This window comes from Lontra canadensis, unplaced genomic scaffold (assembly GCF_010015895.1).
Source record: "Lontra canadensis isolate GAN:19392208 unplaced genomic scaffold, GSC_riverotter_1.0 scaffold111, whole genome shotgun sequence".
In the NCBI taxonomy this organism is placed as follows: Eukaryota; Metazoa; Chordata; class Mammalia; order Carnivora; family Mustelidae; genus Lontra; species Lontra canadensis.
In genome coordinates, this window is record NW_022631105.1 from 2352644 (window position 1) to 2637926 (window position 285283).

A 285283-nucleotide genomic window follows, 5' to 3' on the forward strand; every position below is an offset into this window, starting at 1 on the left:
AGAGTTCCAGAATCTGAGTTCAGAATAGCCACACCCTTGCCCCTTTCAGGACGACCTCCCTGGGAGAGCGTGCACTGAGCCATCCATATGGGAGGGACCGGCTGTGAGCTCTGGGGAGGGACCCCATTCAGAAGATGGTGGAGGCAAACATGCGATCCAGGACCCCCATACAGCCACTCTGTTCCCCGGGGGGGGTGCAGGGAAACCGCGCTCGTCTCTGGGGGCCTTCCACAACACAGCAGCCCCCCTGGGTTTCCTCATCGTACTCACCCCGAGAGCCCTTTCCCAGCTGAAGTATGCATTTTATGTTTTTTTTTTATTGCAAACAGAAGTTTATGGTGCAGCAATTGTGCTCCTGTAAATCATCATTAGATCCCTCCCATCACGGAACAATGACAAGAATAATAATCGATGGACATATATCAAGAGTGAGAAGCTGATGTGGGGCTGAGACAATGGCACCACAAAGCAAATGTTTGCATTCTTAAGAATAGCTTTCTCATTTATAAAGTATGAGTAATAAGATCAATACTGCTGGGATGGAGGGAGCCGGGGGCGGTGCGGAGGGCCCACTTTCCTGGCCCGGGGACAGGTGACGAGATAAGAATGTTCTGTATTCTTTTCCCTGAGTAAACATGCGCCCCCAGGGCTCCCACATCCCAGCGATGGTCGTGGGGGACGTTCCCCCACCCGTAAGCGAAGATGAGATGTACCATTGCAGATACGGGACCATAATGACTAATCATTAGCCCGGTAGCTTAGCTCGTCAGCATTCAGTACGTACCCCGCTCGCCGGTGACGTTTTCCTGCAAGGACGGCTGGACTAGGGTCTGGAGACAGAAAGCCAGCCGTCCGCACTGACCCCGGAGTGCAGGAGGGAGCAAGGTGGGAAGGGCTCCCTCAGCTGCATCCCACAAACCTGAGAGATGGTTCTTGATGACGTCATTGCCGTGGTGACATGGCCACGTGTACAGGCGGTGGTGGGCTCGGATCCCCGGGCAGACCCGGGAAGGTGTGCCGTGGACCCCTCTTCACCACACACACTGCACCTGCGGGTCGCAGAGAGACATGACCAAGTCATTCTTTGCTCGGGGGCCGCACTGACCCAGTGCACTTCCAGAATCACCCCGAGCCCGCCCGGTGGTGGCCGCAGGCAGCCGTCACTGCCTCTTGGGCCGTGATGCCATGAGGCTCGCACCCCTGCCTCACCCTTCCGGGGCGGAGACCCAGAGCCCTGCCGGCCACACCTGGGGGGCCCTGTGCCTCCCTCCCCATCCCTATCCAGCTTTCTCCCTGGAATCTGTACCAGGACCCTGCTCCGTGGGCACGACCGTGACCCCAGCCTCTCTACCAGACAAGTCCGGCTGGGAGCCCTTTCAACCCCTGGAGAAGACCAAGCACTCTGCTGCTTTGCCATTTCTTTTGGAAGGCACACCAGGTGTCCCTCTGGGGGCACAGCTCCAGGACATGCCCTGAGAAAGGCAGCACCCCTCAGAGTCACCCTGGGGGGGGACACTGGTCGATGCCACTCCCTCGCTGCCCCTCGGTAGGGACTTAAGAAATGTTCTCAGTGGTGGAGCTGTGCCTTGGCAAGCCCACGACAGGGCTGATTGCCAAATGCTCTCCCAGCAGAAGGAGCCGTTTTGCAGGAAAGAGGAAAAAAGATTGCAAATATGAGCTGACATCAGCTTTGTCTTTGAGACTAAAAGTTGGTAGCAGGATGAGGTCATTCATCCTTCTGAATTGTCTCCCTTCCCTTGGACAGGAGGAGCCCTCACCCGGGGGCTTGTGTCCCTGGTTTCCTGGTACAGGGAGTGCCGGCGGGTGCTGGGGTCTTGGGTGGGGAAGTGTTTCCGTCATCCCTGGAAGCAGAGTGACCGCTTGGAACCTCACGAGGCCGAGAGCTGCCTAAAAATAGAAGCCTCCGAAACGTGCTGTTCCCTGGAACCAGACCCCCTCCCAGGACTCGGGGAGCCTGGGGGCGCCCACCCACGGCCCAGATACCCCAGCTGGGCTCGGCCTTCTCACATTCCTTTGCTGTTGGTGTCCCGTCCCACGGGGGACCTGGGCCCACGCCCTGCAGTCTTCCCAGCTTACCTGTGAGGAGGCTGAGCCAGTGGGCAAAGACGGCCCCACACTCCGAACCGCAGCCCAGAGGCGGAACCACAGCTCGGGCGGCCCGGCAGGAAGCGGGGGAGCCGCGCTTTGGGGAGGGAGGCCGTGGAGGGCAGCTGCCGCGTGCTCCGTGCTCGCGAGAGGCTGGGATTTGGATCTGCGGTGTCCGTGGACTGGCGCGGGGAGAGCTCAGCTCGAGAGTCAGAGAGACCCGAGTTCGAATGGCCGCGACTCTCACCCTGCCCGTGGGACCCTGGGTACACCCTGACACACCGAGAGCCTCGTGTCCCCCGTCCGGGACAGACGGTAGTGAGAACTCCCTCAGAGCTGCTTCTAGGATTGAGGGATTAGAGCCAGGACCCGCGAGAGCTGCAGCCATGACAGATGCCCACAGGGCGCTGCGTCAGTCCCCGCAAGCCCCCTCTGATGCCGGCATGGGGGAAATTGAGGCAGGGAGGCTAAGTGGCCCCAGACACAGGCCACCCCTGGGGCCCACACCCTCCCACTGCCCTGGGCAGCTGGCAGCTGCTCTAGAAAGGGAAGGGGATGCGTGGCTGGTGTGGGAGCCGGTGGCGGGAATTCTCAGCTCACCGTCACCACATGTTGTTTCTACTCATTCTACCACCCGTCCCACGTCGCTGTCACTCACACACACTTGCACACATTAACACGCGTGTGCACGCACATGACATGTCCTCATGCGCTAACGCATGTGTGCCTGCACTCGGCGTGCTAGCTTGTGTGTGCACACGTGACATCTGTCACACGCTGACATGTGTGCTCACCCGAGACACACACATGCGCTAACACGTGTGCTCACGCGTGCACGTTCTCATGAGCTAACATGTGTGCATGACTACACGTGTACACACACCCTGTGTACACCTGCAGTTGCATGCTCATGTGCTTGTAGACACACACTTGCACACTAGTGTGTGTTCCCACGTGCATGCGCTCCTGCACGCTCACGGGCTCCCTGGTGCGTGTGAACATACCAGCACTCACGCAGCGCTCTCCCTGTGGCTTACACCTTCCGCTCCCCTCACCCACCTCCGTCCTCACGCCGTCCTGACTCCCACACGGCCACCGGTAGAGCAGGGAACACAGCGCCGGCCGCTGCCCACAGAGACCCTCCCAACCCCAGCCTGGGAGCCGGACCACGGCAGCGGCAGCAGCTCGAGACTGGAGCGAGACATGCAGGGAGGGAAGGGGTGGCCGGAGCTGGGTGCACAGGTGCCCCTGGGCTGTCGCTAGGCTCAGACGTGCTGCGGGCCCAGGGGAGGCGCCCTCGGACGCACCCTGAGGAGCAGTTGGTAGAATAGGCAGGGTGGGCTCCGACCCAGAGACTGACCTCAGGGAGCCCCGGAGCATGAGCACTGCGGACAGACGCTCAGGACCAAGTGCTCGCTGTGTTAATGGGAGGGCTCGTTACCAAAACCCCACAAAGCGAGTCACAGGCGGCATAGCAAGAGGGGACTCGCCGATCTGCGAATCCCTTACTCCTGCTGGGGGGCTGGGGGTGATAGCCAGAGAGGCCATGAGGTGGCCCACAGTGACACAGCAGTAAGCGGCCAGGCCAGTCCCTCCAGCTCCTTTCTTCCTCCCACCGCAGCAGGATCAGGACCTCACTGTGCATCTGCCGGCGGCCCGTCCGGGGGCAACAGGGACACGTTTGGGCTTGAAGAAGTTTCTGCTTCCCTGGGCGGTTCCCCCACCACATGCCATCAGGATGATGTCCAGGACCACGTAGATTTTGACCAGGACATGACCCACCACTGTACATCGTTTACACTCCTCCACACACGGAACTTTCCAGACCAATCTAAACACTGTTCTGGGAGTCCTCAGTGGTATAAACGGGATTTCCACCCACCTGGTGTTTCAGAACCTCAGCACATGGGCATCTCTTCCTTCCCATTTCTCGAGGCTCCTACCAGAAGGGGAGGCCATGATGACAGGCATCGTCTGTTTCTGACCTGGGCTTCAGAGACCCCTGACGGCGGTCCCCGCCCAGCTGAGCCACATGCATGGGCCGTGCAGAGGCCGCGAGGGACAGGTCACCCCCAGGCCTTGCTCAGATGGACACTCAGGCGTGCCAGGGGCTCAGGAAGGGCCAGCTCCAAACTGCCCCACGTTACGTTCTGTCCCAAGAAGTTGCAAAGGTGGTGTTTTTATGACCAACACGGTAAGTACGTGCCTGTACATGAGACCAGAGTTTAAATCTGGATTTAAACAAAGCATAGATTTGGGGACAGTCTTGTACTTTACCAAACGAGGGTCCACAGGGTTGACACTGATCATCAGAGCCTCAAACCTAGTCCTGCTGTCACTTGATTCATTTAAAATGGCCTTGTGAAGGGGCGCCTGGGTGGCTCAGTGGGTTAAAGCCTCTGCCTTCAGCTCAGGCCATGATCCCAGGGTCCTGGGATCGAGCCCCACGTCAGGCTCTCTTCTTGGCAGGGAGCCTGCTTCCTCCTCTCTCTCTGTCTGCCTCTCTGCCTACTTGTGGTCTCTATTTGTCAAATAAATAAATAAAACATTTTAAAAAATTAAAAATAATATAAATTAAAAAAAAATAAAACGGCCTTGCAGATGATTCCGTGGAAAGCTGAAATTTTATCAAGTGAGGTGGGTGCACGACAGCTGTGGGTCTCTATTCGGTATTTGCTTCCAAAACCTAAGACTCGGACTCTGGATTCTCCCAGTTCTGCTACGTTTCCCACAGGCTCCAGAAGCCTGCACTTGTCTTGGGTCACTCGTTACGTCGAAGGCCAAATCCAAGCACCTGTTGGGTTCTCAAGAAGTCGCTAGAACACACATAAACCTTGCATCTGCTTTGTGCATGGCTCCAAAGCGCCAGAAGAGTAAATGGAGGTTGTGGGGTTCAGCCTCTGGCTTCAGGGAGCGCCCAGCCCAGCAGGAAGGACAAACCCGCTGAGCCCCGCGATGGCCTCAGGAGCCCCCCGCCCCAACAGCACAGGGGCTGTGAAGGGAGTCCTGCCTCACACCTGCAGCCCTTGGGCCCTGGGGTGACAGTCTTCTGGTCTTGAGGAGTGGGGAGGAGACCTTCAGGGGCCTCTGGTCCGCCATGGGTGTGGGCAGAGCGTCAGGAAAGGATACAGAGAACTGCCCTGCCATCCGGTGAAGGTAGAAGGGCAGAACCCACACTGGGACGTGCCCCAGCCTGGCCCTCGGCGCACGGGCTGAAAGACACCCTCCCTCCTCCTGATCCGTCGGGGGCTCCAGTCGTCCACAGCTTTAAACCACCGCCACCTGCCAAAGAGGAAACGCTGGCCTCACATCCAGACCCACGTCTCCCCCAGAGCTGCCATGGAAGGGAAGCATGGGAAGGAAGGGTGCCAGGCTGGGTCTCCCGGCACTGGGCGATGCCCCCACGCTTGAGGCAGAGCAGAGCCGGCCGGGAGGCCCCAGGGCAGGGGGTGCGGGGGGGGGGCGGCTAGGCTGCCCTGAAGGGTTGATGTGAATGCTGTAGGCTTCGTTCTGTCTCTGGGAGTGTGCGTCTCGGTTGGCGGATCTTGGGAACAGAGTCATGCCAAGCGACTTCCTTCAGAGGTTCTCCGACGGACGAGACAGAGACGCAGGAGCTAACCCAACACTGGGCTCTTCTGGGCTGCGCACAGCCCTCGGGCCCCCCAGCTCCAGCTCCCAGGCAGGGCGTGGGGAGGGACACCCAGGACCCTGTGGTTAATCATTGCCACAAAGGTGCGCCCCGGGGCGTGCCCGGGCCTGGCTCCGCGTTTTCAAGGAAGTGGGCAAGGAGGAAGCCGTAGGCCAAGGGAGGGACAGTAGCAGGAACTCAAATAGTTCTCATTCCTCCCCACACAGAACAGCCGCGGGTGAGTGGCCCGTGGCGCATTCCTCATCCCGGCTGAGCAGTGCTGGGGATGGACCGTCGCCAGGGCCCCGAGGGGGAGAGGCCAAGAGGGAGGAATGGGTTCCCCACCCGCGGCCCCCCAGCGGCTCCTTCCAGAGCCAGCTCCCAGTCTCCCCCGAAGTGTGGCCAGTGCCCCCGGGGAGCAAGCCCATGTCATGAGAGCCCCTGGGGCGGGGTCGGGGGGGCGGCAAGCACATGTCCTGAGCATCAAGATTGGTGCCCACGTCAGCCTTCTTCCTGGGCCTCCTGAGTTGAGGACCCAAGGTGGGTGGGTGACGGACAGGAACTAGGGCGCGGACAGGCCGGTGCCCCTCATCCCCCGCCTCCTCCAGGGTCTCGCCCTTTCTCTGACCTTGCCTCTCACATTTCCGCAGCCGTGTGCCCCTCCTCCGTCCCCTTTCGGGGGGACGTCCCAGTGACTGAATCACACTGCCTTCCGGGTGCCATAGGCCCTCACCTGAATCCGCTGTGACAGAATTTTCCTCCCCCTCAAATCACGGGCTTCCGTTCAACACGCATGTACCAAGCACAAACTCAGGACTGGGCCAGAGACGAAGGCCTGACAGGGGAGGCAGGCCGGACCCCCAACCCCCCGCCCCGGGGAGCACGGTGTGGCCGAGACCGCCAAGCACCCTGCATCCGAGGGAGCCTGTGTACAGAAAGAACAGAGCCGCTCACGCGTGGGCCCTGAACCCTGGGGCGCCCGGGTTGTGGTCAGCCACCTGTCCCCGGAGCTCGGAGGCGTGTGACCGGGAGGAGGGGAGATGCTCAGGGGCCCAGCCCCTGCCCGTGTTGCCATGAGTGTGCCCTCTGGATACGCGTGAACATCTCCCCCTCCGAGCAAATCTTCCGTGTGCCACTGCTGTCTCTTGAGGGAGATTCCCAACATCAGCTCCACGGAGAACGAAGGTGTGGGCCGAACCCTTGGACTTGCTGCCAGAGAGGCTGGGCACCACGTGGCTCATCGACGTGGAAGGGGGCTAGTGCAGGCCCCAAACCCGTGCTCCCGCCCTCTCCCTCCCAGCGTCTTCTCCACTCAGCTCCTCAATGGCCAACCCTCCTGCTGCTCGGGGACAGCCCTCCTGACATGGGCCCCCAAGGCCCTGGCTCTCCTCATGGCTGGCACAGCTCCGTCCCTGCTCCTGAAGCCGATGGGGAGCCCGGTGCCCCCCCCCCCCCCCCCCCCCCCCCCCCCCCGCCACAGACAGATACAGAGCAGGTGCTCAGTAAACAGTCTGAACAGGAGAGAGCTGTGAGGTGTGGCGTGCCACATCATCTGGGAGTGGAAGAGCACTGTCTGGGAAGCTTGTAGACGTGAAGGTGGGGAGGAAGGAAAGGCCCATCTCACCGTAGACCGTGATTTCCCCATCTCACTGCAGATAATGTCACATCCGTATGGACGTCGAGACAACAGTGGTGACAAATGACGTCTGGCCTGAGTCACACCCTGGACAGAGTGTGACATCGATGGGAGGACAGAGGTCTGTGAACCTGATCAAAACTTGCTCCTTCGCTTTCCAGGTGAAGTTCCTCAGGGAGCAGAAGTGAAAGTTTGTTCTCAGCATCAAGGGGAAGACACGGGTGGGCACGTCCACGCCGGCACCAGCCTGCTGGGCCGCCGCCTCCACAGGCAGGTGGCGGGCGGGCGGGCCGCCGCCTCCATGGGCTGGTCTTGTCACAGGCCCTGGAGGCTGCTACTGAGCCAGTGGGTCACGGAAAAGCAGCCGTTGCCTCTAGAGGTGAGAGTGGAGACCAGAGCAGTCCAACTCCGTATCCAAACAGATGAGGAAAAGCACCGTTTGGATGACACGCTGGGCTCCCCGGAGGACAGAGAGCGGCCCCGGTGCACACAAATGCTCGCACACTTCCGGCCGGGACGCGCCAAATGCTCGTGAAGACACGTCCCCAGCGAGCTGCATCGCATCCCTCGGTGACAGAGCTGGGGGGAGGCCCATCGCGCGCCTGGCAGGGAGGGCAGGGGCTGGGGCACGAAGCCAGGAACGGGTCCAAAACGGAGCAAGACCTCTTAGGCGAAATCCCAAAGTGATCTCACCCAGAAGCCAGCTTGCCAGCCCCGACATGGGGGTCCAGACGTGAGGGGCGTCTGAACAGATCCCAGTCGCGAGAGCAGAAGAGCCCGGGAGAGGGCCAGGGATGGCTCCTGGACAGCAAGTCGCTGTGGGACCTCCACCCCATTCTGGAGGCCCCAGGCTCCCCCCACCAAAAAGTGACAGGCAACCACAGGGAGAAAAGATGGGCCCTGAAACGCGGTCCTCGCCCCCCGGCGTCCGAGACCGGGCTTCGTACCTTCCGACGGGTGAGCCTTGCACGGCCCTCCCTGTCCCGTCACGCATCAACCATGACTTTGCTTGAAGTCGGAAGCAGTTTTCAGATGTCCTCAGAAGTGACCCGTGTCCTGTAAGAGTGAATTTCATTTTTGGGACAACCAGAAGCCGAACAGAAGCCAAGTCCAGCGAGACGGACGATAGCCAACAGGGCCAGGCTGGAGTCCGGGCTCAGCTTCCCAGGAGGGCCACTTGGGCGGAGAGGCGTCCTTCAGGGTGTATGGAGTCACCGTGGTGAAGAAGAAAAGTCTGTGGGATTTCCCTGCTGAGGGCGTGCACGTGTGTGCGTGCCTGTGTGCGTGCCTGTGCGTGTGTGCGCGCACGCCTGTGTGTGTGCACATGGAACACTTTGTTTCAAGGTCTGTTCGAGTTACACACCCGCAGGTGAATGCACTGGGGAGTCTCGCTGTTTAAACGTACCTTGTGGTCAAGCCCTTGGAGGAGTGAACACGCGTCCGATGGAACAAGGTGCAGCTCAGCTTGAAACCAAGCCTCCCTGAGTCTGGCTGAAAGCTCGTGAAGCTCCCTGGGGGCGTCTGTGCCCCCGAGGTGGAAAACAGGCCACCGGTTCCAGCCAACGTCCCGCTTCATGAGACCAAAAGGGCAGCGGGCACGGGCATTTGCAAGGTCAGAGGGTGAGTGGTGGCAGGTCTGCTGAAGACCTCGTGATTCCTTCTGTCCGCAGACGCCAGACCCTGTCCGCAGACGGCCGGTCCTGCCTGCAAATGGCCGATTTTGTCCTGCGCTGCCACCAGGCCGGGGACATGCCCTTCGCGAGGGCAGAATTGACCGCGCGTGTGCAGCGGCGTTCGGGGGCGAGACACTGGACGGCCTTCGTCGGAGCAGATGGATGGACCTCATCTGAGCTCAGGACGCAGCCTCCAGGAAAACGGGCACATGCGCCAAGTGGAAATCCCAGTGCTTTGTAGGGTTAGCGAAGGAGTGAAGACACGATTTCCTCTTAGCACGACGATGCCATCGTCCGCACAGTGCAGCCACGGTAACAGTGGACACCCGACGGGCAGGCTCCGCTCCTGCTGGGCTGCAAGTGGGCCGGTGGCGCGGCTCGGCCAAGGCCCGACGGAGCACCCAAGCCAATGGCTTGCTGCAGCCTGTCTGCACAGCCTCTTCCAGGCCACGGTCATCTAGACACACTAAGCAAAGCACTGCTGACTCGAGAAGTCTGACTTTGATTTTCTAATAAACCATCCCCACTGCGTCTCTGAGTTTGGCTCCCAGCATCGCCGTGAAAGGAATGCACATGTCTGACCCACGTCCTGGGGCACAGACCACGCCAGAGAGCCGCTCTGCCTCTCGGGGACCCCAAGGCTCCCAACCAGTCCCCCACCTCCCAGGCTCGTGACCTCCCCACAGGAGAGCTGGGACGCAAGCCTTCTTGGTTTTGAGACCACCACAAAACATTTTGTCTCTGGCACAATCCCAAGAATTAGAACGGTTTCCTCGTTGAAATTTGACGTTTTAAGCTCTTTTTCATAAGCACCACGTCCACAAAAATCAAATCACCGAAGCCAACATTTCCTCCTAAAAAGGCTCGCGCTCAAGCTTGACACTGTTGTAGGTGCTCGTTTGCCTCCTCCATCCGACAGCATCACAGGGGTGCCGGAGGCTTGAGAAAACGACCCGGGGCAGAATCGAATATCGAGGGTAGGTCCGCATGACGTTACATGTAATACACGTCGCGTTGTTGGAATTCAGCTCATTGAACTTGAAACCTCGGTGACGGCTCCTGGTTCAGAAAACAGCCCGGTTACTGGAGCTTCGAGTCTAGGATCCACGGGCTCGGTTCCCAGGACGACAGTGTCTGCGGAGCTGATGAACGATCACGTGGCCCTCACCTTCCGGAGCCCTGAGGCTCCAACGCCGTCCATGAAATAAAGGCCCGTCCACGGTGGACGACAGGACGGCGGGTTCTGTTGTCTGTGGGTGTGTCATAGCTGCGTGTGCACGCACCGTCCATCAGAAACAAACGGGTGTTCCCCAGACACGCAGAAGGATCCCCGAGCGGCCCCGGGGTCCCCTAGTTCTCATCACCTCACTGACCCCTGTCCCCACACTCAATCAACACTCATGCAGGCTGGGGGACAGTGACCGCACGCTCGCCTTACCACAGACACCATGGGCTCCGCCACGATGCTTACCCTCCAGTGCCCCCAGGCTAATACCACAATCCCTTTAAACGCCATCTGTGTTCTCTCCAGCCGGGATTGGGGTACTTACCTCTGAATCCGTGCCCGTAGCTGCCTGCCTGCCGCCTGCCGCCCAGAACCCCACTCACCTGTTGTCACTGAGACCCCGAGTCCTGGTCACGCGCTTGGCATTCCCGACACCGGGAAGGAGCCGAGACGTCAGCACCCATGATCCGGGGGGAGCCAGCCTTCCCGGAAATGTAGGGCTGATCTTCATCTGTGTCAAACCTGCTTCTTTATTCACGCTGTTGAATGGAAAAATATCTTAAAAGCCTCCCATTTCTCTGCTTTATTAAAGATGGCGCAGAACAAAATGTACCTTGTGCACGAGGCTGAATCACTACTTGATCGGCCATTAATCCTCACCAGGCGGAAGGCACAGCTCGTGCCGGGCTCCTGGCTACGGGCTCCACCTTGGGGGTCCCGCCAGCCGTGCGCCGCAGCCCTGGGCCCCTGTCTCCCCCTGCTCCTCGGATGTCCGGGCCCTGGGCACGCCAGCCCTCAGGAATCGCTCCGCGGCCTGGCGATGCTGGGGCTCCCGCACCCGCTGGGCCTGCGCCAGACAGAGAGAGTCGGGAGCAAGTCGACTCCAGACGAGGGTCTCCGAGCCCGTCTTCTGCGTGACGTTGGGCCCGGGACGTCTGTTCTGAGAATCAGAGTCCCTTCTCACTCTCCTCGCGGCTGCTGGATGCATTTTCAAGAACTGAAGCTTCCGGGTAAGATGGAAGCCGTGCGGGGGACCCCTCGGTGCGTTTGCGAAAGGCTGGGCCTTAGAAAAATCGTGTGGGATTCTTTTCATCTCCGTAGGAGGAAAGTCTCCGCAGAACCAGGAGTGGAAACACCGGCTCAGCCAAAATCAACCGCCAGCCGCGGCCCTCCTGTCCCGAAGGCCCTGCCTCCCTGAGTCACAGGTTGTGAGAGCTACGGGCGAGGGTCTGGGATCTTCTAATGCCTGCAGGAAGGGTGACAAGTCAGCCCGTCGTCCCCCCGACTGAGGGTGGGACCCCCGCACATCTCACGGAGACTCCGGAGTTCCAAGGCCGGGGACTGTGCCCATCACAGGCTACGGCCAGCTGTGGGGCCTCCAGGACGGCCCCGGGGTGCGGCCCAGGCCGCAGCAGGAACATGCGGCTGCTCGGCTCTGGTTCAGCCGCTCCCCCTGCTCGCCCCAGGCTTGCTGCTCCGGGAAACAGGGATGTCCGTGGTCTCCGTCCTTCACCAGAGGGGAAGGTTCGCTTAGATGCAAGAGGTGTTCTGAGAAGCAGCAACCCCCCACGAGCCTGGGGTCCCCCCTTCTGGAGACGGGGTGCACTTTGTAGCTGGGGTGCCCGCTGGCCCTGCCTCAGAGCAAAGCCAGCAGCCAGACAGGCTCAGCGCAGAGTTCGCCAAGGCCCTGGCATCCGAGGCCGAGGGTCCTCTCTCCCCTCCCCCTCCAGCGCCTGGAACCCGAGAGGCACTTGAGAGACAAGACTTGCACTCGGGCACACCTCACACCCACCCTCACCCCTGGACCCAGGAGCCTCCTGCCCCGCTCCCTGAGAGTGCGCACCCAGGAGCTGGGACTGCTGGAACCCCGGGGCCACACCACGCAGCAGCCCAGGGTCCCCCTGTCCTCCGAGCCCCTCGTTCCGTCAGCCCCTCCACTAGGACTCAACTCCAGAAGTACAACGCACTTGGGGCGCCTGGGTGGCTCCGTGGGTTAAGCCTCTGCCTTCAGCTCAGGTCATGATCCCAGGGTCCTGGGATCGAGCCCCGCGTCGGGCTCTCTGCTCAGCGGGGAGCCTGCTTCCTCCTCTCTGCCTATCTCTCTGCCTGCTTGTGATCTCTCTGTCAAATAAATAAGTAAAATCTTTAAAAAAAAAAAAAAAGAAGTACAACGCACTTTTTTCCTGACTTCATTAGGTGCCCACGGCCTCACCCTGAGGACCCCCCAGCTTCCCTCCGAGATCCCTTCACGGCAGCACACGGGGGCCACGGACAGCCACCATGGGAGCCGTGTCCAGCCGTGTCCCTGTACAAGGCAATCCCCAGCCCCAGCGGTCCTCGCTCACGCCGGTCATCTCCACCCTCCCTGAGGGAGCCCGGGGACAGGAGCCACTGGCAGAGGGCAGGGCTGGGCTGGGGCAGCACCAGACGAAGACAGGCGCTTGGGCCCCCTCCCACGGCACCTTTCCGTCGCTGGTGCTCCTGTCCGTCAGGCTGTGAGTCAGTTCGCCCAAGGGTGACCACCCCAGGAGCGCGGGCCGGGCGCCGCGGCCGACCACACTGGAAGGTTCCGTGACAGCTTCCGTCAGCGGGACGGGCCTCCTCGGGCCGTGTGGGGAGGCGAGGGTCTCCTGCATCTCTCCGCGGCGCCGGGAAAGAGGCCGCCTCCAGCAGCACCAGGGGGTGAGGCAGAGCGGAAGGAGGTCAAGCATGGGTCCTTGTCACCTCGGGGAGGATAGCGCGGGGCGGCCGGAGGGGAGCCCTGGCAGGGTGAGGCCAGACGCCAGGAGACGCCGCGCTGTGAGACGCGGCCCCAGGCCCCCGGCCTCCCGCGGACGGCTCCCTGCCGAGTCGGGCGGCTGCGGCGTTGGCTAAGCGCTGCCATCTGTGCAAACAGTCCCCTCCCCAGCAGCCACGGGTCCCTCTCGGACTCCCTGTCTGCTGGGGCTCCTGACCAAAGGGGTCCCTTGGGAGGAGCCTCCCCCGGGCTGGCAGTCAGAAATCCTTCGCTGCGGCAGTGGGCCAGGAGAGCGGGGGCCGGCCCTGGAGGGGGATGGCTGGGGACACGGCGGACTGTCCCGGCCAGGCACCCTCCCCGCCTCCAAATGTGGAGCTGCCCGGCGAGGAAGTGCACGGGGTTCCAGAGAGCCTCACCGGGACCACGGCCACCTGCCGCAAACGCTCCCCGGGATGGGTAGCTTGGAAGGCCCAACACGTGTCCAGAGCGGAAACAAAAAGACACGCTCAGGTCACCATAAGGGAGAGACTTAAAGCCGGATCCTTACTCTCAGGATGTGATCTTGCCGGCGTCCCAGAGGTCCTCGGGCCGGTCACGGGCCCTTGGCTGCTGGGTTCTGGCGACGGTAGGGATGGACTGGAGGGTCGGCCTTGGCCCGTGCGGGGCGGAGAGCTGGCCCCGACCCTGACCCGTGGAAGGGCTTCTCTGGCGGCGAAGAAGCCGGAAGGAGATGGGAAGGAGTAGCGGCCGGTTCGGAGATGCCAGAAGGAGTCACGGCTCCCCCAGGGCTCGGGGTCAGGAAGAGCCGAGCGGGGTCTCAGCGCGTGCCAGAAGCCAGCTGCACAGCCGTGAGATCATGGGGGGAGACACGAACACACGGTGAGAGGGGAACCAGGTGAACCCGTAAGCGAGCTTTTCCTCGTGTCCTCAGCATTCACACGACCTCGCGCGGGACCTGCGGCCCCCGACTCCAGGGCTGGCTCACAGCCGGGACCCTGGGGCTGTTGTAACGGACAGACACGAGAAGAGCTCCATGACCCGAGAGCCTGGGGTGCGAGTTCGAGTCCGGCCCTCGGATGGGAGCAAGGCACTCGCTGTGGGTACGCCTTGGCTGCCTCATCCAGACCGTCAGGCTCCGCTCGAGTTCTCGACTTCATCCTGAAGTTCTAGACTCCAGTCGTGCTCTCCACAGATGACATCACACAACATTTTCTTTTTCGATGAGTCAGAAACTCAAAGGCTTCCCGGGATGTCAGTGGATTGTGCACGGCTCAGAGAGGGGCTGGTTTTCTAGACCGCACTCTGTGCCCTTGCCTATGGCAGCCCTCCGAGCACTTTGGGTTTGTTGTGACTTCTCATCTTTGCTCTCCGAACGATGATTTATCTGGCTTTCAGAATAGAAGTCTGAAAGGCCTAATTGTGTGTGTGGCTTCTGGGGTTGTTTCGATTTATAAATATTTTAATAGGATTTTTATTCCTTCATAACAAATATCTTAGAAACCTTTGTACCAGAAGCAGATTCTGTGTTGTCTTTTTCTTACAAAGCCTAACTTAAGGGAAAGGGGAAAAACGACTCCAGAACATCGCATCATGGTCCCTAAAGAGAATGTGGTCACATGTCTGCCTGAAACGTGCCTCCGACATCCCGATGGCGGCCGCAGTCCCCTGTTCCTCCCGGAGCCCGGCCTCGACCCACTGCCTAAGAGGACAGTGAGGAACGGACACGCCTCCCACTGACGGGCCTCCTGAAGAAACGTGTTATTGAATAAACAAGATGTACCAGATACATAGGCCTCCAACTAGAGACATCATGAGGCCGAGGGGGGACAACAGAAAACCCCCCAGCTGAGTGACACGACCGCCTAAAGCTATTTGTAGACTCTGCCACAACTGGCGAAGGGCGAGGAGCTCAGTCCCCGGGACGAAAGGGCAAAGGTGACAGTGGGGCGAGCACAGAGGGACCGTGGTCCTGGACTGGCCACTTAGGCCCCCGCCTGTTTGCCACAGCTTCCTTCCCACCTGCGCGGCTCAGCCACAGAGACGCGGGCCCCCGTCTGCGAGCCCCCTGCACAGGGTCCCGGCTGTCCCTCCCACCTAAAGCCAGCTTGTCTCACTCAGTCCTTCCTCCTGGACTGTCCGTGAGGCCTCAGAGAAACTTCCCAAGGAAAATCACTTCGGCAGTCCCCGGTGTGTCCACGCGGCCCCGGGAAACAGGGTCTGTTGCCCAGGCTGGCGAGTTCAACACCCCGGAGAGGCCGATGCCAACGCATTTCTCTTCCAGGAGACGGACGTGTGGACCACAGGTTAACCTGACGGGGAAGCACCGGGGTAAGCACTGTCGGGCCTTGAGCACCGGGATGGTAAATTGTAGGATTGTCCTTGGAGCTGCTCAGGGGATGCTAGGATGCTGGAAACCAAGAGATGACAGCGGAATTGAGCTATTGTCCAAAAGCAATTACTGATTAGAATTGATTATTTCTACAAAGAAAGGAGACCAATGGATTCGTTGTCACATTACAGTGGATGTGGGCAAATCTGCTGTACTAGTTAAAGGGATAGAGCCCCCGACGGTAGGCAGGCACGGAGACTGCTGGGACCCATGGTGGCCTCTGCGTGCGGGTCGATATAGCCACCAGGTCCCCGGCTCCTCCCTGGAAGGGTCTGTACTTGTCCCCCCCCTTCCATCAGGTGGAACTATGCCTGCCACAGGTCCCCTCCACGGGACCCTGTCCTGTGCTCCCTTAATGGGGGGTTGTAAAAACACAGATACAGTCCTCGTGTAAACACACAGTCCATTAGCGGGACGTGGTGTGTGACTAAGTAGTCGAGAGCCCTCGCCATGCCTCATCAGACGCGTCCCACCGCACGTGCTCCTGCCTCCCACACGCAGCGGCCACCGGCCGCACCCCTAGCCTTGACCCCTCCTTCCTTGCCCATGGCGGAGTCTGAACGCCGTGGGACCACCCAGGCCTGCGGGTTGGAAACTGCTTCCAAGTCCATTGACGTGTGCGTCTGGGAGAGGGACGGCCCTACCGGGATTTCAGTGGCGGCATTCTCAGGTCTGAAGGAGCATTCTTGACCCATCTGCTACACAAGGTCTCCCGGCCACGCCACTGCCTCCCACCCCATCCCTCCTCCACCAAACAAAGCACAACAGAACTAGGGCATAAATACATCAGGCTAGGAAAAAACACACGTCCGCGACGCCCCCTTCCACCCGCCGGCCGAGAGGAACAAGAGGACGCAGGACAATCAGGCACATACTTGGCTTGCTCCCATGGCCCGGGGGATTCACGGTTACCATGGCGGGCCGGGCCAGAGGGAGGACTCCGGAGGGCAGGCTTTGTGTGGGCCCTGCTCAAACAGAGAGGGGGGATTCAGTCTGCTGGTTTGTGTACTTTGGGGTAAGCCCTCCTCACACTGAAAAGGCCTGGAGGAGAACTGTTGAGTTTGACTTGGTCTCATACCTTTGGGTTTCTCCTGGCATCCCGGCCCCCACCCCGCCCAGCCTCCTCCGGGCCTCCCTGCCTCCCCAGCCGTGGAAACAAACCGCGCTGAGCACTCCCAGGGGGAGACACCAGCTCGGAGTCTCCCTTCTCCGTGGATAAGGTGCCTCCAGGAACCTCCCAGAGCCCATGGGTATGAGTCACGGGAGAAGCCAAAGGAATGTTCTTCACACGGAAAAGGAAATTGTTTCGAGCACGGTGCAAGGCCTGGCCCCCAAAACGCTCCGGCAGCTGACGCTTGAAGGTCAGAAGGGTCCAGTCCAAGGTGACCTGCGCAAACTCAGTGGGCTCCTGAGCCGGGAGGGGAACAGCGCAAGGACAGGGCTCAGCGTCAGGGACTGCCCCGCGCTGTGCTGGGCCGAGTCACCTCACCTCTCCTCAGACTTCAATTTCCTCATCTGTCGGATGGAGACGATGACGTGGGCTCTGCCCCTCCCTCGGGCACCACCGGGGTTCACGGCCCTTCGAACGCGCCTCGTTAGCAGGGATGCAACTCCCTAGACCGGCTTGGGCGGCTGCAGAAATCCTGCCAGCGGCCGCCACCGGGAGCGTCCGCACCGCGCAGCAGCACGGGAGGCGGGCCCGGAGAGGCGGGGACGCGGGTGCCCCAGGGCCGGCCCGGGCAGGGCCCGTGGGCGCTCCCCACGGCCGGCAGAGAGAGGCAGGCCACGGCGCCGCTACAGGGAGCGAGAGTGTTTAAATTAACTCAATTTGATTGAATGTCCTTTTTGCCAGATGGAAGAAGGGACCCACGTCATACCCCCTCGGCTTAAAAACCATTGAATTATTTCACAGTCCATTGCCCTTGGCCTTAGGAAGCGCGTGCATCCCAGCGAAGGGGGCAAGTCCCACAGGAAGGGCCCAGCGGCCGTGCGAGTCCATCTGAAGAGGGGACCGCTGCAGTCAGGCAGGAGCACGCCCGGCCCGGGCCTGGGCTGGGAGGGGCAGGTGCCTCGTTGCCCCACCGCCACGGCCACCCGGGAGTCTGGCCACGTCACGGATGTGGAAACGTGCTCAGGGCAGCTCAGAGGTTTCCCCAGGGCCACAGAAACAGGGGACGTCGCAGAGGAGCCAGAGCCGGCGCCCACCCGCCGTGGACCACCCCGCCGCGCCCCGAGGCCTGGTGTTTGCTCCCCCCCGGATGCGGGACGGCGAAGCAGAAGGAAAACGCCCTCCCCACGCCCCTCCCGCGTCGGCTCTGGGGTCCGAGCAAATGACGGCCGCGTTTCTCCCTCCAGGCAGAGACGGCACGACCGACACCCCAAACCCCATAGCCGAGACTTCTGTTGCGGCTTCATTCCGTTGGGATCCTTTGTTTGTTTGTTTGTTTTAAAGATTTTATTTATTGTTTGTCAGAGAAGGAGAGAGAACACGGGGGTGCGGGGGTTGTCGAGGGGGAGGGAGAAGCAGACTCCACGCGGACCAGGGAGCCCGACCCAGGACGCGATCCCAGGACCCTGGGGTCATGACCTGAGCCGAAGGCAGACGCTTCACCGACTGAGCCCCCAGGCTCCCCTCGCTGGGTTACTTTTCAGGGAGTGAGGCCTGAGGAGCGCTACAGAGCCACCGGCAGCCCAGCCTACGGACCGAGAAGAGACACCCTTCACCTGCTGAGCAGAGGGTCCCTCCCAACCGGGCCTAAGCCGGCGCGGGGTAAAACCAGGAAGTAATTATCAGGAGTTTCTACGGAAACGTTTTGGAGCACGCCCAGACCCCAGAGTCACCTCTCAGCGTTTCCGATACCTTCGGACCTTGCCGATGGGTGCCCAGGTCTCATGGAGACGCGGACACTCGCAGACGCGGTTCGGAGCTGGCGGGGGTGGGGGGTGGGCGCGGACACGCCGGACGCGGAGGGAGTTCGGGGCGCCCCGCTCACGGACCGGCCACGCTGGGCTCTGCGGGCTCACCGCAGGGCACAGAGACCCTCCTCGGAAGCTTCTCCGATAGCGAAGACGGGTCTCCACCTCCCCACCAAGCAGGGCCTCGCGGGCTCCAGTGACACTCGGGGCTGAGCGCTCTCTTGGGCAGCGAGACACCAGTAAGTCCGACCCCGCGTCCTCGGACATGTGACGGCACCACGCAGGGTCCACACGGCCGCCTCTGACCCCAGCGGGAAACCAGCTCTGCCCTGGGTTGTTCCCACCACGGGTCCCCCGGGGGGCACCAGGGAAGGCGTCTTCCTCCCGCAGAGCAAGCACCGACCACGCCATGCTGCACTGAATCATGGCCCAAAAACACACGTCCCCGTGCTTACCCTCAGGGCTGGCAAAGAGGGTCACGTTGGAATCGGGGTCTTGGCAGTGGAAGCGGCGGTCCCACGGGCTCAGTGTTCATTCCCTCTGATCTCAGAATCTAAGGTCCGTCCCCCCCCAGGGGCCCCGCCAGTGGGGGAGGAGGTCTCTGCTTCAAGCCTCCACTTTCTCATCTGTAAACCAGGAGGACACACTCCTGCCTCCCCGGGGGGGCGGTCAGTCCTGCCGACCAGCGGGACCGAGCATTTGAGCCGTCCCCGGAGCCGAGGCTCAGATCACCCCTCACGGTCATCCAGTCTCTCCAGGTGTGCAGACCACAGCCGCCACATTGTGTCCTCGAGGATGGCGCTGCCTGCCACCAACAGGACCACACCGAGCACGACGGAGAAACGGCAGGAGTTGCCCCACCAGTGAGGACCTTCCGAGGGCGCTCTTGGGCCAGACGACCGTGGGGGACAGACACGGGATTTCACGCGGGGACATGTGCTTCCTTGGGCCGCGGCCTCCCCGCCTGCCCCGCGGCCCCTGCCTCCCAGGGCTGTCGGGTTGGTTACCCGGGTTTTACCCAAGGGCAATGGAAGTCCCCCCGGAATCGACAGACAGCACCCTGAGCCGGGACGTTGGAGATTTAACTTGTCACCCCGTGCGGCTCGGCGGGCGAGGGGCTCCATGCACACGAAGGGGGAGCCCTGGGCAGCCAGGCTTGGCCCGTGCTACCTTCCACTGCTGACCACACGCGCTCCTCGAGAAAGCCCTGCTCCGTCGTCTGAGCGAGCATTCCGTGGCCTCCCCTGCTGCCGGCCACGCCAGAGCCACCACGGGCCAGGCTTCGTGGTCTGCACGGACACGGCCCCCCCAGTGCCCCTCACTGTGCCCCTCAAGAAATTCCTGCCCCAGCTGCAGAGCAGAAAACCAGGACGCACCACCAGCAATCCTATCAAACACCCCCCAAATATTAGGGTAATGAGAGAAACACAAGGAAGAGGCCCGTTGAGTTATTAAGGCTCTAGCGGCGTCTGCTAGTGGGGTGAAGTCCGAGTGTGTGCACGCTCGGTGCACCCTTCCACCCTACGCCCTCCCGACACACCTGCCTCTCCCCTCCCCATGCCTCTGACTCTGCATCTGTGCACAATAGGGGCAAGTGTCCCTGCCCCTTTCAAGACAGCAGAGAAGGGGTGGGCCTGGGAGGAGGACACCCTGTCTGCCCTAAGCACAGCTGCCTGGTCCGTCTCAGGGGCTGGCCCAGCGGATCCTGGCGCCTGGCCACCTCCGTGCCTGCCTGTCGCTGGAGCACGTGCCCAGCTGAGCCAAAGGGCCCTGGGCAGCCCAGCACCTCCTGCTGTGGCGCTCATCCTGGCCATGGGGTAGAGGCCCCAGATGGTCATGCGGAGGGGACAAGGAGCCCTTAGGCGGGGCAAGGGGTTTGGTTCTCGTTTTCCCTGGTCTACAGGGACTTGGGCGAGCTCCCTGATTCTTCTGAGGCTGGGATCGGGGAGTCGGGGGGCGGAGGGCTGGAGGACCTTGCTCTAATTCGGGAGTGCTTGGGGGACCGGCTCAGCGGGAGGGTGCCGAGCTGGGTGGCTGGGGACAGAGGAGAGCCTTCATGAGGGTGCTCCGTGCTCGGGAAAGCCGAGTGCAGACCTGGCAGCCCGGCCTGCTGGCCTGGGGACAACAGCCTCTGTGCTCCTGCTTACGGCAGCCGCGGATCCCTTCCTCTCTTTTGAAAGAAGGTGCTGGACAGAAGGGGCCCAGATGACGTACGCACGTGCTGGCCATCAGGAGGACCTCGCACCGCCCCCCGGAGTGGCAGAAAGAGCCAGAGATGGGGGCTCTCCCTGTGCAGGATGGAAGCAGGCAGCAGGCAGAAAAGGCCTCCAGTCATCACCCCCAGAAGGGGCCCCTCGGGCACGTGGACCCTCTCTCCCTGCGAGGCTACGGGTCCTGCTCCGAATCCACCTCCAGGCCCTCCGGTGAGAAGTCAGGCAGCGCCGTCTGCTCCGGTCCCGCGCCCTAGCTTCTCCCAGGACCCAGGGGTCCCCGTCTCACACCGGCACTCACAGCATCCCTCGCACACGCAGACACTCACACGTGCTCAGCACCATCTCTCACACTTGAGCACACTCACAGGTACACACAGTACACGCTCGCTTGCACGCTCACGCGCAAAACCCGACTCACACATGCACACTCGCCTGTCTTGCACATGCACAGTCACGCGTGCACACTCACCTCTCACGCACGTGCACGCTCACGCCCGCACACGTCATCTCGCACGTGCACRCTCACGCCCGCACACGTCATCTCGCACGTGCACGCTCACGCCCGCACACGTCATCTCGCACGTGCACGCTCACGCCTGCACACCCATGTCACCTGTCACACGCATTTAGGTCCTTCATCCACGCACACTCTCCCACACACACGCACGCGCACGCACGCTCACCCCTCCCACCCGCGCACCTGCTCTCTAGGATCGGAAACTCCTGCGGCAGCCGCTGCTCCGCCTTGGGCAGGCGAGCGAGGATCCTTGCTGCCCGCCAGGGCCTGCGGGACCAGAGGGAGCAGACATGGAGGCACTCCGGAGGACAGGGGTGTCCCGAGGACAGGGACCCACCGCGTCCGGGCCTCCCCACAGGCTCCCACCTCCAGGGCTTCTTGGGATCCCATCAGGGGACTTAGCAAAGTGGGGAACCCCGCGCTGTGCAGGGACAGCCCGCCAGGGCTTGCTGCGTTCGCCTCTAGTCGTGGCGGTTCCCCAGGTGACCCGAGTCTGCAGCGCGCGTGGACTGGATTCAGTTTTCCAGGGCCTTCTGCATCTTAACGAGGTCCAGAGGTCCAAGGAGTGATGGTCTCGCAGTAGGGCTTCACGATAACTCTAGGCCAGGGTAGGGGTGGGGAGCGCACCACGGTTGGGACCAGAACCACCAGGCCCGGGGCCAGCGAGGGACCCCTCACTTCCTGGGCACCTCCGGCCCCACTCACACGGGTGGTCCAGAGCTCCCAGGGAGTGGCTATGAACCACCCTGAAACTGGAAGGGCCGCTCACGCCTAAGACATCGCTTAGACCTGGGGAGAAGCAGCCATGGCTCAGGGTGCAGGTAAGTGACCCTACGGGGCGGAGGGGGGTCTGGAGAGAGGAGATGACACCTCAGAAAGCCACGCATTCCAGGTCAAGTGCACCCGCCTTCACATGTTCATGGGACAACACGCAGCTTTCGGGCTCCACAGCCGGCGGTATGGCCTTTCAGCATGTCGGCGTCCTCCTGCAAGAGCCCCGATGTCAGCGCCTGCCCAGGAGCAACTGCCACACCGGCTGGGCCAGTCCTGGGGGAGGGGCCTGCTCACCGCCTCCCAGGGGCTTCATGAGATGAAGGAAAGTCCGTCCTGCACACACGCACGTCCCCTGGGGTGGGCAACCTCACGGGCGTCCCTGCGCCCCACGGCCTGCTCAGCAAAGCCGCCCAGGAACGCGGCTGGGACCGCGGGCTGCAGGGACGGAAGGGGCCCAGGGAGGTCATTGGTGCTCCTGCTGGAGAGACTGACTGAAGCCAGGGGGATGCCAGGTCCTGCCCCGGGCACGGTGTGGCACGTAGCCAGGGGCACCCATCCTGTCCCTTTGCGGTGCCCTCTGTCTGCCCCGTTCCACTCTGCTGAGAGACGCTGGGCTGCAGGCCCCAGCTGCTTGCACAGGTCTTACGGGTGTGGGCGGCCTCCCTCCCGTCACTCCCGCCACCGCTGCTGGCCGGCTGGTGGCAACTGAATGACGGGGTTGTGGAGGGAGGCCAGCCGCCATTCCAGGCTCCTGCCCAGAGAGGAGAGCTGCTGAGTTCACCCACATGCGGACTGGAGTCAGGAACAGTGGGGCCTTTCCTTGGCCAGGAAGCTGGAGACTCAGGTCCCCCAGGTCCAGGGACTGGGCAAGGGCCATGGGTGAGGAGAGGAGGGCTGGAGGTCTGTGTCCCTCCAAAACTGAGAGGGAGGCCCAGGCTGGAGCTACAGAGACTCAGTGTGCCAACGCCAGGAGAGCATCAGAGATAGGACCTGGGAGATGCCCAGGGAAGAGAGTGAGTAGAAGTCCTAAGGGAAAGAGACATCGTACAGGAAGTGCAAGATTACAGCCCTACCCCAGGTGGTGGGAGGCCCGGAGAAGGGAGGCAGGTGGGGGCTTCCTGGGGAGGCCGGAGAGCCAGCTTCCGGGCCTGTGGGTGCCGATGTGTGGAGAGGGAAGCGAGGGGGTCACAGACACTGAGGAGAGGGGTGGGCCAAGTTGGCCAGACCCCTTCCGGGGCCTCCCAGTCAGGTCTGCAGGATTCCCCAGACTGCCTGAGCCGGAGACCGAAGGCAGAGTGAGGAGGCCATCTAGCGGCGGGGGCTGGGGGGGTGGGGGGGGGGGGGCTGGGAGGCCCCCGCGGGGGGGGTGGGGACAGAAGACAGGCAGCCACCTGTCCTCAGCAGGGATGCTGGTGAGGGATGGAGGGCTGGGCGCATGGAGGGGGGAGGGGAGGGAAGGAAGGAAGGACAGAAAGGTGGGCGGGGGCATGGAGGGGTGGGTGCAGATGACCACCGGAGAGAAGGGCAGAGCCCAGACAAATGAGACCCGGATCCTGAGTGTCGGGGACGTCTGGCCGGGTCAGGCACAGGCTGGGGTTTGGAACCTCTGACCTGCGTGGGGAGGGGCCCAAATCGTGGGGAGGGGGAAAGGCAAAGAGAGGGAGCCATCTGGTGTCTGGAGGTGGAAGACGGCAGGGTCTGGTGTCTGGGAAGTGGGGAGGGGGCGGGACGAGTGGAGGGGAAGTGGGGGGCTCAGTGGAGCCCTTGCTTCCAAGGCAATAAATGCAAATCACAACTGAGTTTTGTCCAGATTTGCCCCCAACTCACGGCAGGGAGCAAACGCCAGGAAATAAGGCCTTGGTGCTGGTGTCACCGTCCATGGTTACCTTCTGCTTAAGGACAGGCCATCCTAGGGCAGGTGGCCCCTGGCGGGCTCTGGGATGTCCTGGCTGGCCGCAAGAGGGAGTGGGATCTTAGGGTGAGGAGGCCAGCAGGACTGGGGACCCCTTGGTGACCCCCAAGGAGCGCAGGGCCAAGGCGTGAGTTCCTGCTCCCAGCCTAGAGGCAGCCCTCAGCGCCCAGCCCCCCAGGCTCCAGCCCTGTGCTGCTCAGTCTTCCAAGTGGCAAGGGGCGGGCCTGGGGTCCCTGCACCTTTGGGAATCACGTATCCCAGGCACACTCCTTCCAGCTGGCCCAGTGCTCCACGTAGCCTCCCAGGCCTTGGGCGTGGGGTCATGACCCAGTACTGCTGCCTCTTTTCTCCCGTGCCTGGTCTGCAAGGGAGAGGCTAGAGGGAGAAGGAGCAGGGAGGGAGCCCAGAAGGCTGGAGTGTCCTTAGGGCCCGGTGGCTTCTCAAGGCCCACCCCACCCAGCGCTGGCACAAGGTGGATGTCCCTTCTGCGTCTGTCTTCCCTGGGAGCACAGACCCACAGATGCCCACAGCCCGGCCATGGAGTCTGGCCCTTTACCCGCCGAATGGAGACCCTCCCTCATCCACCACTTTGATGGAATTGGGCGATGCTGCCCCACCTTGCCTAGAGGTGGGCGCTCCCCTGAGAATGTTGATTCTTCCCAAACCATAGGATGGGGGGACAGGGACAGAGCTTGGATCAAGTTCTGGGGGCCCGACTGGCTGAGCCCCCATAACAGTCTCTTCAAGGCCCAGCCAGATGGCTCTCAAGGTGCTCCCCTCCCTCCACACCCCACAAAGTCATCTGCCCGGACACCTGCCTGGACTGCTGGGGTGACGTCCCACCGTTTTGAGGGCCAAGCCTTCGCCCTGGCCTCTCCCACCTCCCTGGCTGGGCTGGGGTCCAGGGAGACCTTCAACTTCACAGAGGACATTCCAGGGCCAGCACTTCCATTCTCCACCAAGAGCCTCCCCCTCTCTCCCTTGCTTTTTTCGGGAGCAATTCCTCTCTAGGAGTGAGATGGGAGTGGGGGGTGAGAGGGGAGGGTGTGTTCTGCAAAATGGGAAACTTCAGGGTTTATTTTTCTGGTTTAAATAGGACTTTTAGGTTGTTGTTTTTGTTTTGTTTTGTTTTGTTTTTTTCCTGAAAAGTGCAGGGATCAGGGACCCCAGTATTGCTGGCTCTGAGCCCTGTGCCCTGCGTGACCAAAACAGCGCTCCCCCAGGACCCTGCCCCACCCTGGGCTGCCAGCCACGACTCTGAGGGCAGCTCTGCTCGCAGAGCCCCATGGAAAGCCAGCGCCGCCGATGTGGAAGAGCCTGGATTCCACATTCAGCTCATCCCTGGCCTGCACTTTGCTCCGATCGATCCGTCGGTGGGGGTGGCGTGCGCGAAGCCGTGCCCACTCGCCACTGCCCCCAGGCACAATGGGCCTCCGCCCACCATGCAGGCCCCAGCACCGGCTCCCTTCTCTGAGCTGGGGTGCAGCACCAGACACGCTTGGCCCAGCCAGCTGGACGGTCCCTCAGGCCACTCTGTCCCAGCTCCTGAGCATGCCTGCAACCCTCTTCCAGAGGGTTAAAAATAATGCATTAGCTGAAACACAATAAAGGAGAAGCATTTTGCTATTTTTCCCAGGCGCTTAAAGCACGTCAAATAGCAAGGCTTTAAGTTGTGGTCAGTGAGAGTCACCAGCATCCCAGGGTGTTGAATATGTGGGAGGGGCACAGACCCTCTGTCTTTAAAATGCAGGGAGCCCTGGCCTGCAGGATAAAGTCTCTGGGAAAACAAAACAAAAAACAAAACAACAACAACGTTTAAATAGGACCTGGGCAGCTCTGGCCCTCAAACATTTGAGAGAATATTTGTTTGATGACCAAAGCTTGGAAAGGGAGGGGGGGTCTAGACTGTCCTTTAAAACTTAAGTTGGTTTTAACTGAAGCACCTACCATTCTGGAGAAAGGGAAGGGGGAACGCACGCTCCGCACAAAGCAGGGGGTAAGTGGGTGTTATCCTAAGGAGCGTTGCCTCCTCCCTCCCGCCCACCTTTGTCTCCGGAAAGATTTTTTTTTTTTTTAACTCAAAGACTTCAGGTGAAAATAAAGCAACTGCAGCAGCAGAAAAAAAAATTTAGTCTTTTTTAGGGTTAACTATCAGAAGACAAGCTTGCGCTGCTTTGGCCAATCAGATCCGCCCCTGCTGGCTATAATATAGCACGGAGGGCAGCCTGTCTCGCAAGCTCTCCCGGCTTGCTACCATTTAAAATCAGACTCTTTTTGTCTTTTGATTGCTGTCTTCAGCCCCAACTCCGATGTGTTCCGTTATCAGCGACCAGCAGCCTGCCGTGCCAGCCCCCGTCTGGGTGGGGATCGGTGGCCAGTCTCCCGCAGCCGCGGCGGGCGAGGTTATATAGGAAGAGAAAGAGCCAGGCAGAGAGCGAGGGAGCCAGCAGCGAGCCGAGCGAGGAAGGGAGAGCGCAAGCCCCGGCGCACAGGCACACGCGCTCGCACCCGCGCACACAGCCCCGCGCGGGGACGGCGTGGAAGGCGCTGGGCGCCGCGGACAAGATGCTGCCGCTGGGGAGACGTCTGCTGGCGGTGCTCGTCTCCGCGCTGCTGCTGTGCCCGGGGCTGGCGTGCGGACCCGGCAGGGGATTTGGGAAGAGGCGGCACCCCAAAAAGCTGACCCCTTTAGCCTACAAGCAGTTTATCCCCAACGTGGCTGAGAAGACCCTAGGGGCCAGTGGAAGATATGAAGGGAAGATCTCGAGAAACTCGGAGCGATTTAAGGAACTCACCCCCAATTACAACCCCGACATCATATTTAAGGATGAAGAAAACACAGGAGCGGACCGGCTGATGACTCAGGTAGAAACCCAGCGCCGGGCGCGCAATGTGCTGCTTTCACGGGGGGGCTGTGTGTGAGCAGCCACTCCGACCGAGTCTGCGGGCTCCTCCCGGGGACAGCAGGGCGACTTGGCCCTCTCCCTCCCCACCCACCTGCCCGCCGCCACCCCTGCCTCTTCCCCGAGGGGAGCGGAGGTGAGGGGTCCAGCGGGAGAAGTTTAGGGTGGGGTGGGGGTCAGGGTGGCAGGTGTGTTCCACCCGTGGCCCTGATTTGCACTGTCCTGCTGGGATGGCCTTCCCATCCCGCCCCAGCTCTGGCTGGTAACTTGGGGAGACCTCGGCTCTGGGGGCATCACGGCCCTCCCGACTGGGAATGGGAATGACGGGAGGGGGGCAGAAATCCCCCTAAACATAAAGTGGCTTCCAGGTCACTGTACAAATGCAGCCTTGGGCAGGAGACCGGGGAGCTCGCGCCTTCCTTTCTCCACTGTGCTCTCCTTTCCCACCAGCACGCCCACCCCGCCGCCCCCCACCAAAGACGCCCAGTGGGAAAAGCAGGGAGGCCGTGCTGACAAAAGGCAGGGGCTCCCCAGGCTCCGCCTGGTCCCTGAGTGCCTCGCGCAGCTCCACTCCCGGCGCACCCCGGGCAGCGGTGCCCATCAGAGTGTGAACGTATTGATATTTCTTTAAGGATGCGCGTCCATTCTCCCGGGCCGCGGTCCTTGAGGGGAGGGACTTAGAACTTCCCGGCGTTGCATCACTCGGGCCAACCTGCGGGCACGCAGCGAGGAGCGCCTCGGTGTGAGCGGGAGGGGGCTAGGACGGAGCACCCAAGCCAAACTCGCGCCCCCCTCCCTCCGCACTTCTGCTCCAGCCTTCCGGCTGCCAGTCTCCCCGCCAACCCCAGACTTTCTGAAACTCCAGGCACGTATAACTGAGCTAGAAATGGACTTCCTGGCAAATATAGGTCAACATCCTTTTTATTGCCCTATTAAAACAGCCAAGTCCTATCTGCGGGGCTCGGAGCGCACCGCAGCTGACGGAGCAGCGGCGGCGGGGCGCAAGGACAGGGGAGGGTGGGCGGGGATGGCGGGGCGGGGAGCCCCCTCCGGGCCGCTCGCGTCCCAGCCGGATTGGGGCGGCCAGGCCGGACGGAGGAAGGAGACGCGCAGCCGCCCGGAGCGGACCGAAGGGGCCGAGGGAGCGACCACCGGGTCCTTATCGGCCTCCCCCTCCCCGCGCTCGCATCTGCTCGCGACCACCTTAAATCCGGCCGCGAGTGTGGACGCGCGCCTGTGCCCGCGAGCGGCGCGAGCGACAATGAACTCCGCGCAGGCCGCGGGGCGCCGGGGGCGCGGCCGGCTGCGGGGACTTCTCCGACCTGGGTCCTCTCGCTGCCCGCGCGCGGGGGGCGGCCTTCCCGGAGTCCCTCGGAACCGGGGGCAGCGGGAGGCGAGGCCGGGAAGGCGGCGGGGCGGGAGGCGGGGGGCGGCGGAGGTCCCGGAGCCCGCGGGGTCGGCGTGCGCGCGGGGCCGACGCCGGCGAGGGGCCCCCGGGTCCCGCCGCAGGTCGCGGAGCCGCGAGCGCGCGGAGCCGCGCACCCCGGCGGCCGCACCTCGGCGCCCCTTCCTCCGGGGCGAGCGGTCCCCGCGGCCGGGCTGCGGCGCTGGGCTCGGGCCGGGGCCGCGGGGGCTCCGACGGCCGGCACGGTCGGGGTCGCCGGGGGCGCAGCGCGGAGCCTCGGGCCTGGCGGCCCCGCCGAACCCCCGGCCCCGGTCCCTCTTCCGGCCGCCCGCCGGGGACCCACGGCCGAGCGACCCCGCGCCGGCCACTGTGGCCGCGGCGCGCGCTGGCAGCATTTGAACTTCTGACCTTCTGTCAACTTCCCTCAGACGAACGAAACGAAAACAAATACTTTTTTTCCCTTAGGCAGTGGCCATTCCCATTCCCAGCACAAAAGGACGGGGGAGGGGCAGCCGACGTGGGGGTGGGGTGGGGAGAGCCGGGCCAGAATCGTATCGCGCACCCCGCAGATGTCCCCTGAAAACGCGGGTGGCCGGTGGGGCGTGCTGCCCGGCGCCCTGCGGGTCACCCTCTCCCGCCCTCGCTTCTTCCCGGGCTCTAAGGGTCGGGGCGGGGGCGGCGGACCGGGGGTGAAGGGCAGGGCCAGGGGCGAAGGGCTGAGGCGGGAACGCCTCCCCGGCCACCGGAGCTCAGCGCTCCTCGGGGACCTGTTCCCCCGCTGGCCCCACACTTCACACCTGCACCCAGCTTCTGCCCTGGGGGCGCGCGTCCCTCGTCCCCGGGCTGGCCGTCCCTCCGCGCCTCTCCTGTCTGTCTCTCTAACGTGACTGCCGCCCAAGTCCCTCAACCATGGCAAGACCGTCCCCGGTGGAACTTTCAGAGCAGTTCTGGAACGCAGGAGCTCCTGGTTAATATTAACTCGGAGAGGGGGAAGCGCAGACAGACACGCTCGCCCCGCAGGCGCGGGTGCCAGGCGCGGGCGCGGCGGCCGGGGGTTCCGGGGGCAGGAGGCGGCCGCCGGGGCAGGGCCTGAGGCCCGCGAGAGGGACAGTCGGGGACGCCACGCCGAGTAGATTTCTGTGTGCGTGGCCGGCCCGGCGCTCAGTGGAGGGTTCGAGGAGGGTGTTCCTGTTTGGATAGGAGGGGTCCGCTTTCCCAGAGTGGGGGCAGGGGCGTGGAGACAGGTGTGTGGGCAATGGGGGGGTCTCCTTTGAAGTTGGGACACCCCTCCCCCGCACTGGGAAAGCCTGGCGGCCGTTGGCGGTGACAGTCCTGCTCGGGCTTCTGGGCACGGGGCGGCTGCGGAGACCGGGGAGGTGGCGAGGGCTCAGACGGGGGGGTGGGGGACCACCTTGGCCTCCGCCTCCCAGAAGCCCGGCCCGGCGGCCCCGCTGCGCTTGACGGTGGCAGCACCGAGCCGGGCCGGATTCGCGGCGCACGACCCAGTGAATCGCTGGCCGGCCTGGGCCCCGCGCCTCTCCCGCCGGCCGGGCGCAGAGCGTCCTGCAGGCACCGGGCCGCGGCCGCGCCACGCCTGGGGGAGCCCGGGAAGGGCGCGCGGGGAGCGGGGCGTCGCTCGGGCCTGGCTCGGCCTGGGGCTCCTCGCCTGGGGCCCTGCACCTCGTGCCCTGGGGGCGCAGCTCCGGGCGGTGGGGGCCGGAACGTGGCCTCCCCATCCCACCCTCCCCTCGCCAAGCTGCCCCGCGGAGAGCGGTGGAGGCTTCATGTGATCCCCAGAAGAAGAGAGCGGGGCTGCCGCGGGGCCCGGGACGCGGGCGGTGTGCGTGCGCGTGTCGGCGGAGTGCGCCTGCGCGGCCGGCCTCCCGCCCGGCTCGGAACTGACCCTGGTTTACTGATTGATTTTCATGTAAAACGCGTTCAATCCTCAAGATGACCTCACTTAAACTCTGCCCATCTGACTTTTTTATTATTATTGTTATTACAGAAGATGCTGGCGGGCCCAGAAACCTTGCCAGCGCCGACCTGTTAGCAGGGCCGCCCCCAGCCGCCGCCCCCCCCCCATTTGTTGCATGTTTAACCCTACAACCGTATGGCCGGTTTTTATGGCCGGCCAACGCACAGCGCTTTCCTGTTGCGCAGTCTTCACCGCCCCACGAAGCGCGGACAGCAGCACCAGCCAGAGCTCCCTGCCCGCTGGGTCGGAAACCCCCAACCTGCTAGTAGGGTCCTCCACGGAGTCTTCCTTCCACCCTGCTTATGGGGTTCCACAGCCCTGGCGGGGATCAGCCCTACCCTCTGCGGAGGTCAACTTGAAGTTGTCCTGCTGCCCTGGGTCTGGCTGTCCCGAGAATACCCCTTCCTGGTCCCGCCACCATTTCCCTCCTTTGAATCCCGCACCCCAGCACCACTGTACACTCCCCGGTAGCGAGTTAGTGCAAACACACACTCGAACTTGCCACGGCTGCTTTCTCTTGCATCCTTCTCCGAATGTGGCCCGAGAAGTACAGGGGAGGCTCCCCCAACCCGAGTTCCACTCGGCCCTCGCCTGTGTCCTGCGCACTCAGTGTTTCTCCGCCAGCACAGCCCCCGCAGCTTCCTCCTGGGTGGGGTGGGGGGTACTCCCCAAAGGTTCTGAGGCCTCGGGCCTCTCTGGCTCCCCATCCCCCACCCCTCACACCCCACCCCCTCCCGCGCCCTCCCTTCCTTCGCCTCTTAAGTTTGCTCTTCAAACTTGCAGGACGCCATTCTGCTCTGGGGCCAAGAAAACAAGGGGGGGAGGAAGGGAACAGGTTAAGGAAAACAAGAGACACAATCAGACCACAGAAAAGCCCAAGAAAAGAGGGCTATGGAGAAAAGGAATGTGGCCGTCCAGATAAAGAATGTCTGTCGTCAGGCCTGGCCCACACTGAAAATCATAACTCACCTGCTTGCCTTTCACTTGGGCCCCCTCCCGCCCCCTCCCTGTGGCTATCAGCTTCCCACCTCCCTCCCGCCCTTAGGCGGGATCCAGGGCTCAGATAGGCACAGGGCGAAGAGGGAGGGTCCAGAGATAACCCAAGGCTTCTCATTTTGTAAGAACCGACCCGCCGGTTCTTTATTTCTCCTAAGTTGCACCCTGGGCCTCTCTCCAGCCTCCTGGTGAGGGAGTTAGGCTGGGCCCAAGGGTGGAGCCTTGCCCAGGTGTGGAGAAATGGGGCCACGGAAAGGGGTGGGAGGGGAGTGGAGGGCATCTCTGGGGAGGAGTGAGCCATTTGGGGGGGGGGAGGGCAGTGCCTGGCAGGCCCTGCATCACTGTCTGAGACACACGCAGTTTACTTGTCTCAAAAAAATGTCATCTCCTCCTCTGGCCATGCTAGGATCTCTGCTGGCTCAGATCTGGAGACAGGCCCTCGGTCCCTCGACCTCGAGAGGACTGGTGCCTCCAGCAGACGCAACCCCGCCCTTGCCCCTAGTGCACCTCCACCAAGTGAGCTGAGCGCCTCCCAGGCCTTGTCCCCCTACTTGTCCACGGAGCCCTTATCCTCAGGGACTGGGTCAGGCAGACCATGTGGGGACCGGGGTGGGCGGCAGACCCAGGACTAACGTCTGCGGGGCCCCTTCTCTCCGCAGAGGTGTAAGGACAAGCTGAATGCCTTGGCCATCTCGGTGATGAACCAGTGGCCCGGCGTGAAGCTGCGGGTGACGGAGGGCTGGGACGAAGACGGCCACCACTCAGAGGAGTCGCTGCACTACGAGGGCCGTGCCGTGGACATCACCACGTCGGACCGTGACCGCAGCAAGTACGGCATGCTGGCGCGCCTGGCCGTGGAGGCCGGCTTCGACTGGGTGTACTACGAGTCCAAAGCCCACATCCACTGTTCCGTGAAAGCAGGTGAGGTGGCGGGCCCAGCCTTCCCCACACCCCCACCCGGTGCCCGCAAAGCCTCCCCACCCACCCGCCTGACAGCTCCAGAGCTGCCCCTGAGTCGTGGCCATGGTGCTCCACGGTGGGATCCAAGGGCAAGAGACAAATGCTTGTGGGCTGGGGGGAAGCAGGAGGGGCAGGGAGGGCTGGAACCGGGGGATAACTCGTGTGTCTGGTGTGGGGTCGCAGCCTGTAGAAGTGGGGAACTGCCCCTGCCTTTGAGCTGCAGAGGCCTGAGGGGCTCCAAGCCCAGCCGTGGAGGGCATGTGGCTTCCTGAACCTCCCCCCACCCCGTTTCCGGAGGCTCCCCCCCTCACAGGTGGTGGAGACAGGGAAGATGGGGGAAGGGATCTTGCTGGGGCACTGGTGGCTAGGTCTGGCCTAGATCGTTCCTCTTGTTTAAGGCTTAAGAATCAGCCCAGGAGGGTCTGCCCAGGGTATAAGCCCCTGGCCCTCTTTCCTCCCTGCTGAGGGTCTGTGGACACTAACCTGACACTAACTGGCCGGCTAAGCCTCTGGGGAGAGGCCTGGTGGGAGGTACTAAACGCCGTGGCTCCCGCTGCCAGCATCTGGAGGCCGGGAGCCGGGAGCATCTGTCCTGATTAGGAGCCCGCTGGGTTGGCCTGAGCCGCAGGCAGGGGTCAGGAGTAGGATGGGAGTCTGCCGCTGCGGGCAGCCGGCCCTGTGCTGGTGGCTTGCCTGGGCCTACACCGCCACACGCTGTCGCTGTCGAGAACAGCCAGCCGGGAAGGCTTGGCACCCACCGCAGACCTCCCAGCTCCCAGGCTCTTTCTGCGGATCTCTCCGTCTTCCCGCAGAAGCTGGTGCATTTAGCAGAGCAGTTCCAGTGAATTTCGGAGGCACCGGGCCTTCCCCGCAGCCCGCCCCCCGCCCCCGTTGCCTACTTGTCTCCTAAACTGTGTCTTAGCAGCATGTGTTAGTAGAAAAACACTTTCAAGGCGTCAAGACACACTTGGTAGGGAAGGAAAATAGTGGTTTCTTATCACAACAGAAAGAAAAGGTGTGGATGGGGCGGGGGGCCGGCTGGGCTTCAAGCCAGAGAAAGGGGGGACGGGCAAGCGGTGTCCCCACTTCGCGGGGCTCCGCGGCGGGAGGCCTCCGGATGCGCCCTTCTCGGGACCTCGCGGTTGCGCTCCCGGGGCGCGCGGCCCCCTCCTGGGCCAACCTGCCCGCGGGGTCCCCCTGGCGGGGGTCCCTAGAGGTGTCCTCGCGAGTGAGCAGCGGTAATCCCGCGCGGGGACCGGGATTCCGGGCCGGGGAGGGCAGCCCCCGGGGGGGGGGGTTGCAGAGCCGCTCATCGGCATTCGGCGCACGCGGGCGGGGCGCGGGGCGCTGCGTGTCAAGCAGGGTCGTGCGACTGGACGACTCGGGCTCGCCCGCGCCCCGGGTCGCATTCCGGGGGGCGCCGGCGGGCCTCCAACGGCCAGGCCCGCACTTCATGCCGCAGAAACCGATGAGAAGATTAAAAACCCTCTGTAATTCCGGCAGAAGATTCTCTCTCGCATCTCTGTTTGCGGAAAGCATGATCCCGGAGACTGGAATGCGGAGCCCTCCCCGCCCCTCCTCCGCGGCCCCCGCTCCCCGCCCCGCTCCCGCCATTGTCCTCGGACGGGGAGCCTCAGAGCGCGACCGAGGGCTCGGGAAAGCGGGGAGTCCGGGGGCCTTGAGAACCGGCCGCTGCCCGCGCTCGGAGCAGGCCCTGCCATTTAAAATTCAAATACGCGTCCTGAGAGCCGGCGAGAGGTCTGGCTGTGCAAACAGAGCTTGTGGGGCCCGGCCTGGAGAGCCCGCGCGCGGACCGCGGGGGGCGGGGAGGGGCGCACCTGAGCAAATAGGGAGGGGGCGGCGAGAGGGGAGGGGGAGATGGAAGTAGCCCCTCTTCCAAGAGTGTCTCCCGTTGATTGCCGAGAGCGCGACAATGCTGGGCCCTTCGTGGGATTTTAATTAGAAGATCCACACAAGCCCGGGGTTTTCGCACCTCCGCCGGCTCCCTGGAATGTTTGTCCCGTTGCTACAACGACCACAGCTATTTTTCACCCCGCCCCCCGCCCCCCGGTCCCCGGCAAGCGGCCGCACCAAGGCCCCCGGCGGGGCTGGACGCCGGGGGGCGGGCAGGCGACGGGTCCCCGCGGCTCAGGCGGGGTGCGGGGCGCGCGCGGGAGCGGGGCGGTCGAGGGAAGGAAGGAGGCGCCCCCCACCCCGCGCCCGAGGGAGCTCAAGGAGGCTTCCGGCGGAATCCAAGTGCAGAGCAAACACCCTGCGAACTCAGGGCGAGGTCGGGTGTGCGCCGAGCCGGGGGCTAGGGCGGGAGGAGGGCGGAAGGGAAGCAGTGCAACCGGCCTCCCGCCGGAGACGCCAGCCGACCCTTGTCGCGGCCGGTCCGCCCCTAAGAGCGCCGTGGAGGAATGCGTCTGCGTCTGAATTTTGTCACCGAGACGGTGGGGCTGCGGGAGCGAGGCCGGCCGCACCCGCGGGGGCTCTGTCTCCCCGGGGCCGCGCGCCTGCCCCACTCGTGCCTCCCCGTGGGCGCTGACCACCCCGTCCCCTCTTCTCTCCCTCCTCCGACCCCCGCAGAGAACTCGGTGGCGGCCAAGTCCGGCGGCTGCTTCCCGGGCTCGGCCACGGTGCACCTGGAGCAGGGCGGCACCAAGCTGGTGAGGGAGCTGCGCCCCGGGGACCGCGTGCTGGCGGCCGACGACCAGGGCCGGCTGCTCTACAGCGACTTCCTCACCTTCCTGGACCGCGACGACGGCGCCAAGAAGGTCTTCTACGTGATCGAGACGCGGGAGCCGCGCGAGCGCCTGCTGCTCACCGCCGCGCACCTGCTGTTCGTCGCGCCGCACAACGACTCGGCGGCCGGGGAGCCGGAGGCGCGGGCGGGCGCGGGGCCGCCGCCGGGGGCCGCGCCGGGGCGCCGGGCGCTCTTCGCCAGCCGCGTGCGCCCGGGCCAGCTCGTGTACGTGGTGGCGGAGGGCGGCGGGGGTCGCCGGCTCCTGCCGGCCGCGGTGCACAGCGTGACGCTGCGCGAGGAGGCCACGGGCGCGTACGCGCCGCTCACGGCGCAGGGCACCATCCTCATCAACCGGGTGCTGGCGTCGTGCTACGCGGTCATCGAGGAGCACGGCTGGGCGCATCGGGCCTTCGCGCCCTTCCGCCTGGCGCACGCGCTCCTGGCCGTGCTGGCGCCCGCGCGCACGGACCGCGGCGGGGCCGGCCACGGCGACGGCGGGGGCGGCGGCCACCCGCCCCTCCCCGCGCCGGGAGCGGCCGACGCGCCGGGCGCCGCGGGCATCCACTGGTACTCGCAGCTTCTCTACCAAATAGGCACCTGGTTGCTGGACAGCGAGGCCCTGCACCCGCTGGGCATGGCGGTCCCGTCCAGCTGAAGGCTGGGGAGCCGGGGAGGGCGCGGGGGCGGGAGGGGCGGGCGGCGGGGGGCGCGACAGCGAGGAACAGCAAAGGACACACGGAAAAGCGCACGGAATGAGACTTTAATTATAATAATAATTAATAATAATAATAATAAAGTAGGACAGTCCAAAGTAGACTATAAGGAAACAGAGACCCCGGGAAGTTTTGTCGTTGTGCTTAGTTTATATATATTTTTTGAATTTTTTGGTTGTTTTATTTTGGTTTTTTTTGTTGTTTTTTTTCACCTCTCCTGGCTATTTATTTGTTTGGTATGAATAGATGTTTTAAATAATATGAACCGGACCTTCAAGAGCCTTAAATAGTTTGTTTCTCGGATAATTTATTATTATCATGTGAACTGTACTCACGGGGGAAAGATTATTTTGTGAGGCCAAGCGACCCGCTCAGAGTCTATTTTTCTACACGTCCCTCGCCCTAACTTTCAGAAAGCAAAACTCTGCACTCCGCACTCCTCCTTTCCACGCCTGCTTTTCGGCAAGAGTAAACTGAAACATGCTTCATGGGGGTCCACAAATTATATTTTTATACACAGAATTGTAAATTAGATTTTTTGAGAGATCAATACTTAACTGAATGACATTTCATTTTTGAAATAGTGTAAAATATGAAAATATATTATTTTAATTTAACTAGTTTCCAGTGTAACAGCCACCTCCTGTATGTCTTCAAGGGTTAATATTTGCTCCATCATTTCCATTTTGGCCATGTTCTTGGAAGTCAAGACTGTTACACACACACACACACCGTTTTTCTTTTTTTCTCTTCTTTTCTTTTTTTCTTTTTTTTTTCTTTTCTTGGACAAACTGGAAGAACTCTGTTATTTTTAACTTCAAAGAATTTATTAGAAAATAATATTTTTTAAAAGCGCACATAGTGATAAGCCCACAAGAATGGAGCCTGTAGTTTGTACAGAGAAAAACAAAGGATGTTTTTGCATTAATAAATTGAGAAATTACTGCTGTAAATTTACTAAAATGTATTTTTGAATATTTTGTAATAGTTTTATAGAAATAAAATGTGCCACGCACAGACTGGTTAGTATATAATAACTAAGAACTCCTGTTGCAGCCCCGTTTTCTTTTCTGTTCTGGCTTCTTTGTCTGGGAAACCTGGTGCTGACAGGAGTGCCCAGCGTGACCTTTAGATGTGTTGCTTATACTGTGAATTCAGATCAGCTTAAGTAGGAAACCAAAGTAGGAAACCAGACCAGCTTGTTTATTTCCACCGCTGGAGAGACCTCAGCTCTGTTCCTGTTTGTCGTGGGAGCCTGTCTGGGCGCTCCAGAGGCTGGGGTGCTGTGTGCTCCATAGCCGTTCTGCTCTCAGCCCCCAGCCCTGAGCTAGCGCAGCCCGGAACTCTCTCCCCGTGCTCCATGTACTTGTCGGCAGACCTCGTGCCCTCCCCTGGGTGGCCCCCACTTGGAGAGCCTGGTCCTCTGGCCTCGAAGGGAGGAGGCCCCTAACTGTTTTGTGAAATCCGGGGGTGCCATTTCCAGATGGGTCCCCAAGGAGAGGGTCAAGTGTTTACCTTCTCTGAGCCCCCCCGGGACCCTCGTGGCAGATCCACTGAGAAGCGCACATTCTCCACCTGCTCCCGGGGGGGGGGGGGCCCGCACCCCACCCCCGCATTCACAGCTGCTCGTCTCTGGGCTGCTGGGGTCCTTGGGCCACGTTGGTGTTGTCGAGTCCAAGCCGTCTGTCTGGAGTGGTTGTTCGGTGTAGACTTTCCTCCCTAGGGCACGGTCCCATTTTAGTGGACACCCTGTGGCTGGTGCCCTAGGTCAGCTGCGTCTGGAGGGAGAAGTCCTCAGGCTTGGCATGTGTTAGAGACTGAGCTGAGAGGGGCTCGGCCCTTGGCTGTCACTCTCAGCGTTCTGGTGCATCAGAGGCTACTGTCCCGACGTGTGCTTTGGGCCCAGTGTGTGAGCAGGCTCGGCTCTGGGAGGGAGGCTGCATGCGAACAGGGCCTCCGAGCACCCTCAGCCTGTCTGGAGGCTGGTTTGGGTCCCGGGAGCAGAAAGGAGCCCGATGGCTTCAGGAAGGGGCTGGAGATGCTGTGCATAAGGCCGGGCCTGGGGTGGCGTCCTTAGCCAGAAGCACAGACCCCCAAAGGGCGGCTGTGTGGCGGGTCCAGTGTGCTGGGCCTCTTCCAGGAGGCCGTGAGCCTGGAAGGACGGCTTTGGGGCCAGGGGACCCGGCCCACACCCCAGAGCCTGCCCTCTGCCAGCTTCCACGGGGCCGGGCCCTCCAGCCAGGAGTGGTCCTCGGTTGGTCTCTGTCAAAGACTTTCCTTTGGTCTTCTAGGTGGTTGGCAGGTGCGAGGTTCGCGGTCCCTGGTGGAATTTGGCGCTTTCAGGCCTGTTGACCGTCCCGTTCTGAGTCTAGCCCTGGCGTCCCCAACAGCTCTGGTTTCGTGGATTGCCTGACTCGTTAGCAGTCAGCCTGCTCAGCCCAAGGGAGCATTGGTGCGTGGGCCAGGTCCCAAGGGACCCATCTGTTGGGGACCACCAGTGTGGGGGCACCCTGGCCTGACCCCCCTATAGTTGCGAGCGGTGGCAGCCCCCTCACTGCTGCTCCGCCCTCCCTGCTCTACGTCCACAGCCACTCACCCACCTTCACATTCAGAATCCTCCGTCTCGTGGCCGAGAAAAGGGAGCCACGCCGTAGGGAAACCCGATACGGGCACCAGAGGGTGCGGTCCGCTCCCAGGGGACGCAGTGTCCACTGCGCCCTCCAGGTGCGTGGGGTGGAGAGTCTGTGCGAAGTGTCCCCGTGGTGTCGCCGCCGCCTCCCTCGTGACTAAGTGCATACCTATTCCTGTCAAAAGCGTGTATCACAATGTACTTGAAACTGTTCTCTTTGTGCTCTATGGTTTGAATAATTAAAGCAGTTACAGAGACCTCCGGCCCTGTCTGTTCTGTGGCACGAATCCTGTTCCCCGCGGTCCTCATATTGTGCTGAAAGGTGAAAGGCAAAGTCTCTGGGAGGCCCCAGCCGCGCAGGCCTCGGTGGCGGGGTATGACCCGGCTGGGGAGGGCTCCCCCGCGCGGATGCACGGGGCTGGGACATTCAGGGGACAAGGTGGCGCTGTCCAGTCCTGGTGGAGGCCCTCGGCTGCCGGCATCACACCCGCACGGCAAACATGGGCCAGACCTGCAAAGAATGCCAGTTGGTTGCAAGATTTGGCAAGAAAGTGGCAACACCCCGGCGGTGAGCCAGCGGCAGGGCTGGTGCGGGGCAAGCCCTCTGACTGCGTTCTGAGCTCTCCAGTGACGTGTCCTTCCGAAAGGACGTGGTAACTCGGAGGGGTTGGGAGGGCCTGGGAGGTGGGCTTTCAGGCAGCTTCTCATGAGCAAGTCACCGGACACGTGGTGAGCCCTGGTTTGGGGCATGTGCTCTGCTGGGCGTACATTTTCCGACAGGGGTTGGCAAATGACAGCCATGAGCTACAGGTTTTTACATATTTTTTTTAAGGGCCGAAAAAAAAACCCCTAAAGAATAAGATTTCATGACAGGTTAAAATTATAGGAAGTTCAGACTTCTGTGTCCATCCATAAAGTTATCTCAGAGCACCCTGTCCCCCCACACCTCGCCCCACCCCGGCTAATTCCTTCGCACTCTGTCTGGCGGAGCCTTGGGGCACAGAAGATGCTTCGGGAGCCACGTGACCCACAGAGCCTGAGGTCTCTACTCACTGGACACTTACGGAGACAGTTTGCCACCTGTGGTCTAGGATGGGAAGACTTTGGCTGTGCCGCGGAGGCAGGAGGCTGGAGCGGTGTGTGCACACTGGCAAAGCCCCCTCCCCGCCCACTTCTGTCCTTACTCAGAGCCACGGAGAGGGTGGCAGATTCAGGGAGAGCCACCAGCAGCCGCTGGGACCTGCGGCATAAGAGGCACAGTTGAGCCCGGAGCCACTGTGCGCCAGCCCGGAAACGACCTGTCACGCAGGCGGGGCAGGGACCAAGAGCCGCGGAAGACGGGCTCCGTGAGAAGAGCCCCCAGGGAAGAAATCAGTAAGTCTGGATTTGAGATCATCTTTCTCTTTTTGGGCTGAGTTTGATTTTCTCCAGTTAAGAAGAAAGCCCTTAAGAAATAAAATTCACATTTTATCCTCTAAGCAAGCTCAGGGTCCTGCTCCGCGAGACGTGGACACGGAATATCACCTTTTTAGTGTGTGTCTGTGGTTCTTGCCATGGGGGCCGCTGTGTCCCCAGAAGGGGAGGAGCTGGCCTGAGTAAGGGGGCTGGAAAACCTGAACACGAGATAAATTAGAGTAGATATTATGCCCAGAACCCAAGGAAACCATGGCCCCAAACAAGAGGTCTCCGTTTCTGGACGCCATCCCCCAGGTCAGGGCCTAAGTGTTTGCTTCCAGGGAAACTGACGCCCTCTCCACCGGGAGCCGCCCCTCGCCCTGCGCGGGATTTCCTTCCTCCACACCCAGGAGAGGGCAAGGATTCGCTTTGACAACCTGCCTCTGCCAGGCAGATACACACGCCGCCCCGGGGCCCTGCATCCGCCTCCCTGCCGCCGACCGTGACCTCCGCATCCTAGCACACCCCTCGGCCAGGCTGTGCCCAAGCTGCTGGCTCGGTGCCGGGCCACCCAACGGGAGGCCACGCACAGGCCGCCGCTGAGCAGGAGCCTGTCCCAGAGGCAGGGTGGTGGAAGGAGGTGGTGGGGCCCGACATTTGCCGTTTCGGATCGACCCCCACGGGAGGGCTCCGGCCCGAGAACACCAAGCACCCTTGCACCCGCCAGCTCACCTCCGGGTTATTAGCGACGCCGGCCGGCCGGCCTTGTGCTTGCTCTTCCGACTGGGTGCTGCCTGCGGGAAGGCACAGTCCTCGTTCCGAGCGGGGCTCTGAGCTCTGCGGTGAGCCTCGGCCCAGCCCCCAGCCCCCGCTCCCTGCAGGACCCCCGCCCCCGCCCTCTGTAGCCAACTCCCTTCCACCCCCCAGCCCGCCCACGGGCAGCTCCCACTGCCGGCTGTGCACCGGCCCTCCCGGCGGGGTCCCCGCTGCGCCGCCCTGCCCGGGTCCAGGGCCTGGGGAAGCCTGTGGGAGCAGGAGGCCGCCCGCCCCTCCCGGCTGCAGGCCACGGCCCTGCGCGCGGGGAGAGCTCCTGGCAGCCGCCCGTGCCCTCCACGCTGCCCCTGGTCGTGCCAGGCTGTGTGCGAGGAGGGTGGGAGCAGAGGGAACTGGGGAGATCCGGGGTGCTGGGTCAGCAGGGCCGGCTGTCCGGGCTCGGCCCCCCAGCGCCGCCGGCCCAGCCTCCCCAGCCTGCAGCCGGCGGGACCGCGCTCCCCGGAGTGGAGTCCGAGCGCCCTCTGCTGGCCGCGCTGCGAGAAGGCGGGCGCCGACACCGGCCGCGCCGCGCGGCCAGCAGAGCCGGGGACGGTGACCAACGGCTGGGGCTTGTCAAAACAGATGTCCAGGTGTCTTCAGAGAGCAAGGGACAGCAGATCGAGCCCCAGAGAGGAGTGTCAAGGAGACATGACGGGCCGGCTGGAGTGCGTGGCGCGGGCTGTCCCCTGCTGTCAGAGTGGCCTGCCCTCCTCCCGCCCTCCATGACCCAAATTCAAGCTCAGCTGTCCCAGACGGCTGGTGGGTCTGGGTGGTGGGTTGGCGCTCTCCAGGATGACTTTATTCTTGGATACCAGCGGCCAGTGGGGAGGAACGAAGTTGTCCGTGTCCCCCGTCTTGGGGGGAGCCCTGCTGCTTCTCTGCTGGGAGCTGCCACTCCATGTCCCCCCCTGCCTCCATCTGGGCACCGGGCGCTGCAGAGGGAGGGGCGGTGGCAGTTGTGTGCAGAGCCAAGGACTTGGGCAGAACCTCCTCCCAGCAGGTCTGGGGCTGCGGCACAGGCCTTGCTGGGCCACGCGGCTGGGACCAGGCCCCTGGTCTCCACAGCCCTCGGCTCCTGTCCCTGGACACAGCTTCGCACGCCTTGGGGTGAGTGGGCGACCTGAGGGGAGGTTTATAGGAAGGATGGGGCCACACGGGGGGATAGTGGTCACGGGGGCCTCTCTGAGAAGCCCTGGGGCATGGGAGCCACGCCCCTCCTCTGTGTGGTCTGGGCCTCACCGAGAGGGAGCCAGGGACCGGGGACCTTGTGGCCCCACCATGACCCGCCCCTGGATCTGGAAGGGCTGCAGACACAGGGAGGGGAAGTGTCCTTGGCAACCCAGAAATGCCCTGGCTCAAATCTGAATGTTGTGGGGCTGGAGGCACTCTGATTCTCTGTGAACAGACCCTTGAGGTCGTCCTCAGTGGGCTCACTGCCATCGGGTACCCGCTGTCTCCTGAGAGCTGGTGGCCACGCCGGGCTGGCCGCCGCAGGGAGACACGGAACAAGAATCTAATGAAGCTTCCTTCCAGGGTGACCCACCTGGAGAGGACCGCGCATCCTCAACCGGAAGGAAAAGGTGGCCTCCCGCCTGCCAGGGGGTCCTGCCCAGCCCTGTCGGGGGGTACATTGTGGCCATGACACAGTGTCCTCCCGGTACCACCCAGGACTGGTGGGTGCCGGAGCGGGGTCGGATGCCGCGTGGCGGGGGTGGAGGGCAGAGCTGCAGACAGAACTCGCCTGCTCTCCAGGCTACTTCCTTCCAGAAAGCACTTTCCTCCCCCCTGCCCTCGATCAGAGCCCAGGGGTCACTTCGATGGGGACCCAAGGCCACGGTGGATCTCCAGGCAGTCTCCGGGGCTGGGAACCAGGAAAAGTGTCCCCTCAAGGCGTTCTCCTTTTTAAGGGAGAAGTTTCAGGAATGGCAGAACCTCTAGTGGGCCAGAGCTCATCAGGTGTCCAGAACCTTCCATGCTGGAGTTGGTGTAAGCCTATGCAGCCCAACCACATCGGACCCCCGTGGCGAGAAGCATGACCTGGAGCGTGGCCCCCTTCGCCCCAGCCGCAGGAACGCTGACAGCCTCCACGCTTCCTGTCCTGACCGGGCCATGGACTGATTTCAGGGGTAGCCCACGGGTTTGGGGAGCCGCTGAGGTCACTGCTCTCCCCCCGGCTCCGTGGCCAGATTGGGAGCAAGAGATAGAAGCCAGAGGGCACCTCCTGCCGTGGCTTTGAGCCCTGTTTCCTGTCCCCGGGGGGGGGGGGGGGGCGGCCCGGAGGCCCCACCCCTCAGTCTGGTCCCTGTCTGGCTCCCGGTGAAGAGCCTGGCCGCGCATCCCTGAGAGAGACACGGACTGTCCCACAGACCCCCATGCCCCATGCCCGCTCTCACGGGAATTCTTTCTCCCCCAGGCTGAGGCCAGAGGGGCCAGGAGGAGGTGAGCCCCCAGGATGGGGGGAGAACCAACAGGGAAACTGAGCCAGCCGTGCCCAGAGCCTGGAGAGTTCCACAGGGGGCTGGAGAGGGCTGCCCGTAGACCTGGCCTCAGCGGAGGGAGAACCGTATGTCCTCGGGCCCCAACTACCTGCCCCTGTGGGAGGACGCGAGAAAGACCCAAAGCCCCAAGGTGGCTTTTCAGAGAGGTGGGAGCAGAGCCGGGGGGAGAGGACCCTGGGTTCTGGCCATTCCGGGACGAAGCGAGTCTGGGCTGCACCCGCTCCCCGCACAGTGGGTCGGGGTCTGACGGACTTGGGTAGGTGCAGATTTGCTACTTTCCCGTACTTTCCTAGTTCCACTTCCACTGCTCAGAAGGATAAGCTTACTGCTAGCCTCGCAGGACACCGACCTGCTACTGTCATCGCAGGGCTGTGGTTGGCGGTCCGGACCCCCCAGCCGGAAGCCCCCCTCCTCTGCGGGCCGGGGGGGAGGACGGGCAGCAGCGGGGGCCCCAGGGGCGACCGACACTGAGCCACGATGAGCCTAGCCTGGCCAGGACCCCCATAGCACTTGACACCAGGACCCCCACGGGTGGGCCCCCGGACCCCTGTGGAGGCCCGAGCTGCCCCCCGTGCTCTGCGGCGGCCACACGGCCTCCCCAGCCGGAGCACTGGGTTATTTATAGGCGGTGCTCCCATGGCGGTCCTAGAGACGAGGTGTTCCGTCAAAAAAGAGACTTTTTAGGTCAGGGAAATGAGTTTAAAAATACTTTGTCTGCCTGCGACTATGCCAGGCAGAGGGACATGGGCTCTGTCACTTTGAGCAGCCACACACGGGCTTCTTCCAGGGGGATGCACTCTGGGCAGCCCTGGGGGTTCCCCACCCGCAGGCCAGCCCAAGCCCCGAGCCCCGGCTCCGAGGGGCTGGGGTCCCCTCACCTGCCCCCACCCGCCGCCTGCCGATGACCTCTGCTCCGCTCATGGGGCAGGGGAACCCCCAGGGCAGCTTCCTAGGAGCCAGGCTCCCCTGCGCCCCCTTCCCACACCACAGAAGGTGTGGGACACGAGGGGCGTCTGCACAGACACACCCGGAGAAGGTTTTCCAGTGTGGCTGTGTGTGCAGCTGTGAGTGTGCGAGTCTTCCGTGGGTGTGAGCGAGTGTATGAGGGGAGTGTGAGGGTGCGGGTGTGCACGCGGGTGTGCAGCGTGTGGTGAGTGCGTGCCAGCGTGGGTGGGCTGTGCGAGTGTACCGGTGAATGTGAATGTGAATGAGACTGTGGTGAGTGTGCAGGGCCCGTGTGCGTGTGTGAGTGTGCAAGCACGTGGGAGTGTGCTGTGGGTGTGCGTGGGGGTCTGTGTGCGTGTGGGAGGGGCCGGCAGCGGGCGGATGGGAGGGCCTCTCCGGGACAGGGTCTCTCTCCGGCCCGCGGCGCGGTGGGGAGCGGCCTTCCTCTGAGTGGGGCACCTGCCGGCCAGACATCAAGGGCACAGAAGGTCAGGGAGCTGGGGGAAGCCACCTTCTCCCTGCGAGGACAGCGCTAGCTTGGACTCAATGCGAAAGCCCTGGGGAATCAGACTTGAAGTCACGTCTTAAGTATCAAATCCTTCTCTGAGATCAGGTTTTGAGAGGAATGGAACAGGGAGGGTGGCTGCCCTGGGACAGGTGCCGTGGGGCCAGGAACAGCAGAGAGGCGGGCGCGGTGGAAGTGCGGGCAGCCCGGGCCACCGGCTCCCGCAGGCGAAGGCTCTCCCTTCCTGCCCGAGGGTGAGTGGCGGAGACAATGGGGATTCTGGGTTTTTGGTTGTGGTCAGAAAGTTGCTCACTAGGCATCTTAGGAACTTATGAGGCTGTTCTAGGGGCTAAGAAGGACCTTAAAGGAGTCACGCACTTGGGGACTCCTGGGGGCTCAGTCTTAAATGTCTGCCTTCGGCTCAGGTCATGATCCCGGGGTCCTAAGATCGAGCCCCACATCAGGCTCCTGGGATCGAGCCCTGCTTCGGGCTCCGTGCTGTGGGGACTCTGCTTCTCCTTCTCCCTCAGCCGCTTCCCCTGCTCGTGCTCTGTCTCTCTCTCCAATAAATAAATAAAATCTTTAAAAAAAAAATAAGCACTACATTAGCCTATTTTCTCAAGCCAACACGGACACTTATTTGCAACATATATTGGAAACAAACACGTACGTGTTTACCAGAAGCCTGGGGCTTCCAGGACGACGCGGCAGGCCGGGCCCACGTGCAATCCAGGAGCGCGGGAGGGAGGAGGGCCAGAAGCTGCTGACTTCCAGCGGGAACTGAAGGTCCCCCCATGCCCCGGGTCCCCACAGGGATTATCAGAAAGCACTGCTTTCCACGGACACAGCCCCGGCTCTGGCTCGGCGACCCCCCTTGTGCCATGTCAGCTCTTGAACCCCCACCGGCTGGTCTTCCCGAGCTGACTCGGTGGGCTACGGCCAGGCACGAAGCCCAGGCCCTGCCTCGTGCGCCTCGACCGAGGGGGCTGCGGGGTGTGGTCCACGCCCGCAGGGTCTGCGACACCGGACCTCCCAGAAGCCCCCGCAGCTTGTCTCCTCGTCCGACTCCAGCCCCAGCGGCGAACTGAACGGAAGCGCCTTCCTGCTCAGTGGCCAGCGCAGCCGGCGGTGAGCCCGAGGTCCCCCGGCCGGGTGTGAGCGGCAGGTGCGGGCCAGAGCCCTTTTGCTCCCGGAGAAGCTCGCGCTGCAGCTGGCGGGAGGAGCTGGGGCGGGGAGTTGCCGTGACTCACTCACTGATGAACTCGCCACCCCTGAGCGGCAAGCATGGGCCCGGGTCCTGTGGACTGAGCAGGAAAACCAGCAGGAACACCTTCCTTCCCTCCCGGGTTTACCGAGACAGTAAGGCAGGCCTGTGAGCCACAAACCGGACACACTGTAACATGCCGGGTGCGGCAGACTCTATGCGGGCAGAACAAGAGGATGGGACCTTCTTCCCATCACGACACAGTGACCATGACCTGGGGCTCTCCTCCTGTAACAGGCACCAGCTGTGATCACACCGTCAGCTCCAGGCTCCCCCAGGCCTGGGCACGGACGGACTTTCCGAGCTCCGTGCGTGGGGCTGGAGCCCGTGCGGAGGGCCGCTCTGTGCAGGGACTTGGAGCAAATGCCGCTACACGAGGAGACTATAGAAACGCGTGGCAGGGCACCGTCAGGCCCAGCATGTGTCTGGACACAGGCCGTGGGGCCGGGCAGCGGGCGGCCGGCCACCTGAAGCAGGCCGGGCCATCAGACACTTCCAGAGCAGAAGTGGATGCTCTCTGCAGCAGACGCCCAGACATCCGATCCAAGGTCACCGGACGTCCGCAAAAGCAAGCAACAGGACACGAGGCCCCGGGGGCAGAGTCCGGTACCAGGAGCCACGCGGGCAGCACAGGAATGGAGCAGGGGGGCCCTGGAGGGGGGTGGGGGCAGGCCACGACTCTGCCCAGGGAGGCGTGTTCTGGGACACGGAGGAGGGCAGGGCTGCCGGGCAGGGGGAGCAGAAGCAGGGGGGCAGGGGGAGGAAGTGAGGGACTGGTGTTCGTCTGCGATCGGAGCAGAGCTGACCCACACGGGTGCCGTCAGCCATGCTCACGCCGCCACTGTCGCTCTGACGACACGTCTTTTGCGGCGTCTTCCAGAGAGGATTCCTAGTCCCATCTGCGTGAGAGCAGAAGCCCCGGGAGCATCCTGAATGCCGTCATCGGACTCTGTTCTAACGGCTGGCAGGAGGTAGGGTAGACGTGGGCCTCCAGAGGTGGACCTTGGAGACCAGGCTAGCCCATGTGACCGAGCTGGGTGGCTTTCTCTGGGGTCGTAGCTGAGGAGCCAAGGGAAGGGCTGAGGTCCCGGATGCTCTGGGAGACCGCGCGGGCCAAGGAACAGGGTGTGTTAGAGAAGGAGAGAAGGCACCACCGACCCCCAAAGCTCAGGGCCTTGGGCTTCCTTAAGAAAGGAGCTGCCAACTGCTGCGATGCAGGGAGACCAAGGGAAAGACAAGAGTTCCGCGGAGTGAGTTTGAACACCCGGCCGAGTATCTAAGCAAAGAGGGGGGTCTGCCTGCCTGGGGTCAGGGAGACAGAACGGGGAGAGGTCCAGGGGCTCCCCCCTTTAGCAGACAGGAAGACAGAGCACCGGGAGGACCCAGCCGGGAGCCCAGGAGGCCAGACGGAAGAGAAGACGCTGACCCAGGGGCCACGGGAAGAACACAGACGCCTGTCCTAAGCTGAGGGGGAGACGCGCGTCCTGAGGCACCTGACTCCGGCACGACGGGGCCCATCAGACTTCTCAGCAGAGGAGCTCCAGGGAAGTGCGGGGTTGGAAAGCCAGGTGGGTGTGGATTCAAGAGGGAATTTGAGGGAGAAAATGCAGACGGCAAGAAAGCCAGCCTTGTCGGCACGTGTGTAAGCAGGGGAAGGAAGGACGTTCCCGCTGGGAAGCCAAGGGCAGGGAGTCCGCTGGCTAGCTGGGGTGGCCCGCCAGGAGCGGCACCTGCCGAGAAGCGGCTCCACGGGGACGAGGTCTTCAGCAGGCGGGCGGGTGGGGCTGCAGAGCAGGCCGGGAGCTGGCCTCGCACAGGAGCGGGGACAGGGACAGCGGGCGCGGCGGGGGCCCCCGCAGGAGGGCTGGCAGAGCCAGTGGCCGGCACGATGGGCCTGCCGTCTTGCTCATGACGTGGGAGGCCCGGGATCACCTGAGAGAGCAGGAAGTGTGCGTGGAGGGAGCGCAGACAGCAAACATGCCGAGAGAGACCGCGACAGAGGACCCCACCTGGAATGCAAGGCTGGGATCACGGGAAGTCCGAGTGCTCCCAGTGAGCACCGTGAGCCCCAGCTCTAGGGGAAAGAAGGTGCTCGAGGCGGCGGTGAGCAAGGACGGCCTGAAAACTGACCTGCGGTGAGGAGGGGAGCCTCACACCGGGTTGAGGCGGTGCTGGCAAGAACCACCGACCTCCACCCCGGGGCGGGGAGTGGGGGGCGGCGCTGGGCTCCTGGGGCTGTGATGCCCCGAGGGCTTTCCTAGCCATGACAATGACCATTTGGCCTGGCACTGGGTGGCTCCGAGTAGGGGAGAGGGAGGACCATCTCAGGGGAGGACCGTGCTGGGGAAATGACAGAAGTCATGGTGGAGAGGACAGGGAGCTAGGACAGCTGACAGCGGCGGGGGCAGGGGGGGCGGCCCTTCCTCCACAGAGGACAGCCACTGGTGGAGCGGGGAGCTGGAGTCTCATCTCCGGTTCTCGCAAGGATGTGGGGTCTCAGGCCAGGTTACCTGAGGAACTGGAGGGCCTCTCGGTCACCCTAGACCCCGAGGCATTGGGGAGGCAAGGGAGAAATGCAGCGACACCCTCCAGGCCGTGGCCTTGGCTCGTGGGGTGGGGCGGGGGTGCCAGGGCGAGCCCCTCAAGACGACCCCATGCAGGGATGCTGGGGGTGGGGGCCTGGCAGCCTGGGTGGGCTCTGTGCTGGCTTACAGGATGAGCGCGGGCCCGGGAACACGGCACCACGGGGGCCTCGTGGCTAGAGGACACGGGCCCAGGGTTGCCCCAGCTCCAGTCCTGGAGCCCTCAGCACCAGCCCCCCAAGGCCAGGTTTCCGACCCATTCCAGCACCATGAGTGGCGGGCGGAGGGGGGTCAGGGGTGCCACCTGGGATGCACAGGCTGGGGTGGGGGGCGGGTGTGGAGGACCTACCAGGTGTCCTGGACCCGGCCCCACTCCCCCACCACCCGAGCTCAGCTGGGGGCCTTGCACCTGATCTGCCTGGGCCAGCCCCTCGCACCCTTCCGTCGCACCCCCGGCTTCCCACACCCGCCCTCTGGCCCCCAAACCCCGCCAGCTCCCTGACACTCTCCACCCTCAATTCCAGACACCCGTGAGGGTTCCTGGCACAAGTCAGGGCACAAGCGAGGCACTGGGTCGGTGTCCTGACACCAGCAGACACGCGTCTGGAAACCGAGTCACCTCCACCGAAGCTGATGAGGGGGCCCCGTGGCCCAGCTGAAGCAGCCCCGGTCGCCCCCCAGCTGAGGGCGGGGGTCTGGCCAGGTGCGGGAAGGAGACCCTCTGCCTCCCAGGGCACGTGCAGGCAACACCCCAGTGTGGCCAGAAGACGCCAGTGGGCGTGCGTCTCAGAGCCGCTGCGCTCTCCACTCTGAGGACGGCATCAGGGAGCCGCCCTCCAGCCGACACCGTGCCATGCTGTCCCTTCCTGGAGCCACACGCCCCCTGCGTGACACTCCTGCTCGAGGCCTCACTCTCCCGCCAGTCTCCCCCTTCAGAATCACCAGTCATCCCCTTCCAAGCGAAGGAATGTGCACTTCAGTAAAAACGCCTGTCGTGGGAGGCGGAAGGTGCTGGGGGTGCGGCCTTCGGCTGCCTCCTCCGAGCAGCGACCCAGGCACGGACCCCGCACGCACACAGCCCCCCCGCACAAAGCCCTCCACCACCACCGGCGTGTGGCCCTGAGCAGGCACCAAGCATGGACACAGGAATCCCGCAAGGAGCGCCCTTTCCCTAGGGTCTCCCGCTCACTACCCAACACCCAGAGGCATTTCCAGCCCCATCTTCTGTGGAGATCCCACCACTCAAGGCGAAGGCCAGGTTCTAGAGACCTTGCCCATGGAGTATGGATTGAAATGGGAAAAATAATGGTTTTGGCTTCAGTCACTAGCCACGTTCAGATTCTGGTTTAGGATTAAAAAGTCCATTAAGTTGGATCTAGGAAACCAATCCAGCGTGTAGACCTCTGAGGGGCATCACTTCCTGCTGTTTTCCCCCCAAATTAGCCACTTCTCCTGCCTTCTCTCCTCACTCAGACCCGGACAGAGGCCTCCTCGTCCCCGCAGTCGGGTAAGGGACGGTGTGTGCCGTGGGAGGACTCCGGCCGTAACCATCGTGTCAGGCCGCCGCCGATGCTTGGCAGGGACCCAAGGCCCTCCCGCCCGTCCCCCTCGTGGGAACACCGTGGTCATCCCCCAGTGTTGGCCTCTGTCACTAGATTCAAGCAGGTACCATGCAGAGAGGTCAACCAAGAGAAGGGAACTTGGCCTTGAGTCCCACAACAGGGGGTTGGAGTGGAGAGTGATGGTCACTCCCAAGACGGGACACGGGGGTTATCTTTCATCCCATCAGTCTGTGAGCCCGACTCGCCCACACAACTCAGGGGACTTACGAGGTTTGATCTTCATGAGACAAGCCCCCTTCCTACAGGTAAGGAAGGTGGGCTTTGCGAGGCGGGGAGCGGTGTGGCCACCGAGCAGCCCCGACTCCCATCCCAGCACAGGGGGGCATGTGAGCCAACGTCAGGGTCTCAAAGGTTTCCTCCAACAGGGGAGTGGGGTGGGGCGAGTTACTTTAAAAATACTTTGCTTTCAGAGCAGACCAGAAACCAGGAGCACTCCGCAGCAACATGGTAAACGTGGATGATGCAGGAAACGGAGGGGCACCCAAGAGGGCGCCCCGTGCCACTTCCCAAACAGAAACCGGGCATCGGACACGGGTGCGACACTAAGGGTGACTGGTGTTCTCTGGCTTCAGTGTACAAATGTCCTTTGAAAAGCTGTAGCAAGTATTTGTAATGCCTTAAAAAAGGTAAAAAGAAAATAGAACCCCTCCAACCAGAGCAGCACAGCGTCAGCAGAGATCTCTGCAGACCACGGAATGCGGGTGCGGCGGCGCGGCCGCTCTGACCTTCCTGCGGGTCCGCCTGTTAGAGGCCATTTCCAAGCCGGTGCTGACAGCAGAGGGGGCACACCCGGGGGGCCTGGGGACACCCCCCCCTCCTCGGCGGAAACAACCTGCCAGTCTCCGGGGCTTGGTGGGGGGCACAGTGTTGTCCACGTGGCTGAGACGAGGGATGGACCGCATCGGAGCGGCGAGATCAAGGAAAAGCTCCAAACAGAAGAGAAGTGCAAAGCATTTTATTAACACGTCTTTCAAATTACAATACAGCCCGAGACACGTCTCGGCATGGAGTCACACAAGTGATACACACACAGTACATTTTTCCAACCATGTCACTACTGTTCTTCACATGCACTCCTGATAAAGCTGTCACAGGGGTTAGCGCAAGTGAACACTGGGGCAAAGTGAGGCAACGCATCTCCCACAGTGGCAAGTGTCGTGTTTGGTAGAAAACGCGCAGCAGACCCACCCAGAGGAAAAGCAGCTCAGTCATCGGGTGGTTTCTGAACTCTCAACGCGCTCCCCGCAAACACAGCGCGCGACTCCGCCTCGGAGCCGGCAGACGGCGGCCGGGCAGCGCGGCGCGTTACGGCTAGGAAGGACCAGAGTGAGAGCGGCAACAAAGGGTCAAAGAGGCCACAACTTCCAGCGGAAAAACCGGCGCGCCCTCACTAACACTGAACTCATGCACAAGAGGTCCTGCAAAGTAGAGGCGAAACAAGGGGTGAGTAGGGCAGGGCGGGCACGACGCCGGCGGCCAGGGCGCCCGCGCTCCTACAAGCCAAACTGCAAAGTAACAGAAGTCAGCCGTCGCTCTCTCCAGCGGACACCTGGGGGGACAAAGCGTGAGTAAAAACCTGTCAAAGCAAAGGATGAGATGCAACCGAGCTGAAACACGGTGCAAAAACAGGCACAGCGTCCTCGTACCCCCTTCCCGAGGAGTTCTGGATGTGAGACCGGACAGAGGAGCCAGAAAGAATGCAGCGCCAGTGGCAGACGAGGAAGTCCACCGCCCCAGGCAGGCGGGGAGGAGGAGGAGGACATCCAGAGATGAGGAGCTCAAGGAAAGTGATTTTCCAGGAGGGGAGAAGAGCTCTCAGCGGTGGCTGATAGACAGGTTTGGGGAGAAAAGTGCAAGAGAACAGGAAGGAGGGGGGCACTCGGGCCCCGGAGGACGGAGGCACCCAACACGGAGCAGCAGCTCGGAATGGAAAGATCTCGGGCTTTGCTGTCGTCAAACCTGGAAATTAAAGTGTGGAATTAAAGACGAAGACAGAGAGTTAAAATCCTCACAGAGGAAAAGCAATCCTGGATCCCAGGCCTGTGGAGAGCAAAGACAGATTATCAGCACAAAGGCTCACTTGCCCTTCAGCTCAGAGGGTAACCGTGTGCTGTGTGTTGCTGGTTCAAGCGCCCACATCCGAGCCTAAGCAACACCGCAGGCTACAAAACGGAAACAGTCCTTTAAAAATCAGCTTCCACTACGTGTGCCCTTACGAAGAAAACTAACTTTAAAGGAAAATCATGGCTAAAAGAACCTCAGGCTCTACTTTCTAGAGTATATTACTAAATACAGAATATATTAAAATAGGTCACTCTGCAATGTATTAAAAATTTCAAACTACATTGTTCCTCTTTAAAGGGCCTCTATTTTTCTACATACGTTTTAAAATAAGTAAAATAAAACAGAGCAAAACACCATGATCTTTTTACATTTTAGTTGGTTAGAAATAAAAGGGAAAAACAATTTCTCACTAAAGATACCTGCTCTACCTGCCTGTCTCAACAAGATTTCCTACCACAACACAGCACAGGAGAGAGAGAGTTAAGAGTTTTAAAAACATTCTCTAGAACAGGCAGGTTACAACGTGTAAAACCAATGATCCTTCCCAACCACACTCTACCAGAAGAAGGTACACCTGGGATCCAATATGAATCAGGAAGTTCTGCTTTGGTTCTAGGACATAAAACCATGGGCGCTTTAAATGATGACAATTAAATAGGTTGCAAAAAAACCTTACACAAAATCCTTAGGATTTACTAGTGAATCAAGGCCAAGTGCCTTGGGAGAGTTCATATTTACAAATGTCCGAAATAAAGCTTCATTCACAAGTTTTAAAAATAGTTGAGAAGGTTAATCGAAATGCTCATTAAACATAGGAAAATATCTAAACTTTGCCCTACATGGTCTAAACTCGTGGCTTCCTTCACAGGAGGTGGGGCTGGGGGCAACCGGCTCCGGGCCCTCTCCCCTCCCATTCAGGAAATTCCTTTTCAGAATAATGTCACTTAAAAATCTGTAAAGAACCAACAAGGGTTCTCTCAGAAGCCCCCCACCCCACCCCACCCCCAAATAAATAATAAAAAGGTGGTGGGTGCTGGGACTCAGTACCTGACTAAAAGAAGGAAAATCAGGTCTATCAGCATGTAAGACTCCCAAGTCCTCCAAGCAGGAAGGGAGGGAAGATTCAAAATGACCCCAAGAAGGACAGCGTGCCAGGCAGGGAGCCCAGAGCCATCCGCGGAGGGCGGCCCGAGCCGATCGGGAACGCATGTCCTGCCGGCCGGGCGCAGGGGCTCTCCGGGGAGCTACGTGGGACGAGGGGGGCTCAAGGGTGTCCCGCACTGGGCACACAGACCCTACCAAAACCCAACTGTCCGCAACACGGTCCCTGTCAGTCCAGCGGTCCACCAGCACGGTGAGCTTACCTTCAATTAAACAACAAAGAAATTAATTAAAAAAAAAACAAAAAACAAAAAACAAAAAAAACCAGAACAAAACAGAAAACCATAAGCCAAAAGAAAATGAAAGAAAAAAGAATGGAAATGATTGGCTCTCAACACCAACCCTCTGACCAAGGCCCCACTTCCCCGCGTCTCCAGCCCAGGGAGCCAGTCCGGCCTCCTCCCGAGGCAGAGCTCAAGGCCCACACGGGGAACGGTGGCTCTCCGGACGGGTGGGCGCCCTCCCGTCCCCAGCGAAAGCTGCCTGCGAGCCCTCCCGTCTCCCAACTTGACTGGCCGACTCCTCTTAAAGGAGTCTGTGTGTCTGAAGTTCATTATAATACTTATTACAACTCCTCCGTTCTGCAAAACTCCCCTCCCCACCTCCCCTCACACCCTCCACCCTGGACGGCTCTCCCAATCTCCTGCCACGGGCAACAAAGTCTTCTGCTGGCCAAGTAAGGAAAATGTTCTTCGAAAACGGACCCCTAGGTGCATGATCTGAGCTGTGTCACAATTCAGAGATGCCACAGAACCCAGCGTCAACAAGCGTTCATCCAGGACCAGTACAAATCAAGAGAAAACAACCCAGTGAAAAGTAGTCATGAAGCCCCCCTCCCCCCGCCAGTCCCCCCAGGGCAATGGGTACAGGCACCTACATGGGATGCTGCCTGTGCGGGGGGGGGGGGACACCCCCCTCAACATTTCTTTTGGGGAAAAAACCAGGATTTCTCCTTTAGAAAAGTATCATTAGAAGGACTTAACAAAGTGGCCAGACCAACGGCAGTGCTCGGAGAAGCGGCTCCGCGAGCTTACATTACAGCACAAAGTCACAACAAGACAATGCAGGAAGAAGTGCCTCGGCTCCACAGAACCTACTGCGATTACCTTACGCGGTACTCTGCTCTTTACTGACTTCAAGCTTCCTGAATTTGGGAACAAATAATACACAGGTCAGGATAAATGTATTGACTTACTACCATCTTTATAAAAATCGAATATACACACAAACACATCAACAGTCATGGACTGCGTCCGCGCAACTTCCATACGACAACACAAAAGAACTAACAAAGAGCTAAGATTGTTGCTGAATTGAAAGCATTTCCAATTAACATTTTAATTTTAAAAGGTCCGTATTTACAGTCTGTTAAATGCTTCTGCGTCTCATTTTAAATGCATGATAAAGAAAGAACAAAGATAATGGTTGCAACAGATCTTCTAAGAGGGCTCAGCTGACAGTGCTCTGATTTCACTGCGGAAAGCACGCCGACCACGACCACGGCAATAACGTTTCTTTCTAACTCTGCTCCCTCCCTTTCCGGCAGTCCCCTCCGAGGAAACTAGGCTTTGCTCCGGGGCAGTGCCTGGGCGCAGGGAGGCGGTGGCGCTGGGCCTTCTCACCCCTTGGCCCGAGGCTTTCAAGAGCGTCACAGCAAGAGAAAGCCTCCGTGTGTGCAGACGGTTAGAGGACACACACGTCCCGGACACCCGTGCCTACTGAGACAACGCCAGAAGCAGACCTGAAAGTCGCCGCAAGGTCTGTCTTCAACGGGGGAGGCCGCGTAGGACTGGCGAGCGGACCGGCACCAACGAGGAGGTGCGCTTCTGGGCCAACCCTCCAGAGACAACGTGCAGCCCTTCGGCGTCAAGGCCCAGCGCACCCAGACTACCCCGTTTTACAGCATCAGGTGGTCCTGGGCGATAAAGCAAGTCCACCGACGGAGCGCCCGCCCACGGCCCCGCGTGGGGCAGCCGCCCGCGCGCTCTCGAGGACAGCTTCCAGGCCGTCAAGCTCTTCACCTCAACACAGCGCCCACTGGACTGAACCAAACCAACTACGCTTTGAAACCAACTCAGCCCTGCCCTATCTGCCGGTGCCCAGAGTGGCCAGGACAGCCCGTGGTGGCCGGTGAGGCCCTGGCGCGACACCGCCTCCCACGGCGTCGCTGGGGCCCCCGGGAACCGGCGAGGCTGGGCACCTCGGCTAGAGGGTGTTCCAGGGCAGCCTAGGACCGCCTGCTTGCCCCCTGGCACCAGACCTCCTGCAAAGCAGCCACCAACCACCAGCACCGTCTTCCAGCCGACCGCTACCACGCACTGCCACTTCGGGAGCCGCGCCGCAGCGAGCCCCGCGGGGTCTGAACTCCCCCCGCCGCTTGGGGAGCTTCAACTAGAAACACACTAGAATTGTCACCCCGGGGAACAGGATGACACGGGCTCCCACGGCCCCCAGAAGGCTGAGAGGTGGCGGGCTCCCACCGCGTCTAAGTCCACTAAGCGGCCCGACAGGCAGTCTCCGGCGCGAACACAGCTGGCGGGCCAGAGTCTGCCCGGCCCCGAGTGCTGGCTCAGACGGCCCAGGCCCCCGCCACAATAAACCCACAACAGTGCACCTCCTTCATGAGCAGAAACACTGAGTAAGGCACTTTTTAAAACATCTGCCCAGAATGAACTTCACTAAAGGCTGCTGTACGGGAAGGAAGGGTCTGGCCTGAAGGGACCTAACCGGAGCCCCTCAGGCGGGTTCAGGGCGCTACAAACATATGCCAACTGCACTCTGGGCCTGGCAGTCCCTCGCGCCACACTGCACGAGGGGGACCCGCTCCTGTCCGCGGAGGACGGCGCAGCCCTGCTCAAAAGGCCCAAAACAAGTTCATCAATGCGATACCAACCAGGTTCCCAAAGAACGTCTGAGTCACCGAGCCAGGGACGCAAATATGCCCCTCCAGGATGCATTTAAAACAAGGAAAAAAAAAAAAACCCCAGCGGGTGTTCAAGCTCCGGGCCGGCCCTCCACCTCGCATGGTACACACGCACTGTCGCCCGCCTGACAGGGGACTCCACAAGGGCCGCAAGGTGGCCACGCTACGGGCACCTTCTCTAGGCCCAGGGAGGTGGAGTGGGGCCTGCCAGGGCCACTGCCTGACTGGGAAGGGCGCAGAGGGGCGGGAGTCCCCTCCGGCACTGGGAACACACCAGGCGCTTCTGGAGCCGTCACAGGAAGCAGCACCTGCCACAGTCGGTGCCGCTTTCAGCCACCGCACACCCCACTGTCCAGGATATGCAACTGTCGGTTGTAACCACCCGCGTTTTAATCTACGTTTCTCCAAGAGCCTTTGGAGGGCTTCCTGAGAAGACAGCGCAAGTTACGCGTGGCCGGGAAAACACCTGTCTAGCCTGCACTGAAGATAAGTGCAACCATTATCAAGTATTCTTTGCTGTGAAAAACTACTTAAGAATCCGTGACGTTAATGTCCCTTCCTGAAGCTAAGTGATCGATCACATGGTACGACCACGAAGAACGATGTCTACATGCACTGTGAGCACTTGGAAAACAAAAGCAAACGGAAACTGTAGTTCTCTGTGCCGACAACAGAACGTGAAGCAGTCTAACAGCAAACCCCAGTCCGCTGTGTCCCCAAGTCCAGCTGTGCTGGCATCAACACTGGGCTGTGTGCCGCTCCGGACAACAGGCACGCAAGGCTGCAGACGGAGAGGCCTACGCTTGCGGGGACTCCGCGCTGCCACTTCCTCGAAGAAACCCCACAGCCCGGGCAGTGTCAGGTCAGCATCTCCCGCCAGACGTCACTCAACAATCAGGGCCACGTTTATGTGGGACAAATCTATCATGTGCCTGTGGAAATGCAAACCAAGAGTCAGCATTAACGCGACACCACGCACCGGCAGTCAACTTAGCCAGACACCGGAAAACTGAAGTGGTGGGTCCGGATCCACGAAACCATCAAGATTGCAGACAGAGAAGATCAATACAAAAACGGGGCAGGTGACCCACAGGAGAGAAGAGCGAGCCATGGGCGCTCTTCACACACTCCTGGTGCGTCTGTCCAGCAGCAGGTGGGCGCACGCACGCGGACAACCCAAGCTGCCTTGGCGGACAGGCTCTCCCACCCACTCCCACAGCGCCCTGACCACGGAATACACCGGATACCTGTGGAATTTCTGCTGAAATGCTAACGCATGAGCTGGTTCCTTGAACTTAGCTATGGCTTTCCGTTGCTGGGGAAGCATCTGTAAACTCTAGAGAAAAAAAACAGAAATGTGTTAAGAGCATGTTGTACGTGCTTTAAAAAAGCCCAAACACCCAACATATTTATACGGTAGCTTTCACACAAAATTCGAGTCCAGGCTGACACTTGGATCAATGCAGAAAATTCTATCTCCCTGGCAATTTTCTCATCTCATCCAGAGAATCTAACCCCAAACAGTCACTGCCAGGAGTAGCCCCTGTATCCTCCTGGCCTGGTTCGACCGGCCACACAAGCCACTCGATCTTCTCCCTCAACCTCCTCCTCCGTGAGGCCCGCTGGCCGACCCTCGTGGAGAGTCGCTTCCTTCCACATGCCCTCCTGCCAGGCGATTCTCTGCAGGGCCCTCGCTGAACTTTCCGGAAGAGCAGTACTCATCATACGGGAGGGAACTGCCGTTTAGCGGCGGGACCCCACAGCTGCCGCTGGGGGAAAACGAGGCCTTCCTACATCTAGCTCGTCGCAAGGAGGCACAGCGCGGCCGGTGGCGGCTGTCAGAGCAATCTGGTCACACTGTACCCAGAAGAGGACCGCGAAGCGATGCTGCAGGTTAAATCTTCAGGCGCTAAAGAACCATTCCCCAAGCCTCCACTCTCTGAGGCGAAAACCAAGTGAGTCTGTGCATAAGACAGAAGAAAAGAAATGATCCACTGAGCGGAGAGGATCTTCCTTGTCTGAGAAGCAAGCACTGGACAGAGGTTATCTCGGGCCTGGTCCTCACACCTGCCCTGAAGATGGCGCATGGCTCGGAGTTTTCCCTGAGGTCTTGGGATTTAGGGTCTGAGGATGCGGGAGGGGCACGTCAAAGGAGACCTGTGTCCTCTCTCAGCCAGCCCTTCCCCAAGAGCCTGCTGTCTCCCAAGTATCCTGGTGACGGAGCCAGCTCGGCACGTGTCCCTGGGGGGCACAGTGCAGGCTCAGGCTCTGCAGAGGGCAGGGTACGCGGCAGCTGAAGCCGGACGCTTGCTCATCCCAGGACACACTGCCACTGCTCCAGGGACAGCACAGGACTCGATGCCTCACTGTCTGGGCTTCTTCGTGAAGCAGGGCAACCAGGGGAAAAAATGAAGGTGACCTGCCACCCTTAGAAGTGCTGACCTATGTGACTAACTTTAAACCACGTTTCAAAGATCTACAATGGAAACACGTGGCTAAAAATACGAAGTATTCCTCCTTTCAGTAACCGCGGGGGTCTACCAGTCAATACAGCGAGGAGAGCTTAAAAACGGAGCCACCTTCCCCAACGTCACCTTTCGGTGCTTCACGGAAAACTAAACCGTTGCAAGTCGGCCAGCTCCGGAGCGCTGAGCTGTGCACACAGAGCCCTGGAGGAGAAGCAGTCAGCTCGGGACCGGGGACCCCTCCCCACCCCGACCACCGGCCGGGAGTGGCCCCGCCGGGCAGCGCTGAGCTGGGCCTGCCGGCCTGCCGAGCCGAAGCCAGCTAGAGCACCAGACTCCTCCTCTTCTTTGGGATATAAAAACCGGAAGCAAAAGAACTTTCTGGATGATTTCATTTCTCATTAAATTAGCAGCACACCTGAAGCACCACAAAGTGGTCTCTGATGAATGGCATCAACCCCGCCTCCTTGGCCGCACCCTGGGGCTGCATGGCTTCCCCGGCCTGGGAGGGGCACCCCGGGTGCTGGACAGAGGCACCTCCTCCTCCAGGTGACCTGCCTCGTGCTGCTGTTCCCGCCGCCTGTGCCCCATCCTGGAATGAGGTCAGCTGCTGCAACTCTGGGGCTCGGTCCCGGGTGGGGCGGGGGGGGCTGTGGGCAAAGAACCAAGCCTCGGCTCCCGGCAGAGTCAGCTGCAAATCCCACCCTGTCCCCGAGCACCTGCACAGGGCCCAATGCCAGGCCCTTCCTTCTGGCTCTGTGTGCCTCTGGCCTGCTCTCCTCTCCTCCAGCCACAGGGTCACAGGCACCGAGGCCCGAGGGTAGTGACTGCCGCCAGTGCTGAGACAGACCTCAGGCACGCGTCAGAAGAACTCACCTAAACTCTCCTCTAAACATTTAAGAACTTTATTAGGAACAGACAAGAAAAACTCATTTCCGACGGGCGCGTGGGGGGAGCGAACACTCCAGCTTTCCCTGTGACTCCGCGGTCCCGGAGGGAGACCACTTCCCTCTGTGAGAGGAAGGAACTGTGCTTCTCTAAGTAGCAAAATGCACGATGAGACCTGCGTGGGCAGCTGCCCGCTCGGACGCCCTGCCCCCCACCCCGACACGCGTCGAACGGTGACAGGCTCCGACAGCCCGCGGCTGGATCCCAGGAAGACGTCCATGTCACTCAGATCCCTGGCCTCTCGTTCCCAATTAGGGAAAGTGCCTTCTCCTTCTCGGAAGCCCGTGTGTGTGTGTGCGCGCGTGTGTGCATGTGTGCGTGCGCGCACACACACACTCAGATAAACTGCGATGTTATGAAGACACTATCAGGGTTCTGCAGCCCTGAAAATCCGTTTAGTCTTGTCCCCCCCTGACCTCCAGGGGACGCCTGCCTGGCTCACTCGGTTAAGCACCTGCCTTTAGCTCAGGTCGTGATGATGTTGGGGTCCTGGGATCGAGTCCCGCATCTTGCCCTGGCGCTCCCCCAACCTGTGCTCTCTCTCCCAAATAAATGAAACCTTCGAAAATAAATGAGCTGCTTCCCCTAGCACTTCGGTGATCACTTCGAGCCAAGAATGCTAACAGCTGCTTTAAACACACGTGAAACGGCTGCAGCCCTGACCCAGACACCCGTGGGCGGGCCCCTCTGAGGCCAGCCGAGACAAATGGAGAGCACAGAAGCTTCCCCCTGCGGCCAGCGCCACTGGCCTGTTCTCCGTACCCAGCAGGACCGTGTCCCCGCAGCAGTGAACAGCACCGACCGCAGAAAATGCACCCTGCATGGCAGGCAGCCCCCTTGCCCACCCCCCAGCTTAGCAACAGGCTGGGTCGGGTCCCGTCTGCTCCGCAGTCCAGTCGCTGTCCTTGCTCAAGTCCCAGGGCCTGGGCACACCCACCTGCAGTTCCGCAAGCTGACGCTGCTCGTGCTGACGCCAATGGCCCCCACCACCCGCCTCGCTGCCGGCCCAGCTTCCCTCGGCTACACGAACCTGCCCGTGAGAACCCATGCGAGCGCGCGCTTTTAAGAGCTCTCAGGCTGTCGCACGGGGCTCCTGAAAATCCGTTCTTCCTCTGGGTTCCTGACAGGGTTCAGGATGGGTTTTTCACAGTACAGCTTCGGAACATGTGTCCGCGCCTCTATTTTCTTCCCACCTTGTGGCACAGGTCCGTGGTCCACCTACACCGACCATACCCAGTGCTTTCCTTCCCAGATGTCCTCAGCTGCAGAACGGCTGCACTCCTGCCTCCTCCAACACCTCCTCGATGGCTCAGGACCAGCCGCGCTTCAGGGCAGACTGAGGCGCGCTCCCGACAAGCAGAGGGCAGGGCCCCGAGGGGCGGACCGGGAGCGCGCCCCCTTGGGGTCAGCACCACCTGCCGAGAGCACACCTGCCCCTGCAGCTGGGGTTGTCCTGGCTTGCTTGTTGCCCCTCAAGGGCGACGTGGAGGCCCCCGGCCTCGTCCACCCCTCAAGGTTTGCCAGGGCACAACGGAGAGCAACGAGGAGCGCTGAAGTGCTTGTGCAGGTGACCCGAGGGCGAGGGGAGGGGGTGCTGTCCGAGCGGTGCACACCCAGACCCGGCAGCACCGGGACGGGCCCTGAAGCCTCGTCGCAGAGCCCGGTGCGGGTGCGACCCCGGCCGCAGGGCGAGGGGCTGCGGCAGCCTCCACAACAATCTGCCCGGGGCCTCCCCACTCTGGACCCAGCTCCGGGACGACCCGCACGGCCGCTGGGCCGCAGCCAGAATGTGCACAACGCCGCTGCCCGTTCCCCACACCGGAGCTGTCAGCGACCATCGCAGCAGGGAACCCGCCAGAGTCTCATTAAGTGACTCCAAACGTTCTGCTTTTGTGAAGAAACTACTTTTTGTTTTTACACCGTGACATTTCACTTATTTATAGGATAACAAATTCCTCTTCTTGGCACCATTTCAGGCATAACCTACCAAAAGGGGAAGTAAAGACAATGAAGCAAAAAACCACAGGTGTTTCAACCAGCCTATGTCCTGACCCCAAGAGCTCCCTCGGCTTCTGGGTTTCAGGACAGAGCAGGAGGTCAGGGTCACTCCTGCAGGAAGCCGTGCAGGCCACCAGCCAGCAGCTGAGCGTGCGCGCCACTGCCCACAGCCGCCCCGGCCCCCGTGAGCAAGCAGCAGCTGCCTCCGGCTGGGTGTGCCAACCGAGGCTCGGCCTTCTCGCAGATCAGACTCCAGCCACCGCTAGCTTCGGAGCGCCACACGGCTCCCCCACGGTGCCCGCTCCCCTGAAACTCAGAACACGCCCTGTACTGCTCACACCACTGCTGCCCCCTGGTTGTAACAGGTCTTTCCCTGCTCCGTAGAGAAGGAGTCAAATACAGGCCTTACACCGGACCCTCTAGAGAGGCTTCTGAGCACCGTTTAAGGGAATGCCGCATCCATCTAGAAGAAATGTGGCCGCCCCGTCACGGTCCAGGGTCACACTGAGCGCGCCTCTCCGGTTCCACGGTTCAGTGTGACGATTTTCTCTGTAACATAAAGGCCCAAAGGACCAGGGTACCTCCCTGCCCGACACCACCACTTGCTGTTACCCGACGTGGACACAAGGTGGCACCAGAGCCCGCCGCACACAGAGCTCCACGCAGAGCTTGGGCGTTCCGGGCCTATGCGCACTTACGCCATTGGGCGAGCCTGGTCGTAAACGTCATTCTCCAATGTGTCATCAGTGTCACTCTTCAGCTATCCAACACTGGCAGGCCCTTGTTATGTTAGTTGCTGGTTTTTTTTTAAATTAAGAAACTTGACCTTTTGTGAATACCGTGTTTATAAACTCCCCCTCAAAACCCTCCTATGGGACTAAGACCGGCAAGATGCGAGCTTTCTCTTCCCCAGGGAGGAAGGACAGGCCCCTCCCTAAGTGCTCCGTTCATCACGCCCCAGGGAGTTCTCTGGGGCGGATGGAAGGTCACCGTCCACCCCATTTTTAGGGTACCCGATGGAACCCAGAGAACGCATTCCCCTCCTATCTTCCCTCGCTTTCTAGCCCAGAACGAGGCATTAAATAATCCTACATCGTGTTTGTTTGGCTTTAGGTTCCCTCAACCAAACTTTATTTACAACTAACTGATCTCCAATACTTTTCAGAACGGGGGGGTTGGGGGAGCCATTCAAGAGATCTATAGGCCCCAAATGCAAAATTCAAAATTCAAGTTTTAAGATGGTTAAGACCACGGTGAGTGCCCTGGCAATGGCTCCAAGCAGCAGTGTGATGGGGAGCTGCCCGTGGTTCAGATATGGACCCTGACAACCACGTCCCACGAAGACGCTCAGGACAATTACCAAGACTCCACGTGAGGGAGCAAAGCCATGACCACTGTGGAGAAAGCAGCCGCGCCGTCACCCCCCAGCCCACAGGGCAACGGAGACACGGAGACAGGAGACTGCCCACGAGCCCTCACAGGAAACACCAGGCCTCAGAACTCCCAGATTTGGCTCTGGTTAGTCTGGACCCACTGTGAGGGGTCCCCCGATTCTCCACCACCGCGCGGGAGACTCTCAGACCAGGACAATCACGCACTAACACACGTCCAGTGCCACTGTCAGCTCTGCTCCCGCAAACCCGCCCCGTCGCGGGGACCTGTGCGCAGGGGCTGCCACTGTCAGCAGCGTGAAAGCCCCTGGGCATTACCGACCGTCTCTGCCACACCCTGCGTTACCGGCCGCCCGGAACACGGAAGCCCAAGTGCTAACTTCCTACTACGACACGCAGACAGATAAGAACGCTCCCCGCTCCCTCCAGAAATGAAGGACAGGGCGGGTTTGAGAAGCATTTTCATCCACGCCTCACAGGTAGTGACTGACTCTCGATGGTAGACAGATTTCAAACATGTTAAGAATTATTTGTATCAACTCTAGTCTAAAAATGTTTCCCCATTCGCTCACGCAACAAGAGGCTGTGAAAGAGCCTGAGAGGAGGCACGCACAAATCTGATGTTCACACTCCTCGTCTTGCCCACTGGGATCTGACGCGGTGCGGATGGCATCTGGGATGGGGGTGGGGGAGGGTGGGACAGGAGAAGGCCATGACTCGGATGCGGACGGGACACGACCCGAGAGACACAACGCTCAAAGAAACCCAGGCCAGCTGGCTTCTCTGTGGATGTAGCCGTGAGACCAGAGAGGACACAGAGGCTGGGCGTTTGCATGGACAACGCCATTCACCACGGACCTGGGCACACCTGCAGCCGGCTCAGCGGAGACTACGGAGCATTGAGAAACTGCCCGTCGTAAGACAAAGAGATCAAACTGTAGTCTGCATTATTTCATGTTTGTAAAATCGAAACCACGTTTCATAGTTGTTAACATGTGAGCTACTTCTCCAAATTAGGGTCAAGGAGGGTAGATGCTTTAAAAGTTCCAAGTTATCTCAACCGAGAGTGCACGACAGAGCCGAGCGTCAGGATACTGAGCCTCTGAAAATTTCCAAATCATCTAAGGCAAAGTTCGGACATTAGGCATCCACAGTAAATAACGTACGTGTCTTTCTCCTCAAATGTGCTCTTTTAGCACGAAGTAACCGAAAGGGCATTAATCGAGACAGTGGGTCCTGGGAACGGGCCCCGGGGGACACACCTGAATGGGACCCACGGACGTCAGCAGGCTCTTCAGCTGGACGTCAGTCGTGGACGAGGAGAGCCCTTCGACGGACACGACACAGGGCTGGGGCTTACACTCCACCACCCGGAGGTTCTGCTTGTTCGGTGTCAGGCGTCCCCGGCCCATCGCTCCGGCCACGCCTCGGCCTCTCCCGTGCATGAGGACCTGGCAACAGCAAAAGTACAGTTTGACTTTGAAGCTTTGATTTTCCCCGCAGCTACTAAGATCACATACGCGGACAAACAGCTCAGAATCCACGAAGATCGACCACGAGCTGCGGGATCAGCCGTACATCCACCCACCTCCAGGGCAGACCTGAATGTCAAGGTGAAACTACCCCACGAGTAAAGCAAAGGAAGACCCAGCAGCGCCAAGTGTGCATCTACCTCGGTCCCAAGCACAGGAGGAGGAGGCCCTTTCCACGTAACCACCGCTGGCGGATGCAGCGGCAGGATCAGAGGGGTTGAGAAACTTGTTTGGGTTTGGTCCTAACAACTCCAGAGCCCAAATTTCTCCCGGCGTACTCCAAGCCACATCTGGGGAGACTAGTGCCACCATGCGCCCACAAGCCACAACGTTATGGACCCGAGGCTCCTCGTGACTCTGTGTGGCTGGCACCCCGAGAATCTGAGCAGGTTCTGTAGCTGGGGTGGTCACCTCCCATCTGCTGCACCATCCCGCACATCGCAGCGCTTTCATACCACACCGACACCCAAGCACAATGGTGCCCGCACGCCCACCGCCACCTCAGTGATGAGGTCCCTGGTCTAAGGTAGGGCCCCGACCTCAGGAGATTTTTAAGTTGCCCACGGATTCAAAACTACTCCTATGGGGTCTTTTCTAAAGAAGAGGAGACACTGAGGTAAGTACCACGCGCCGAGTGCTTTCTCTAAAACACAACTTGTCCTCTGTAGGGAAGCAGTGAAATGCAGGTGGCAAGTCGAAGTCAACAGCACCAGGGCTTCCAGACATCCTAACCCTAATTCTACCCTGGAGTCCGGGTACAAAGGGACAAAAATGGCCTCCTGTTCCATCCCAGAAAAGGGCAGAGAGGAAGGTAAGTAGAAATCATAAAGGAACTTTTGCACATGAACCGGGCACCACACAAAGGGAAAGGCCTACAAACTGACATTTTTTAACACTCCCCAGAAGGCAACAAAACTCCACCTGGGAAATGAGTTTTTGAAAAGTGCAAAAGAATATTTCAAGAGAAGTCACAATGGAAAACATGCATCAAAAGGTACACGTAAATCACATCAATAAGAAAAAGGATAAAAACCGTATGATCATTTCAACAGATGCAGAAAAAGCATCTGACAAAGTACAACATCCATTCATGATTAAAAACCAACAAAATAGGTCTAGAGGGAACATACCTCAACATGACTAAGGTTATATATGAAAACCCACAGCCAACACCATACTCAAAGGGGAAAAACTGAGAGCTTTTCCCCAAAGATCATAAACAAGAAAGGGATGTCCACTCTCACCACTTTTATTCAACACAGGACTAGAAGTCCTAGCCACAGCAATCGGACAAGATAAAGAAGGAAAAGGCATCCAAACTGGTTAAGGAAGAAGTGAAACCCTCACTACCTGCAGCTGACATGATACCATACACAGAAAACCCTAAAGACGGCGCAAAATACCCACTAGAACTGATCAATGAATTCAGTAAAGTCGCAGGATAAAAAAATCAATGTACAGAAATCTGTTGCATTCCCATATATTAATAATGAAACAACATAAAGAGAAATTAAGAAAACAAGCCCATTTACAGTTACACCAAAAATAAACGCCTGGGAATAAACCTAGGAGGGGAAAGACCCATACTCTGAAAACCACACAACACTGGTCAAAGAAACTGACAACACAGAGAGATGGAGAGACATTCTACGTTCATGGCCTGAAGAACAAATTATGTTAAAATGTCTACAATACCCCAAAGCAGTCTACACATTTAGTGCAATCCCTATCAAAATGCCAACAGCACCTTTCATAGAACTAGAACAATCCTAAACTTTGTCTGGAACCGCAAAAGACCCAAAACAGGCAAAGTAACCCTGGAAAAGGAAAGCAAAGCTGGAAGCATCACAATTCCAGACGTCGAGTGGCACCTCAGAGCTGGGGTGATCAAGACAGTACACTACTGGCACAAAACAGACATGCAGATTAAGGGAACAGAACAGAAAACCCAAAAATAATCCCAGAACCGCATGGCTAATTAATCTTTGATAAAGGAGGCAAAGAAGGGACGCCTGAGTGGCTCAGCCGGTTAAACCACTGCCTTCCGCTCAGGTCATGATCCCAGAGTCCTGGGATCGAGTCCCACATCGGGCTTCTTGCTCAGTGGGGATCCTGCTTCTCTCTCTGCCTCTGCCTGCCTCTCTGCCTGCTTGTGCGCGCTCTCTCTCTCTCTCTCTCTGACAAATAAATAAATAAAATCTTTAAAAATAAAAAAAAAAATAGAGGCAAGAGTATGCAATGGGAAAAAGTCTCTTCAACACGTGGTCTTGGGAGAACAGCGCAGCCACGTGCAGAAGAATGAAACAGGACCACTTCTGACACCACACACAGAGATAAACTCAAAATGGATTAAGGACCTAAATGTGTGACCTAAAATCGTAAAAATCGTACAAGAGAGCATAGGCAGTAATTCTCGAACACTGGTCATAGCCATATTTCCTAATGTGTCTCCTGAAGAAAGAGCAGTGAAAGCAAAGAGAATTCACTGGCGCCACAGCAAAATAAAAAGCTCAGCAAGTTAAACACTGGAAAAGGCAGCCTGCGGAATGGGAGAAGACATCTGCAGATGACCTATCTGATACCGGTCTAGTACCCAAAATACATAAAGAACTCATACAACTCAATACCCTAAAACCAAATAATCCAGTTAAAAATGGGCAGAAGACAGACATAGACATTTCTCTAAAGAAGATCTTTCCAGATGGCCAACAGACACATGAAAAGGTGGCCCACGTCATGCCTCATCGGGGATAATGAAAACAACGGCGGGCGAGCACCTCCGCTGTCCGAACAGTGAAAATCAACAACACAGCAGCTGAACTGTGGAAGCAGCCCCAGTGTCCACTGCAAGACGAACGGAGGAAGAAGATGTGGCGTGTGCGTGTGCACGCGCGTGCATACATACGACATACACACACACGTGCAGTATTACTCAGCCACAAAAAGGATGAAATCTTGCCATTTGCAATGATGTGGATGAAGCCAGAGAGTGTTATTCTAAGCAAAGTCAGTCAAAAAGAAAAAAATACCATATGATTTCATTCTCATATGGAATTTAAGAAAAAAAATGTACAGGGAAAAAAAGAGGCAAACCAAGAAACAGACTCTTAGCTCTTGAGAACAAACCGGTGGTTACCCGGCAGGGGTGAGGGGGAGGCCGGTGGGCAGAGGGGTGAGATGGGCGAAGGGGGTCAGGAGCACACTTAGCACAGTGAGCACCGGGTAATGTGTGCAATTTTGCTGAAATTAACTACAGTGGAATTGGAGGGGGAAAGTTGCAAGTAAAACTGGCTGGAAACCAGCAATAAGTTAAGTATTCTTATATTCTAGCTATAGTAAGTTACAATATTAATAATAATATCCTTCACCAAATGCTTCCCTCATACACCAGGGATCATGCTTTTTATCTGCATCTTCTTATGAAATCCTCCCAAGAGCCCAGGTGAGCTAGGAAACATCGCCGTCCTCACTTCACAGGAGAGCAAAGGTTTCAGATGCGCATGGCTGTCGGGGGCAGGAGGCCTCTAATGTCTCTCCTCGTGTACGGGGGGACAGCCCGTGACTGGAGTCAGTTTAGACCGGAGCAACCTTCAAAGACTGAAGATCTGATGTCTGTACCCCTGTCCTCTGTTGCAAAAAGGGAATAATTTTGTTTGCTCCTACATCAAGGGCTTATGATGTCGACAAAGGCATTTAAATACTTCCAAGACCCAGAATGGCCTTCACAGTGAGTATTACTACTGAGTATCAGTAGGAGGACGAGCAGAGAGGAAGAGCTAGGAGACTGCAGAGCTTTCCAGAAGAAACTCAAAGCAGGTGTCGCTGCCCTGCTTCTTCCCTTGCTTAACTCCATCAGACGAGGGGCATCTGACTTATGCACCAAGAGGAGACTTTACTTTTGGGCAGAGAGGTGGAGGCCTGGGGGAAGTCACAGAGACAGCTCCCCTACCAGCCGAGGGGAAGGGCGCCCTACCACAGGGACATAACGGGACAAAGCAGACACTCTTCTCCTAGGGGAGGTTTTAAATTCCGTGCGCAAAAGGAGAACAAGCACCTCTGCAGAAGGCATTCTGGATGCCCGTGTCTCTTGTCCCACAGTCGGTCAGGACCCCTTTAATCCTCAGAGCGAAGGAAGGAGAAAAGAACCAGAGTCAGGGTCACTTTCTTCAGACAGGGTCCTTCACCCCCAAAGGCCTCACCTTCCCGCCTGTGAACTAGGGAAACAGCAAGGAAGTGGCTGAGCAAACGTCCCTCTGGCTCTTGGTCTGCGGAGCCCGGAGGGCCAGCGAGCAGGGGAGGAGGTGTGCCGGACCGGGGTCTGTGCGCACAGCGTTGTCCCCAGCGCACGGGTCAGAGCTGGAGAAAACAGCCACACGCCCCGGTTGTGCGGCCTTGCCCTGACGTGTCCTGTTACAAAGTCAGGAGAGGGAAGTCCTTTTGTGAACACACAGCCTCCAAAGCCAGAACAGAAGAGACTACCGTCCATTTAGAAGTTTACTCGAGCCCTCCTACTGCGCGCGGCCCTGCCATCCGAGAACTGTCCACACGCCGACCGCTACCACCAGGAGCAGGAGGACAGCCCTGCGTCGGCGGCACTCAGCCCAGCTAACAGGCAGTACCTTCTTGGCCGGATGAACTCCCGGGATGCTCTTGATGCCCGGAGGGCCGGCCGAGTGCACGTGGGACCCCACTGGCGGGTGCTGGGGCTGCTGAAGGGCCCCCTTGGTCAGCGTCACCTTGCGGGCGGGCTGCTGTCTCACTTCTGGGGGCTGTGGGAGCCGCTGGGGCTGGCCCTCAGGGTGAAAAAAGCCGTCGCTCTCTCCTCCCTGCTGAAACAAGGCAGCGTGCTGGTCAGTACCCGTGCGGCCGGGCGGGCGGCCTTCCCCAGCCTCGGGGCCCACCACGGTTAGCCCTCACCCGAGAGCAAACCGTTTCAAACAAGTGAAAAACCACCTGTCCTTTCACTAGAGCCACTAAGGAAATTTCTCATCTGATGTGCATGGGTTTTCATCGTATTGGTGAAATTTAAACCACGGAGATCTTTAAGTACTGTATCTACTCAAGAGGTCTGCAGATTAATTACGGGCTGTTTCGCCAAGTGAAATACTGCTGAACTTAGAAATACTTGATACTCAACCTGCATTTGCCGCTTTCGAGAGTGTTCTTGCTAAAATCTGACTGCGGGGCAGTGGTTTCAAACTTTTAATCCGCCTTGCAATGCAAATGGGACTGTCCTCGGGATGCAGCTGACTGGCTGTGGCCAGAGGGGGCCCTGGGGACACGGCGTGGAGCCCTGGCCCTCTCCTGCACCCTGCCCCCCACTGAGACGCAAGTGCCTCCGTCCCCAAGTCTGTGATTTCAGAGGTGGGACTCGCTGGCCGTATTACAAGCTTCACAAGGATCAGAACCTTTTGAGTTTCACTAGCAACCCCTTGTTTCCTGATCTTAAAAATGGCTGTATCTCCTAAAAAGAAAAGCACAGACCCAAAATGGGGTCACTTAGAGCTCCCAAACCGGGGCTTGCGGAAGAGCCAACCTCCCCAGAAACAGGAAGTTTCCCATCAGCACTCAACAGCAGGCCACGGGCCCTATCGCATCTCCGCAGGTCCCCCACGCTCCCCCTAACAAAGAGCCACCTGCCTGAACCCATCCTTTTCTTTTGCCAGTAGCATTCGTGCCTGTCCTTGTTCTACAGTGGCCTCCCGTTCTGCGCCTCCCGGGGGCCTCCAAGGCCTGGTGGCTGGGACACCGCCAATTCACAAACCTTCAACGTGGTCTCGCTGGGATTTTTGCCCCTGAGCACACTTAAGCTGCACTATTTACGTTCACGACACCGCCAGGCAGCATAGAACACCGCTCTGGACGGCGTCTGTGGGCTGCTTTCCGCGTAAAGGAGAGCAACCGGGGCCAAGAAAGAAAGTGCGGACAGAGGAGCGCGCGCTCTGGCCCTGCTAAACCACATGGCCTGAGCAGAGCTGGAGGCCGGGTGTGCCGGGAGGCCCCACTCCTCACCGGCACTAGGAGCCCAGCCCCTGCCTGCTCAGGCTCCAGTGTTTCCACAAGGGGCTGCGGGAATGAGCTCAGCAGTGGCCCCTGTACTCGGTGCCTCTCTCCCCTCTACACTGATCTGTTAGAGACAGTTTAGTGGAATAGTGAAGGGACGGGGGCTGCAGCAAGACAGGTGTAGGTAAGATGTGTGTAAAAAAAAACTGCCCAAAGTAATTGGGACCCGAGAGAAACGGGATTAAAACTGTCACCCGTGGCAGGGCTTCTGGCCGTGGCAGCCTGAAAAGGAGGGAAAATCTCTCCGACCCACTCCCCCGCAACATTAAGTACCTACGTGACAAAGCCACCCAGAATAAGCATTTCAGGTCTCTGGGAGTCGAAGTGAAAGGAGTCATGAACTCGCACCTACTCCTGGGACCTGGCCAGCAGGGTAGCCACAGGGGGTGGTGGGGTGGGGACTGCCCACCAAGCCATCAGCCGGGGACCTTTCTGGAACAATAGCAGACATAGTGGGAAATCCCGGAGATCAAAGAACTCCTGAAGGCCTAAGTGAGTGCTGAGGGTGCCAGAGAGCCGGGGGACTCACGCAGGTAGGGGGCAGGTAGAAGGAGGAGCTGCGGTGGGCTCTGCGAGCCAGCGCCCCCCACTCACACACCAATGGACAATGTCTTCCTGAATGACTGGCTGACCAACAAGCTATGTAGCAACAGGGTCAACCCCTGGGAAGCCAGACTAAGAAATGAAGACTAAAAAACTCACCAAAAAATATTCTGAACTGAATAAAAATACAACATCAAAACTGAGGGGATGCAAGTTAAGAGTTATGTCAGAAAAGAAACGAAATCTGAAATCAGCAACCTGAGCTTTTATCTCAAGAGGCTGGAGGAAAAAAGGAAATCAAACTCAAAATACGAGGAAGGAAATTATAAGATCGCAGCAAAAAGCAGTGACACAGGAAACAGAAAAATGACAAAAAAAAAAAAATCAATGAAACCAAAAGTCGCATTTCTGAGATCAAAAAAACCAATGACCTCTAACTAAACTGATCAAGAAAAAGGAAGAGAGGGTACAAATGACCAAAATCAGAAACAAGAGAGCAGGCATCACAACAGGCCCCACTGAAATGAAGAACGATGTCATGAACAACTTTGTACCAACAAGTCAGGCCACCGAGATGAAACGGACAGACTCCGAGAGAAATGTAAAACATCAAATCAATTCAAGAGCAAAGAGAAAATCTGAAAACGTGAGAAGATACTGAATTGGTAATGGAAAAGCTCCTGCAAAGAAAAACTGTCGTGTCAGGAAGAAGACGGCCAATCTTAGACGCGTCCTTCAGAGAAGAGAGGAGGAGGAATCTTCCCAGCCCCCTGTGAGGCCGGCATGACCCGCACACAAGCGCCGAAGTGGCCGCCGAAGCACCCCCACAAATGCACGTCAAGACCCCCCGAAACAGCAGCAGCGTGACCCACCCACACAGAAAAGGGACCGCGCCCCACGCCCAAGCAGCAGACCCCAGGAACGCAAGGCTGGCTGGACACCGAAAACCCTAAGGACTCGAGGGGGCTAAGTCAGCTGCCTGGGAGCCCACCCGGCGAGGGGAAGTCTGCGGGTTCCGGAGCATCCGCTATCCCGCGAGCACCTACAGAAACCGGAGTCTAGACCCCATCATCCTGTGTTGCTCACCAAACCGAAATTTCTAGTATGTATCCAAGATACTAAGGTTGTCTACCGAATGGATCGATAAATAGCGATTCACGCTTCTAAAAACAGAAGTTCTCAACGTGCTAGAAAAGAGACGGTAGTATCAGGACCTCGAGGCTACAGCCACTGCCCGCCAGCACACAGGTGTTCCCTCAACGCCGCTGTGACACGCAACGGGCCACCTTCCGAGGCAGCAGCACTGTCTGACGCGTCAGACGGCTACGCCATGTGGCAGAACAGATAATCCGCTGCTACGTTCGGCCCAAAAGGGACGAAGTCCGTGTAGGTGATGGACAAAGAGAAGGAACATCGTCGTCGTTTACTTCTTCAGTAAGCCCAACTGACCGTGATCTACGCAGTGCGCTTTAACTTAAGAAGAGAAGAGGCTGCACCAAGGGAAGATACTCTAACTTGCCTCCCCTGCGGCAGACGATGGCAATGCGTACACCTATCTGGATGATAAAATCAACACGGGCGACCTGGTGGTTTCCGAACTGGGAACGGAACTGAGAGCCTAACATTCGGTCGAGAAACACTCCAAGGAATAAAAGTCCTCTTCGTTGTTGTATCGGGCAAGAGACCGGTGGTAATTTACTCTGTGAAGAGGAGACTTAATGTCAGATAAAACCCCTAAAAAACAAAGTTATCAATTTTCATTTTCCTTTCAAGAAAAGTTTATTTTTTAAAGTAGGCTTGATTCCTAAAGTTTAGGAAAAACAGGTACCACAAAAGCTTCTTCTTTCCTCATTTGTCAAGAGAAAAACTTAACTCTCGTTATGCAGAGTGGAGTATAAAAGCTTGTGACACCAAGAAAGCGTCCTAGTCCTGGTGTAAAGGTTTTCTAAGAAATCACCTGGAAAGACCCGATGATGACACCATTTCTTTGGATGTGCACCTCATCTCCTACCGCTCTGGCCCCAGGGCATAATTCCCAGGCCACGCGGTCTCTGTGCCCCCCCCACCCCCGGCCTGCTCTCTCCTCCCCTGGCCATGAAGCGCTCGGTGTTTCTGCAGAGCAGCGATCGCTACTGCTATTCGGTTCCCGTTTGCTGGCCAGAAGGGGAGCCCCACAGGAGGCCCCGGTCCCCACAGCATCGTCAGAAGAGAGAACAGAGCAGGTGGGTGACACTTATTGAGGCAACAACGCTCACGGAAAGGGGGACGTCTCAGGCAGGGATTATGACTGCCTAGCTTTCAGGAAAAACCGTTCCCATCAGTGGTTTACTGGGAAGTGGGAGGCTAGGGAAGGCGCTAGGGAAGTGGGAGGCGCTAGGGAAGCCCTGGAGTGGCTCACGGTCGGGGCCATTCTGTACACCTTCTATGGCTGTAATGACGTCATAAACTCTAACAGAAATTTCCCAGGCATTCCCAGGACCCCGAGCACCAAGAGTTTCGGTGTAATTAACACGTCCACCATCCGCAATGTGACAAGCAGTGTACTGGGTTCTGAACAGACATCATTCTCCTTCGAGGTCAACACTATTATCTTCATTGTACAAATGAAAAACCTGATCCCCTTGGTCACGCCATACCAGTGGGGACTTCCTGTTGTCTGCCGTTGGACGCTGCTTCCTAGGGGAGGACTGTAACTGAACAGAATCATTTTTAGCAAAAGTTGAAACAAAAAAGACTAGCCTTCCTGCAAGGGCGTGAAGGGTCCCTATAATGACGTGTGTGTGTTGTTCTAAACCACACAGCTGAGCGCTCAGGGCTTACATAGAAGAGATTCCGTTTTGTAAGAAAAATGGAGAGGTTTCCTTGTTTCAACAGCGAGAACTATTAGTCTCTTTCAAGTCAGCACAATGACAAGCTAATTCTTCGTTCCAGAATTATTCCAATCAACACGTGGGAAGTCACCAGTGCGTTCACGACTGGGCTCCGGCAGGCACATACCGCGAACACCCACGCGCACACGCAGAGCCAGACAGCAGGCGAGGAGGGTGTGCCTCGCACCTGACCCTTCGGCAACTCCTACACACAGTCACGGCGCCGACACAGATCCTGAAATCGTTAGGACTTCGCTATGCACGTTTGAAAATAGCGCTGACCTCAAATGAGGAACTTCAGAAACCTGCCGATGGTAACGTAAGGAATAACCGGTCGCCTGTGGATGGCAAATGATGTCCTCTTCCAAACAAGAGCGCTGTGGAAGCCCATCTCTGTAGGTGAGCCGGCTCCCTTTCCCTTCCCCTGCACAGCGGCGTGTGTGCCGTTTCCTCTAAACACAGATGAGGTGAAAAAGTCCAGCCTATCTCAGACCAAGCCAGAAGATTCTGCGGGTTGTCTTCCCCAAGGAAACACTGTCTGTTCCGAGTAGTTTCCCCTTTTCAGATAAAAGAGGTACTACCTGAATTCAGTTAGCCTAGGGGAACACTTTGCATCAGCTTAATCATTACCAAAACTGAGGTTTGTAGCCACCAACACTAGCAGGACAAATTTATTTATAACAAATGGTTTAAATGCACAGATAAAAATGCCCGTTGATACTGTCAGGGCTTCTTGCAATTTGACAGATCAAATCTTATTTTCATTCTTAAACCCCGTGAAGTGGTATCACGGACTTGCATTCGCTAGTGAGCAAATTGATTAATCCCTCGCTATAGAAATCTCAACTCTTGATTACACCGATCAGACCTTAAGCAGCATTATCCTAGGGTGACAACACTTGACAAATTCCCCAACCATTTTTCTCAGCTTTTGTGGCCCTGCTAGCTTGTATTAACCCTGATGAAAAATTAATTTCCCTTATCTTCTTCTAAACCCCGAAACCCAAATCCTCCAAACTGGCAACTCTTTCTGCAAAGGTATTATGAAAACCTCTAAAAGATTAATTGCATGTCTTCAGGTGACATTAAATTAATTTCTGTACTCATGACAGACATTTGATACTCTGCACTGAGAGGACAGATAACATTGTCAGGACACACACAAGGACAGTGGTTAGGGTCCCAGGGCAGCCTCTTATGAATTCCCCTTCCGATAAGGCCCACTTCACTGTCACGGCAGCGCCGCTGATCCCGCAGCCCACAGGCCGCACGGAACGGGTTTCTATTAACTGCAACAATGCTGGGCCTCGCCCTGTAATCTTCAGAAAGCTCACTCCGAACCTGGACAATAAATGATATGCATGCTACGTGAAGTTTCCAAATATAAATACGTTTAAGGCTCTATTTTGTCTTTGAAGACTATTCTTTGAAGGAGAAAAAGTAAAATAAACAGGCTAAGGTTTTTTCCAGGTTCCTAGATCCATTTCCTAAGGAAACCGTTAGAACAGGACAGGAGGGGGACTACTTTACATTTGCGGACTCTGTGCAATCAGTCACCCCCACACGTGGCGAGCGTGCAGAACACGGACCCGACGTAAGCCTACGGTGCCTCCCCCAAAATTTCAATACTGGGCCCACATGAACTGAAGCACAGCAAACCCCTGACATCAGGGAGACCAGGGCACACAGCGCCTGCTCACGCCCGGGCGCGCTGACCGGCACAGACACTGGACCGGACAGCACGGCTCGCGTGGCCCAGCTCCCCATTCTACCGTCCTGAGACGAGTCAGGTGTGGGGACGTCTTTGGAAGACAAAATTCACTGGACTTTGGAGGAACAAAACGAGCCTCTGGGGGTGGAGGAAGGACCTCCTGCCCCCGACTCTTCCACCTCTCGCACCCGAACGGGCTCCGCTGGAAAGGAAACGGAAGCTGAGGCGGAAACACGGTGGGGCAGCGGCACGCCGGGACCCTCCGGCAGCAGGGCTCCTGCAGACTCGGGCTCTTCCAGCTGAGCCCCCCACTTGGGTGGGCTCCAGGCCAGGGAGAGAAGCTTCCAGTGTGCCCTTGACGAGCAGCTTGGAAGAAGCTGCTTCCCTGCGGACCCTGCGGAGGTACCAGGACTCCTATCCTTGGCCGTTACTGGAAGTCAGGAGAGGGCAGTTCCCCAAGACCCTGGAGAAGGATTTCCTCCTCTGCTGGGGACAATGAGTTACCACATCCGGATCCCTAAATATACATGAGTTATTTCTGATTTAAGCACTTATGTTACTCCCCAGTATCATACCCCTAAAAACCCCAAAATTAACGCAGTCGTTACAACCGATTTCTGTCCTCTAATGAACAACTGCTGATTTTGCCCAAATTTAGAAAACACGTGTTTAAGAATGCTCAACAAGTCCTCTCTCTGGAAGCTATTAATTCTGTCCACTAACGCACTTCAAAGCTCTTAAAAACTTTATATACAATAGCTTCGGCTCCAAAGGAAGTTTCTGGAATATACGTATTCTCAAAGACGTGACTAATGAGGATTCAGGCCCAGGTCTCTTACTCTCTTCCGCTAGTTGCCTTCGGGCCCTCTTACTGCTCATGAGCACCTGGCACGGGGAAAGGACCCCGCAACCAATGAGGCCCACCTCCACCCCACCATCAGCCGCGCCCCTACCGGAGAGGGAAGGAGCCCGCCAAGAAGGGTCTGGGCTCACCCTCGCCCCCAGCCCTCCTGGCTCCCCTACCTGGATTAAAACAGTTTACACTCGTCTGCCTGACCATCTGGTCTTCCCAGAACCCCCCCCATCCCCACTCCACAGCAGCTCTGTCCCCCCGCACCTCACTTCCCACTCAGTCCCACCCAACTCACTCCTTCCTGGTCCTCGAGTGCGGGCTCAGCTCCCAGGGACAGCCTGACCCCACACGAGCTTCTGCCGGAAATCAAGTGAGTCAGTGCCCTCTGCACCGGTAAGGCAGCTCAGCCCAGGTCACACGGTCACCCCCACAGCACGGGGCATGCTCTGCCTTGGCCCAGGTCTCCGCACTGGATGTCCTCACACCTACCCACCACTCACACAACCCAAAAAGTGCCAAACCGTATGTACAATATAATCCCATTCCGTACGCCGAATAAAGGAGGAGTCTGCGAGGGAACCACAAGTGTTAGCGTGAAAAGACGACCAGGAGAATTAATAACAAGAATTAACGCTATTTACCCCCATTTTGCTAACTGGTGCTACCCAAATGCCTACAACAGCTAATACTTTAACAACCAGAAGCACTCATGGAAAACACACTGTTGTAATTCCTGCTTTGGTATTTCACCAAAGAAATCACACACAATGTCCAGATTTTTAAAGGGAAAAATACTTTCTCCATTATTTCGACAAATGCTTTTTTAAACACCGGTAACGTGCTTGAAACCGTCCTCAACCCTGGACACAAAAAGTGAATAGAAGTGCGAGCCCAGCCTCAGAAGCAGTGAGCAGGGGACAGCTCCGAGAGCCCGCGGCCACGCACGGCAGGTGGCCAGCGCAAGGCAGGTAGCCAGCGGGCCAGAGGCAGGAAACGGGCCACAGCCGAAGAGCGGGAGGCAGTAAAGGTGACCAATCCCAATCCTACCTTCTACGCGTAGGAGCTGTAACTCCTCCTCAAACCAGGAGTGCCCAAGAGTGACAGATGGCTCCAGGATGAACACTTCTATATCTAAAGCCAATGCTCAGTTGTGCCTATGACTTTCTGTGTATTAACACTAAAGGCAGAGCCTCGGGAAAAAAACCAGCAAGTAAGGTCTAATTTAGAAATATACTTCTAAAAAACAAGGTTCAAACACTAGTCCCTCATCTCTCCGCTAAAACTTTCCAATCAATGGCTCTCCCGGATCTGATGATCAAGATTCGAGCTCGAGGCCATAAAACAGCCCATAAAAGCCCCTGTCTCCAGACCGACTTGCTTTCTGCACTCTGGTCAAACTGGCCTTCCTACAGTGACAACACTGGCCATGACCTCCCTGGCACAGGACCTTCGTCAGTGCCCTCCCCCAGCTGCCTGGAAGGCTCTTCTCTTTCCCCTGACCTCCTGGCTTCACCCAGGCAGCTCCTCCCCTTCACTCAAAGTCCCTTCATCGGGTCTCCCTACCTGCGCATCACAGCACCCATCAGGGGCTACTTTACCTGCAGTCAGGACGCCGCCTCCGCCCGCGCAGCACCTAGGCTGCGGGAGCAGCTCCTACGCTGCTGATGCACCCAGCACGTCGGCCTGACATGCTCTACCAGCAGCTGTCCTGACCACGAGCGTCGGCACCAAGGTCGGAGCTCCCGGCCATGAGTGACTGGGGAAGTGGCAGTGCCCCCTAGCCACGGCTGCCAAAAAGCCCTGCGGACACGCACGGCAAACAGAACAAAATGCAGAACTCCAACCCCGGGCCATTGCACCTGCCAACTCCGCCGGGCCCTGCCGTGGCTTGGCTGCCTCCTTGTCCACCAATACCCTCGTTTTTAACGTTTAAACAGTGACGTTACTTTCTCTCTGATTTGCCACACAAGAACAATCCAAAAAGTGAACTCAGTACAGCAGAAAGTCTGTTTTAGTCATGTCAGTGACCTGTTTCAAGAAACGTAGCGGACAACGGCATCTCTTTTTGATTCGTCTGCCTCCGGAACTCACCGTGACAGGCTGGGCACAGGCGGACAGGGCCCAGAGCGATGGCGCTCAGTGAGTGCACCCGGCGCCCAGCTCTCCACCCTGCAGAGGCGGGCCTGACCCCAGAACTGAGCGGACAAAGTCCAGCGTGAGCCCCATCATCTTCCTGCACCAGATTTCAGGCTGTGTTCAAAGAGCGATGGAGACACACCAACAAACACAGAGCCAGCCTGAAGGGGCTCCCACTGGCCCATCTGGGACAATCAAAACTCAAAACCGACAACAGGAACCGTTCACGGGACAAAGTGAGAATCCACAGGCCCAGACTGCTGGGAATGCCTGAGCCTGTAAGTCCGCGAGCAAAGAGGAAGCGATCGGAGCAAGCACACAGAGTGAGTGTGGACCCCGTAAAAATACCGGGGCTTACTAAAAACTGAAAATCTGACAAGAAATGATACATTTCTGTAGTCTCCAAGTACCTTCCCATAAATCACATACCGATCACAGAGAGGGGGACTGCAACCCTATGGACAGAGACTTGCAAACACCACCTCGCTCAAGTGATCCAAGTTACCAACACCGGACAAACGTGTCAGGAGCCTCCCGACAGGACCCACCGTGGACACGACGTCCTTCTATGGGGCTCCTGCCCAAAGCACATCACCTGAAACAGCACGAGAAAAAGTAAGACAAACCCAAATTCAAGGACATCTGACAGGATCATCAGCCTCCCCTCCTTAAAAAAGTCAAGGGCAAAACACACAAAGGCCAAGCTGCTATCCCAAAGTTGTGGGGACCATAAACACAGCACATGCCCTTGAGCTGGGCTGGGACTGTGGCTCTGCACTGGGAGAGCCATGCCGGGGACGAGCTGCGCTGTGTCGATGCTGAGTTCCGAGGACGTGTCCTCATGGATGTGCAAGAGGAGAGCTCGCTGCGGAGGAGAGACGCGGCGAGGCTGCGACAGACTCCCCGGCAGTGACAGAGCTGCGTTGAGTGCGGGGCGGGCAGAGAGACACGGCGGCAACGCAACGGGGCAAAACATAAAGTGGGGGGGGCGGGGAGGGAGGCAGGAGGTCCTTATCCTGTTTTCGCAACTTCTGTTCGACCGAAATTACATCCAAATAAAACGTCCTCCACCAAACACAGAACAATCAGGTATGTACGTGTTCCCTCCTCTGCCACATCCTGAAGAAAGTCTGAGAATAACCTGGGAGCGGGCGAGGGCGGGCAGGAACGGACGAACGCTGTCCGACCCCCCAGAGCAAGCGCACGCGCACAGATACGCTGGGACCTTCTGCAAGCAGCACTTGACAGCCTTTTAAAAATAAAATACAAGAGCATCGCAACTGGACAGCTGGCTTTCCTGCTGAGGCATTCTGGCTTCTCCCACTTCTCTGTGTGGCCGGCAGAACAAAGGCCTGTTTACTTAATTTGCTGCCAAATTCTTAAAATTTTTATTACCTCAATTAGAATAAAGCCGCTGAATTCAGAGTTTGCTTCCGTCCTCTTCAAGAGCTCCAGAAACTGCCGCCCTGACTAAGCCGCTGCCTGGGACCCTCCCAGCCGGCCTGGGGGAGCGCGCCGCAGTTTCCGGAGGACGCCGGGCCCGCGGGGGCCCCGAATGAAGGTTCCCTGAAGCCACGACCCGACGCGCCCGAGCCCGGACCCAGAGCTGCAGTCGTGGCGCGAGTCCTTCGTGAGGGAGGCCCCGTGGCGCGCGCTCGGGCTCGTTCCCGCCGAGTCCTCACTCACAACGGTTGGGTGCGCGACGACAGCGAGTTCGCTCTGAGTAAACACTTCATATTCTTGAGTTTTCACTTGAGTAGTTTTCCCGGATTACGTATTGGTTATAAACAAAACTAGGTAAAAAGATTGCTCTTTTGGTGTCTGAAAATTAAATACTAAAGTATCTTTCTGAGACATGAGCAAGTGAATTTTTCCACATATGACATAATGAAGAAGAACGATCCCATCACACACAGCTCTTCAGGTAGATTCCTTACGTGTAAGCAACCCCGGGAAGGCGTACGAAATTCCGGAAACGCGCAACAAGACCCAGCACCTCGCAAACCACCGCGCCACACACGCTCCCGGCTTCGGTAATCTGCCGAGCCACGCCCGACCGCAAACTCTGAGCGGGAAAGCGGAGATCCACACGCCTGTCGGCGAGTCTCCCAACACGGGTCTCCTTAAACAGCACATTCCCCTCATTCCCACCCCAGCGTTTTCCGTACAAAATGTGACCGCACTTGTTACAGCCGCAGGGAGCCCGGCTACCCCGAGCCCGCCCCACCGGGCCAGAGGTCAGGCCCCCCGCGCTTACCCCCACGTTCAAGCTCTCAACAGGAATGACGGAAACCCGGCCACACTCCAGTCCTGTGCCCACAGCGCTGCTGCTACGCCCCCATCGCGACACTTTTCTCCAACCTCGGACACCTTCTCCACACTCTGCAGGCGGCCGCTACCCTGCGGGCGGCCAGAGAGGTGGAAGCTCATCACCCCTCGCATCGCGGGAGAAGCCCCGGCTACAACTCTTCCGAATCAATGCCGCCACGAACCCCCGGGAAGAGCCGGGGGCCATCCCTGCCCGAGAGCAGGGAACACTTCGGAACAAGGCAGCGGGCGAACCACGTTTGTATCTGTTACAGACACAAATCCCGAGAACCTTGGCCGCGGCCACCAGCAGCTGCGGGGCCCGGGGCTGCTCGCACGGCGTCCCCGGGACGGACGTCCTCCCCCGGCCGCGGGCACGCACGCACCCGCCTCACGAGGCCGCCCCGCGCATGCGCTCGGCAGCACCACTGTGCGGCGGAGCCGCGACCGCGCTCCTGCGGGGCCTCAGCAGCGCCCGAGAAGCGAGCAGCGAGCACACGGGCGCGGGGCGCCTTCCGCACGCCGGACGCGCCGCCACGCACTCCCACGGCCACTCTACAACCCGGCGCGGAGCCCAGACACTGGGGTTCGGAGCAAGGAACCGACACGCGCCCACGCAGACGCGGGTCCTCCTCACGGACAGCCCCTGGGGTCCCACCGTGTCGCGCCACCGCAGACGGAGGGACCGGAGCGCTCTGTCCGGGCGAGGGAGCGCTTCCACCGCTACCTTTCCTGAAAGGGCGTCTCACGACGACCGGTGACCAAGAAGGTGGCGACTCTCCGGGCTTCACCACGCCACTCGTCGCCGTGACGTGAGAACTTAGACCCACAAAGAATTTTTATTAAATTCTTTTTGAAAACGCTTCCTAGGCCCGGGATGCATTAGCCGTAACAGAGAGAAACGATATAAAAGGACAAGAAATTCTCTTGTGATTAGGGTGAATTAAAATCACTTTAAAAATAAAATAATAAAACGACTAAAAAAATAACTACTGTTTTAAGACTTGGCTCTTTCACATTTTAAAAAACCCAATGTAATAAAACCCAAAGATTATTTGATTATAAATAATGAAAGACGGAAAATAACAAAAGAGAACTTTGCATTGATTCACAATCGCCTCACAGGCACACCCGGACAATCCAAATTAAGCTTTAAGGCATTTCCAATTTGTACATCAGAATAAGAGTTCAGAGACATTTCTGCTTTCCTAAGCATCCGATGGACACCGAGCTCAACTGTGACCTCCACCGGACCTTCTAGCGGGACACTATGCACTGCCGCGTCCTATGTCCTCTCTAGAGACCGAGCAACGCAGCTAGAGGAGGCCACGACGAATGGATAATGTAACAGCATCTATTTGCCACCAGTTTAGGTCAGAAAAAAGCAAAGGAAACAAACTGACCCTCTCCACAGTAAACCTCTCTAGGAAACCTTGTAAGGACAATATCCTGTGCCTCTGCACTAACAGGATGTAGAGAAGTCCAGGCCTCGCAACAAAATACAAGAACATGAACAGACGACGAGATGCTTTTATTCCGTAAGTAATTATAAACCTGAAACGCATAAATATTGCTCTGCACGGGTGTGATGTGCTAAGCCTGTCAAAGCCTTACCAGGGTGCCGGCTGAGCCCCAGGCATAACACCGGGGCCCGCAGAGAAAAGAGGGAGGCCCGCAGGGGCAGAGACAAGAGTCAGGAGAAATGGGAGCTGACCCAGCACCTAACGAATGGTTTCCTTTTTGCATCACCTGCACGGTCAGGAATATGTTCTCTTAAGAACAGTTCTACCCACACAAAAAGACCCAAGGCCTCTTGGGAAATACCAGTTTTTTCTGGTTCAGAGACAGACACACAAGGGATACTGACTCCCCCGTAAGTTGAAGGTTGCCAACACGCCACTGCAGGACTTGCTGGAATAAATCCTAAGACACAGAACATGTTGGTTAGGTGACTTAAGAATTACAAAGAGATAAAAAGTTATTCCAAATGCTGTCAAGGAGCTATTTTGGCACAGCAGTCCTCTGTTGTTCCTCTGTGTGCTATGTAATTAGACAGCAGGATTCTGGAATACAGTCTTACAAAATATACATTTTCCCCCCAATGGAGAAATAACCAAAAATTTAAGTAGATAAATTCTTTTAAAGGAAAGGCGCTTGTTAGTGGGAAAGCTGCTCTCAGAGCACAGCAGCCCCTGGACCTCCCAGCCCACAAGAGAACCTCACTTCCCACGAGCCACACTACACACAACACCAACCATGAATGTCACGGGAAAAGGCCTCCTCCCAACCGTGGCCCCGTGGCCCCATGTCCCCTCCTCCTAAGTTTTTAACTCAAGCAAAAAAATGAGACACTGACAAGTCTGCCTAAAATAAGGTCAAAACAGAAGACCACAGATACCGTGAAACTGCTTCCTGCTTAGGTCTTGCCTGAAGAAAGCAAATGCATACAATGATGAGACAAGCTAACGTGATAGAGGCCATCTGCTTATCTACACTCTGAATCACAATGAACGGAGGTGAGAAAAACAGATCTGAAAAAACAGCACAGGGTCTGTTGAAGATGGAATCTCTAGATCACACTATTCTATCAAAATTTTTCTCATCACACGTGAAAAGCTCACACTTTCAGTCTACGGACCTAGAAATAAAAGATAAAACTGAACTCCTTAAACCGCAGGGCGCCCCGCCATCGACACAGGACAGACGAGTCCCCTCCCGTGAGCGGGTCAAGAGCACGTGGCACGGTAGGGACGGATGCTACAGAGCGCTGCCTGACCGAGAACCTTCGGCAGGGCGACCTGTCTGCAGCAACTGTGTCTACTCTTGAGTACAGAGCTCATCCGAATCGCAATGGCTGTGCCTCACTGAGAATGATCTAGAAGGGGAACCGCCCGCAAGGAAAGAAAGAAAGGAGGCGCGCTCCCCTTCTGCACGCAGGTGGTTAAGATTGTACAGGACATTTCACTGCGGATTCGGTTAATCCTTTTGGTCTTCACGAGGGCAGAGATTAGCTTGAGAAGAGAAGACGGGACGGGCCTCTGAAACGCCACCGCTTAAAAGCAGCCGCACGAGGCACGCTTGCCCCCCCGGGTGCTCCCTGGACCTACAGCTGCACACCACAGATTACTTGTTTTTTGGTAAAGGAAATTTTATTTTTAAAACAAACCTGATGTTTCTATCACAAATTATCTACAAAAATAAGCCACAAGTGAGAAACACCTAATTTGGGGACTGTCCCACTGGTCTTTCAGGAAAACTCAAGACAGGGTCTGAAAGACCACGGGTCCCGGCCGGAAGGAGAACCTCAACGGCGACTCTCGTCACCGAGTGCGAGCACGGAGCGGCTGGCCCGTGGGGCCGCAACAGAGGCGGCTCTGACTTCCCTCTCTTCGAAACCCTTCTCTGGGAATTAGGACATTGTGAGGGAAGCACAGATTCCAAGAGGCACCAGTTACCTCGTCAACTTACCCCGCCTGACAACTTAATCACCCTGACCTTGGAGCTGACGTGCGGCCCATCTCCGCCACCGCTGTTTGCCCGGTGCATGACAGTCCTTTTCGCGCCGGGCTTGGCGTCCGGGGGCCGGCCCTGCAGGGACGCCACTCGAGCGGTCTGTGAGGGGGGTGGCGGCCCCTCCCCGTCCGCAGGTTTGACCTGCAGGACTTTGTGCTGAGCTGGACTCTGAGGTACGGTTCTGGCCTGTCTCAAGTGTTTCAACGGTTTCATCAGTTGTCCTTGATACTGCATGTTAGCACCAGATGGCACAAAATTGGATGTTTTGGGCTGAACATTTGAAACCGTGACATCCTGGTTTTTCACGAGAAGTCTGTTTTTCACATTTTGTCTGACCTGTGCACCTGGGAAGGGTAACAGTGGGCTCCCGTTGGTGGGCGACGGGGCGGCGGCGGGCTGTTCCTGCTCGGCCGCGGCCGGGGGGGGCAGGTGGAGCTGCTGCTGCTGCTGCTGGGCCAGCCTCTCGAGCAGCTCCTTCTTCCTCGCGCCCGCCTGCTGCTGCCGACGCAGCTCCTTCTGCTTGAGGATCTCTTCCCGCAGGCGCTTCTGCTCCTCTATCTTCAAGCGGTACAGCCTCGTCTCTTCGTCTTCGTCAGGAAACTGCAAGAGAACACACGTCTGCTTTACTGCGGAGCAGGAGGCGAAGCCGGCGGAGCCGGGCCGGCGCAGCAGCCCGAGAAAGCGCGCCTTCCAAAAACGCTCCGCTCGGGATCGGAAAGAAGCCATTCAAAATCTGCTTATAGACTTTAAGGATAACTCCTTCCTCTGGGGAGGGAGAAACGATTACACGCAGCTCAAGCTAATTTGGAAAATCTTATCAGAATATTAGAAACTATTGAAATAATGTAAATTTCCACTCATTTACAAGTTTGAAACCAATTAAAGTATTCATTTAAGATATCAAAATATGTTTCGAATGGAAACGGCAACAGTAGGGAGACCGTGCTGTCAGAGAGGTTTTATCTGGCTCTTCTCTGACGAACCAACAAAAGGTGGGTGTAAATGACCTGAAAGGGCCTGATTAGAACTATTGATTTTTCGTACAGAATTTTCAGCCTGATCTCAAACTCATTTGTCACAGAATAATTGGTTATAATGAACAGCACAAGTCAATCTCTCTGACCTTGAACTCGCGCACTCCCCACAGAATCAAAATGCCGCGAACGCAGTACCGGAATACGAATGGTGTGTAAGGCAGGCCTCGTACGTGCCAGTCCCAAACTGTTCTGAAAGTCCACCCAAAAAAAATCTTTGAGAAAGTTCAGGAACTTTCATAAAAAGCATCCCATGAGGAAAGTTTATTTAGGATAAGCATTTGTCAAGAATTACAGTAATTTTCTTTAAAAAAAAAAAAAAAAATCGCAGATGCCCTCATCCAAAGATCCTTTACAAGAGAACTTAATAGGACCTGATCTCACTATAATTCGGCCAGGAACAAATAACCCTTGAGAATCAGGAATTAAGACCAAAAGGCAGCTGAGGAGTCTGTGGGTGCTCCCAGAACCCACACAGATGACCAAGGACAGAGTCCGGCCTCGTGAGGACTTGCCTGGCATTTCGGAAGCCATCCCAGCCAACTTGGTTGTCGACTTCCAAAGTCTAGGACAGACCTGAAGTAACCAATCCAAGGTCGATGAAGGCTCAGGGAGGCATCGGAGAAAGACAACACTTGTTAAGGGAAGACGGACCGACAGGAGGACGTGGACAACAGCTCAAAGGCGCAGGCGCCGCGGCTTTCAGGGAGAGGCCGACTGCCGGGGGAGGTTCACGCTCAGCAAGCCAGCTCCCAGCAGTCAAGAAAGTGTGAGCACACGCTCAAGCAGATACGAGCGCACACCTGAACGCGGCTTTGTCCTCTGCGGTTTCGCCGCCAGCTGGGCGACCGTAAGGGCCGAGCACGTTTCCCCAAGCCGGACGGACACCAGGCTCCGCACAAAGTACAACGGTGCCCCTCGCGGTCCCGGCGCAGAACCACACGCAAACCACCAAGACAGCCGACGCACACGCCGGCCCCTGCGCGTGCCGCTGCAGACGCGGAGCCCCGCGGGCTCCACCGAGGCGTCCCCACGCCGGCCGGGGACAGAGCAGCGCAGCGGCCGCGGCGCCCCCGCTCACGCCATTCGGCCACCGCTACGAGAAACCTCAAGAGTCCGGTGACCGCGTGTCCCCGGGCCCCATCAGGTCATACACACACGGGCGAGCCATCAGGGCAGTCAGCGGGCTCAAGCTTTTAGCTGGAATTGCTTTTTGTAAACTATCCTAGACCACTTTGTAAACCTACCTCATTTTTTCATACATTGACTTTAAAACCAAGAAACTCGCCCATTCTTTTAATATGATCCCAGTGGTTAACGCTGCGCCTCGACTGCGTTTCCCTCACGTGGCGATGGGACGTGACCACTGCGGCAAGCATTTACCAGGAAAGCCTGGGCACCCGGGTGCTGAGGGCCGTCAAACGTTCCATCCTGATGTTGGCTCAGGTTGCGGTACGAGGAGCACTGAGACGGAGCCCTCCGTCGGGCTCCACAGCGGGCGAGGAGCCTGCTTGGGATTCTCTCTCCTACTCCCTCTGCCCTTCCCTCCCACCAGCTCGCTCTCTAAAAAAATAAATGAACAAATCTTTAAAAAAAAAAGTCTATTCGGAAAATCTGACCCCACCTCCAAATTTCAACAGAAAGGTAACTGATTAAGAGAACATGACTTAGGGACGTCTGGGCGGCTCAGTCGGTAAAGCGTCTGCCTTCGGCTCAGGTCGTGATCCCAAGGTCCTGGGATCGAGCCCCGCACTGGGCTCCCTGCTCAGCGGGCAGCCTGTTTCCTCCTCTCCCTCTGCCTGCTCTGCTGCCGCCCCTGCCTGTCTGCGCTGACAAATAAATAAAATCTTTTTTAAAAAAAGAAAAAGAAAAAAGAAAACGTGACTCATTTCATGCCTACATTACCTCATGAAGTTCTTCACACTGCTGTTTTATTTTTTTTTAAAGATTTTATTTATTTGACAGGCAGAGATCACAAGTAGGCAGAGTGGCAGAGAGAGAAGAAAGCAGGCTCCCCACTGAGCAGAGAGCCCGACACGGGGCTTGATCCCAGGACCCCGGGATCATGACCTGAGCCGAAGGCAGAGGCTTTAACCCACTGAGCCACCCAGGCGCCCCATGTTTCCATTATATTAATTAAATGTTACGAACTCACTGCATACCTTCTATATACCTTTAAAAGATATTGGTGTAACTTCCACATACTCATCTTTTCGCACACCCCAGACACAAAAGCCACTGCTGCGAACGGCGGACCCCTCCCAGGGTGCGTTATTAACCCAGGGACAGCAGACTCCTGTGCTGGGTTAGGAGCTTTGCTGCACAGATCTGCTCCACTGCGGCATCTGTATCTCCAGGGAAGAGCCCGGGACTGAACCCCCTCAGGCAAACAGATCCAATAACCTGCTACCCACCCCCTGGAGGTACCAGGCTCTGCAGCACCAGCTACAACCGGACAAACACACAAATGCCACCTAACATCATAAACCCGTGAGGATGAGTGCGTCTCACATGGACATGGCTGTGAGGTTCACTGAAGGATCCGGCTGGAAAAAAGTGACAGTTTCATGAAAAACCTGCTGGACAAGAGGACACTGAGAGGAACAAGCTGATTGTAAGGCTTTCCATTTGAGATCAAAGATTCTTTAATGAAAATGGTCTTACCTCTGGTTCTGCTTTTGCCTCCTCTTTGGGCTGAACCGCAGGGCTGACTGGCTTGACTTTGGCTTCGGTCTTGCCCTGTGCGCTCCTGGGCCCACCCCCCGGCCTCGTGGGCGGTGACGTGCTGGCGACAGGCTTCCCTGGAGCCGCAGGCGTGGAGGAGCAGCGGCTGCTGCTCATCTCCATGACGTGCGCCGGCGCGATGGGCAGCTCCCGCAGATTACTGTTTCTCGGGGCAGCCGGCTGCATTTGCTGCATTGGCCGTTTGGACACATTCTGAGAAGTTGTATTCTAGCATGAGAAGAAAGAAATTTAAACTACAACTGGATACTTGGGAGAAGGAACATAAAAAGGTGCATTCTTAGATACAAATATTACAAGAATCATGTTAACTACTATGTGACTTCTCCTTCTGGGGCGCTGATACTTTCCCATGTGAACACCGTCTTTCACGCACGGTCGCTCCTGCTCTGTGGGGCAGCACACGCTACTGCTGAGGGTCAGGCCTGGTCAAGGTTATCCTACCTGCCTGCGGACAGGCTCCTTTTGAACGGAAATTACCACCAGAGGACTGCAACTGCTGCCTGAGGACGGGGACTGACATTTTTAACAAAACTGATCGGGCCAACAAAGGGCGACGGGCACCGCTTTTACTGGACCCTGCATTCCGGGTGGAACAAGAACAGGACAGTCAGTCAGTGTCCTACGGAAACCGCCCTGCCAGGGAAACATGCTCCAAAGTTTCACCTGAGAGGAAAGTCTTAGCCCTGCTCATCCCCCAGATTCCTAACAGAGCGCCAACAGCTGGAGGAGCGCACAGGTCGTGGGGACCGCTGGGGGAGGACTGAGCTCCGACAGCACCAGGTCGGGGCCCAAGGGCACAGGCAGGGGTGTATCTGTTACGCTGCTATAATGGAACAAAGCTTCTGTTAGAACGCAGCTCTCCCCAAGTCCTTCCTCATTTCTTACATCATGTTAGTCTCGATGCTACTTTAGCAAAGAAAGAAAGGCGAGGGAGTATGAGAAAACTGAAATTACAAGTAGCTAAGTGACACGCTTGAAGCTGCAGGTCAAGGGGAAAGTACTTAAAGGAAAACCTAATTACCTCCCCAATGCTCTAACCATCAGCCTCTTTATGGAGTTACTTAATGGAAGACAAGACAACAGCAAAGACTACTGTCTTGTGTTTGTGGAGCAACGCACATTTCCTAGTTTCCTTCCGTGCAAGACGAGTCACACGCTAGCTGATGGTCCCCAGCCTGTACCCTCATGGCTAAATATTCATCTCCCACCATTAAATACGGGCCTCATGAAGGCAGGAAACTGGCCCTTCTGTTCGCAGGTACTTTCCTGGGAACTGGGATGGTGCCCAGCAACAGACTGGTCAGACAATTCTTCCTGAACTCATTTATTTAATTATTCAGAGCCCGAGAAGACAGAGACAATCCAGCCATCAAAAAGCAGGCCACTGGCAAAGGCAGAGTGCCCACCACCCACAAGCATTTTCTAAAGTTACGTGTCTACGAATAATACCATCTATCACTATGAAACTATCTAGATACACAGAAGTAAGAGGAGGAGGTACAGAACATCAATGCAGTCTTTCTGGCACAAACGGGACTTCCTTAATTTGTGTAGTCCTAAGAAAATCCGTTTCCTAAGTAAGCAGTTTTTTTTAAACATACACTCACTTTACAGAAACGTACTATACATGTTTCAATAATTAAATCGGAACTGGAGAATGTTCCAGCTCCCAAGTACTGCCCCTCATGTCCCAGGCCCTCCAAGCCCCTCCTCCCCCGGGAAGACACTCACATGCCGCAGTCCCTGGCGCTGGGGGCACTGCATCCGGCCGCTGCTGGGCGGAGGCTGCGCCGTCTGGACGTGAGGCCTGAACTGGGGCTGCGCCATGGGCATGAGCGGCGGTGGAGGGACGGAGAGGTGGTGCTGGTGCTGGTGCGGGGGCTGGTGAGGCGGCTGCGGGGGCGGCTGGTGCTGTGGGGGCGGCTGCAGCGGCGGCTGGTGCTGCGGCTGGAGCGGGGGCTGCTGCGGGGGCTGGGGCTGCGGCTGGTGCGGCGGGGGCAGTGGAGGGTGCAGGGGCCCCTTCCCGGCGGGAAGAAAGAGACACGACAGTTTGTAAAGGTACACACTGGTGATGTTCCAATGCGCAAAAAACCCCCAGCATCAGAAACTTGAAGTGGCACTAAAATTTCATTTTAGAATTTGTGGACAGAGGTAAGAGGATCTGCCAAAAGCTAAGCTCGTACATTTTATATTTGCCCTGAGTCCTCTCAGCCCCAAAACTCCAGGAGTCTGCTCTGAGGAAAGCACCATGGCTGCAAGCACACAGCGCTGCGGACGCGGACGGCAGTTTCTGACACCAGAGTACTGGACGCGACGAACGTGCCTGTCAACCCGGGCAGCACCTTCTGAAGGCGGCGGTGAGGAGGACTCACAAGCAGGCGAGCCTGCTGCCCCGTCAACCAGGCAGGGTGACGAGGGTGCACCGCGCCCCCGGGGACCACCAGCACCCGAATGCTGGTGGTGACTGTTCCCAGAGCCTGGGATTTCTCACTACCCTTTCTAAATACTCAAACGTTGCTGCAACGGAGATGTACTCAGTTTTTAATTTAAAAAAAATAAAGAAACATTTTACCCTACTTTAACACCGAAGTCATTTTTTTTTTTAATTTCGATAGTCTGCATGTTTCCAAATAGTTGATTCAAGGATACGGTGATTCTGTATGTCACGAGTAGGGCTAAATCTGAGCAGAGTCATATGGGGCAAGAAGGATCTCACGGAAGCACCAGGCCCCCGCGCAACACCGCCTGCAGAAGGGGGCACGCAAGTCTTCCCAACCACAGGGGAACAGCGACTCCGTTCTTCCCTCCACGCAAAGAATCTTTCTGCTACGTTTTGCAGGAACATAATTTGACAAAGTACTTTATTGCCATTGGTGAACCCTTCCAGCATCTTGCAATGAGGAGCAAAGGTATTATCAAAACATGTCCTGACTTTATTAGCAGTACCACCTTTTAAAAGAAAGCAAATACTGAATTTTTTCATTTCTCCTACGATTAGGGAGAAAAATAATATTGTCAAGAAAGCTGCCTTTAATAAGTAGCACGTTCAAGACTAAACCCCATCCTCTCCATAACCTCCACACACTAGCAGACTCAGACGGCACAGGAAACGTCACCTTCTGAGACATACAGACCCAAGGCTCCGGTGCCCCCTCCACACAGCCTGCTGCGTACCTGCAGGCTGGGCTGCGCGTGGCCGGGCAGGAACGGCTGTCCCGGGCCGGGCAGGAAGGGCTGTCGAGGAGGGATGAAGGGCCGCGTGGCCGCTGAGCCCGGCTGGCTGAAGTGGAGGATCCCCACGGGACCTGGCGGCTGGAGGGCCGGCCGGACGGGCCTCTCTCTGGGGAACACGGGCTGCTGTCCCTGCTGACTAAACGCTGGTCCCGGCTGAGTGAACGGTAAGGGGCTGGGGGTGGGCACTGGGTGAGTGCTGCTAAGAAGCGTGGGGGGCGGCGGCGGCGGCGGGGGGCTTCGCTGTTCCAGAAACAGGTGACTCGGGAACCTTGGTTCACCTGAAACTGAACGGTGGTGCAACGTTACCCTTGGCTCACACACAACACGCCCATCACCCAACAGCAGTCTTTTTTTTTTTTTAAGATTGTATTTATTTGACAGAGAGGTCACAAGCAGGCAGAGAGGCAGGGCGGCGGTGGGGGGGGGAGGCAGGCTCCCCGCTGAGCAGAGAGCCCGATGCGGGGCTCGATCCCAGGACCCTGAGACCATGACCTGAGCCGAAGGCAGAGGCTTAACCCACTGAGCCCCCCGGGCGCCCCCAACAGCAGTCTTATGTGCCATCTTACTGGGAACAGAAATGATAAGCGGTGGGCAGGATGCGAAGTCTACACTTTACAATTTATTTCTAGATTGCTTCATCACTCCTCTTCTACAGAGGACCACCTCCTTGGCAGGAGATTCTCATACCGAGATACCAACAGTGTCCAGTGTTAGCATCTGAAGTGGCGAGGAAGCGCTCTGGTACAAAATCTGACACTGTGCAAGAATCTGCTACTGGAAGCTCAACTCCGCTTGCAACAGGCAGGTGCTCAGGCGCATCACCCAATGTAACTCTGTTCTGTGAGCCCGGACGGTCCTTTACCTCCTAAGAAGAAAGGGTCTCGCTCCTGCGGCGGGGGCGGGGCCCTCCACTGGTCCTGGAGAGGAAGTCGGGGGGGCTGGCTGAAACTGCTGGGAACGGGCCCAGCTGTGTGCTGCGGGAACTCTGGAGGCCCCTACAGAACAATGGGAAAACAAGATGAGAGGCAGGGAGATGGCCATTTCGAGGAATGGACACACACGGGGTTCCAACCTGAAAACATCAAGTAACTGTGTCCCGTAGCCTCCCACGAGGTCTTGCGCAGTAAGTGACCCTCCCATAAGGAAACAGGCAAACATCAAAAGCAGCATCAAAACATGAATTCCATGTTCTGGTATCACTATAGCAAAACAGGGAAATTATTTTTTTTAAAGCTTACTGAAATCCATGCAATTACTGACCCTTGACCCTTCCTGCCCATTCATCTAAAAAGCTAAAAGTCTACTTTCTGCGTCCTTGGCGTCAATCTTCTCAAACACGCTGTAATTTTCTACCTTCTGAAGACAACCATAAACCCCAGTCATGGAGCCTTTACTTCCAAAGAAGAAAAAGACACTGAACGTGCAGCTTTACAGACACAGCAAGCTCTGCGGTAACAGGACAACGTGAAATGTCTAAGAAACCATTCTGCTACAAAAGAAATGTCTCACAGTTGGATTCCATTGGATAAGACACTTTGAATTCTCACAGATTAACATTCTTCCACTAGAAGTCTATTTAGAGACAAACTAAATTATTTCATTTTTCAGTTGGCCTTTTAAGTATTCGTGGAGATCTTTAAAAGCACCACATTTGCATTTTTTTTTTTTCCGGTGAAGCATTTAAAGAAAGCCTCACCGTTTTTTTTCCACTTCTCCAGAAAGAATTCATTAATTATACAGATCACCAAAATAATTTTCATTTAAAAATTTCTTCTTTGAAACTCAGCCAGTATTTCAACTTTTAAAAATCACTCCCTTCTCGTAAACTTGAAATGCTAAGTCTTTTTCTGTCATTTTATTACTAATACACTTAGCTGTCATCTCTAAATGTGACATCATCGTACAACATTGATAACGTTTTTGCAAACTACACTGACCTCCCTTCTCTCTTTTTTTTAAGTCTGTTCTCCCCGCGGCATTGTAAGAATGCTGCACAGTAAACGGAAGAGCACCCACGAAAAGCTCCAGAAAAGCCTGCTGGCTGCAACAGTGGCCCATCAGCAAGAGGACTATTACCACTGGGAGAGCCCAAGGAACCGTCCTGGAGAACCCTGGGATCCAAGCCAACTCTCAGGAGCACTGGGTCTGTCCATGTTCTGAGAATTGGGCACAAGCTCAAAGATCAAGTCAAAGCACCCAGGCTAGTACTGAAACGACCTGTGGACCTGCCCGCGTGCGGGGCACAGGGGCAGCAATGGTCCCCTGATGAGGGAGACTCGGGTAACGGCCTTGGTGAAGTGCTGGGTCTGGAACTGGGCGGGTCACCCGGATCCGAGGCCGACTCTCGGGCTCCTCTGGACTGCTCTTGCAGCCCCAGCGAAGCTGGCTCTGGAGGCGGCCGGAGAACTCAGCCAGAGCCCAGGGCAGGGTCTAAACCAAGGCTATGGTCTCGCTACCAGCAAACCACCGCAGGAGACACTTCTCTCCACTTGGCACGGATGCTCGGCCTCTGCACTCGGGAGCCAACGCTCCGGACACACCCCCCACCGCTCGGTGACTAACGATGCAGTGATTTGCCCAGTATTTCAATAAACCACCTTGGCAAGGCCAACGTGAGTACCCTGAGAACAGATACTGTGGGAGCACCTACTACAAGAGTAAGGACCAATGGGCACTGGGGCCCTGGGGGCCACAAGTCGCCGGTACAACGGCCACCTTCGTCACCAGTGGCTTATGTACATACTGCACGCCACGGTCTGTGCGGGGCCCCCACCACCTGAGCTCAGGACTGGGCAGCACAGCGGGGCACGAGTCCCAACTCACAGCCAAGGAAACAGAAACTCAGGACATTAAATGATTTGCCCATGATGACACCATTCTCTTTTAAATTTTATTTTATTATCATTTTTTAAGTAGGCTCCACACCCAGTGTGAAGATCCATGTGGGGCCTGAACTCACGACCCTGAGATCAAGACCTGAGCCCAGAGCAAGAGCTGGACACCTAACTGACTAAGCCACCCAGGCACCCCGATTTTTTTTTTTTTAATCAGAGATTTCAACATGTAACAGGTTAAAAGCTCCCAAAGGGTTCATTTTATTCCTCACATGAAAATGAACCAGGGGAAGTTTCAACCTGTATGATATAAATCTTACCAAAATTACTAAATTTGGGGATTTTAAAAACCAGATTTTCTCTTGACTTAGACATGAAAATAATAGCCTACAGCCAATAGAACTGTGAATTCTGGAAACCTGGAAACCATCGCATCATACACAAGCTTCCATGTTTCATAACTCATCCTTCTCTTTGGAAAATTTTCACTCTATGCACTGTCTCGGCTGAAATGCACCATCTCTACCAAGAAGGGCTCCTCCTGCAAGTCCTCTGTACAGACACTCCACTTTCTCCGGCCCTGCTCCGCTCTCTCAGCAGCTCCCCGGCCGGCCAGCCCACGATTTCAGGAGAGCCGCCCTGAACGTGGCCCGCGGACCCCGCACCCACCCACATGTCACTGAGTGATGCTGGGAGGCCGGAATCACTCGGAGTGTGGATTTCACTCTCACCGGCTACCAGCGTCCCTGGGCAATCTCTCACGTACTCGTGCTCTGGAGCTCCAGCTGCCCAGGAGCCTCCGCCGACTCGGAGAGTCTGGCGCCCCTGCCCTCGAGGCATGGTCCTGCCTAGTGCTCCTAGCACACAGGGGCTTCCTCCTCTGGGCTGACAGACTGCCAGTCCTTGCCCCGGCCACACTCTCTGCATTCTGTGTCCTAGCTGCTTTCATTCCCTTCCATCTTCATAGAACTTTCTGACATGAATGCTTGCTGCTAATTTTCACTCTATTATTGACATCCGTCAGATTTTTCATTAAAAAGCAGGAAGAGTATGCTAAACCATAACCAGGGCTGAAAGTGTTACACTACTGATCTGGTGGCAAGCTTTCATCCTGAACTGGACTCAGCCGAGTTCAGGGCTCCTAACTCATGTGCTGCATCCGTCACTTCTATGTTAAGGAGCTGAGGGACACAGTGTCAGATAACAGGACAGACAGGATAAAACATACTTTCTGAGAAAGCAGGGGAGTCTTCTGGGGTTATTTCCACTCAACCCTCAAGTCCTGTGTCGTATCAAGACCTGGAAAGCGGCGTTCATTTGAGAACTTCTTATGACCTTACAACTATTTTACCCATTCCAACAGAGGGGAGAACAAAGTGTAATTTCTACACTGTCCCGAACCACGTGCAGATCAGCACTGCTGTCTCCTGCCCCGGGCAAGCCCCACCTGCACTCCTTTGCAGTGAGTGCCCCGCAGTGGGACCCATTCTGTACGGTGTCTCCGTCTGTGTCACCCACACCTCCGATCAGAGGCATGAGTCAGTCCCAGGCAACTGCGCCCGGGGCCGGCACTCCTTCACACAGCTGCATGGAAGCCGGCGACCAGCAGTTTGTCCCCACCTTCCGTCCTGACTCTATTCACAATTACGAGAAGCGGAAAGAGGCTCCTGACCTTTCTGACTTGACTGAAAACCGCAACTTTCTTCGTGATTTAGTATGTGAAGGCCCGATACTCCCTGCTAGTTTTCTTGCCGGGCTCACATCACATGGGGCTTACAAAGAACTGGAGAATACTCGGTTTCTTCTGAAATCTGTCGTAAGCGATAAATTCCACGACTGCGTTTTACTGCCGCACGTCCCTCCCCTGCTGATGAAGGCCCAGACAGGACTGGTCACGTGGCTGCGCCAACGGGGCTCTTCACAGCCCTCATTTTCTCCTTCCATTAGAGAGTTAATTTCAATTCCTCCAAAAGATAGGTTTTCTCATTATAGATAAGGCCAAATGTAACTGGAAAAGTAGACTGGCTTCCCTTCCATTATAAGTAGAACGTCTGCTAAGTTTTGATTGTGACTTTGCCACAGGTGGAGGTCAAGCAATATATTCTCAACCCCCTTCATCTGTTTCTAAAAGGAAGCAGTTACTGAATTATGAGAATGAACTCAAAAAGAAACCAATGTGGTTAGTTTTCAATAAAAATTCCAAGCTGCCTAAGAACTAGGTACATTCCTGGGAGATTATTTTAAATATTCATAACTTCTAAAGACATTTTTTTGTATTAAACTGAAAATATATTGGGATCATAAATCTTGCCCCCTTTGGAATTCTAATATTGTGATTTTCATCTCTTCCCAGATCTTCCTTCCTTTTACTAATTACCTACATGCTAAACGTGTTTAGACATAAGCATTCAAATGTTAGCAATATGGAACAAGGCCCCCCAAATCCTTTTTCTTCATCAGTCACTAAAGCTAGAACCTGAGTCTTCCAGCCGGTGGGCTCTCTGAAAGGCTCTGGCTAGCAGCAGCTGAGCGGGCAGGGGGCAGCACGGGCCCTCCCATCACCTAGCAGAGCCCCGGGCATGCAGCCCAGCCTCTCTGAGCCTGTTTTCTCCTCTGTAAAAGGCAGGGATACTGATGGTACCTGTTTCTCATGGGAGAAGATGAAAAAACACGTTCAAAGGACCTACGACAGTACCCAGCAAACAACAGAAGTTGACAGTGTTTGCCGTCATTGTCATCTGCACGTGACACTTTTGTAGACGGCATTCCATACTGCATTCCAACACAGAGCTGCTGACAAGCGACATGCCGCCTCCTGCACTGCGCGACAGACCCGCGCAGACCCCCTTCCTGCATCCCCACTCCTGAGTCACAGGAGGCGGCCTGCACAGATGAGCCGTCAGCATCCTGGCGAATCCACCCCATCGCAAATCCACTCCCACTGTTTGCTGCCCTTCAACTGACAGGTGTGTGCAGGGTGAGACTATGGTCTGTTTTATTCACCAATGCATTTTCATGCTTGGCCCAGGGCCTGGTACACAGACGTTTACAGATATTTGACAAATGAATAAACTGCCTATTTCTAACAGCAAGGAAGTTCCAGCCCCACATTGGAATCTAAAACACTACAGCAGGTTAAACCCCGGCTGCCCACAAAGCACACAGACAGCAGGTAGCGGAGTGCCCCAGGAAGGACTTACGGGACGCTGGGCTAGACCACCCAAACCCTGCGCAGTGAGCCCCCGAGGCTCCTGGGCTGAGCAGACTTAAAACATACACAGCGCACCAGGACCAAAGAGAAGCTGACATCAAGAGAAGCCAGTTCCCTGACTTAACTGTGGGGCAGAAGTCACTTTCCTACCGTGGCGCTGAGATAATTAGAGGAAAAGTAAGATGAACGTGGCTTCTCCGCTCTGCAACATCCCATTTTTAGAGAACAGAAAATGAAGAATGGAAATTGGATGGTCTGTGGGATATCCTTCCAACACTGCTGGTCAGGAGCACAGCCCGGGCCAGGTTTCTTCTGGGCTGTAGACTGAACCTCAGAATCATACACCGTGGATGCCTCAGGGGGCTCAGTCAGTTAAGCGTCTGCCTTCAGCTGTGATGACCCTGGGGTTCTGGGATGGAGCCCCAGGTTGGGCTCCCTGCTCAGCGGGGACCCTGCTTCTCCCTCTCCCTCTGTCCTCTGCCCCTGCTCTCCCTCTCTCAAAGAAATAAATAAAACATTGAGAAAAAAAAAATACACCAGCAAAATGCAGGACACTCACATAAACCAGACCAAAAAACCAGAATAAAATGAAAAATAAAAAAATAAAAATCCGCTTCATTTTACTCAAATGGTAGTACTTGGCAATAATCGTGTACCACACATATGATAACAAGGCATTTTTACAGGGTCAATCCTAAAAGTAAATACAGATCAACAAGTTAGAGCTATACTCCTTCAGCCAGAAAATGCTTAAGGAGAAGTAAAACATGGTAGGAGCAAGTCTGCGTAACGGCAAACCTGACCATACTACCCTAACAGCATGATAAATATATCCATAAATAAAACATAAATATATAATAATAAAAAGCCACTTGTAAAATGTAAAAAAAAAAAACATAAAACAAAACGTACATAATAGTAAAATAAATGCCCAAATCTGGATAGATCTTACAGCAATCTGTCCAAGTTCTAAAGACAAGGGCAGAAGTCACTAAGAAAAAGTGAATGTAATTACCTTAATGTTGCAGAATGCTCATGAAACAGAAATCCGTATTCGTGAGGCTAGTTGGCCTTATATAAAAATTAGCTGCTTCTCCCCCCACCCACCCGCCGCCACCAAGGACACAGACCCCTGATGCTCCCCACGTCTGCGCCCACGTCTTCTTCTGGAGCACCAGCCAGGATCCATTTCCCAGCCAGTCCTGCAAGGCACTGCGGCTGGCCGCGTGACCAAGGTCCAGCCAACAGCATGTGAGCAGAAGTGACGCGGGCCAGTCCCAGACCTGACCAGTTACAAAAACTCCCAGGAGTGAGCCTCACCCTCTCCCCAGCAGACAAGTGAACACAGAGGTCTGTGGGGCCCAGAGAAGTAGCCCAGAGGACACGGTGAGTGAGAAGAACACTCTGTGGTACCAAGCAACTGCGGGCTCAGGGCTGGTCAGTCACGATACTCCAGCTGATCCTCTGGTACGGGGCACCCTGGGGCCATCGCCAGGTCCCCTTTACGTGCAGGCGCCTCAGGCCCCAGCTGCTGCACATACTGTCCTGGCCAATGCCTCAGACGGTCCACGGCCCGGCCCCACAGTGGACAACTCCGAGGGAGGCTTTATGCGCCACAGGCTCCCCAACAACCAAACAACCGCCCCAAGATCAGGCCAGGGCCAGAGACTGACCTGAAACCACAGAGCAGCCCGGTTCCAGCCCTTCCCAACCTGCATCCCCAGCACCCTTACCTAGTCCTGTTCCCCCAAATCCCCATCTTGGGCTCTGCTCCTACTGACCCAAGGCTGCGGCCCACCACTGCTGTGGCCCACCACTGCTGCTTGCTAGCTAGCTCTGCAGGGGACTTCTCTGCCATCTCCTTCCATCCCTAGAACGCCCTGTAAGGTAGGGATTTTGCTCAGAGAATGTTCGGAGCATTTCAGTATCTCACACCCAGTCCGTGGCTAGAAAGCGGCGGAGCCCAGACTCACTCCCGGGTCGCCCACCTCCAGAGCACACGTCCTCACCGTGCCTGTTATGAACAGTTATTTCATGTTCCGTCGTCTGCCTCACTGTTTCATGATCACATATGTGTATGTCCATCGTGTGACAGTATGTGAGTGCTGTAGCGTCAAGAAAACCAAGAAATACTAAATCAAGCCTACAGTCAGACAGCCATGGAAATTCCTCCGCTGACCTGAATGGTGAAAGAAATTAGCAGTTCTTATCTGATCAGCCTATGACAAACTGATACAGGAGGCAGAACCAAAGATTGTTATCTACAATTTAGAAGAAAACGCTGACTAAAGTTGAGTAAACAAGGAAATTTCTGGCTTGGTAGTTTGTCCAATAGAATAAGAATGGAAAAAGGGTTTTGCTAGCACAACCTTGAAACCAGAGGCAGCCACCAGCCGGCTGTGACAACCTGGGGCAGCAGGCACCACATAAGACTGGTCACGGCAGGTCGACCGGGCCCGGCCACACTGGCTCTGGGGGAAAGCCAGCTTTATTGGCACCGGCCTCAAATCCAACCAGAAAGAAACCAATTTCCAAGAGGCCAAATACTGCATAAGGGCCAGGGGGTACAAAGATTAGATAAAAGGGGCAGATAATACAAGACAGTATTCAGAAAGAAAGTCAATAGCTCATACATGAAATGAACCAGAATGACAAATGTTCCCTCTCTGGAGGTAGCAGGTCACAACGGACACGAGGGAGAAATCATCTGAGGAAGACACGTGGACCCCTTGCTGCATCCCCTGGCCTCAATGGACAACAGGACCCAAGAACTTGAATATTTACCTGAGCTTTAAAACTTAAGCTTTAAGACCCTAAAAGCTTCTTATTGGCTATCAGCAGTACTGCCTTCTTGAAAGAGAAATTTAACAACTGCCAAGTATCATGAAGCTCACAGTGCCACTTTCCTCACTGGTATCTATTCCACTTTGAACACAGAGGTCACTCTCTTTTTCTGTATTTACACAACTTAAATTCCAGCCGTTAAGTTTTAGCCTTGGTGGTAAAGATTGCTAATCGCTTACCCATATAAACTCTCACTTCTTCCTAAGTAATAAAAGGGCAGCACTGCCCACCTAAAAACCTTGAACTTGTCACAAGGGTGCCCATGTGACTAGGTTCTAGCCAACAAGACATCGCTGGCACTGCGGGACAGGGACCCGAGGAAGGCTCCTTAGGCGGGCTGCCTCAGCAGGCACACACCTTCCTCCTCATCTGGCCTGGAATTTGGGTAGAATGATAGAGGGGCCACTGTAACATCACAGAACGGCTATACCAACACAGAACCTTCTCATTTTTATGCAAAACATAAAGACACTCAGTTTATGTCCCTGCTACCTGAGTGTTCTGTCACATGCAGCCTCATTCGCATCCTGACCCCGACCAAGTCAAGTGCAGCCCAGTGTCTTTCACGAACACACTGCCGAGGAACAGGCACAACAAATAACTTTCCCTTTAAGGGACGAAGAAACTCGGGTTTACAGTTAGAAGTGGATTAGCCCAAGTTTCACTGTCCACGTAACTTGGGCCATAAAGGCCCATTTTCGGATTTGCTCTACAAAGTGCTCTTTCCGCTGTCGCACAGCGCTTTCTGCCGTGACCAGTGTGTCTTCCGGTGGCGCCGAACACGCCGTGGCCCCAGGCTGGCGTGCCCCATCTTGGAGCCTCTCCTGATGGGAGCGTTCATTTAAGAACTTCTATCATTTCACGGGTATAAAAGATAATAAATTACCAATTCCCTCTACCAAATGCACGATTATTTTAAGACTGTGAGTGAGCTGTGAATATATCACTTAACAGGACTTTCCGTACTAATTCTTCTGCCTTTTGAAAGAAAAGGCTACCTTAATCCTTTCAACTAACTGCTCTATTTTGCTTTTCTTAAGCATCTAAGGTAAAAAATTATCATCCTTTCTCCTATAATTCTTATACAAACTGTACTCTCACTTCTTCCGCATCTCTTGTTAATTACATGATGTTATCTGTGTTAATCCTACTCAGAAAGAACTGACAACTTCAACCACAGAAAAAAAAAGAGGAGAACTCTGCATAAATTGCTTAGCCCAAAGTTAATCGTATAATGCGAGAATAAAGCGGCTCTAACGGCTATTGTATGACTTATCAGCTTCCCTAACAGGGTCACTTGATATATTTTAATAAGCCTAATTAAATACCTTAACAATGTCATTGAAACTTCATGAATCTTTCAATAAATTACAACCTTCCTTTACAGCATATTTTCATTTATTAATCTCACTTAAAATGCAAAGAACTATATAAGAGACAAGCAGACACTTAAGAACGATGCGTCTCAGTTAATTCTGATTAAATGTGGGTTAAATGCAGAGAATAAGGCCACCAGTGACCCCTGACATCATTAAAATTGTACCCTTCGATCACAGTGTTAATCCTCTTATTTCAGTATTTCCATAGACCTTTTTTCTTTCAGATTGTGCCTTATTTAATACCTACATCTATTCCCTAAAAGGTACTTTTGTATTGGGAGACGCTCTCTAAACATTCTGAAGAAGGACATCGCCCGCACTAAGCACTGGCCTTCGGAGATGGGGTCGGGGCGGGCAGACTCCACACAGATGGGGTTGGAGCGGGTGGACTCCACAGTCTGAGCCCGTAGACAATGCTACGGGCTCAGAGTGAAGCCAGAGCACGTAGTACACACTAGAGCATCTCTAACTTAGTACAAAACACTGCTTTTGACAAACACACTGAAGCCTACTTATTTCTCATATTTCAACAACGAAAAGCCCTTTATCCCTGCACCTTACGCCTCCCGTTGTCCTCCCCAAACAATCCCACCGAAGGGCAGTACGGGCCCTCCCAGAGCAAACGTGGCCACTTCAGCTCTCACTGTCACAATCTTTTTTTTTTAAATTTTATTTATTTATTTGACAGACAGAGATCACAAGTAGGCAGAGAGGCAGGCAGAGAGAGAGGAAGGGAAGCAGGCTCCCCGCTGAGCAGAGAGCCCGATGTGGGGCTCGATCCCAGAACCCTGGGATCATGACCTGAGCCGAAGGCAGAGGCTTTAACCCACTGAGCCACCCAGGCGCCCCTGACAGTCACAATCTTAAACACGGTCTGGATTACTACTCAGAAAGGGAGAGGTACACCATGACTGCGAGACTCGGACTGCCGCGGCTAAAACCCCGTGCGCACCGAGTTATGTGAACTTGAGCAACTGAATCCTTCCAAGACTTGGGTCCCCATCTGTGAGCTGGAGAAGATGTTACCCCCACGCGGCTGTGGAACCCAAGCTCTGAGCAAACTCTGAGACACCGTGAGCACTCGGTTAACTGTTTCCTTTCCCAACGACGTCCGAGGACGCGCTCCAGGACTATCTCCTCACTCAGAACAGGACGGAGTTAAAAAGCAGAGTAGCAGCCCCGCCACTGCGAGCAGTCTGTTTGAACACCCTCATCGGTAAGTACCCCCACCACGAGACCCACAATCCCTGCTCGTAGTTATTCACCGACTACCACATTCATGTAGAAAACGCACACATTTAATACCAACTTTACTCATAGCAGCCAAAGACTAGAAATAACCCAATGTGCACATGGCGAATGGACACACAGACCGCGGTACCTCCGCACGGGAGAGCGCTACTTGCCAATACTAACAGATGAGCCGCGCACAGGGAAAGGCTCTCAAGAGCACCGTGGCAAGGGAAGGCAGCCAGACTCACACCATCCCGGGACGGGATTTCAGTGACCGGAAACAGATCTGGCTGCGGGGGCTGGGACGGGGAGAGGAGTGACCACAGAAGGGCAGCATGAGGAAGCCACTGGGCAGACGGGACTGCTGTCGACATCTTAACTGTAGTGATTACACAACTGTGGGTACTTGTGAATTTTCACAAGCTTGCACATCAAAAGACCTAAACTGTAAAGAAGTTTAAGTTTCTAATCTTTTGAGGAAGTGCTTTCCAGTCCTTTATAATAAAATAGGGCCTCTTTCAAAGTTTATCTTAAAAACGCATTTTAAAAGAATTTCAGGTCTTCTGAGACTCCAGGGAAAGTAAGTATTTAAGATAAAAACTGGTGTGCTCTGCAGGATGCATCGGTAAACACGGGCCGCGAAGATTTTCTCAGCACACACAGGAGGTTCTGAGAGCTGGACAGTCTGGACCGGCCGGACAGTTACAGCACAGACTGTTATAGTACAGTCGGCTGAGCCGCACGCAGGACTCCTAGTCTACTGCTTACGAGAGGATGGATGAAAGGTTTTCACTTCAACCTAACAGTTTACTTAGCCGAAGACTCAAAACGACATTCTAGCACACACTTTTAGAAGGCAGCTGTTATAACGAGGCCTACTGGCTGACTTACTGTATATGAAAACCACTTCGTAGAGTTTCAGTCCTACTCCCGGGGCTCAGAGTCCTGTGTGCAGACTCGTGCCCGGCCGATCTCCAGCCAGCACACACGACGGACGCTGGCGGGGCGGCAAGTCAAGTCAACGGGGCGCTGAATCTCATCACCACCGTACTTAATAGCAGTTACCGTAGTGTTTAGCTGTTCCTGTTACTGCTGCAGATGGGAATCCATTGATATGATTAAATTTGATGGTATGATAATATATGGTAATCATGATTAATCAAAGACCCAGCAGCAAATGGAGGACGCTAGGCATTATGTCACCTGCATTTTAAACTGCGTTCTCTCCCTGCAAGCCTGACAATGTTTGACAGCTGGAAGGCTCTCATCCCGCACTCGCCTGCTACTACTGGTAGATCTGATAAGAGAAAATGCCCATCATTCCGTCCCGATCTTAAGTGCTAATAATTACAAGGCATCGCAGGCAAGTTGTAAAAACAGTGAGGGGTTCAAAAGAAAAGCTGGAATAAAGTCCAGGTTCACATCTGCAAGGGCTCTAATCAGAAAGAAATGGAATCTGAGGCAGCAGTCTCATCAAACATGATTTGCATGAAATGCCATATAAAAGCCATCCAGGCCGTGTCAATCACTACCACCTGATACCACACACCCGCTCCACGGGAAGAGCCTGCGCTCAGACCTACCTGCGAGGGGCTACAGCTACACAGTAAACACAAAAGGAAATCTTACCGGGTTAACCTAAGTAATCATGTAATTGCTAAGAAGATTAATTTAAACTTTTTAGTGGTCTTTCTTTTTTTAAACGCAATCTTTAGTTTTAATTCCAACAGAAACCCACTGAGAAATTATTTAGCAGCCAAAGTACCTGGTATTTAACTGTTTAGCCTGAAATACCACCTCTACCCAGTGCATCCATTCAAAATCAATGACTGAACAGGTTTTAAAGTACCCTAGGTCAAGAATCTTTACGTGAGTTTTCGGGATTTACCCACGCGCTTAAAAAGAGCAATTGTACCGACAACTAAAACAAATTAGGTTAGCAAAATCTCAAAGCAACACCTCAAAATATTATTAACCAACATTTTAACGTTACTTTTTTAAGTGAGCCGACTTTAAAAACGATGAACACCTCTCTGAGGGCAAATACGTAACTGGAAAACACACTTACAGACAAAAACAAGCCGTCCAACTTTACACTAGTGACAACAACATCAGGGACAGCCTTTGTAAAAAGGAAAACCTACCAGACTAACCTGTAAAACAAAGAGCATTTGGCAATGAAAAGAGATCACGAGCAGAAAGGTAAAGGAGCCTCCCACCCCGCTCCCCCATAAAAACAAAACAAAGAAAACCACAACTGTTCTGTGAAACTACATTCAAAGGTCTTAACACGAGTGAGGCAGCTTCAGGAGAGCGTGCAGGATGGCAGGAGGTAGAAGGCACAACCAAGGAGCAGACAAGGAGGGAGGGACGGGCCCTTACACAGCAGCACCTGTAACTCCTGAAGGCAGACGCTCACCTCCTGTGCCCGTCAGCTCCGGTCAGCACTCACTGTTTACAGAGCTGACACAGCCTTTACATTTGGCAGAGTGATACTGTGATAGGAAAGGAATTCATTCTCTGACAACGCTATCAAACATACGGAGATAGATAGATCTTTATAAAACAGAACAAAGCACCGTGGGAATTATAGTTCGTGACGAGAAATGTTTTAAAGTGCGACACTAAGAACTGTATCCATAGTGAAAATTAAAGACACGGATCTGATTCTTAGGTGCAAACCTGCATCACAAAACAATTCACCAAACTCCAAAATAAGGGAGTAGGGCCGGGGGCAGACACGGAGCCTCCTGACAGGAGCACAGGCAGCTGGGTGCCAAGAGCTGAAGCAGAATTTTCCAAAAACATCAACTGTAAGGGTGCCCTTCTTACAGTATTTAGTACTCTGACATTCAAGCTTTGTCTTAAAAACCGTTTACTCAAGTCTTTCAATAAAATTCACCAAAGAGGAAATAAAAATATTAGTTCTCCTACTATATCACGTATAGCCTAGAATACCATCTTTTCACCCAAGATTAGAATTTTTCAAACAATCTTAAATAATTCTATGAAAAACAGGCTTATTAGCTTGGCTAGACTTCTCTGATTTTTAATTTAAAAATTGGAGGCATTACCACCTAATACAATTTCTAGGTGTACTAGCTCTAAATTAAGAATTTCCCAAGTTTTTCTAAAATTGTCAAACAAAATGGATTTTTAAGTAACGCTTGTCACTGTTGGGGAACAGCAAAACACCTTACCATTAATACCAACTAGGTACTAATTCCTTTAAAATCTGGAAATGTGGTGGTACTTGTACTGGCTGCCTTTTTTACTCTTTGGTCAGATGGGGAGAGCTGAATTTTTGTCTAAATTTAAGTGAACGTGACGTAATTCTCTGGCGCAAATTCGTGTATGTACCATTAAAAACAAGTGAAAACGTAAATTACACATCCCTTCTCCAAACTACTCATTTTATTCAGGGCTCCTCACGGAGTCTGCTTGAGTCAGTCAGTACATGTCCTTGGCACACAAAAGGATGTGAAATACAGAAATGTATGGAGCAAAGTGAAACTCCCTGCAATCTTGTCCTTCCCAGCCCAAGCTCCTTTATGGAACCCCCACTGCTCTGAGGACAGGTGGAGTTCTTGCTGCCGGCTCAGGAGTCCCCGATCCACGGCTGCACATCAGCCTGTGCACACAGTCCTACTTGCCCTGTGCCCAGCAGACCTGGCCTAGCCCTGGGCCTTGTGCACAGGAAGTACCGCTCAACAGCGGCTCAGTAAGTGACACAGCACATTACTACCGAATGATCGCGCTGCGAGACTGCAGTGAACCTCACTTTGCTCAACAGATCAGTGTAACTCACATCTGTTTGTGTGCCAAGGACGTCTACTGATCTGAACATACTCCATGATGATTCCGAAGTCAGGCTTCCCAACATGACTGCTTTATCAGTATGGGGGGGGGTCACCTCACAAAGCAAAAGTAACAGGACACACCCCTGGGCAAACTGCCATCAGTTAAGGAATCTCCACGGGGTTTTGTTAAAACACAGCAAGACTGTCCCACTAGTTTTATAATTTTACTCTGGTCAAAATTGGCTTCACTGAATTCTCCTAGTCTGTTTCGTGGTTTGGGACTAGCACTATGCAGAAGCACTTGGAAGGAAGGAGACACATGCTCACAAAACTACATTTACACTGACGGCAACCACGTCCAACCTAGCAAAAAAGGGACAGTTTTATCCAATAAAGATCTGGTTTATGTAAAGTACCAGGCAATGGCCCAGAGTTGGTCCCCCTTCTTAATGATATTGTAGTACACCTATTTAAAACATACTACCTCTTGTGTGTTTCTAAAAAAAAAAAAAATTTTAAGTCCTCTCTACACGCGTCATGGAACTTCAGCCCTGAGAGCAAGAGCCCCCCAGCTCCACTGACTGAGCCAAGGGGTGCCGCCACCTCTCACGTACAGATTCCACACCTGATCATCTGCTCTCAGGAAGACCGACTACAGAAATAAGCAGAGCACTGCATTTTCAAGACCACAGGCACGCTGTAACTGCAGCTTAAGACCCAGCATTTGGGACATAAGAGAAGGTACGGGACGTGCCAGGTACCAACAGACCAGTGAGCTGCAGGGGCCTCCCGTGTAGCCCAGCAGCCTCCTGCCGCCTGTACACACCGCCCGTCTCAGAAACAGTAACAAAACAAAACATCACACTTTGCAGAAGCTCTACCAAAAGCAGCTCAACGGTATTTACTATCCCCACTGAACCATATAACTGAAAAATAAGTTCACAATTCAGGGGTGCCTGGATGGCTCCATCGGTGGAGTGTGTGACGACTGGTCTAAGCGTTCTGGGTTTGAGCCCCACATTGTGTGTAGAGACTACTTAAAAATAAAATCTTTTAAAAAAACAGTTCAATTTCTCAAAGAAATATTCTTTTAGGGGCACCAGGGTGGCTCAGTAGGTTAAGCATCTGACTCTGGATTTCGGCGAAGGTCATGATCTCAGAGTCGTGGGACTGAGGCCTGTGTCGGGCTCTGTGCTCAGTGGGGTGTCTGCTGCTTTCTCTTTCTCTCTCTTCCCCTTTGCCCACCCCCCCTTGTGCTCTCTCTTTAAAATAAATAAATCTTTAAGAAAAGAGAGAGAGAAAGAGAAAGAAATTTTCTTTTATTATCCCCTTATCCTCCAGTATTATGCAATTTGCTTCTTCTAGGATCAGATAAAATTGTATCTCCAGAACAGAAAAATAAAAGTAGACGAAAATTACAAATGATTATCCTAATTTTATATTAGTAAACATTTTTATAAAAATACCAAGTACAAACAACAGTGCTTCATGTTTTCCTTAAACTACATCATATCAAAATTTTATCTCTATAATGCAAACAAAACACAAAAACAAGTCTAATAATGATTATAGCATAGCTGCTTACATTTCTGAAAAACAGCAAAAAGTACCTAAAATATGAGTGCTTTAGAGTAACTAGCAGGTAAACTACTTCAAAGAAGAAATGTATCTAACAACTAAAACACACACACTTATCAGTGGGCCATGCAGTTAATAAACCCTGTCTATTAGGACAATGCTTTGAACACAGAGGCATACTCAATAAATACACCACCTAATTTTAAAGACCTCGTTTTTAGTACTTCATAAGTAATTTAAAGGAAAAAATAGTTAAGGGAATAAAACCACTAAGAATCAGTTTTAGAAACCAAATTATAATTCATAAATAACTATAACAAATCAAAGTTGTTCTAAAAACAATACTCTGAACCTTAAACCTAATACTGATTTTATTTTTGAGTAATCATCTGACTGTACACCCAGAGACCTCATTAAAACCTTTTTGCTAAATGCCTTATAAAAAATATGCTGTCCTTAAGTGTCAAAGCTAGGGTCAACCAGTCTGTTAGATATTTCCTGAAATCAGAGATTATTCAGTCTCAACAAAACTGTATCTGTTTTATATACAAATGATAGTAAAATTTTATAGTCTGGTCCATTTTTTTTGAACATGTCCTCACTGATTTAATGAAGCCAAGAACTAATGACAAGTCTAACCCAAAACTCAAAAAAAGAAAAAATTATTTAAACAGATACAACTATTTAATAGATATTTTTCTTCCAGTTAAAATATATTAAAAGAATGGATAAAGTTAAGGAAAGCATAGCAAAGTATGGAGGGGGGAGAACTGGTGCTTTCTTGTAAAGGTATTTTAAAAAGAAACACCTTCATTTTTAAACTACAAAACCAATAGCTCATTAAGACTTTTGGGGTTCAGTTGGTTTTTTGTTTTGTTTTGCTTTTTGTTTTTTTGAGCAAGTAGAGATCTCATTTTAAAAAGTTTACAAAGACTGACTAATTTATCTGAGAGAGAGCATGCACGCGTGATTGTGGGGGTGGTGTGGGCAGAGGGAGAGAGAATTCTAAAGCTGAGGGCAGAGCCCAACAGGGGCTCAATCTCGTGACCCGAGCCGAAACCAAGAGTCGGACGCTTAGCCGACTGAGCTACCCAGGTGCCCCAAGAGATCATTCTTAATCCACAGAACTGCACACATACCCACTCGTACGCAAATCCACCTGTGCACGCACACACACCATGATAAAGCAAGACCCTTTCTCACTTAAAAGTACTTAAAGACTGGTTTCAATAATGAAATCAAAATTCACCTCTTTAAGATGAAAGGCACTGTATGATGATCCTGATTCAACACTTTTACAGTTAAACAAAATTAATTACATTCTCAAAAATCCATTGACTTTAAGCTTTTAACAAACATTTTCCAGTGCAAAAATTATTGTCAATATTTACAAATCTTTAAACTTATATTTAGTTGGAACCACGCATATTTGCTGTATGAATGTTTCTCGGCAAACGTATGCTCGTCCTATCGCAGCAGAAGGAGCAGCTGCTACTCACTGGGAATCTCTGCGGCCCCACAGCGGGTCTCGGCTGGCTCGGGACTGGCAGCAAGGGCACTAGGAAGAAAAACAGCTCTGGTTACAAACGCCCTTTACGTCACAAACAAACCCACCGAGAAAGGAATACAGTGTGTCAAGTTTAATACCAAATGTATGTTCTGTGTACAGTATCCGTACTCTGTCAGGGTTACACTTATCCTGCACCCCAGACAAGGATGGGCGAGCAGAACGCGGGCACACGCAGAAGCTGAGATTTCAGCGGGGGATTCCTATGCAGAACTAAAATGTTTTGCAACAAAGAGCTTACTCCTCTAAAACGAAACAAGGCACCGTGTTTCACATCCATATTCCAGTTATCCAGATAATCTACTCCGGTTACATTTTCTGACTCCAACCAAATACAGATTTACATTGAAATCCTCTAGAATCGTGACAGGGAGGGAGACAGCAGAGGAGGGAAGGCACACATGCCCACAGCAGTGTTACAAGGAAACATCTACTACACAACCTACCACACCGAGACCAGAGGTTCGGTTTGGGTGGTTGTTTTTAAAGAAGCAGAACTCCAGTCCATCTACCAGAGGAACACAAAACCATGTAATTTCAAAGCAGATATTTTATAGTAGGGAAGAAGCCACATGTCCGTTTTATACCCTGGGGCTAACTCAGGTATGCTCAAGCTACTTCAAACGTATGCATTGTACTGATCTTGATTTTGGAGGGGAAAAAAACAAACCACCACCCGCCTGGGGACTGCTCTCCAGGGTGTACCGTCTCCCACTTCACAGCCCAATGACTGCCCGATGTACGCGGTAAGCTCAGGTGTTACGGGCTCAACTGCGGTCCCCTCCCAAATGCCCACACTCAAGTCCCAGCCCCCAGGCCCTCGGAACAGGACTGCCTTTGGGCTAGGCCCCTTAGAGAGGTGATCACAGTAAAATGAGGTCGCAGGGATGGCCCTGATCCAGCCGGCTGGCGTCCTCACAAGAGATCAGAGCACAGACGTGCACAGAGAACAACCAGCCAAGTGAGGAGACAGAGAAGATAAAATAGCAATAACACCACATACCAAATGCTCAATTTAAAAAAAGTCTGGTGAATGAGAAATAGAGAAATGATACAGCTTAAAGGCCAAAATTATTATAAAAACAGAACACTAAGATAAATTTTATTTACTATAGGTACTCGAGGAACTCTAGACATCAAGCCATGTAATGAGGGTCAGACGTCCACAGGTCCAATTTAAAGGGATGGTGTGTACAGAGTCACCACCCATCAAACACAAAGTGTGGTGAAAAGAAACTTACTTGGATAAAATGTAAAATGGCAGAAGTGCTGAGAGACAGAGAGAGAGAGAGAGAGAGAGAGAAAGCCTAATCCAATCAGGCAAAATTTCAAAATGAGAAGAGGTCAATTTGAGAGGCTTTACATAGACCAAGACCCGGTCCCCAACTCTATACAGCCTGCTAAAAGGCACTGGGGAAGGGGGAGGAGTTCATCAATTTAACCAAAGCGAAAGAGCAGATTGTGAAGGAGAGAAAGAAACAATTAGAGTATCTCTGACCTCAAAAGATTACAGTGAAAGTGAAAGACAAACTACATATTAAACAATATAAAGATGATGGTTTGTAGATTAAACACCAAATATAAAGTACCCAGACCTTCAAGACTATGTGCCACTGATTTTTAAACTTGGCACTTAAATATCAATTCTTGTCAGAAACCTCCAATACAACAAAAAGATTAAAAAATTAGGTCTCTCTACCTGCGGGGAATGAGAGCAAGAAAGCTAGGCGCAGTCTCTGGGAAGAAATCTGATTATATAATTAACAGATTTCTTACACAGAAGCCTCCTCGTTAGTTGGCTTGCTTTCTTTTCCTTTTTTTTAAGTAAACTGTAAAAAGCAACAAAAAAAGGAAGGAGGGGGAAAAGAACAAAAGTGACAGAAGAAAGCACCTAAGGACAGGTGTGAGGGGCAGATCAGAGATCCAGCCTGGAGAGAGGGCGTCGGTCAGACCACCAAGGCCTCTGCGAAGTGTCCCTGGGGAGCTCCTCAGTCTCCAGGGCTCATGAGCAGGGACACTTCCAACGAGCTGCCTCTCTCTGCACCATGAGCAGAAGAATTTAATACTTGTAAAGGTAACACACCATTCTTGCTGAACCCTCTACTTGGAATATTTGATATTTAACATTTATCTTTCTGTTGTCCCATGTATTTAACAGACTAAACCGATCAAGTTTTTAACTCATTACAACAGTTAAATAAGCAAAAATCTAGAACACAAGTTAAATTTCCACCAAAACTGGTTAATTATAATATGATGGAACCCTCTGTATCCCTGAAAATGTGTGCCATCAGGAAAAGACATGCTTATGCTGTTACTTCTTTTAAAACAACATTTCCATGCACCTGTCAGTGGCCTGCAGCTCTGAGACCCTGGGGCAGTGTATACGCTAGGCACAGGAGACGTGCAGACACTGGCAGCCTCTCTCAGGAAGGGCACACTCATCTCCTGGGGAACACGCGACTCTTCAGCAGTACCCTGTGCGTACGCCCAGCTAGGACAGGGCTGCGCCCTCCCCCCATAGCAGCCCAGCTCGAGACCAAAGGGACGATAAAGAAGGAACATGGGCTCCACAGCAGCAGGCGTCACACTGAAAAATCATTTAGCTGGTTCCAAGAGTGTAAAACCCATTGTCAGAGCTGGCCTTACATTCATGGAACGACGAGCTTTACGGTGTAAGGCCTGCCTTTGGTATCTGTCAGGCTGCTGACTTTTTGGCAAGGCACATGGTTTTCCTATCTGGAAGCTATCCTGGGGTTTCCTTGAAGCTTTCCCACTCCAGACTTCTAACACTACTTGTTTTTATTAGGCTAAAAAAGTATCTGTGCATCCCCCACCTGCCAGTTTTCCATTCAGTGTTTATGAGGAAATACAAGGTAACCGATGCTGACCTCAGTAAAATTCTTCTGACAAGCGACACTGAGTGCAGGTACCTGTCCTAGGAAGCCTCTGCGGAAAGGGCTACTCTGGTGCAGGGGTGCGCGCATCCCGCAGCTGCTGCAGGAGACACAGGCTGTGGGCCCGTCACAAGGACGACCTTGGGGACATCAGCAGCCCTCCTGTCTGCCTCGGGAGCACAGAGCCTCGGCGGAGGATGAGGCGGGCAAAAAGATTCCAGTACAAGCTGGGGACAGGCAGAGGCTATCAGGGTGTCGGGGACCCGCTCTGCCTCTGCCTCCCAGGTCTGTAAAGCACAAGCAGTCTCCAATAACACGCCCAAGGCCAGCCTGCCACCTTCACCACCAGACATGGCTCCAAGGCTCAGAACAATTTCAGAGTGCCTCCAGGCCACCGCCCTCCTCCCACACTTCAAGTCCCCTCTCAGGCTTCTCCCCAACTTCTGCAACTTTGGGATTCCAAGTTCACTATCAGCAGAGCCCATGGGGGCCTCAGCCACCCCTCTCTTAATCAGTGGGAAACTAAACGCTCCCAAAGATGGGGCTGTTTTCCTCCCTGCCGGCTCTGCAGGTGAGGCGGGATTGCTCAGGGCTGTCAGCGCTGTTTCAGACCCAGCCCTGGCTCTTGCATCATCCGACGTGTCACCCCTACCCCCCGCTGCTGTCCTTCTACTGGCTTAACTCATGCCCCCGAGTTCAGCTCCTGTCCTACCAGTCTCCCGCCCCGCTTTTAGTCCCGAGAGAGACCATGCTTCCTGTGCCCGGTCTCCTGGGTCCCCGACTACTGCCCTCCAGTACACAGCAGCCACATCCAGACCTGGTTGTCATCGGTGACCCACCTTTCCGCAGTCTCTACAGAGCCCCCTTCTCCCCTCTACCTTCAACCTCACCACCTCACTCTCCTAGTGACCGCACCTGCTTCTCATCCGTGACGAGCAGCGCCGCCCGCCACTGCCCCAACACCCGGCCTCTGGCAAATGCAAGCCGTGCCCCTGCCCCAAAGCCACGCTGCGGTCTGACGCTAAGCTCCCCACCACAAAGCTCAAGTGGGCTGCAACACGCCTACAGCCCCCGCCAGCACGCCCACTCCTCCGCTCCCCTAGAGGGAGGCTCCATACCTCCTCTCCCCTCTTCAGACCCGCAACACTGCCCCTCCTGTCCACCGTCCTGCTCCTGTGTCCTACCATGCCCAGCAAACGCAGTTGCCCTCACCTGCATCCCTGAGTTCTCTCCTTCTCAACTGGCTGCTGCTTTCCCCATCTGAAAATAAGAAACGCTCCCTCAAGCCCACTTCCTCCTGCCAACTACCATCCAACTTCTGTGTTAGCAAAACACCTTCAAGGACTGTCAATGCCACGCCCTCCCATTTCTGTGCCCCAATCTCTCTCCAGCCTGCCTGAGTGAGACAGGCACCTTCCCCATGACACCACAACCACCTGTCAAAATGCGCAAGACGCCCTGCCGAGGGTGGTCATCAGCCTGCAGTCCACCCCCACGGCCGCCCTGTTGGCAGAGGCCATTTCCCACCGCCGCTTGCCCCCCACAACTCTTTCCGCTTCCTCCTTGCTACCCCCTGCCAGGTCCCGAGATGTCCAGGTTCCAGGCCTTGGGCTCTCCCCACACTTTAACTTCCCTCCTCTGGGCCTCTCACTGGGCGCAGGCTCTCGACCTACCTATATGCCAGTCACCCAGCAAGTTGTACTGGAACCTAGACCTCCTGGTCCCAACTCTCACCAACTGCACACGGGACGCCACACCCGCAGGCCCATCTGGGGCAGAACGCCGGGCCTCCCGCGCTCAAAGCCACTGCTGCCCCACCACCGGGGGCGGTTAAGTGCCTGCCTCAGATGCTAGATCCCCCAGCACCCCTCTGCCTCTGCCCTCCCTCACCCCCACCCGGTCCATCGCGTCCTGCTGGGTCTAGCAGCTGACGGCTTTCCACCGTCACTGCCACCACCCCGATCTGAGCCACTATCGTGCGTTACCCGTGTCAGCGTCGCCGTCCCCTAGCTGAACGCTGGCTTCCACCTGCCCCTAAAGCCCACTCCCAGCACAGCAGCAAAAATGGCTCTTTTAAGCCAGAAACCAGATCACGTCATTCCCCTCCTTAAACTCCTCCAGTCACAGCCCACTTTGCTCAGAGGAAAAACCACGGCTCTTCGGAGGGCTTGAAGTCTCACGTGACAGAGGTTGCACGGTCCTTCTCTGCTCTCACCATTCCACTCACGTCATGTCATGTCTTCCTGGTTTCTGGAACACTCATGGCGTGGTCTCACCCTCCCCTGCTGATCCCCCTGCCTGGAACGCTCTCCCCTGAGACAGTGACGTCGCTGGCTCCCTGACCACCTTCACCCTGAGCTCCGTACGAAGCCCGCCCTCGTCTCCCAAGTTGCACGGCCGACTCCAGGCCCAGGCGCGTGGTCTGCGCGCTCACGCTGCGCACGTGATGTCGCCTCTGTGTCCTAGAAAGCAGGATCACCAGCACAGGGGGCTTTACCTACTGTTTTTCAGCAACGCATCTCAAACGCCAGAGACCGAGCAGTCTCTCAGTCGGCGTGGGCTGAGCAGAGGTGCGAAGACCCGCTCCACAGCCCTGCTCCCAAGTGGCCTCCCGGCTCTGGGCCGCCGCGCCTGTGGGAGCGCAATGGTGCGGCTGCTCACTCGAACCGACCACCAGAGCGCACTGTGCAAACATTCCCACTGGAGGACTGATGAAGACTACCAGCTCGGGCACTTCCGCAATGACCTCTGCTGCCCTTGACCTTGAGAAGTTGCTCAGTGCTTTCCACCGTGTTATAAAATGAGAGGAACAAATTCGTAAGCAAACGAGTCTGGCCGGTCAAGCTGGCAGGTGCCTGGGGCAAGGGGAGGAAGCAAAGAAGCCAAACCGTCCTTACAGACGTGCCCGTGAGGACAACTTGGCCGCGGGACCCCGTGGCTTTACAGGAGCAGAAGAGACACGTACCTTGGACGGGCGTCACCACCGCCCCTTTGAAGTGGGGGTTTATGTGTATATTCTTGGGCTGCTGGGGGGTCACGGGGGGCGGGGTCATCATCACCCTCGGGGCCTCTATCTGGGGCGGCATGTGCACGCCCTGCGGGGGCGAGGCGTGGTGCGGGTGCTGCAGGGGGAGCAGAGGCTGCAGCTGCTGCTGCTGGAACAGACTTCGGATGGGCTGCGGCGGCGGTGGCGGCGGCGGTGGCGGCGGCGGCGGCTGAGGCTGCGGAGGAGGGATTAGTCTTGGAGAGTGCGTCTGAAAACCACCAAAAAAGAGGAGACAAATTCACAGAAATCAACATTCAGAAGAAGAGTAAGGGAAGGCTGACGCCTTACAGATTTACCCTGGTGAAATAGCGGGAAGGATGGTGTGAAGTAAGTTTGCAGGGACAACTGGTGTCACATAGTGGGACCAGTAAGCTGCACTGCCCGTCCCCAGCAAGCTGCCTCACAATGCGAACCAGCCTCAGGGCAAGGAGAGAAAAAATCACAGCCTCAAAATAACTCGCATGGGGGGTGCCTGGGCGGCTCAGTGGGTTAAAGCCTCTGCCTTCGGCTCAGGTCATCATCCCAGGGTCCTGGGATCGAGCCCCGCATCAGGCTCCCTGCTCAGCAGGGAGCCTGCTTCCCTCTCTCTCTCTCTGCCTGCCCCTCTGCCTACTTGTGATTTCCGTCAAATAAATAAAATCTTTAAAAAAATAAAAAATAAAATATCTCACATGGACTCCAAAAGTTTACAAAATTTCGGTTCAGCCAATAAAATTGCCCAGAGTGAGCCAAGCACTGTGCTGCAGGCTGAGCCCGAGCTGCCCTCGCCCTCCCCACAGCCGGTCCTGCGGCTCCTCTTCCAGAAAACCAGGGAATAAAGACAGGATGTGCACAAACGGCCATGCCAGGTACAAGGCCTCCAAGAAAAGCCCAGCTACCCGAGGCAGCGGGGGACAGGAGGAGGGAAAGGGCAGAGACACGGCGGCTGGGGAAAACAAGGGAGCAGTGAGGCCACAGCCATGGGGACAGAAGACAGACAGAGGAAAGAAAACAGACACCCAAAGCAGTCCCGGGGTGGTCCCATCAGCACCAGCCCCAAGGGGAGGGGAGTGGCCACAAGGGCACGATCGCTGAGCACAGGGCCACCCCGTGTCATAAGCCCTATGTCAAGGTCCAAATACAAAGTAAGCGGCACCCCCGCACCCAGAACCCCCCGCGGACGATGCACTGCAGGGGCCCCTCGTGCCAGTCCTGCTTCCTCAGGTCCGGCAGCTGGAAGCAGAGTCCAGCGCCCCTGCGTGCACCAGGCCGGCCACACTGGGTAGCAGAGGCGGCCACTCCGCTAACGCCCCGTCTACCGCAGCACCCGCCCTCCCTGCCGGGCCGCCCGATGCCCGCGGCTCCCGAAACCGCAGCGCCTGAGGGACCGCGGCTCCAGCCCGAGCGCGTGCGCGTGCGCGAGCGGACACACCCGGACGTGAGGCGCGAAGAGCTGGAGGCGCCGCCCCGCGGGCTGCGGCGAGAGCCGAACGGGAAACGGGAAACGGGCCTCGGCCGGACGAAGAGCCTCAGGGAAAGAGGCGTCTCAGAGGCACCAAGACACTTGGGAGACCAAACCGGCTGCAGCCTCGGTCGCGGGGAAGACTGTTCCAGAGGCCCCGGGGCCAGCCCACCTCCACGGGACCCGCGCTCGGGGTGCCCGCGCGCGCCTCTTCTAGCGCACGGCGGGGGACGCGTGCAGCGCAGACGGGACAGTCAAGGCGCCGGGCAGCAGCGCGCAGAGGCCGTCCGAGGCGGCTCCGACCTGACAGCGAAGGCGGGCAGCGTCCTCCGCTCACGAACGCCAGGCGTGCTAAGGAAATCCCACGTTTGCGACCGCGAGCGTAGGGGCTGTGAGCCGCTGGAGAGGCCCAGGGCAGCTGGGGAGCGCAGAGCTGGCAAAGGGAAGGGCCGGGGACTCAGACGTGCACAGGGAGGGCCGGTGGCAGGAAGGCGATGGCACCCAGCGTGAGCTCTGGCCAGGAGGAGGGCTGACAAGAAGGCCGCTGCAGCGGACAGATGGGGGACAGCGCCGCCCAGCCCGACGTAGGCGGCTCGGGGCACAGGAGCTCCGCGGGGTGTGCGACGCACCCGAGCGCGGCGGGAAGGACTGGCCCAGGGAAGGCAGCGATTCCCAGAGCACCGTGAGAGGAGCTGAGGCGGCAAGGGACCGACGTGAGACAAAATGCACTGATGCAAGGACATGAGGAAGATTCTTCTTCCCAGAACTCTAGAGAGTCGGGAAGACAAGACAGCTCTGGGCTGGGGAGTAACCAGGACCAAGAGCGTTTGTGGTCTGAGGACAGACACAGGTGGGAGTGAGGTTAAGTTCATCTCCGACAGCTTCGGTCCTCCTGGCAAAGTGGAACCGAGGACCTCGACGCGCACGGCTGGGCACAGAGCTTACGGCCCAGAGCGCCACAAGGCCGAGCAGGTCACGCCACAGGCTTATCTCCAGTTCACAGGGAGCTGCAGAGCCCAGCTCGGTCGTGAGAATGCCGGAGACATGACACCCCCAGGGCAGCGGCCACGCAGTCTTCCCCTTGGCTAACAATGTCAAAGCGCTCACGGCTCCTCTCAGCCCAGCCTCTCTTTGGGGAGGCTAGTGGGCTCACCTCCTCTCTCTGTGGACCTCCCCTTCTTTCCAGGATCACAGAAGACACAATTACACAATCCCCTGTGTGGCTGGTCCCCCCCCACCCCGAGGAGGCCAAACTAACCAAACTGGCTGTTCGGTACACAGCGAGACGCTGGGGGTGCGGGCACCGGACGAGGAAGAGAAAGAAGAAATGAAAGGTCCAGTCTCTTTGCTATGTGAGAAGCGTAAGAAAGAAACAGCTGTATGAAGAAACAGCAGTTCTCAACATCGGCAACTTCTTTTCACTGAAATTAACCCGACTTCTCTCCCCTTCCTTCACTTCGAAGTCGGTATTCTCGCGCTGAACAGTAGGCGCCCTTTCCACCTCATCATTTCGCAAGTGAATGCTTCCTGACACTGAACTCGTCCACAAAGAGGCAAAGCGTGACCTTCCCTGAATTCAGATAAAAATGTAGGAGGGACATGCAGTAGACAGAGTGGACACATATTTGTATTAAATCAATTTGTCCTTGGAGACTGACTTCTGAAGGAAAAAGCCATAAAATCCTAAAGCCAACCAAAAGAACACGTAAAAAAATAACCACTATAATTCCTTCCTTTGCTTCTGCGATATCTCATCTTCGAAATGCACACAAAATACAACTGAACTGAAATTCCAAGTACATGATTATGGGTAGGAGAAGACAGTTACTCTAAGAGAAACCGCTCCACTGAAGGGGAGACCTCCGGTAAACAGTATAAAGGAACAACTCTTCTGATAAAATCAACAGTACCACCTAGATTGGAGACGGAACCCAGCCATCTTTTTGCGTACGGGTACGCGGGAGCTGCAGCCCTCTACAAGCAGGGAGGACAGAAGCCAGGCTCCCCGGTGGTTCTCGTCCCTTGAAGATACAGGCCTCCTGTTACTTCTTTCTCCGTAAGCAGCTGTGTACAGAATCCTCCCACTACGCGAATACCAGGAGTGAATTTGGACCACAAGTGAGCGCGTATTGTAAAGAAACTTTCGCCATTATTCCTACGATAAAACCTTAATTTCAGACTAGGAGATACACCCCGAGTCTGAAACCCATGGAGGCACACTTTCATTGTACTAAAGTCTCGGACTGTCGCCGTGAAACTAACCCTTACCATGCCAGGAGGCTGCGTCGGAAGCAGGGCCGGTCTGTGATCTTTTATTCTCGCCCGCTCGCTGTTGTCTCTCCTCTGGTCTCCCATTCCACGACACACCACAGAGCCTCCTCTCCTTCCGCCCCGCCTCGAACCATAGCGCCCCTGCTTGTGCTGTCGCTCTCTTTCTTCGAATTCCAGCAACGCAGCTTTGGCTTCCGCTGAAAGCTCTGTTTGAAAAGATGGGTAGATGTCAGAGCTCTTCCAAGAGCCGAAACTAGATCTACAGGAGAAACAGGGAAGATTCACATGACAAGACACCCCGAGGCAGCGTGGGCCTCACCCACAGGGGGCCAGCAGACTGGCAGCGACACTCGTAGCATGTTAGTGACACCTGTTACATGAAGATGGGGCCCGCCCGTGAACCTCACCTGTAGTGAGGCACAGGAGCCACAGTGTTTTCACCAGAGACCACAAAAATGTGCAGGGAGAAGTTAAAGGAATGCGCTGGGGCCCGACTTCACACAGCCCTCAAGCCGCCGCCATCCCTCCCTCAGTACCGGCGGGCGGTGCCGGCGAGGAGTGGGCTCGGCCAGTGCACTGCGCTCGGTGAGACCAGTACCGGCAGCAGGGCTGTGCAGTGGCACACAGACTCCAAATGAAATAAAACACATTACTGGTTATGCTGAAGTAAACGAAACTATCCGTGAAAACACTGCAAATCAATTAACTTCATACAATGGAAAACTCATTATCGTTTCAGATTTATCAAAACAGACCTTTACTCTGTGAAAAAACACTTCTATCCATGCAGTCTGATAGGGAAGCTCTATCAGATGAAAGCAAAGGCACAGAAGAAAAAACTCATTAATGCAAATGCTTGTGGGACACCCGCGAGATGCTCACCTCTCTGACCAATGCTTTAAGGACACAAAAAACACAGACTCTGGCCCTAAAAAACTTCAGCTGGCACATTATTATAAATTCCTAAAAGAGAAAAGCTGACTGACTCATACGGTTCCTTTATTTTAAAATTATTACCTGAATTGGGGTACCTTACATTAACAAACGTAAACCTTCGAAAGGTTTCACTGAATCCCGAGAGGCATTCTTACACTTTCTTCCACAGTGAAGGGCAAATTTTAAACATTATCAGTTCATCTTCTACCTTGGATTCCATAATCACCACCAAACTCTTCCAAAATCTCTAAGCCACATTTCATTTTCTTGATATTGTTTCTATGGTATTGCCCTCCCCTTCAAATAAGTCTAGACCCCATTCAAAAGAAAATTTAATCTCCTCTTAACAAGCACAGACTTTTACTCTAATCTTGACTACATGATTGGTTCATATACACATTTTTTGCGGTGAATCAGCAATTATTTTTCTAGTGGTTCTAAGTGTCAAGATTAATTTCACTATCCCCAGTAATAAAATGGTTTCAAATGACATCTTTAATCAGCAAGTAAAAATGCTTTCCTCCAATTGAGACAAGCTGTCACAAAAGGTCACCAAAATATGACAGGATGGAAATTACATTTGTAACTTCAACTGAAATGTTAATTTCCTCTTAAGTGTTTTCTGAACTATGTCCATATTCTAAAGTAAAGAGACATAGTTGAATGTAACAAAGTTCTATACTGTATTGTCCTTGCCTACAATGTGTTTAATAACATTTGCATATAAATAATTTTTATAGTAGTTGGACGAATACATAATGGATAAATATTTATAGAATACACAGCTTATCTGGCAAAATAAAAATAACAAATGATAGTCTGAATTTTTTTGTAAGAGAATTTCGATCAAGCAATTTGTTTTAAAAAAAAAAACCTTGCTTGTACTACAAGGACCATCACGTAAACTGAAGGCAGGATCCTACGGCTGGCACTATCCGTCTCGAACGGTTTATTACTAGATGAAAATATTCTTCCCACAGGTCCTTGGCCTTAAACAAAATTAACTAAGGATATTATTTCAAGAGAACAATATGTGGAAATAGTAAGAATGTTCTTTCTTTAGGCTAAAGCAATAAAATGCAATTTAACATTTACATGTGCCAGTAAAATTTAGAATACTGCAAAATCTCGATGCCTACTCACAGACTAATGGATTAAAAAAAAGGCCTAACTTGAAAGTAGTCTTTCAGGTACCACGTGTACTGCTCTCAAAGGAACTCTCAGGTCCACCTCTGAAGGCCAAAGCAGCAGCAGCTCTGAACTTCTGTGCTGAGACTTAAGAAAAACCAGTCACTGACACCTACTTTTTAGAGATGGTTTTTGGCATTTCCATTCAAAATACATTACTCCCATACACGTATCAGTTCTAGAAACCCTTCTCAGCTGCGTTCCACAGAGAATTAAAACCCTTAGACCCTACGGCATCCTTTGTACAGAATGAGCAACTCTATCTGCTAATAAGCATGTGGTTTTGTACCACCCTCAGGGAGACTGAGAAAAAGTCACATTTTCTGGAAGGCTTAGCTCCCAGAATGCTGGCTGACTCCTTACTTAAGATCTTAACCTACAGGAAAGCCCAAAATTCTACCTGAATTCAAAATCCACATCAGCGACTGCGTACCAGGTTCTGGAGCTGTACACGACTCCGTGGCCCACCCACTGAACGATGGCGTCCCCGATCTGAACACGAGAATAACTAAGTGAGACCCAACAACCCAACCCTTGTAGGTTGTGTAGGGAACTCACTACCCACACGCAGGGTCAAAGGGTCAGAAAAAGGGGGTGCCAGAGCACGATTTCAGGCTTCTTTTTAAAGAGTGGAAGGTTCTCAATATCAATCAATGATTAAGACAAAATCATTTTTGTCTTCAAAATGTTCAAAGAAACATCACTTGTCAAGAAATACGTATTATATGAGATGACATGTAGACTCTGGCAGCAGGATACCTACAAGGAGTAGGTAAACAGCTATATACAGTCAAATAAATGTTGGGTGTTTCTGTACAGAACCTGAAACCGCTACCTGCTACCAAGCGCACGGGAACTGACAGCCTGACGGGTAAAACTTATGCAGATTTATGGTTTACCAGACACCGTAGCAGCTTCTCTTTCTCAATCAGTATTTTCTTTTATGTAAAACTAATCTTTTGTTGGGAGAGTGGGGGTGGGGTCAGGGTAATAAGAGAGTACACTGTTTTAGGAAACCCATCTGTAAATGGGACAGAAAAATCCTTTTTGTACCGGGAATAACCCTAACTTTGAGTTACTAGAAAACTTGTGTTTCGAATGCTACGCTTGCTTATGTCAGGGCTCACACATATGGAGCAGAGACAGACACATTTAAGCACCATTTCCACTTGCCCTATTACCTGGCTAAATCAGCACAAATGCATTTAAACGTAATTTCTTAATGTTTATAAACATATATTTTTTTTTCCCCAGGGGTTAATTTCTTAATGTTTAAAAGAACGGCAAATGTCCAAACTGCTTACGCTTGTAGCCCCCGCTCCACCTCTAAGGACCCCAGACTCTCTACCCCTGTATTTAAAGGCTCCAGCTTGCCTACCACTAACCCCTTCCAACCTCTTCTCTCAGGAGGTACAAATGACCCTGAAGAGAGCAAAATGAGCCAAAGGTCCTGAGATGGAGAAATGAAAGCCACAGAGACGGTGAGTGAACACAAGCAGGTCGAACACCTGGGCTGTCAGTGCCCGGGGCAGGTACAACGCAGAGATGACCCCGGCTGAGGACAGGAGGTGGGAGAGGCATCGAGGTTCAGGGGAAAGTGACCCTCACGCTGGCCTACAGGAAGCTGGCTATAGACGAAAAAGGCCCTTCTCGATGTTTGTCGAGTGACGTCACACCCTTAGAACCTGCAGCTATCCCCGTTATTATGACGTGACACACAAGTTCCACCACCTGGGAGAACAATGCCACAGCCACTACCAAACCGCAGAGAAGTGATGAATTCTCCCTCTGTGCCATTCAGCCTGGGGCGTCCACTCTCCCTTTTCATCCTACTCCAGCCCGAGCCTGAGACATCTGCTCTAGTGTGTAATGTTACCTATCCTTCCTGCTGAAAGATGCCCTTCCGTTCTTTCCCATCCTCCTGCGTTCCCAAGACCGACGGCACATCCTCCTTCTTAGCAACTTATGCCGTCCTGCTTCAGCCCAACTGGCAACTTCACAGCATAACTTGAGCTAAGTGCAGAGCATTCTTGGGTCAAAAGCTAGAGGAGGGGGAAATCAGAGGGCAAAGAAGTGGAGACTGCCAGGAGTCCACCAGTAATCGCCCCATAAATCTCGCTTCGTAAAGGTAACATGGAAATACAGGCTCGCTGTTCGTCTGTATACACTGGGCGCCTGGCATCCTCATGCAGAAGTCCCATCTGCCACTTACAGACCCATGTTCATGTTTCCAAGTGAAAAGGACTGTAAAAAAATGGTTAAGAAGTGATCAATGTAGTGACTGACAGTTAGTTCCTCGATTTTTATTTTGACCTGAAAGTGGGTAAACCCTATCCCCCCACCGTCCCACGTCCTCTCCCTAGAATACAGTACAGTATCCCAACGGGTAAACTCTATGACCTCCCCTGGCCCGAGAACACAGCACAGTACCCCAGACGTTCTTAAAGAAGAATCCCAGAGCAGCAGGGGCACCACCACCTGCCAACTCCTCAGAAACACAACCGCCCTGTGCAGTGTCCTGAACCAACAGACTCGAGAGAGCTAGCAGTGGGTCCGGGAATCTGTGTTTCAGCAAACCTTCTAGGCGATTCTGTTGCTCAAATTGGAGAACCTCTGCTCTTTCCTCTGCACTGGACACTGGAAAAATCAAACCCCTAGGGGGAGGGGAGGGTGACCAGTGAAGGGCTCTCCGCTCTCAGCAACGGCCTGCTGCGGGTCCTGCAAAGCAGTGTCTGCTCAGAATGACAGTCAGTCAATCATGTCTATGAACAAGGTACCTTAGCTCATAAAACATGGAGAGGAAATCACATCCAGGAAAAGAAAACAGAAAAAAGATGGTTATCACAACACTAACGGGAACAAAATACGAGTAGTCTGGTCCAGAATCAGCCTTCCAGAAGGATCAAATGGCCCTGCGCCACCCCCACACCACCCTCCCAGAGCCAGCAGGACCTGCACGGTATATGCCTGAGAGCAGGTCCAAGCCATCAACTCCAAAAGAAAAAGCTGTTAAAAAAATAAGCAATCAGATACTTTATTCAAATATTTTTAGTCCAGAAGACAGTCATTTTCACAGAATGACTTTTACGGCACCGTAACTCAGCTCTAACGTCACGCAGCCCATGCACACTCTGGACGGCACACGCAGTAACCTATGGAGTCCAACGGTTTCTGCCCATCTGAGCCGTCATGACAGCACGACGAAGGAAGCGGACACGGGAGTGAAGAAGGATGGGAGACAGGCAAAAAAGTTACCCAAAGTTTCTGGAATGTTCCTTCTCTCTCTAGTCACATCGGAGAGCCTAATAATTGTTCCTTCTTTCCTTTCAGTTTTGAAACGTAACCGTCCAGATTCTTCATCATCATCATCTTCTTCATCGGATTCTTCTTTTATGTCCTTCTGCAGTTCCAAAGTTTCCATACCTCCCTAGAGCACCGACACACAAAACAGAAAGGGACTGAGACTGAGTTCACATCCTTCTGAATTAAATACTGAAGCGTGATCCACACACACACACACACACACACACACGCGTAAAGGTTCTTTATATTTAAGATGTAAAGATACTGTAAAATGTTCCATGACAAGGCCATGTAAAACACTAACCTGATTTCCAGGAACAAATAATTTCAAACATTAAAAACAAAGTCAGAAAAAGTTCAAGTCTTCCTTGTAATTAATACACAATATATTTTTACTTATACTTCTGAGAGAGAAAACATGAACTTCTTCCTTCTTTTTTTTTTTCCAATTTTTTTAAAGTAGGCTCTGTGCCCAGCTTTGGGCTTGAACTCACAACCTCGAGACCAAGAGTCATATGCTCGACCATCAGAGCCAGCCAAGGGGCCCAAGAACCATAAATTTCAAAAAGTCACTGCTGGCCTCAAGCCGGATCCAGATTCCAGCAAAATTCAACATATACATTAAGCCAGCATTGGAGTTCCATGAGTCATCGGCATACGTCCCACCATGTGACTTACATCTGATGAGAGCACACTCTTTCCTGTCAGAGGCTCAATATTCCCAGTAACTCCTGACCTCCTCTGCCATGATTTCTACTCTTGGCACGCACTCCAAAACTGCTATTAGGTTGGTTGGTTTCTTCAGACTCCAAAAATCTGTCCTCCCTCACTCTTAGCCTCTCCCTTCTTTCAACATCCAGAGTTCATTTATCACTGCCTCTGGCTCAGAGTACTGCAACAGCGAAGCTAGGTTTTTTTCTCAGTCATGCTAAAACCAGCTTTTATCTTTTATTTTATTATATCAGCATTCCTACAGAAATACTGCCCAGCCTAGTCCCAACTAAAAATTTCTTCATCAACAATTCTTACTTTAGCCCTGATATTCCCATTGATACTGACCACTTTCCCCCTTGCACTAGAAGTCTAGGTAACCTCCTGGGAGATAAAATACGGACTTACAAGTGCGAGGTTCATTTAAATACTTTTTGTAAATGTAAAGAAAACAGAATTTGCCCCTTTATTTTCGTGATTCATAATTTTAAATGTCCTTTACTCTCAAAGGAAACAAAGATGAACCACTTTATTAGAAAATGCACAAGAAAAAGTTTAACATAAACCAAAATATAATTGTTTTCTATTCTTTCCCCAACACTTTCTGTGCAAAAAGATCAACTACGAATGCACATACTCACTGCTATACTCACGTCTCTAACATCTTCAGGAGTTCAAACACCTGAAGATAAAATGATGACTGTATAGTGACGATGACACCACCACCTTCCAGTATTCCGACAGTCAGTCTACCGCGGAATTTTAAAGTACCCATGTCTTGGCATTTGCTCATTTGAGATCAGTATTACTGTCTTACTGAACATCTGAAACCAAAATGAGTAACACGGACGCTGGGCCCAGCCGGGCTTGCTCAAAGGTCGGCTCACTCACGAAGGACGCTTCCCACTTCCATAAGGCTCCAGAGCAGCGCTGCTCCAATCCAGCGTTCACACCCATCCCCGGGAATCCTGTTACAACAGACTGTGATTCTGCAGGTCCACGGTGGGGCCCGAGACTGCATTTCTAACAAACTCCTAACACACTGGTCCAGAGACCACACGTTTTGAGTGGCAAGGCCACAGAGGAAGAAAGAAATGGCTACCAATAAAGCAAAGATTCTACTTCCTACAATGGTCATTTCTAATGTAGCCATTAACAGAAATTCCAGTGCAAAGACTTTCCGAGCAAGTTTAACATAAAACACGACAAGACTGAAATCCATAAAGTTTATTTTGCATCTGAATCTCCACCTAAGAAATCAAGAGAGGACAAGGACGAGCTGAAAACTGTTTCTTTGGAGCAAATGCCCGCCGGACACAAACCAACCCAGTCTACGCCCCAGCAAATCGCCTTCCCGGACATCTCACACAAGAGAAACAATCATTTACGTTCACAGAAAGAGCCTGTAGGAACATACTTATGCTCTCTTCTGGATCACCGAAACCAGATCGACAGTAAGTGAACGGCTACGTGACAGGAGCCACTCAATGCTCACGTGCAGCAACAGGGAATCGACTACGGACATACACGTGGGGCGAAATCACAGAAGCCCTGCCCGAGGAGAGAAGCCGATCACACGCTGCAACGAGTCCACTCCCAGGCCGGTCTCCGGAGAACACATCACACCAGTTGCCACTGATTAGAAACGGACGGAAGGCAGGACCGCAAAATGACCGCATACGGTAGTTTCTGAGCGGTGGAACTCCTGGAAGGCAAGCTTCTGGCTGAAGTCTCAGAGGCCAGTCAAGCCTTGAATGACACGAAGGACTACACAAGCCCAGAACCCTCACGCTAAACCACGGCCTGGCCTCGCCTGCCTCAACCACAGCCGACCACTGGACAACCTGCACTGAGCTAGACTCGTGCCTTTGAGCACCTCTTATTCTAAACACTGGCTCAAAAAAAGGAAAAAAAGGCATCTTTTTTGGCCATTATGATTTACAGAATCAAATAACCTATCTGCCAACTGCTGAGTTTCTCCACATTTTTTTTAAATATTTATTTGACAGAGAGAGACAGACAGCAAGAAAGGGGACACAAGCAGGGGGAGTGAGAGAGGAAGAAGCAGGCTCTCTGCTGAGCAAGGAGCCTGATGTGGGGCTTGATCCCAGGACCCTGGGATTATGACCTGAGCCAAAGGCAGACGCTTAATGACTGAGCCATCTAGGCGCCCCTCGCCACAGTTTTAACAAGTACCAGCTAGTATTCTACTCATAAGTAAAACTCCAATGAAGAACAGTGCTGGTGACATAAAAATCAAATTATCGTAAGATACTATTGTGTATGAAGTTAAATATGTGTATCTGTGATCTCATTATTAGGCTTTCCAAAAATACACAGAGACTTGATTTTTAACTACTTAATTATCTTGAAAACCTGACAGATGTAATTGTAATTCTTAACAGAGGGTACACATGAAAACCATCATGAAAGTTCTTAAAAATAGACAACTCTATCAAAATCTTGCCACATACAGTTGACCCCTGAACAACACAAGTTGGAAATGCACAGGTCCACTTGTATGTGAATTTTTTTTTTTTTTGGTTAAACACAGTACTGTAAATGTCTTTTCTTTATGATTGTCTTAACATTTTCTTTCCTCTAGCTTACTTTATTGTAAGGATATAGTATATAATACATATAACATACAAAATAGGTGTTAATCGACTATTATCAGTAAGCTCTTAGCAGTGATGTTCTGAGGTAGTTAAAAGTTACACACAGATTTTCAACTGAGAGGGGGGACCAGTGACCCCAACCCCAGCACTGTTCATGGGTCAAAGGTATAAAGGATTAGAAAGTCTAGCGCTGCTGGGTGGCTCAGTGGGTTAAGCCTCTGCCTTCGGCTCAGGTCATGATCTCAGGGTCCTGGGATCGAGCCCCGCATCAGGCTCTCTGCTCGGTGGGGAGCCTGCTTCCCCCTCTCTCTGCCTGCCTCTCTGCCTGCTTGTGATCTCTCTCCATCAAATAAATAAAATCTTAAAAAAAAAAAAAAAAAAAGAATTAGAAAGTCTAAGGGAAAGCAAGATCCAGGCCTGCAGATATTTTTAAGTTCTCCAGATAATTCTGAAATGAACCTGTGATCTAAGCTTTTTAAAAGAAAATTCAGTATTCTTTCCCAAACCCAAGGGGAACAAAAACAGGTGTTCTCTGAAACAGGGTGGGGAGAAGCATAAAGAACATAGTTTTTAAAAATTTACTGAAAGTTTTTAATGTTTACAGAATATTTTAATAGAGAATAATTCTTTATTATACTAAGAAATAGAAATCAAATACAAGTATTAATTCTACCAATTGTGAAAATTTAGGGATGCCTGGCGGAGCTCAGTCTGTTAAGCATCTGACTCTTGATTTCGGCCCAGGTCATGATCTCAGAGTCCTGAGATTAAGCTCCGCATGCAGTAGGCAATCTGCTTGAGATTCTCTCTCCTCCTGCCTTCGCCCCCTCCCCACTGCTTGCTCACTCACACTCTCCTCCCCCACTCCAAAATACACAAATCTTTAAAAAAAAATGGTGAAAATTTACAAGTTGTAGAGACGGAGCAATCAAATTGCACAAAAACTCTAATTACAGACCATTATCCTTCATAAATACAGACACAAAATTCCTCAAAAAAAAAAAAAACAAAAGCACGTGGAATCTAGCAAAATATAAAACAGGAAAATATATCACAACTAAATGAGGTTAGCCAGAAGCACAAGGTTGATTTAAGATACAAAAAAAATTAATTTACCAAATCTTAGAGAAAAATTCTAAATATATGTAGATAGCACCCCTGCCCCCAAACCCTCCCTCCACCAGAGGCAGAACTCCAGTCCATCCGCCCTTGAAGGGCAGACGATGAGGGACTTGCTTCTAAGGAACAGAGCACGAACAGGAAAGACCATACTTTGTAGATGTACTACCTGTAACTGGCAAACAGGACGTGGCCATGTGATCAAGAGTGACATTGGCAGAGAGGTCCCATACCCAGTGGTATGATGGATGACAAGGGCAGCCAACCTCTGTGGCATTCCTTCCAACCCCCCCATGACCCAGCGTAATCATGAGAAAGTATCAGACGAGCCCAGACGGGAGGACACATGCTATGGGCTACGCGGCCAGCGCAGCTCTAGACTGGCATGGTCATGAAGCGCAGGCAGACCAGAGGGGACACACACAACAGCGTGGACCCCAAGACTAGATCCCAGAACAGTAAGAGCACATACAAAATTCCTTGTTAAAGGGCAATTAAAAAAGTCTGGAGTATAGGTAACAGTTTTTTAAAAGTCAGTTTAATTCACATTAATAAAAGACAAAAACCACAGGAATATCTCAAAAGATGCAGAAAAAGCACTGACAAAATTGAACAGCCATTTCTCATTCTCAACGAACGAGATACGGAAAAGAGCTTCAATCTGATGAAACACACACCAACTTGCGGTGAGCTCCGGTCACTGACTTGATGAAACACTGCGCACTCCCCACCATCAGGAAGCAGGCAGAGGGCGCGCCTTTGGTATTTCTCTTCTTTCCAAGAGACGAAAGAAATCAAAGCACAGGTAGGATATGAAGAATTAAGTGTGTGTGTTAACCGTAACACGATCACTAAGCCGTCAGTTTTCCCCCAGTCTGATGGAAAGGTAATAATGCATTCCCTACCCAAATCCCAATCAGACTTTCAGCAGACACTGGCAAATCAGTTACAGAATTTATATGGAGTTCAAAGGACCTAGAAGAGCTGAAGCAATCCTGAAAAGGAAAACAAAACCGGTGGATTTACATTAGCAGCTTCCATGCCGTGGTAAGCAAGACAGTGCAGTATCAGCGAGGGAACAAGAGAGGTTCCAGAAAGAGCCCCAAACTTAAATGATCAATTAATTCCCAACGTAAGCACTAAGACAATTCAATGGGAAAGGAAGGTTTTACAACAAATAATGGTGCAACAATCAGATAGACATAGAGGAAAAAGTGAAACTCAGATACACACATAAACATAATAGCTGAGACAGATCACAGACCTAAACGACAAAGAGTTAATGCTAAGAAAGCTTCCAGAAGAAAACACAGGCTAGTATCTTTGCAGCTCTGGGATAGATAAAGATTTCTTGGGTCACAGAATTACCTGGTCTTCATCAAATTAAAATTTTCTGCTCATGAAAAGATACGTTTAAGAAAATTTGAACAGAAGCCACAGGCTCAGAGAAAATACCCACTATACATATAAACACCTGTCTGTCTATACATCTGACTGTCGATCTAAGGGCACCTGGGTGGCCAAGTCAATTAGGCGTCCGACTTTCAGTTCAGATCAGGTCATGATCTTGCGATTGTGGGATCGAGTCCCACCGTCGGGCTCTGTGCTCAGTGCGGAGTCTGCTTCAGATTCTCTCTCCCTTTCCCTCTTTGTGCATTCTCACTCTCAAATAAACAAACAGATCTTTAAAAAAACATCTACCTAGAACACACAAACAGGAGCTTTAGAGAATGTCTGTTCTATGCAGAGCATATAGAGACAATTTATATTCTCTACGTGGCATTCACAGACTGTGCACAGCATACACAGACAAAGATGAAAAAGAACCCATATCTTTAAAGACTAAAAATGGACACAAGGAAGATCTAGAAGTGGAATCAGCACACGGAACGGCACGCAATACCAGCAGCTATCAAAGGAACACGCTGGAAGCATAACGACACCAAGTGAAAGGACTACATGGAAGCAACGGACACTATGAGTGATGGCGAATGGAGATTCTCAGGCAAGACCGCGGGAGCACGAAATGATACGACCACTCTGGGAAACCATTTGGTGGATTCCCATAGAACTAACTTCTACTCTGTCTCAGTAATTCCATTCACAGTTAATACCAAGGAAAATGAAAAGCTACATCCACTAAAAGATATGTAAGATAATCTTTACAGCTGAATTACTCATGACTTTAAAAAAAAAGAAAACGAAAAGAAAACCCAGGTGCCTGCGTGGATCAGGGGGTGAAGCATCTGCCTTTAACTCGGGTCATGTTCTCAGGGTCCTGGGATCGAGGTCCGCGTCAAGCTCCCTGCTCAGCGGGGAGTCTGCCCTGCTTCTGCTCTCTCTCAAACAAATATAGATCTTTTTTATATATACTTTACTTATTTGCCAGGGGAAGGGAGAGAGAAAGCGTGAGCACAAACAGGCGGAGCGGCAGGCAGAGGGAGAGGGAGAAGCAGGCTCCCCACTGAGCAGAGAGCCCAACGCGGGCCTCGATTCCCGGACCCTGAAATCATGACCTGAGCCGAAGGCAGAGGCTTAACCCACTGAGCCACCCAGGCGCCCCATAAATAAAGATGAAAAGAAAGGAAGGAAGGGACCCACCCAAATATCTCCTATCGGGAAAATGAACACGCATGGCATATCCCTAACGTGCAGTGAACTACTGACAAGTACACGTACGAGTCTCGGGAACATGACGTGGAACACGAGAGTGAGACACAGAGTTAAGGATTCCGTTCCCGTGAAGGTCTAGAGTAGGAAAGCCTATTTTAGGTGACAAGGACAACACTGCCTCCACGGAGTCAGGGCTGACAGGACAGAAGGGGGAACGCTGTGGGTCACAGAACGGCTTCTGAGCAGAGGGAAGGTGGCACCCCAGACGCTCGGACCGAAACCCCGCACTGCACGTTTCGGGATGTGCCCACCCCTGGCGGCAAGCGGCATCACAGTGCGCAGAGTCAAGCTTTAAACAGGGCGCAGACTTCTTTGCCCTTCTCGTCGCTCCTGCTACGCAGGAGGAAAGCAGCGCACGTGGCAGCCAGTTGGCCGCAGGGGACAACAACAAGCACGACCAGCCCCGGGCGTCTTTATGATCACATCGTCACCCGCTGCGAACGCAGGCCCGTCCGGGCTCCGACCACACAGGAACGTGAAGGAGTCGCCTCCGGCAGGCTTGGCCATGGAAAGGACTCCCAGCCGCACACCTCGGACGCCGCCGACGCAGACTTCAAGGAGCTGAAGTCAAGCAGCCACCGCGCCCCACTCCCTCCCTCGGCGCTCGGCACACCCCAGAGCCGACAGCCGGCTCACCAACCCCTGCAGGCGCCTGGGAAACCGGAGAAAAGGCTGTGCGGATACCAAAACACAGGCACCGTGGCAGGCTCAACCCGTCACTCCTCCGTCAGGACTCTATTCTGACTTCGTTAAAAAAGATGGAAGAGCCGCTCTCCAAAGCGAAAGCACCGAAAGGTACTACGACAGCAGGTGACACAGGACACCCACCTTTCAACACCTAACACAGCACCACGCACAAATGCTCAATAATGGTATTTGAGACTGACAGATCTCAGTGATCCTACAAGAAAGACAAGCCCGAGATATTCATGGGGGGGAGGGGGGGCACACGGCCAGCACATTACCTGCCTCCAAGGACTATCAGAAGGCCTGGGAGCAAAGCACGAGGGGAAGGATTTTCAGTCCAGACAAAACAAGCGACATAAACACGGCAAACTTGAAGCAACCAGCAAGGACAGAGGATAGGAAAGTAAATATATTTAAAATATACTTAAAAACATGAAACAAATACACTAAATACACAAAATACAAATGCTTTAAAAATATTTTAAGCAACAAAAATAAGGCAAACCTCAACTGTTAAAGGACAGAAGAATAAGAAAGTAAATATAAGAGTAATTTTTTAAAATACTTTCAAATACTAAATTTAAAATTAAATTTTGGGACATAACAGCTTAGAAGGAAAAAGCAAATACTCTACCTCCTCACAGATGGCATAAAAAAAGAAACTAGTCAATCTGGAGGAGAGTTTACTTTCTGCTCTATAAAAAGATTCATACTGAAAACAAACCTTAGGATGTTTCAAGTGGGACCTCAGCAACTAGAAATCACAGGAGTTAACAAATGCAATCTGGTTCTTTGCTTTACAAATTCCAGGGTCAGAATCTTAACCATCCTAGGTCCCAATTTCAAAAAGTTATTCTGTTGGACGCCTGGGTGGCTCAGTGGGTCAAGCGTCTGCCTTCGGCTCAGGTCATGATCTCAGGGTCCTGGGATCGAGCCCCGCATCGGGCTCTCTGCTTAGCAGGGAGCCTGCTTCCCCCCCTCTCTCTGCCTGCCTCTCTGCCTGCTTGTGATCTCTGTCAAATAAATAAATAAAATCTTTAAAAAAAAAAAAAAAGTTATTCTGCTCATAGCAAAAATATTCTAAAGTATTTGGGATACAAAGTATCAAATAATCCCACCATCTAGAGGTAGCCACTATCAGCGTTTTTGTCTGTACCCATCCAGATGTGGAGTCACACACACACTTAGATGTGCAAAGTGACAGGGAACTTAGGGTAGGAACTGGATTGTCGTCCTCTGTTCACTTTACATGCCCAACAGAAAGCGAGCGCATCTGCAGGTAAGCCATGGTCCCGAGAAGTCAGGCCTCCCCTTAACCCTCTAGAAAACTCTACACTCGAGGCTGCAAACGGACGACTGGAGCACGTGTCTTCGAACACAGCGTAGATGAACTCTCTCGGATGACTTCATCAAGGGGATATTACTGAGCCGAAAGGACTTGAGGCTTTTGATCCCGTCGAGAAGAATGAAGGGTGTGCGATATTCCCCTTCCTACAAGCAAATGAGGCAGTTGCCACTGCTTCATGGAGGCTGTGAGAAGCCATTAGAGCCTGGTCACAGTTGAGGACAAGGCATCCCTCTGACCCAGCACATTGGTATTTGGGGGCTGGCTCCCTGAGCGGATTCCCAGGGTGCCATGTGAACACAGTAGCTGAGCTACAGAAGAGACCCTGAGTTTAGGGACCCCCAGTCTGTTACAAGGAACAGAAAGCACACTTGCCCCTGGCCCCACAGGAAGATACTGTGTGCTTGAAGAGATAGCGGAGAACAAAGGGGTAGTCTGTGCTTTGCTCACAAATAGGCAGAAACATGAGAGACCCCCAGAAAACGGTCTCTGGGCAGTTAACGTTTTTAAAATGGTGTCCCAACAGAATGAGATTGTAATATGACCAGTGATTTTGATTTCTGCCAGTATTAAAAAAGGTTAAATTATCAATTTTAATTTATTTTGTTGACTATACTTTATGCTTAGTGGTCATGTGCTTATCTTTTATCTTCTCTTTGGATTACTCTCCCGTATTATTTACCCTTCTTTATATAGGAATGCTCATCTGCATATACTGAATACATTAACTTTGCTAAATATATTAATTCTTAGGCTCACATGCGAATATTTCCCAAATCTGTCATTTGTTGAACTTCTTCATGGTGTTTTGGGGTATTTACAGATGATCAAATCACTCTTTTCCTTTACTACGAAGAGTAGTAGAATGGTAATAACCAAGAAAACTTGGTGCTCGTTTTTCCTCATTTTCTATCATGTCCTTAATAATAAAACTCCCAATTTTGGCTGAACACGTTGTCATCTCACACTGTCTTCACCAGTTTCCCCTGCTGTAGGTTATGGCCATGTGACCAAGGCCTAACTCACGAGATGCTTATAGCGGGCTACCTGAGAACTCTACGATGTGTGTTCAGAGAGTGGCATGGTCCCCTCCGGGCCTCCAGCAACCCACAGTCTGGATGCAGACCACAGTAAGAAAGGCAGCCCTAGAACTTACCATTTACGTCAAAAAGAAGCCTATACATGATTACCTGAGGAGACCTACACCAGATCGGAAATGCCCTCTGGAATTTTTTGACATTAGTGTTAAAAAAAATTAGCTCTCACATTTGCTGAGTTTTCGGTTTTGCAGGTAAGCCTAAGGCCACTCGGTCGCCATTATTAAAATGATTTCTTCTAATCCGCTGACAGTTCCGTATGTGTATGTGCAGATGAACAAGTCTATATCTGGTTGTTTTTTACACTAAAAGATTCAATCAACCTGAGATCCACACTGGTGTAAGGTATAAGGGAGCGAGCCTACTTTTCCCCAAATGAGCAATCCTTTCTACGTGTGTCTGAGATACTCTGTCATATTAGCCGCACACAGGTTATGAGTTCATTTCCTTTAAGGCTGGGTCCAATCATTAATGTTCCTCCAAAGACATCTCTCCAGAAGATACTTGGAAATTGAAGGCAAGATTCCACTGTTTTTTAATAGTAACAACCCACTTTTGCTTTAATATTTTCATGACTACAGTTCAGAAATGAAAGTCTGAAATACCTAGATCTACCAGTCAGACCCAGAAAGCAAGCACATCCAGAAGGCAGCCAAGCAAGGGTAACCCTGCTTTTTTATGATCGCTTCACACAAAAAGTGTGTCTCTCCAGACATCATCAGACTTTTCTCATCCTAAAATATCCTATAAATACAGTATTATCATCAAAGGGTAAAGAGACTACTACTTAAAATACTGAAAGAATAAATTACGACAAATATCAATGAAATTAATTTTTCAAACTCAAAATCCCACAAACTAGTAAGCAGGACATGAACTAGGTTTCCATCTCAACTACTCACCACTGGGAATGATATCTGCACCTCCCTAACTGCGCCCTCCCCTCCTCTCCATTCCTGACGTCTTCAGGGTTCTTTCTTAGATGTCTTCTGCCTGAATCAGCCTCTCACAGGTCTGACCTAGACGTGCTCCGCGCCCTCCACCAGGCAGAGCGCTAACCTGCATACAGCTCTGGTTTCTCCAAACCTGGGGGCAGTGGCTCAGGACAGCCGGCACAGAGTGGTCACGAGGAGGGAACCATCCCTCATTGAACATCTTCTTCAGCTCTGGCTTGGCTCCTTGTCCTGGTTCCTTCTACAACTGGACAATCTGGGTAAAGAATTCTCCATCCTATTCTTCTATCTTTTCTCTAAGTTTCAAATTATTCCAAATAGCAAGAGACAGAAAGCACAAAAAGAAAAGACAAATTTAGCCTGTGAGGGAGGAGAAAGGGTATGTCCTGGGAAGTGCTCACAGCATACGCGTTCACGCACTCGGTCACGGCACCGTGTCAGAGAAAAGTAAGGGCGAATAAAATGTTCCGTGTGCGGAGTTTCTAAACACTGGCCTAAGTACCTAAAGCAGACGACCCGAGCCACTAAGTATCACTTTCCGTGATCTTTTGGAATAAAGGGAGGAGAAGTTATTAAGGAAAGTAACTGAGGAAAAAAAATATTAGTAAGGAAAAACCGCTTCTAAACCAACAGATCGTACGGCGACAGAATGATTTCATGGCTTACATGCTTGGCCCACCAGGCCCACCAGACAAGTTCGCAGGTCGGGAAGCCCAATCTATTAAGGCCTACGCGCCTCACAGCACCTCTGTTCATCCAAACCTCTCTTCAGACTAGCCCACAGCTCACCTCTTCGCCAAGCCTCAACGCTTCCCCACCGCCCTTCCCCGCGCACCCCGAGACCCAGTCCCAACCAGAGGGCCCCTCCGCGAGCTCCTGCAGCAGGGACCGGAGCCCGTGCTGGCGGACTTCACTTCTTCTAGGCCTACGTCACAGGGACTTGCCCACGTGTCTCCCCTCTCCTGTATCAAACCGCGCGTTCCCGGAGAGCAGGGGCCGAGCTTCTCAACCAACCACCCAAGCAAGGTAACACCTAAATACGAGCCTGGAAGTATTTTTGCAAGAATGCTCTTAACTAACGAACGTCAACTGATTTAAAATGATTACAGCAATCCTTTCAGAGCACTAACACATACATCACATTTTTAAAGATCTGTACCCACGCCCCCATAAAACACTGAAAATATTCTAACACTTCCAGGGCAAAGAGCTAAGTGGAAATCGCAGCTCACCAGAACTCACTGCCCAAAGACTCTAGAAAGCTCAGGCTTTTTCTGCACACATAGTTCAAAGAAGACATGTATCAACTTTTCACTAATGCTTAAAAAAAAAGGCTCATTTTAAACCTGGAAGAAAAAAAAAAAACATCAAAATTTTGGACTCTTTTTAAAAGATGAACAAATACCTCTTCCGCTTCAGGAGCAACCTGGGGGTCAGTGATCTCATCTAATCCATCTTCAGCAACACAGTCTTCCTGCCCTCGCAGCCCCCGCCGCCCACAAGCCTGCAAGCGTTCTTCCTCCTGACAGCCATTAAAGAGAAAGTAAGTCCTCCTCATACAGCTCCGGGTCCTGAAAGCACTTTGCATCTTCACGACGCATGCTTCATTATTTTAGCAAACGTGACAAGGGCAGTCACCCCACAAAGCAGAAAGCAGGAAGCACAGGCAGCCGGCGCGGCCTCGCCCGGGTTAATGAGACGGGGTGCTCCAGCCCCGCGCCCCTCTTACAGCCCGCACTAAGGGACAGCAGTCTCCGAGAGAAGGGGCCTGTGCTCGCGCGGCCCAGCAGCAGGACGGGAGCCGACATCACACCCAACGTGCACCATTTTTACAGCAGTAAAAGGCAACAAAAGTATAAGCTGTTAATTCAACACGGGAGCTTCGTTAAAGATCGCGTTAGAATCTGCTTCTCCCTCAGCGCATCCCTTCAATCGGAGGGGTGGTTCCAGCTTTGTGCGACGCGTAAGGGGCACACCAGCGGCAGACTTCCCTCGAAGGGCACATGGAAGGAAGCAGACAGCGGGCTCGAGATGGTTCCAAGACAAGGAAGGGTTCCTACACGCTACGGTCAAGGAACAGGAACCTCTGGTCCCGCGCGGGGGAGCTGACCCTGCCTGCCAGCATCCGCCGAACAACAGCGGCTGCTTCCAAGAAAGCCAGAGTGAGCACGACCAGAACCTGAGGCAAGCTACCGCGGGACACGGACGCCGCACCTACAATCCCCAAAGAAACCAGCTGCATTCAAGGGGACAAACCATCGTAGGTCCCACAAGTGTCTCTCAAGGCTGCCTGAACACTGTATCTCACGCTCCAGAAGAAACCGTCCCGTCAAAAAGAGAAACTGTCACCCTCACAATTCACTGACAGAACGGTTGGACTTCGAGTGAGGCCAGTGACGGCCATCAGAATTTTCAGCTGAGACACAACGGAGAATATTCGATGCCACTGGATCCTCCCCAAGAAACAAAAACCTGCTGCCCTTCCCCCGAGGCCCCTGAAACTGCTCTGATAGACCCATGTTTTATGAAATCTCCGTCTACAGGAACTTAAAAACCCTGAAAAGATTGTGCTTAAAAGTATACATCCTCGACCATTTTCTCATATTTTGTCAAATAATAAGGATCACCGTCTCTTAACACAAGAGTACACGTTTTTAAATCAAGTCCCAAGTCACTCTCAAGAAGAGGACTGGCAAAATTCACGAAACCCAAGGACCGTCGGGCTTCTGAGTCTCCGAGGGAAGAACACGGGAGTCCTACGACCCACTTGCGCACGCGGCCTCCGCGTCTTCACACGCCCACGTGCCCCCGCGAGGGGCTCTCGGACTCCGTTCCCAGTTATGCGCAGCACCCAGCCACTCGGTTTCAGGAGCGCGCCCCAGAACGCGTTACGTGCTCACACTCAGCAGGTCACCGAGCTGGGTTCTAGCTCGAGAGGCCAAGTTAACCATTCCCACCCAGGACACGGCACGCAGCGAAGAAACCATCCCATAGGCTGAAATGCCACCGGGACCCACGGGCCCCGCCCGCCCGCCGGGAGGAAGCCCCTCCCCGCGCCGCGGGCTCAGCCGGCGAAGGCCAGGAGCCCGCCCCGCTCCCCAGCCGGAGCCCCGCGGCGGCTGGAGGCCGGCTGGCCCTCCCCTGCGTCCGAAGACACGGCAGCGGCTCGCTCCAGCCCCGGCTAACGGCGACGAAGCCGCCACCCGACAGGGACAGGAAGGGAGAAGAGCGGCCGAGGCCGTAAGCGCCGGGCGCCGAGCTGCGCAGACGCGGCTCGCAGGACACCCGCCTCACCTCTCCATGCGGCTCCCTGCGAAAATACGAGGACGCTTTCAGAAACCCTAAGCAAAACTGCTGAGGGCTTTTTTAAATTCTGAAACCAGTTCTCATTTTGATGTGGGAAAGTACCGCGGGGTACTGAACGGCCGCAGCGTTTTTCTCTCGGATCGGAACTCCGAGACCACAAGACGTCGGAGAACCAAGCTGGATTTTACACATCCCGGAGCCCAAATGCAACCTCGTGTTTGACATGGAACACAGGAGAGGGCAGTCCTGGCCTACCAGAATTCTCTGTACAACAAACTCGGCCAGGAGGCCGCCGTGAGAAACCCCTCCAACACCGCACACGCACGCTGCCAAGCAGGCACCTTCCCCCGGATCTGCTCCCCCAAATTCTAAGTGCACGGAAGGCAGGGGCCACGCCTCGGGTCTCCTGTGCTGGCACAACTGGTGCCCCCAGCGCCTGGACATCAGGACGGAAGTGCTGATCTGCTGACTCTACAAGGGAAAAGGACCCACATACCATCCGGTCACCTGCTCTCACCGTTGCCAGGAGAAATAATAAAACGCTCTAACCAGGGAATAACTAGGTGCGTTTTTAAAAGATCTTGGCTTAATCTTTAAGAATCCTTTTAAACGCATGGTACCCCACTCTCAGACAGCATACAGACGCCCCAGCAAACCAGAAGAGAACTTGTCCACACCAGTGAGGGATTTAGGACCAAAATAAACCACAACCGTTATCCAAAGAACAAGCAGCCATGACGCCTTTTCCATGACTTTAGTTACCGGAACGACAAACATTTTTTCATTACTGTATTATCTACTGAAGTGTCAGAAAGCATTCAAAACAAATCAAATCTTAAAAATAACTACTGAGATAAACACAATTATGATTAGAAATAAATATTCTAAGGTCCCACTAAACAATCTCTTTCAAAATTACGCTCATTCATACATATGGATGACCCATGGCCAAAGTTGAGATTTTGGAATTTTTTCTCAAAAGCAAGCTTCTTCTGAACAAAAACATTAAGAGATTAAAGGCAAAGCTACTACCCTAACTCTGCATGCCGCCACCCAGTCCTGGCAGCCCAGCGACACACGCCGCCTGGAGCTACAGCATCACGAAAACCCCAAGAGTCTACCCATAGATATCACGTCCTTCCCACACAAATGTCATTAAGTGCGTATTTTAAAAACAAGTATCCTTCAGTGACGAACCATTAAGACAGATGAGCAACCTTTCACTAGGACCTTCTGCTTTCTTGACAGTTCAATTTTTAAAACAGCCGCCTATCAAAACCTCCCTTCTGAAACAGAAATCAGCACAATCTTTGCTTCCTGATTACAGATAACAAATGATGTGTGACATTTCCAAAACTAACCCCCAATCTCTTTATTCATGTTTAGACAGTTCTCAGCTACAAAAAAGGATGAATGAACTGGACATCAATCACGCTGGAATATTAGCACCTGAAAGATGTCTTTAGCAGGTCAATAATCTTTTCACCTTGGAAGGACTTTATCAGATCTTGTCTAAAGCCTGGATAAAAGCCCTGCATTAAGTACTTCTAACAGCTGACAGTGCATCTCCACCACACAAAGCTGTTTTCCTCCTTAAGGTGCAACCTCAAGGTCAGACTCCGTGCAGCCTTCCAGGATGACAAAGGGCCATTACCTCCAGCCAAACAACTGTCAACACGAACTTTGTCACAGCTCAGATAAAGAAACTGGCAGACAGTGATAGTAAGGTCTAATCTCCCTCTGCCCCGAGGGAGGGAAACGGATTTCAGATCAGCCTAGAAACCTCTGCCCAGGCAGCCACGCTACCGCCGGCCGCACAAAGGAGGGAGACTCACGGTGAACTCATCTAAAGGCTCATTGATCTCGATGTCCAGCACTTCGTCGCTGTACAGCTGTGCCTCCTCCGGCTCCTCCACATACTGCATGTGGTCGTCCGGCAACTCGGCGTCCTGGCCTTCGTACTGCCCTTCTTCTGCGTAGTCGTGAGCGTACAGTTCGGAGCCATCCGATTTGTGGTAGACAAGTTCGTCCTCTCCCTGTTCGTACTCGGACTCCTGCTCTCCAGACTGGTCGTTGGTGTTGTCAGACAGTTCGAACGACGTGACCATGCCCGACGTGGTGTTTAAACTAATTGTGACACCCTGAGAACTAAAGAGAACAACAACACAAAGAAAGGTGCCCAGTGAGAATCAATCTCAAAACTGCATCACTACCTCAATAACCGTGACCGGTGAAAAGTTCCAGGGACCGAGAAACCCGCATTACTCCCTGGTGACTGACAGGAGAGCTCGGCGTGCCGTACTGAGCCTGCACCCCACGCTCCTGACGCAGACGGCACCCGCACGACCGTCTGCTGCGGGTCACCTGCCCGAGAGAATCAGATCGACCAGGTGGGGAACCAAGTCTCACTGGCAGAACGCCAGGACTGGAAACAAACAGACCGCACTGCACTCTAACTTCCAGAACGAAAAGGGTGGTATCTGTTTTCCAAGATCCCAGAGCAAAAACAGGAATATTACTCTATAAGTAGAACATCAGAAATCGAGTTTTAGAGTAATTTGTTCTTATAAATCTATGACGCAAACTATAAACTCCTATTTTACAAAAATCAAAATATTAAAGATGTGTGTGAAAATGCACTTCAATGTTCAAATAAATAAAATTTGTACAAATCACCAATTTCTAAAAAATTAGTTTATAATTTGAGTAAAATACCAAAGAGGGTTTTTTAAAACTGCAAAAAAAAAAAATCTTATTCCACCCATGGAATCAGAACAGCTACATGCCAAACAGTAAACTGCAAGAAAACAACACTTACAGTGCAAAATTTTGCAAAAACACCTAAGTGCACACATATGAGTGAGGTATGTAATCCTAACAAGAAACCGCAATACATCACACAGACCTGAAGACATTACTTGGCGAAAAACTCCAAACTGCCACATTTCGAGGGCAAACTTAACTACTCAAAAAATCAAAATATAATAATGGTATCAAAGAATGGAACAGGGACACTTAAATAGCTGGGAGGAAAAACTAACTTAAAACCGTATCTCTATCCATAAAAGTTACTTTCAGTTAGAAAGCCTGTCACAGATCTGTAGCTCAGTAATAAATGGCACATGTATTTATTAACTTCACTTATAGCTGAAAGATGTCTCTTTAAATTTTCACAGTAAAGGTTTCCTCATTAACACTGAAAAAAATTACTCCACCTGCCAGAGGATACTAAATACCTCTTCCTCTAATAATGGAGCTTACTACAGACATTCATTGATCGCTGTGGACTGGATATCTGTGTCCCCCAAAACTCATCCTGCTGAATCTATAACACACCCAGGGTGATGGTACCTGGAGGTGGGACCTTTGGGAGATGATCGGAAAGGTCATAAAAAGCTGGAGTCCCACTAATGGGATCAGTGCCTTTACAGAGAGAGCCCCAGGGAACTCTTTCACCCTTCAACCCTGTGAAGACACAGCAAGAAGGCACCACGGAAGAACCGGAAACTAGAAACTGACCACGCTGATGCCTTAACCTTGGACTTCCTAGCCTCCAGAAATGTGAGAAATGTATTTCTGTTATGAACTACCCAGCTCATACTGTTTTGTTAAAACAGCTGAAAAAGACGAAAATAACTACGTTCACTGAAACAATTACATTCAGAGAGTCCGCTAGAGTCCAAGGTACAGTCTAGGGTCATCTTGGTGGCTCAGCTGGTTAAGCAGCTGTCTTCAGGTCACCATCTCATGGGTCCTGGGATCCAGCCCCAAATCCGGCTCCCAACTCAGCAGGGAGTCTGCTTCTCCCTCTGCCTCTCCACCCCACCCCTCAGGTTCACACGCTCTCTCTCAAATAATTAAGTAAAATCTTAAAAAATAATAAAAATAAAGTATAGTCCAAAGGAATTTCCAAAATGGCAACTGAGTAAACAGATTACAGATAAGCAAAAACTGCCTAAAATACAAAGCAGCCACATCAAACTGCAGCCAACAGTAGTAAGAGCCTAAGGCCACCGCCCCCATCCGAATGAAGGGATTCTTTAAAGAAGAGCAGTACAGGGGCACCTGCGCGGCTCAGTGCTTAGGTGTCTGCCTGCCCTGGGCTCAGGTCATGATCCCAGGGTTCTGGGGTCGAGCTCCACATCGGGTTCCCCACTTGGCAGGAAACCTGCTTCTCCCTCTCCCACTCCCTCTACTGTGCTCCCTTTCTCTCGGTCTCTGTCAAATGAATAAATAAAATCTTAAAAAAAGAAAGAAGAAAGAGCAGTACATACCTTCACTGAGTTTTCATAACCTGCAGGCAAGAGAACTTACAGAGGCCATCAAACACAAGACCCATATCTATTTACACAAAATACATATGGCTTCCACATAAGACAGGTGTATTACTATCCTGTTTAAAATAAAATCATGTTGAAAATACAAAGTCACATCATCAGTTATATTCCACTATAATTATAAACTCCAGTTACTAACAGTTTGGTTAAACAAAGAGAATGTCTGACGGGCTACTAAGGAATACCTGAAGTTTGCCTCGTCCTCGTTATCACTCTGCAGGAGGTCATCGTTCAGCTCTTCGTCTGACAAATCCGACTGGTTCTAATTAAAGTAAGAAATCGAATTAATGCGTGCCACTTCCACAAAAAGACCTGTTACAAATGTGCAAAATCCCACTGACTATACGGTTTCCAGCCCTGTTACTAGAGCACGTGCCATTCCGTGAGCTACCTCACTTGGACACCACCAGCCGACAACGAGAAACCCCACGTACGGGTTACCTGTGACCCCACACAAACGTTCAGAGGCAGAGTCAAGTCAGTATAGAAGCAACGGGCCTAATGATCACATTTATTCTAAATCTAACAAAAAAGGAAAAAGGAAGAGTCCTTTGGCAGTATCCTACAAATATTTCTCCCTATCATACACACAAAAAACAATGGTATCCTTAAGATTTGACTACATTTGATTTTACTCCTATGTGGAATTTAAGAAACAGAGTAAGAAAAATGAAAAACTAAGAGACAAATCAAGAAACAGACTCTTCACTACAGAGAACAAACTGACACCGGAAGGGGACAGGGCAGGGGAAAGGGGAGACAGGTGATGGGGACTGAGGAGGACACGTCCTGTGATGAGCACTGGGTGGTGCAAGAAAGTGATGAACCACTACACTGTACACCTGAGACTAATATTACACTGTATGTTAACTAACAGGAATTAAAATTAAAACTTGAAAAAAAAATTTTACTAATTTTAACACTGTTAGTTTCCAAAATCTGAAACCTTAAAAAAAAAAAGTAGAATTTTAGAAATAAGCAGATTTTAGGGGCGCCTGAGTGCCTCAGTTAGTTAAGCGTCTGCCTTTGACTTGTGTCACGATCCCAGGGTCCTTGGGACTGAGCAAGGAGTTGGGCTCCCTGCTCAATGGGGAATCTGCTTTGTTCTCTGCCCCCTGCCCCTTCTTCCCACTTATGCCCTCGTCTCTCAAATAAAGAGACAAATAAAATCTTAAAAAAAAAAAAAAAAAGGAGAAAGTAGATCTTAAATAACCAGACTGCCAGACTGAAAGGTAAGGGACGGCAACAGAGCTTCAGTTTGTTAACAGAGATGACACGCGGAGGCAAACATGCCTGGCTCAGGGCCCCACCCCTGCTCTCGACAGGCCTGTGCGTTCATCACACCAGCAGGCGGAGGAAGCCGAGTGTTTCTGTCAACTGCTCAACTTCCTACAGTTCCAGGTTTTGTTAAGCTGAACAGAGCCCAGCATTGTACACTCACACGGGTGTCCCTCACACTCTGCTCCCATATTCAAATTACTTTCAGACTATACATGAAGTACCACACCCCTCTAAAAGACGCCCCCTGAATGTACACATATTAGGAAAAAAAGTAAAGACAGAAAAAAGAAAGGGAGACTTGATTTCTACTTAAAAATGAAACAAACAGGGGCGCCTGGGTGGCTCAGTGGGTTAAAGCCTCTGCCTTTGGCTCAGGTCATGATCCTGGCATCTTGGGATCGAGCCCCACGTCGGGCTCTCCGCTCGGCAGGGAGCCTGCTCCCCCCCTCTCTCTCTGCCTCTCTGCCTACTGGTGATCTCTGTCAAATAAATTAATAAAATATTTTAAAAATATATGAAAAAAGAATATAAGGAAATATATATGGCAAAATGTCATGAGGGCTTATATCTGTTTTTTTTCTTCATTGTTTCTTTTATAGATATATATATATCTATTTGAGCTCTTTGACTCTACAAGCTATAGCGTTAGGAAAGAAGAGGGGAGGAAAGGAGAGAGGAGTACACACGGTTCCCAATCAAACTTCCCAGATGACCAAAGTGGGTACGGGCTCTCCCGCCCAGACAGAGCCCTCTAGGGCTCCTGTTCTGTAAGAAAGGAGGCCAATCACACCGATCAACTAGTCCAGTAAGAGAAAGTGAGACGACTTTCCCAGAAGAGTCGGCATTACTGCCCAAACCAAACTGCTTTTCCATCTTTCTTGGTAAGAGACCTGACCAAAGCTTTCACAGGATGGAGACAAATGTTCACCAAAAGAATTATTAGGGCTGGTGGGTCACCCTGACAGATATGGGGCAAACTACGCTGCCCCAGGCTCACCCGAGGATAGAAGTCCAACTTAGGTAAAAATATCTTACCACATTTAAACACTTTAACATCTAATGGTATTCTTCACTGAAGTATCTTAAAGAATCACAGAGGGGAAAACCGTGTTCGTATTAGGGCAGTGAACTCCCAAGTTCAGTGACGACACTTCAAAGATGTGGAAAGTAATTAGCACTGAGTCTCAAAGAAAACGGCAGCACTTTCTCGGGACCGTGACCTTGGAAGGACTAGCCCTGCACCCCAATCACACGAAACATGCAGGGCACCCTGAGGCCAGAGAGTGAGCCCCTCAAACAAGGGAAGGCTAAGGGACCATCTCACAGGTTTTCCACTTTCAGCATTTTGACATTTCCTCTTGAGACCAAGTGGATCTACAGGGAACTCCACTAATTTTTTCTTTTTTTAAAGATTTTATTTATTTATTTGATAGAGATCACAAGTAGTCAGAGAGGCAGGCAGGGAGAGAGGAGGAAGCAGGCTCCCCGCTGAGCAGAGAGCCCGATGCGGGGCTCAATCCCAGGACCCTGAGATCATGACCTGAGCCAAAGGCAGAGGCTTTAACCCACTGAGCCACCCAGGCGCCCCAAACGACCACAATCTTAAGACTTTAAAAAACTAAACATAAAAAACTTACCATATTTAGTAAGAATAGCAAGTGTTTTTAAACTGTTAACAAATAAAATAAAAATTCACTATTTTCACTTTAATCTCTGGATTTGTGTTTCTATTTTTAATGTATGTTTTATAATGCTATTGGTAGAGTAATAGAAACATATATATACATTATACAGACATTATATATAGATACACACGTATCAGAGTTAATTACTGAGAAGTTTTGCTTGATCAAAAAGGTTCAGAGAAACCTGTATTAGGTTTTAGACTTTTATTCTCACTTGTGTCACATCTGAATACAGCTATCTTTGAGCTTATCTCCAGAGTTTCAAGAAAGGAATGCAAACTATTAGCCTCCGAATGTTAGTTTTCTTGTGAGCGAGTGGAGGTTCTATGTTGCTGCTTTCACAAACTCAACACCTCCTAGAGTGCCTTGGACTGAGGGAGAGCAAAAATATTTGCATGAAAGGACCAACCACTTGAGGTAGAAGCTACTGTTAACAAACAGACTGAACAAAAAGGAACCTTTCTGTGCATTTAAAAGATGATTCAACTCCACACACTGGGATCTGCGCCCAACCTTCCAGTGCCATGTCGCACTCATGAGACGCATCCCTAGATGTTGAGTACAATGAGGCAGCTGGAGGCCGGCTTCTGGAAGACCTCGGTTTCTTACCTTTTTGCCAGACAGCAAATCTTCTCCAAGTAAGTCATCTTCAAGTTCGCTGGGGAGAAAGAAAAAAAGGCCAATGCATTAATCCTACATCGCTGGAAAGTCTGCAAATCACCGGGAAATCTCGGGACTTCAGGGTGTGGGTACTTTCCTGCTTAGTTTGCTTCGCTTCCCTTTTTCTTGGTTAATACTGAGAACATTTGCAAACGTATAGGGAACATGTGGTCTTTTAAGTGTGGGAGGCTCTGCTCGAGGAGATGGCGCTCACTAGACTTCTGATGTCGGTTTTTCACGTAATATGAGACCTCTATTTCTTGGACCTGTTCAGTAATCAGTCAAAGAAGGAACTCCAATAGGTAACATCTATGCTTTCTCCTGCCTTGAAAAACCTATCCACCGTCGTTAACTAGGAAAATTAAAACCAAAACCAGAGACCATCTGACACGGCAAAACCGGAAAAGATGAAGAAGAAGAAAAAACAACAACAAAAACCAAGGCTGATGAGAGCATACAAGTAAATCATCGTGACTAACAGAATTATCTTTGTAAAACATGGCAAGTCCTTCAGTAGTCTGAAATTGTTTTGTCAGCATGGTTATGTTCTGAAGTGATCAGGAGTACATCATGTCACAATTAAACTCAAAACCCTTACCAGATCAAAAAGCTAAAGAAATTTCCCACTGTATGTACTGGGGGGTTGGTGAAGATGGCTACCACTGAATTATATTCTTAGCGCTGGGGAACCCAGTGTCTTAGGAACAAATGCCTTTTAAGGACAACCTCTAGAAGGAGAAAACAATCAGACTATGCTTCCAGGTGTAAATGCACCACGATTCTTATTAGGGCTATTAATTTTTTTATAAGCACTCTGGTTACAAATTTCTGTAGGTTTGGGGTACAGCGTCATCCAAAAACCGTGTGCACTCATAGTGTGCGACTTTGCAGAATACCAGAACACACAGGAATGCCTCCTGGACTTGGAACAGAAATGCCTGTTTCTATACACCGCCTTTCAGAACCAGAAATAACTCAACAAATCTTTTCATTCCTGCACTGAACACCTTTTTGTTATCTTGTTACTCTCTATAAATCCTCTACCTTCGTTTTATAGATAAAGAAAACAAGGGTAAGAGATTCAATAACTGTCCAAAGTCACGCAGCAGGGACAGACCCAGGACAGGAAGTTACCCATGGGGAAAATCTTCCACACACCTGTATGAATAAGACGACTAGCAGAGAGTAACACGGAACTTCCTCCAGCATTTCCACAAATCCCCTTAATCAGTTTCAGATACAATGTCTGCATCTTCAGTGTTAAAATCATCTTCTGTGAGTGAGGAAAAAAGGACCTAGTCACCATACTGACAGGAACCCCATTTGAGAACGGATTCCAGATGACCAAAACAGACACCCTCCCCTTTGCAGACAGGCACCCATGCCAGGCCATCACTCAAAATAACTGAAAATGAAAGGCAACAGCATCCGCCCAGGGGATACGGACAACTCTGAAAACCAGAATACAAAAAGGCGTTGGTAAATATACAAGCAAAAATCCAGAAGCTTCTCTGTAATGTTTGCTAACAAGGGATGTATACAGAAGTCAGAAATCAGTCTTTGATGACCACCTATTCTTCCCAAACAAAAGTATTTTTAAAAAGAAGATAAAGGATCGCTGACGGTGTAAGTGAGTGGAGTACTCGGAGACCGAGAACAGCTGCTTCTGCGACTACCAAAGACAACAGCAGGACGGGAGACAGGAGGGTTAGGTCCACACAAGCACAACAGACATCAACGGCAGCTCAAGAAACCGTGAACACCCACTTAGCACATCGTGTGCAGGAGCCCCTCTAAGTGCTTCACGTGTACTAGCTTTTTTGCTGGCGTGACAACCCCGTCACGTACATATTTACATTATCCCCCATTTTTCAAAATGTGAAAACAAAGACACCGACATGTTAAATACTTGGCTCGAGGTCACCAACCTAGGAAGCAGCAAAGCCAAAAGGTGAACCTTGAGTGGCTCTAGCTCCAGGGTCCAAACCCTAACTACTACGCCCAAACCCCACACAGAGAGCAAATGCACGTCCCTACTGTCCTCACCTGCTGGACCCTTACAAAAGATGTGTGCAAAAGGAAAGAAAGCTTTAAAATATAAAGCACTACCAAAAGCACACCAACTGTCACCAAAACCAACAAGGGACTCGTGGGAGTGACCAGCCCAATCAGGCCCGCGCACAGAGCCGGGCCGCAGCGCCCCACCGGGTAGGGCGGCCGTATGAGGTGTGCGAGGAAAGCAGCGCAGCGCAGCACCACTGAGGGGCCTCCTGGACTCAGCTGCGAGACCCCTCAGGCCCTTGCCCGCCCTCGCTGCGTCAGAGAGAACCACCTCTCTGGCCGCCGTTCTGACCCCGGATTCGGGACAGTCACTCTCTGAGAGCAAGTTCACTCTCACTAGCAAACAGGTGCGCCCGGACAGACCCTTTCAGGAAACAAGTATTTTGTGGTCAGCCTCGGGGCCACAGCTTTTCAAAACCGCAAGTGTGAGTGACAACACACCCTGTACGCAGTCCGTGCCCCCGGCGTGCCTCCCTCTCCAGGCCACCCTCCTCCCGTCTCTGCCAGCTCCGTTTCCCTGGAAGCTTTCTCTGGGAAGACTCATGCAGGCTCTCCTGGACTTTGCTTCTGGATGGCTCTGGCCCATAGGATGACCCAACAGAAGAGAGACTGTCCCTCCCCGCTACCTGCACAGTCCAGTCCCACCCACTGCCACCACTGCGACGCCCACTGGGCTCTAGGACGCCCCCTCTTCCCCCCAGGCCCGCTGCTCCGCCCACCGCACCAACTCTTCCTGCTTCCCTGACCCTGTCCTGCGCGCAGCCCCGTCATCCAAGGACCTCCGGTCAGAGCCCCGACTATGCCATCCTTCTCCAGACATACACTGACACAGGCACATCCTTCAGAAAAACGTAAAAACTTCAGGTGTTGGTGCAACAATGGCACCAGCTTCTTCCAAATGTACCATTAATGCAACATCGTGGCAAGAGCTGGTCAGAACAATTTCTGACTCCCTCTTCTCAGCGTTCAAATTTCTCCCTCTACCATCCAGTATATGGAAGAGGCTGTTTAATGCTTTTAACGTATAGAAGAAACTCACGATACAGCACCTCCACATGCAAACGCGCACTGAAGGTGTATGGAGAGAGGAAGCACGTGCTGGTGAGCAGCGCTGGGACAGGGCCGTTCACACCAGGACGGACAGGAAAAACCGGAGCCTGCCTCACATCACCACCAAGCCCAGTTTCCACCAGCGCAGGAAGCCGACTCACTTCTTGACAACTGCAAGTCCCACTGACCAGACAGGAGAGCGGTTCAAATACTAATAAAAATAACAACTGCGATGAATCAAAATACACGTGTAGTATTTAAATCTGTTAGTTCGAAAGGATTCAAGAACAGGACTCCCCCTCAGAGGCGGCTAAGGAACTGAGCCACTACTTTGAAAACTGGTGCACCGAAGTAAGGAATCAAGCCTGGCACTTCAGAGGAGTCCAGCAGTCTGCAGAAGGCCACTCGGGTCACCCCTCCCCCTGCCCATTTTCCAGCCTAACCCCATCAACTTCTAGACCTGCTAACTCACAGAAATGAAGGAAACGAAAGAACCCACTAACACTGCAGGGGGCACAATCAGCAGAAGCAGAAACTCCACAAGACAAACCACCTTGTTTCTTCAAAAAGTTGCAGAGAACTAAGACACAGATGCATGAAAACCTGCAGATGAAACAACGGTCGGAAAACCGACCTGTCAGATGCCATCTAGGACCTGCTGTGGACCCCACAGGCGGCACAGAGCATACAAGACCCACACCCACACCGTGCCGTGTGCACGACACACTGATACTTACATGAGACCAGCAGTAATATAAAACACTGACATTCAGAGAGTTTTTCAAAATATAATTCTATTACGGTTGTCTTTGTAAAGCCTTCACTTTTCAGAGACACTATCTGAAATATGTTCAGATGAACTTGTGTCTGTGATAGGAGGGTTGCAAATTACAGATAAAACAAGACTAACTTTGTACCAATAAATATTGAAGCTGAATGATGCTACACTGTACTATTCTATTTTACATTTTCTTGAAATTCTCAGTAAGTTGAAAATCAATCAATTTAATCAAGTTCAGGCAAATTTGTATCTTAACTATAAAAAATAAATAAAAACACTTCACAATTTTCATAGGAACATGCAAAACATACCAGAACACAGGGTAGGGAAGAATTTGATAAGGACAGATAGTGGAAAGCACCTTCACCACACGCCTCCATAAGTGATGCCCTCGGGACGGCCACAGCCTTGGCGACAAGAGTCCTGACCAAATACACAACTAAGATCTAGTTCTGCAGAGACACCTGCAAATCCGTGCTGAGCCTGGGTCTACTAAATAGAGAGCCTGTCCTCTTCAAAAATGTCAAAGTCATAAGAGACAAGGATACATAATTTTCCCAGATGAATTAAGAACAAAATGCACTCCATGATCCCGAACTGAAACTTGAACCAGACAAAAAGAAACTCATTTTCGGCTATAGCACACTTTCAGGAAAACCGTCAAAACCTGAATAACCACTGTACATTAAAAAACACAATTCTGTGTTTGTTAACTTCACGACTGTGGAACGCTCCCGTGGCTAAGTAGGTGAGTGCCCCTGTTCTTGGGAAGCACACCAGGAACACCACATGCTGAGGCACACGGGAAGCACATGGCTGATGCCCTCAGACCACTGTGCAGGGCCGGAGCAGGGGGACACTGGTGAGCGGGTGTGCAGAGAACACAGAGGACAATGGACGAGGCGGGAAGCAACTGGGACTCTGGGGGCCCATGAGAGTGTGTCACTCCTGAAACTTTCCTCCAAGTCTGAAAATGATTCCAAAGTACACTGTGTTCATACTTTAATAAAAAAATAAATAAATAAAAGCCATACAGGGAAAGATCATACATTTGATTGTATTATTTTTTAAAAAATCCACCTCAAGGCTGTTGTTTCAAGGAACACATGTCACAGACCGGGAGGAGATCTCTCCAAGTACAAAAAATATATTGCAGAAAGTATAAATCAATGAGGAAAAGACAGACAACCATAAGAAAAATACACGTAGATGCGAACAGACAACTGACAGAAGAGAAAATTCAAATGGTGAGTGACTACTAAAATACATTTTTTATTCAGCTCCCCATCAAAATCCCCGAAACAAAACCACTCATCTCGCAGTAGGGCCATTTCTCTTGTAGGAGATTTTGTTGTGAGCTCTAAGTGATTTCTTACAGACTGCCTACGACTCACTGAAGAATAACCACGTCATGTAGGCACTAAGTTTTTAATTCATATAGTTTTTAATGTAGAGTATTCTTTTTTTAATGGCATTCCTTTTTTTATTAACATACAATGTATTATCTGTTTCAGGAGTACAGGGCTGTGGTTCACCAGTCTGATACAATTCACAGCACTCCCCACATGACATACCCCCGCAATGTCCATCACCCAGCACCCCCTCATCCCCACCAAGGCCCTCCACTCCAGCAATGCTCAGTTAGTTGCCTGAGATTAAGAGTCGCCTATGGTTTGTCTCCCTCTCTGGTTTCGTCTTGTTTCATTTTTCCCTCCCTTCCTCTATGATCCTCTGTCTTGTTTCTCAAATTCCTCTGATCAGTGATATAATTATTTTTCTCTGATTGACTTACTTCGCTTAGCATGATAACCTCCAGTTCCATCCACGTCATTGCAAATGACAAGATTTCATTTTTTTGATAGTGTTCCATCATGTATCTATACACCACTTCTTCATCCATTCTTCTGTCGATGGACATCTAGGTTCTTTCCATAGTTTCGCTATTGGGGACACTGCTGCTATAAACATTGGAGTGCACGTGCCCCTCTGAATCACTACAATTGTATCTTCGGAGTAAATACCCAGAAGTGCCATTGCTGGGCCCTAGGGTAGTTCTATTTTCAACTTTTTGAGGAACCTCCATACTGTTTTCCAGAATAGCTACACCAGCTTGCATTCCCACCAACAGTGTAGGAAGGCTCCCCTTTCTCCGCATCCTAGCCAACATCTGTTATTTCCCTGACTGGTTAATTTTAGCCATTCTGACTGGTGTTAAGGGTGTATCTCCTTGAGGTATTGATTTGTATTTCCCTGATGCCAAGTGATATTGACCACTTTTTCATGTGTCTGTTGGCCACTTGGGATGTCTTCTTTGAACAAATGTCTATTCATATCTTCTGCCCATTTCTTGATTGAATTATTCTGTGGGTGTTGAGTTTAAGTTTTTTTACAGATTTTGGATACTAGCCTTAGATATGTCATTTGGAAAAATCTTCTCTCATTCCATTGGTTGTCTCTGGTTTTGTTGACTGCTTCCTTTGCTATGCAAAAACATTTTATCTTGATGAAGTCCCAACAGTTCATTTTTGCCTTTTCCCCTTGCCTTTGGAGATGTGTCTAGGAAGAAGTTGTTGCCGCCAAAGCTAAAGAGGTTGCTGCCTGTGTTCTCCTCAAGAATTTTGATGGATTCGTGTCTCACACTGAGGTCTTCTATCCATGTTAAGTCTATTTGTGTCTGTAGTATAAGGAAATGGTTCAGTTTCATTCTTCTGCACGTGGCTGTCCAATTTTCCCAGCACCATTTGTGGAAGAGACTGTGTTTTTTTCCATTGAACATTCAAGCTTTGTCAAAGATTCGTTGGCCATAGAGTTGAGGATCCATTTCTGGGCTCTCTATTCTGTCACGCTGATCTATGTGTCCATTTTTGTGCCGCTACCATACTGTCTTGATCACAGCTTTGTAACAGAGCTTGAAGTTGAGAATTGTGATGCCACCAGCTTTGGTTTTCTTTTTCAACATTCCTCTGGTTATTCAGCGCCTTTTCTCATTCCATACAAATTTTAGGATTATCTGTTCTATCTCATTGAAAAAAGGTGATGGTATTTTGATAGGGATTGCATTAAATGTGCAGATTGCTCTAAGTAGCATAGACATTTTCACAATATTTGTTCTTCCAATCCATGAGCATGGAGCTTTTTCCATTTTTCTGGGTCTTCCTCAATTTCTTTCATGAGTATGCTATAGTTTTCTGAGTACAGATTCTTTGCATCTATGGTTAGGTTTATTCCTAGGTATCTTATGCTTTTGGGTGCAATTGTAAATGGGATTAACTCCTTAAATTTCTTTTTCCTCTGTCTTGTTGCTGGTGTATAGAAATGCAACTGATTTCTGTGCATTCATTTTATATCCTGACACCTTACTGAATTCCTTAATGAGTTTTAGTAGTTTTTGGTTTTTCACATAAAGTATCATATCATCCGCGAAGAGTGAGGGTTTGACTTCTTTGCCGATCTGGATGCCCTCTGTTTCTTTTTGTTGTCTGACTGCTGAGACTTCTAGTACTATGTTGCACAGCAGTGGTGATAGTGGACAGCCCTGCTGTGACCTTAGGGGGGAAAGCACTCAGGTTTTCCCCACTGAGAATGATATTCACTGTGGGTTTTTCATAGATGGCTTTGATGATATTAAGGTTTGTATCCTCTATCCCTACACTGGGAAGAGTTTTGATCAAGAAAGGATGCTGTACTTTGTCAAATGCTTTTCTGCATCTATTGAGCGTATCATATGGTTCTTGTTCTTTCTTTTATTAACGTTATTGTAAATACACTAATTTGCAAATGCTAAACCAACCTTGCAGCCCAGGAAAAAAAATCCCACTTGGCCATGGTGAATAATCCTTTTAATGTACTGTTGGATCCCAATGGCTAGTAGTGAGAATTTCTGCATCCATGATCATCAGGGATATTGGTCTGTAACACTTTTTGGTAGGGTCTTTGTCTGGGTTTGGGATCAATGTAATTCTGGCCTCATAAAATGAGTTTGGAAGTTTTCCTTCCATTTCTACTTTTTTGGAACAGTTTCAGGAGAGTAAGTATTAATTCTTCTTTAAATGTTTGGTAGAATTCCCCTGGGAAGGCACTTGTTTGTTGGGTGATTTTTGATGACTGCTTCAATTTCCTTACTGGTTATGGGTCTGTTCAGGTTTTCTACTTCTTCCTGATTCCGTTTTGGTAGTTTGTCTCTAGGAATGCATCCATTTCTTCCAGATTGTCAAATTTGCTGGCGTATAGTTGCTCATAATATGTTCTTATAATTGTATTTCTTTAGTGTTGGTTGTGATCGCTCCTCTTTCATTCATGATTTTATTAATTTGGGTCCTTTCTCTTTTCTTTTTAATAAGTCTGGCCAGACTTGTTATTAATTATTATTATTATTAATTCTTTTAAAGAACCAGCTCCTACTAGTTTCATTATTTGTTCTACTGTTCTTTTGGTTTCTATTTCAATGATTTCTGCTCTGATCGTTATTCCTTTTCTCCTGCTGAGTTTAGGCTTTCTTTGCTGTACTGTCTCCAGCTCCTTTAGGTGTAGGGTTAGGTTGTATACTTGAGACCTTTCTTGTTTCTTGAGAAAGGCCTGTATTGCTATCTTAGGACCACCTTTGCTGTACCCCCCAAATTTTGAACAGTTGTGTTTTCATTTTCATTTGTTTCCACAAATTTTTTTAATTCTTCTTTGATTTCCTGGTTGACCCATACATTCTTTAGTAGGATGCTCTTTAGCCTCCATGTACTTGAGTTCTTCCAATTTTCCTTTGTAACTGAGTTCCAGCTTCAGAGCACTGTGGTCTGAAAATATGCAAGGAATGATCCCAATTCTTTTGGTATCAGTTGAGACCTGACTTGTGACCCAGGATGTGATCTATTCTGGAGAATGTTCCAGGTGCACTAGAGAAGAATGTGTATTCTGTTGCTTTGGGAACAATGTTCTGAATATATCTGTGATGTCCACCTGATCAAATGTGCCATTTAAAGCCTTTATTCCTTGTTGATCTTTTGCTTAAATCATCTGCCCATTTTGGTGAGGGGTGTGTTAAAGTCCCCTACTATTACTGTAGTATTGTCATGTGTTTCTTTGATTTTGTTATTAATTGGCTTATATAATTGGCTGCCCCCATGTTAGGGGCATACATATTTAAAACTGTTAGATCTTCTTGTTAGATAAGACCCTTTAAGTATGATATAGTGTCCTTCCTCATCTATTACTATAGTCTTTGGTTTAAAATCTAATTTTTCTGATATAAGGATTGCCACCCCAGCTTTCTCTTGATGTTCACTAGCACGGTAAATGGTTTTCCATCCCCTCACTTTAAATCTGGAGGCGTCTTTGGGTCTACAATGAGTCTCTTGCAGACGGCGTATCGATGGGTCTCGTTTTTTTTTTTATCCAATCTGAAATTCTGTGTCATCTGATTGGGGCATTTAGCCCATTTCCATTCAGGGTAACTACTGAAAGACACGAATTTACGGACATTGTATTGCCTGTAAGGTGACTATTACTGTATACCATGTTTGTTCCTTTCTGGTCTACGGTAGTTTTAGGCTCCCTCTCTGCTTAGTAGACCCCTTTCAATTATTTCGTGTAGGGCTGGCTTAATGTTCGCAAATTCTTTTAGTTTTTGCTTCTCCTGGAAATTTTTTCTCTCTCCTTCTATCTTCAATGACAGCCGAGCTGGATATAGTATTCTTGGCCGCACATATTTCTCACTTAGTGCTCTGAAGAGATCAGGCCAGTCCTTTCTGGCTTGCCAGGTCTCTGGATAGTTCTGCTGCCAATCTAATAGATATTTCTACCGTTGCGGGTTACAGGCCTCTTGTCTGGAGCTGCTTTCAGGATTTTCTCTTTTTCTCTGAGACCTGTAAGCTCTACTATTAGATAACAGGGTGTTGACCTATTTTTACTAATTTGGGGGGGTGAATGTTCTCTGTGCCTCCTGGATTTTGATACCTGCTTCCTTCCTCAAATTAGGGAAGTTCTCTGCTATAATTTGCTCCAATATACCTTCTGCCCCTCTTTCTTCTTGTTTTGGGATCCCAATTATTCTACTATTGTTTCATCTTATAGTATCCCTTATCTCTTGAATTCTCCCCTCATGATCTACTGGTAGTTTACCTTTTTCTCAGTTTCCTAACTCTCCATCATTTGGTCTTCTATATCACTAATTCTGTCTCCTACCTCATTTACCCTAGTAGTTAGAGACTCCATTTTTGATTGCACCTCGTTAATAACCTTTTTGATTTCAACTTGGTTAGATTTTAGTTCTTTTATTTCTCCAGAAAGGGTTCTCTAGTATCTTCTATGCTTTTTTCAAGCCCAGCTAGTATGTTTATGATCATCATTCTGAGGTCTACTTCTGATATCTTATTAATGCCCATATTGATTAGAGCCCTGGCAGTCGGTACTACCTCTTGTTCTTTGAGATGAGTTTTTCCGTTTTGTCATTTTGTCCAGAAAACAGATGAATGAGAGAACAAAATGCTAAAAGGGTAACAACGACCCCAGAAAAAATACACTAAACAAATTAGAAGAGACCCAAAACCGGGGCGAAAGGAAGGGAAGGGGAGGGGGCGAATATGATTAGGCTGGTGAATAGAACAGAGCCACACACTAGATTTTGGTTGTATTTTGATCGTTAGAAGAAACTGCATCCCACAATTTTAAGGAAAGAAAAACCTACATTACACGAAAAACAAGGTCAAATACAATGAAGGGATAGAGAATGCCTGTAAAAAATAAAATTAAAAAAGATTTTTAAAAAGGAATTGTAAGCTGTCGGTTGAAAAAGGAAAGAAGAAAATTTCAAAAAAAAGTAGAAAAAGAAAAAACTAAAGAAAATTTTAAAAATTAACTTTGACTCAAGAATCGTCGGGGAGAAGCCATGAGTTCCATGCACTGTACCCCCGAGCACCGCAACTGTGCAGTTCTCACTGATCAGTAAACTTGGTCTTGGCTGGATGTTCTTGCTGATCTTCTGGGGGAGGGGCCTACTGTAGTGATTCTCAAATGTCTTTGCACTAGGGGGAACTGCACCGCCCTTGCCAGGGGCCGGGCTAAGTCATCCGCTCGGGTTCGCTTTCGGTAGCTTCTGTTCCCTGCAAGCTTTCTGTACAGCTTTCGAGGACGGTAATGAACATGGCGGCCTCCCAATCTCCAGCCACGAAGGAGTTGAGAACTCAGGGCCGCGCTCCTCAGTGAGCTCTCAGCAAAAAGCGGTCCATCACTCCCACCTCCCGGGTCTCCGGCCGCACTCTGTGCTCACCCGGCCCATGACTGAGCATTTCTCTCTCTGGCACACGGCCCCGTTTGGAGTCTCCAAGCCCAGCAGATTCCTGCAGTCTGCCCCTGTACTGCTCCCTCCGGGGGAGGAAGGGAGCCTCCCCAGATCTGCTGCTTGTTAGGTCCGTGCTCAAAGAGCAGCGGCCCGACTGCGCCTCGGATCATGGTTTAAGGTAACCCCGAGCTGAGAGGCCCCTCCTCAGCTCCATCTTCTGCAGCCTTTAGGCACCCCGGTCTTTCTGTGACCCCGACAGACCTGAGACCACACTGTCCCAGCAAGGGTTCCATCCCCCGCTTAGCCAGTGGAGCGACGTCCCTCACCGGAGCACACTTCTAAAATCTCCAAGCGCTCCGCTGCTCCACTGCTTGCTGGGTGCTGGCTGATGGAGGTTCCCTCCCCCGGCAGTCTATCTTCCGTATATCATTTGGGATTCAATTCTCAGCACCTCCAACCTTCCACAAAGTGGTCGCTTTTCTGTTCATAGAATTGCTGCTACTCTTTTCTTCTATCTCCCGCTGAGTTTGTAGGTGTTCAGAATGGTTTGATAACTCGCTGAATTCCTGGGACCAGACGAAATTTAGATCACCTACTCCTCCACCATCTTGTTCCTCTCCCCCTAATGTAGATGATTCTGTAAAATTCCTGGGGCATCACAGTTTTCAAATGGCAATGAGGTAATTTTTTTTTTAACTGCACAAGGTCACTGTTCTTTATTCAGAACTATTTACCTTTATTATTAAATTTTCTGACTGCAACTACAAGGTAATTTTTTACATTTTCAACACAGTATTTAAAATCTTAAGAAATATGTAGGAGCGCCTGGGTGGTGCAAAGTGTCCAACTCTTGCTTTCCACTAAGGTCGTGATCTTAGGGTCATAAGATCAAGCCCTGTGTGGGGCCCGCACTGAGCATGGAGCCTGCTGAAGATTCTCGCTCTCCTTCTTCCTCTGCCCCGCCCCCGAGCTCTCTAAAATAAATAAATCTTAGACAAAAGTGTAGAGAATAATCCTCATTTGAGAACCCCACCCCCTGGACTATGCCCCACGTACTTCTGCCAGTACTCATCCCTCTAACTCCTACTAGAGCGCCTCACCAGCAGTAATCACTATACGGAACTGACATTTATGACTACTGCGAATGTTTTTAGCCCTTTACTGCATGTGTGTGTATCCCTAAAGACATTTCCATGTTCACTAGTAATCAGAGAAATAAAAATTTAAAATTATAGTGAGAGACTATTATACACATACAAAATTGGGAAAAATTTTAAAGTCTAGCCAAATATTAGGCAGGCCACAGAACAAAAGAACTCTGGCAATGACAGCTGGGGATCCACCAAATCAGTACCACCACTGCCTAAAAACACAGAGACAGAAGGGACAACAGGGCCCTATAGACAATACAGGCCTGGAACTGGAGCCTACCAGAAAGGCCTTACCTTCCTACCTGGAAGACCTGCCCCGGCACTCACATCAGCGCAGCAGGGGCAGGCCTACTTGGAAAAGAGCATCAGAGAGCCAATATACCGTCCTCAGGAAAGATCTCTGGGGAGCCGGGACGCCTGGCTGGCTCAGTGTGTGGAGCAGCGACACTCGATCTTCAGGTTTTGAGTTTGAGCCCCACACTGGGTGTGGAGGTTACGTAAACATAAAATCTTAATTTAAAAAAAAGAAAAATCTCTGAGAGCCAAGCGGCAGAATGAGAGAAATCAGCACGAACTACAAGAACCAGTCATTCCATACCTGTCCCAGTCCTCGTCAGCGGCTCTTCTTCTCCAAGATCGCTCTGCGCCAGGCTTATCAAACTGGTCGAAGTCATCATCTGTGAAAGAGAGGCCGTAAGTCAGTCTTATTAAAGTAAAACAGACACAGATGTTCTAATACTGACGGCCCCTGACTTAACAACGGTTTAACCTATGATTTTCAACTTTGCAATGCTGCAAAAGCAACACGCGTTCAGTGAAAACCACACTCCGAATTACCAATGTGGGTCTTTTCCCCGAGCTGGCAATGTGCAGTACAGTTCTTTCTCATAATGCTGGGCAGGGAGCAGCAACAGCCACAGCTCCCAGTAGGCAAGGGATCATGAGGGTAAACAAGCAATACACGAACAACCATCTGTCCCCACACAACCGCTCTGTTTGTCACTTTCGGTACAATACATTCACACCGTTGACACCGGCACAGTATATTCAATACGTCACAAAACACAGCTAACACTTTATTATAAAACAGGCTTTGTGTTACATGACATGAGTTTGCCTTAAACAGGCCAGGCTGAACTATAATACAATGTTAAGCAGGTTAGGTCCACACATGTTTGAATTATAGCGTTTTCGAGCTGCGGCAAGCTTATCAGGATATAACTCGGTAAGATGAGGAAGATCTGTACTGAAACAACGTTCTTCTTTTAAGGATTCCTGACGTAACATTTTAAAATGTGAAAGTTTTGGCTCTCTGCTCCTTCCGATTTGACAGATGGCCACTTCTCTGCAGTGCCGCTTGCACCTGAAACGCAACGGTGAAGGTCTACACGTTCCAGTAGGAGGCCACCCGTGGCAGATTCAATGGCACAATCAAGGCTGAGAACAGGAAACCTGTGTTCAGTGGAAAGCCCATCTCCATCTTCCAGGAACAAGATCCCACAACATCAGAGGGGCTAATTGTGGAGCCGGGTAGGTTCTAAAGTCCTCTGGGGACATGGAGAAGGCTGGCACTCACTTGAAGAATGGAGCCGAGAGGCTCGTCATCTCGACCTCCTTCGCTGAAGCCCCCATGTTTGTGATGGGCATGAATCACGAGAAGGACGACGACTCCCTCAAGACTGTCAGCAACGCCTCCTGTACCACCAGCTGCTTGGCCACTCTGGCCAAGACTATCTGTGACCGTGGATGGCCCCTCTGGGAAGCTGTGGCGTCATGGCCGAGGGGCTGCCCAGAGCAGAGAGCATCATCCGTGCTTCCTCCGGCACCACCAAGGCCGCAGCCAAGGTCCTCCCTGAGCTAGCTGAGTGAGCAGCTCCCTGGCATGCCCCTGCATGTCTCCTCCCCCGGTGTGTCAGCCGTGGATCTGAACCACCGCCTGCAGAAAGCTGCCAGATACGACCACATCAAGGTGGTGGTGAAGCGGGCACTGGAGAGCCCGTCCCCTCAAGGGCACCTTGGGCTCCACTGAAGACCAGGTTGTCTCCTGCAGCTCTAACAGTGAGGTCCACTCTTCCACATTCAGTGCCGGGGCTGGCACTGTTCTCAATGACCACTTCGTCATGCTCCATTCCTAGTACGACAGGGAATTTGACCAGAGCAACGGAACAGTGGACCTTACGGTCTACATAGCCTCCAAGGAAGAAGAGCCCCCCGGACCACTAGCCCTAGCAGGGGCACAAGAGGAAGAGAGAGGCCCTGCTGGAGTCCTTGCCCAACTCATCCCCCAACAGGCTGAGACTCTCCTGCCCTCCCCACAGTTTCCATCCCAGGCCCCTGAAGCAGGGGAGGGGCTTAGGGGGACCTACCTCATCATCTACCACTGTCAAGTACACAGTACCGAAATGAATAAATGCGATACGGAAATTTCATGTACAGCTGTTACAAATGCCGGGACACCTGGGGGGCCCAGTCGGTTGAGCGTCTGACTCTTGGTTTCACCTCAGGTCATGATCTCAGGGTTGTGAGATGGAGCCCTGTATCTGGCTCCAGCCTGGGCACGGAGCCTGCTTAAGATTCTCACTCTCCCTCTGCCCCCCCACTTGTGTGCGTTTGCACACACGGGCATGCTCTCCCCACCCCCACCGAAAAAAAGTTTAAAAAAGTCTGAGTAGGGCTATTGAAAGCTACTGAACACTACTGGGCATGAAATGTCACTAACAGACTGGACTTTTTTTTTAAAAAGTCATAAATTTTAACAAGATATTTTCCTTACAAATTAAGTTTTTCAGAATTTTTACTAAAAATTACATGAAAGGGAAAAAAATACTGCTTTATTAAATATTAAAGCTACTTTTATAACATTTTTGTTATCTTTACATTTTTCCGAATTTACCACAGAAGACAAAGACCTTATTTAGGGGAAGTAGGGATACTACAGAATTGCTGAACAACAGAAAAAAAACACGAGTCGCATATATAAGTTTTCTGTAGCTACAGGTAAAAGTGAAAAGAATGAAACTTTAACAAGTGAAAACTTAACAACATGTTTTATGTAACCTAGCATATCCAAAATATTACAGCATGTAACCAATACAGAAAATATTAGTAAGACATTTTACGTTTTTCCCATTTTACGTTTTTCCCATACTGTGTGTCTGTCTCACACACAGTACATCTCCTATCTCATTTTAAAAAATTGTATTGGGAAAAACAAGGAACTGGAATGAAAGATTTTCCTCTTGGACACACATGCGAGCCCAGAGGCTTGAGGAGAGGCGGCAGACAGACACCGCCCCAGAAGGAATCTGCCTAGGAGAGTCAGAGGTAAAAACACCAATAATGCCCCAGGAATTTTCCCAGCCCAGGGCTAGAACTAGCCAACGTTCTTTATCTTTATGATTGAATTGTCTTTTGACAGTTGACTCTAACTTTCCTTCCAGTTATTTCTCTGCAGGATTCTCACTGTTTCCAAGAGTACCTTTTGGCTAGAACTTTTTTGCATTATGTTCCATGAAGTTGGCTCCTCTGAGAGAGTTTTGGAGCTCTGTTGGTCTAAGCCTTGCTCTTCCCCTTGGACAAACCCCAAGTCCTAGCACTAGTGCTATGCGTGGGGACAGTGGTGTACCTGTCTCTGAGTAATATCCTCACTTTGGGAGCTGAGGGCCTGGATGATGGCTGGGGAGGGGAGCAGAGAAACTCTAGGTCTCCTTGGCTTACTTCTCTTGGTGCAAAACTCCATGAACTGGGTCAGGAGCTATTGGTGTTTTTATCCTCTGACAGAGGGAGAGTGAGAATCTTAAGCAGGCTCTGTGCCCACGCTGGAGCCAGATACAGGGCTCCATCTCACAACCCTGAGATCATGACCTGAGGTGAAACCAAGAGTCAGACGCTCAAACGACTGAGCCCCCCAGGTGAAAGAAAGAGAGGGGCAGCTTTCTGCAGGCGGTGGTTCAGATCCACGGCTGACACACCGGGGGAGGAGACATGCAGGGGCATGCCAGGGAGCTGCTCACTCAGCTAGCTCAGGGAGGACCTTGGCTGCGGCCTTGGTGGTGCCGGAGGAAGCACGGATGATGCTCTCTGCTCTGGGCAGCCCCTCGGCCATGACGCCACAGCTTCCCAGAGGGGCCATCCACGGTCACAGATAGTCTTGGCCAGAGTGGCCAAGCAGCTGGTGGTACAGGAGGCGTTGCTGACAGTCTTGAGGGAGTCGTCGTCCTTCTCGTGATTCATGCCCATCACAAACATGGGGGCTTCAGCGAAGGAGGTCGAGATGACGAGCCTCTCGGCTCCATTCTTCAAGTGAGTGCCAGCCTTCTCCATGTCCCCAGAGGACTTTAGAACCTACCCGGCTCCACAATTAGCCCCTCTGATGTTGTGGGATCTTGTTCCTGGAAGATGGAGATGGGCTTTCCACTGAACACAGGTTTCCTGTTCTCAGCCTTTAGTCCAGTCCCTGACTAAAATATAGTAAAACTAGAAATCAATTAATAGAAAGAATACTGGAAAATTCACAAATATGTGGAAATTATACAACACACACCTCTTCAATCAAGAGATCAAAAAAGAAGTAACTAGGGAAATAAGAAAGTACCCCGACACAAAGGCTCACAAAACTACAACATACCAAAGTTTATGAGATGCAGCAAAAGCAGTAGTAGGAGGGCAATCTATGGCTGTAAATGCCTATACTAACGAAGAAAGACCTTGAATCAACATTCCTACTCTAAATCTTGAGAAACTAGAAAAAGAAAAGCAAATTAAACAGTAAGACGGCAAAAGGAATAATAAAGATTAGAAGAGATAAATTGAAACTTGAAAAAGACTTTCAAACTCTTTCTATCAGACCGGTATAAAACTAGACAAGGACAAAAGAATACAAAATTAGACCACTATCTCTCACAAACACACATGTAAAATTCCTTTCACAAAATCAGCATACAAAATTCAGTAACACATTAAAAGGACAATATAGATCATTACCACATGGGTTTATCCCAAGAATGAAAAGTTCGTTTAACATTCAAAAATTAATAAATGTTTAAAAAAAGCAAATACGGGGCACCTGGGTGGCTCAGTGGGTTAAGCCTCTGCCTTCGGCTCCAGTCATGATCTCAGGGTCCTGGGATCAAGCCCCGCATCGGGCTCTCTGCTCGGCGGGGAGCCTGCTTCCCCCTCTCTGCCTGCCTCTCTGCCTACTTGTGATCTCTGTGTCAAATAAATAAATAAAATCTTAAAAAAAAAAAATACAACACTGTAATACATTAACTACAAACGGAAAATCAAATTATTATCTCGAAAATGTAGAACAAGTTATTAGTCAAGACCCAATATCCATTCCTTATAAAACCTCTTAACAGGGGCACCTGAGTGGCTCAGTGGGTTAAAGCCTCTGCCTTCAGCTCAGGTCATGGTCCCAGGGTCTTGGGATCAAGCCCCGCGTCAGGCGCTCTGCTCAGTGAGGAGCCTGTTTCCCCTCCCCTCTCTCTGCCTGCCTCTCTGCCTACTTGTGATCTCTGTCAAATAAATAAAAATCTTTAAAAAAAAAACAAAAAAACAAAAAAAACAAAACCTCTTACCATACTAAGAGCAGAGGTAAAGACTGAATGTTTTCAACCTGGGATCAGGAACAAGATTAGGACTGTCACTCCTACCACTTTAGCACTGTACTGCAAGTTCTACATGTGCAACCAGACAAGACAAAGAAATAAAAGGAATCTAGACTGAAAAGGAACAAGTAAAACTGTTTTTAATCATAGCGGTGATCAACTTCTTAAAAAATCATATGGAATGTATTTTTAAGAAGTACTGAAACTACTAAGTGAAGCGAGCAAGGTTGTGAAACGTACGATCAATACCAAAAAATCAAGTTTTTCTACATACAAGTAATGACTAATTGGAAACTGAATTAATAAACAAAACTCTGCAGTAACATAAAAAACATGGAACACTAGGAACAAACTTGATAAAAGATGTGAAAAACCGGTACATTAAGAACTATGAAATTATGCCAACAGAAATACTTAAGCGAATGAAGTGATAATGTGAAATGTTGGGGTTCGGGAGCAAACGGTCAAGAGAGAATTCTTGCGACGTCTTCAGTGCAAAAAGCGTGGTCTTATTACAGCACGGGACAGGACCCGTCGGCAGAAAGAGCTGCGCTGGGGCTGTGAACAGTGGCCAATTACATACGTGCAAGTCGGGAGGGGGTGGGGGACAGTGTAAGTCTCTAAGGAAGTTGGAAGCAGGGTTTCGAGGGCCCAAGGGGCTAGCTGTTGTTAGGAAAGGGTCATTTACTGCTGTCCAGTAAAACCATAGTCGTGAGACCCTTCGGATGTGTACCGGTGCCCACGTGCTTGGAGGATGATTGCTAACACACATGAGAGGGGCGCAGAGATAAAGGAAGTTTCTAAAGGGATTTTTACAGGATCCTGGAGGTTGGGCTAATGTTAAGCTAAGGTTGCCTTCTGCCTCTTGCAAAGTATTAATTTGGAGGCAACTGGCTTCCTGGAGGACGGTCACTCTGCCTGTCCCAAGGACTTGCCAATGGGCTGAAAGTTGTAAGGAGATTTAATTTTTTCCACGTTTCTTTTGCCTTTGTTTTCACATCAAGAGATCCTGTTCATGAGTCAAGACTCATTATTACTGAAATGTCAATTTCTCCCTAAATTGATCTATAGATTCAATGTAATCCCAATTAAAATCCCAGCCATTTTTCCGTAGAAATGAAAAAAGTGATTCTAAAATTCATGTTGAAATACAACGGACCTAAAATAACCAAAACAATTCTGAAAAAAGAAGCATGTTAGAAAACTAACATTGTCTAATTTAAAGAATTATTAGAAAGCTATAATAATGAAAACAGTGGTGTTGGTATAAAAATAGACAAATAGACCAATGGAACAGATGATCCTGTCCAGGACATTATGTGGACACCTGATATTTTACAAAGATTCAAAGAAAAGCCTTTTCGAATGGTACTAGAAGAACTGGATCACCGTATGGGGAAAATGAGGGGGGCGGGGAGGGGAAAGAGAAGGAAAGAAAGAAGGGGAAAAAAGTGAACCTGGATCCATTCCTTATAAAAACACAGAAGGAAATCGTTGTGGTCCCTGGGTTAGGCAAGGACACTGGTGACAGCAAAAGCACAATCAATAAAAAAAAACAAAATGATAATCTGAACTTCATCAAAATTTAAAACTTCGACCCTCCAGAAGTCATCATTAAGAAAATGAAGACAAGCCAAACTAACAGTCTTTGCAAAGTATACATCTATTAAATGATGCATATTTGGAGAAAATACTAAAAACTCTCAAACTCAACATTGAAAACCCAACGTTTTCTAAAGGGAAAAAAATTTTAAGATTTTATTTGTTTTAGAGACAGAAAGCCACAAGCAAGAGGAGGCGCAGAGGGGTAGAGAAAAGAGGGGGAAAGAATCTCAGGCTGACTCCTCAAAGAGCCTGGACACAGGGACCCAACCACCCTGAGATCATGACCCGAGCTGAAACCAAGATTCAGAAGCTTAACCAAGACAGCTACCCAAGCATCCTTAATGGGAAAAATACTTAAATCGAGACTGCACCAAAAACCATGCATGTTATGACAATGAGCGTATGAAAAGATTCTCAACTTTACACTGTCATTAGGAAAATGTAAATTAAAGCCACAACAATACACCAGGACATATCTATGAGAATGGCTAAAATTTAAGACCTACTATACCAAGTGTTGTCAAGGATGTAGAGCAACAGAGCTCATACTCTGCTGACAGGAATGTGAAGTGATACAACCACCTAATAAAACAGTTTGGCAGTTTAAGATTTTATCTGAGAGCAAGAGAGCAAGCAAGAGCAAAAACAGGGGCACAGCAGAGGGAGATGGAGAAGGAAACTCCCGGCTGAGCAGGGAGCCTGATGCGGGGCTCAATCCCAGAACCTGGGGATCATGACCTGAGCCAAAGGCAGACACAACCAACTGAGTCACCCAGGTGCCCCAGTCTGGCAGTCTCTTAAAAAGTTAAATATACCCCAAGTACATGATTCAGCCATTCCACACCTGTGTAACTACCGAAGAAGAAAAAGAAATTTAAGACCAGGCTAAGGCTTGTACACAAATGTTCACAGGCACAATATTGATAAAAGCCCAAAACTGTAAACAATTCAAATGTGCATCAACAGGCAAACAGATCAACGAACTATGAAATATCCCCAGGTACAATTCTACTCAGCAATAAAGGAGACTTAAATACTGATACACACTTAACAGCATGGATGGCCTTCAAAATAATTATGCTGAGAGAAGCCAGACAAAAAAAAGAGAACACACACTCTCACATTCCTTTTTATAAAATGGTACTGTTCCATCAGTAACAGAATCAGCATTTGCTCAGGGACAGACAGGAGGCAGGAATTAGAAAGGACACGAAGACACTTCCGACAATGACACAATCATTACACTGACCGGTTGTGGTTCCACGGATGTATACAGATATCCAAACTTATGAAATTACGTGTTTCAAAGATACTCAATCTCCTGCGTGTCAATTACACTTCAATGGAATCAGCTTTTTAAAAAGATAATTAAGAAACTTTGTTCAGGGATGAAAAACTCCAATGTCTACAGGAAGTACACAGGGGAATATAAATGAGCAAAGCAGACTAGGTAGGCATTATGTCAAATGAGCAGGACTTTACCCAGTTTAAAGACAGGAGCATTACCACATTACCAGGGAGTGCAGGCCGAGCGAAGGCAGAATCCCAGCTTCTCAAGAGAAGACAAAATTATGGATTGTTCCTTAGTTTTTAAATGTAAGCAACTAATTCAAGTTTCTGGGGGTGTCTGGGTGGCTCAGTCATTAAGCGTCTGCCTTCGGCTCAGGTCATGCTCCCAGGATCCTGGGATCAAGTCCCAAGTCAGGCTCGCTGCTCGGCGGAGAGTCCTGCTTCTCCCTCTCCCTCTCCTTCTTCCCCTCCCCACCGCTCATGCACTCGTGCTCTCTCTCATGCTCTCCATCTCAAATAAATAAAAATCTTTAAAAATAAATAAATAAATAAAGTTTCTGTGGTTAGTTTCCTGTTAGTTTCTGTGTTGGTTTTCCTTCCTCCCCCAGATTACATACTTCATGAAAACAGAGTACCTAGCTGACAACATGAACACAAAGTTCCAACATTTTATAAGCAAAAAGGTCTGCTCATGGCTTCTTTCACATCAGTTCACAGTGAAGGTATTAATGGTCACAATCGCCCTTGGCAGATACTGCCATACAGCCAATTCTGCTGAGGACAGAAAACCCTTATGGCCAAGGTAAGTCACCTAGAAACCTTGTTAAAAATTATACAATCCCTGGTCCCACCCTGAATCTGATTCAGTGGGCTCTATTTTTCATGTTTGTTTTTTTAAAGCTTCCCAGTAATTGTGGTAACAGCTAGAGCTGGGAATCCCTGCCCCCAGTTGGCCACAATCCGTCATACTCCAGAAGAAAAGTTAACTGTTATCTTGCTATGTAAGTACTTCCTGCAGTTAAATCCACAAAAGTCAAAATTAGAAACCTGGATTATGTAAAAACAGTTAAAATAAATACTTCTCCAAAGGAGAGATCCTCATAAAATGTCCAAGAAAATTGGCTATGAAATCATTCCAAACTAAGGACTACTGAAAGTTAAGCACAAACTATGCAGAACCGAGGTCATAAAACCCGTATTCTTCATTCAACAATTACTTGAGCACCTAATGTATGCCTGGCATTGTTCTAAACACCTAATATACAGGGTGTACAAGATAAAAATGTCCACCACATGTAGGTTACAGTCTAACAGGTAGAGACAAACAAAAACCCCACAAACATATATGGAAAACAAGAAGGAGGGGAGTGGAAGGCGCTAACCAGATTGCTTACAATTTTAAAGAGAATGGTCAGTGTAAAATGCTTCTAAAATGTACACTGGAAGCACTGCTAATACAATTAATGATACTGCAATAGCACTGTATGGTGACAGAGGAGAGCTAAACTTGTGAGCACAGCATAAGGTTTACAGGTATAGGTACAGAGTTGTCAAATTACTATGGTGTAACCTTGAAACCTAACATTTTATTGATTATACTCAATTTTTGTAAATTTAAAAAAATGTACCTGACTCGTATGTTTCAAAATTTACTGTATCAGAAATTAAAACCAAGACATTTTTAAAATATTTTATTCACAAATTGTTGTAAAAGAAACAATAAACCCATTACATGTTAACGTAACATATTCTTACTGAAAACTGTATTTAAAAAAAGAAAATTCTTGTTTTGCAAAACTCTTTAATGTCTTTGCAGAAGACAGCTTGATTTTTACATCTGCTTCTGCGTTCAATCTCTTGCAATAAATTGTTCTGAGTGAAATGCATGAAAGAAATCCAATTCCAAAAATATGTGAAGTTGTTAAAGAGCATTAAGTGTTTTCAGATCATTTCAGATGTTCTTAATATTATACCAACACTCGACAAGCAGTGGTTTCTCAAAGGCTATTTACAATGCAGAGTCTGAACCCTTATCAATAACATTTCATACTCTCACCTGTTAAAATGCACTGGTATGTCTCTCATTCTTAATATATCTTTTAACACGAGGCTGTATAACATCTTGAAAATACTGGTTCACTGAGTTATGCTGTTCTTTCAAATGTGGACACCTTTCTTATTCAGTATCAAAAATTACATTTGTTTAAAGCACCACCAATCTCTTCAGGAAAATCTTTAACATACTGGGACAGTTTCAAGTTCATCATAGCAAATACAACTTCTCCAAAATGCTAATTTTTGCTCGAAAGCTTGGATTTTCTCATTGGCAATCAATACTGCCAGCTGTTTCCTTGAATAGACAGACTCACATCACTTGCAAGAAAACATGTGCCAAATACTACAGTCTGAATAATCCTAGTTTCGTCAGCTGTCTTTTCAAATAAAACTGGTTCTTTTCTATGAAAAAAACAACAAATAGCGTATTCAGCTCTCAAATCAACCAGAACAGTACTTTCCCTAAGAAACACCTTATGCATACTTCCCATTTTGTCACAAACCTTTTTTTTTTTTAAAGAGGGAGGGAGATGGGGAGAGCCAGAGGAGGAGGAGGCTCCACAGAGCCTCTCCACCCAGCACAGAGCCCAAGAAGCAGGGCTTGATCTCACAATCCTGAGATCATGACCTGAGCTGAAATCGAGAGTTGGACGCTTAACCAACTGAGTCACCCACGTGCCCCAAAGAGTATTATTTTTTCAAATGTACTTCAGGGTCAACAGTTAATGAAAGTAGTAACTTTTACTGCTTCATCAAGGATCTTCCTAAACAAACTCTTGTTTTTTCCTACGTGGCCTGGCTTCTCTAACAGTTTGTGGTCACTGCCTTCAGTTACGCTAAGGAAACAAACTGACTCACCATCGCTTTTGCAACACTGATGCAAATGTGCGCACAGTAAAAAAGGCACATCATCAGGTCTTAGCACTTATGAAAACAGCCCTCACAAACACTCCTGGGGGACCCTTGGGGAATAGTCTTGGGGGACTCTTTAAAAAGACTTTGAAAGCTGTTGTCATCCAATCAGCGAGCACAGACGATATGGACAACGAAGCTCACCAAGGAATGTTTTATCAGCAGGAAAAAGTGGAAATCAAGCAAACACCCGACGAAGCAGAGAGGTAAATTAAAATACAGTCTTGCAGTTATATAAGAGGCAGAGTAAGAACTATCACTAGAATTGCTGTATTTCTGACATGGAAAAATGTCCACAATAATCTAACAACCGGGGCGCCTGGGTGGCTCAGTGGGTTAAAGCCTCTGCCTTCAGCTCAGGACATGATCTCAGGGTCCTGGGATCGAGCCCCACATCGGGCTCTCTGCTCAGCAGGGAGCCTGCTTCCTCCTCTCTCTCTGCCTGCCTCTCTCACTACTTGTGATCTCTGTCTGTCAAATAAATAAATAAAACCTTTAAAAATAAATAATCTAACAACGCCCAACACCATGCAGTACAGCGTGCCACTTTATATGCAAAATGTGTACGTGTATATGTGTCTGGAAGGATATAAGCAAAACCCTAATGGCAGTTATCTCTCTGTATGGAATCACAGATTGTCTTCTCTACTTTTTCCTTACATTTTTACAGAACCTATTGTCTTTCTTAGAGTAACAACCTGTCCGTACTAAAATAACATACAATTATAAAAACTTCTTGGAATCCTAAAAGGTACAAAGATGGTACTGAAATCACCCCAGGTTTCTCTGATCAGAAATAATAGGACACCGGGGTGGGTCAGATCTGACTTCTGCTCAGGTCATGATCTCATGGTCACATCAAACCCCACATCAGGCTCTACAGTGGGCACAGAGCCTACTTAAGAGTCTCTCTCTCCCTCTCCCCCATCCTTGGCTAGAGCTCGCTCTCAAAAACAGCAACAACAAAAAGTAACAATCATAACATCAAACAAACATCATTTTAAATGTTTATCTACGCACCCATTTGAACATACAGTGTGCGAACTTTAAACAGGACTGTACAATGTTTTGAATGAAGTATGAAGTTTCATACTATTTAAATTTATCAGCAGAAAAAGCCACTGAAGGGGTGCCTTGTGGCTCAGTCGGTTAAGCATACAACTCCTGATCTCAGCTCAGGCCTTGATCTCAGGGTCAGGAGTTCAAGCCCTACACTGGGCTCCATTCCATGCTGGGCATGCAGCCTACTTAAATATCTATCTTTAAAAAAGAAAAAAAAAAAAAAGTAAAATCAATGGGATGACTGAAATTCAAGTAAAACTTTATTCAGCCCAAGAGATATCTTGAGGTTAATTTCCAAGCCCCCCCCCCAAAAGCACATACAGCATGAACGGGGCTGGGGAAAGTGAAGCTTGATGTTACAGTAACAGAGAGGAAGGCTGAGCAATGACTTGATTTTTGACAAGCAGATGGGCATACAGGGAAGACAGCAGAGAGGGTGAAAAGTGCCATGTAAGCCCAGAAGACTGTGACTAGTTCCTCAGGTTTGAAACAGCCGTTCAGGGAGAGAAGCAACAGTTAAAAATAAATGCTGAAAAGGCAGACTTGAGGGGCGCCTGGGTGGCTCAGTGGGTTAAGCCTCTGCCTTCGGCTCAGGTCATGATCTCAGGGTCCTGGGATCGAGCCCCGCATCGGGCTCTCTGCTCCCCCCGCCTTCTCTGCCTGCCTCTCTGCCTGCTTGGGATCTCTGTCTGTCACATAAACAAATAAAATCTTTAAAAACAAAAAAAAGGTAGACTTGGGGTATCACTGAAGAATCACTGTGAGACACCTACCTACACTTAAGATGCAACACGATGCAGCTTAGAAAAATCACCCAGCAGCGAAAAGCAGGACTGACTGAACCAGTAACAGATGAACAATGCTCTGAACAACACACAACTACAAACCAAGCAATTAAAAAAAAAAAAAAAATCCTGGCTAGCATCACAGTAAATAGGTAGGAAAATAAGACAATGGATCAACCAGAATCTATTTTTTTAAAGATTTATTTATTTTAGAGAGGCAGAGAGAAGTGTGAGCAGAGGCCGGGACAGAGGGAGAGAGAGAAACTCAAGCAGACTCCCCACTGAGTGTGGAACCCAATTCAGGGCTCAATCCCAACCCTGAGACTATGACCGGAGCTGAAATTAAGCGCCCCAGAATCTGTCCATTAAGAAACTCCAAGTCACGTTCACTAAATGACAAGGATCAAAGAGAAGTCAAAGAAAACATCGGTATTTTGAATCCGGAATATTAGTGGGATGTGAATTGACTGATAAATGTGCTGGTTTATTTTGGGGTTGGGGATGGGTAGAAAGCAATGGGTTTGGTTTTTAAAATGCTGCATCAGTCTTACTGCACACCAGTCATCCTTTGTTAATACTAAAAGCAAGTCTGACTTGCTGACCGTACAGGACTGAACAGTCTGGTTTTCAGACACGAGGCAGATGTTGAACAATCCCATAATCCCGTAATTGCCAATCCCTCATAATCCGGGGTTAGCACAGAGGTTAAGGGCTCCGTCTCAGGAGACTCCCCACTTCAGATGGTCAGCTGCAAACGGGGTGCCCCGGTTACCCATAATTCTGTCCCCCAGGCTAAATAATTCAATTGAACAACTTACAGAACCCCTCACAGAACCCAGACTAATATGATACTGTGACAGTTTACTATCAAGTATAAAAATAGAGAGCCAGATGTAAGCAGGATGAAGCTAGGAAGGGTCCAAGTGCAAAAGCCTCTGTCCCCATGGCAAGGGTATGCCACCCTCCCAACACAGGCGTATGGGAAGCTATCCCAAATCCCTTCACTGAGGGATGTTTACGGAGGTCTCATTAGATAAGCATGCCTGGTAAACCACTGACCAAAGATGACAGAACTCCATCTCCAGCCCATCCCCTACCTCCCAGGAAATGAGGTTGAGGCTGAAAACTGTCACCCATTAAACACGTGGCTGGTTTTTCAGGCAACTGGCCCCATCCTGAAGCGACCTAGGTTACCCCCCACCAACAGTGAGTCGTTCATTAGCATACAAAAGACAATAAACTCAAAGGGTTTTAGGAGCTCTGTGCCAGGAACCTGTTCACCAGAACCTCACAATGCAACCTTATTTAGAAATAGGATCATTACAGATATAATTGTTAGGATGAGGTCAGACTGGATTAGGATGGGCCCTAAACCCAATGACTGCTGTGGCAATTCCACTTCGGGGTATACTCAAAAAAGAACTAAAAACACAGGTTTGCAGAGGTATGCATACACCCATGTTCACGGCAGCCCTCTTCACAACAACCAAAAGGTGAAAGCAACCGAAGTGTCCATCAGTGCATACACGGATAAATGAAATGTGGTCTAGCCGTACAATGGGGTATTATTTAGTCTCGGAAATTCTGACACCTGCTACAACACGCACGGACCTTAACACTCTGCTACGTGAAATAAGGCATTCACAGAAAGACAAATGGCAAACGAGTACTCTTATACGAAGCCCCAAGAGTAGCAGAAATCATAAAGACAGAAAGTAGACTGGTGGGTGCCAGGGGACAGGGGAATGGGGAGTTAAAGAGTGTTTTACCGGGACAGAAGGAGTGAGAAGGTGGAAAACAGACGAAATCCGACTGGCCATGATTTCATATTGCTGTAACTAGATGATGGGACATATAGGAACTATGCAATTATTTTTAAGCTGAAATTTTTCCCACAACAGGTCTTTTTTTAAATAAAAGATATTTTAAAGTAAACTATGAATAATTTCCTACTTCTGACAAAGACTTACAACATGTGACTGTGTACTGCTGATGAGTGTGTGGGAACACAGGCATTCTCTCTGACTAGTGGTGGCAGTGCAAAATGGCACAAATCCTACACAAAATTGTGTCTGACAATAACTGGCAAAAATCTACATGTCTTTCTCTTTTTATCCTCACTCTAACAAGTCTAAACCAAAGACCCGCTGGCAAAAATACAAAATGACATTTGCACAGACTAAGCATGGGAGCATGAAATAAATACTATGTATTGGTTACAAATACACAGAGGTAGGTGTATTTCTTCATTTAACATCCTGACATTGATACGTAACAGAAATATATATTGGAAACACATCAAATTCCTGGTAGTGTAGACTCTGGAGAAGAGTTCTGTGATCACACAAAGCATAATGGGGAACTTATCGGTAATACTATCCTTCATTTAAAAGACAAACCTGATGCAAACGTGACCAAATGTTAAGTGCTAATTCCAGCTCTGAGGCTAATAGGTTTGTCATGCTATTCCTTACAGTTTATTTTACTGAATGATTTCTCTGGGCACACAGGTCAACAGGAAGTGAGAGGGACCTCAAGAAGCTTTGGCCACAACGTGCGAATATGGAACAGATGCTTGAAGGGGACCTTTTACGATAAAGAAAAAGTATTTGTGTGTGTGTGTGTGTGTGTGTGTGTGTGTGTTTAATGTAGGAGCAAGCGCAACATGTGCCGGTGTCTGTGTGGAAGGGAAAAGTGATCAAACGTGAGGGCGAAGCAAAGGAGGGAAAAATGACCGGCAGTGAGGTCCCAAAGGGAAAACTGCTGGGAATCCGAGCCCAGGTGTAAATTCATGCAAGCGTGGGGGGAAAAGTTTGTGGTTGAAAAAACTTTTTCTGAAGAAAGCAATCTCATCCCCTAACACCAAAGAAATAAAAACATTTTTAAGTAATGCAGCAAGACACAGCTACAGCAACAGTGGCAGCAGAAAACAACTAGAATTCCCAGAAGGAAGGAAGAACGACTCCCAACATGGACAAAGACCACACCTACTGAGGCAGAAAGCAAGAGGGTATTTTCTTCCCCCCGCATACGGAATATACAGGTGGAGATGGAAAGAACCATGATTCGAAATCCTAGGAAATAAGCTAAGACAAGAACTCTCGGCCCGTTTTTATTATTCTTACATTTCCTACAGTCACCTCCCTTCTGCTCACGTTTAGAACAAGGACAAATCCTTTTTGCAAAGCTGCAGTTTACATCTGTCACAATGAGCAGAACCAAGAGAACAAAAGATGTCCACATAGTCTGACGGAATCAAGAACAATGCAACCCTGAAGACCAAGGGGAAGATTAGCCTGGTCGATGCTCCCACCTGTGGACTCTCCCTGGAAGGCCAAACGTGGTGCTAAGCGTTCATTCCATTTCCATAAGGGAGCACTTGTCCTGAGAGCAAGATTACAGGTATCTACTAGAATTCTTACGCCTTCCACTTACACAGCAACCAGAGGTCTATAACTAACCCAACTCTCTTACTTAGCATTCTCACTATTTTCTCATTTCCAGGAACCTGAAACTTGGATTAGAAATAATATAGAACATTAGCTTGAATAGGGTTCTAGTCAATTACCTAGCCAAGGGCCAGCAAATTTCAGTCCACAGGGCAAGAAGGGTCTGCCACCTATTTCTGTCCAAATTTGGCTACTACCTATTTTTATAAGTAAGCTTTTATTGGAACACTGTATGCAATTCAGCAACACATCATTCATAGCTGCTTTCAACCTACAAGGCAAACAGTAATTGCAACAGAAACCACGTGATCTGCAGCGCCTAAAGTGTTTATTATTTGGCCCTTTACACATAAAGTTTGCCAATCTTTGCTCTAGTCCAAAGGTTCTCAGCCTTCTTCTTTTTGCGTCAACACCATTCTCATGTATGATATACTCAAATTCTGAATCACTAACAAACACTCAAAATTCTGTATTTTATAGACAAGTAAATCTAGACCCTTTATTTAAACCGTAACTAGAAAAAACAATCAGGGTACTGTTCGAGACCTTTGAAAGTGATCGTATTAGCCCCACAGAGTGAAACTACCAAATTGAGTAACCAAGCAAAATATTCAGAGAGCGTCCCTACGCCATGCTGTTCCGAAAAAAATCTGTAGTCACTGTTTTAACGATCTCTCACCGGGGGCGCCTGGAGGGCTCAGTCTGTTAGGTTTTGGACTCTTGATTTCAGCCATGATCTCACGGTTGTGGGATCAGGCCTCACATCTGGCTCACGGGCTGGGAGTGAAGTCTGCTTGAGATCTTTCTTTCTCTTTCCCTCTGCTCCACCCCAAAATAACTATAAATAAATAATCTCTCACAGATATGGGCCCCTGGACAGGTTCTCCCTAAAATGTGATCTATTCAGGAAGTGTACTGCACATTGACCATCTGCCTGCCATACACAAGATTTCCCCTTCCTGCGTGTGGATATCAATCACAGTAAGACAGGGCTCTGACTCCCAATGCAGAAACTATAAACGGTAGATCCTTGATTCTCTATCATCCTGGACAGCCTGGAAGAGGACAAGTGGTCTGAGCTCAGCCAACCAGATGTTCCCATCAGGACTTAGAGGAAATGATGCCCCATTTCTTTTCCCAAGAATCTAGACCCTCTTTTTAAAAAGTGAAACCTTCAGAAATAAGAATAAAAAAAAAGTAAAACCTAAAAACTGGTGAGGATCAGCTGCTACACAGGTGAAACTCAGGGGAAGAAACAAGAAAAGGAGAAAGTCCCCCCACCAATCCCTCTTTTGCCTTCCACAGACTAAGTATCGGCTGTGCGGACTGTGGTCACTATACTGGCCACAACGCTACAGAGGAAATGCAGGAATATGCTTCTTCCCCGGGCCTTTGTGGGGTTCTGCCTTAGACGGCGAGGTGAGGCGAGGCGAGGCGAGGCACTGGCAGGAGGTCTGAGTCCCGATTATCATTAGTTATTCTCGGGTGGCAGAGGCAGGACACACAAACACACACACACACACAAGACTGGAGGCCATCGGGGAGCTGGGAGCTCAGAAAAGCCACGCCGCTGCACCGGGCTCGCGGGAGCTGGCAGAGTCAGCGGTGACTTCCCGAGACTCCAAGGGGTCAAAAGTCAACACGGGCAGTGCTGCAGACCTAGAAGGCCCCTGAGCTTCCCCAAGAGTCTTCAGGGTCACAGGACTTGCAGGCAAACTCCTGACAACCAGGCTGAGACCATCGGAGGAGGTTTTCCTAACCGTTGTGCCTCCACCTTTCTAAGGCCGTGTAAGCCTGTAACTGCGGTAGGAAAACAGCTTCGCACTCGAAACGCAGAGCGCGGCTTCTGTTCTGACTGAAGCAGAACTGGTAAAACTCCAGTAATTTCCAGCACTACTGCAGAGCTTAACAGAGGCTTCGCCGGACTTCAACCAGCTGTCACGTTCACGTCGGTCTTCCCCGTTGATGCAACCTCAAGTCTCCCTCTCACAGCGTGAGAAGCAAGACTAACCGAAGTTAGTAAACACCGACACCAACTCAGGTCTACCGAACACCAAGTGCGGCCCTCGGGCATTTACTTCGGAAGCACCGCAGTGACACGCCCTCTGACTTCCTACACAGAGTGCGACCGGGCAACCACAACTCCGTCGAGGTTCCGGTAGGGAGGTCACTTCCCCACGCACGTACTAATGGCGCGGGCAGAACGGCCGGGCCGGCTGCAGTGTGGTGGCGCACAAGCCGCACGCCCGCGGAGTCACACTGTCTTTGCTTACCTGACTTAGTGGTGAGCATTTTAAGAATGGCATTATGTGTAAGTATCAGAATCCCTTCTTCCTTCAAGAAAGAGGAGAAACTGCGGAAAGATCAACAAGAGCAGACACATGTAGCCACAGCTGAAACAGCTGAAGATAAACTGCATTTGGCCAAAGAGGAACAAAACCCCTCCCGCGGTTGGAGTGGCGGCCCGGAGCGTGCCTGGAGCGCGGCACCGCCAGCGGCCGAAGCCGGAGGCCCAGGAGCGGCCCCGAGGGCTGCACTTCTCCAGCCGAACTCAGTTAGGAGTTCTTTTACTTCCCTCTAGGAACTACCAAAGTGCCCATCTTCCCAAAAGCATCTTAACGAACTGTCTCATTATTCTTATACTTTGTACATAAGTGAAGCAACAGAAACCAATAATAAGAGATTCGGGTGTGTACAGAGGAAAGGAAAGGGAGAAAAACACAAGAAAATTTCCCAGAACTGGAGATGCGTATTTCCACACTAAAGTGTCCACCAAGTGCAAAGCACAACAAAAAGACCCAAGCTAAGGAAATTTTAGAACACTGAGGAGGAACTGTTAAATCCTCCAGGGAAAGAAAAAGGTCACATACAAAGGACTCAGAACGCCATCAGACTTTTCAACAGCGGAACTGGAAGCCAGAAAAACAACACCGCACCAGCACCAAAAATCTAAGGAAAATGAATCCAAGTCTGGAATTCTAGGCCCAACCAAATTCATCAATCAAGTATAAGAATAAAGAATTTGTTCACACACACGAGCCTCAAAAAATTTACCTGTAACACACCAGAAATGGTAGTGTTGAACCCTGCATTAATTCAAAAATATAAACATAAAAAATTACTCTTCCAGAAAAATTTATTAAAACTGACCTCTATGTCAGAAGAGCATGCAGCTCTTGATCTCGGGGTCATGAATTCAAGCCCCATTTTGAGTGTAGAGATTAAACAAATAAATAAACTTTTAAAAAATGACCCAGAAATTTCTAAAAAGCTAAATAGACCAATAATGGTTGAAGAAACTGAAAAATAAAGAGCTATCAAACCCAACTGCTGTTCAGACAAAAGTTCTTCCAACTTTAAATTTTTTTTTATCTTTTACACTGTCCCAGAAAACTTCACAACTCATTCTAGGAAGCCAGCGTCTCATTTAAAAAAAAAAAAAAAAAAAAACAGGATAGCACAAAGCACACACAAACACAAAGGAAAAAAACTGTAATCCACTCTTTCTTATGATCACAGGTAAATCCTAAAATTGAAGTCCAACAATATACTAAAAAGAACAGTATGTTAAAAAGAATATATATTTAATACATTAAAAAGCACACAGAAGGTTTTGAAACCAAGAACGCAAGGCCAGTTCAGCACTAGAAGTCTATCAATACATTAAGAGACTGAAAAGGGATCCCATAAACCACCGCAACACATATGGAAAAAGCACTGATAAAATTAAACGCCCAACTCAGAAAATAGTTCTCTTTGCCAAAACACTATCAGAAACCTACAGTAAACACCATATTTAATGGCAAAACATTCAAAGAACACTCGTTAAAACTCAGAACAAGATGACAGGACAGAGATGCTGTCACCACCCATATTCTTCAACATCATACTGGAGGACTTGACAGTGAAAGCGTCTGAGACAAGGAGAAGAAAAAGAAATGAGAGCTATAAATACCAGAAGTTTCTGCAGGCATGACTAACCAGAAAATCTAAAGTACCAAACTATTAAAACAACATTCAAAAAAACCAGCTACATATAATTCAATTATATTTTTAAAAAGCTTTTCTGTAATAGGCCAATAACAAATGAGAATGTACAAAGATAAAAAAAAACTACGCCATCCACAATGACAAATACAAAGTATTTGAAAATAAAACTAACAAGAAATGTGAAAGACCTACATAAAGAAAATTTTACTGGGGTGCCTGGGTGGCTCAGTTCGTTAGGTGTCCAAGTTCTTGATTTCAGCTCAGGTCACAATCTCAGGGTCAGGAGATGGACTCTCATGTCAGGGGACCCACTCAGCAGGGTGTCTGCTTCCCCCTCCTCCCCCTCCCCAGGGCACAGGTTCTCTGAAATAAATAAATCCTTAAAATTTTTTTTTTTTTTTACTTAATGTAAGTTCCATAAGGATAGGGATCTCTATGTATCCAGGCTCTTGGGTTAGTGCCCAGCAGAGCAGGTACAGAATAAACAAATAAACATTTGGTAGAGATGACTGACAAAAACAAAAAGCTTGACAGAAACATTCTTGTTATTAGATGAAAGGACCCATATTGCAAAAACGTCAAACACTCTCAAATTACATAAAAAGACTCAATGTCATCTCAATAAAAATTCCCGTAGAATTCTTTATACAATGTGATTGATGATTCTGAAGTACATTTTTATTAAATGCACAGGACTAATCAAGATATTTCTGAAAAGGAACACGCCATCATATATATGCATAACATTTACCCATACGTACCTGCATATATATGCACACACACACCCTGTGAAACAGTATATTGCAAAAAACTTAATGGGAACTTAATATATTACAAAGATGGAAAAGATGGAGAGTTCAATAAATCATATTAGAACTGTTAAAAGTCCCAAAACCACAGAACACCCAGAATAAAACTCCAAGAAATAAAAGCTAAATATAAAAAAGTGCAGAAGCGTAAAATGTTAAAAAGCATAGACGAACTCTTGGCATAGAGACACCATTACAAAAAGAAGAAAAAGAAAAAACTTGTAAAACCAAGTGACATTTAAGAATAAAAATTTTAAACTTCCATATAGTGAAAAGTTTAAAACAAAATTATTTATAGGGGAAGCAGAATTTTTTAAAAGGGGTTAATAATTCTGATAAAAAAATAGAGTGAAAAAATATATAAATAATAACAAAGAGATCAACGACCCGATTAAAAAAAAAAAGCGAAATGATATAAACATACAACTCACAGAAAAATAATATATAAAAAGATGCATGACTTGTCTGGAAATCAGAAAAATATAAAAACATTATGGTTATTTCTCTGTCCCAAGATGAACAAAAATGAAAAAGACTCTTAAAAGGGGCATGAAAAACAGAACCCCCCCCCACACTACTGAGGGAGGATAAAGTGGCACCAACTTGTTTTTAAGGGCACTGGCGACAGCTACCACGACTTTAAATAAATGTAACTTGAAACACAGTATTTCCACCTCTAGAGGTAGGTTAGGGGTTCTCCGAAAACACCTGCAGAAGCACACCAAGTTGTGTCTGTAGATGTTCGGCACAGTATTTTCCACAGCAGTTTAGAAGTAACTGAACTTGGCCCATCAATAGAAAAACGATGAAATGATCAATAGTGGATCCATAAAACTCTCACCTATTGACATGGAAGATCCCCAGGACCTCCTTTTTCTTTAAGATTGTATTTATTTATTTGAGAGAGAGAGACGGCGAGAACGCGAGGGGCAGAGCAGAGGGAGAGGGAGAAGCAGACTCCCCGAGGAGCAGGGAGCCCCAGGAGGGGCTCGATCCCAGGACCCTGAGATCATGACCCCAGTCGGGGTCCAATACTCCACTGACTGCGCCCCCCAGGCGCCCCAACCCCCAGGACCTACTTTCAGGGGAACAAAGCAAGTGCAGAACACTACATGATTCCGCTGGTACCATAAAAGGTCACAAATAAAAACGGCTCAACTTAAATGTGCACAGCGAAGGGCACACAGGGATTCGTAAGGACATTTCCTACTTCGGTTCCGGTGGAATCACTGGAACACAGCCCGCCGCAGCTCGAGTAAGCGGAGCCGAGGCGCGCAGCACTCCGTCCTCGCGGGCCTCACTCACTCCTTACACCATCCTACACGACAGATTATTTTAAGGAAGAAGTGAACAGGGGCGCCTGGGGGGCGCAGTGGGTTAAGCCTCTGCCTTCCGCTCAGGTCGTGATCCCAGGACCCTGGGATCGAGCCCCGCATCGGGCTCTCTGCTCGGCGGGGAGCCTGCTCCCCTCCCCCTTCCGCCTGCTTGTGCTCTCTCTCTGTCAAATAAGTAAGACCTTAAGAAAAAGAAGAAAGAAGTAAACAACAAAATACGACTGCGAGCTAGGATGCGCGCTCGGCAGGAAGCAAGGCTGCGCAGAGCGAGGGAGGCGGAGGCGCGGCGGGACTGCGTGGGCGTGGAGGGGCCCCGGGAGCCAGTCCCCGGGTCTCCCAAACCCGCGAGGGCCCCGGCTTCGGTCTCAGGGCGCCCAGCGGCCCGGGATGGAGCGCGAGCGAAGGCTCCACGCACCGCGGATGAAGCCCACCCAGTGCTCGGAGACAGCAACCGTCAGACTGCCCAGAGCCGAACTCGAGGACGCCTGCCCTCGGCCACACGGCCGCGCCACAGGTGGACAGCGGGCGCTCGGGAGCACCGCCGCACACCCCGTGCTCACGCGGCCGCGGCCTCCGGGAAGGCCCCGCACACGGGCCCGGGCCCGGCACGTCACCGCGAAGGTGCGCGCGGGCTCCGAGGCGACGAGGGCCTCGCCGCGGACACGCAGAGTCGCCGGCGGAAAGTCGTGCGCAGCGAACCAGGCCGGCCGAAGGGACGCTCCGAGCGCCGTCCCCGCGGTCCCTCCCCGCCGCACACACGCTGGCACACGCTGGCCGGAGTTCCGGGCGCGGCGGCGGCAACGCGCTCGCCAGAGCCCGACTCGGGGACCCCGACGGGCCGGCGCTCCTCCCGCAGGGATTCCGAGCAAGCCCGAGCCCCTCACGCGCTCCCCCGCACCAAGGCCACCGCGCAAAGCTCCGCAGCCGACGAGCGCTGACGTCCGCGGCGGGGCTGCCGGAACCTGCCCGGCGCCCGGCCTACACCGCCGAGGCCCGCGAGCGGGGGAATCGCCGGGTCGGGCTCGGCACGCGGGCGACCTGGCCCCGCCGCGCCCGCGCACCGCCGAGGAGGCCCGAGGAGGCGCGAAGAGGCGCTCGCCGGACGGTGGGGGCCCCGCAGCAGCGCGTCCGCGCGCCGGGGCTCGGCCCTCAGGACCCCGGGCCCGAGGAGCCGCACCGCCCCACACGCCCGCACGACGCGGCGTCCCTCCCGGCCCGGAGCCCACCCGAGCCCGCAGGGCCCCCCCGCAAACCCGGCCGCCCCCACGGCTGGTCCGAGCGGCCGCGGCCCCGCAGGCCACAGCCTCGCCGCCCGCGGCCGGCCGCCGCGCCAAGGAGCCCGGGCTGCGCGCAGGCTCGCGGGCCACCGCAGCGCGGACACGACGCGGGAGGCCGGACGACGCGGGCCGAGGCAGCCCCGGCCCGTCCCGCCGCGCGGGGCGGCTCACGTACCTCCGGCGCCGGCTCCTCCGCCCGCTCCCAGGGCGGCCGCCATGGTGTTCGCGGGCCTTCAGGGTCGCCCCGCCAAGCCAGCCGGGGGGCCGCCGGCCGGCCGGGGCCCAGAGACGCGCGCGGGACACGGGGGACGGCGGGCCGGGACCGGGCACAGGGGGAGGCGGCCGGCGGTCTCCGCCTCTCCGGCCCCGCTGCTCCGCAGGAAGAAAACAACAGACTATCGCAACATGGCCGCCGGCCCGCCCGCCGCCGCGGTGCACGCCGGGATGATGGCGACCGGCGGGGCGGACGCGGGCCTCCTCCGCGGCGCGGCGGCTCCGGGCGGCTCCAGGGACGCGGGGCAAGCGCAGACGGCGAGCAGGAGGGCGGCCACCACACTCGACTCCCGTCGCCGTAGGGCTTGCAGCGGCGTCGGGGGCGGTTGCCGGCCGTAGTACGGTCCCGGGTTCTGTCGCACGGCGCTTTGCAGCAGTGGGCGCCGCGCTTTCCGGCCGGCGGCCGGCGGGGCCGTGGGCGGGGCCGGAGGCGCTGTCAGGGCCGGGGCGGGGCCGTCAGGGCCGGGGCGGGGCGTGCTCGGAGAGGCGGGGCTTGCGTCCGGGGCCCGGCTGCAGGTGCCACCCGCGCACGCTGCGCGGTGGATCGCCGAGGTCCGTGGGCGTTTGCGCTTCTGAGCAGCGAGAAGGGCGAGAAAACGAGGTGCTGGTGAGGGACGTCAAAGAAAGGACACGGTTTTGGGGAGCCCTGGGTGCTGGTTGGCAGTTGGGGCGTGGGGGCTGTGGATGCAGTGGGGTCTTAGAGGACACAAGAGCTGCAAACCGGGACTCAGTGACGGCGACGGTGGGGGCTTCCTGGGGAAGGAAAGAAAGGGCCGTCGGGGCAGAAAGAGGACGCCGAGCAGAGACTCTGGTGTCGGAGGACTTCCTAGGGACCAAGAACGCCAGCAGAGCGAGCTGGAGGGGGAAGGTGCTCGGGAAGCTGTGAGGGGAGGGGGAGAGGGGAACAAGGACCAGAACAAGGACCAGACGCATCCGGGACTATGGGTTATTTTCCTGAAGCTTCAGGGCGTGTGAGAAGGCTCTAACAACAGTAGTTACATGATAAAATTTGTGTTTTAGGGAGAGGCTCTGGCAGCAGGAAAGCGGATGGGCAGCGTGGAGAGGTAAGACACCCTCAGGAAGCGGCCCCGCAGTCCAGGCAGCAGGTGGCTTCCTGCGTGGGAAGATGGACGTGTGACAAAACCCTAGTGGTGGACTACAGGAACTATAAAATTCCGAGAACTTTTACATACGTTTGAAGTTTTTAATAATAAAATGTTTGGAAAAATAAGATTTCCTAGGTTAATAACTAATATAATTTTCATCAAAAAGATAAAAACCAAAGAATAAGTTTAAAAGTTATTTTGATTCATCTACATGTAATCGTTGCAAAAAATAATAATGATAAGCTTGGTAAGCAACCTGGAATAAATTAAGTCTCCCTCAGAAAGCACATCCGCACGTCCGGATTTCAAATGGTTTGAATCTCTAATCACCTTGCATTATTTTTTACACAGTGGAGGATGGACTTCGTAACTCAGAATATGTTTTTAAAGAGGTTTCACTGCTGATCTAATGCTACACACACACACACATATCCTGGTGATCTTGAGGATTATTCAAAAAACAAAATACCCAAAGATGAAACAATCTCATAGACACTTTCCAGCCAGGTTGTAATTGAGGAAAGACCTCTCTCAGTTATGAAAGACCTAAAAATGAATTTCTCTAGGACAAGAATCTCTACATTTTTTCATCAGATCCCCGCTAGAAAAACTTGAGCACAGACACGAAATATTTGAAGACATTGATAAATTACTGTGAGTAAAGGTTTAACAAACCCCTTTTCTTCTCAACAGATTTCACTTTGGGTTGACTTTTTACCTTGTCCTAGAAACTTAATGAAGTCAGAATGTCAGCTGTGTGTAGAACATCATTGCTCATGTTAAAGAGGTGCTCTGGCTGGTACACTGCTTCTGGCTGGAGAAAACCGAACGATCTTTAAACATCTGTCAAGAAGCCAGACCTTCAGGCTCTGTTCTAACTGAGTTTGGGGATATATAAGATAAACTCAGGTAACTATTATGAAATGTATCAGTTCTCATGGTCAAAGACACTCCTAAGCCAGGGCCACTCCTACTCCTCCAGTAAGCGGATGGGATGTCAGCACACCAGCTCTGTGAGGGTGCTTCCATGCAGGTGGGATCAGAACCAGGTGAGAAAGGTGTAGGAGCTGGGAGCTGTTTGCATGGCAGAGCTGCAGAGGGACAGCCTGCTGCCTGGAAGCAGAAAAACATCCTCACTGTAATGACTGCTACTGGACGATATGTAAAAATGAATAGGATCTGAGGACAGGAGGAAAGGAAGGTAACAAAGTGACCTTTCTTATTTTGGTGACTGTACATGATAGGTAGGAAGAAAGTGCTTGTTGGAAATTCACACCAAGGTACTTGAGCATGATACAGTATCAAGTCAGGAGGTTGTTGTGAAATGGCTCAGGGAAAAGGGTTTTTGAATTTACTCTATGTTCAACTCTTCTGTAAGTATTTTATTGCTTTGAAACAAAAAAAATTATTAAAAACAGGAAAGGACCAAAGAGAATATTGTTTAAAAATGTAATTGTTGAATTGTGGTGATGGTGATGGTATCACAGGTGCGTGCACATGCCGAAACTCATGCAGTCATGTACATTGAGTATGTGCAAGTTTTTGTGTGTCAATCATATCTTCATAGAACTATGACAAAATTAACCACTGGAGTAAAATCCCAACAGAAAAGTTAAAGAGATAAGACCCAGTTGAGGGAATTTTAGACTTGAGGACAAGCAGGAAAGGATTGCCCAGAATGGACCACAAAGAGGAAAGGTGTGGAAGAGTGTGACTGAGGCGTTTCACAACTAGGAGGGCAGAACAAGAGTGTCAGACTGGAGGTCCACGGAAGAGAACAAAGATCATGGAAGTGAAGAAGTATTTGTGAAGAAGACTCCTGAGAGGTTTTGAGAACCAATGAAAGACATCAGTCCGCAGATACAGGAAGTATAATGAGCATCAATTAAGAAAAGTTTGGAGAGCGGCACCTGGGTGGCTCAGTGGGTTAAGCCTCTGCCTTTGGCTCAGGTCATGATCCCAGGGTCCTGGGATTGGGCCCAGCATCCGGCTCTCTGCTCAGCAGGGAGCCTGCATCCCCCCTTCTCTCTCTCTCTCTGCCTGCCTTTCTGCCTGCTTGTGATCTCTGTCTGTCAAATAAATAAATTTTTAAAATCTTAAAAAAAAAAGAAAAGAAAAGTTTGGAGAAATCTACAACTAGATGCATGTGATGCAACTCAAAAATATGTCCAAAAAAGAGAAGACCTTAGAAGTAACGAGAGAGAACCTGCTATGTCTGGTCATGCTGGGGCAGGCGCCCCATACATGTTACAATGTGAAAACTGGACAGATGTGAAACGCACTGTTTTCTTGCATTGGACAACATGCAGCGCTGGACCGTGGTCACCGAGGCAGAAGAAACTACCATGGCAAGCCTTGCCAGGAAGCACTTTCTGGACCTTGGGGGAGGAGGGGAAACTCAAGTAAAACACAGCAGTCATGATGACTTGAGAGATCAGAGTTTCAAAGGGTTGATGGGGGGCATTTGTGGGGCTCAGTGCTGGAGATGATGGAGCTATGTCTAGAAAGAGCTCCAGAAATCTGCATGGGCTCACCTTGAATGTGTTGCTGCAGGTGAAACCCCATGAGGATGGGAAAAGTACACAAAGAGTCAGCTGTAAATGGAATGATTCCTGGAGCTCACACCACTGTCCCCATGACCTCCACAGGCCAGTGTTCAGACCTCCTGAGTCACGGGCGTCCACTTGAGATATGTTGTTCCTCCTCTCCCTGGGCCAGAATTTCTCAAAGTGCCACCCAGTTTAGAAATTTGCTTTGAAATCACTTTTGAGGGGCACCTGAATGGCTCAGTGGGTTGAGCTTCTTCCTTCAGCTTGGGTCAGGTCCTGGGATCCAGTCCCTGATGACCAGGGAGCCTGCTTCTCCCTCTCCCTCTGCCGCTCCCATGCGTATGCTCTCTCACAAGCTCTCTCTGTCAAATAAGTGGAAAAAATATTTAAAATAAATATACTAAAATCACATTTGGGTCCTTGTTAAAAGGCAGATTCCTAGGTTTCATATCAGTTTTATCAAATTTTGATTTCTGGAAATTGGGTTAGCAAATCACTTCCCAGGTGCCTTGTATGCTCATCAAAGTATAAAACCACCTCCATAGATGTTTCAAGTTGGGAAATGTTAGGTTATCCGACATAGCTTTTTTTTCACTGCTCCTCTTGTGGAACTCTATAATGAGTTCAAATTTTACAGTGGAGGAGTATGTGCTTCCTTGATTTTCCAATTTCAATTTTGAATCTAGGGGGGTGATGTCTTTAGGGAAACTCTATGCTCTGTGGCAACCTCAGGATGGGTGTCAGTGCTAATGGCCTAAATGGTGTCAAGGAAGATGAGGGAAGGAGGCTCGCCAGGCATAGATGTCTAGACTTGGGTCCAGGTGGTCTGGTGTGTACCTGGCCTGCTGTGTTCCCAGGGAGAAGGTGCACCGCTGAGTCCCCGGGAGAGTACCATAGAACACAGACTGCTTTGGGCCAATGCAGAAAAGTTGATGAAGCCACACTTTTTATTTAAATAGCCCTGTTTCTGCTGGGAGCACAGAATCCTCATTTATCCCCACACATCACCTATGGTAAGGCAGTGAAGTAGCCTCACCTTACTGGTGAGAAAGCTAGCTGGCCCAGATCACATGATGCTGTCCCTCTGTGAGAGCGAACCCTCCTGGGTGCCCTGTGGTATCAGCAGGGTAGGGCCCTGCCTCTCCCAAGATCTCAGCACAACAGGACAAACCCGTTTTTCCCCCCTATGTGCAACTGCACATGCAGCCAGCCAACCCCACCACCCTACACACACACACTTTGGCCTAAACCCTCACAAACTCAGGTTTCTGCAGTGTGATCCTTTTGAGGGACTCATTACTGTGACTTACATAGTGACCCTGTTCTTCTCAGTTATTACTTTTGTAATCGTTCTTTTTTTTTTTAAAGATGTTATTTATTTATTAGAGAGATGGAGAGAGAGCACAAGTAGGCAGAGCAACAGGCAGAGGGAGAGGGAGAAACAGGCTCTCCTCTGAGCAGGGAGCCCAATGCAGGGCTTGATCCCAGGATCCTGGGATTGTGACCTGAGCCGAAGGCAGCTGCTTAACCAACTGAGCCACCCAGGCACCCCCCTGTAATCATTCTTTTTATGGTGCTTTCTTTTCTTAGCCTGTTTTCTCTCATTAAGACATTTGCTTTATAAAGATATTAGAAGGATGTCATCCTAAAGTGCAGTAAGAGTAAAATATCCCATATGAATTGGATAATTTTAGGTGTAAAGAAGTTAAATAATGCATTTAGTACTGACAAGTGGAATAACCAGCAAGACGTCAAAGACACACCTGAATACTCTACTGTGAAATAGTATGGAAGCCCAAGGTCCCAAGCCTTGTCGCTTGCTTGAATTTCAGTGGCATCAAAGTATTAATGTAAGGGGCGCCTGGGTGGCTCAGTGGGTTAAGCAGCTGCCTTCGGCTCAGGTCATGATCCCAGGGTCCTGGGATCGAGCTCCACATCGGGCTCTCTGCTCAGCGGGGAGCCTGCTTCTCCCTCTCTCTCTCTGCCTGCCTCTCTGCCTACTTGTGATCTCTTTTTCTGTCAAATAAATAAATAAAATCTTTTTAAAAAAAGTATTAATGTGGTCATCGATAATTGCTAACAGAGCAATGGTAAGTCTGATTCTCATTTCCAGCTTAAGAGCAGAGCTCCTCATCAGAGCAGCCACACTTCTTGAGCACAAGTGTGTGAAGGAATCTGCCAGCACCCCAGGATGTGTCTTTTGCTAACAGTGATTTATCATGTGACACATGAGGTCCTGGTGTTACTCTGGTAAGATACCGTTTGCAACTGTGTTTCAAAAGTATGTTGACCTACTCCAGTCAAGAAATGGGCAGAAGGCATGAACAGGCACTTCTCCAAAGAAGACATCAAATGGCCAACAGACACATGAAAAAGTACTCCACATCACTGGGCATCAGGGAAATACAAATCAAAACCATAATGAGATACCACCTCACACCAGTCAGAATGGCTAAAATTAACCAGCCAGGAAATGACAGATGCTGGCGAGGATGCAGAGAAAGGGGAACCCTTCTGCATTTTTGGTGGGAATGCAAGGTGGAGCAGCCATTCTGGAAAACAGCATGGAGGTTCCTCAAAAAGTTAAAAATAGAGCTACCCTATGACCCAGCAATCGCACTACTGGGTATTTACCCTAAAGATACAAATGCAGTGATTCAAAGGGGCACCTGCACGCCAACATTTATAGCACCAATGTCCACTATAGCCCAAATATGGAAAGAGCCCAGATGTCCATTGACAGATGAATCAATAAAGAAGATACAACATATGTACAACACACAACATATGTATGCACGCGCGTGCGCACACACACGCACACACACGAGTGGGCTATTACTCAGCCATCAAAAAGAATGAAATCTTACCATTTGCAATGACATGGATGGAACTAGAGGGTATTATGCTAAGTAAAATAAGTCAATCAGAGAAAGAATTATATGATTTCACTCCCATATGGAATTTAAGAAACAAAACAGAGGGTCATGGGGAAAGGAAAAATAAGATGAAATCCTAGAGGGAGACAAACCATAAGACTCTTAACTCCAGGGAACAAACTGAGCATTGCTGGCAGAGAGGTGGGTGGGAGGATGGGGGTAACTAGGTGATGGGCGTTAAGGAAGGCATGTGACAGAATGAGCGCTGGGTGTGGTATGTAGGTTCATTTGTTTCTGTTCTCATTGGAGTTCTTCCTCAGTTCTTACTGACTGATTGGCTTACAGGAAACATTCATTTAGTTCTGCAGCCAGAGCTAGGGGAAGGTCATGTCCCTGGAGGTGTCCCTCCTGCCCTGACGCTCCGCTCCCACCACCCCTGCAAGGAACCCGGCTCTTTCAGCTCCAATGCCTCCTTCCTGAATTTCATTTTTGCACAAATGAGCAAATAATGCACGTTTCCTTATTCTTTTTTCTTACATCAACAACCAGACACACACACAGGTTGTTTCATTCTTTCTCTTTTTCTTTAAGATTTATTTATTTGAGAAAGAGAGAAAGAAAGAGAGCTGGGGGTGCGGGGAGCAGAGGGAGAGAAGCAAGAGTCCCCAGTGAGTGAAGCGGGGGGTGGACTCGCTCCCAGGACCCTGAGAATCATGACCTGAGCTGAAATCAGGAGTCTGGTCCTCCCACCTCCTGAGCCGCCCAGGCGTCCCTCATTCTTTCTCTTTTGCTGGTGGCCTGTGATGTGGCGGCTGGGACCTGTCAGCGGTGGCCTTTGTCCTCCTCCAATGGGAGGTGGCCTGTGGGTCCGCTTCCTTAGCTCTTTTCCCTGGATGTGCCCGTTGGGAGCACAGAGGACCCTTGGAGAGCTGAGGGCTGCAGTGGGCCACCCCTGGCTGGGCTCCTCGGCATAGAGAGGCTCCAGACAGTAGAGTAAATACTGCAGAATAAATCCCATTATCTCAGAAGCTGTCCTGCAGAATGATATACACAGATGGTTACTGGGCAGTGCCAGGGAACCCTGCTTCTTGGCCTGGCTGGGACCCACACTCCACAGTCCATGCTGTCGACATGGCCCGTGGCCCACGGGCATACGCCCTACTTTATGAAACCACGATGACGTCTTCAAGGGAGAGCGGAAGGGAGGCGGTTATTGGAATCGCAATAAGCACTTTTAAGGGGGCTCTCAGCAAAGTGCAAGGGCCCAGGGGTAGGGTCAGGAGCGCAGAGTGAGGCAGGAAGTGCACAGCACAAGGGCAAGCTGCCCCTTGAGGCATTTCAATAGCCATGCCCAAGGGGCTGGGCTCCCAGGTGGTCCCAAGGTGCGCCCAGGTAGGATCTGTTTTGGGGCTTGAAGCCCAGGTGCCCATGCACCCAGTGGCAGGGAGCTGAAGCAACCCACAGTGTCCCAGAAAGCCACAGCTGGTCTGGCCTCAGGGTCCCTCCTTGGGCCCCGAAGGCCCAGCGAGATAGCGTGGGACTCATCCTCTCCTGTGCCTGGACCATCACTGAAGAGAGGAGGAAGGGTGAGGCAATCCCAAGCCTCCTCCTGTGCATTAAGTGGAGATTTATGAAAACTAATTCTCTTCAAATAATTCCCACTTGATTTGATTTGACCTCGTTGTCAATTTTCTTTTGTATTATAGATGAGAAAAATGAGATTTTTTTAAAAATTTCTGTTTTAAAGTAATAGCAGTTAGGATCACACTGAAGGCAGTGAGATAGGAGAGTCAGAAAACCAGATCAGCCACAACTGTGGGGCCTCTAACCAGTCCTGCCCCTCCTCTGTGTCTCCCTGTGCTGGTGTCTGAGGTGGAAGACGAGAGCGTCCATCCCTGGGCCTGTAGACAGGATGGGGTGAGTTAATGGACTGAGATGGTCCTTGGCCTTAGGTAGGCTCTGGCCCTCAGCAGACGGACACCACCACCATCGTCACCACTAATAGGAACACGGGTACCGTCACTCCCACCAGCATCACCACCAGCTATTGCTAGCAGAGTGTAGACACTGAACTAATCTGGCAGCACTCAGATAATAATGATGTCCAAACCTCTGGTTAATGCCCAGTAAGGGATCCGAATCCCTGTCTGACTCAAGTGCTCTCCATGGTACCCGTGAGTCCCTCCTGGTGTGAGGGGTGGGAGCGGAGGCTGATTTAAAACACAGACTCCCGGGCCCTGCTGTCAGACATGACCATTGTGAGTCTGGGGTGGGGTCCAGGAATCTGTATGTTTACTAAGCACAAAGAGTGATTCTGCTGCAGATTCCTCAGGCCCACACTTTGAGAATCACGGTGCCACCCCAAGCCTGTGGCCAGGGGGGTCCAGTTAAGACCCCTGAGCCGTGTCCCAAGCTCCTCTCCCCTTACAGACACACTGTAAAGCTTGTCACTCGTTAGTTCTAATCTGTAGAAAGTCTGTAAGACAGGAGCCCACCCATCCCTTCCTTGAGCCGGCATTCTATTGGTATCCTTAAATGTCTGGCAGACACTGCTCTACTCCAGCTGGAATATGTCAAGGAAGAAAAGGCAAGGATCCTTGCCCTCGTGGAGTTCTAGTCTTACTGGGAGAAACAGGAAATAAGCAAAATGTGATAAATTAACTAAATCATCTGCCAGGGGGGTGAAGGCGCCCTAAACGGTAAGAGAAGGGTGCTGACGCCCTTCTCTTCTTCAGAAGACTGACAGTGGGGCTGGAGCTAACTCCGGCAGCCAAGGTGGGCCCTACTGAGAATGGGACACCAGAACAGAAACTTGGAGGAGGCAAGGGCCTGGTCACAGGATATCTGGGGAAGGCTGCAGGTGGAAGGAAGAACCCATGCAAAGGCCCTGGGGCAGGATGGTGCCTGGAGGCCTGAGGACAGAGTCAGCCACGGAACGGATTGCAGGACTAAGAAATGAGGCCCGAGGGGCACCTGGGTGGCTCAGTCAGTTAAGCCTCCGCCTTCGGCTCAGGTCATGGTCCCAGGGTCCTGGGACTGAGCCCCACATCAGGCTCCCTGCTTGACAGGGAGCCTGCTTCCTCCTCCTCTCTCACTCTGCCTGCCTCTCTGCCTACTTGTGATCTCTCTTTCTGTCAAATAAATAAATAAAATCTTAAAAAGAAAAAGAAAGATTGGATCAACGTATCATCTCCCATGCAGTTCTTGTGATTAATACATTTTTTGTGTGTTGTAATTCGACAGGTGGATCATAACATCTCCATGGGGTTCCCTTTCTATTTGATTGCTCCTCAGGTTAAACATGCTTTCCAGTGTCCACGGTCCTTCATAATGACCTCTTTCATGATTTGTCTGTTAGTCCTTTTACCTCTAAGGTGGTATCTCTATCAGGAGGCAGACTAAGGCCATTCACCTTTAGAAAGAAAACATCATGAAGTCCTGTCAGCTTGACATCTTCTCCTGCTTAGCATAATGTGCAAAAGAGACAAGGAAAATGTATTTCTATCAATCTTTATGTTGTTGGCCTCTTGATTTCTTGAAAAATAAGAAAAACAAAGTAGAATTTCTGACCTTTGAATTTTCCATTCCTATGCCACGCTTTCAAGACAGTGAAGATAAAAATATTCTTTATACAGGATCTTGTCCCTCTTAACCCACGACCGATGCCTTATGTTGAGGTGGTGCAGTGGCTTACGGAAGAACCGTCTCAGAGGACGCAACCCTTTGTACACGAGGGGTCGTCAGACATGTTTAGGAAGAAAACGGTGATGAAGAACATGGCTAGCTTTTCTCAGATGTCCTGACAGTATCTCGGGAGGCTCCCGACACCACTCGAATTCCCCTCTTGGTGACTGTCACGTCACCTCTACTGGTGGCTGTCAGCACTGCATGGACAGCACTCCAAGAAAGGACCGGTTTTGGAATACCCCACATTGAGTATGGAGGTTACTTAAAAACAGAATATTTACAAAAATAAAATAACCAAGTGGACACATTTTTTCATTTTCTTCTTCTCCTCCTCCTCCTCCTCCTCCTCCTCCTCCTTCTTCTTGTAATGCACCAAACCAGTATCTTCAAACTACTTTGAAATACAAACTCCTATTAACTTTATATTCTCCTTTATTTTTACACACAGTTTCCATGAGTTACACAGGAAGACGGTAGAGCAAAAAGGAGCCCTCACTGTGGGTCCCTTTCTAACTGAAATGTGGCTCATCAAATACTTATCTTCCATTATTGGTGTAAGATGCATATTATTTTTTTCCTTTCCAGTCAGAATGATTTTTTTTTTTTTTGGCAATAAATTTCCTGCTGGGAGAGCATTAGGGACGATCTGCAGGAGCAGAGCAGACCCATTTAGGCGTCTTCAACAATGCAATGTGCTGCTCACAGCGAAAGTCTACGAACCAGCGAACGAGCTGTCATTTGGAAAGATGCACCTGTTGGACACCGGCTTCCTGACGGCACCGCTTGGTCCGTCAAGGCTGCTCTTCTCAGCAGCTCTGAGTCCAACAGTGAGAGTTGAAATGACACAGAGATGAGTTTTGGGGACCCGAGAATTAACACAAGCCTGCGTGTTACCTTGTTTCTGTGTCTTCCGTGCACGAGGAGCCCTTCTGGTCAGACGCAGCCACCAGTGAAGTCGGTGGGACCCCGAGACCGGGCTGACACAGCTGCTCAGGGCTGATGGGCATTCGCGGGTCCACCGCTCGGTGCTGAAGAGCCCTGTGTGGGGGACCGCTGAGCAACCCCTCTCCCCCCAAGTGGGGGGCTCGTCGACGGGCCGAGGGGGCACGTAGCCTCTCTGGCAGAGTTTTGCAACGAAGGAGGGGTCCTGACAGAGGAGTCCATTGCAGGAACTTGCCCACTTTGTGCAGCAGAAAGAGAACCTCCCACCTCCTGGGGAAGGAGGCCTTGATGGATGTCGTGAAGCTGTGATCTCCTCAGAAGCCATCGTTTCGGGGCTTTGAAGATAAATGAGTGTGTACATATTTCGACGCGCAAAACGCTGTTTGCGACTTTAGAAGAATCCAGCATCTTCTTGCCCTTTGAAGCTCCCACAGATACAAAACACCGTCATTTTCCTGGGCACCAGTTAGTTTATTGATCTAGTTGGACAAAAAGAGCAGAACCATGAAAAATTACTCCAGCAAACATCCCTTTCATCTTCCGGCGGTGAGGCGTCTTTACAATCTGATTAAAACACTTTGAAACAAATGAAATGGCTTTCGGTGTAACAGCAGCGGGCATCCAGGGATCTCTCCCGTGTCTCTCAGCTTCGGGAGCTCGCGTTGGAGCCAGAAAACCGGAGTCTCAAGCCTCAAACCTGCGTTCTTGACTATGTTTTCCTCCAGTGCCTTTTGGCAACCCCTGTTGCAATGTATAGAATTTATTTCTGGAAACTCTCCTGTCTCTCCTGCTAGGTTCTGTGCAATTTGGGGACCAGGTGCTCCAAGGTTCCCAGCCTCCCTGCAAACAAGGAAATGAGCTCAGACTGTGGGAGTGGCGGGGGCAGAGGGGGGCATGGCCAGGTGGGGGGGTTCCAAATGGTGACCACCCGAGTCAGCCACTTACTGCCCTCCTCCTGCCCCTCCCACCTCCCCTTTGGAGGCATCCTGGGTGTTCATTTTAACCTATGTCACCGATGTCAAGTGTTCCGAGAACCTCTTCTACAAAGACGTGCCCTACAACTCACGGCACTGGTTTGAAGGCAGAGAAACAGCCAACCAGCCTGTCCGTGCTTCCTGGTGGCAAATGAGCTGGGATACTTTTTTTTTTTTCCTTTAAAGATCTTATTTATCTATTTGGTAGAGATCACAAGTAGGCAGAGAGGCAGGCAGAGAGAGAGGGAGAAGCAGACTCCCTGCTGAGCAGAGAGCCCGATGCAGGGCTCGATCCCAGGACCCCGGAATCATGACCTGAGCCGAAGGCAGAGGCTTTAATCCACTGAGCCCCCCAGGTGCCCTGACCAGGATACTTTTGAAGAAATCTCTAGTCCATATTGTGTGGCCTGCAGTTTTTGGGGTGGGAAGGGAAGCCCAGGAGTCTGTATTCTGCAAAGTTTCCGACAGCGAATTGAGTCCCCCAGCTCCTCTGCCCCTTCCCCCAGAACCAGAAATAGCCCTCTTCAGACTTCCAGAGCTGTCTGCGGATGTCTGTGTTCATTCACTGTTCTGGTAACCTGGACAGCCAAGGGCCTGCCGCGGCCACCTGTTTAGAGCCCCAGGGCTCTCCAGCAAGTCACTAGCTGAGCCTCGGGTGGGGTCTTGGAGGCCAGGAGTAACACACACTGCTTGCCAGGCTTCCCTTGAAAGGGCAGGAAATAAGCTAGGAAAGACTGCTTGTGAGGGACTGAATTATTGGTCAAAACCAAAGTCAATAGTTCCCATAGCTCAGATTCGTGGGACACTAGTGATAAGGTAACAGATCCTGATCCCAGGAACTCTCACAGATCAGAATTTATTTCTTCCAAAATTAACACTTTTTCTCGTTAGATGTTAGGATTTTGTAGGTTTCTTCCCTTTGGAGGTTGTTCACAGTTTATTTGTTTTTGAGAGGAGTTTGAGTTTAGGGCGCCTGAGTGGCTCAGTCGGTGCCGCGTCTGCCTTTGGCTCAGGTCCTGATCTCAGGGTCCTGGGATGGAGCCCCACGTTGGGTTCCCTGCTCAGCGGGGAGCCTGCTTCTCCCTCTCCCTCTCCTCCTACCCCTGTTTGTGCTCTCTTTTTCGTTCTTTCTCTCTCTCAAATAAATAAAATTTTTTTAAAAAGCTTGAGGGGCTCCTGGGTGGCTCAGTCGGGGAAGCGTCTGCCTTTGGCTCAGGTCATGATCCCAGGACCCGAGTTCCATGTTGGGCTCCCTGCTCAGTGTGGAGTCTGGTTCCCTCTCCCCATTCCCCACTCTCGTTCTCTTTCTCTCTCTCAATAAATAAATAAATAAATAAATACCTTTAAAAAAATTTTAGGGGCACCTGGATGGTTCAGTTGTTATGCTTCTGCTTTCAGCTCAGGTCATGTTTCCTGGGATCCAGCCCCACATCAGGCTCCCTGCTCAGCAGGAAGCCTGCTTCTCCCTCTCCCAGTCCCCCTGCTTGTGTTCCCTCTCTCGCTGTGTCTCTGTCAAATAAATAAATAAAATCTTAGGAAAAATCTTTTAAAAGAAGAGCTTGAGTTTAGAATTATAAATAAGATTATTCCTTTAAAACTTTTTAAATGGAGTGCATTGCAAGGCTCATGAGATTTTACTATAAAAGCGATGTGTCCGATTTCTAAATCAACCCGGCTTCATGGCGTGAACTGCATTTCAGTGACTGAAAAAATATTCAAACACGGCGCAGCATCTCACATCCACGGGCCCCCCAGCTCTGCACAGAGCCCAGAGCCGGCCGAGATGTCGGAGCCTGCGGACCACGCGGCGGTGGGGAGGGAAGGGGCCCAGCGCCGAAAGATGAGCTGCGAAGTGAAACGTGTGCCAGCAGCCGGTCTGCAGTGGGACCCCAGATGCAGACGGACCCGAATATGGGTTACGCGCATCCAGGAGACGCCAAGCCCGGAAACAGTTCTCAGCTTGTTGTTTAGAGCTTGGGAGGAACGTTTCTGAGGGAAAACAATGCCAAATGCTGGGCGGCTCCTGGCGGCCTCCCAGAGCGGCCGCCAGCCTCAGGACGGCGGGGCCCTGCTCCGCTGCTGGCGAGGTCAAGGAAGGTCGCAAGGGATGCGCGAGCCGGGCTGGCTCCTGGACCGGTGGCGGGCCGGCGCGATGCTTCCCAGGCCGGGCCGCTGTGGTTGTGGTGCTTTCCTTGAGCTCCGGCCATGGCGCTGGGCCGATCCGGCTGCTGTGCACAGGCCGCGGGGCCGCCTGGGCCCTCCGTGTTCTCCTCCATAAAAACCAGGTGTTTGGTGTGCACAGTCGCCGAGACAGTTGTCAGTTCTCAGGTTCCAAAGACAAACTCTCAAGGATGACAATGTCCTGTCTGTCGAGGGCCGGCACGCACACCCCCGCCCCCAAGCGGACCTCGAAGACTCGTCCCCCGACGCTGTGCGGAGCCGGCGGCCAGGGGCAGGGAGGGTCGTGGAAGGCTGTTCAGCCCCGCACCCCCAAGGTCCTTAGTGGGGAGAGGCTTTCCCAGGACAGATTGGCCTGTGGGGCCGAAGCTCCTTGGTGAGCCGTTTCCAGCAGACCCCAGGAGGGGCCGGGCCTGGAGCCGCAGAGGCTGGCTGCTCCGAGGGCCCTGGGCAGCTCAGCACCCGCAGCCAGGCGAGGTCGCAGTACACGGGGTCTGCAGTGGGGAGGGGACTCACCAGGAAGCCTCTGGGACCATTGTGTGGGGGTGACACAGAGGGGAGCATCCCCGTGCCGGCAGAGCCCAGGGCCAACGGACCTGGGAAGCGCAGCCCCCGGTGTGAGGGGAGCGGCCCTCTTCTGGTTTCTATTACGGGAGCAGTTGGCATTTTAAACCCTCTACACATGCTGCTTTGAACCTGCCCCCAATATAATTCAGAGTCAGCACACGAGAAGGTGAGGCGGCCACCGAAGGGAGAGGCAGGCCGGTGCCGCCCTGCCAGGCAGCCTCCCTCTGGCACCTTCACACCCCAGCCGGGCTCCCCACCACACCCACCCTGGACACAGCCTGTTTCTGGGAGGGACCGTCCCCACCTCACCCGTGTGGCCCTGATTATTTCCAGCGGAGGCCAGGACGCATACAAAATGCGAACACGGTGTCGCTCGTGACCTGTTGGCACCTTACTTCCCCAGCGCGAGCCTGTTGGAGCAGCCGTCCGGTGCCCCCGGCAAGCAGGCACCCATGTTCCCAAACCCCCATGACAGCGGGAGCCGAGCCCTGCTGCTGGGAGAGGTTCCCAAGACCTGGAGACTCAAGGGGCCCAGGGTTTGGCCAGAACGGGGCTCCCAAGGTCGCAGTCAGGGCGACACCCACCAGGGGCGGCCAATGACAATGGTGGCCTCTCCCACCAAGTGCTATTTCCCGTGGTTTTTAGTTCAAGGACAAGTGATGAAATGTTCAAGCTGGAAATGCTCATTTAATAGTATCCTCCCTTTTATTGTAGGAAAGAGGGAGCCCTGCAGACACAGTTAGCTGCTCACGTCCATCCATCCCTGATACGTTCAGAAACCCTGTACCAGTGTCTACCGCCCAGACTCCCGGGGGGCTCCTGCAAGCAGATGGATTGGCCGGCGCCTTCACAGCACGGACAGAAGGGGGCGCTCTGACAGACCCTGGGCACCACAGCCAGACCCAACTCAGACTGGAGGACAGGCAAATGTTCAGGGAAGGCTTCCTGGAGGAGGTGACACTTGAATCAAGTCTTGAAGGGCCTGGAGCTTTGGACAAATAAGGAAAGGTCTGGGGAAGTCTGGGAAGGGAGGACCAGCGGCACACAGGCCTGAAAAAACATGAGAGGGACCGTTAACCCAATGGCAGAGAGAGAGGCCAGTGGCTGGACTTTCACACCAGTGCTAAGGACACGGCATTTTACCTTCGAGCAGTCGGGGGCTGGGTCTGAGTTGCAATTATGTTGGTATCTTTGGAGGAACTTGGATCCAGTCTGGAGGAGGCAGTGCCATAGGGGCCCCGAGCTAACTGTGTAATCCAGACAGGGAGGAGGGGGCACTGCGGGGTGAGGAGGGACAAGAGACATCCAGACATTCAGTGGGTTGTTTAGAGAGGGTCTGGAAAGGTGTAACCTTGGGCCTCTTGCAGGACCTCTCCTCTGTCCCTCACCAGCCCTCCCTGAGCCCTGGGAGGCCCACCCCCTGGGGTGTCCGTGGGCTCCAAGCCCTCCAGGGCCAGCACTGTGGTCCCAGGCTGGATCGGCATGGGGTGCGTGCGTCCCTCCACTGAAGGTCGCGTTTCATGAAGTCAGCCTTTGTTGCAACTGTCCTCTCCAAGCTCCGGTCGTCCTGGGCTCAGAGCTGGCGAGGGCCCCAAGGACAGCACTGTCCTTCCCACATTTCTTCAAGCTTCCAGGCATGTTAGTAAACTCTCCTGAAATCACTGAGTTTGGACCTGTTTGCTCTCTGCCGTGCCTAGCTCGGGGCCCTGGGGATGACAAGCAGCTCGAGGGGGGAGCCACATGGCCCAGGCCTCCGTGTAACCCCTGGCTTCGTCCCGGGGCCACAGTTCCCAGTGGGGTCTACATGTCCTGATGTCCTCGCGGCTCCCTGTCCCAGCTCCCATCCAGCGCACCTGCTGGGGCGTCAGCCTGCTGCTGGGAGCCCAGGTCCGGAAGTCTCCCCCGGCAGAAAACACAGACTCTGATTCTGTCCTCAGGCGGATACGTCAAAGAGACGAAGATGAGCAGGGAGAACGGTGGTTGGAGGGAGGAGGTTCTCAGATGCTCAGCTCCTTTCCCTTCCTCTTTCCAGAGTTCCTCTGCTACAGCTTAGGGAAAAGCTCTTCCCGGCCAGTCTCTATGCCTAAAGGAGGGAGAGCCCACTTTGCTCATCTGCTGGGTTAATTGTCCTGGGGGTCCCTGCCACCAGAAAGGACAACGCCTTCTAGAGACAGAAGTTTGAGCACGTGCAGGGTGTAGAGGAGGGGTCCCCAGGCCCGGGTGTCTGAGGACACCCCAAGAAGGGCTCACTTCCTGTCTGCACCAGGAAGGAGCCCTGAGCTGGGGAGTTGAGGGGGTCACAGCACCACTTTTTTCCTCTCAGACATCTGGGTTTCTGCTCAGATATTCATGATGTATGTGCTTGTTCCTTAACGTGAGTCCTTATTGTCACTTATGCTGAAGGGCAGGGGTCACACCGGCGTGCCCAGGAGGTTTCCAGTCTAAGTAAAAGAGACAAAGCAATTCAATGAAGGAAAAACACCTCTCCCAGTAAATGACATGATGCTTTAACCCTCAGAGGGGTGAGGTTATTGGCTTTTTCTCTTATTCATTCTTTCTTGCCTCGAGGGTCCACTCAGCACTACCTTGCCACAAAACCTTTCCATGTGAAATGCTACGTTAATACACGTTGATTGCTTCTGGTTAAAATGGAATACATTGATTTATTTATGGTTTTAAAGATGTATTTGTTTATTTATTTGAAAGAGAAAGAGAGAACGTTCAGGGGGAGAGAAAGAGAGAGAGAAAGGGAGAGACTGTCCGGCAGACTCCCGGCTGAGCCCAGAGACCAGTGTGGGGCTCGATCCCAAGACCTTGAGATCATGACCTGAGTGGAAACCAAGAGTCGGATGCCTAACTGACTGAGCCAGCCGGCGCCCCAGAATACACTGATTTTAAAAGGAAATGGTGTTTTATTTTCCATTTTTATTTTGATTTTAAATTGAAAGGGCACTTAAGCTGGTTTTTAAGAGTCAGGCTCGGGGCGCCTGAGGGGCTCAGTGGGTGAAGTGTCTGCCTTGGGCTCAGGTCATGATCTCAGGGTCCCAGGATCAAATCCCACGTTGGCCTCCCTGCTCAGTGGGGAGCCTGCTTCTCCCTCTGCCTCTGCCTCTCCCCTGCTTGTGCGCTCTCTCTCTCTCTCTATCAGATGAATAAATACAATGATAAAAAAAAAAAAGTGTCTCAGGCTCCCGGAAGCTTCCGGGACAGGGCGAAGGAGGCAGGGCAGCTGTGGGGTTTCTCCCTGGCACCTGCTGGCTTCTCCAGCGTTGCCCACCCACCTTGGTGGGGGGAGGCGGACTTGAGGGAAGTATGGGGAGGGGTGCGGGTGGGTAGGGTGGGGAGGCAGGGAGGGTAGGGGTGGGTTCAGGGATATTGGGGAGGGTAGGGAGGATGGGGGTAGGGGCTGCGAATCCCCCCTTGCTGGTGGGGCAGCAAACTGTATGCCTCGGAAAACTGCAGCGCTCCCTCTCTTGCGGCTTTCCAGCAGCACCAGTAGGTTCCACTTCCAGCAAAGGTGACCATCAGAGGGTGACCCCAGCACTTCCTCTTCCCATCATGTGACACCCACAGGGCGGGCTCGAGCAGACCCTCTTCTCCGCAGCAGGTTGCCCCTGCAGGGTCACAGGAAGCCCTCCTGCTCCCGGGGTGACGTGCCCCGCAGGGTTACGTGGACGGCGCCTTATTCCTGCGGTGTGACAGGAGCACACAGGGTCCCTCACGTTCCGGAAGCTCGAGTCATGCCAGCTGGCTTTGACGGAACACTGATCAGCACACATTTCCTCGATGTCAGAAAGTAGAGCGTGTCAGAAAGGGCCACCGTGCGCGCTATTTTCGCTCTTCTGACTTCTTCCGCTTGGTGAAAATAGGCTCCGCTGTGGGTCTTCTGTAAGAGCAAGTGACATCACATCCAGAGGCTGCTGCGGACAGCGCGGTCCCTCCCGAGAGTCCTCCCCGTGCACGCAGCCTGGCTGTGTCCCGGGCTGTGTTTGGTTCCAGCCGCAGTGGAAGGAAGCAAACCGTAAAGGCGCCTCGTCCAAAGCTCCCCCAAGGTGAAGGGGAAGAAAAACTTTCCTTCTTCCTCTTTGAGTTCTTTGGCTGGTCTAAAAATAATTAATAATTAAATTGACAGAAGACAGATTAGCAGGAGAAAAATTTTGAACATAGAGGAGCCCCCAAAATATGAGGCCCAAAGGGCAGCCAGGTGATTGCCTGAGGCTTAGCGGACACCCGAGCGGAAGAAAGCGACGGGTTCGGGGCCGCGAGGGGCGGGAGGCCCCGCAGGGGAGATGTGTGGAGACACAGGTTGTCCTCGGACGCAGGTGAGCTCCCGGGCGAAGAGGGGTCTCTGGCCTTAGCCTCCTTCCCGGTCCAGGTCCCCTCCCCAGTGTACGTCCAGGCAGCGGGGGGGGGGGGGTGTGTGTGTGTGAAGAGCTTTTCCTGAATCTGCAGTTTCTTAAAAATAATCGGCCCCAAATAATCTTTGCCGAAGACGCCTAATCAGGGGCGACAAGGTCTGCTCCCCTTCCGCAGCCCGCGACAGTATACACATGGTTTGGAACCTTTTTTTTTTTTTTTTTAACTTAGAAATACGCTCTGGGGATGCTCCCATAGCGGTGCACGGAAAGATTCCTTCCTTTTCCTGACAGCGGCTCCCTGCGCCGAGCTGTGCCGCTTCCCGCCGACGGGTAGATTATTCCCGACCACGGCTCTCATGGTGGGGCTGCCGTGTGTGACGGCAAACCGTTCTGTCCCCGTGCAAGGGTACGTGTGGCGCGGATTCTCGAAGTAGGGTCCCCGGGTCACCCCATACGTGTATCTGTCCCGTGAGGGACTATTTGGACACCACCAGATGGCCCTCCGTGGAGGCCATGCCCGTTCACGACACAGGAGGACAATGTCGTGCAGGTGCCGACCTGCGGCATGACCAGCTCTTTGATTTTGCTAGTCTTTCCTTTCAAATCCTTACTCGGTTTTCAAGCAGGTTAGATTTTAACGTGTTTTGTTTTGAGTGGTCTTTATTTTTTAGGGCAGATTTTGAGCAGAATTACTGACTTCCCCCATACCCTCTGCCCCCCACGGCCTGTCCCATTATCAACACACCCCCGTTGTTGCATGTGTGACAGTTGGTGAGCCCACAGCGACACATCCTCATCACGCGGAGTCCACGGTTCACTTTAGGGTTCGCATCTACAGGCTTGCACTGATGTGTACTGACCGGCCTCCGCCACGACAGTCCGGCCAGCAGCCTGTCGCTGCCGTAAAAACCCTCCGTGCTCTGCCTTATGAGTTCATTTTATTTTGTAAAGAATCCTAGGAGTAGGGGCTCCTGGCCAGCTGTCTGTAAAGTGTGTGATTCTGGATCTCGGGGCCGTGGGTTCGAGTTCCATGTTGGGCAGAGACATTACTTAAGAAGAAATGATTATGGGAACGTTCTCTTTCTTTTGTGTTACGAATTTTCTTCCTCCTGTTTTGGTACTAGTTACAAAGCCCCGTCCCATGCTGCAATTATATAAAAACTACTCTCCCTTAACGTCTTCTAGTGCTTTTGTGGTTTTGTTTCTTAATCCACTGGGAGCTTGTGTGTTGTGTGCTGTACTCCGGGCCCACTTACTGGAAGCCCAGTCCCTGGAAACACCACCTGCGTCATGTCCTGAGAGCCCCCTCTGGCGGCGTAGGAAGTACAGGGGGACAGGCCGAGGGGCACAGGGACCTGCTGGGGCTACGCATGGGGCAGGGGCAGGTGGCGCAGGTGGAGAGAAGTAGACTCATTCCCAAAGTATTTAGGGACAAAATCAAGAGGATTAGTCATGAATTAGGACGGGGTCCAGGGAGCGGGGCTGCTGGAAAAGACCCCCGGATCTCTAGACTGCGCAACAGGTGGATAGTGGTCCCACAGACATGAGAAAACTGGGTGCTTGTTAAGGGTCCGGAGACCCCCAGAGCTGAGGAAGGAAAACCAGACTGCATGGGGTCTAGAAGACTCTCACTCACCCCCCTCTGGCTTCTTCTCTCTCACTGGGGTGACATGGGACCCCTCCCTAGGCTCCGTTGTCCTCTTCCTACTGGCTCTTCTGCGAGGTCCTTGGGTTACCTCCAACAACTGCACTGGTCCCGTCCAGCCGGTTCCTCTGGAATGCGGTGACCCCCCAACCTGCTGGGCCAAGAGGCTGGGGCTCCCGCTTCCGCACTGCAGACTAGTAGACTCTGATGGGAGGGGAAACCGTCACCTCTCTGCTTCCTCCCATTAGGAATTTCATTCAGCTTCCAGCAACCTATACCAACAAGAACAATGGCTTAAACATGGAGGGATTTACTTTCTCCCTTATATGAAAAGAAGGCCAAGAGTTAGTTGACAGTTAAGGGCTGGTATGGAAATGGTGCAGAGCCCTCAGGACCCAGGCTTCTGGATGCTCGCTCTGCCTCTGCTTTCCAGCCTCAAGCCTGCCTCAGGGTCCGGGACACCTGCGGGAGTTCCAGCCATCAGATCCACATTCCAGGGAGGAAGCAGAAAGAACAAAGGAACGGCAAGAAGGACCCATTGCAGCCGCCTTCCTGATGTGAAAACAAAGGCAAAAGAAACGTAGAGAAATTAAATATCCTTACAGCTCTCAGCCCACACACAAGTCCTTGGGACAGGCAGAGTGACCGTCCTCCAGGAAGTCAACTGCCTCCAAATTAATACTTTGCAAGAGGCAGAAGGCAACCTTAGCTTGACATTAGCCCGACCTCCAGGATCCTGTAAAAATCCCTTTAGAAACTTCAACAGCTAGCCCCTTGGGCCCTCAAAACCCTGCTTCCAACTTCCTTAGAGACTTACACTGTCCCCCACCCCCTCCCGACTTGCACGTATGTAATTGGCCACTGTTCACAGCCCCAGCGCAGCTCTTTCTGCCGACGGGTCCTGTCCCGTGCTCTAATAAGACCACGCTTTTTGCACTGAAGACGTCGCAAGAATTCTCTCTTGACTGTTTGCTCCCAGACCCCACTTCGCATCACACCATTCCCAGTTTTAAAGAGCTTTTCAGAAGTCCCCCCCAGCTCCTTCTGCTTCCAGCTTGGCGCCAGGGATTTCATCCAGTGGCCGCCCCTGATCGCCAGAGGACTCCAGGGCACTGGGGCCTCGGAGCCGGGTGCCCTGCTGCCCTGATGACAACTGGCGTCCTGGCCCCTGGCACACAAGCCAGGGCGTGGGAACAAGTCGCTCACCGTGGCGGCTTAGGAGTGCACGCAGGGGAGATGAGCCAAAGAACAGTGGAGGGAACGGCAGCTTCTGTCCTGCGGGCGAAGGGGCGTCATCGTGTCAGGAAGGGAGGTCAGCAAGAGTCTGAGGTGTGCTGGGTGGGCCTTGGGGGAACTGCGTCAATTCAGGCATCGAGATGGGGGGTTGTCTGTGGCTGTCGGTCCATCGCACATTTCCTCCTCTCCCACTGAGAGAGTCTGGGAACCGTGACATCCCCGTAGCAAAAGCGGGGAGTCCCCCAAATGCTCTTCTCCAGTAAACGGTACCAAGGCACTTGGAAGAACAGCCAGTCGGGGCCGGGGCGGTGGTTACAAATAACCCTGAGACATCCCTCCCCTCCTTCCTTACCCCCCTTCTCCCCTTCCTCCTTTCCCCTTTCTTTCCTTCATCTCTCCCCCTTCTCCCCCACCCTCCCCCAAGGCGCCCCGCTTGCATCTCCAACGAGCAAGCTCTGTTGCAGGTGAGGGATGAGCATTCACAGCTCAACCAAACGGACTCAGCCCTGGCTGCTGCTCCCCGAAAACGGAGGTCGGGTGAATTGGGGGAAATCACTCACCCAGAAATACTCACCCTCTTTCTCCACCTAACCCCACCCTACAGCCTGCCGCTGCGGGGGAGAGTGGGCCCTGGAGAGCAGACAGTGTGGGTGGAGACCCAGGAACGGAAGGGGATGGTACTTCGACGCTTTCCATATTGAGATTTCCATGAGACTCATTTGAATAAAAAGCTTCCTGCTCACTGACCAAAGCAGAGTCCGGTTAAAATGTAAATGTGACGCTAAGTGTCCGCCTTTCCCTGCACCTGGCTCTGGGGCGGGTGGGTAGGGTGGGAAGGAACAGGGCCTAAGGAAGGGGGGGGACACCGGGGGGGGGGGGGGGGGGATGGGGCAAGGAGGCCCCCAGGACCTGGAGAGGAGGCCTGTGGGGGACCCGACCACGGCGAGGGGCTTCTCAAAGCCCCCAGGAGGACCCTTCCTCCACCTCTGTCGCAGGCTGAGAGCAAGGCCCGGGGGTGCCAGGTGACCAGCGTGAAGGCGCCCCTTCTGCGGGGTGAGGCTGTGTGCTGGGGAGCGTGTGCCCAGAGCCTGCTGCAGCTCCCAGGGCCGCCTGCGACGGAGAGCTGGACCCGCTGTTGCAGCAGGGCCGGTGTGAGGGCAGCTGGGCGGGTGTGGGGACTGAGCGTGGGGCCACTGACCAGGATGGAGCTCGGGAACACGGGAGGGGGCGGGGCGGTGTTCAGGGATGGGACCCTGGGGGTGGGGACCAGCTGAGCCGAGGCCAGCTGCCAGCGCCTGGTCACAGGTGCAGGTGTGGCACCTGAGGACCAGCACTGGTCTGCAGGTAACAAGGGGACACCGGCCGCTCCCTGCAGGTGCCCAGCTTCGGGTCAGCTTCAGAGGAGGTCGGCTGTGAAGCATGGGGTCGGGGCCGCTGATCATGGTCCTGTTGGTCCTGCTGGCGTGGCCCTCGCGGGCTCTGGGTGCTCAGGACCCCGACGTGCTATGCGGAGGTAAGTGTGGCTGTGGACAGCTTCTTCTCTGCCCGGGGCACCCAGCTGAGAAGCCCCCGGGGCTCCCGCCTACCGTGGCTCCGGGGCTGGGGGCAGCCCCTTGGCCTCTCAGCCTCCTTTTCGGGGAAGACTTGGGGGTGTGGGGTCTGCTGTGGGGGTCAGGCTGGCACACCCAGCCTGAAGCACCAGGGGGACATCTCTTACAGCTTCTTTCAGCAAACCCCCTTGCCGGTCTCCTGGCTGTAACGTTGGCTCCTGGCTTCTAGAATCCATGGGCGGGTTTAGGTTTCCTCGTGATTGGACAAAAGGCAGAAGGGGCGTTCACTCCGTCCCACAAGCTCCCGGGCATGAGAAGCAGGGGACGGAACAGGGAAGGACAGGCCTGTGATTGCCCTTATGGTGGGGACGGGGCCCCTATAACCAAGAGGTCTCCGTGCTGGGTCAGGAGCCTGGAAGCTTCTGGATGGCTCTGGACTCAGAGCTGCGTCTAGCTCCACTTCACGCTCCCTGGCCCCCCTGCGTGGCCCCTGGGTCTCTGGGTGGAGGGAGGTCGCTGCTGCCTGTCCAAGCTCTACCCTGACCTGTGCTGGCTTCCCTGGCCTGGCTCCGGTGTATGAGGGTGTCCTGCGTGCCCTGTGTGGCCAGGATCTGGGGATGGTGGAGGCGGGGAGGGGCTGGGAGCCCACAAGCCGGTGTGAGAAGGCTGGAGAGGCCACCTGAGCTGGAGACCGAGGAGTGAGTGGTGGGACAGTGGCACGGGGGTTGTGCTCAGAGAGCCCACCATTTCCCCTTTCCCAAGTGGCCTCAGACATGGTCCCCTGCCCACCCCACACAGAGTCAGCAGGCACCCGTGTGACTTCCTTCGTCTGGACCTGGTGCCTGACATCACTTCTTTACTCGAACGCATCCTCTCCAGAAAGTTCCTGCTCAAACGCAAACATGTCACTGAGCCTGGGAGGAGCCTGTAAAAAGGGCGAGAGACTCCGGGGCTGAGTCTTGCTCCCAGAGGGGGAGGCAGGGGATAAGTGAGTTCTCAAAAAAGAAAGGTGTTTGGACCCTTCTAGAACCGTGGTTTCCAAAGCTCTTTTGAGCAACGGATCCCTCTTTTCCAGCAAAGCTGTCCCCAGAGCACTGTGTGGGCATAGGATAACGTGGGGCCGCCTGGCCTGTCCAGGGTCTCCAGACGGACGCGTGTGCTCGGAGAGAAAGTGGAGAGCCCCACGGGGCAGCGAAGGAACTATTAGATCTTCTATTTATGTAGATTTTATCTTAAAACGAGCCGTAGTATATTCAGAGGTGTTTTCGAGTCTACGTATAAAGCTGTGAGCGACGTTTGTCGGGCGCCCTCAATCCCTTGCTTGCTGGTGTGCCTTGGACCTACTCATGCGGGGCTCAGGGTGCCTAGGCAGCTGCGGCAGCTCTGAGAAGCGGGGCGCAGAGCGAGGGCATCTGTCTAGAGATGCTGGGTGTCGTTGTGGGAGCTGGAGGGACACTGAGGCACGAAGAGGGGTGGAAGGTGGCTCTCCGTGGGTAACCCCAGCTCCCCCAGACTGCCCGGGTTCCACTCAGGAAGTCCTCGCGTAGCTTTATCTCTTTTCTCCCTCTCTCTCTCTCTCTCTCTCTCTCGCTCTCGCTCTCGCTCTGTTTCGCTTTGAAAATCCTTTTCAGGGTTTCATTCCATTTGAAGGAAACTCATTGAGGGAGACCTGGGAAGGGACGTCCCCTTCCATTCGGTTGAACCCCGTCTCTCTCGCACAAACGGCCCTGAACACTGACAGCTGAGGCAACGAGGCTGCTCTGTGCCCTGAAGCAATTCTAGTTCTGCAGTGGAAAGAACTAGAATACAGAAAGCTTTCCCCAGCGGGGCAAAGGAGGCAACCTGCCTGCCCTCCTCCTTATATTAGCAATAAAATGCGCGAAATCAGCCTTCTTGGCCACTCGCCCCCATCCTCGTCTTTTCTGCCAAGAGTGGCTGCTGGCAGAGCCAACTGCTGGGGACGTGGGTCGTTGCCTGGGGCCTGGGATGGGCGACCGTCCCTCTGAGACCTTTCTGTGGGCTTCGGCTGTTCTTGGCAGGGTCTGTGCGAGAGGCCAGCAGGACGATAACTGAAATTCTGTCTAACTTCTGTGTCCAGCACGTGCATCGCGCTGGCCAGGTTTGGCACGGCTTCCCTTCCTCAGACCCGTCACAGCCCCAGGGCCGCGGACCTGTCTGAGGTTTCCGATTCGGGCTCAGCCGGCACCGCAATAAAGAAAGCACGTGAACTATCGGGCACTACTGTCTTCAAATAAAGCTTTCTTCTTAAGATTCTATTTATCAGAGAGAGACAGTGCAGGGGGAGGGGCAGAGGGAGAAGCAGACCCACATGGAGCGCGCAGCCGGACACGGGGCTCTATCCGACGATCCCACAACCCAGGAGATCATGACCTGAGCCAAAACCAAGAGTCGGACACGTCACCGACAGAGCCACTCGGGAGCCCCCGAGTAAAGCTTGAGGTGTAAAGTCAGGCAGCAGGCTGGTTTGGTGCGTGAGCTGTGGTGGGCGCAGCTCTGCTCTCTCCAGGGTCCTGGGGTCTCGAAGGATTGAGCCCCCCTACCCACATAAAGCATCCTCTGCTCTCTGACCTCACTCCTTTGTTTGGGGGTGTGGGGGGGCTCAGCTGAATACTGGGAGATGGAATTACGACCCTTGTTGGACAGATGAGGAAACTGAAGCAGAACCCAAGGGGTTTTGCCTGAGGTCATCGAGCTGAGAGCACAGAGCTCGGGGTTCAATCCCGATGTGCGGGCTGTGCTGGCTCCTCTTGGGTGTGACACTCTCCCCCATCCACACGGGATTTGGGGCCAACAGACATCAGTGCGTCTGGACACCACTGGGGACCACAGAGACAGAAACTGGATTGTGGTGGGAAGAGCGATAGACAGAATGAGGTGCCCAGACGCGTCAGATGAAGGACTGAATTCACGGGGGCAGGAACCCACGCCTCCCCCCACGCTTCAGTGTGGCCTAATCCAGCAGACCGCCCACCTCTCGGAGGGGCTGCTGAGCCCAACCCTCCTGTACTCTTTAGGTCTTTGCGGTCCTGCTCTCCTGGTTTTCTGCTAATGCCCTGTCTGCTCCTCCTCTGCTCTGGGGGCTCCCCACCCCATCCACGTCTAAGTATTGGGGGCTCAGGCTTACCCGGCCGTGAGCTTCTTGGCTCTCCACTGTCCTGCCCTCTTGATGCCTAGCCCCCTGGAAGCAGAAGCCACTTTGGAGATGTGACACCTTCGCAGAGCAGACAGCCCCCTAGAGCCATGGAAGCCCATGGGCCTTAGCCGTAAACCCGGCCGATGCTGTGTTGTTGCAATACCACTGCAGGAGACCTGAGTGTGTTTGTAAACATTTGGTGCTTACTATTAGGCTGCGGGGCTCCAAGATCTGAACGTCAGGCCACCGTCAGTGAACTTGGCCAGCCTGACCCAGAACGTCCCGTCCCCGTCAATGTGATTAGGCTGCCAGCCCCCGTTGCTTGGCCACTGAGGATAAGAGGCAAACGACACCCAGCTGGTCCCATGGTGGGTGGCAGGACGGTGGCGCTGGTGCCTCTGTCTGGGGCAGCTTGGGGCAGTGGAACCCACGGTTGGCCCGTGCCAAGCTGCCATGCTGGAAGGTCTCCATGCCCTTCTGAGGCGGTCAGCCCCACAGCTCCCCACCACCCTCCAGCCCCGGCAAGGGGTGAGCCCTGCTTAGATGGTAGGAAACTAAGCCTGGGTCCACATCTTCCTTCCCTGATGGGTCCAGACAGGACGCCCCGCCAGTCCTGCACAGCCTGTGTCTTTCTAGAGGATGAGGAGCCCACTCTCCTCTTCCCTGGAACTGAGAAGTCCTTCTTCTGCTGGGTGGCTCCATCCATGTTCTCGACTTCGGTGATCCCAGCCAGGACCTTGGCGCCCTCCGTCACACCGTGAGAAGAGCCCCAACCACCTCCCCATGCAGCCATTTTCCTTGAGTTCACAGTCGCTTGCATGAACGCCTGCCGGTATCCCACCAAGACGGGCCAGCCTCACGCATCCATGGTGGACATCTGCACTGGGCTCATCGCCCTGTCACCTGCTGCCCAGTCTCGCTGCCCGTAGCGGGGTTGTTGGGTCCTTGAAAAGAGAGCCCACGGTGGGCGCCCGCCGGCCAGTACTGTTGGCTGGGTGAGCAGGGCAGGTGACCCGGGGGCTCAGGGAGGAGGTGGGTGTCCCAGGCGGATGTCCCAGGCAAGTGTCCACCAGAGTGTACCAAGAGTCTTGGCCTTTCTAGATGCAATGTTCTCCCAGCTCTTATCTCTTGAACTTCTCCTTGAACGTGTATAGATAAGCTTGCAGAGAACCTCCATCTCCCCAAGGCTAAGCCTCCCTTGCCAACAAGCTACTGCATTCGGCTCTTCTTACTATTTCCTGGTAGGGTTAAGGGTTTCCTGACCCAGGTTCCACACGTTTATTTTCCTTTTAATTAGGCCTTTTTTATTTTTTTAAGTAGGCTCCAATGCGGAGCTCGAACTCACAACCCTGAGATGAAGATCTGAGCTGAGATCAAGGGTCTGACACTCAACCGACTGAGCCCCCCAGGTGTCCCTACGTAGGTCATTATTTAGGGCAGTTTTAGGTGAACAGCAAAATGTGGGGAAGGGACGAGACCCCCCCCACAGTCCCCGCTGTCCCCCTCCCCCACCACCCACAGCCTGAGTGGAGCAGGACAGGCGCCTGTCCGGACCCCTCATTGCCCAGAGTGCCCAGCGGAGCTCGGAGCTCTGGCCAGGAGCCTCGCGCGCAGCAGGTGTGGACAGGGGGTGTTGTCACGACCCGCCCTCAGAGTCCCACGGAGCCGTTTCACTGCCCCACACGCTTGATTTTCAGCTTATTTCGAGCTCTTTTATCTTTTTTGTTATTGCCAGGATTCACGAGTACTTTTCTTCCTTATGCTTTCTAATTAGCTGGTATTTATACCCAGGAAATTTGTTATTTTTTAAAACTTTTAAAAAAGACTTTATTTATTTGACAGAGAGAGAGACACACACAGCAAGAGAGGGAGCACAAACAGGGGGAGAGGCAGAGGGAGAAGCAGGCTCCCCGCTGAGCAGGGAGCCCGATGCGGGGCTCGATCCCAGGACCCCGGGATCCTGACCTGAGCCGAAGGCAGCGGACGCTTAACGACTGAGCCCCCCAGGCGCGCCTGTTATTTTTATATATAAATTCATAATCAGACACTCCCCTAAGTTCTCCGTGGCCCCTCGTACTCTTTCAGGGGCTCATTTGCATTTTCCAGGCGTATCTGCAAGTAACTGTCCGTTTGCTGGTGTCTTGTTGAAGGCTCAACCTTTCCAGCTCACTCTGCTTCCCCAGATGCACCTTTCCCCAGTCGGACTGGGGGCCCAGACCTTCACAGCCACGTCTGCCCATCTCTGTGGGGCCAGAACTCCCAGGGCCCCCAGACTCAACTAAGATACCCACCCTGCCACGCTCTGGCCCCAAGGTGTTCTGTGCTTCCGTCCCAACAGCAACCCACGGTGCGCTCTCTCCCTTCCCGGATTCTGCCCATGTGTGCACGTGAGGAGCCTACCCATGCCTGGATGGATATTTAGGGTCTGAAATCTCCCGGACTTAAGATGATCATGACTCATTCTTGCCACCCTAGACCAGCTCCCCTCTCGGAGCAACACACGCCCTCCGGGGAAGCTGAAAACCTCCGCTGGGCCCAGCTTGAGCCTTCCTTAAACCCTCCTGCTTCCCGGTGGGCATGTTGGCGGCTGCCGGGGGCCTGTACCAGGGGAGAGGAGCCCCACTATGCTGGCATTGATCCCCAGGACCCATCCAGGGCGCCAGCTCCACGACTTACTTCTGCCCTTACTTCCACGGACTCCTTCTCCGGTGTGTTTGGCTCGTTGGGAGGAGAGACAAAGTCAGAGCGAGCGGTGAGTGCTACTGGGTGTGAACTTGGCAGACCGGATAGACACGCTACCCCCGTCCTAACGCACGGCTCACTGTGCAAATGCACTTCTTAATTCATTATATTATATTAATTCTTAATACCTGCGTTGTTGTCCTGCTGTTGTTAGGACTCCTGCGACGCGGAGACAGTCACCTCTGTCCCCCTTCTCAGGGGCTTCGGAGCGGCGGATGGAGCAGATTTTTATCTTTCCTGCCCTCAGCCCAACGGCTCCGTAGAGGGCACCGGGCAGTCCCCTGCATTGTGAACAGACCTTCCCGCATGTGTCAGCCGTCAGCATGACAGCCGACACGGGCTATTGATTTAATGACAACGATCACCGTGAGGAATTGATCTAATGTTTTCATTACACTAAAAATACTTTAACAAGTTCATTCAGAATCGGGTGATGGTAAAGATCCTCTCGGTCCCGACTGTGTCCCCGAAGAAGGGGGACTCACAGGCGACCTTCTGGGAAAAGAGCTGCTTCCCACCCCCTCCACCCCCCGCCCCGTGCGGTGACACAGCTTCACGCCGTGTGGCCGCCTTCTCCAAAGAGACCAGAGACCTCACTGTCTCTGTCAGACCTTTCTGATTAGAAATACTCGGGGCGGCTGGTATGACAGGAGCTCCCTGCCCCTGGGGCCCTGCCTCTTCCTCGCCCCCTCCTCCGGCATGCTGGCCTTTCTGTCCCCGCCCTTGAAAAGCCCTTGACGAGGCTCAGCCTCCCGAGCTGCCCGCTGTCTGGTCTGCACCTGGGGAGGTCAGCTTACCCACCCGGGTTCCCCGGCGTGCAGGGCATCTCTGCCATGTGTCACCCTCCGTTTCAGTCCTGATGGCTTCCCAGCCATGGGCCTCCGTGCTTCAGGGCCCCAGACGGAACCGTGGGTGAGGGGCGCCTCGGGGGGCAGTCGCTGAAGCTTCCGACTCTTGATTTCAGCTCAGGTCATGGTCTCAGGGTCGTGGCTCAAGCCCTGTGTAGGTCTCCACACTCAGTGGGGGGTCTGCCCGAGGTTCTCTCCCTCTGTCCCTCCCCCTGCTCATACACTCTCTCTCAAATAAATAAATGAGTCTTAGAGGAAAAAGAACAAAACTGTGGGTGAGAGCACCTGTCCATCTGAGCTCACTGGGGGCCATCTCTGCCACTGGCCTGGCCGGGGCCCTGGGCTGTGGGGCCCCAGCGAGCTCTCGGGGCTGCGGGCGTCACAGAGCCGTGGCTCCTGCCTCACCTGGGCCTAGCACCCTTCTCCGGAGCACAGGTGCCCAGTCTGGCCTCGTGCCGAGGGCTGGCTTTCTGCTTTGACCACTGCTCTGAGCCAGTGGTCAGCTGTGGGTCGCTCGGTCCCCATGACGGAGGCGCCGTATCAGTTCCAAGCCCCAGTGTGAAACAGGAACCAGGGCCCGTTCACCCGTCAGTAAGAATTCCCAGAGAGCGACGCAGCACACTCGCGGGGCACAGGCCCCTGAGTGCCCCCCGGCACGAGCCTGTGTCCCAGGAACTGGGGTCAGAGCCACCTTGGGGCGTGTCTCATCTGTCCAGAAGCCCCAGCAACAGGCTACTTCTTGGCCCCTTCCTTATGCTTCCTATTTGCCTGGACAGGGCCCCTTGTTCTAGGCCCATAGGGTCTGCCTCCCCGGGGTCCCTTCAATTGGGCTGACCTGCAATCGGGCCCAAAGGGACACCTGCCCCCCGCTGCCCCCTAGCACAGGGAGCCCTGAGGCAGATGATTTGTTCCTTTGTGGAGTTTTGTGCTTCCTCCCCCTCAAAACTGTGGTTCCCATCTGCTTTCACACGGTGGGTGAAATCCACGTACCTCGGGTGGAAGAGGTCAAAGATGACCTCCAACCCCCGTGTATGCATCACAGGGTGCACGGCAGCCCCGGGGCTGCGGGCGCTTGGAGCTCGTCAGGTTCCAGCCAGAACTCAGGCCCAGCCCCAGAGCGGTACCCACACTTGTGCTCACTGTCCGTGGGCCAGGTTGCGCGGTTCGGCACCACGCCAAGCCGTGGAGCAGGGAGCGGCACCCTCCCACGGCCCAGGGGAGCGAGGGGCATTCCCCCTGCCATGGCTCCCAAGAGGGGTTGGTCTAAGCACGACTCTCCAGCAAGCGTGTTGGTGCTCCAGGGCAAGTGGAGATAGATGACAGCTTGGGCGCCCAGGCTCAGAACTGACCGTTAGCTCTTCTACCACAGTCCATTGGCACATCAGATGTCTGAGGCCAGGTGTGGGCTAGCACGCCCTGCAGACCTATACAGCAAACAGCACAGGCAGAGGGCTGTAAGAAGGGGGACAGTAACCTGACAGGTGACAAGACTCGCCTCCTTGTCTTTAAATATCCTTCACGGTCCCTTCCACAACTACACTTCAGCCTGACCTTTCTCTGGAGGTTAAACCAGGGCCTCACCAACCGAGGACTCTGTTCTCCCTGTTGTCCACTCCTCGGCGCTGCCCCTCCCCCTGCAGCCCTGGCTCACACCCTCCCTAAGGAGAACGAGATGCTGGTTTATGTTTACTTGGCACATCCCTTCGTTAAGACGGAGGCTGGTTTTGTGCTCCCCGAGAGTGATGGTGGTGGTGGTGGTGGCAACGATTTGTGGGTTTTTCTCTGAGTCCTCAGCACTCGATGAGAAATGTAAGACTGCTTTTCCACAGGTTTGCCTGTGTGGTACACAAAAGACACAAAATGCCTGCTTTTTTTTTTTTTTAAGATTTTATTTATTTATTTGACAGCGATCACAAGCAGGCAGAGAGGCAGGCAGAGAGAGGAGGAAGCAGGCTTCCTGCCGAGCAGAAGAGCCCAATGTGGGGCTCGATCCCAGGACCCTGAGATCATGACCTGAGCCGAAGGCAGCAGCTTAACCCACTGAGCCACCCAGGGGCCCCAAAATGCCTGCTTTTAAAGCTGTTCTTTCTCCTCCGATTTGAATCTGCACTAAAGGCAGACAGACGGCATCTTAAGAGTAGAGACACATGAACAGTTGTTCATCCTGGTTAAAAAAGAACCCTGTGGGGTGCCCGGGTGGTTCAGTGGGTTAAGCCTCTGCCTCCGGCTCAGGTCAGGATCTCAGGGTCCTGGAATCGAGCCCCACGTTGGGATCCCTGCTCAGCGGGGAGCCTGCTTCTCCCTCTCCCTCTTCCACTCCCCCTGCCTGGGCTCGCTTCCTCTCTCTGTCACATGAATAGATGAAATCTTAAAAAAAAAAAGAAAGAAGGAAAGAAAAGAAACCTGCATGTTTTCTGTTTTGTTTCGTTTCCAGAAAACGATTATGTTGGCGGTGGGAATGTTCCGAGAGGTTCTCCATCTCAGTGGAATGTCTTGGGAGCGGCCGGCTTGGCTGGAGAAGCCAGGCGGTGAGCCCGGGGGCTCGACCGTGCCCCCAACCCCCCGTTGCCGCCCGTGTCCTGCCTCCTTCCCTCTGCCCTGAGGTTCCCGCGTGGACCGATTTCTTGGTATCGGCTGGGGAAGGCTTGAGGCTATGCTGGGATTTGGCTCGCAGTTGGCTTTTCGGCCGTGCACTGTGGCCGGGGCCTCTGGATTCGGATCCCCTTCAGCGATGCTCATGCCAGAGCTGGCCGGGAAGGCGAGCGGTCTGATCGCTCGGGCACGGGACACGGCGACTCCCGGCCTTGCCTGTGTGTCCGTGCCAGGGCGCACTGACATGCGCGGAGCCTTAGAGCCCGAGTCACCACAAAGGGGGCTCAGACTGGGGGGACTCAGGGGGTCTATTCCCTCTGCGCCCTTCAGGGCATCTGCGTCCACAGAAGAAATCACACCTGGGCCTTGGAAGAGCGGTTGACGCCCCGAGGGCCAGCTTGGTAACAGCCAGGACCTCCCTGCCCAGTGGGGTTCGCCGGCACAGCGTTCCCGGCTTCCTCCGCGGAGCCAGAGCCGCACCCGGGGCAGGAGCGCGGCGGCCGTTCTGGAACCGACGCCGGTGTGTTTTGACACTTCGCTGGGAAATGGCTTTCTTCCCCGCCAAGCGGGAGCCTCTCAGGGGAGGCGTGTAGGCGAGGCTCCCCTTGGCAGGACTGGGGGGCCCCGTGCCGGAAGCGCGCGTCGCCCCGGGGCCGGGCTCACGGCCCGCGAGGTGCCGACCGCCAGGGCAGCGCCGCCGTTCGCGCCGCAGATCGCAGTCCGCGTCCCGCATTTCGGCTTCTCCGCACGACCGGACCTCCTCGGTGAGAAGCGTGGACGCTGGGCAGGGTCTTCCCAGAGCCCTCATGAGGGGACGTGGCCGTGTGGGCCTCACGGTGTCCGCGGAGGGCCCCGCGCAAGCCGCTCTCCCGCGTCCCAGCGGCATCGAGGCGTCTCCACGCGGAGGCGTTTGGGGGAGATGACGGTGAATCCGGGGCGGCTGCGGCTCTTGAATCCCGGCTCTGCAGCCTCGTGGACCCGAAGGAAGGCGCTTCCGCGCTCTAAGGCTCGGTTTCCCCACCAGCAGGATGGGATGACACCGGTACCTTCCGTCGATACTCTCCCGTCGGCGTCAGCCTGACGGTGCTGGACTGCCCAGCACCCCAAGGTGGAAGCCATTGTCCCCTCGCTGGGAATCCTCCCGCTCCCCCGCAGAGAACTCCAGAACTCCTGTCCCTGGGGACCCCAGTCCCGTCGTGCCAGCTTTAACAGGGACCCGAAGGACGGGGAGCCCTTCTTGAACCGCTGTGCTCTAGGCCTTGTGAAAATCGCCAAGGGACCAATTTCCCAGACTTTTCTTAACGTCATCAGGTCTGACAGAGGAAACCTTTCGTACCCAAGAAAGGAACCATGAAGAAATGCCTAAGAGCGAACAAAGGAGAGTGGCCTGTATCAGGGAGGCTGATTTCCGCTGGGTGCCCTGGATGGTTGGATTTCCGGCGTCTGATGGCGATGGGACTCCGTGCTTGCTCCTTCAGCTGTGCTCCTCCTCGTCTCTCCCGGAGCAAACAGCATTCGCTGGTCTTAATTATCTCTTCCCTTGGTGACTAACGGCCATTATCCCGGACATCGAGGATGACCGAGTGAGGCTGGAGGTAAACAGAATTAGGGCGAAAGTAGGACATTCCCTGGAAAACAAACACCACCCACCACAAATTCTAATATTGCTTCTTTTTCTTAAAATCCTTCAGATGGAAACTGCCTGTAGGTTGGGTTCTAAGTAAAATATTATAGGACCTCTCTCCTCTGCCATTCATGTCTCATCTTTGCCTCCTATCCAGAGCATCTTAAAGTCGTTAAAATGAGTTCTCCTTCTCACAGTGACTCTGATTTTAGGCCTGGAGAATACAATTTGGGTTAAAACTCGATGGGGAGTTGCCCACATGGAGGGGTTGCCGTGGTGATGTGCTGGAGAAGAGAGATGAATGGCCAGTGGTATTTGCAAGAGCCTCGGGTCAGGCTTTGTCTCTGCACCAGCTGGTGGGTCTCCTCTTTCCAGCACCCCTCCCCACCTCCTGGCTCCCTGAATCACTGCCCAGTACAGAGACCGTCACAGAGCAGGGCATTTCCTGGGGTCTCCAGGCGGGGCGCGACCTTGCCAACAGATCCCCGATTTTGTTCGGCTAGTGTGGCCAAGTGCTTCCTAGGACAGCCTGCACTCTTCCCAGACACAGACGTGTGTCCCCACTGCCTTAAGCTAAACATAGTCATTTCATTTCTGTGCCAGTAACCGGGTTGGGCCAGGCCTTAGGACGGCTCTGGCCAGGGAAAGTAGGAGGAAGACTGCTGGGAGCATCCGGGAACACTTTCCCTGCAACGGAAGTGGGCGGGTGAGGACGCTTGTCTGTGACCCCAGGCGCAGCGGTCTGAGGACCGGAGGCTTGGAGCCGCAGACCACATCTCACCACCGCACAGGGGAGGCTGAGAGCATCGCAAAGAGAGAGAAGCAAGGGTTGGGATGACTTGGAGACGCTGAGCTTACCAGTGCTCAAGTGCCAACCTGTGGCCATCCTGACTTATGGAAATAAGCTTTTGACCTTATTGCCATGTTGTGTGTCCCCCAGATTCGTACACTGCTGTCCTCACCCCCTGTACCTCAGAAAGGAACCATTGGAGACAAGGTCTTTAAAGACATAATGAGGTTTAAATGAGGTCTTTAGAGACCATAACCCTGATGAGAATTAAGGTTTTAACTAATATCCAATGGATTAGAATCAATAAGTCACAATCCAATATGACTGGTCTTATAAGAGGGACTTTCGGTGGAGACGTGGGCGCACACGGAGGGAGGATGTGGGAAGACAAAGGGGAAGACAGACATGGACGAGCCCAGGGGAGAGACCCGGGAAGAACCCACCCTACTGACACCTTGATCTTGGACTTCAGCCTCCAAAACCGCGAGGGAAGGATGTCTGTCGTGTCAGCGTCCACCTGTGGTAGCAGTTCTGACCGTCCTCAGAGACCAGGACAGGCTTATGAAACAAGCCGGCAACGTTCACCCGACTCAAAGCGGCTTCAACAATGAGGATAATGTTGGCTGTGTCACATCCAAGAAGTCGGAAGGAAGGCGGCCCAGGGCGGTCTGCGCAGGCCATTAGCCACCAGGCTCTTCCATCATCCCGCGCTCGGCTCCGGGGGCCGGCTCCACGGGATGGCCGCCGAGCTCTCAGCTCCTTCCTGTGCAGACGCAGGGATGAGGTTCCTACACATCTCTGTTTCGTCAAAGAGAGAAGAGCCTTCTTCTTGGGTCTCGCTGGCCAGACCTCCCACACGTGTGCATCCCAAACCAAGAACTAGCGACGCGTGTGGAGTTACTGTGGTTGGAATGAACTTGGAAGGAGCCAGTTTTCAGCCACAAAGGGCTGCCAGGAACCAAATGAGTGGTGTTTACTAACACAGAAGAAGGGGGAATGGAAATGGTGGTTGGGAGGGAACCAGCAGGGTCTGCACTACCCAAACATCCATCCAATCCCCTCCAAACCTACTGATTTTGCCTCCTAAAGAGCTCTCAGATTCATCAACCTTTCTGCATCTCCTCTACCATAACTGTACCCAGCTGCAGTCATCTCCTGCTGGGACTGCTGCAGTAGCCTAACAGCTGGCTTACCTGTACACACCCTGGTCCCCTCATCTCTTAATGACAGCCTAAACGATTTTTGAAGACTACAAATCACATTAAGTCTCACCTTTCTCAGAACAACACAGTGGTTCCACTATGGCTCAGAATAAAGGCACACACCTCCTTACCTCTGTCAGCAAGGCTCTGCCGGATCTGGTCTCTGCCTGCCCGGGCAGCCCCGTCACGGGCCACAGGAACGGGGCGCTTTTGTTCTACTGTTTCTCAAATTCACACTATGCTTCTCCCTGTGCTGGCACAGACCCTGTCCCCCTGACTCTTCCCCCAGTGGATGCTTACTCATCCCTCAGGCCTCCCCGGTCCCTTTCTGGGGGAACTGCCCATCTTCTGACAAAGGTCAGCCAACGACCGTGTGACCAGACCACACTCAGAGGCCTAAAGGTGCACTGCTTCTTCTCACAGGCTGAAGAGGCTCCGTCCCCCCCAGCCACCCCCGGGTGCACTCACACGGCTCCCTCTCGCTCCGGGGCCGTAGTGAGGCTCTTGCCCTGATTCCGTTCCCACCGGGCCTGGCCTGAGCCACAGGTGTGGTCTGCGTGCCAGGAGTGAGTGCCAGAGAGCCCCGGGAGCCAGGCCCCGGGGATTCTACACAACCTTTCCCTGCCATTCCAGCGGCCGGCGTGGACCTCGGGCACCCGCAGCTCACGATGGAGCAGGTGACCATGTTCTCTCATCCCGGCCTGCGGTAAGGATCTCGGAGCCTGGGGGATCCCCTCTCTGGAGCCCGGTGGCAGTCCCCTCTTGCATGGAAACTCCAGGACTGGCCGTGGCCAGGACGTGGCTCCCGTCATCTTCCGCTGGGTGTCCAGCACCCTGGCTCAGGGCTGGAAAGGGAGTCAGGACAGAGATACTGTGTTGAGCGGCCGAGCTGACAGGATCACTCCAGGTTCAGTGTCAAAGACAGCTGGGGACAACCCAGAATGCGAGAGGGCAGAGTGGGGGACATTAGGTACCTCTGCTGGACGGGTCTCACGCAGCCGTGGGAAACATCATCACAGCTCTGCCGCCCGCACAGAACACACTTAGGACACATTGTGGATTACAGACGACAGGAGAAAGACCGCGTCTTCTTATAATGAAGACTTCCGTCGCTCAAACATCCTCTCCGGCTCGCCTCCTCCCGGCGGCGGACACCGGCCCCTCTGGGTCCAGCCGGACTTGTCCTTGGGGCGTCGCTCCCTCCAGAATGAGGGTCTTCCTCGCCTGTCCCCACCTCTGGATTGTTGGCTTACAGACCCTGCCTCTGTCATCACAGGGGCTCTCCCCACCTGTGTCTGTGTCTCTCCTCTCACAAGGACACCAATCATGTGAGATCAAGGTCTCCAGCTTGACCTGGTCACCTCCAGCTGAGTCACATTCACGGATACTGGGGCTTCGGCTGGGGACATATCCTTCTCCGAGTCACGATTCCACCTGCGATGGCGAGGAAGACAGGGCAGAAGGAACTGAAGGGAGATTGGCCCCCCAGGCCCAAGCTGCTTCCCAAGCCCTTCCAGGGGACACCCCTCCCTCTGTCAGAGGCTCCTGACTCCTCCCACTCCCTCAGCCCCAAAGGAGGCCCATGGCCAAGCGCCAGGTCATTGTTCCAACGCAGGTGTGGCTCGCCTTAGGGTCTCTCAGCTCATGTCTCTCCCACTCCCTCCTGGGATGGTCCAACACCCCCAGCAACTTGTGGATGTCTAGTGCCCACAGCGCGTAAGAGAGACCTCTGCTTGGGGGGAATGAGCGTTTCTTGACGGGCGGAGTGCGGGGTGATGTAACCTTCTCCGGGCATCAGGGCTTCGTCTCCCCTAAAGAAGGTGGGATCCAGCAAGTAGGATGCAGGCATTTGGGGTGGTAGAAGAGTGTGGGTCTTTGAGTAGCCATCCAGGGACGCAGGTGCCTGTCCCAGATGTGGACACAGCCGGGCCACACCCAGACCAGGGCCCAGGAAGCTCCAGTCCTGGGCCCTGGGGTCTGTGTCTTGGCATTTCCCGGGTGAGTCTGCGGCTGGGGGGCTGGTCCCTGCTGGTGGCTCTGCTCTGCTTGGGCTCTGGCACCCCCTCCTTGCCCAGCGAGGTCTCTGCGAGCACTCTGTGCTGTCGGGGCTCCTTCTCACATCCATGCCCCTCCCGGACCCCATCCCGGGTGAGTTCCTCGGAGGGTCCGGGCTGCTCCTTCCTTGGACTTTGCTCGTGTTCTGGAAGACGCCAGTGAAGTCAGGAGCATCTGCGGCCAGTACAGAGCCAGGGGCCCGAGGGAAGGTGGCCCCAGTTCCCTGCAGTTGCTGGTCCCGTGTGTGAATGCTCGTACCCCGTGGTGGCTCTCGGGCCACCTGCGTGCTGTCGCTCAGGAACAGCAGGGCTGGGGAGATGGGAGCCGCCTCCGACAGCTCCAGCCCCTGAGCCCCACGGGGTCCCCTGAGCCTGCCGGGACAGGCCTCACCACCTCCTTACCATTTCCAAACCTCACGCCAAGAAAGAGAAGGAGAGCAAGGGCGGGAGAAGGGAGGAGGCAGACAGACGGAAGAGGTCGGCGGGCCCAGCTGGGAGGAGGGCTCGCCCTCTGGCAGGCAACGCGACCCGCCAACCCCCCCACGAGGCCCCACACCCGCCGCCTGCTCTAATAAACTCGAAACTCCAGTGACTTAAGTGAAGATTTCAGATTAACATTTAAATTAACACCGGACTGGAAATCTGGAGGCCCAGGTCGCTGATGTGACTCTGTTAACTTGTTCTGTGACCTGGGGCAGAAATTTAAAATGATCTTTTCTCATCGAGCCGGCCCTCCATGGGGAGGTCAGGGACGGCAGACCTGGAGGACTCCTTCTCTCCCAGCCCGTCCTGGAAGCGAGAGCCTCCCGTGCAGGTGGGGACCCCCTTTGACCCTGAGATGCTCTGCTTGACGGGTGAACGTAGACCCTCCCCACCCCCGGGGTCTGGGACTCCAGGCAGCGGGGGGCCACAGGAGAGAGAGGGACGAGTCGTGGACCTCCCTGGCCACCAAGGCTTGGGGATGACCAGGGGCCCCACCATCAGTGCAGTCTCTCCAGGGGTCCCTCTTCGAGAGCCCTCCTTTATGGGGCCTGTCTTGATGTCCCCGAATCCCGAGGGGGAAGGGAACAGGCGTTAACAGGTGACCGGGTGGCCCCCAGGGGGCCAGACCGCTCCCGCCTTGTGGACTCCCAGGAGCCAAGAACAGCCCAGATCAGGCTGGAGTCAGAAACGTGGTTCTGCCACACAGAACAGAGAGCCCTTGGGGGTCTGGGATCCCAGGCGGATCACCAGGGCAGGTTGGGGATTCCGATAGTCTGGACTCTTCCAGAGGGTGGGGGAAGGGGCCGACCTTGTACGTGTCTGACGCTTTGCAGACGCAGGAATCCTTGGCCTAGGATGAGGGAGCCGACGGTGAGGGGAGTTTGCCTGGGCGCAGGGCAAGCTGGAACAGTGGTGGTCGAGCGGTGTCCTAGAGGACAGGGCACAGCTGTCCCCGGCAGCCGAGGCGGAGCCCTGCAGCTCTTGCTCTGCTGTCTCTGCACTCCCTGGTCCCGAGGGCTCTGGCCGAGCTCGTCGGGGTCCCCACCGTGGGCTGGGAGGGGCAACACCAGGGCCGAGGGTGCGTGCTACCTCTCCCTTCAGGAAGATCCCAGCACAGGGTCCAGAGCCACGCTTAGCTGTCAGGGACAGGGACAGGGACAGGAAGTGTGTGTTCTCCGTGGCCAAGTGCGTAGCTATGCGTTCCTTCACTGGGGACGGAGGGACACCAGTGCCGGGAGGAGAAAGTGCCACACAAACCACCCAGGCAGTGACTGACGCCCCGGCAAGAGGCCGACACGCCTTCCGTCTCCTGCTGGCAATGGCCTTGGACAGACAGGCTGTTTTGTTCAGGGTAGATTATGCCCAGAGACTGAGATTGTCCTTGCTAGGAATTTATTTAACACAGGTTCATGGCGGGTGACAACACTAACACCTCACAAACCAGTATCACGCGGGCCAATGTCTGTTAATAAGCCAATAAGGAAACGACCCTCCGAACCCAGGATACATGAATTCCACTTTGTTCCGGGCAAAGGGGGAAGAAGGAAACAAAGCCCAGGTTTAGCAGAGGTGAATTCTCCATCATTTGTTTCTCGGTAGACCAGTCCTTCCAACCAAACCCCGGCACCAGCTCCCCACCCAGGTCCCTCGCTGCTGGGCCACAGGGAAGGCGGGCTGCTCTGGACGGTCTCTCTCTGGGGCCACTGCACACCTTCAGAGGTGTCCCCGAGAGAAGCCTGCCCACGGCAGGCGCAGGGGTCTCAAGGTCGTCGGAGAGCTGCTGAGATCAGTGAGGAGTAGACTCACCCGGTCAGAACCCTCTTGGGAAGACCTCCCGAGTCCTGGATGTTGGAGTGACGAGCTCCCGCGACAGCGGCCGCCCTGGAGGTGCGAATCGAGGAGCACTCGGTAGCCTGACTGTTTTGATAACATCGTCCTGACACGGCCTCCTCAGTGTCAGCATTTCTTTCTGGGGTCAGTACAACTCCATAAAATAGGTTCCAACCACAAACAACTTGGTCCAAAAGAGGCTTGCAAAACAATTTGAAATCCCCACCATGAGACGCGTGCGGTCCTGGGGACACGGGCAGGACTTCTCGCTCCGTAACAGGTGCTCAGAGTGGTCTGGGCTGCTCGCGAGGGCCAGGAGTCACCGGGCCAGTTGCGGGTGGAGGCAGGACGGCGCCCGGGTCTGAGCTCCGGATCTGCAGGCAGACGAAGCGCTCAGGGCGACTGGCTTCCTGGACGCGCTCGCTGGCAGAATCCTGGGGCAAGGTGCTTGACCTCCCCATCCCGGCCGAGAGATGTGGGTGGGACCGGGGTCACTCTCCCTGGCTGTGTGCGTGTGGAAGGCACGCCACACGGGAGCACAGCTTTTCCGCGCCCGGAGGGCAGGGAGCAGCCGGAAGAGTGAGCGCCAGCCGGACTCTGCTGGGCCTTTGTTTTCACTGGGGCAGGCTGAGCCCTCAGCCTTCCTCCTCAGACGTATGATCAGGGCATTGCACTAAGGCCATGGGGTCTCTGGTGTCAGAATTCACACACCGGGCATTTAAAGGTTTTGCTGTTCTAACAAAGGGACCGGAATGCTTGCGCAAGAACGTGCTTGTGCCTCCTTCTACACCAGAGTGGTCCTGAACGGTGGGGGCCTTGCTTAGGGTGGGGGTGGGGGGTCATGCCGAAGACCAGGTTCCCCCAACATCCCTCCTCCACGGTTGGAGCAAAGAAGGCAAGTCCAGAATCAGTTTCCTGTTGGGCAAACAACGTTGGGGGCATCATTTCGTGGACTTGTTAATGGTGACAATTCTTAGCTGGGCAGGCAGAACCTGGAAGGAAGGGACAAAACTGGCCACGTAGCCTGTAAGAGGCAAGTTTCTGAGGCTCCCTGAGATTTTACATCCCGCAAAAATGGGTCATCGGGAGCAAGGCCCAGTTGGGGCAAACATTTACCATAATGCACTCCGAGGTTCCCTGAGTGTAATTAATGCGACCCAGTGGGGCCTGGGGGTCTCTGACAGGCAAGGAGCAAGGGTCTCTCTATTCTTTAAAAAAGCATACTTTAAACGAAAAGGGGAAATGTATGTGGTTTAAAAAAAGACACTGTACAAAAGAGTGCACAAAGAAAATGAGTCTCTTTGAAAGCTCCGTTCCTCTCCGCATGTGGAGAAGCGTCGGAGGACAAGAACCTTCTCTGCTTCCGGGGGGCTGCGCACGTGCTGAGGGTCTGCTGGAGAAGGGCTCCGAGGGGCCTTCCTCTGCCCCTTCCGGAGGTAACAGATGCTTTGTGCCTTGTTCAGCGTGCAGGGCTCTGATGGACGAGGTGGAGTACGACGTCACCCAGGCTCGGCAGAAGACGACCAAGGTGGGCGCCTTCCGGATAAATCCTGACGGGACGCAGGAGAGGAGAAAGGTAGCGGAAAAGAAATCACGAGCCAGTGTATAATTGCGGATGTGGGCAATTACGAACCATTTATCCAAACAGCAGTTGGTCTTAATCTTGTAACCTTCCTCTTGTTCGGGGTATCAGCTCTAAATTGCTTCTGAGTCCTGGGGGACCCAAAGTAATCTTTAAGCTTGAAATTGAAGTCTCTCTCCCAGCACCTAAATTTTGTGTCTTGTCATGTCGGAAGACATTTCGGCACTATTGTTCCTCAGGATAAAAATAGCTCTTCCATGGTTCTTGGTGAGGCCAGCAGGGGCCCAGGGTGGCCTTGGGGGCTCCTCCCTGAGGCTCCCCCCCGCCAAGGTCTACAGAGATGGCAAGTGGGGTGGGAATGCCAGACCCGTTTCCGGGACAGACCGGACAGACGTGTGCCCTTGTCTGAAGGAAAAGAAGGCTGTGGTTCCTCCGCAGAGACCTTTGGAGAGGGGCCCGCCCCTGCACCGCTGACGGTGGGTCTGAGGAGCCCGGGGGGCTGTGTGGGGCCACTGTGAGTGCAGACTCGTCTCCTCCCCAGCCTGGCACTAGGGTCCTGATGCTCCAACACAGAAGCCGACAGCAGTACCGTCCTGGGCAAAGCACAGTCAGAGAGGTTTTCTCCAGAGTCGTCCACCTTACTCCGAGCAAGACACAAACCAGTTTGGGATTCCTTGCTCTTTCGTCCAATGGACTGTGCTCTGTTTTAGGGCAAATAACTGAAGTGCCCTGTCTGCTTTTTCCGGGATTGCATGCCCATCAGAGAGGAAGGGAGGAGGGGAGGGCGAGGTCCAGCCGAGGAGTCCATGGGGAGTCGCCTTTATGGAGGGCCCCGGTGGGACGTTGGCCTCGGTCAGGAGGGCGGGACGCTCTCCTCCAAGTCAGCACACCTGCTGCAAACGAGGGTGGGACCTCAGGTCTTTCTTGGGTTAGTTGCGTCTTGAAGTCAGAGACAAGGACAGATTGCTAAAGTTCAGATGGTGTCACCGAAAGGATCACGGTAACTGTGCCAGCTGCTGCCGCTGCTAATCCACAGGTTTCCCCTGGCCCCTCGGGGTCACAGTGGATGAAAGAGGAGCAGGCCCAGGCCCGGGCACCGGCCGCAGCAGACTCCCGCGGCCGGGCAGGGCCGGGAAGACGTCTGTGCGCAGCCCCGCGCAGCCCCGCGCAGCCCCGGAAATGGATGGGGTGTTAGTATCAGCCTCGGTGAGCATGTGGTTATCCAATGCGTTAGTGCGCCTGGGCCCGGAGAAAGGAAGACGTACATCTTTCAGGAGTCTGGGGGTGAAAGGGAGGGAGGCGGGAGACACGGGGGGTCCCAGGCAGAGGGCACGAGGCCGGCCCGCAGAGCCTCAGGGCCCAGGCTGGATGGAGGGCCGCGCAGGGGCTCACGGGGGCTCGCCCTGCGTCCTGGCTCAGGTCCCTCCCAACAGGGACTCCCGTCCCCCTGGAGGAAAGAGGCCTCCTCTGCCCTTCCTCCTGTGGCCAAGCAAATTCCTCATTTAGTCAGTCGAGCTGAGACAAGCTTTCAGTTTTGCCGTAAACTCTCCGTCTGCTGGGCTGTTCGAAAGCCATCCTTCTGCTGTGTTCCTCGGTTAACCGGGGTGACCTCACAGTCGCGGCTCAGGGAGTGGACGCTGCCCTGAGTCGCGCTCCCCTTGGGGTCGTGCTCCCTTGGAGCTACCCCCAGCCCCTCCCCAGCAGGGCTCCCCCGGCAGGCACGCGGGTGGGTCTGCAGCGCCCCCAGAAGGCGGCTCTTTAAAGTCCCCCGTTTGGGAGCCGTGTGGTTTTGGGGTCAGGGGTGGAGGTCCGTTTTCCTGCCTCTGGCCAGCTCCCAGCAGAAGGACCCCAACAGCCCCCATGGTTGAAAGAACCCCGCGGTCTTCCCCAGGAAGCTGCTAGGCCGTCTTGCATCCTCCAACTCAGAAAGCCCTCCCTGCTGTGATCCAAAACCCCGAGGCGTGGTTTCCTTCGGTGGCAGGCTGCTTGGCCAAGCTTGAAATGCAGGGGAGCCTCGCGGCATGAAGTCAGGCCCTTCAAACGTCCGTCTTGGATGGGGGCCAGGCGGTTCTCGCCTCGTGTGGCTCTAGAGGCGTTTCTCTGTCCTTCTGCTGTGAGCACGCAGGATGTGTCTTCTCGGCTTGGCATTCGGCAGAGAACAAAGCAAGTGCCTAGCAGGAAGCTGGAGGAGGAGCCTGGGCCAGGAGAAGCTTCAGATGCCCCAGGCCCCTCCTGGGCCACAGGGACGCGGCCGGCCAGAGAGGCGACTCCGCACACCTTCCTGCATTTTTCTGCTTTCTCTCCCCCCTTCTCGTTCTGTGTTTCTCCAAGGATAAAGGGAAACACTAACGTGCAGGCTGTGTCCTCAGAGCCTAGGGAGTGAGGCACATCCTCCCCAGGGTCCTTGGAAAGTCTCCCCTTCCTCAGAGCACTGGCGGGAGCGCCCCCTGAGAGAGTCTGGGTTCTGAGGGGGCCGGGGGAGGAAGCGACATGTGCTGGTCCTCCGAACACAGCGTGGAGGATAAATGCAGGAGGTGGCCCGTGTCTGTGCCAGCTCTTCACTCTGTGTCCGGCCTGGTGCTGGGGCTGGCCTGGGGAGGGTGGTGTGGACAGGAGGCACGTGGGCCCCAGCTGCTCTGGGCCGGTCTCCCTCGGTGAGAAGATTTGAGGACAGCGAGGGGGAAACCCTGAGTTGTGGCCACAGCTGCCCTGTCCCTGCGTGCTTGCCAGGCCATACCCCTGCCAGCCCCACTGTGTTTAGGTGGGCTGGGCCGTCTCCCTGTCCCTTGCTGGCTCCTGGCTGGCCTCGTGTTGAGCTCTTGTTTCTGTCTTTCCTCCTCAGCTCCACGCACACATGAGCCAGGGCTGGCCTGCCTCTGGGGTCACTCGCTAGAGCCACAGACTACCAGACGTGGCTGCCGATGTGGCCACCAGCAGGATGCTGGGAGGTGGGGACACCGGGAGAGCTGTCCCTTGGTGGACTGGGCAGGACTCCAGTGGGGCAGGGTTAGGGGAGTGGGGGGTGGTGCGTAGCAGGCGCAGACTTCCAGCAAGACCTGCTCGCGGCCGGCCGGACAGTTTTTTCCGATAGGAAGAAGGGCTACCCCCCAGGGAGCAGCCCCAGGAATGGGGGTTTCAGCCCTCCTGGGGGTCTTCAGAGCACTTGTCAGGTGTGCCGGGCACAGTTTCGAGAGGTCCCCAGTAGAGTTAGGCCCAAGCTGCTCCCGGAGAGCGTGCCTTTCTTGGCTGTCCCCACTCCCCAGAGCTCTGCCCCATCTGCTTCCATGCCTGGGGGAGCACGTGGCCACTGGAGACAGCCTTCGGGGCACACTGTCCCTCCATGAGCCTCCAGTTTCCTTTGAGTTATGCTCACAGATCTGAGTGTGGCAGTGTGGGTGCTCCCAGATGGAGGTGGGAGCCCCCGCCAGCTCTCCACCCAGCCAGAGCCTGGGAGAGGACACCCCCATTTCTCCGAGTTGTGATGGGGCCAGGCTGACACACACGGACCAGCTGCCGCACGGACCAGCAGGCTGCGGGAGGATGGCATGTGCGGCAGGGGTGTGAGGAATGGTGTCCTCTGCTCCAACAGCCATGACCTTCCGGGTAGCTCGCAGGCCTTCAGTGTCCGATATTAGAGACGGTCCCCACGACAGATGGACGTACAGCCCATGGGCCACCACCACCCAAAGACTGACGAGGCTTTGCTGGGAGCGTCCTCCTGTCTCCTCCTTCTAAATGGAGACACTGAGTTCACCCACAGCCACGTTTTTCTTGACTTTGTCTAAGGAAAGGCAAATGCTTGTCCCCGTCTCGCCGGGCCATGTCTCTGCAGCTGAGTGGGGACAGAGGGTGTGCAGAGCCCTCCCCGCAGGGCCCGGTGCTGCATGCGAGCGGTCTATCCCCGCCCGACACCTCCCCTGCCTTGTGTCAAGGCCACATGCCCGCAGTGAAAGACAGGCGGCATCCGGTCCTGGGTGCCCTCTTCCTCGTTTTCAACACGGAATGGCAGCAGGTGTAGGAACTCGGTAAGCAGCACAGCCCAAAGCAATTCGGAGGCAGCCATTTAATGTTTGTTTTTTAAGCAAGTGTGTCTCCTCCTCTCCTACAAAGGACAACGGCCAGACCTGCAGGAATGGGGTGTAAGTGAATTTCTAAATTTTTTTTTTAAGATGTTATTTATTTGACACAGAGAGAGAGAGATCACAAGTAGGCAGAGAGGCAGGCGGAGAGAGAGGGGGAAGCAGGCTCCCCGCTGAGCAGAGAGCCCAATTCGGGGCTCGATCCCAGGACCCTGAGACCATGACCTGAGCCAAAGGCAGAGGCTTAACCCACTGAGCCCCCCAGGCACCCTGTAAGTGAATTTCTACTCTTGTGCTGGAGACCCAGAGTCCGGAAGCAGCAGTGTGAGGACATACACTCCGTCCACTGGACACAGGAGCTCCAGGTCCCTGTGCTTCTACCTGGCGGGGCCCAGGACGTATCTGTCTCACGTACGAGCAGTAGCTGAAAATGCAGAACACAAAGGCCTCCTTTACCTCGACTGAGTGAGAATCTGCCGAGTTCTCTAAATTTTGGAAGTTCCAACAGTAAAACCATCCATCAGTAACGACGGTGGCGGAGGCTAGAAGTAATGCCTTTTGGTAGATTCTTTTAACAGCTCTGGAAGGTAAATAAGACCACTTTAATTAGCTTCATTTTCTTTTTTTTCTAAGTAATTTCTACACCCAACATGGGACTCGAACTCACAACCCTGAGATAGAGAGTTGCATGCTCTGCTGACTGAGCTAAGCAGGCACCCCTGATTAGCTTCATTTTAGAAATATGGCTGAGGCTCAGAAAGCTTTAGTGACTCCCTGAATTTTGGCAAATTGGTATTAATTTAACTTGCTGGTAAGTCAACTTAGATTTCACATCATTTGCTATCAATAAAACAACCCTGTCCTATTATATCCCGCATAACACGAGGTTACCCCGGCATCATGGAGTTGTGCAGTGCACAACCGACACAACTGAATGTGGGGCCCTGTTTGCTATTGAGATGAGAGGCACGGGCCTTTGTAATGGGCCGGCTAGGAGGCAGAGGGGAATTTAGTCCCTAGGTAATTTTCAGACTTTAGCCTGCCACCTGCAGGTGTGGTGGGGGGAAACCAGCATGTCAAAATACAAGATATCAGAGTGATCAGAGCAAAGGAAATGCTATCTTGTGACACCACATAATGAGCTGCAATGCAAAAAGTGGGTCATGTCCAAAAAACTGAAAGCCACCATAGCAGATGGCTGTTCTCAGCATGGGACAGTAGCCTAAAGATATTTCATCTGGGAAGATTATTAACACCCAAACAGTGCTGCAGTAATTCCTGACTCCCTCTGCAGAACCCACCAGGACTTGTCTGAAACCAGACACCACGGCAGACCCGGCTGGGAGCTGGTGGTCTATACAATTCCTAGGCCAAGGCTGCTGGGCAGCGGGGGCGGGGCTGATGTCTCCCCAGCCCAGTGGCAGCCCCAGTGGCTGTGTCCCCATGCACTGATCCTGCATCAGGATCCAAGTGCAAGTTCAGCCCGTGCTGAATGTGGTGTAGACAAGTTCTCACCTGGAATGAGTGACACCCGGACCGAGGTAACACCGCATGGGATAACCAGAAGACATAACATTTGTTCTTTGTCTTCATTCCCGGCACACAGCTCTGGAGACCTGGGTAGTGTCCTGAGTGACTGGGATGAGAGCTGATGCTAATGAGTTGACCCTTGGGGTTGAACTCTCAGTCCTACCCAGATCCCCTGGGGAGGGGAGGGGGCTGGGTCAGGATTCAATCACCAATAGCCAATGATTTGGTCAACCACACTGACATACAAAACCTTCATTACAACACTCAGAGCATGAAAGGGAAAGCTTTATATCCTGCTCTTCTTTTAACACGTGGGAAATTTGGGGCAACCCTCTTGGGTCCCCTGCCTGCTTGGGAGCCTCATACTATCACTTTGCTTTGCTGCCTAAAAAAAAAAAAAAAAAGTTGGGGGGTGCCTGGGAGGCTCAGTTGCTTAAGCATCTGACCTTGGCTCAGGTATGGATTTAGGGTCCCATGGTGGGCTCCCTGCTCAACAAGGAACCTGCTTCTCCATCTCCCTCTGCCCCCCGCCGCCCCCCACACTCATGCTCTCTCTCTCTCAAATAAACAAAATCTTAAACACACACACACACACGCGTGCACACACACACACACACACACACACGGGAAATTTGTCCCGAAGCCCCACCTCCATCCCCAAAGCACTTCTCTCCTGGGCTAGGGTCAGGAGAATCCTCAAGACCCACAGCTAAACCCCTCTCTGGGCAAGGGAAACTGCCCACTGGGGGTCTCCATTGGTGGAGACCCTGACTCAGGTCTCCCAAGGGAGCCTGCTGGAGCACAGGACGGGCAACAGGGGTGGGGTCTGCACACGGGAGGCTGGAGGGTGGCTCTCTGCTGTTCAGCGTCTGGTGCCAAGCGAGGAGCACTCAGGGAACGGGGGTCGGGAGTTGGGGGGGCAGACAAGCAGCCGGGAAGAACCCCGGTGTGGTGCAGGAGCCTGGAGATGGGGGCAGGGGCCGGTTGGGGGGTTCTTCCTTGCATTTACTGGTCAGCAAGGGGAGGCGATGGTGTGCGGCTGGATTGCAGGGCCGGGAACTCTACCGAGTAAGCAGGAATCTGGGGGATCATCCTTAAGGTGGTCTGTGGACATTGTCAGCCCATAGACAACATTTTAGTAAGTGTTACTTTGATAACTATCGTGAATAAAAATGTCTTCAGGAAACTGTAGATCACCAACAATAAAAAAGCAAAACAAAAAGCAAATCCCAAAAACCAAAGCAGAAAGGTGTTTTTCAGTGCAAAAAAAGAGGTTATGAACCAGGTCGTACAGGCGACCCTATGTATACACGTACATTGTGGGCAGAAAGCTTCCAGAATATACTTCATAAAGGCAGGCACACTTATCTTTGGGTACTACTGTGACTGTCTTCTCTTTTTGCTTGTCTTTTAAATTTTTTTCCATACTGAACACATTATCACTGTAATTAAAAAACACGAAGTGTGGGTTTTGGGGTGTTGGTTTTTTTTTTTGAGAAATCAAAAGAATTCCATGTCATTTCAAGAATTCTAATGCTAAAATGTAGCATTGTTTAGTGGGAAAGACACGCACACAGATTCGTGGTTTTCTGTTTTACAAAGTACTTGACATAAAGCTACACTGTGGCTTTCTTCTGATTTGTTCAGTGCCCGTTCCTGGGGCTCATACTGGCCTATGAGTAACACAGTCGGCATGCGCTTGTCGCCTGGACGTTGTGAGAGTCCCGGGAAGACAGGGTTGGACTGGGTGGCTTTTAAGCTCTGTCTGGTCTGGCTCTGTCTTCGCCCTGTAGTCCTGGAGGCCAAGAACCTCCCCTGGGACGCAGGTCTCCCCTCTCCCACCCTTGTTCCGGGAAAAGGACAGGTGTTAGTGTGTTTGGTACGAGATAACGCGGACGGGTCCGCTTACACTCTTCATCTTGCCTTCCTCCCGGGAGTGAGAGGAGTGAAATCTAGTCCTCAAGACCAAACAGTTGGGGTTCTGTGCGCTTGTGAGAAAAATCCATCTGGTGACTTTAATTGTATATCATCTTTTATTTTACTTCTCTACTTTTTTGTAAAATAGAACCGCCACTACTCAAGGTTTCGCCAACATAATTCTTTAGTGTCCCATGGTGGGAGCCTAGTCCTTGCTCACGCCGGGACCCCTGCAGGTCGGGAGGGAGTCAGCCCCACCCAGAGTCCCGGTCACTGTCCCTAGAGTTCTCGCAGTGCGGCAGGATGATGGGGCAGGAGGAGTACTCGGGGAGGTTTTCAGGGCAGACCACATGAAGAATGGGGAACCTTACTTTTGCCCACACGCCGTGGCTGGGATGTTACATGTCCTCACCCAGCTGTAAGACGGGCTGGAAACGGCTGAGCTGTGTGTCCAGGAGGAGAAAGAGACGGTGCAGTGACCATTTTGCCATTGCGCTGGTGACACGGCGTGCATCCCAGAGCTCGGTGTGCGTGAGTGGGGTTCCCACAGACCCAGCACTGTAGAGCTCGAGTTCAGAGCCGCCCGAGGCTCGACAGCCTCCCAGGGCAAGCGGAACCACCCGCTAGCCCCACAGGCTTACCTGGTAACACGGCCAGGGGAGACCAGCCCGGGCTGCACTCTAACCCCCACCCCACCCACGGGTTTCTGGCCTGCGGCCAGTTCTTCTAGCAAACGTCAGCAGTCAGGGCTCCACAGAGAATAAGACTCCCTTGCTGTTTAAAACAGGAAGGAATTTGATGGAGGCTTTTAGATGCTTCCACACCCAGACCCCCAGGGAGCAGCCCACAGGAGAAGGGAGAGTCCAGAGGCCACAGCCCAGCAGCCCTGCTGGGGTCAGGGGGACTGTCCTGAGCTGTGACTCAGGGTGCCTGCTCCCCTTGCAGCTGGGACCTGCCTGCAGGCTCTGATGCTATAGAAGGAAGAAAATGGATGCCCTCACCCCCAGCCCCGTCTTACTATGGTTCCCACCGGGGTGCCGGGAACCACTCCGGAAGCTTGGGGAGGGGGGGCTGCAGACACGCTGGTCGCCGGTCGGAGTGGAACAAGCCGCAGAGAGATGGCCTCCCCTCCCCTGTCTCCCCAGTCACACGGGAACGCGTCCAATTGGCAAATCCTCTGTCCCAGAAAGAACCCCAGCTGCCAGGAAGGCCGAGCCGTCCGGCCCCCCAGTAGCCGGTGGAGGCGGCGGGCTGGGGCCACGTGCCAGCCTCCCCCCGCCCAGCCCGCTGGCTTCCTGAGCAGAGCGGCGGCCTGGCTGTGAGCAGGGAGCCCGTCGGCGCCACGGTCCTCGGGCTCTGTGCTCGGCGTGTCAGCGGCTCTCACGTCCTCCGGACACCTTCTCGTCTCACTCCCACGGCTTCCGTGAAGCCCAAGTTCCTTCTTTGGCCCAGGGCACCTTCATTGTTCCTGTGACCGTGAACCTAGGCTCTGGCCTCTCCCCATCTTTGGAAAACTCCCTCAGGTGCTCGGGCTCTCCCCTCCCGGGGGCCCCACGCTGGCCAGGGAGGTTGACCCGGGGTCTTGGCCCCGCAGCATGGACCTCCCTGGAGGCAGGGGAAGGGCTGCTGAGAAGCCCACAACCGGCAGAAAACACGCATTTGCTACCGGATGACGTGCGGGGGCGCCAGCGCGGGTTGCTAGGGAGAGTTGGTGCAGCCGGGCCCAGGAGTGTGGAATCTGCCTTCGGGAAATGGGGCAGGCTCCTGGGTCTGTCTGCCGTCCTGGCGTGGGAGGAGCCTCCTCCAGGCTCTCTCCCTCCCGCCACATGTCCCGCCACCTCTCGGGCTCCTCCTTGGCCCAGACGCTCCCTCATTAGCCAGGGTAGCTCCAGCTCCCTTCGGCCCCTTCCAGAGAATAGCCCTGACCCAGAAAGTACCCACCTCCTCCGCCACCAGCCTTTTTCAACCGCATCATGGAAAGGGGACATGCTCCACCATCCCCTGCCCTCCAGACGCCGACTGCCGAGCAAGGGCTGAAGGTTCCTGATCCTGCTCCCTGTTTCTGTCACTCACAAAGTGGCCCGGAGTCTGGGAACCCTGTGCCCCCATGCCGCTGGAGGCCTTCTGTGTCCTGTGGAACCGCTGTGTCCTCCTTCACCCGCCTCCCCGTCTCACGCAGCCCCTCCTCGCCCCCACCTCCAAGTTGCCCAGGACCTGTCCCAGGGCTGCCTCTGGGTCAATGCCATTGCCGTCCCCCAAAGACGGAAAGAACCCCAGCAGACAACTGCTTCCTTCTCAGCCTGGCAGGTTACGGGGAGGCCAGGGTGAAATGCAAGCCGGGGGGAAAGGAGCAAGCGTTGCAGGCTGTGTGTGTGCACACGTGTGTGATGTGTGCACGTGCGTGTGTACACACAGCACAAATGCGTTAGCTCGGGGCTGCCTATCACAGAGCAGAGAGCATGAGGCTCGGTCTCCTGATCTAGGAGGGCGGGCAGGCCTGGCTGGGATGCAAAGGGGGGCCCTCAGGCCGCTGGGACTGTTTGTGGCCCAGGAGTGGGGCGAAGACCCCTTTCTCCCACCCAGCAGTAGGCAGGAGCTGGTGCTGTTCCGGGAGGGGCTAGCAGGGGGCCCTCTCCCCAGGGCTTCCCACCCTGCCCGGCCCTCCTCTCCCCAAACCGGGATTAAACACTTCTGGTCCCCAGGGATGGGGGGGCGGAGGATGATGCAAAATTAAAAAGGAAGATTATTTTAATCCTCTTGGTGGGCACTGCAGCAACCAGGGGTCGAGCAGCCAAGCATTGGCCCCGTTGGGCGTGCACGTGGAGGACAGCCACCGGGGCTGCCACGCGCAAAGACCTCTGCGGGAACAGGGCAGCCTGCAGCCCCCAAGACCGCTTCCCGGGCGGATGCTCAGGTCTCCCCACGCCTGGCACCACGGGTGGGTGGGATTCGGGCCGGATGCCACCTGGCACCGCTGCAGGGTTTGGAACCGGGCAAGGACCGTGGGAAGAGCCGTAGGAATCCTGGAGACTCCCTGACACTGGGTGGGCGCACGGGGTCTTCTCTCCATACCCACTCATCCCAGGCCTCGTGGCCCGCTGGTAGCTGGGTGACCTGTGGCCTCCTCCAGCCTCTCACTTGCGCCCAAACGGGCGGGGGCGGGGAGTGAACTGGAACATTAAATTGCTCTGGAAGGGGCGCCTGGGTGGCTCAGCGGGTTAAGCCTCTGCCTTGAACTCAGGTCATGGTCTCAGGGTCCTGGGATCGAGTCCCGCATCGGGCTCTCTGCTCAGCAGGGAGTCTGCTCCCCGCCCCCCCGCCTGCCTCTCTGCCTACTTGTGATCTCTGTCTGTCAAATTAATAAGTAAAATCTTTTTTAAAAAAATTTGCTCTGGGAATCTTCGGGGTGATGGCACAGACGCCCCTGTTTTCCCTCCTGCTCTCATCAGCCATCTCCAGGGCAGAGCGCAGAGCAGCTCCGTTGTCCGCCGGCCGACTCCGAGAGAGGCTCTGAATTGCCGAACTCTGGCCCATTCCCTGCTCCCAGCCTCCCTGGGTGGGGCTGGGCTGGGGGCCGGGAAGAAGCCTGTGCTCCTCGGTCCGGGGCTCAGGGGGCCAGGGTGACGGCGGAGGGGCCATGCCGTAGGAAACCTGCTGTGCACTTCCTGCCTGAGGTGTACGAAGATTCTGGTCACCGCACGCGGGTGAGCTCCGTCTGGCGAACTCCCCGTTTCTCTAGTGGCGGGAGAAGTCCCCTTAGACACATCCCTCATCTTACCTGGAAGTGAGCAGCTTGGAAAGCATGTGCGTGGGAGGCACGGTTACCTATCTTGTTCCCTGACTCTAGACTGACGGGGTGAACTCTTGGGTCTGGTTTGCTAGACAAACTTTGTTCACAACATTCCCCAGGGGCCAGAGATGCCCGTGGGCGGGACGAGCCACAGCCCAGGCCTGCGGCCAGGCTGACAGGTACCCTGTCCAGGTGGTAAGCTTCTCATACTTGGGAAGTGGGCTCATTTTGGAAGGGGTATCGTGGGAGTTCCCAATGCAAGTTCTTCTCCGTTGGGTTTGATTTAAGAACAACTCCAGGCAGCATTTCTGGGAGGAGACGGCAGGCGATATAAAATAAAGAACGGTGTAGAAAGGTGTCCTCCTTCCAAAATGGCGAAGAATCACTTTCAAAGAATCATATAAAAAGACAACGACCCTGGGAAAGAAACAGCCTCAGGACTGTCTGCAGATACGTCTCTCGGACAAGCACAAGAGACTGAACTTTCGCTATTAAGAAACTGGCTTGAAAAATCAGGCTGAACTTGCAGAACCCAGGTTTTTTTCCTCTCTGAATGTCAGTTTCGGGCGCCTGGGTGGCGCAGTCGGTTGCATGTCCCGCTCTTGATTTCAGCTCAGGTCTTGATCTCAGCCAGGGTCGTGAGTTCGAGCCCCACGTTGGGCTCCACGCTGGGTGCAGAGCCTACTGTAAGTAATAAACAAGCAAACATCAGTATCACTTTCCCTTACGCAGCATCCTACCAGCCATCAATCTAAGTCAACTATTTTGAGCTGATATCCACACATATTCTGTTTTACGTGCTCAAACTGGCATCCGGAACCCTGGCTGGCTTGGTTGTCACACTTAACGCAACATGGGCAGTGAGGGTCAGGGTAATTACAGCAAGGAGGGGATCCCTTTTGGCTGGGGTCCTTTGTAATGCTTCTGGACCTCCTTGCGCTGAGGCCCCGGGGGGTGGGACTGGCCTGGGCTTACCGGCCACAGGTGCCAAGACTAAGCACCCTAGAGTTCAGCCCAGATGCCACTCTGAGGAAGCCCAGGGCAGTGACTCGGGGGCCTTACAACCCCCCCGAGGACACGTAGAGCCTGGGGAGAGGAGGTGCTCCTGGCCTCCAGTGGGCAGAGCCAGGTGCTGTTGGACGCCTTGGAAGCACAGGAGAGGCCCCACGATGGAGGGGTCTCCGGTCTTAAGTGCCAGCGGCGCCGAGGGGGAGGAGCCATGTTCTACAGAGACCAGGTGTTTCTTTCCTCAGATGGGGAACCCCAGCGTTTGGGGAAAGTCCTGCCTCTAACTGCACAAAGAGGCCCCACTCGACATGCGTCATGGTTTTAGGGTCGCAGGCCCTTGCTGCTGCTCTGGACCTGGACCGGGGTCAGATCTGGTCGGGAAAGGGGGATGTGTCAGTAGGAAACTGAGGAGTTGATATACCCACGTCTGGGGCGACAGTGCCCCCAAATCCACGTCCGCCTGGAGCCTCAGAATGTGACCTTGTCTTTAAACACAATCTTCAGAGATGTTCTCAGTGGGGATGGGGCGATCTCGCACTGAGGTAAGCCCAGTCCGAAGACTGCAGTTCCCCCCGAAGGCTGGCAGGGACACAGAGAGACGCAGAGGGGAAGTGGCCTCAGGGAGAGAGGCAGGGATGGGGGTGCCAGAAAGCATGGCCAGAGCACGGCGGGGGCGAAGCGTGCGGTCCCGCAGGGGAGAGAGATCGGAGGCTCGGGCACAATGTGAAAAACAAGCAGGACAAGACCACCAGCCAACAGTCGTGCAGCGAGATTTCCGATCAACAGCTGTGTCTGGTTTCTCTGTGAGATCTGCAGATCGGCCTCTCGGGCCCCAGTCATCCCTCCGCCCAGCATGTCCTCTGCGTGTCCATCACCCCCCAGTGGCCTCCCAGGCCGTCAAGCCCAGTGCTCACCGCCGGGCCAGCGTTCTCCATACAGGTGGACGGTCTAGGTCCGCAACCAGGTCTCTAACCACAGAGACACCTTTTAAGAGATCAAGATGCCACATGTTTGGAGAAAAATGGGAGCCTCAGGATGCCTTTGGAAGGAAGTACAGACAAGCTCCCCTTCTTTGGAGTTTGGCTCTAGACGAGGAGCCGCCTGGCATAGCGTGGACAGTCGAATTCAGTGCCTGACCCGAACGTCCCTTCTCTCCAGTTTCCATGTGACCCACACATTGGTGACCACAGCCCATCCCTCCAGCAGAGCTTAGTGTGGGACAGAGAAAGGACGGTGACCTGTGACCGGGGCCGCCACCACCCAGTTGCCTGAGACCTGGCCGGTGTGGCTCAGGGACCAGCCCCTCGGCCGTCCCACACCAGGAAGAGGAGTGGAAAGCCGTGAAGGGAAGCGTTGGTGCGGTCAAAGCTCTGATTGAGAGACTTTAAATTTTATATTAAGAGGGTCTTACTCTCCTGCGCATTGTCTAAGTCGAGTAAGAAATAATTAGGCTCTTTGGACCCTTCTCATGTCTTTCTCTGTGAACTTTCCGGAAACATCAGAGTGAAGGAGCCTCTGCAGCCATGTTGAATTGTTAGAGTTTGGACCTGTCTAGAGAGTTCTGCTCTCCCTTCTGTATGAAAATGTGGAATTAGGGGTCATCTCTAATATTGTGAGGCTACTTGATTTCACTAACCAGATCATCTGGTTAGCCGGGCAGCTCCCGGCCGTCCTGACACATCAGGAGGGCTCGAGTTCTGATGGAGGGCTCAGGCGATGCCCATCGAAGTCTGGGTCTCTGTGGGCTCCTGGGGTCCCCCCAGCAGTGGGCTGACAGTGGGCGGGGGCGCCGGCTGGGCTGCGAGCGGCTCTCGGGTGAGAAGAAGTCGGAACAGGGATACCTGTGTCTGAAGACTCCACTTTGGGCTTTCTAATTTGTTTTTACATTAAAAATTTTACATTACCCGAGTAACACGCGGTGATCTGAGCTGGAGCCATGCAGACAACCTTGTAATCTACCTTCCCGTCCACTCAGATGGTCAGCGGTCAGAGAACCCCCGCCAGCTTTCCCCACACTCACCTAAACTCCCAGAAACATCCACACATTCAGTATTTTTTCTTTTTGTCTTTTTGTCAGTTTAAAGTAATCATGTTATATAGATCCCTCTGAAGAAAGTGGAAATGTTAAATAAAATAAACTCAAATGTGCAGTTTCACTGGTTTCCTCACGCTCTAGACTGAACTGCGCGCCCCCATCCGTATGTCGGAGGCCAGCCCCCCACGCAAGCACGTTGGACGTGGGGCTGTTAGGGAGTGAGTCAGGTTCAAGGAGGCCACGAGGGCAGGGCCTTGATCTGATGGATGGGACTGGGGTCGTCATGAGAAGAGAAGAAGACTCCAGACTCTGTGTCTGCCGAGTGAGGACAGAGAGCCAGCCAGCAAGACGGTCCTCACTGGGAACCTAACCCGCCGGCACCTCCATCCTGGGCTCCAGCCTCCAGAACCGCGGGAAGTGCATTCCTGTTGCCTGCGGCCCCGGACAGGGCAGGCAGAGCAGGCTAGGACACCCTCAGTGAAGATGCATCAGGACCCGTCCAGCCCAGTGGACAGAGGCCCCGCCCATTTGGGTCCGTGTCTGTCCACCCCCCTCCAAGCTGACAGTCTCATGGAAGGATGTGTCCATGTGCTGTGGGACCCAGCGGCGTGGCAGCCAGCCTCCTGGGGGCCTGTCCTGCATGGTGGGCGTGTGTCCCACAGCACAGGCGCCCCAAAGGGCGGGGGTCCCACCGCGGGTGCGTTCACCCGAGCCACGTCGCGTGGTTATTCCCCGTGAAGCTTGCTTGTTTGTCCCCCAACCCCGTGGTGTGTGAGCTGTGCGGTCACACCGTTCTTCAGTTTGCTGTCCTGGGTTCCGTCCGAGCGGAGGGCTGTGGTTTGTCGGCAGTGCGCGGTTCCGTTAGATTTCCCGCGAGCCCGGGTGTGAGTGTGTCCTCGACCCATTTCCTGTTGGCTTGAGTCTTACATCATGATTATTTCACAGCTCGACGGACGGGGTCAGGCCCTCTTGTCTGCCCTCCCCAGTGTGCCCGCGTGTCCCAGGTCACGGGGTGTGGGTGGCTGGCCGTGTCCCTTTTGGCGCACGGACAGCCTTGACTCTGGACGGCTGGGGTTTCTCATCTTGTCGAAGGCGGCCTCCCCACTCTCCGTCATACCAACAGTTTTGTGAATTTTCTCCCGATGGTCCGTGCTCGTGGGTTTAAGTGCTGCCTCCGTGCAGAGCGTGGCTTTGGACGTGGCGTGTGTGTGGTCCAGCTTCCTCTTCTGGCGGGCGAAGGTCCCCGTGAGGGAGCGAGCCATGGCCCTCCTCCTGGGGCTCGGGGGACACCTCGTCAGCTCTTCATGAAGATGAATTTGTCAGAGACCGAAACGCGGACTTTCCCTCATGCAGTCCTAACACCAGGAGGATTTCGGAGGCTCCTTTGGAGCTCCTGCTACTTCCCACCTTTCGTTCCAGTTGTTGCTACGCTGTCCTGCGTCTCTGTCCGGGACCAGACCCCTGTCATCCCCACGCCCCACACCTGACGGGAGAGGATCTGCTTCGGGGCTCTCCATGTCTGCGAAACGAAAGAACAGGAGAGTGGACGTCTGCTCAGGGAGGGGCCGCTTCTCTATTGATTCTGTGATGTGTTTGGGGACGATTTGCGCTCTTTTGTGAAGACTCTAGAAGAGGGACAGAATGTCAGGGGAAAAGATGAATCACCTGTTAACCTCCTGAGTCCTTCCCTTGGGGATACGTGTCTGTGGACAGGTGTGTGTGGACAGAGAGAGTCTCTGGATGAGGTTGGCGTTTCTAGATGAGACTCGGGGCTGCAGCTCTGTGCTCGGGTCCATCCTGCGTCCCCGGAGGCAGCTTCTCACAGCCAGTCCCGGAGGCGAGCCTGTGACCAGTCCCTGTGTCCAGCGCCGCCCTCCTCCTGCGCGCGCACGCACACTCTGCTGTGATCACCGCTGCCCGGGACGGCCTGGAACGCTGGCCACGGTCACCATCGCGGGTAAGAGGCACCGTGTTCCGATTAGCCAGAATGTTCTGGCGAAGGTGAGAACAGCAGCTTTCGCGTTTGGGCCTGTACGTGGATTAAATGCTAGACCGTCCTCAGGGAGACGAGTAACACAGATGACCCAGAACTCCCAACAGATCAAAACCAGTCATCATCCGGCGGCGCATGGTGATGGGCGGGAATGAGACTGAGGCCGCTTAACACAGAGCAAGGCCGATGAGCCGGACGCCAGCCACACAGGCTTCTTTCCATCCGAACAAACCGAAGGTGCGGTGGGACGTGTGGCTTCCCGGCCACCCAAGCCTTCCGCCTAGGTCTTCCCTGGGCCGGAGCGGTGGGAAGCCTTCCGCGGGCCGCGCGTGGCCGAGGGCGCATTCACAGCTGCACCGGGCCCGCGGCCACTACAGACGGGTCGGCCGAAGCAGAAACCGGATTCCTCACTGCTCAGGAGGCCGACGTCCTAACCGAGGTGTCGGCAGGCCTGCTTCTTTCTGGAGCACTCAGGAAACACAGATTCCCCATCTCACCTAGCTTCTGCTCGTGGCTGTCTCCGTCCCTCCCCCAACACCGTCTCTGCCTCTGTGGGCACATGGCGGCCCCCCCCCCCGATGTCCGGGTCCTCTCCAAGGCTTATAAGGACACCGGTCATGTCAGGATAGAACCAATCCTAAGGGACCATGACCTCATCTGAGCTAATTACACCTGCAAAGGCCCTGCTGACGAATAAGACTGCGTTCACAGGCACCAAGGGTTTGGACCAGAACATGTCTTTTTTGGGGGACACAGTTTGACCCACAACAGGCTTTAGAGTTGATGACCTGGGGCCTTCCTGCTGTCTTTCTGATTCTGTGAGGCTGGGTGCGTTGATCCTCTCTACCCCGTCATCTGCCAGGCAGTCTCGGGCGATGGGGGTGCTGGAAGGGTGGGGTGACGTCCCTCTGCAGCCCTCCCCATGCTGGCCGTCTACTAAGCAGCTGCTGGCCGGGGGCCACCTGGCTGGGCTGGTCCCCCCCCACCCCCCACTCCCAGGGGAACAAACCCTAACATGGACCTCCCCTGATGGCAGGAAACACTGCTCCCCTCCGCTGCCACTCCCCACCCCTCTACCCCTACCCCCACCCCCGTCCGGGAGTAAGGCCCAGTGCCATTTCCCCCTGGTCTCTGGTGTTGAGTTCATTTCCGGTACCTAAGACTGTTCTCATCCAGGCTGGTTCAGACCATTTGGCACGAATAATTTCACAAGCCTGGTCTTAGACGCCGCACAAAAGTCTAAATACATAATGCATTTCGTAATTCTGTCACACTCCAAACAAGCTGTCAAAACTGTCTGCATGACTTATCCTTAATAAATCCCTAGTCCTGTTAATTGCTTCTTATTCCTCTGAATAAGGGTTGTTGGAATCCACAAATCGGGTAAAGAATGGAGGGATAATGGGGAGGAATTTAGCGGATTGCCACTGTTTCTCCCCCAGGACGAAGGGGGCGAGGCCTGGCGGTGGGCACTGAGCAGCCCCCAGCAGAGAGGCCGGCTCTCCTGGGCCCTGCGGCTGTGAGCCTGGAGGTGTTTGCAGGGTTCTTGCCATGGAACCTTCGGCAGGAAAGTGGGGGCGTTGAGTGCCTTTGACAAAGATCACCAGGATGGGAGACTGGGTTCTGGGACAATAATTTTCATAGAAACAGTGACTTTGGGGGCACCTCCTCGGTGCTGTCAGGGGTAGGGGGTGTGAACAGCAGAGGAGACGGCGCATCTGGCCCTCGGGAGGACCGCGGAGGTCCCAGGAGCACCCCGTGGAGGCAGGGAGGGGGTCGCTCCCTCTGGCCCCCGACACTCAGAGATCTAGAGGGTCAGGTAGACCTGGCCGTCTTCTGGCTTCAGCGGAGAGACTGGCTCGTGACCTTAAGCAAGAGCCCTCCCTCTCGGGGGCTGCTGACCGGGCTGCTCGGGCAGGAGCAGGGACCAGGAGGCCCCCGGGGCTGCACACTGGCTTTGTCATCGCACGCCTGGGTAAAAGCTGCTTTACTCTTCGTTTGGGGCGATGCCATGTGCTTACTGTGTGTGCACGTGAGCACACGCGTGCGCGTGTGTGCGCGTGTGAGCCCGTGTGTGCACGTTTGTGTGCGTGACCCATTTTTACAACTACGGCCCCATCCTCCAGGGGAGAAGTGCTGTCGGCATCCAGGAAGGGAAGAACGATGTTGGGGGTGGGGCAGTGGAGAAGGGACCACGTCACGTGGGCAGGGGCGAGGGGACAGCAGGAACGAGACCACCTGGGAAGGGGACTGGGCGAGCAGCTTCTGGAAAGAACCAGACGGTAGATGGTCTAGGATCTGTGGGCCTCCGTGCCATTAAAGCCGGGCGGCAGCAGTGGACAGGACGTGTGTGGATGGGTGTGGCTGCGTCTCACAAAAGCTTTACTGGGGACACCAGTACCTGAATTTCACATCGTTTTCACATGTCACAAAATATGATTCTTTTGATTTTTTTCAGCCACTTATAAAATGTAAAAACCAGTGTTGGCTCACAGGCTACACACACAAGGTGGTGGCCTGGGGGAAGCCGGCACCAAGGGGGGCTCCACCCAAGGCCAATATGGTCCCTGCGTGACTTCAGATGGGGGCCCCCAACCACCCGTGGCCCCAGGCTGGGAGGACAAGGACCACTTGAACTTTGTTTGCTGCCGCCTCCTCATGTCTCATACGAGCTCGCGCGCAGCCCGTGGTCAACAGGCAGTGGCCACGTGACCAAATGCCGCCATGGGTGCCGTGAGCCCTATGATTCTCCTCCCCGTTGGTGCGGCCTTGACCTGCCTTCTCCTTACCCGCCCGTCAGAACCGGCCACGTGTCCTGGCCATCCGTCCCCAGCATGGCACTCGGTGGACAGAGCCCAGCGACTGTGTGTGGCCTCCGCCATCGCAGGGCCCAGCCACTGAGCTCCCTGGAAGGCTGGTCGCACCCTCAACCAAGGACTCCGGGGCCTGGAAGATGGGGAACCAGGATTTCTCCTCTTTAGGAGCTGTGTGGGGAGTCTTTCCTACCCTCAAATCAGACATGTAACCTGCTAAGGTCTGGATACTCACTGACAGCAAGATAATGTATACCTAAATACACAGAGAATCAGGAAGGAACGGATTTGATATCATCTCTTGGGATTCATAATTTTTAAATAGTGAAAACTTAATTCCGTTCCAATGGAGCAAAATAATCTCAAAATAATCTCGTGTCTGTCTACTCCAGTACACATCGGCGGAGGCCACAGTGACCGCGAGCGCCGTGAAGGCCGTGAAGGAGGACAGAGGCTGGCGGTCACAGCCGGAGCAGTGCTGAGACCAGCCTCCAGGTTGTGGTGGCACCTTGTGCCGCCGTGATGGATCTGCGCAACGGGTCCTCCCACCATGACGAGGAGAAAGTCCTGGGGTGTCGAGGAGCCTTGGGACGTGGGCAGCCTGTGGTGTCCGCTCTCCTTGGGGAAGCCATCGGAGACATCCAGTGATTTGGCTCATAGTTTATTTTTAGAGATGTCTCTCTGTGGTGGGCCTACGTGGGTTTCATGAGCTGGTCAGAGAGAGCCAAGTCACAAACAAAACCCGCGAAGTGTGTATCAGGAATGACTTCATCACCCACGTTGAGGACCACAGCCCAAAAAGATAATCCAACAGAAGAAATGTGGCATATACAGCAATGCACCGAGTGGAGTTACTTGTTCATGTTGCTGATTCCCTGGATGTCCTGAAGTCGAGGAGCTGTCTGCTGGGTGCCATGTTTCCACGGAATGCCCTGCCATCAGCGAACACAGATGCCAGACCCAGACACCGGAGAGCGGGTCTGCGGTCGGGGCCTCGGTGTGCGTGGGCGGACCTGCAGCGGCAGTTCTGCGGGGCGGAAGCTGGAAGGGGACAGGGTTGGGTGGCCACGTGCCTGTCCCATTCCTCCAGTAGGAGCAGCGTTTCTCACACACGTAGCTTGTGAACGTGTTGATTTATGAAGACTCGGGGTCCCTAAATGAGGAAAACCGAAGCAAGCCCAACAAAAACATGTTCTTTAATAGGAACAACGTTGACTTAGTCGTAGTCTCTTTGCTATAGACGTGGGTTGGGTTTGGCCTCCATCAGTTCTCACATTTGTACCCCGTCCTCCCAGGCCAGAGGAGACTGTCGCAGCATTGTTGGGAAAGCAAAGACCCAGGGGGACCATATCCTTGCGCCCTGAGGCCTGGCGGTCTCCTCAAACGCTTCGAGACTTTCCTAATGACGTCCCCGCTTGGCAGCTAAGCTACAGTGACCTCCCCAGGACCGGATGGCCAGAACCCAGCGTCTCCAGGACGGGGGCCCTGCCGGGGCAAGGAGGAGAGGCAGCACCTTCCGTGGGAAGTGGCGAGGCCGTCTCCAGGCACCTGGATTTGCTGCAGCAAACGCCGCCTCCTCCCCTCCGGCCCGTCTTGCCGCAGGCTCTGCTGCAGAAGGTGAGCATCTCCATGGGGCTTCCAACCCCAAAGAGCCAAGTCACACTTGGCCCTGTGCACCTGCCCACTGCGGGTCTGCAGAACAGAGGAAGGTCAGAAATGCGCGTGAGGAAAAGAATGCCACAGAGGAGGAGCAAAAGGATGGCTCCAAGCAGGGTCAGCCGTGGGCTGCAACAGAAGGTCTTCCTCATGGGACCAGTGCCAGGAGCTGCTGGGCACCCCTGAAGGTCCTTCGTATCGCTCTGTCGTCTCCGAGGTCGATACGAGATCTCTGATCTGAATGCGTGGTCTCTAATGGGCAATGCGGCGTCTCACTGCCCTCGGGCCTCGTCAGGAGGATGGGGGCCTCTGGCTCTCCTGAAGGTGCCCTCTGGTGCCATTCGGGGCTGCGGACGGAGGCGTCTTTTTCAGGCCATCACACACCGTGTTTCTAAAGACAAGCCTTTCAGCCAGAGTCTCACCCCGTGGTCCGTCCTCCGGGCACTGCCGGCTTCTTCCATGACCCAGTAGCGTGGACAGCTACAGGCTTGTCTCCACCACACCTCTCACCCTCAGGACTCTGAGCAACATGGCCCGAGCTTCCCGGCACACCGAGGCCGCCTGAGCGCCGCGGTCACGTGCAGAGCTGCACGCAGTCAGTCTGGGCAAGGCCGGGGCTCTGGGACACCCATGCTGCTGGCCCAGGACATGCTTTGAGAGCCAAGGGCCTAGATGGCCATCCTGGCCACTCTTGATTCCGAGCAGACAGGAAGGGGAAGGGAAGGGGGCGGCGAGGAGGGCCTCGCAGAGCTCTGCCCTGATGGGGAGGCCACCGTGTGCCCTACTTCTCGGACATGGGAAGGACGGCAGCTCCGCTCCCTCCAGCCCTTCAGGAAGGAGAGCTCAGACATCAGTCCACGCTCCATAAACGGTGTCATTGCGACAACAGCAAACTGAAGCAGCGTCCAGCGAAGTGAAGGGGACAATTGCTCTTGATACTGGCGTACTGGGCTCGAGAAGGACTTTCCTAGCGGTCCCTTGGCCCGATCCCATGCGGCCCAAGCGGTGTTCTTGTGAGGCCCGGGGACAGGGGGACAGGCGGGCAGGCCGGCAGCTGGCCGGGCCCAGCAGACCAGAATGGAGGTGTTCGGGGCCTCTCCCCACCCAGCATGGTGGCGAGATAAACAAGAAGATGGGGTCCCTGCACACATGCCCACACGGACCCGTGTGCAGCTCGTGCTGTCCCGCATCCGCGGCCCCGCTGGGCCAGTCTCCCCTCAGCGTGCTCAGCCCGGCCGGCGGCTCCGCCATTTCCGCGCATACTCGGTTTGAGGGGCTTGGGCTGTGGCTGGCGAGGCGTCAGGCTGGGGACCTCCTGGTCTCAGCTGCGTTTGCAGCTGGAGCTGCGACCACAAAGGACCTGAGAGCTGGGGCGGGTGCGGGGGGAGGGGGGCTTAAACACCAGAAACCTGTGTCTCCTGGCTCTAGAGGCGGGGAGTCTGCGATTCGGGGGTGCATGGCTGGCTCCTCTCCAGACCCCCAGCCGCACGTGGTGGTCTCCCTGCGTGTCGTCGCCTGAACGCCTCGTCGTATAAGGACCGCACTCCTGCTGGGTCAGGGCTACCCTAGTGGCCTCGGTTTACCTTCATGGCCTCTGTAAAGGCTCTGTGTCCACATGAGGCCACATTCTGAGGTCCCGAGGCTTGCGGCTTCAACATAGGAACCTAGGGGACACAATTCAGCCCCAGAGTGTCCCTTCCTGGTCACTCAGTTGGGTGTGACATGTGAGTAGGGCTGAAGGCAGTTAGGAAAAAGCCCGCCCCCAAGGACTGGCTGGCGATGTCCCCTGGCTGGGCTCTGACCCTGGCTCTGTCCTCCTCTCTGTGCCTGTGCCCGCCCCTGGCACATGGAATGCTGGCTGCGAGGTCTCCAAGCTCTAGTGTCCTTGTGTACAGCAGTGGGGGCTGGGGGCCATGGACAGCAATGGTCTTGCTGTGACAGGCATCACCCGGGGTCTGGGCCACAGCAGACCATTCAACACCTGGCTCCTCACCCAGGATATGGGGGTGGAAATGCTCCCCTTATCCCACAAAGTAGGATAGTAGTGTCTGGGGTTAGAATAAGGTAAGACTTATTCAAAAAAAGAGATTTTTAACAAATATTACAGGTGACGGTCAGCAGTCCCCTTGGAGCTGTGCTCAGGGGTGTGGCGCCTTTGACTCCTCCCCCCACAGGCATGGCTTTCCGGTTTGACATCTCCACGGTGAATGTGCCTCGGTCCGGGGACCCGACAGGGACGGGCATGGCTGAGCCCCTCCGTCACCAGGTGAACAAGGACCCAGCAAACCCTGTGTGCGGTCTGCTCTAGTCCGTGTGCAAAGATGACGGGACACTCCCAAATGCACACACGGTCACGTGTATGTACCAAGAGGGTCACGTGTATACACACACGGACACATGTGCACATGCAGTCACCCATGTGTACAGATGTGCGCGTGGAAGTTTTCTGGCTGGTGGAGAACTGGGGGCTTAGGGTCTGGGGTATCAGTCTCAGCCTTACTTTCTTTTTCTTTTTTAATATTTTATTTATTTACTTATTTATTTGACAAAGCGGCCGGCAGGGTGGGGGCGGGTGGTGGAGGGGGAGGACAAGCAGGGGGAGAGCCAGAGGGAGAATCAGGCTCTCCGCTGAGCAGGGAGCCCGATGCGGGGCTCGATTCCAGGACCCTGAGATCATGACCTGAGCCGAAGGCAGATGCCTCACCGACTGAGCCACCCAGGCGTCCCCAGCCTCACTTTGACTCTGCCCTTTTGTTCCTTTTGGATTTTTTTTTTCCCTAATCAAGTGAATGTGTTACTTTAGCTATTAAAAATGTTTTTAAAGAAAACAGCGCTGCGTTTCTGGTCCATGGAAACCAGCGTGTGCTCATCTCCACGTCTGCGGGGAAGGAACAACACGGGCTCTGGGGTGCCGGTGTCTGTCCCTCTTGCTCTGGGCCTGCCCGCAGCTTCTAAGGAAATCTTCCCCTTTGCCACCCAGCTGGGAATGCCACAACAGGTTCCACAAACGCCGAGTTTTCACCTTTCCCGTTTGGGGAAAGGGTTTCGCGGAGCTGGTCTGAAGCACGCAGTCACTTGATTCAACGAGACGGTGAAGGGTTCGTGGATTTGGGGCGAGGCAGGAGCCTGTGAAACGAGGAGACAGATACTGAATTAACGAGAGACGAGGAGCCACATGACCATTCACCAGCATCTGCTCGACCTCTCCCAGGCCCATCCTCTCCCAGGATCTTAATTTTTATTTGGAATCACAGAGGAGTCTCTTTCCAACCACCTGAATGATCTGTCTGACACGTAATGGAGTTCGGTAAATACGTGTTAAATGGATGGACAGATTCACATCTCACTCCATGAACGCAGCCCTTTTATGCACTTTTTCTAGCCATGTTCTTTCCTTTAATCTGCAAATCCTTCCGGGGTCTGTCAACAGAGGGCACAGCTCAAGAGCACACCGTGGGAAGCGCGCCCAGAGCCCTCGCTTCCAGGGATTCTTTTAAAAGACGGGAAAATTGTGACATTTGCATGTGGACAAATACATTTTTTCCATTTTACCCAAAATGCTTGAAAATTAAAGTTTTTCTTGAAGATGAACAGAATAGTCTTTAGAATGGGGAAACAAAACGAGAGGGCCAAGTTTGCATTTGATGATGAAAGTAAAGTTTTTTTAAACTTTAGGGAAAAGTCAAATCGAGTTCAGTGGGCCCATGTAGAGTTCATCAGTGATGAACCAAGATGCAATTTTTTTTCTGACTCCATTTATCACTGTGAAGCTGGGAATAGGCTCCAGAATTAAAAAAAAAAAAAAGTGATTGAAAAAAAAGTGATTTCCCGGTTTTGAATGGTAGGAAAATTTCCCCCAAATCACGTTCTTTTTTTTTTATTTCTGTTTTCCTCACAACCTGAGCATATACTTTGTCATAACATCAGATGTGCAAGCAGAAGAATAGGAAACACTTGCAAAATGTTTTATCTTAAATGATAAGACTGACTCTTTTCATTATTCAGATTAAAGAAGGCAAAATGCTGATGTTATTTCCATAAATTTACTGTGTCTTTGTGGCATATCGCGCTGAAATCTTTGTATTTTTGTCCCCAACGTTTTATTGATTGCAGAAATTCACCTGTTTTAACATGGAATTGATGGTAACTGGAAAAACTGATATTAATTCTATTATGTGTTGGCTGGCTTTAGTTCCCTAAACAAAGGCTACTTAAAATCTCTGTTATTGATTAAGTCCAGATGGAATTCACTTCTACTGATACACAGAACACAGGCAGATTCGCCAGACCGTATTATTCCTCATCGAAACGAGCTCCTTTAGCTCTCTAATTATATTGTCTAATAAAACTAAACAGTCAATGCTATTTGCATATTATATGAAGAAGTGTCATACAACAAACTCATAGCAGTCAATTAACATAAAAGCTAATTATATAGCTCATCATCTTACAAGTTTCTGAATTCATGCTTCCCCTGTTGTAGCCTAGAGCAAAGGAGGCTTGAATTTTCCCTTCTAAATATTGACTTTTAACTAATATCAGAAGTGATTTCAATATTTTTATGGATGAAAAGTTAGTGATGAAGCCAGACGCAATATTTGCTATAATGCAATTAAAATTTCTATGTGAACTAAACCTCTAGAAAGAGAATCTTTGCAACGATAAGAACTCAATTATCAGTCACTAAGCAGTTAAGTACTGGTTTCATATCTGAGGAAAAAGATAAGTGAGATTTATTTGAGATTGCCAGGCTGTTATGCAAAAGACACAGCTACCACAAGAACGTTTCCACGCCCAATTGTACCCTGTAACGTAACTGTATTCCTGCCTAATTGTGATAGCTATCAAGCAAGAAATTCACTACAAGACAAGCGGAGGCACAGTAATGAACGCACAGGGGAGGCACTGTGCAACGCACTGTCAGGACGGTGTGGGCACAAACCCCTGTCTCCAGTTTCCTACAGAACCCAAAGCCAAAACCTCCAGCTACCTTCCCCCCCGCTCTCAAGCTCGGGTACCTCCTTCCACCCCAGTTTCATTGCCCTCAGAGCAAGCCCAGGGTCAGAAGAAGCCTGAAAGAAAACAGAAACAGACACGACATCCACTAAGTGGGATTCCGAGTTGTAGGTAGGTTTCAGAAGAGCAAAAGTTAGGATCTACTTCACACACAATGAAGTCATAACGGATCGCTTCTGTATGTATAACTCACAGCAACGAGCCCCTGTTGGAAAAGTCAGAGTGATAAGAAAACTGCCAGAGAATCGGGTTTTCTCCGCGTACAATGATGGCGGCCGTCGCCATTCATATTGTAATGAGGCTAGTATCTCCGAGACCGTCCTTGCGGGGTGGAGACAGCCCTCCCCTAAGATTACAATAGCAGTTGCGTTATTGACAAGTACTATTCAAAACCTTCATAGTACAGAAAGAAAGACTTCGTTTTATTCCACTTGTCTCAATACTTACTGCCCCCTTATAATCAAAACACTTCGAGGGGAGAAAAAGGCCCAATTATTCTATGAACAGTCGTTAAATTTCCCGAAGGCAGTTCAGCTAAGTGGACTCATTTCAGACTCCAATCCTGGTGTTTTAGCGAACGCGGAAAGCATCTTTTTCTTTAGCATTTTCTCATAAAATTGGGTGCTTTGATTGAGATTTTTAAATCTATTATTTTTTTAAGTCTTCTGAAATAGGCTCCAACAATCTCCCGTTGGTGTTTTTCCTTTCTTGTTTGTAGTGGAGATTGTAATGAAGCATTTCTGAGCTATCTGCTGGCAAGTATTTTCTACTCTTCAAGAATGCTTACTCCACAGGGCCAGCGAAGAACGACATGTTGAAAAGCCCGTTCGCCTTCAGACTCACAAAACAACAACAATTCACGTGTTGATCTCTTGCTGCGAACATATCTGTGTTAAAATAGGCACCACACTAGTATATTTGAACGTGGAAATTTACACTCCCAAAACTGAAAAAAAAAATCCGTTTTGTGGCAAGTTTTCATGTGGGGACTGTTTTTAAAAAGTCTCAGCCCCGGAAACGAACAGAAACCCTCTCAAAATAAGTTGTGGAGGCTTTATGCCCATTAACCTCTGATCTGCTCACATCCGAGATGCTGGGCGATTTCTGCACACGGCCCAGGACCTTAGGGCAATTTAAAACAACAACAACAACACATTTTCGAGAGTGGTCTCAGGTCAACGTGAAAATACTGGGATGTATGAGGACGGCGATGAGGCTTCCCCAAGCTCTTCGGGACTCAGACCCCTGCCCTCCTGAGATTACCACTCCCACCCTATTTCTTTTCCGACTGGGGACCACAGGGGACGGAGTGGGTGGAGAGAGGATCCAGAGTGGACTTCTCTGTTACAACTAGATTTTTTTAGGTGAAAGGGTGCACTCATCCCCAGAAAGTAAAATCCTGCTTTGCTGACAAGGAGAAAGTGGCATGAAGTATTTCAAACATAGCAGCACAGCGGAAGATCACTGCCTGGCAGGAAAAAGCCCTCCTCATTCTGCTAATGATCTGCTTGATTAACTGTAATTAAGAATTTATCTCAGTGTTTTATAACTTGCAGACCCAATACAAATTTAATCCGTAGCTCCTGTAAGTTCACAAAACGGATTTTCGGTTTGCCTGTTTACACACCTATTACCTTTTTTTTTTTTTAAACAATTTACAGTGCTCGATGGGCAGCATTAAAAGTGGAAGTAAAAGGCAATTTGTATTCGGAACGCGCTTGAGGCCGCTTTCTTTAGGGTCCTTTGACTGAGACATTAAACACACACACGCTCCGGAGTTTTTAAAAACTGATGGTTTAGTGAACAAGCAAGGACACGTGTTGGTATATTCTAGTTTAATAAACGATTTAACTGCGAAAAGTGAGCGCGTGGGCCTAGAAAGACTGGACGTCAAACCCAGTTTGGGGGGACTGGCGGGGACACCGTTACCGCACACACGGTGGGGGCAGCGGGAAGTGAACCAGGCGGGTGTTTTTTTGGCTTCTCCCCGTCCACGGTTCTGTTTTTCAGGGAGTCGACTCCTCCCCGGAGCGGGGGCTGACGGCGGGGGCCCCGCAGCGGCCTCCCCCGGGAGCGGCGGTCCGAAGGCGCGGGCGGGCAGGGCCACCGCGCCGGGCTGCGCTCGCCCGGGAACCCGCGGCCAGATGGCGGGAGGCGCGGGGACCCTTTGTGCGCCCCGAGCGCGCGCCTCAAAGCCGCGCGGTCGCCGGCACCGGAAGGGTTCACACTGCGTCTGAAAGGGGACAATGGAGTCTGGATGGATCAACATCGCCGAAACCGAGTTCATTTGCGATTCAGCCCCTTTCAGCGCGGTTGTCATGCAAACTTCCTACTTTGATCAGCAGAGGGTGGCGAGGGAGAAAGCCCGCAGAGGCCGGGCCGCGGCGCGTCCGCGGCGCCCTTGGCGGGTCCCCGCCCCCTTCCGGAAGGAGCCGCGGGGACGCCGCATCCTGCACCTTGACCTGTCTAGACGGGCCCCGAGTTTTTGTCTCGGTTTCCAAGGGCGCGGGGCTCTCTTTGACCCCCGCGCAGGGCGGAGGTGGTGGCCACGGGGTCCTCTGAATCCTCGCCGGATTCCGGAGGGAGCGGGGCGCGCGGAGACGGGCACCAGCTGTCCCCAGCGCCCGCGGCCGCGCCGGGGGCCGCCCTGCCCGCCCCTCTCCCCCCGCGCCCGCGGGCGTCAGCGCGGCGGCCGGGCACCCGCGCCCCGGGGCGCACCTCTGGGCTCCGCCGGGCTGGTCCGGGACGCGGGGGGCGCGCTGCCTCGCCGCGTCTCCATCCCTCCCAGGCCCCTCTCGTCCTCTCCAGGTTCCGCGTCTCTCTCTCTCTCTTCCTCCCTCTCTCTCCCTCTCCCTCTCTCCTGCAAGTCCATAATCACAGCCATTTTCTGTACTCGGTGCCTTCGTGTGCGCGCTCGGGGACTTTTCAGGAGGATGACCCGCACAAGTGGACTTTATAGTTTCAATATAGGGTTTTGCCTGCCCACTTGCAAACACCCGCCCTTTTTCACCAAAAGCACCATTTAAGCTCACTTGGTAAATTCTGTAAGGAGGACAGCTGCGCGAACGTTCTGCTGCGCGCGGGACGCAGGTCGGCCTTCACGGGGGTGGCGAATGTCTCCATGTGCTTCCCCGCGAGCCCTCTCGCGCCCCGAGCGCACAAGACCGCTTCCCTGCCCGTGTTGTCTTGTAGGTCCCCCTGGCCCGCTCGGAGGCTTTCCTGGCCGACCTGTTGGATGGCGTGTGCGAGCGGATGAACGAGTACAAGCTGGAAGAAGACCCCGTGACCAAGGAGAAGGCGTTTAAGAGATTTGCCCCAAGGAAAGGAGACAAAATATACAAAGAATTTAAAAAATTCTATTTCTATTCTGATGCTTACAGACCTTTGAAATTCGCGGTAAGCTCTCTTCCCGGGCAGGTGAACCCTGGGCGCCACGAACACTCTCTGGTTTCTCTTTTTCGCTATTTGCTTGGGTTGGTGAGTTTGGAGACACTGAGCTTTCGAATGTTATGTTTGCTTTGCGGTCCTGCCTTTTCAGTGTTGACCCGGCATTGAGGAATGTGAGACACCTAACGGGGGCTCTGGAGACAGGAGACATTTTCCAGAAAGTGCTGTGGCAGCTCCCAGGGACTTTGAGACACAGTCTGTGTGTTTCTGTGCGGTGGGGCTCGGGGAGGGGTCTCTTCCAGGTTCCCACAGAAAGAATCAGGGGTCGTGGCTCCAAAGTTAAAATCCAAATTAAAATGAATGTCGCTTTCAAATATTTACAGCCAAATGGTAGAGGAAGAGTGACATACATCATTTGTTCTCCCCCCCCCCCACTTTCAGGCTTCACAGAAGAGAGAGCATTTCTTTCCTGAGTTAATTCAAGTATTTTAGCACAAACTAAGTTAAACAAAGGCTTAGGTATGATAGCTGGCTTAATGCCAAACTTCCGTCCAGTACAGTGTTTATTTTAGATGAAGGCTGGCCTCTGGGTTGCTAGAATGTGCCAGGCAAAATATATTCCAATATATTTCACTTTACTTAATGCTGTTGAATCAGACGAACTGATGGGAAAGCCTGTTTAAAAAATGTATTAAGTTCACACATTGGCCAAAATGTCAGGCATGCTGAAACCCTGAAATAAGGGCTTTAGCTGACTTTTGAAGATTTCATTTTAATTAAAAAGTAGAGGCAGTAATTCCAGGTTAAAAGTACTGTGGAAGAGAAATTGCAATGGGTGAGTGTGCTTGCATTTCACAGGTTTTAAATCAACACATTGTAGTGGAATTTAAATATTTTTAAAGGCCATTGAAAAATTTTAAAGTCTTGCTTAATGAACTTGGAAAATGATTTGCAAGTCTCGAGTGAATGCCCTTCTGCAGCTTCCTAATTCCTGAAACTGTAGCCCTGTGGGTCTCTAACACAGACACACACTTCACTTAGAATTGAAGATTTTTTTTTTTTTAATGTCTGGGCAAATTTGGGCCCCCTCTTCTCTGAAGTTAGATTTGGAGGTAGAAGCAGAGTGAAATTATGAATGGATCTCTAAATGGTAGGAAAAGAAACTTCCCCCAGTAACTGTCAAGCATGTCACCCACAGTGGGATTGAGGCCGGGTTTGTTTTGATCGCTTTCAGCGATTGTTTTCACACTTCAGACTCTGTTTTAAAACCACAACCTGGATTATTCTGTTAAATCTGAGGGAACCGGGTTTAACCATTTCCAAGGAGCTGTGTTCTTTAAAGGGTTCTAAAATAAACAAAAACAAAGCTAAGACTTTTCGGCCCCACCTAGGAGACCCATTTCTTCCTAGTCCTCCCATTCCAATTTAAGGGAGAGGAACAGATACAAAAAACTAGTTTCCTCCCTTACCCTTGTCTTTCAACACCACTAATCAGTCGGTTAAGTCCCAGGAAAATGATGCTATTAACATTCTGGGGAGAGGGGGTCGAGCCAATGCTGTGATGTCTTAAACCAAAGGGGCTAATAAAAACGGGACACCTTGGCATCCCGATTTTCTATTTTCAGCTAAGAAAATGTTGGTAAGTGCTTCTAACGAGACGCCCCGTGCGTGTCTCTCCACCCGTGCTGTGATTCCGTTTCCGCAGTGCGAGGCCATACTAGAGGAGCACGAAGACGAGATACTCTCCCTTATCGCCCAGGAGGCACATCACCTCGCTGACAAGCTGTGCAGTGGAAAGGCAGGTACTGTGTCTGATGTAACATGTGTCCTCGCGCGCCCACCCCCCTCTCCCCCTGCGCCGCACCATGTTTTTTCAAACGGCGCCTTGCTTTCTCCCTGCCACCGAGGGCTCGCCACTGAATCAGAAAGACACCGAGTGGGAGAGAACAAACAAACAAAACCACAGGGCTCCGGGGGCTCCAGCTCCCTCCTTGACACTTCTTGCCTCTGCTTTGTCAGCAAAGTCTAAGGGGCTCAGGCTAGACTCTCAGATGTTAAGGACCACGTGTTCATCAGAATTGGACGGATCCAAAGCACTTTCTCTTTCCAAACTCCGAGAAAGCTGGGCTTCTCCATCCTGCATCAGGAAGGAGAATCTCTTTAGGACTTGCCTACAGACAGAAGGTGGGATCTTTATTTAGTGCGAGATTTTGAAAAGGTTTTTGTTTGTTTGTTTGTTGATCAGTGAGGGGAGCTGGATATTTGTTTTTCAAGTTAATTTCCCAGAAATCCACTTGTTCTTAAAATATTTTTCTTTCTGGTAGAGGGTAGAAAAGAATACTTGAGTTATATTCACACACACACACACACACACACACTCAGAAGCTAGATAAATTAACAGAACTTGATTCATACGAAGTTGAAACTATGTTACTACCTTTGGCCTTTCCACCTGTTTGGTGGCCTGTGAACCTTCTAGGGGAGTATCACTATGATGCTTATTTAAAACACTTACCAGAATGTAGCCAAGTTGGGCAGCCTTTTCAGAGATCTTGGAGAAAATGAACCATGCATATGAAGACAGTAATTTAAAGTCCTGGAAGTATTTTTACGCCATCGCAGAATCTTGAGATATTTAGCAATTGCTTATAATAGAGTACAATGCACCTGCATCTGCAGTATCGAATTTAGTGCCAAAATCCTTAAAGTAATGTTTACTGCACATTTGTAGGTAAATATTCATGTCATCAAAAGTTATTAAAGAAGAAAGTTATAAATCCACATTAACAGGGAAAAGTTTTCTTACTCTGAGTAGATAATAGGGTTGTTTTCTGCTTAAAATCCAGTTTGAAAAATAATAATAAGATCCAGTTTGGTTGGGAGTTTGAAGAAGAGTACACGGCATGACACAGTTAGGGTTGTCCTGGACTAGGGTTGTCCGGATGGGGGAGAGCTGGCTTGTGGAGTTCAGTTATGTAATGTTGCAGTGTTGTGAAATTCACATCAATAAGGGCTTAGCCACGATTTCCCAAAGATAGTATTTTCAAAGTTTTTCAAACAATTTGGAGATGTACATATGCTTGAAGATACAAGCAAAAATGCAATGACCAAGCCAGAAAATGTCTGTTTTCCTGTTTTTTTTCCTCACAAAGGGTTTGGACTCGTCATAACCGTCTGTGGCAAATGCAACAAATTTGCTCTGTAAACACCTGTTCAGACCTTACAGGTGGGCCTGAGAAAGTTCCTCCAAGTCTTCACAGCAGCCCTTGACCCACAGAATCAGATCCTGGGGGAAAGGCTCTGTTCCTAAATGCAGCAGTTTGACTTGAGTTCAGTAACGTCTTTTCACTCCTTTTGCATATTTATAATTAGAAAAATAAACGTGAACCCCGAGAAAACATGAGCATAAGGGGAAACTAAGATACACGCACGGCTGCTGGTGTAACATAAAACATTAGATAACTAACTCTCAATAGGTTTGATTGTTTGAAAACTGGTGAAGTCCTTACACTCTAAACAGAAACATCAGGGCCACGGGACTCCCGAGAAGGCCAGCAAGCCACCCCAGAGGTGACCGTCTCGGACTGCACCACAGTGCCGTGGTCTCCAGGCTGGGTTTCTCTGTGAAACCCATTTATGGATATTACGGATATCAGTTAAAAACTGCGGGTATGTTAATCCTGAAAAGAGGCTAGACTCGCCCCCCCACACCCCCGATTCTGCTACTGTCGAAGTTAACAGCCCATAGCAAGATGGACGTTTTTCAAACTTAAAAATTATTGCCAGAAAAGGCTAAAGCAATACCTCAGTAAGAAAAATGGCATGTGATAACCCCGACAACAAAGAAGCGGTGTGTTTTGATGTATTGGGACGGTTTCAGACCCCCACGAAGAAGGTGAGACGCTCCCGCGGTGGAAGAACTGGGGTGCTCTCCCACGGAACGTTTGTACTGGGTAGCAGGTGTCCTGTGTGAGCTCGGCGTCCGTGCCCTGCTTCTTGAGGTAACACTTTACCTTCTTCTGTTGTCCCGCAACTTTACTGTGATGGATCTCCGCGTTTTAAAGATGTTTGGAAGACATGGCCGTGTGTGTGTGTGTGTGTGTGTGTGTGTACTAGAGGCTCTGAACATGCTTTAACCAGTAACATGCTACCCAGAGTCTGCGGTGTCCAAGATACTCCACTGAGGTCTGTGAAAATGTTTACAGACTGTAGGAGATAACTTCTCTTAAACAGATGCTTCTAGAACTAGAGGTTTAATTGGAAAGTTGATCCCTTTTTCTACTTTATGCATGTGTGTGTGTGCGTGTGCACGTGCGTTTCTTATATGCGTCTATATATGAATTTTGCTTTTTTCTCTTTCACGTGGGTCATTTCACTTTAGTTTTTCAATAATTATGTAGTCACAGATGAGGGCACACTCACAGACTTTAAACCTTCAGCTTTCGTGAGGTATAATTGACATGAAATTGTAAGGTGTTGGAAGAGTGCATTGTTGTGATTTGGTGTGTGCGTGTCTCATGAGAGATCCCTGCCGTCCACTTACTCAACACTGGATTCCTTGAGTATCAGGACTGAGAGTGCACACCCAGCCACAAACAGACAAACGGGGGAGGATGGAGAAAACATCTGTTACATTCAAGATGACCGTTTGGATTTTAAAATAACGCATCAGTGGGATTTTCACAAACATTATGTTCCACCTTTTGAATCAGTAAAGAAAACCTCAGTGAAAGACGATGTGATTGTGGATGGGGCTGTGGATACCCCCGCCGCTTTAATCACTGCATAAAACAAAAGTTCACCAAATGCATCCCGTTCTTGGGGTGTAAGACAGAATAAGAGGGCTACCCCATCATAATCTTGGGGGTTTTTTCCCCCTAGGCAAAAATTAAAAAAAAAGAAGAAGAAGAAGAAAAGTGAGCTCATAGATTTTCCTGATGGTATATTTTGTGGCCCGTGACCCAGGCTTTGCCAGATTGTCATTTTAACATCTTGAAGTCAAGATGATGTTTTAAAATCTTAATAAGATAATCGGGTCGTGATAAAAAGTGTAGCTATATTCCACCGATGGTAGAGAACATAACACTCTAGATCATGGGTGAATGGGTAGTCTGCGGTTTGTGGGGTCGTCATTAGCTAGAGTGTGAGGGTGTCGATGCAAAGACAGAAATGTCTTCTGGACACACGTCACTTCTGCTTTCATAGTAAATCTTAACATTTAAACTGTTAGACTGACGAATCTGTCACATGATCATTTGAAGGCAACACAGGAAATAAGGCACCAAGTATCTTGAAATGTTTAGCCTGCATTTAAAGGAAAAGCATTTTTACCTTTCTGTGCAGCCTTCCCAGTGATAGTATTGAATGATAATATGCCAAACGATTACTTTCAAAGGCCGGTATATTCCTGTTTTAAATAAACGATGTAGTTAAAATAATCCGTAGTCTTTTTAAAGAGAATTGGCATGAATTGCTTCCAGTTGGAAAAGGAGTGTGTGTTAGAGCATCTCCTTGCCTCTCTGCTCCTTGGGATAAATGCCAGGCGTGCTGTGCCCCAATTTAAAGCATTCCTTAAATACTCCCAAGGCCATGGGCAAAGTGGTATGATCCCTGGGCTTGGGTTTTTAAATATTCCAGGAAAAAAAGGCTGGAAGATGGGACTAGAGTAGCACAGCTTTGACAGGTGTCGAGGCCAGGTTTGGGGTCCGAGGGAGTAGACTATACCCTTTTTTCTGCTTGTGTGTGTATTTGAAAATTTCCACAATAAAAAAAGGTTTTAAAGTATGCTTCCGTAAAAATGTGGGGTTTTGCAGAAAGTTAGTGACTCACGCGCTGTGATTAAATGTGAGAGTGATGTTGTGTAACTTTTTTTCCCCCCAGATCTCTGCAAAACCGTTGCTAAGCAGACCGAACTCTAGGGTGCCAGGCCCATCAGGTGGTGAGGAGGAGAGCCGCGCGCACAGGTCAACATCCACGTTCATATCTTTATGTTTCTTCATGGAAAGGAAGTCTGCGTCTCTCATTTATACCGTGTCGTCTCATGTATGACATTTTTTTTGGAAAATCTGTTTTTTGGCATCACAACAAACCTGGTTCTTACTGGTTCTTTCTATAGGGGAGGTGGAGGAGGGCATAAAACAAATTACCTTTCTGGATTTTGGTACAGAGTTGGGGGTAAAGCATTTAATTTGATAATAGGAAAAAAGCGAAGCCATTTCACAATGAAATAAGGATCTGATAATGCATTTGTTTATTTGGTGCACGTCTACAAGGATCCTGTTCTCTTTGATAAGAACTTGATTTGATTTCTTAAATACTTGATCGGTCAGGAAATTAAGAAAATATATTGCTACAAATTCCAGATTATGTCTTCTTGGATCTATATGGTGATCAGTAAAAGAAACAAGGCTATTTTATATCAGGAATGAAAATCAAATTTCCAGCTTTAAACCCTAAGTTTAAAAACTTTTTAATCTCTAAGATGTAATTGAACGTGTAGAAAATAATGAATATTTTTACAGCGAGCAGGACGGTGGTCTTTCTCATGCATACCTTCTGAATTCAGATGATTCAGAAAGTCGATTTATGATTACACTGTGCATTCTTCAAAGATGATATCAATGACCATGTTTTGTTTTGCTGCAAACTCTATCGCATGTGTGTGTTTTAAAAGACTTTCGGCTAACAGTCAGCATGTGTATCTTCCTACTAACTAACCTGTTATTCTCCCGACTTGGGTGTTTTGGTAGGTGTGGAGGTGGAGGGGAGGGGAGACCTTACGAGAAATCACCCATTGATCACACTTTATGCAGAACCTAGTAAACATATTGCTCTTGGGTATTTCACTGTCTCTCTTAAATTTACATTCAATGGAATCTGACTTTAATTATTTAAAATGTCAGGATATGTTTCACACACTTCTTTTTAAAAAAAGAAATGCTCGTTGTTGGCACTGAGAATTTTCCAGATAGGATGAGATAAATTCTGCCCTCAAAGAGCAAAAACCCTCTTGGCATGTGGTCCATCATTGCCTGGAAATCTCAGCTGAGGCTTTGGCAAGGGGAGAGTTCTGAAACTTAGGAACATTTACCAAAATTAAGGAGAAGCAGTTTCCACTTTTTTCCTTCTTTCCCCCCACTTCTTACTGGAAGTCAGAATTTTAAATTCATGTCACTTGTTTATTTGGGGAAACGGAAAAGCATGTGATGTTTAGACACATCTGTGGCTGGTTAACAAGGACAGACCTTACGTATTGGAGCCCAGGGAACCTGCACTGATAGAAAATGGAAATGGGCTTGCAGAATAATTAGCCCCATCTTTCAGTCAGGTAGCAAAGTTATGATTTACAACACGGTCCCTACATCTTTACGTAAACCTGTCTATTTAAGATTAATTCAGCATTTCAGATAGCTCCGAGTCACGAACACCTCCCAGACTTGGGCTTCCTTGGTACGTGCACTGCCCACGAGCCTGATTCCTTCATGAGAGCATGACCGAGGCCGTGGCGGGCAGGTGCGCCCAGAGCTGGCACATCCGTGACCGTGCAAATGTGACCTCAGGGTTCCCAGACTCTCACTGGTCACAAAGTCTCAGATACAGACCCAGCTAACAATCTAAGTGAACCTGAGGGCTCCGTCTTCCTTCCCCTGTGGAAGTTCTCACGGGTGGTGAAGCGCTTGCTTTGACCGGGGAGAACCACGCATCTTGCCTCTAATAGCAATCCTTGAAGGTCTCGCCAAATATGGCTTTTCAGTTGTTTCTTACATCCCAGGAAAACTAGTCTTGTGTCTTCGAAGATTTTTGGTAGCTCCTGACTTACCTACTTGTTCTTTCCAGAAATTTTTTCCCAGCTCAAACTTGTTAAGCTCATGTAAATATTGTGGCTTGCTAAGTTACTGATTAAATATACGTTTGCGGGATAGACACAATCACCATGTTTCTTATGGCTGCAAACATGCGGGAGTTTCCCTGTAGGGCACAGTCAGGCTGTGCTGCTTTCACTAATGAGCGATAATGAGACAGAGTAGTTGCTCGCTTTAGCGTCCCTCTGAGCCGCAGTCCTGCCTTCTTAATGACGCTTGTTGACCCAAACCAAAACAAACCAAAAAGCCTGGGAAAAAAAAAAAAAAAGCAACACCCAAACACCCAAAGTGTGGCACAAAAGTTTCTCAGAATCAATGAAAAGCAACCTAATTCTGGGTCAGAAAATTTCCTGGAGGCAAAGAAGTGGGGGGTGTGATGCTCATTAAAATAATGGGGAGAGCAGGCACGTTCGGGCAGTGGTTTCAAGTCGTGCTTTTATGAGACAGGTTCTTTGGGTCTCCCTGGAAGGCTCTGGGAACCTGTTCTCATAAAGAGAAACCAAACTGGCTGCAATGCACTGTTTATATTCTGTTACGTGGATCACTACTTGCTAAGAATAAGCCAAGAGCAGTGAATCCATTTCACCGAGGAGTGGCAAGTGGAATTGAGCCAAAGTCCCAAATGGGAGAAATCAATACGTGATTTACTAAGACAAGCCCTAAAAAACCAGAGTCAATAGCTGGTTATATTTGTTCTGCCTACTTCTCGGCTTGGGTTGGTACATATTCATGTATGTAATGGCTTCAGGTAAATAAAAAAATTTAAAACTATCATTCTTAAAATTCAGGTTATAATGGAATCAGAGGAGAAGCCATTCTTTGATGAGATGCTGTGGCCTGTTTTAAGATTTGACACAAATTTCAGAGCTAATCTTAAATCTCGAAGCCCACCCAATAGCACATTACGTAATTTTATACCAAAACGTAATTAGCAATGAGAGTAAATTGTACAACACCTGTTAGACACAAGTGTACATTTTGTTATGATTTTCTGCCTGTAACTTACTGCCCCTTCATACATTTCCTGAAATTCTCAAGTTAGGTGCCCAGATTTATAGCAAGGAACTGGATAGATAAAAGACCAAAGGAGATCAATGCAATTGAAGTACGGAATCATAGACATTCATTGCCCTTGCATTACCTAGGATAAGACGCAGCAGACGACAATGTCCTCTCCCTTAGTACCCGATGCCCCTGGCCCCGAATGTGTATTTGCTGAGGGGGAACAGCCCACTGGTTTTGTCCATTTCCAGGACCTGCCCTTCTTGGAGATGGTGATTAAATTTAATGTACAGTGAGCTCATTTGTTGTAAGGACATTACCTGAGAAATCTAGTTTGGCTTGTGAGGTGTGTCTGAACCGTCAGGAGAAGAGTTCTCCACCTTTCTGGATGCTCGGAGGGCTGAGGAGACGGGTGGGAGGACGGAAACACAGATGCGTGCAAACCCACCCCCGTACATGGAAATGAGGTCTGGACCCCGGCAAGTCACATGAAGCTGGGATCGCTCCAAGGTGCACATCTCATAGGAAAACGTGTCTGGAAATTTCTGTAATTCCTTAAGGAAAAAAAAATAATAATAATTCCTGTGCTCCTTAATCTTGATTTTCAAGAAAGAAAAAAATGTGCTAAATTGTAACAGATATAGAAAATAGTCTATGTCACAAGATAGTTACAAAACACATTCCATCTGTTAAGAAGTTCGTGGAAAACAACGAGCTTGGAGACTCTGCTGGAAACGCATCGGAATTGTATTGTGATGTGGCTCGTTATTACGAACACAGATTTGATCTGGCCAGCCGCGGGTCGAGACTGTAACCCCAAAACATAAGGGCACGAAGTGGAAGGCCGTACAGTGAGGTGAGCTGTTACATAGGCGAGAGAACAGCCGTGTTCCCTCCAAGGCCAGCGTGGGCGACGGCCAGCGTGGGCGACGGCCAGCTGCACACTTGGCTGAGCTGGGACACACCCCCGTGCCGCGCACGTCTGCCTTTGGAGCAGACAGAGGCTCCAGGAACTTCCTCCTCCATTCGGGGATGTTACTAAGCCGGTGTGGAAGGTATGCAGGTTACATAACGGAAGGTCGGATGCCCAGTGTCAGCTAATTAAGCACGGCTGAGACCCGGAAAGATCCTGTGATAAGCGAGAAGTTAAAATATTAATACCGATTTCCAACTTGATGAATAGCGAGGCTGGCACCCGAAGAGTTAGAATGTACTACTGACATTCTGTATTAAGGTTTTGACCTCAAAGCCGCTTTCCGAACAAGTGGGAGTTCCTCTGCAGCACAGTCTCTGATACCAGCCGAGAAAGGGTGATGGTAATCCTTGAAGTAACACCACTGTCAACAGAGAGAGAGAAGATTTCAATCAGGTGACTTTCATTGTCTGATAGAAATGGTCTTTATGGTTTTGTTGTTCTTCATCAAAGGACGCTGATTAAGCATCTTCATGCCCTGTGGTTTGTAGAAGAAAGCAGAGAACCAAAAAATAGTCTATTTGGCCCCCATTAAAAATAGGCCCTGTTTAAAGCAACATTGTATTAAAGCAGAGCGAGTCTGATACAAATGCAGGTTCAATGAGCGATATTAAATTATTAGACCTTAAGGTGCAAATACACCCTTGAAATGCCTTTATAGGCAATCAGAGCTGCTGATTGAATTTTAATGCCCTAAGATTAAAAGGCCACTTGAGTGAGGTTTTTTTGTTTTATTTTTTTTGTTTTTGGGGGTTGTTTGGTTTGTTTGGTTTTTTAGTAGCACCCCCAGTGGGGAAGAGGAGGTGCTGTGAATTTGCTCCATTTTGTATCCATCAAGGATCCTGGAGCCTCGGCGGTTTCCAGAATGAAAGCGTCCAGGCTCTGGCTCAGCCATGCGTGGCGGGGCAGTGGTGTGGCCGTTTTCCCACCACAAGCCACAGGAAGTCCCGTGGCCCCGTGTGAGGCCCAGTGGCCCCGTGTCCAGGCCTAGTGGCGCTGCAGGCTCCTGCAGGAGACAGAAGCCAGATTGGAGCCGCACTGGCGTTAGAACAAACGGGGCCAACTCTCCACCCATCGGGGGTCGTGTCTGAACCTTAAGAAGACTTTTTTTTTTTTTTTTTTTTAAGAAATGGTTTTTCTTCTACCTGGTGACTGAGTGTCAAACCCATCAAAGCCTTTGTTCTTCTAGCTGGGACGACTTACTCCCACAGACGGAAGTGTTCCCTGATGCACCAAGCCAGAGGGAAGTAACCACACAGGGACCCAATCCCTCCTGGCCCGGACACCCCCATAGCTCCCCTGGGGACTGCCCGGGGACTGCGTGACCCAAGCCCCTGGGGCAGCGGGCCCAGGTGGGCAGCCCCTTCTCCGGCGCTGGCCTGCTGCCTTGCTCTGAGCGGCCCGAGCTTGCCCTCGAGCCTGGCCGTCCTTGCCCTGCGTCCCAGAGGAGCCAACACCACGGGCAGCCACCGCCCCAGACAAAGCGAGGCTCCTTCCATTTGTTCTCTCCTTGACGGCAGCCCCGCTCCGGGCTCTGCGCTCAGGCTGGGCCTGGAATCCTGGCTTCGTGTTCGCTCAGAGTGAGCCGTGGGCCCGAACCGGAGAAACTTCTCACCCAAACCCTCTTCCTACCCACCCACAAGCTCACACAGACTCGATGCTGCCTGCCTGGGGCCAGGGCTGTCCCCAGCAGCCTGCGCCCCCCCCAGTAACATTCCCCCTTCATGACAACACTTGCCGACCCCCACGTTTCATCAGACACCTGTGTGCTGTGAGGCCCCACCGTGAAACGCAGAGGGGAGGTGGGCAGGGTCCCTCCACGTTCCGATGGGGAAGCTGGGGATTTTCCGTGGGAAGGGGAGCTGAAGGGTGACCTCGTCAGAGGCGTCAGTGTGGACGCGGCTGCCCGCCACGCTGGACAAGCACTGGTGGCCTAATCTTCGTCCTCAAGAAGGCCACCTCTTCCTGGGCCACCAGCGTTTTTGAGGTCAGTCGTGGGAAAGGCTGACCGAGAAAAGACCCCGGCTAGTGTCCAGAATAAACCCTACCCAGACCACCGGCTGATGAGAGGTGGGGGCTGGAACTGTGCCCCCTTCAGGGGCCGTTGGTGGGAGTGAGGGGGGGATCCAGCGGGGCGAGGAGCTCACACAGATCTCCAGGGTCTCCTGCCCTGAGAAGGAAGAGGCAGAGACCTTGAGAAGGGGTGGTGGGCAGAGTGGCTGTGTGGTCTTTCCGCCAAGCCTCTGGCGGGCACCTTGCAGGGGTGTCGACACTCCCAGGTCACCTGTGATCCCAGCCGAGACAGAGACAGACCTGAGGGGGGCAGCTGTCGGATTTGCAGAGGGACTGGCAAGAGCGCCGGGCCTGCGTGTCTCCCCGGGGGCCGTCGCTGTTCCCAGCCCTGACAGCGCCTGCGGCTCGTGTCCCCCCTGACTTGCCTTGCCTGGTCGCCTGTAGGGGCAGATTTGGGGCAGGCATGTTACTTTGAGCTGAACACAAACTCAGACCGTGAAACTATTTCATCTCCTCTTGCTACTTTCCAGCCGAGTAGAAAGCACAGAATTCTCCTTTACAGTTAGACTCCTGCAGTGCGAGGGGTGCAGGAGAGCAGACGGAATCACCTGGACCCTTCTGGGGTTTTCGTTTCTGTTTGATTAAGTGCCTGTGGTCAGTTTGCAGCCTGGTCGTCCTCCCTCTGAAAGCCTGACTCTGGGAGAGCGTCTCCAACCCCAGCTAGGGACCAAGGGACCCTGCTCAGCTAGGGACCCCGTGGCCTTCCACAACCTGGTGTGTCTGCCGGCCTGACCCGCTGGTCCCTTTCCCCATCCTCCTGGGAAGACCACATTCAAGATTGTCCACTGCCTTCTGCCCTTGCCCCTCCTGGAGGCTGCAGGGCAGGTTGGGGTCCCCAGGGGCCACACTGCGGGAACCCTGGGTCCTCCAAACACTTGGGAGGTGCCGGTCAAACAAGGGCTCACTGGGCGCTGGACAGGTGGGTGGCCAGTGCCCCGAGCAGGAGGACCACAGAGGCGGCCCCTCAGTCTCTGTGGCTTGAGTCTCCTTTAAAACCAGACAAAAAGGAAAATCACACACACAAACACACACACACACACACTTTTTCTTATAAGTAAAAAATACCTGCATTTAGAAAAATGAAGATTTAAAAAGGATAAAGACACTCGTAAGTCCCATCACCCAGATAATTGTTTGCATCATATATGTAAGTGTGCACGCGTGTGGATTAGATGTGCAACCGGGTGTTCTCTGGCACAGAACTTCCACTCAAACTGCTAGGACTTTCTTCTGGTGCTTGATATTCTCCTGCAACATAACTCGGGGCGGCACGGTGCTCACTCCCGGCGGGCATGTCAGCTCTCGTTGTCCGTGTTGGGTCACTTGGGTTGTTTCCAGTCTTCTGTTAGTGCGAACAGGGTGGAGGTGACTTTGGTAGCTGAACCTTGGCAAGTTCAGAACAGCTTCCTTTGAGGGGACGTTGCAGACGTGGAAGCGCCATGAGTCTGAGCAGACGGGAGACCGGTGCGGGTGCAGGCAGGGAGCCGCTCCCTGGGGCTTCTCGAGGCCGCGCGAAGACCTCCAACAGCTTGGGACCCATAGGATCCGTGATACCATCAGAGCCTAGGACAGCGCCTGCCCTCCTGAGCTGGCACCTGTGCATGAGGCGTCCAGAAAGTCTTCTCGTAATTGGAAGATGCCTTGTCTTCAGCGAGGACAGCCCAGGCCCTCCAGCACACCCCGGCTGGCAGCTTTCCCAACCGGGGCGCAGAGCCTCTGCTGGGTCGCCTGGACCTCCCGGGGGTACTCCATTGCTCTCGTGCTGGCCATGCTGGGGAGAACCATGAACAGGACATTACAGTCCCTCCCACAGGCACCCCTTCCCATCACCCTCACACAACCTTGTGTAAAAATACAATTCTTTTCTCCACCTGCAGATGAAGAAACCAGGGTCTGGAGAGACAGGAGTGGCCACGTTTGAAGGTCCTGGTGTCCCCACTGCAGTCCCAGCGGGGAGCCCCCCTGATGCAGTGAAGGGGGGCCCCCAAGACGGACTGGTTGGACAGGACAGTCCCTGAGGTGCCTTGGGTCCTGATGTGAGGGCACAAGGGCAGGAGACCAGGCATTTGGGCTCACTGCCTCCAGAGCCCCCCGGAGCCCCATGCACAGAGCACTGGAATGGAAGTCGCAGGACTCCCGGGCCGAGGCTGTTTGGACGTGGTCTTGTCTGCGGGTGACATCGCCCCTAAAGGTCACGACAGGAAAGTATGTGTCCATGGGAGGCAGAGGGCATGGCCTAATGTGGGGGGTGGAGCTCGGGGCGACCGCGTCCACCTGCAGCATCACGGAGGCCAGGTTCGGCCGGCGGTGGTGGCTGTCATGGTGTCCACGTCCGCGGACACAGCAGACTCGGGAGCAGGGGCCCAAAAACCATCCTGAGGGACTGGCTGCCCCAAATACAATAATTTAGGGTAATGCCACAGGGTCAGCCTGTGCTCCCTGTGTGCTGCGTTGGTCGCTCTCCATCATCATGACACTGTTCTTTGAACTTCCTTTTCTCTCCTTCTTGCCCTCAGAGAGCTGCTGGTCCTTTGGTAAACGTGCATTTCGCCTCGCAACCTCCCTCTAAAGCAGAGTTATGTAGCCTCTTTTAATGCCGGCGAGACTTCTGGAAGCCTTGGGAAGCCCGTGGCCACGCCCTCCTCTGACGGATGCGTACACGTGCGTCCAGGAGATGTAGACGATCACCAGAAACCCAATTAGATTGAAATACTTACCGAATATATTTTAACTGTGATGTGTTTCTTTGCTAATATGTTAGGTAAGAAGATGCCCTCGCAGGTCCAAACAGCGATTTTGAAGAAGCGACGAGCAGAGACAGCCTCGCCTTTCACCGGCAACAACAGCAGCAGGACGTGAACGTGTCTGTGGTTTCACTGGCAACGAGAGGGACAGAGCATCAGGCTAAGGGCGAGAAGGCACAGGAGGACACCACCGCACGACCGCACTCAGGGGCGGGGTCTGAGAAACAGAACAAATGAGCAAAGCGGGGAGAAAGAGAGACATGGACAATCCAAGAACCAGACCCTCCCCTACAGAGAACACAGTGCTGGTCACCAGAGGGGAGGTGGCCGGGGGATCGGGGGACGGGCCGGGGATAAAGGAGCGCACCTGATGGGACGCGCCCCGGGGCGGGGGGGGGGGCGTGTGTGGACGGGCTGCATCGCTCCGTGCAGCGTCTGAAACTAACACGACACCGGACGTGAACTCATGGGAATTAAAGTAAAAACTTAAAGGAATTGGCAACAAGGTCACAGGCAAGGCTGACTCCTCTCGTGGCGTCATTAGGTCTGTTTCACAGCGAAAAGAACTGGCCAATTGCTGGCAGGCATCGGTTATTGAGAACAGGATGCATGTTCCCTGCCCGAGTTCACAGAACCCCGGGGAAGACCTCCTGCCCTAAAGCAAACAGAAAGAGGTCAACACGTGCAGACAGGAAAATGAGGCACAGAGAGGCTTGCTGTCTGGTCTAAGGCGACACAGCAGGTCAGAACCCCACACGCGACCGTCCGCTGAAGGCAACAAGCAGACCTCCCCACCCTCAGCTCATCCGAAACTCCCTCACGAAGGTCACTGGAAAAAGGCATTTTAGGAAATAGGAAAAGAGTTCCTGATAATATAAAATTCAAACCTGGACCACACGTGTAGAATCACTCAATCGGGGGAATTGAAGATTCATTTTATCACAGAAAATCTTGAAAATTCCATCCCTAGTGCTCATTTTGGGTAGCACCATAAAATTAGCAATAAGAGGGCGCCTGGGTGGCTCAGTCAGTTAAGCCTCTGCCTTCGGCTCAGGTCATGATCCCAGGGTCCTGGGATCGAGCCCGCCGTTGGGATCCCTGCTTGGCGGGGAGCCTGCTTCTCCCCCTCTCACTCCCCCTGCTTGTGTTCCTTCTCTCACTGTCTCTCTCTCTCTCTCTCTGTCAAATAAGTAAATAGAATCCTTTAAAAAATTAGCAAGAAGACTAGTAATAAGACTGCTTAAAGAAATCCTTCAAATCAAGTTCAGATTTAAAAGAAATAAATATTTACAGATAGGTTAACTGCTTGCTTCAACTAGCCGTATTTTGATTACAATGGAGGATGTGCTCATTGGGTCTTCGGGTCCTGTGTTGCCAAAATTCTGTAAAAGGTAAAGTGCTCTGGGGGTAAGTAGCCCCTGAAAATACAGACAAATTTCATATGTTTCTGGAAATATACACCAAAAAGGATGAAACAGTATATGATTATTTTTTCTTTCAACAAATATTCCAAATGAAAATGTCAGCAATTGGATTCTTTCTCTTTTTTTAAGATTTTATTTATTTACTGACAGAATAAATCTTCTGCTCCCCAGGGGGAGCGGCAGAGGCAGAGGGGGAAGCAGGATTTCAGGGGAGTGGGGAGCCCGATGCGGGGATCAACCCCAGAACCCTGGGATCATGACCTAAGCCAAAGGCAGGCACTTAACAACTGAGCCCCCCCAGATGTCCCGCGATTGGACTCTTTCAGTGTTTCCATAAATCGAAGGTGTAACTTCCCCTACAGTCTCCCCCTCCTCTTACTTGTTTTCGCATCCCTGTGGCGGCCAGGATTACTGCGCGCCGGCACAGGGTCATCGCTCCCCACCAAAGATGCTCTGAGGCACCGCAGAGATTTCATGGGAGGAAGGGACTTGAGCTCCCTCCAGGGCTGTCTTCCTCTCTCCTGTTTGACCAGAGGTGGTCACTGCATCTCTGCCCCATCACTCCCCACCTTATTAGCTCCTCCTCCTCCAGCTGCTCCCCCTCCTCCAGCTGCTCCCCCTCCTCCAGCTGCTCCTCCTCCTCCAGCTCCTCCTCCTCTTCCAGATGCTTCCCCTCCTCCAGCTGCTGCTCCCCCCTCCAGCTGCTCCCCCTCCTCTAGCTGCTCCACCTCTAACTTCCCCTCCTCTTCCTTCAGCTCCTCTTCCTCCTCTGCCAGCAGCTGCCCCTCCTCCAACTGCCCCCCCAGCTGTCTCCTTCCACCAGCTGCCCCCTTCTTTCACTACCTCCTGCCCCCCTGTTGCCCCCCTGCTCCTCCAGCGGATCCCACCCCCGCCTCCTGGCCTTGCACCCCCGTAGTCCCCACAGCCCGAGCTCTGCCCCTCTTGCTTCCTGGCCGGTCGCTTCTTCCCTCCCTCTCCGCATCATTCTTCCTCCCTCCAGGTTTCTGGAGCCCAGAGGCCCGCTGCGACAGTGGCCACAGAGCAGGCTGAGTATACGGCGAAGCCAGCCCACAGGTCTCGTTAACATCCGTCACCTTACAGCTTCCAGACCCCTGTGTGTGACGGGGACTTTGGAGATGCCCCCTCTCGGCCGCGGTTAGATGCGCACCCCGGCGTCGCCAGCCACAGCCGCCAGGCTGCCCGGCACACCGTTGCCCGCAGGTACAAGCATCTGCGCATTGTGCCGCACACCCGAGTGCCCATGCTGTTACAGGCCCACTGAACCTCAGTAAAAAGCAAGGAGGAAGGCAGGGAGGGAGAGAAGGAGGGAGGGAGGGAGGGAGAGAGGGAGGAGGGAAGGAAGGAGGGAGACATGGGCAAGTAATGAACAGCAGGCTGGGAGGAAAGAGCTTGCGACGGACCCAGGAGAGCTGGCGGGCGACCTTGGTCATCCCCTCACCCTTGGCTCCGTGTCTGTGCTGCGCCGGGAAAGCGAGGGGCCAAGCTCCTTCGCCCCCTCCCCGATCCGACGGTACCGGTACCGCCGCCACGCTCTGCTCCGTGATGCCGTCCCCACCCGTCCTCCTCGACTGCTCCTGTCCACGTGTTTCGGCCGCGCTTCCGCTCCCCTCGCCGCCCGCTCCTGCCCTCAGGAGCCCCTCAGAGGCTCCGCAGGCTCTCCTCTCCCTGGTCGGTCATCCCCATCCCTGGTGCCGGGATGACACCTCCACCCGCCCCTCACCCCCCTGCCCTGCTCCTCCCATGAGCTTCATTTCCTGGCTGAGTCTGGCTTCGCTCTGCGCCCTTTGTGGCTTTGTCTTCCCTTCTTTTCCTTTTGTTTCTGTGGGTTTCACTAAACTGTTTGCACACTTCTAGAGAAATTTCCGTCTTCCCCATGAGCCCATTCTCTTGGGCCCCATCGAGTGGGCTGCCGTGCTTCCTGCGTCCCCGAGGATGCCTGGAGCCAACCATGGCAACAGCCCGAGGGGCGGCCGGTCTCCGGGACCAGCTCTGAGCCCCGCTGCACCGTCCTCATGCAGAAGGGACCTTGGGCTGCAAAGGGAGAAGGTTCTGGACCCCTAGCCCCGAGCCCAGGTGCTTAGACAGCTCCGGCCTCATGGGTCTTGGGGCTGAGCCGCTGGCTAGGCACGAGGGGGGCTTTTCTCCAAACAGCTCCTTGCCCGTCAGTGACACATGTCCCTAACACTGTCAGGTAATGGTAAGTGTCTGAGAATGACATCTTCACGCGAGGACGGAAGAGAATGCTGTCCTGTAGCAAACCCCGCGCTGGCGAGGAATTCCAGCCCTGCCCTGGGGCCCCCTCCATACTGCACCCTAAGACTTTCTCTCTGGCCTGCTTCCTCCTGGGGAAGGCTGGCACCCTGAAGTCAGGCCGGTCCCTGACTCTCTGCCCTGCGGCCAAGCCTCCTGGCCTCATAGTCCCCACACCGAGCCCTGCCCTGAATAGAAATGTGGGAGACTGGTGGGAGCAGACGCCCCGCACTTCCTGAGATGTTCCTCCTTTTCTCTCTGGGCCTCAGCTCTTCCCACTTTTAAAGTCCTGGGCACACACAGAAAACGCAGCCAAGCGTGCAGCCCGGCTCGGCCCCTTCCGGGCTCCGGCGGACTCTGGGAACGGCTGCCATTCACCCTTCGCCTTCTGGTGGCTTCTGAACCATGAAGTCCCGCTCAGGGGTGCTCAGGACAATCCCTGAGAGCAAGGGGCAGGCCAGGGGCCGGGGCCCTGGGAGGGGCTCCCCCAGGAGATTGTTTCCTGTCGTGAGGATCCCTCCTTCTCTGCTGACCCGGGGTGGGGGTGGGACGCGCCTGAGAGGGACAGCCAACGACACTCAGCAGCAAAGCGGTGTCGCCCTGAGGCTCGGTGGCCCCAGCCTGTGCTGGGTGGAAGGGATGGGGGTGTCTGGAAGGGACCGTGCTCTCCCTTGACCAAGGAGAAGGGAGTCCAGCCCAGCAGGGGCAGGTGCCGGCTCGGCGGGGGCGACCCTGCTCTGCCAGCAGCCGGCACCACGCAGCCTGCCAGCCTCAGCCGCCTCTCCCAGCCTCCATTTCTCGGGGTTCCCTGCCGAGGCCTCCAGGCCCAGTACAGGCCGCTAGCCCTTCTCTCTGGCCCTCCGTCCAACCGCCCCGTCTCTGCCCCCAGATAGGCCTCGGGCCGCATGTTTCCCACCACAGCATGCTCCACGGCCTGCCCTGGCTCCCTAGGCCGTCCACGAAGGCAGGCTCCTTGCCGACTGCCAGCCTCTGTGTTCTCCACCTCCTCTCTGGGCCCAGCCCGGCAGCCAGGGAGGGGTTGCTTCCGACTTCCCTGGGGCAGGCCTCCCCCCATCCCAAGCCCTGCTGGTCCCACCGGCATTGGGGCCCCCTCCACATGCACAAACTCACGCCCAGCCACCGTGTCTGGGACTCAGGGGCCGCCAGGACCCTTCCCTGCTGTTGGGCACTCATCCAGGAGTGAGAAAGGCTGCAGCTCCGGGGAAGCATCTGCCTGGGCCTAGATGTGAGTTCCCAGCAGATCGTCCCACCCAGGAAGGCCTCGATCCCATCCCGACTGTCCGCCCACCAGGACTCTCCTTCTGCTAGGAAATTGCTCAGCCCTTAATACCAGGCTCTGCCCTCTGAGCCTGGGTTTCTCTGCCTGTAGCACAGGCAGAGGACAGTCTCGATGGCACAGTCCCGCTGTGAGTCGTCGCGGAGCTCACTGCAAAGTGCACGTCACACCGTCACACTATGTGTGCGGCGGCCACAGAATCTGTCGTTCGGCCTGAGACCCTGGAGCTGGGAGGACTAGGAGCTGCCGCTCAGGGGCCCCAGCGCAGCAGCGCCCTGCGGTCACGGGCCCCCAGCTCCTACTGTACAGAAAGAGTCTGCAAATACTGACGGACGTGCAGTTTGAAGTGATCAGATTTCCTGTTGGACAAAGCGGAGAATGCCGGGAGGCGTCCTGGCATCTCTCTGTGTGACAGGAGGGCTGGACCCCGGGCTTTGTTCGAGGGAAGAGGACTTAGGGGAGGACGGCAGGCAGAGTTCACTCTCCAGGCAGAATGGACGGTCCCTCTCAGGGCTGCTGGGGAGATGGAGTGAGCCAAGAGCCATCTGGGTCTTTTGACAATGATGTGGGGGCTTTCGGGCCGCTCTGAGTCCAGGGCTGGGGTGGGGTGTCCCAAGGGCTACAGGAGCCAGTCCCCAGAGCAGCTGGGCCCCGAACAGCAGGGAGCCCTGACCAAGGGGATCAGAGAAAGATCAGCGACCAGCAGGGGGGCGCAGAGCTCAGGATGGGCTCGGGTGTCCGACAGGGAAGGACCGACTAGGAACCGAGCCAGGAGGGCGGCCGCCTCTAGTCAAGGACTCCTGGGTGTGCGGTGACGGCCAGAGGCTACACACAGAACAAAGAGCACGTATCAGGTTCAGGGGTCTCAGCTCAGACAACGATGGCCAGTATCCCCCACCCCTGTACCGTAACTTGGCGCATTCCTGCCACAGCTGCTGGTCAGTCCCTTGCCCCGAGCTCCTTGCCTTGAGCAGTGGCCCTGGACTGAGTCTCTAAGACAGTGTGAGCGGACACAGTGCTCCCCTGGAGCTGCCCCCTCCGAGCAGGGTCTCTCATCTGGGAACCATCAGGGCTGGGGTGGAGTCATGCTGTCCCACGCCATGGCCACCAGCCCCGTGGGCAGCTCATTTAAATGAGCTAAGGTGAAACAAAACTCAAGTTTGGCTTCTCAGGTGCACCAGCCACACTGCGAATGCCCAGTGGCCACGTGGGCTAGCGGCTACCATGCTGGACAGGGCACACGCAGAATGTTTTCGTCATCACGGAGAGTCCTGTTGGACAGCAGCGGGGAGGGACGTGGGTTTCCAAATGATCCCCTGGACCAGAGCTGTCGCACCTCCGTGTCCCCTTCCCTGCAGAAGCACGTCATCAGAGAAGTTAAACCTCCATGTTCTTGGCAGATACACTATGTTTTGGGGCCTCTTTGTTACAGCCACCTGTGGGTTTGTGGCCTTACCCATCTACGTACGTATCGGCGGGCGTATGCGTCCGTGTACAAATGTGTAGGTGTATGTATTTATATAAATTTATATATTTGGTATCGATGTTTATAAATACATGTTTGTGGGTATGTATGTTAAGGGTACATTACGGGCGTACGGATTTTTGAACACGCACATTCATGTGCGCACATAGGTATATATATTGTGCCTCACATCCGTGTGGGTGCTAATGCGATCGCCGAACGCAGAGCTTTTCAGGTGCCGTCTATTTTCTCAAAAAGTACTAAACCCACAGCTACCATCAGGTTGTGGGCCTCATAGCGCGTATTTGGATGTTAAAAAGAGACGCGTTTACCTGGAAAGGTTGAGAATCATTGCAGCAGACGAGGGGGACAGGCCTGGCTGGAGAGGAGGACGTGGGACTCGCGGATGGACAGCCGCCCAGCCGGAGGGCCTCCTGCTGCCGTGAGGAGGTTGTGCCGGGCTCTGGGGCCTCTGACCACCCTTCGTCGCAGGCCTGGACCTAGGCTCGTGGAGCCGATGACTTGGAGCAGGCAAGGCAAACAGGAGTGTCCGGGTTTCTGGCCCGCGGGTGCAGGTGACCCTCCGACAGCCTAAAGCGGAAGGCACCAGAGATAGGGAAACTGAGGCACAGAGGGCCTGAGGGACTTTCTCGGACTCGTGCAGCTGGGTGGTGGCCAACTGGAGATCCAAGCCTGGAGTCTGGCTCCCGGCCACCCCGAGATGGGTCCTCCCCAGAGGCAGAGGGTGGTGGCACAGTGTGGGGGTGTGTGGGACACCCTCATCGCCTCCCCTCCCCTGGGTCTCACAATCCTCCCGCTGGCCTGTGTCCAGGCTGTCACGTCACAGCAAGTGTGTGAATACATCCCCTGGGAACTCACACGACAGCCAAGAAATTAATTTTGTACAGGTCACCCAACACTTTCTGCAGAGTGACAACAGCCCTCCGTTCCTCCCGGTGTCCCAAAGATGGAGACACTGTGGACAGGATGCACGTTAGCTGGGTGTGATGTCACATATGCTTGTCCCCCCTCCCGCAGACTTGAGGCAGCCTCTCTGGGTCAGAAGACCTGGTGGGCGACCTGTAGCTCAAGGAATACCCCCCCAGGAAAACCCCTCCCGGATCCCCTGTTTGGGGTTCCATCCAGCCTGACCCTTGACCCAAGCAGAGAGTGGCCTGGAAGGCTCTCTGGGAGGGGCCCTGAGGGGGAGAGCCCACGAATGCGGCGTGGGCCACCACGGGGACAGCATGAGAGCAGGGCGGGAGAGGAGTCTGGAAGAATCCGGATGTGTGCTTGCACAGCAGCTGGCTAGGGGACAGGCAGGCACTGGGGGCTTCCTAAAGCCGAGGAAGGCCCAGTCCACTCAGAGGACAGATCTCTGATTGGAGAAACCTCACGGGCCAACACGTCTTCGTTACATCTGTGCCCAGAGGCAGGTGTGGGGCAGGCAGTCACCTGGAGCCCAGATGGAAAAGGGGCTCTGCTCTTCTGGGATGAAAAGGGGGTCTTGCAGACAATGACTCCGGGGGTCCCGGCTCCGGGAGGGCCCGGTGTCTGGACAGACAGCGGAAACCCTGAAAGTCACTGTCGGACCAAGGTGGTGCAGAGGACAGCAGTGCCCAAATGCATACCCGGTCACCACGCATAGCAGGAGGTGCCCGGGCCTTACATGGACTGGGAGTGTGGGCCCATGATGGAAACGATGGGGAGGGGCGAGCCGGTGGGGAAGGGATGAGGAGTGAAGCCCCAGAGGAGTCAGGAGGAGACTAACATGTCCAGTGGGGGAGAGCCAACAGGTCTCAGCCAAGGTTGGAGCAGAGCTGGGGTGAGGAAGCACTCCCCAGGATGGGCCGAGGCCTGTTTGCAGAACTCGCCTGTGGGTGCCACCTCCCCTTGGCCCCATCCCCCACCAGCCCATATGCTGCCTTCCATGCAAGCCCAGGGATTTCTGGGGAAAGATTGGCCCCGCCCCCAACCCCAGGGAGGGCCCCAACTGCTGGGTCAGTCAGCACATCACCTGATCATTGGCTCAGGGAAGTCACGTGACCCTATTTAAGCCAGTGAAGTGGGGAGAAATGCTCCCTGGGAACCTTCAGGAAGGCCCTTCTCTCTGAGGGTGGGACCTGGAGCTGGCTGTTGCTGTCCTTCTGGATGTGAACTAGGAAGCTCATGACCATTTTTTTGCAGGAAGCCAACTCATATCCACACAGGGAAGATGTTTAGAATGAAGCTGACACCATGGCAGGCAGAGGGAAAGACAAAGGAAACTGACCCTCATGACTTTGGCGAGCCTTGGTCAAGCCTGACCTGATGCCATCCGGCTGAACTGTGCGGCTTGTCTGAACCAGGCTGAGTTCCGCTCTTCCTGTTCCTTGTGATTGAGAGCGTCCTAACTGACACAACTATTAATTCGTTTTATGTTAAGCAGTTCTGACAGGCTGGATAAATGAAGTGTTTCATGTTTATACGACTCAGTATCTAAAGATGCCGTTGTGATCACTGCAGCTAAAAGCATTTCTTAATTCATCATTACGTCTTCTCGTTGTGCAGTTTCTCAGGGATCAGATAGTAAAGGACAGCGGCCCCTGTGCTGTGTCCCTTGTGTTTTGGAGGCTTAAAAAGGCCTCCTGCTGACGGGAATCAACCAGACCCAGAAAGACGATTCGAGTCTGGGTCGGAGGAAAAAATGGAAGTCTTCCTGGTTTTCAGGAGTATTTCCAGATTGCTTTCTTCTCTCCTCCCCCGAAGTTGGATGCCCTGTGGGCACAGCTGGGTGTGGGTCTGCAGAGCGTCACATGCCCCCTTCCTGGTTTCTAGGCAGGGACACCAGCCTGGCAAGTGGGCACTAGGTGTTCTCAAGATGCCTGGGTCCCCGTTAGCAATCCTGACGCCCCCGGCCCCGGCCCTGCTGGCTGAGGCTCCCCATCCGTCCCAGCTAGGAGCAGCGCGCTCCTGACACCCAGCCGACCCCAAGGATCTAACCTCAGTGCGCAGAGCAGCTGCCCGATTTGTCTCCAAAAATCTCATGGGAGAAGAGGGTCTGCCCTCCCGTTGACTACATCACGGTTTGACTTCGGGTCCCAAAGCAATTAGCGTTTGATGACAAATACAGTAACAGGTAGAAACCGGCCCTCATAGAGAGCTTACTCACCTGACAGGCAGGTGTGCACACACACGAATGCACACGTGCACACGCACAGATGCCTGCGTGTATACTCAGCATGCACACATGGGCGTGCGTGCACACACGTGGGCATGCACAGGTTCACACGCACGCACACACACACGGCTGCACACCTCACACACGATCGTGCGTGGAATTCACATGGACGCACACTCACCTGCACACACGCACACCTGCTGCTCAGGTCAACTTCCGGAGGCAGCTTCCCGGAACCTGAGCTTTCCCAGGGCAGGGTCTGTTCCCCTCCTGCTGTGCTCACCGGGGCCTAAGGAGCTGGGGAAACAGGCCTCGCCTGCCCTCCCAGCCGTAGGGGCTGGGGCCCCCCTCACTGGACTCTGGGGACCCTCAGCTCATCTGGCTCCTTCAGTCAGGGTCTCTGCCCCCCCCCCCCCCCCCCCCCCCCCCGCCCGGCAAGGCTGTCTTGCCTGGCTGGGCCTGCTCAGCCCCTCTGCTGGGGTCTGCCCTCTCACCCCTACCCACCCCCTCTGCAGCCTTGCAGGCCGTCCTGAGGCTCGGCGAGCGGTCTGGGCAGTTCAGGGGTTAGTGGTTAGGAACACCATCACTTTGGACCTGTTCACGGTGCGACTTGAAGCCACCTTCCACACCCCCATCCCTGCATGATCTAGCATCTGGGGGGCATGTCCGCACAATTCCCCACCCCCCTACCCCAACCCGGACACGGCCACCGGCGGACGACCATAACCCAGGATGTGGCCCGAAGGCCTGCCCCTCCAGCAGAAAAGCTTCAGGCTGGCTCCAGGCCTCTGGTCTGAGACGGGGGCATCTGCGTCCTGCAATACCGCACCCCAACTCCTCCCACCCGTGAGGCAGTAGGGGCCCTGGGGTCCTGTCCCAAGCTGCTGGCTGAGACACAGTCACATTTTCCCTAGTGCTCCCCTCCCCACACGCACCCTTCACCCCAAACAAGGTCTGAGGGACCCAGAGTGGGCCCAGGACAGGGTGGTTCTGGACCGATTCTGCCTTTATCTTAGCAAATGACAGGAAACTCCAATGTAGGTCAGTGGCTACTCTCTGAAAGGCAAGGAAAAAGCCCACCTCGCCGCTCTGTTTTCAGTAGTGTAGAAGCACTATGATTTTGGGTGGAGGGGGTCATATGAGACACACAGCCAATAACGTGTGGTTTTCCTCCTGCTAAGGTAAATAGAAATGAAAATGTCAGTTTATCTGAGTTAGACAAGTGTCACCCAGGATCATCAAGAAAGAGGGCTGGACGGAGGAGTACTACCAAACTCGTCAGCCCTGAACTTTGATCATCCTGAGTGGATTACCAGAAGGTGTCGAACACCGAAATAGCCCATCACATCCCAGGGCGGCCCCGGGCGGTGGGGAGGCCTGGGGCGCATCCAGGGCTTCTCACAGAGCCACTGACGCACACCTGACCCCCCATGGAAGATGCCACATCCTCCTGAACCCCGTTCTTTCCCTCCCCAGTCAGCGAATCCCCACGTAGCCACACACTAAGTGTGTATGACAATGGGGGTGATTTGGGCGCAGTGTGCGAGCCTGGGGCTTCTGTCTGGGTCCAGATGCCTGGAGGTGCCAATGGGGAGAGGAGAGTGAAGACACAGGGCTGGACGGTCAGGGGCAGGGAGACCGTCCGGCTTCCCTCAGGACAGGCTGGGCCCAGAGTCCAGGGTTCAGGGAGGCCCTCTGGGGCCGGGGCCTGCTGGCAAATCTGGGCATCTCATGGTCGGCTGAGTCCACCGCTGCATGTCCCACGTGGCTTGGCAGCTCGGCTCCACACAGCCATGGAGGGACCCAGGCAGACGTGGGCCTCTGTGCTCCGTGACGTTGCCACCTAACCTGAGTGTCCGGAGCTGTGAAGGCAGGAGAGGGAGAACGTGGGGAACTCACACCTGCTTTTAGTAGCCTCAGACCCAAGGGTCCCAGGGAGCCACTTTGTCCCCAAGATCATTGGTCAGGGCTAATCTGGTGTCCCCAGCTGACTGCCAGGAAGGCTGGGGAGCACACAGGTGCACGTGGACTGTTCGGGGAGCGCCACGTCTCTGCCCCAGTCCCCTGCCTGATGTCTGTCCTGACGCTGAGTACCCGTCCCAGCAAGGGACTCCTTGGGATTAGCCACGCCCTCCTAGAAGGAAATCTCAGGTCTGCCAGGTCCCGGGGTGGTCCTTCCAGGAGTCTCGTACTCTCCCTGGGCCCTGCTAGAACCTCGTTAGTAACAGGGCTCACCCACGGAGGCGAGCTCGTCTGACACCTAGCGCGCAGAAACGTGCAACGAGTGCCTGTTCTTCCTGCCCTCGGCGGTCAGGGTCAGCGCTCGGCAAGCCCAAAGCGGCCGGAAGATGGGAGCTGGGCAGAGCCTCTGACCAGGGGCGTGACTGCCCCAGACAGTGGACGGGCGTGGGAGAAAGAGTGGGACACGGGTCTCCACCTAACGCTCCTTCTGTCCCACAGAGCCTCTAGCGTCCACTTAGCGGCCTAAGCACAGGCTCTGCTGCCTGCCCTGCTCTGGCCCGAGACACATGACCCCCCAGGGAAGACCCCGCACTTCCTGGGTCTGCTCTGCGGGAACGGGACCCGCTCCCACGGGAAGCCAGGGAGACACCCAGTAGCAAGTGTTCTGAGGGTGCGAGGAGTGCCACGGGAGGGCCAGCCTCGGTCAGAGCGCCGGGGGCCTCTCTGGGGAGCCCCCTCCATGCAGAATGCAACGACCCCCGAGGGGCGTAGAATTCTCTCTGTTTTGAGGAAAGCAGGGCCCAGAGCATACAAGGGACGTGGCCGGGGACGCCTAAGTTCACAGACAGGTCTGTCTGGTCCCCGGACTTGTGTTCCTCAACATCTGTGGCCGGCAGGGCCGGGAAGGGTGGGGGACGGGGAGAGACTGACCTGAAACAGAGACGCAGAGGCAGCACGCAGGGGTCGTCATCCCACACTTTCACAACACAAGCATTCCAGGCAACCTTGGCAAAAGGGGCAGGAGGCTTGGGTCCTAATCGGAGCTGACGTCTCCCAGAGCGTGACCACCCTGTGCCAGGCCTGAGCCCTTGTGCCTCATGCTAAGCCGCCAGAGAGCCCACTCAGGACCCTCTCTCTGGTTTCAGGTAAGGAAAACAAGGCACAGGGCCAGGGGTCATCACCGCCTAGCGACCTTGTGCTCGGCCTCTGACGCAGCCTGTTCCCATGAACCGTGTCATGGGAGGGACGATGTTTTACTGGGTCACACGGACACGGGCTGGCCAGGCCCCTGCTAAGTCAGGGCTGGTATCAGCAAGGCCCCAGCCCAGCAGAGGAAGCTGAAAGGCTGTGCCACATGGAGAACAAAGGCTCGCGCAGACCCAGGCACACTCGGTCTTCAGGAAGATCTCACTTGCAGTGGCTGCACCCGAAACTGGGAATGAGAACAGAGTCCATGGTACGGGGCTTGATGCCAGAGGAGTTTGCGACAGTCTACACTGCATGCCAAGCCGTGGCTGTCCCGGCTGCAGTCACGTGTCCCCAGATCCAGGTCCACGCGTGAACCTGGGAATGTGGACTTATTTGGAAACAAAGACTTCCCATGGAATCAAGGGATGGGTGGGCCCTCAGCTGAGCGTAACTGGTATCTTAGGAAAAGGAGGAATGGGGACGCAGACACCCCCACAGAGAGCAGGCCCGTGAAGACAGAGGAAGGGACTGTCAAGCACAGATGACCAGAGCCAGGGGCCTGGGGTGGGGGATGTGTGTGGGACAGCGTCACCCTCGGAGCCCCAGCAGGAACCCACACCGCTGGTGTCTTGCTTCCTGACTTCTGGTGCCCAGAGGTAAGCCAACAACTTCCTGCTGTTTGAGGCCCCCCGTGTGTGGTTCTTCATTACCCTGGCCTTAGAAAGCGGTGCAGAGTAGGGACCCCACCCGCGTTAGGCCGTGTTCTTCTTTAAGACAGAAGGGCATAGCCGGCTCCATGTCCGTGGGCCAGGCTGCTGGCAAGAGACGCACAAAGGAAGGGCTAGAATGGCTCGTAAGACAAACCCTGAAAGGCACAGAGTCCAGAGCATCCCAGGACCGCTTTCTTCTGAGGGCCTGGCTGCTGGCCTCGGAGCTCCTGGGCCTGGCTTCCCCTGCTGGGGGGTGGACCCCGCTGTGTGGGTACAGCGAGCACCGCACCCTGGCGGCCCCTTCAAAACTTGAGGGAGACTTGAGAGGATTAGGGCAGACTGACATTCCCAAGTCCTGGAAACCGGGGCGCGCCTGGGAGGGGGAGGGGGTAGCTGGGGGTCTCCCCTCCCCCACTGCCCAACGCCTCCCCACCCCTCCTGGGGGGGACCCTGGGTCGGTGGGAGCTGAGGACAGCAGAGGCAGGTCTCTGGAATGCGGGGATGTGCGGCTGGCTTGAGGGGGAGTCAGGTTTTATGCCTGAGGCAGAGGGAATTCTAACACACACTAGAGCAGCAAGACAGAAATTACCTTTTAGATGGCTGCCATCAGCAATATTTCTGGGGCCAGCTTGCCTCCTGCAACCTCCCCGTCAAGTGGGCGCACCCTAGCTCCCGGGCTCGCACCCTCACACGCTCACACACGGACGTACAGACACACCTGCGATTTCATGTGCCATTTTACCATAATGGCTGTATTTGCAGGGGAGTGCGATGGACTGAGTTTTCCCTCCTCTCTCTGTAACTAATGACCTCCATCTGCATACAAGCCCGACTTACACCTTCACATCTAATAGGAATTGAAACTCGCAAGAACCTGCGAGCTTCCTACTAATCAGGGCAATCCTGAATATACAGTTGGAGCTCAGCAAATAATTAATAGTAATGAAAATTGACATTGTAAAAATTAAAGTGAGGGGGCTGATAGAAAGGAATTGGTTTGGTTGTCAAACCTCAGGCCTAAAGGGAAACAGATTGCTTTGGAGAATCTTTTAATTAATTTCAGAGTTTCCCTGTTTCTTCTGTGCCAAATGAGCTGAGTTTCCTCCTCGGCCGTCAGGATCCTGTGCAGAGAGAGGGAGACATGGGGAGAGATGAATGGTGTCAGGGGTCATCCCATCCCAGGAGCCTCCGGAATCCCCCCGCCCCAGCAAAGCAAGCTCTAGGTGAGGGGACCCAGCCCAAAGAGGGGCTCGTTTTGCACATTTACTTTCACTACCTATGAATACACCAGGAGGTCTACCTCATTCATAACTAAAATAAAAATGGATCTCCACCGTCTGACCAAGTTCAGCCACTGAGCTGCGGCATTAACTTGTATTCTAACAAGATTAAAATATATTTGTCCTGGGGATTAGCATACTTAAGTCT

The 285283-nt window shown here is 53.2% G+C and overlaps 3 protein-coding genes across 5 annotated transcripts; 2 read left to right on the forward strand and 1 right to left on the reverse strand.

Annotated features, from left to right (window-relative positions):
- Positions 1–25952: 25952 nt before the first annotated feature.
- SHH (sonic hedgehog signaling molecule) lies at positions 25953–35615 on the forward strand. 2 transcript variants are annotated; one of them, XM_032840275.1, is made up of 3 exons: positions 25953–26591; positions 31665–31926; positions 34555–35615. In XM_032840275.1, exons 1-3 carry the CDS (start codon positions 26292–26294, stop codon positions 35364–35366), a joined length of 1374 nt encoding a protein of 457 aa, XP_032696166.1. In that variant the 5' UTR covers positions 25953–26291; the 3' UTR covers positions 35367–35615. The 2 variants fall into 2 exon arrangements, with proteins under 2 accessions (XP_032696166.1, XP_032696167.1); XM_032840276.1 differs by lacking the exon at positions 25953–26591 and adding an exon at positions 27494–27537.
- A 20266-nt stretch (positions 35616–55881) lies between these two features.
- Positions 55882–184107, reverse strand: RBM33 (RNA binding motif protein 33). 2 transcript variants are annotated; one of them, XM_032840274.1, is made up of 18 exons: positions 183834–184107; positions 160080–160158; positions 147118–147166; positions 143728–143804; positions 141041–141353; positions 124649–124820; positions 119267–119475; positions 115477–115765; positions 109547–109605; positions 92031–92163; positions 91109–91452; positions 89666–89953; positions 87854–88141; positions 84111–84755; positions 68779–68985; positions 63890–64078; positions 57073–57161; positions 55882–56757 (listed from the first exon to the last, which is right to left on the reverse strand). In XM_032840274.1, exons 1-18 carry the CDS (start codon positions 183874–183876, stop codon positions 56709–56711), a joined length of 3522 nt encoding a protein of 1173 aa, XP_032696165.1. In that variant the 5' UTR covers positions 183877–184107; the 3' UTR covers positions 55882–56708. The 2 variants fall into 2 exon arrangements, with proteins under 2 accessions (XP_032696165.1, XP_032696164.1); XM_032840273.1 differs by having other exon boundaries at positions 68779–68988.
- Positions 184108–255084: 70977 nt separating this feature from the next.
- On the forward strand, positions 255085–261706 carry CNPY1 (canopy FGF signaling regulator 1). The gene is made up of 4 exons (XM_032840260.1): positions 255085–255145; positions 255530–255733; positions 257430–257526; positions 261605–261706. The coding sequence occupies exons 2-4, from the start codon at positions 255590–255592 to the stop codon at positions 261640–261642; spliced, it is 279 nt and encodes a 92-aa protein (XP_032696151.1). The 5' UTR covers positions 255085–255145; positions 255530–255589; the 3' UTR covers positions 261643–261706.
- The last annotated feature ends 23577 nt before the right edge of the window (positions 261707–285283 follow it).

Bases quoted from the DNA above. Each gene is read 5' to 3' on its own strand.
- SHH (XM_032840275.1), top strand. From the start codon at position 26,292: ATGCTGCCGCTGGGGAGACGTCTGCTGGCGGTGCTCGTCTCCGCGCTG. The intron at 26,592-31,664 runs GTAGAAACCCAG...TTCTCTCCGCAG, and splicing joins CGGACCGGCTGATGACTCAG to AGGTGTAAGGACAAGCTGAA. The intron at 31,927-34,554 runs GTGAGGTGGCGG...CGACCCCCGCAG, and splicing joins CCACTGTTCCGTGAAAGCAG to AGAACTCGGTGGCGGCCAAG.
- RBM33 (XM_032840273.1), bottom strand. From the start codon at position 183,876: ATGGCGGCCGCCCTGGGAGCGGGCGGAGGAGCCGGCGCCGGAG. The intron at 141,354-143,727 runs GTATTCCTTAGT...TGTTCTCTTTAG, and splicing joins GAGGACGAGGCAAACTTCAG to TTCTCAGGGTGTCACAATTA. The intron at 119,476-124,648 runs GTAACTTTTTTG...CTTTTCAAACAG, and splicing joins GAACATTCCAGAAACTTTGG to AGCTTTCAGCGGAAGCCAAA.
- CNPY1 (XM_032840260.1), top strand. From the start codon at position 255,590: ATGAACGAGTACAAGCTGGAAGAAGACCCCGTGACCAAGGAGAAGGCG. The intron at 255,734-257,429 runs GTAAGCTCTCTT...CCGTTTCCGCAG, and splicing joins ACAGACCTTTGAAATTCGCG to TGCGAGGCCATACTAGAGGA. The intron at 257,527-261,604 runs GTACTGTGTCTG...TTTTCCCCCCAG, and splicing joins GCTGTGCAGTGGAAAGGCAG to ATCTCTGCAAAACCGTTGCT.